Genomic DNA, 266,697 nt, shown 5'->3' with positions numbered 1-266,697 from the left:
TATCGTTTTTATCATTAACTCTGTTTTCCTGGGTCTTTTCACGTGTGTTATGAATAAATCTTCTTTTTTTCGGTACCGGTACTAGTTTTATTTTGTTGTATTTATCCGCGACACCTTAAAGGCCGGTCTGCGAAAATATTGTCGGGCATAAACCGGTCCGTGGCGCAAAAAAGGTTGGAGACCGCTGCATTAGGGCACTTTCAATTGTAGAGTGTCAACAATAATTTAAAGGAAATCCTAACTCCTCATCCGGTCAGGCTGTGTCAGAGTCACCTTAAACCCATTTGTTCAGATTCCTCATTCACTAAAGTGAGTTACTGTGCCCATCATCATTGCTGAACATGTAACCATGGTGACCACGAAAGACTGTGTGTGTGTGGCAGCAAAGAAAATGCTGAGAAAGGCAAATGGAAGAAGATGTTTTTAACATTTCCATCCAAACCATAGCCTTTTGTCTACACTCACCCAAGCAGTTCTAGCGCCTTAACCTAACGGAGCATCATTATTGCAAGTTGAATTCTGCAATCCAAACTAATAACAACAGAAAAAGAAGTCAAAAATAAAAGGAAAAAGAGCTGCAAACGAGTAGCCAGAGACAGGCCCCGGACTCTTCTGAGGGTTGTGTAATTGTGTCTTGTATCTTGAAAAATCCACAGTATTTTCCATTTACACTAATAGGGTGCCCTTTGTGTTAAAATCCGTATCTCAGAAAATGTTGTTCATATTAAAATACGAGAAAATAGTCTCTGACCAAGACTGAGAAATAATGCTTAGAACCGATGATGTGTTTCACCAAGCATTAGATGTCAGTGTGGAGAACAAACTGGTCATCTGTGAGGCTGAAGCACCGTCAACAACGTGACTGGTTTGTGTTGAAGAACGGTTTCGGTATTTGTGCCGTCGTACTGGCACGTGATGCTGAAGAGAACAATAGCGGAATCGTTTTCCCACACCCAAACTTTCACTCTTCCATTCTGTGGTTTTGGAAGTTTGATCTTCTTGTTTGGAGATATAGCATAAGATTATGTTATATGAGAGTAGCAAAAGCCTTGAAATGACGGCCTGAACCAGCTCACAGGCTTTGTTTCATAAACACCGGTGCTGTGGGGGAATGATGTGTGTCTCTGTTGTTTGCTTTCATGGAAATAAACTATTGCAATCAGTAAAAGATTCAAACCATTTTCTGTTCCCGGTCCAACTGAAATTGTTAGAACTTTGTAGGAAAGATGATTGTATAAATCTGTAAGGTAAACACAAACATTCAACAGTGCCTGCTGCCTCACATGAGTACATAATATCTTCGTGGGGGGATAATTTGTATGATCATTTTGTATAGCAGATGAAAAAGAGCCAACATGCAAACAAGTTTTGGTTTTTTTTTAGCATTTTGCCATCACGTCAACTTCCTCTGCCAGATCTTTACATGTGCCTGATGTTATCAGTGAACAAACAACCAGTCAAAGGAAGATAATCTAACAAAGCGAGCTTAGCATCAGAGATCCGAGAAGCTTTGCCCGGATTAACCAACGAAGATCGAGTTTCTTATCACATTCTACACTAAACCAAAGTGGATCCCAGCTGCTATGCTGCGATTGTCCATACTGTAGAACAGCGGTCCCCAACTCCCGGACCGGTACCAGTCCGTAAGTCGTTTGGTACCAGGCCGGGACAGTTGAGGCTCGGGTGTGAAATTTATGGTTGTCAGGGGTTTTATTGATTTTTTTTAAATAATTTTTTTAGCGTTTTTATCATTAACTTGATTTCCCGAGGTCTTTTTCCCATGTGTTATGAATAAATCTTCTTTTTTTTGGTACTGGTTTTATTTTGTTGTATTTATCCGCCACACCTTAAAGGCCGGTCCATGAAAAAAGGTTGGAGACCGCTACTGTAGAACCATGTACACCTCTACTTTTGAAAGCGTGCTTCTTTTCTGGTCAAATGTTAATCCTTCATAGTTTGTTTAGACACTCAAAATGTGAGCTTAGCTTTCGTTAGCATACTGCAGAGGCATTTCAACGAGGGCTGGGTATCGTCGCTGATTTCTAGAATCGATTCGATCCACGATTCGATTCAATTCGATTTTAATCTGGGAAATTTTGCCTCAGACAGTCAGAAATATTATAATTCAGATCAGTACATTTACATATTTTTGTATCTATAAAAAGGAAGCTGACACTCGCAAGACTTTATCAAAGGTGTGAGCATCACAGCAGAGGCCTTTGTGTCAAAGTAGCTGAAGATAAAACACAGAAAAACATGAAGGTGATTTTCCTGGCCTGGATTTTATAAAAATATTCTGCAGTACATCAAAAACCAAAGAAAACCATTAATCAACTTATGAACATTACCTCTGAAGTTACAGCGGTTTTGTTAGAGACACGGCTGAGCGTTTTGCCTTTTGCATAATTTTAAAACGTTTAAATTTGTTCAGAAGCCTGTTGAACGGCAGAAATTAGGTTTTATTTTCGGAAGTAAGTAAAAGGGAAAAAAAACATCGGCCGACAGCCTGTAAACAACGGTAGACTTGTGCGTAACAAGCAAGCGAATAATGCAGAAAACAGATTTCGGGGACAGACGGGAAACTGTTCTTGAAGAGAGAGAGAGAGAGAGAGCTGTGCATGAAGTGTGATTTTTTTGTGGTGAAAGCAAAACAGCAAAAGTCAGAGTGAGTCCATGACGATGTTTATGTGAAGCGTAGTTTGGATCTTCTTTTGCTGCTGTTCGGTCAATATTGTTTGGAGGGAGATCAAACTAACAGCTTTAGAATCAGCGCAAAAAGGGCGTAAACACAAAGCGCGGACCCGCCGAAACATCAGAATCAGCGAGCTGTCGGCTTTCAGCCCCGACCGTGTCCCTGCCGTCGGGTGAGAAAGGCGACATCTCACTGATTCTGATCCGCGGGGTCTGCGCTTTGTGTTTACGTCTTTGTGCAGAATCTGTGTACCTGCTCTCATCTACTGTCTTAAATGTTTGGTGGTTGTCAAAATTTTGTGACGTTTCACCTGAGATTCTGGAATTTGGGGCAAAATACATTTATATAAAAAAATTGATTCAGGAGTTTAATGAATCAATATCACGTTATCCAAGCCAGAATCGATTTTAATCGATGAAACGATTATTAAAACCCACCCCTAATTTCAACAGTTTGCCACATGCAAAAGCTTAATTTAGGGTAGGAAGGAAAATATTACAGGAAGGTGATTGTGCTTTTAGAGTCTGTCGTGTTTTAGAAGGATCGTGGCAAAAGAAAAACACGTTCTACTCATTTGGTAGAAAGAAAAGGTACAGTGGAGGAGAGAAATTATTAACTGCATTAAAAAATGGATGCAAACAAGGACAGAAATGGCATTAACCATTCTTTTTTTGCATGACTCTGCCTCTCAGATGGATGGATGGATTTTGCATGGCTGAATATAAGAGGCAACTATATTTTGTGTCTACTTCAAGTAGTTTGAGGTTTTGTGTTAGCATTTACTATCATTATCACACTTTTTGACAAAAGGCATATGTCTTTGCAGCAGTAAGAGCGTAAAACAAATTGTCTTAACCTTCAGAGCTGATGGTATCAAGCATGACTTACAGTTGCACCCAGATTCAAGGCTGTGGCATGCACCTCTGCACATGAATCAAATATATTAGTTTCCAGTTGCTCTCCTGACTTACTAAACACACTTGTCTGCACGATCATCAACAAGAATTTGACGCTTCACCATCTGTGTTTTATCATCGGCATCCTTTCCCATCACTGCTCGCAGATTTTTGGATAAACAATCCCAAAGGTTAACACGGGGGAGAAAAGCACAAATGCATGAACAAGGTCTGGTTCAGTAATCAGCTTTAACAGATGTCCACGGCTTCCAAGAAAAAAAAATCATTTGGGAAATAAATACAGCTTATTTCTTAAAAGGTTCCCAGTAGGCATGACGCTCCATTTGTAGGAACATGAAAGAATATCACCGGTTTTCCGAGAGGCGAAGATCTACACCGTAGAATAGCGAGACGTGTTTGAAAGGCTCCTTTTCACCCACACCTGAGTGCTTACAAACTGGCAAAAATCACAGATTGCCTAGTGTTTCATCACAGCCTTCATCCAACACAAGCACAGACAAACCTATAGTGTGCTTGGTTTTCCAAGACTTGGAGACCACATTCTCATGCAGACATGGTTCATTATGAATAGGTTTGTGTATTTAAAATTAAATCACGAGCCTCTTGTTTCTCTCTTATGTTTGATACTTTGCAGAAGCCTAATTCCACACGGAACACAAAAGTACTGTTCTTAAATGCATACTGTTCCAATCTCAAGTCGATGTGCAGCTGACCCGGTCTGACACTTGTTGCATTATTTATTATTCGTGAATAATGAACCAAACATCACAGCAGTCTTGTGTAACCCTTTGACACAGCAGATACAAAAATGTGCACAGTTCATTTTAGGGAGCCAGAGGATTATTCATTTCTCTCTGTGTGACTCTTCTTCAAGTGAAAAACTGCAGCCAATACATGGATGCTTTCAATGAAAGGTTAAAAAAATTCACCATTAACATCTCGTAAACGCTTCTTGTGAAAGTAAATAATATTTCATTTAACATTTTAATGATGAACGTGTGTGAAATGCCCTGAGGAGCAAGAGAAAGTTTCTATTTGTGCCAAAACTAAACAATTGTCTATTTTTTAAATTCTTGAACTGCGTTTCTTTTGTGACAAAAGTATTTTAACAAAACACGTTTGTGTTCATCTCGCTCCCAATAGACCGTATTCGTGTGTGCACACTTCACTAGCTCAGAATATTGGGAAGTGAAATAGACCAAAAAGTCCTTTTGGGAATGCTGCTTTGCCATTTTGCTTCATTGTACTAGTATGCAAACTTGAATATTTGCAGCATTGGGAAGGTTACCTTAAAAGTGTATTCCACTACAGATTACAGATTGCATGCCCCAAAATATTTTGTAATATATTCTGTTAAGTTACTCAATGTGAGTAACGTATTCTGAATACTTTGGATTATTTGATATATTGTCATGCTCTTTACAACCACATGAATGTACTATTGCTGTGGGATTTATTACTATTACTGAAGGCTACTCGCCACTGAGCTAACATTGTTAGTTAGCGTTAGCTGAGGTTAGTTCATAGACTGCAGGCTGTCAGACTTGATGGATAGCATTAACAACTTGCTAGCTGCAAATAATCATGTGCAGCTTTGAAAGCAATAGCAACTAGATTTTTGAATCTTAATATAAAATGAGTAACAGTAGGGTGCACATTAGGTAAGGCTGCACTTTTTGCAGTGATCTCGTATGAAAATCTATTTTTCTATCAGTAATATGTTTCATTTCTGTCTGCTTTCAGAATTGCACATGATTATTTACAGCTAGCAGGTGTTAATGCAGCCTTCAGTAATAGTAATAAATCACACAGCAACAGTACGTTGAAGACACTGAAGTGACATATAAGCCAGGTAGCTACCACAACTAAAACAAGGTAATTGCAGCACCGTAATGTTAGTTTTATTTTATTTTTTAAAACATACTTCCAAGATGTAAGAGAGTTTGCATTGAACGGTCAGATTTCGCCCATCACTTTCTTTTTTAAATGTAAAGTGGTGTCAGAATTCCTTTAAAAAGACAGGGAAACAGCCTTACTCTAACTATGCTGGTTTAATTATGTCTGTCTAATAAAAAATATAACTTTGCATTGCTTGCTGCCTTTGTGTGCGATTAGTAGGTTTGTAACCTGTGCTAACTCTCAGCAAGGGACTAAATATTTTGCTAAAGCATCGTAGCGATGTGAACAACCTTTAATTGTGGGGTAATTTTACACATTCTTCTTTGTTTGCCTGAATGAAGCTGATGCTGCCCGCTGTGAATCGTGTTCTGCCCACTCACTAAGTTTCTCTCTGTGTTAAAATAAAGAGCTGGCTTTCACACTTGTCATTCCTTTGCTAATTCAAGATCAGCCTTACACTCCTAATTACTCACTCATTCATCCTCTTCACACAGTCTTTCTTCCATTCTGTTTCGCTGCAAAAGCAGCCAGGAATGCTGGGAGAGTGTCCTCATTATAGTGGAGACAGCAGTTTGGGAATACTTCTTCAAACAAAGGTTTGGTAGCTGCTTTACTTGGAGAGATACAATCAACCTTGGAGTGTCCCTGTGGGGGAAACACTAAAGCTGAGTTATGCGGCTGAGTGTGGGAAGAAAAGTGTAATATCTTTCACCTGAATGCTTCCACTCTACCAAACACCACGGGTTTGTCATTCACAGGCATCAGACCCCCCCCTGTATTCAGAAAAGGAGGCCTGCAGGGATCTAGCACTAATGAGGCAGCAGGCATTTCTTTGGCTCGCTACAAACCGCTGTGTGTGGACCCTTTCGCTTGACTACAAGCTACACCCGGTACCAGCTACTATTTCTCACAGTGAAAAGGATTCACAATTAATGATGCAATTATGCTAATGATGTTGCCAAGCTACTAGTTTGCTTCTCCTCCTACTAAGTATCAACGCTATGAAAGAATAGCACAGCGCAAGCATATAGACCTTATATTAGACTATATATGAGTTTATTGAGAGATGGGGTGTAGTGCAATGCTGATAATAAATTGCTTAGTTCACATGAACATAGATGGTCCGCCAGGTAGGTGTACTGAAATTTATTTCGAACGATTTCTATATTCCATATTTGCTCTGTGACATTGTTCTATATTGCTATAGCCATAGCAAATATTCTTGCATGATACTGCATTTTCCTTTTATTAAGCAAGGCCCAAACTTTTCCAGCCACCTTTAATTTGCATTCACCTCTGGAGAATGTCTGATTTACTTTTTCTTGTTATTCATGGAAAAACTGTGCTTTTCATCAGACCATATGTGTCCACCTTGGCCATAAAGGCAAGTGAAAAGGCTTCATAAAAGGCATGCGCCATTATGCATAATTTCCTATTCAATGACAAATGACCAATTAATGAAAAGAGGCCAGCAACTGTTTGTGATGTCGCCATTACGGTGGTCATGATGGAAAGCCAAGGGAGTAAACCATGTTTTCACTGGCACCTCTACTATCACGTAATTATAATCAGTTTATTTCTTCTATTTCGACTCAAAACCAACGCTTAATTTTGTTCACAGTTGAGTTAACCTTCCAAATAGCACCATAAAAATGTGCCAGTATCAACAGCAGACAAGTCAGCAAACTGTTTCAAGCATTTAGGAAATACAGTTTCAAGGGAAACTGTTATTAAAAGCATTTTTTTTCAAAGAGTAATCCCGCTTGTCATTGTACACTTTGAAAAGCGTAGAAACTGTCTCAAGAAAAACATCTAAACTTAACATCTCTTGGATTTTATTCACACATTTGGTAAAAGTACATTAATTTAGAGCAATGCTGAAAGTGCTTCAGATGTGTTTTCTTCAGAAAGGAGCTCTTTTGGTTTTAAGCATCGCTATATGTAGTATAGCTTAATTAAAAAAGTTATGTAAAGACTTGGATGGATCCAGAAGGAGCTGTGTTAACCCTGTTAAGTGTTTTAAGTAGCATCATTTGAGTCAGCATTGCAGCTAATTTAGGAAGTGATCAAATTTCCACACTTACTATTAATTCAGGGCTACATAGCAGCTAATTTAGTCAAACAAATTGTAGGTAGCTGAGTTTCATTGTGACTGGCATATGTACCAAGTTTGAATCCACGAGTCTGGCATTTTGGTTCTTTCTTTTTGGTGTAATCTTATCCTGTTCCAAAGGGTAGGCTAAGCCTAGCACTGACATGGTTAGCAAGGTGCATCAGTAAGTCACCTAGCAAACCAAAAGTTAGCATTTAGTAAACTCCACTCTAACGCAAAACGGCACTCCTTTGCTGTTAGAAAGCTCCCTGTTTACATGTTGTTTACTTGGCTAGAGTGTTATGGTTCATTTATTGATAGTATTTGTGCCATAGACATTGATATGTCCAAATCAGCGGTCCCCAACCTTTTTTGCACCACGGACCGGTTTAATGTCAGACAATATTTTTAGGGCCGTCCTTTAAGGTGTCTCGGATAAACACAATAAAATTAACTGATCCGACCAAGACAAAAACTGTGGTATTTTGTAAATATAATAATAAACGCGAATTCACTGTGTAACTGTGTAACTTTATTAGCAGCGTCCTCCTGAAATGCACCTACAACATTGAGAGTAACATCCTCCTCTGTGCCCCTTAATGCAGCGGTCCCCAACCCCCGGGCCTCGGACCGGTACCGGTCCGTGACTCGTTTGGTACCGGGCCGCGAGAGTTGAGGCTCAGGTGTGAAATGTATGGTTTTCAGGGTTTTTATCGGTTTTCAGCGTTATTTTTTTATCGTTATCGTTTTCACGTGTGTTATGAATAAATCTTCTTTTTTTCTGTACCGGTACTAGTTTTATTTTGTTGTATTTATCAGCGACACCTTAAAGGCTAGTCCGTGAAAATATTGTCGGGCATAAACTGGTCCGGACCGCTGCCTTAATGCTTTCTGGTTGCTATGGTAACATGTAAATACACGGAAAAAAAGACGCAGGGAAACCGAGTTAACAATAAAAATCCTGAAAACCATAAATTTCACACCCGAGCCTCAAACGACCAAACGACTTCAGTCCGTGGCCCGGCGGTTGGGGACCGCTGTCCTCCATCATTGAACTCACCATTCTATTCTATTCTATTCTATGCTATTCTATGCTAATGCTGACGCTCCTTGAACACAATACATAGGGACTCGATGGCTGCCGGTCTGCCTTCTCACTGATAGCCAGTATATTCCCCTTTGTCCTCTCACCAGCAACCTGTGTTTTCTTGGTTTATTGCTGTGTGTGAATGCGAGAAGGTGGGTTCTGCTTACATTATGTTGTGTAGGTTGAATGATATTGTGTGTATTTGTTAACTTGTGAGTATGCTAATGCTATCTTATGCTAATGCGCTATGCAAGCTATTAAGCTAAATGATGCTAGTTATAAACCTTGTGTGAGGTGATTGTTGAAGTTGCTGATGGATGTGGGGGCTGATAGTTTCCTCCTGTAATCTTGGTTCTAGACTTATGTTTGGCTGCATTGAATTAGTGGGGATAGGTTAATTTATCTATCTAAATTGCCCATAGGTGTGAATGTGAGTGCGAATGGTTGTCTGTCTCTGTGTGTGTTAGCCCTGCAACAGACTGTCGACCTGTCCAGGGTGTACCCCGCCTCTCGCCTTATGACAGCTGGGATAGGCTCCAGCGCCCCCCGCGACCCTGAAAAGGATAAGTGGAAGTGAATGGATGGATGCACTGAATGTTTGACGCATGGTGTGCTTTATGTATCATTACTACAGACCACAGCTGAATGAATCAACCAAACTTGGAATCTGCCTCCGTGTTCTTTAACTGGAACACACCCACCATGCCTTGCTACTCTAAATCAGCTACCCTCCCGGAGACAACAGTCTCTCCATTTTATTTGCTATTCACTGGACACAGCCGTAATTATGCACAGGTTAAGACCTTAATACAGTTGGACAGAGAAATTTATAAAATTCAAAAAAAAAATCCCCCATGCAGTTAATAGGTAAAGACATTATCTTTTGCATCAGGCTGTAAACAAGTTCATTTATGGTGTAAAGTGGTCATGTTAATATGGGACCTACGGGGACTGACTCATATTTGGAGCAACCATCAAGCAGTCGTTTAAAGAACTGCAATATTTGGCACTTTTGCTTCAATTTCTCACATGCCTCGCTGAAGTTTTGCCACTTTGTTTTGTTTTTTTTGTGTGCAACGCTAACTCAGGTGGGGGCTTCTTATCGTGCTTTTAACGTAATATATCCTCATGTTAAGGAAAACAAGGAAACAGCACATTGAAAAGCTAATCTTATTAATAATGTAAAGCTGTGCAATCCTTAAAAATGTTCTTTTTCTCTCACGTTTGTTTTTATTTATTTATTATCAGTACGGCTTTGCACAGATACAAAAATCCCCCCTGGTTTCACAAGCTTGTGAGTTTCACGGTTTAGAAGTCACAAGCTTTTGCAGAGTGAAAGTGTTGAAGATTTTTTTTTCTGTACTGTGCAAGTGTTTGTCTTCATTACCATAAGCTGCAGTCAGTTGCCATTGTTTGCTGTCTTGGCTTTGGAATCATCTGAAATGTTCGATGGCCAAAACAGTCAGCTTGGATACGAGCAGCTAGTGCCAAACTGCTGACCACGCCCACTAAACAGCAAAATCAAATCAACACATTTGTTAAATACTTAAACTAAGCAGCTCTTTTCATTACAAAGACAGACTGAACACAAGGAATTTGTGATTTTTTTTTATGCTAACTCAAGACTTACTGAGAATAATTGTTTAAGCATTTTTGACAGTGTACCATTCAAAATTAAAATAACTACACAGTGCGCAGCCAAGCCTGTAAACTATAATTCAGAAACATTTCAGTGCTGATTCTCTTGGGCGGTTGTGTTTTGATTAAACTGAGAACAGCAGTAATTGGAAATGTTACACCTGTGAGTTCCTGCATAATCATATTCCCCATGTGAAGATCTTTCTACTCCTCCTCATGTTATTAGAGCCAAACTATTTGTGCGCATGAAGACGTTTGTATAATTGTTTTGCTGTGGTTCATATGGGCGAGTAAAGGTTAATTATATAAACAATGCACACGGGATTTCTAGTTGTCAGCAGCATTAAAATGTTGAATTAACTGGCTATTCATTCTGTGACAGCGTAGTAGGGACATTCCAGGTAACGCAAATAAAATATGGAGAGGGAGCAGGAATGTAATACATTTAAATGGAAAAAATGTATATTCTCTGAGATTAGTGAGTCATTTTTTCATGAAACAAAAGCTGTAAAAAAAAAACACATTTATTAGGCCTGCAGTACATCATTTAATTAAATCTAATTTATCATCCGGGAAACCCCTGCAATTTTATCCCAGAATCACCACAAGCATCACAATATTGAAGCAACATTGCCATTAATTAGACTTGGAAAAATAATATTGATTTTGCCTTTTCTTACTCACACCTGTGTGTCATTCGCTGTTGACGAGGCTCTGTGGTGTTTTCCTTTGCTTGGATCAGGTGATCTTAATCTATCCAGTTACGCTACAATAGGCCTCGGCTGCTGACAGCTTCCCATGATGCACCGAGCATTTTTTCTTCGCTCACATCTTTCCACTCTGTGTGTTTATACGCCACTTTTCATTAATCATCATCATCATTTGTCCTGTCCTGCTACCCTGACCCCCAACCGGTCGCAGCAGATGGCCCCGCCCCTCCCGGAGCCTGGTGCTGCCAAAGGTTTCTTCCTGTTAAAAGGGAGTTTTTCCTTCCCGCTGTCACCGAGTGCTTGGTCATAGGAGATCGCCTGATTGTTGGGTTTTTCTCTCACCATTTCATTTACAATAAAAGTGTCTTGAGGTAGCTGTTGTTGTTTTTTAGCACTATATAAATAAAAGTGAACTGAATTGAACTGCCAGGCTGATAAAGCCTTTGCAAAGTGAGGCCATGTTGTTCACTGACCAGAAAAATGCAAGCAGAGCATTTTCCCTCATAAAAGAGAATTTGTGATTTATTTATTTTTTTATCAGACACATTTACCCATTGACCAAGCTCAATAATAACGGTCTTAATAACAAGTTGTAGCTTTCAAAGTCACAGAAACAGGATCATGTCTTGTAGTTTCTGCATTTTGTTCCAAGACCTTATCATTTTATTAGTTTCTTGCATGATGCTTTTTGCTCATTTTGTCTTTAACAAGCTCAATGCCAGGTTCTATTCTGCTTCACTAATAATAACTGTCACATTACGCAACATTTAAAACCACACTACACAAACGGAATAATAGCTATCCAGAGCCTTACAATCAGTCAGGAGAAGAAATGAATACTAACTAATGGCAGACAATCCCGTCTGTGTTTGTAAGAGCTTGTAAATGTTGGGGGGAGTCTGCTGAGGGGTTCCCATGAGATTTCCCTCCAATGAACAATAGCAAGACCGCCACAGTGTTTGCTCTTGTCAGTCACCTGTCAGACGACAACACAGACCAAACATTCAGCAGCAGCTTGAATCAATACCAGATTATGATGGGAGGCGAGTCATGCAGCAACTGAGCTGCCTCACTTCTGTCAAGGTGATACAAAAGCAAAAAGGCTTGTGACCTTTTTTTTTGTAGATCTTGGAGTAAAATGGCTATACGGGTAAAAATGCATTCAATCAATTAATGTATATTTCACTTTAAATTTAATGTTAAACTATATAATTTCATTACCAGCTCTGTAAGAACAAAGTGCAATGTCATCTACATGAAGTTGTACTTGGGGACTACCATGATTAAACTTGATGTTTACTCTTCACCATGCTAGGTCGCATTTCACACAAAGCCTGTGATTAAAAATAAAGAATACAAATTTAAAGTAGAATGGGAGGCAGAGCCTTCAGCCTCCAGGCCCCTCTTCTGTTGAGCCACCTCCCAGTTTAGATTGAGGGAACAGACACCCTCTCTACGTTTAAGAAGATGCTTAAACTTTCCTTTTTGATAAAGCTCTGCATGTATTTCTGGCTCTCCCACACTGTGTCTTTGTCCTGTCTTCCTCTCCCCGAGTGCTCCTGCTTCATGTCTTTCCTTTTCACATTTTCATATTTTTCCCTAACAGGGTTTCTTTGACCACCTAATTTACATTTCAGTGGCAGTTCTTGGAGAAAGACTAACAAGGAGCCTTCAAAGGCTTTGCCCAGGGCTTCTATTCAGATGTGGTCCACTGTTTGACAGATGAAGCACTGGTCAATCCCCACTCCATTTCCTTTTTCTATTGTAGGGAAATGCTGTCTGGCTGACTCGCTGAGCGAGCTCCATGTCTTCAGGTCTATTACAGCTTCACAGAGCACTGCTCCTGCTTAGACTGAAAGCATGATTGCAGCGTGTGATGACGTTTGACTCAGTGTGAGGCAGAAGTTTTAGTCTGTTTGCCGTTAGGCAGAAAAGAAGGAATCTCCTTAACTGAATCCAGGGTTCAAATAGGAACAATAAAAAATGTCTTTGTGTTATAAACAGGAACACTAACACTGCAACAGGTGGCTTAATGCACAGAGATAAAGATCTCTGGCTTAGAATGATGAGTAACCAAGGTAAATGAGTGTCCCCTGCCCATCTTTTCAAAATGTGTCCCACTCACACTGTGACATTTCAGTCATGTCCCCCATAACAGAATGTCAACCTGGGCGCTGTATACTGGGCCATTAATCTTCCTAATTGAATAAAGATGAAGAGAAACCACTGTGATGAGAAAGGGCAGAAGAGTGTCTGGGGTGTGATTTAATGACCCGAGTGATTTATGGCAGAGGATAACACCCCTCTTAGGACTGTGTGGGTGGCGTGTCAGAGGACAGCTCACAAAAATGCCCTTTCCACCGTCCTCCCTTTAGTACTCAGGGAAAGCGCCCCTGTTGCACCTCAGCATCGTAAATTTCAAGCCCACAGAAGAGAAGACTGGCCCAGAGTGAGGAGCAAAGTTTGTTTCGTTCGTGGCATGCGTAAGTAGTTGGAAAGGAAAAATAGCATTGATTTGATAAATTAAGGTCAAACATTTGTGGAATACACTCTTTTTACAGCTCATTAGTATACAGGCCCGTGGCATTGACCTCCCACATCATGAAGACCCTGGAAAGGCTCATCCTGGACCAGCTGCGACCCATAGTAAGACCACACCTGGATCCCCTTCAGTTCGCTTATCAGCCTCGTCTCGGAACTGAGGACGCCATCATCTACCTGCTCTACACCCATCTGGACCAGCCGGCGAGCACTGTGAGGGTCATGTTTTTTGACTTTTCCAGTGCTTTCAACACCATCAGGCCGACCCTCCTGGGTGATAAGTTAGCAGCGATGCAGGTGGATGCTTCTCTGGTGTCCTGGATTGTTGATTACCTGACAGGAAGACCACAATATGTACGTCTCCCACAGTGTGTGTCTGACAAGGTGATCAGCAACACAGGGGCACCACAGGGGACTGTCCTCTCCCCCTTCCTCTTCACCCTCTACACCACAGACTTCAGCCACTGCACAGAGACCTGCCATCTTCAGAAGTTTTCTGATGACTCTGCGGTGGTTGGATGCATCAGCAGGGATGATGAGACAGAGTACCGGGCTGTGGTCGACTCCTTTGTCACGTGGTGTGAGCAGAATCATCTGCAGCTCAACGTGGCAAAGACCAAGGAACTGATCGTGGACTTCAGGAAGACCAGGAAACACTTGACCCCTGTTTCAATCCAGGGGGTCAGTGTTGACATTGTGGAGGACTATAAATACCTTGGAGTACACATTGACAATAAACTGGACTGGGCTAAAAACACCACAGCACTTTACAGGAAGGGCCAGAGTCGTCTCTATTTTTTGAGGCGACTGAGGTCCTTCAACATCTGCCAGAAAATGCTGAGGATTTTCTATGAGTCTGTGGTGGCCAGTGCGATCCTCTATGCTGTTGCATGCTGGGGGAGCAGGCTGAGGGTCGCAGATGCCAACAGACTTAATAAACTGATCCGTAAGGCCAGCAATGTTGTGGGGATGGAGCTGGACTCCCTCAAGGTGGTGTCGGAGAGGCGGATGCTGTCCAAGATAAAGACAATGTTGGATAACACCTCCCACCCACTCCATGACATGTTGGTCAGTCACAGGAGCTCGTTCAGTGAGAGACTGAGATTACCAAAAAGCACCACTGAACGACACAGGAAATCATTCCTGCCTGTGGCCATCTCCCTGTACAACGCATCCACTTAACACACTGTTTGCTGCTACAGCTACACATGTTTCTTTTCCAACTATTTATTTATGAGTGACTTATGTATGTATGTATGTATATATATGTATATATTGTACTATTCTTAGTTAGCATGTTGTCTGTCTTGTCTTAATGTTGGTTTAAAATGGAGCACTGTAACAAAAAATAATTTCCCCCAGGGATCAATAAAGTATTCTGATTCTGATTCTGATTCTGATTAGATTGTTTCATATTCTGTATGGTATACGTCTGCCCCGGTTTGATTAAGACCTCACCACAGGATGAATAAATGAGAAACAGTGCTGGATTCGTGCTTCCTGATTTATTCCTGTGACCGAGTTTAAGTGTGTGTATTGCAAAGAGGCGGGTCACACTGCAGTCTGCAGTTTAAAATCTGTACGTTTTCTGGGTTCTTTAGTTTTTCGAGCAGGAAGGAGTAAACGAGCGCACACCTGTTTTTAAAAACTAAAACCTGCTTCCTCCTTCCCCAAACATTTCAAAGGGAGGCTAATGACATTCACAGACTCCGTGTGATTACATGGCATGTTAGCGCTCCTGAGCACAGTCATGTCTAAGGCCTTGAAGGGAAATATATTTTACAGCAGGGGCAGCCTGACGCAGATGTTAACAGAATCACCATCTGCCTCGAGGTGGTCTGTAAGTCATGCCCTGTTTGTGCACAGTCACGGCATGAGCTGTCAGTTTATTCATAATGAGGGAAAGGGTTAAATGTGCTCATAGAAAACATTGCACGGGTAGCACACGAGCACAGCGACTGAGACTTCTCTTTGTCTTAGCACTGAAATCTATCGCAGTGACTGCAGGTTGGTTATTAATGAGCTTCTCAGCATGTCTTAGCCTGCGGGTGCTATCACACAGTGTCTGTGAGTGTAATATTAGATTCTCAAATACAGCAGAGATGTTGCCACAAGTGTCTTGCTGCAGTATTTTTATACGAGCTGCTGGCTGACTATGTGGGCTTGTTTTAATATCTGTGAATTTACCTTTAATTCATTTAGCGATGCCATTATTCCAACTTCAAGACATTTGGCCTTAGCAAGCTAAATATGCAGGTATATATTTCATCATTAAAGTTTTCTAACAAGTACAAAATGCAACATAATAACTCAACGATCAGCCAATGACGATGCAGCAGATCTTTGTTGCCAAGTGAAGTGGGAAGAGTCCTAAACAAGAGGAAATGGGCAGCAGCTGTGAAACGGCACAGCGGTACCCTTGGATGACTGGCACTAAAAGCACGGTCGGCTTATTTTTAATGTTGCAAAGAAAAGAAGAGGGCAGTGTTTTTAGATTACAGTGAAAATGCCTGTAATAGAGAAGATGACAGGATGAAAAGAAATGAGCCAAACTACCTGTGTCACAAAGCTCCTCTCCTCCGTTTCATGCAGTCTGAGTATCATCACATTTGTGAAGCTTTCACTGGAAGCTGCTTGAAGTCTCATCAAACACCTCAAGGCCTGATTGAAGTCAAAGCTGTAAAGCTCTCCAGAAGAGTAATTACACCTTAGTGGCAGTATTCTCTGCAGCTGAAAGTTCCCCTTCAGCAAATTCACATATATTTGTGTCCCGTATAGCCGCATTTACAGAAGATGAACGGTAGGCGCTCGCTGCAGGCGAGGAAAAAGAAGCGAGAAATTCCCCGATACAGGAGAAAGTCTACTGGATCATCTCGAGCATGATGTTTTATGAAGAACACATGGCTCGCATTATCTTTAAAGATACTCCATCTTTGCATATACCTCATAAATATTGAATTAACCCCATTTCTAAGTGTGGTCTGTGTCAGTGCCATTTACAGTAATAAGTAACTGTGTTAAAATGCTGAGATGGAAAAATGATGATAAGTAGGATAAATGCTGAGTGGCTTTGTGGTATCGACTAAATATTGCTGAACATTTGCTTTTGAGAAAAAACAGCAGATTTGGTGACACTTGCACAGTTTTTCTAAGTAAGAACTATTATGTAACATTGATACTGTCTGTGTACGTAACCTAGGTTACACGTGTGATCAAATTATATTTTAAAGTGCTAATATACTTACCTGGAGCACAATTTTACTTACAATCTTTTAAATCCAATCAAGCAGACCAGTAAAGGATTTAAATCAGTCATGTGAAATTAGAAGTGACGTAAAGTGGCCCACAGAAATTCTTCTTAATACAGTTGCTGTAAAAATCCATTGCAACCACCACAACTTTCATCTTATCTGTTTTTACCCTTAAATTGTTCAAAGATGACTTATCCAGGCTCCATGAAGTTGCCAACATTTGTTGTGCAGCTAAAGCAGAACCCCCCAATGAAAAAAGCTAAAGAATAAGCCTCCTCGTGGTATTAAATTGATTAAAAACCTGAATCAGTAATGTTCCTTAAATAATATTGCATTATATCCCTCATCAAATCCCAATTATGTTGCGGTCTGTCAGAATTTCCAGTTTTGGGAGGGGTTCAACCTGCAGTCTATATTAAAACTCTTAAACTTTTAAGCATGTTTTTCTTCTGTCCCTTTACGATGTTTGTGGGTGAGGAAAGTTTCTCATTCTGTATTCTAACGTTACATCCAAGGGTCATGTGGTTTACAATGATGTGAGTGGTGTTACAGTTTCCAGCAGCAGAGGGTCAACGAGGATAATAAATGCTAATCTATTAAGTATAATAACATGCTCTGAGAAGATTGTACTGCTGCGGTACTGAGATGAGCTCTGTGACAGATTGGCGACCTGTCCGAGGTTCACCCACGGACCAAATAAATGGATAGAAGGACTTTGAATGTAATATAATATAATACAAAGTAATACGTTATTTAAAGCCAATAAAAACTGCAATCTTAGATTTGTGTAAATCTTGTGTAGATCTAAGTAATAGTCCAGTTTTGCAGCTGTTTTCCCAAGAAAAGGATATAAAAGAAAGAATGGTTGCCCGACTCTATACAATAAATGAAATAAAAAGACATTTATAATTATAAATACTGCCCTACTTCCATGACCCTGTAGAAGTCAAATACAAATAAAGTGCCTTCATTTATCCTCAAAGCTTCCCTCTGTTATAGCAACACATAAGGAGAAACTCTGTTGCTTCTTATGCTTAAACATTACTACGAGTCTCTAAAGATATATCTCGACACATAGAGGTTATGGAGATATGGAGTCAAGTGTTGGATTGGTAGTAAAACTGAGACATTCCCTTATTGAGGTTCAAATCAAGCATTTTTACTCAACTCTATCTTGTACACATGCTCCAGTGGGGTCTTAGCTTTTGGTTTTAGTCTCACTGCAGATCAAGAATTTAATACGATAATCTCCTCTGAAGTCTTCCCGACGCTGCACCCGTCCCTGGATGTCACTGTCATTCAATAAGACGCTTTGAAATATTAGGAACATTCAGATAATTCGCAAATCACAGTAACTGAAGACTCCAGCCTGACAGGCTACGTCAAAAGGCCTCATTCCAGCTTCCTCTTGCACCAGTCCATCAGTGCATAATGATTCATTATACGCTAATCTGATCGTGCTTACTGCTCTACCGTGTCTTCACTTTACTCTTTTTCTGTTCTAATATGTTCATGAATTATGTATTAGTCCATATATGGCAGAGATGGATTTGTTGTGTTGCTGCTTCCGTTGCAAAAGAGTGCAGAACACTGTAAATTATAGATCTCGTCATCCTTTCTCGATCTCTGTGTAGTCAAACTGCTGAAGTTCTTTTTTTGGTTTGTTTGTTTTTTTTTATTGCGCAAAAATGTTAATATATTCCAAAAATAGTGAGAAACTTGGGTGTTACACGTTACTCACTTACTTATTTATTTCAGAGTCTGTGTTGAAATGGGATTTTGTTGCTTCAGCTATCTGAAAGTTTATGTCGGCACATATTACATGAGCTCCACATCACTTCTGGAAATACTGTATTATTTCAAACCAAAAAATGGTTTTCTCGTCTTTTTGCTTTATGAGTGTGTGTCAAGACTCTCATATTCATCAATCAACCACTAATATTCTATAAGAGCAAAGGCATGCAAGGTTGGCAGTTCTTCCTTGATAAAGATGAAGACAGATTTCTTTAATATCTTTGCCATAACACAGCCGTGACACCTTACCCTCGTCTTGCACTTCGCACTGATATTTTTCAGTCAAAGCTGATTATAGTTTTCGGGTAAGCGGGCCACAGAGGGAAAAAAGGGAGCAAGTGTCAGTTCGCTGGACAATGAGATAATCCGTCAATTCTTTTGACTGCTAGAGGGGAAAATAAGGGAGAGGATAACACAATAGAGTGCACTTAGAAAAAATGAGAAATTAGGGAAGTAAACGTTTGATGCATTAACATGTAACCACCTTGCCGTACATAAACAAAGACCAAATGCAATCTCGTTCATTTGCAACTACCCTAGAATAATGCTTGGAGAACCTTGTAGCTTGACTGTGTGGGTACAATCTCCAGAGCTCATCAGATGACGTCAACAAGGGCACAAAGCCCTGCGCCAAGGGAAGGACAGACCAACCTCCGGCTAAAGGCGAGCACAATCACATTAGCCATCTCTTCTTTTTCTAACCAACTTTGCAGACTGAATAAACCTAAAACTAGTGCAAGAGGAAAAGGAACTCTTGGCATAGTCAGTGTTTTAACTTGATGGCACCCTTTTGAACACAAACTCCCAAGAAACTCTCCACATACTGCATGCCAGCAAAAACATATGTTGGAGTATGAATAATAGTTCAGCAGCAGAACATAATGTAGTCAGATGCCATGCGATGGCTTGTCTTGTTGTAGGTCTACTTGTTCGATGTCTTGTCTTGTTTGTCAGACCACTTCAGCTGAGGTTTAGCCACTAGTTAGACAGGAGAGAGAGAGGTGTAATTATGCATCATAAATTCTGTCAAAAATGTATTTAGCCAGTTGTACTTTATCATAAATTATCATCCATTTAAGCTTTAAAAGGGTTTATAGCGTCATCAGCAGCATGTACCCTTAACATTTGTAACATTTTCTTACCTTTACTTCTTTGGAGAGCAATCATAGACTCTGGTGGACTGAAAGATAAATGACAATGCTTAATCTAAAATCAAATCTCCTTGGATGCTTCTTGGAGACAGAGGCAGTGAGTTTCAGGGAGCTAAAACATCAGTATAATTCAATTTGTTGAGGTTCATTTCAAAGAACGGACCAAAATGCATGAGACAGGAAGCAAGTGTGCCAAACACAACACAAGCTTTATTTGCTTAAGGCAGAATTAAAAAAACACACAGAAACCACACAGGCAAACAAATGGAGAAGCTTTGCCACAAAAATTCTCAAACAAGACAAATAGAGTGTAGGTTTCAAAAACACCGAGGCACAAAACGAAAACTGCACAACAGGTTATCCGACACGGAGCGAGCGAAACCTAAAAGTGTAAATGCTGTTCTGTAACCAAGCAACTAACTGTGCACTAGTTTCTCCATGGCATCCACACATCAACAATAACAGCCACAGATTACTAAATTAAGTAGGCCAATGTGAGTGCGCTGCTGTTTTTGACTAGCTGACCAGAATCGAGGAAGGAGAAAAAGAAGAGCGTCCATTACAAACCAAAAACCATACAACAAATTGTCAGATCCAGTGAATGTTAGAGTCTCTTGTGTTATGTGAATGATTTTTGAAATGATCTGCAAATGTCATGAGTCTGAGGGCTATTTCTAAATCAACCCCAAATTCCCACAGGGCTCACATTTGAGTTTTAACGGTAAGTTAAAGGAAAACCCTTGGACTAAATACAAAACAAAATCATAATAGCACTTGAATAATTTTCAATGCAAAACTGATTTCTTAGACGTTCAGCAATGGCAGTGTGGTTAAAAACATCCTAAAGGGGCTTACGGGGTGAGAACAGACTGGAAGCTATTAAATCTTATATCTGCACCACACTCGACATATAAGAAAAACAGGACAAAAGAGAGAGGTTGGCCTTTTAAAAACCAGCCTCTTCCTACCCACAAGAATGTGAGTGAACAGTATGTTTTCAATTACATGAAACCAGCTCAACCATTGGTTGCTTCATTTAGCTGCCTGTTACCGAGTACACATAATGCTCTTTTTCCTCACAGAATCACAGTTGAGAAATAAAACACACCTTTTGTTCCCTCGTTGCTAATCAGACAGAAAAACTTCTCACAAGCTTCTAATTTTCAGATCAAACCGGCTGAGGATTACTGGACTTTCACGCAAAAATAGACTTTCCCTCCTTCAGGCAAAATGCACATTTTTGTGGGATCCAAGAAAAGAAAATGCCACAGTAACAATTACGAAATCTTCACATTACATATGGTATTATTTTACACTGGAAAAGCAGTGAATAATGTCAGTAAGTCAACTCCTTGGTGTAAAGAAGGAGATTCAGCAGTATTTGACATCGTGTATCGGCACCACAGACATAAATACTTTCACGCAACTTTTATGAGCAACATATTTCATAACTGTGCATAAAGAGGGTAACAACAAACGATGATCTGCATTTGTAATTATGGCAAAACTTGGATTCTTAAAGTCCTGTATTGTGGTTTACCAATTCTCCTAAATAACTTATAAGCCCAACAAATCTTTCCCAGATTTTCTGTGCGCCAGAGAGAGATTTGTTTAATTATTTCCCAAATGACGGGACCAGCGAGCACAATGTGTGTTATTATGCTCATCCACTGGGTGCTGATTTTCATGTTGTGCCCCTTTGCACTCGGGGTTTCAGACTTTGTAATTTCCCCCAGGTCTCTTGAACATGGTTGTCAGCTTAACTCTGGCTCATAGCTGGGAAAGTGTCCACGTTCTCCTAGGCAGACATCTCATACCCACTTGCCTTTGGCTTGGAGACAGCAGGCTCCCAGTTCCCAGACCAGCTTCCTGATCTCCATGGAGGGCCCGGCTTGGTGTGTAGCCCGGGAATAGAGGTTGAGAGGTTGGAGTGGGGACAGAAAGGAGGGAGTGGAGGCGAGGGGGAAGAAGAAAGGGGTGCATTTTGAAGGGATATTTCCTTTCATAGCTTCCGCTCTTCTCATTTTCTCCTCATTATCAAGATGGCTGGTGCCAGACCTCCAGCCTGATCCAGCTGAGGTGAGAGATGATATACAAAGTGCAGACAAAAAACTGAAAGTGGCATGTGATCATTTTAAGATGAGGGGAAATGCCAACTGTGGTACTAAAAGCTCTGCTTTGGATTAGGCTTTTCATAGTTTTCCACCAGGAGGGGTTTCAGAAAGAACACTAGCCCCTTTATTTCAAAAAATACAAACAACGTATTTATTCATCTGCCCACCCACTTCTCTAAACCTCCTTTAGAATAATCCTCATCAGCAGCTTATTCCTCTTAACATCTCAGCATGTGCTGCACCTCTCTGACTTCAGCTGCCGTGCTGTTCATAGAGTCCCACAAAGGCATCTGCACTACCGCTCACACAACCTTGAAGGCAAAGGTTTTGTCATTTTTCAGTTACGCTGCACATTGTAACTGCGCATACATCCACCAGCAGACTATTGCCCTCGTTCACCAGGCCTCAACCTACACTGTGAGCTTGTGATGAGTTGTGCAGCTACACCAAGCATTTTTACTGGGGGGGAAAAACATGGGCAGGGAATACAATTATTATAGACAAAAGCGGCTCTGCAGGGCCACTGAGGGACGGAGGGGTTTGTCTGCCACAAGGATCCACAGCACAGTGGGACAGCAAGCATTACTTGTGAACGTTCCACAGACATTCCAGACATGTGCATGCATTGTTATAGAAACCACTGAGTTCTTTCCTATTCTTGAAGTTTCATCTTCATCTGGGTGATTTGATTTCTCCTTGTTGCATCAAAGTTGTTTAAATTACTGCACATCATGTGTGTTTCATGCTACTGTAAACACAATCGCACTGATATCTTCAAATACACTCTTTTTTTGGATTAATCAGTATTTTCTCCCCCATATATTTATCATGTTTAGAACTGCAAGTCTAGCCATATGGAAAAGAAATAGTAAAAACTTTACTCATGAAAGTGGCCACTTTCTCATTACTTTCATATGTTGTTTTAGTAAGTATCCAAAACATACAAGTTTCATTATATAATTTTTCAAGGGATCTTATATCTGTTTTCACTCTTGTATGCTTTTCATACAAGTTTCACACAAGACAGACACAAACTTTATAAGATTTATATATATCTTTTCCATATGGGTATAATCCTGACTGACAGCTCACATGGTCATTGTCTTCCACCGTGTAGTCTGTCCTTTATAATTAAATCGAATTATTTAATTCTTTTGGCCTTTTTCACAGTCCGTGAAACATTCACGGTGCCAGGGTTTCGTGCTGATTGTTGAGTTATGGATCCCTGTGGTGGTTACCACACGTCTACTCATGCTGAGCAACAATTCTTGTTTTATTTGAATTCTCCACTGCTGTTTCAGTCTCTTCACTGTGTTTTAATCTATGTTTCATTTATATGCTTGTACTTTTTTTTGTGTACTTGTCCCTGACCTCTTGTTCAGTGCTAGCTTACTTAAGTGTAAGTTTTCTTTTGGTCATTTCCTGTTTTAATTTGAAAGCTGCTGTTCTGTGTTACCTCATTTTAGTTTTGCTGCTTTCTTTCTGTTGATTGTCTGCTTCTTATTTCCACCTGCGATGCTTTCGTCCTCTGTTCTGCCCTCGCCATTGTTCAGTTTTGCAATTAGCCTTCTGTGTACACACTGCCCACTCCCTTCCTTTGTCTGATCTTTTCATTATCAGTCTGAATTTTTGTTTGTTTGTTTGTGTCCCCTCACACCACAAACCCGCTCTCCCACCCAGTGTGCAGGTTCCTTTTTATACTTTTGCTAAGCTTACAACACAGTCAAACAAAACCTCTGCACGTTTTATTTTGTGGATTTTATTTTGATGGCAAATGCAATTTCCTTACATCTCATTCTAACACTCACAGTGAAGCACCATATCATGCAATGTTGCATGTAGCTGTGAAATATTCTCAGAAGCCTGAAAAACTATAGAGTAAGGCTGGACTGCAAACCTCTCTTTCTTTTTCAGACAATAAGAAATCTGAAGCCACCAATAAGAATTAGCAGATTACAGCATAAGAAATACAGTAAAAGCAGGGTTGATCATTACCTTACATGAAGCTACAACTCTGGTTTCGCTGTGAATAAAAAAAATCCTCCAGAATCTGATCACACTGTGTGCACTGACTTTTAAAACTGCCTGAATTTCCCCTGCAAATCTTTTTTTCAGGATAACATGTAAGCTTCACTGTTTTAAATTCACTCCACTGTATGAAAATGGATTATGTGTTAAATCAAAAGTGACTGTCAAGAAAACAACACAGAGAACCTGCTGACAGGCCACGTACATACAAATAAAGACACTATTGATCCGGCGCAGTTTATGGCTTTAAAAACAGGGTTTCCATCTGGCCAGCATTAATGAGGTTTGCCAAACTTTGCAACCCAAAGTTACCGCGGTCTCCCAAACAGCTAACAGTCTCTTTGATGCTCGAGATGATTTCATTATTTCAAAAAACCTTTGAGATGTTTACAGGACTTGGTGATAGTTTGTTGGGTAAATGGCCTTAAAGCTACAAACATTCTTCTGAAGTGGTAGCGCGCTCGGCTCGGTATGTTACTTTAATGTGTGTGCGGGTCGTCGTAATTACTGACATTGCTGCCGTTTCCCTTTGCTACAAGTCATCGTCATGCCTGATTTTATTGCTAATTATAAATGCAAGCAGCATAACAGTAACAACTTTGAGAGTGTGCTATTTTGCAAGAGACACAGTGACAGGATGGACAACACAGAGGGAGAAACTGGAGAGCGAGGCTCATTATGCAGCTCTGACCTCTGAGGTCAGGGGCAGGAAGGAAGCTGGCAGACACAGCACTGAAATGTTTTTAAACTACAGACTACAGACAATGGGATTTATTGTTTTCTACAGAAACGCGATGTATATAGGATCTTTTAACAATAAAAATCAGTGTTTATATTCAAGTTATTTGGAATCCAAGTAATAACTGAACAAAATATGTCATGATACTTACAGTGACAGAGGTTACTCCCCCTGCATTACTTACAATGCAGAAAGTATCTACTAGGAATGTAAAAAAAAAATTACATTGCATGTTTTCTGTATTTATTTGTGATGCTCTGCAAAGAGCCCAAAAAGCTGCACCAGGCTTTACATACATAGCCAGTGATTTACATCAGAGTCGCTGCAAACGCTTTGGCAGAATCCCAATGTGTTGTGAATTGAAAGTGGGTTTTTTTTTTCTGTGAATAAATGAATGTAAACTGGTTGTACCTCCCATGAGACCAAGTCATTAAATGTGATGAAGCTCTGCTGGAAGGACAAAGGGGGGTGAATAAGGAAGGGACGGAACGGGGAGGAGTGAAAGGGGGGGGTGAGCAGAGGAAGGATGCAGTGAGATGAGAGAAAACACTTTAGCTTAATTAAGACTAATGTGCTTTGGGTAAGACTCATCATGTTTGGGGAGAAATGGTGTGGAGAGTTCAGCACAGCAGGGGAACGTTACAGTAGAGTTTCACAACAGATGAAGCATGGCTGGATGTAATAAAGAGTTTGTTGCCTGCAGCGTTGATCATGTTTTGCCACATCCAGCGGGAAGGGAAGGTCAAGCAACTTTACCGGAGGACAATTAAGACTTAAAAGCACAGATTTGTTTCAATAAATGAACTCGCAATATATGTGTATGTCAAATATGCATGTGAAGCCTTTTTCCAACACGTAAGCATCGTCTGCCGTTTTTAAATGAGCCGATTTAGAGGGTGAGGGTGAAAGGGTGAGACTGCATTGTTTTTAAACATGTGGAAATTGTTATGATGATATAATGACCTTAAATTGTAATGGATATGCACCACATTTGTCTCTAAGTAAAGCCAACAAAAACCAAAGTCACCATCGCTCTAAAAAATCATTTGCAAAGACTAACTGCTCTGGGAATGCACAGCAAACGACTGCAGACAAAGTGAGCACTTTTGTCTTATTTGTCTTTGTGGAACTATGTTTAAAGAGCCAGTGAGATGACCAGATATACTGTTCCTCCCTTCCTATGTGCAGTTTGTGTAACTTTTAATTTACTGCAAAATATGCGTTGCAATAGCACATATATTAAAGTGATATATGTTGGACATACATAAAATAACAAGGAGTGCACCAAGCTAAATACATAGTGGACTATCTTGTTTGTTTGAGATGGACTAAGCACTAATCTCAGAGGAGTCAGTTCTAACATTTTCTGCCTTTAACAGCAATATTTGACAATACTTTACATGGTAAACTAGAGAGGAAGAGCGGGACGGATCCATTTGATTTAACTCTGTTTCTTACTCTATTACTCTATTACTCTATTACTATTTCTTCATGTTGCACTGCTGCTCAAATGTGCACCTTCTTTGGTTTGTTTTCTTTCTTTCATTGGCTCTCTATATGGCTCAATACTGCATGGCACTCTGTGGTTGTGATGGGGTTTGTCCTTTGGTCAGTCTGCAGCAGTGATACAGTCGGTCACAAGAACTTTTCGATGGAGTGCTGTAATGATGGATATATGATCCCCTAACCTTTCCTTTAGTGCCATGATGCAGTTGACAAGTCTTAAGTTACTCAGCAGCTTTGGGGTCGATTCTGACATCGTAGAGAAGTTAAGATGAAAAACATATTTTAAGATTAACTGGATGAATTCACATGATGTGCAAAAGAAGAAGACCTTGGCTATTAGTCCGAGTCATGAGGGAATGAATGGTAAATGATTCTTACATAGCGCCTTTCTTTATACAACATGCCTCATTCATACTTAAGTGCTTTCTAACTAACATTCACACACACATTCATACGCCGATGGATGCGTCGGAGAGCAACTTGAGGTTAGTATCTTGCGCAAGGATATTTAGCATGCAGACTGGAGCCAGGGATCGAACCACCAACAGTCCGATTAGTAAACGACCTGCAGTATCTCCTGAGCTACAACCGCCCCTATAAGAAGAAACATGCTTATGATCTGAATGAATGTGATGTGAAACCGGTGATAAACGTGGTGGGAGGAAGCATGGACACTAATTCTGAGGCAATGTCAAGAGGAAACAGGTGGAGGAGGGTTGCATCGATGTGAACCTGTCCAACACTTTGTAATATGGCCAATTATGCAAATCTCACCTCAAAAGTGCAGGTGTGTTGATATTTAAGGTAAGATTTCAAGTTGTTATTTCCCTAACCAGCGCTGTCTCCAGTGTGTTGAGGTTTAAAGTGAACAGACAAAAGAAAAACCACCGCTGCCTTAGAAATGTGGCAAAATTTAATTCCTTTATTTACCCATTCTCTTCCCCACTTATTCCATTTCATGGGGTCTGGTATCAATCCCAGCATGCACTCTGTGAAAAGTCACGTTGTGGCAACGTTTGATTTAAGCAGTGTGAGGTCTGGAGTTTTATTGCTGTCTGTGTCAAACAGACAGTGAAACCAGCGTAACTGCTTCCTCAAGACCTCTTCAGAGACCAATTTTATAGTAATTTAGCAACAGATGATTGGCACTTCAAACAGGATACACACTCTGACGCTGTCCTTAAATCTTTTTAAATACTTATTAACTCTGCTCTTTCATTAAATGTACTGCTAACGTGTTTAGAGACGCCCTCAAAGAAAGATATTTGTGTTTGTGCCTTTAATCAGACACGCTAGGAAACATCTCACGGGAAAGTGTGAAGTAATGATGTAACACAGGGTGATCCCCAGCAGTGTGGTGGATTTATGCGATTATGACACTCAGTGACTCTCATACACAGATTCTCATCAGCTGCTGGAGTCCACGCTGGCTGTGAAGACCAACCAGCTGCTCTCACATATCACCTTTCCCTACCACACCAAAGGAGGAACTCTCTGGGCCTGCTAATATCCGTGTAGACACAGCAAGCGAGGAAAGGTCACAATTCCCCACTGGATGTTAATCGAGCTCATCAAGCATACCATCAAAGCCACAAAAACACACATGAACCTCTTCACGTTTTTGTTTGGAAAAGCAGTATTCCTTCAAAAGTATAAAAATCGGGTGATTAAAGTAATAACGTAAAATGTAATTACACCGTGCACAGTGATCTGTTTTTGTTCTGGAACAGTCAGACGCTGCTAAATTGGTTTCATTTATTATTTTAATCCACATCTGCAGTGTATTCTAATAGCATAACACTCGTGATTACAGCAGCCTAGACGATCTGGGCCTTATTTTACGTAGCATTCCTTTTTTCAAACATAATCCCAACCATTTTCCCTACTTTAAATTCCATCCACTTAAAATTGCAACTATCAACCGGTCCGACTGCACGATTAATGAGACACTGCAGCAGATGAGGAAATTACACAAAGAAATATTGCTTTGCAGACAGTAACACTTTAGTCACGTATATGTTGCACATGTTGTTGGTGACCTGCGGCCCACCTGTATCAAAATACTTTTAGTATTTCCTACAACTAAACAGCAATGCTCCAGCTTTAATCTGGATCTTCCAATTGCACTTTAATTAAATCCCTTATTAGAGCAAATATTGTGCTTTTTAAATGTAAAGTTGTGGTGGATATCTTTTTCATTGACTTGGCATTGATGTGTTTCTCGTCAGCACTCCAATAACAGTAAAAATCCACTTTTTACAGTCAGTGTATTGCTCACATCCTTGTTTTTACCCTCGACAAACCATTAGTCACACTGCTGTCCGTTCAGTAGGAGACCCACTGTCCGTGGTGTCCGTCTGTTATTGTTTATAGCACGCTATTTCTGCCTCGCTAAATCAGACAAAGTAAAGGTTCAATGTGCAACCGGGGGCTCCCCGAGGATATGAAATTTAACAGGTTACTCGAGATGGTAATTTTTGGCAAGTAAACCAAAGAACTAAATACAGACTCAGAGTGAACTAACCCTCCTTTGACTGCGTGACACAGTTAGAGGTCAGACCACAGAAAGAGTGAGCCGGCATTCCCGTAGACAGAAAAGTTATTTTGACCCAGTTTCATGTGAATGAGAAATTATCCCTAAAACAGCACAAATCTGATTCCAGTAAAGCAATGCCACAAGACCAGCACGGTCATCCCAGTAGAGCATTTTCATCATTGTTGTCATTCACCTTGAAAAACTTGAATGAATTTAAAGATAAAACACTGAATATACAGTTAGAACAAGTTTGTGAAGTGACAGCTGTACGCGTGTATGCTCCCTCTCTATTTCAGCTAAATACTGTAAAACTAAGCAGGTTGAGCATTTCTGTATTAGTGGCATCAACACAAGCACTCTAACATTGTCTATGATGACTCTGATTTCTCCAAGTCATGAAAAATGACTGTATTCCTTTGGGCTGTGAAAGCATCTTAATCTGCAGCTCTTCAGCATAAAAGTCAGAAGTTATTTTTAAAGAATATATTCAAGATGTCATCTGTAACTGCATCTGTGCCTTTCGCTGAAACCACCCTGGATGCTCGCACACACAGCAGGAACCCGAGTGCAGCAGTAACCTCATCACTCTCGTTGCATTAGAGATGGATCCCTACATTTAGCACTGCCTGGGTCTATGATTTCATTACAGATGCTTAATTCAATACTAACAACTCAAATGACTTCAGGTCAATTACTCAATGACAGCGCTGCGGGCAACACCATCAGTCACTTACAACTAACCTTCATTTCACGTCCTGTTCACTGTCAGAATACACTGCAAGTTCTCCTTGCAGGTTTTGATCTTAAGTTGATATATACCACTCACTCCAGCATAAAGCTTCGTTGCCAAGGGCACAGCTTTGAAAACAATCATTTCACATTTATTTCCCAGTCCTTCTAGCGTTGGATCATTTGTGTTTTTTGTGTTTCAGCAGGTCTGTGTTAACAGATGGACAAAGTCAGGCTTGTCCTTTAATAACCCAAGGTCAGCCTGTATCTGACGCACAGGAAGATGTTCAGATGGACACACACAGTGAAAGAAGACATAACCTAACATGACTCGGAGATTACAACCATGCTAGAGATGCCTTAATGCCTGTCACAAATTTCAATTTCATCTGGGAACCACGAAGGGCTTTTTAAAAATAAATAAAAAAATGAAAAGTCGGCTCATTAACTATTGTTGTTTTTTTTGTTTTTTTTTTTTGTTTTTTTTGCCTGTCCCATTTGGTTCTTTAGCCGTCAGAATTGTTGTCTGAAGACCAACAAGGATACCCAATGGATTTACTTTGCCAAATGGATCATCGTGGCATTGCCGTATTGGTCCATTTGGTCGATCTTTGTTTTTATTATTTATTATATTTTATTTTCAGATGTTACAGACGGGACAGACATGAGTGAGAGATAGGAAAGGGAGAAAGAAAGAGGAAAGAAAGGAAAAACAGAAGGGGAGAGGGACAGTGAGAAAGGGGGGGAGAAAAAAAATAAGAATCTCCTGGATCACCTGTTGAGAGAAGAATAGAAAACAAGCAAAAAAGACAAAAAAAAAAGAAACAAAGCAACATACTAAACACAACACCATCGCATTAATCTAGCTAAGTGTAAACAGCAGTAAATACTAAATATTCAATGTTGTTGTGCAGCACGCAGGACAGATGTGCTTCGAAGTAGCAGCCAAGAAAGGTGTAATTTGGGTCTACGAGCAGTGAACACCCGTGTGCATACCTGTGTGGATCAGCATGCTTGCATTCCAAAGGTTTCTCCATGTAACGATCTGCTAGGGAGTGTGGGGGGGCCACAGCCCCGTCCTCCAGGGTGTGAAGCAGGTATGGAGGAGATCAAAACTCCAGACATCCAGAGGCCCCCAGAACACAAGAGACCAAGGAAGACCAACAGAGGGGCAGCTGCGCCACTGTCCCAGTAAGAGCTGAGGAGAGTCCCAGATGAGGGCTCACTCAGCAGCCGCGGAGCAGAAGCCAGGGGGGGTTGCAGTGACGCGCCCGTGAGCTCCGCCGGCAGCCAGCTGCGCCTGAGTGACCGAGTAGGGGTATGCACCCTGGTGACATACCAGGTGACATACCCCTACTCCAAGGCCCTGCATGTGTGGGTGGTTGTGGTGGAGCGGGAAGAGGGAGGCAGCTGGAGATGGGGAGGGAAGGAAGGGAGGGGCAAGTGACCCCTCCCTGGGGCCAGGTCCCCCGCTGACCCCAGTAGGCACTCCCACACTCCGCGACCCGCCAGGGAAAGGGGGCCCAGGCCCATCCAGACCGGGGCCCAGTGCAGCAGCGCCCCCCGGCCCCACAGAGCCCGGGACAGTCCACCCAACCCCACCACAGAGAAAACTGCACCCACCCCACCATCCACTCATCTTCCAGACTACATAAGACAGTAAACGCCCAGGCTGAGATCTTCCTCCACCTCTCCTGTATCTCCCCCTCCTGCAGAGGGAGCTCCTGAGGAGAGGAAAGCTCCAGCAAGATGTGACCATCTCCCCCACCAGTTGAAGAGCCCCCCAGGCGGTTCGACGCACCGGTGGCACCCCGCTCCAGGGCCGGGCCCCCATGCACCCACCCGCCCACAACCCCGGCAACACACCAACCAGGACCCAAGCCCCCGAGGCCCGGCCCGGGCCCCAGCCCAGAGACGGAGCGCCCCCAGAACCTCACGCCCATCCCGGACCCACCCAGGGCCAGCCAGGCTACCAGGTCAGTAACCCACGTCCGTCAGCATTAGCTATTGTTGATAAATCTTTCTGAAAAGTCAAAATTATTAACAGGCTAATGGCAGTAGTGGAAATGTTGGCTTAAACCTCTGGTGAGATGGGATCTGAATTCTTAAACATCTTTGCAACATAGTATTTGTGCAAAGCAGTGGCTCTATATTGCATCCCAGCAGCCATGGCTCTGGCATGGCTAAGAAGGATGAAAAAGGCTGGAAAGCAAAATTCAGGTTAAGTGGAGAAAAGTGCAGAAGACAGGCTGAAGAAAACAATTAAAGCTGAAGGGGCTAACACAGTCCCCATCAGCCTGTGAAAGACCTTATACAGCAAGACAGTAGCCTTAATGGTAGAATCAAGGTCCATTAGAAGATTGATCACAGTGTCAAAGAAACTGGTAAACATATAGTCTGATGAGCTCCTACTGACATTTAAGTGAGCTTGAGGGAGGGAATCGAGAAAATGTGTGTGCTCAGACGTCTGTGAGAAGTTTTTCCTTCAGTTTTCTTGTTCAATATCTTCTGTTATGGGCAGTAAAAGATTAAAAGAACGATTAAAGAAATCTTTTCCATTATGGGCAGTGGGGTGAAATGCAGACTCCCAGCTCCCAGCAGGACCTGCAGTCATAAGTGAGGTAATGGCCTTGAACTGCAGGCGTCTGTGCAACCTGAAAATGAGCCCTACGGTCACTTGCTCAGATTACTGAGCCATTACTACAGCTTAACTACAAGAAAGCAGTGGAACTGAACTTACTTCAAAGGGATGCGGTTGTAAACTGTCATCCCTAAGCAGTGTGAAAATATAAAAAAATAGTTTTGCATATATGTCAGTGCTCTCAATTTCAAGGTCGAGACAAATGAGGGGGAAGCTGCATAAAGAGGGAAGAGGAGGATAAGAGGATGGCGAGGAAGAGGGAAAAAAACGAAAGACCTAGGATTTACATAAGTGAAGACTGTGGATATAGCTAAGGATTTACAGACACACACGGGATATTCTAATACAAGTACACACACCCACAAACTCTAACAAAGACTCAAAGAACTGAATGTGAGCAACGAGGGGTGCGAGGCCTCGCCACTGCAGACGGCTCATCTGTCGTCCTTGAGATAAGAGAGGGATTCAGGCACGATGGGTTCAGACTGTTTCTGTCTGCAGGCTGAGCATGCGAGACGCAAGTTGTTGCATAAAAGCTTCGAATGAAACAACAGGCATTATGCAGAATTACATATTCAAAGATTTTCTTGCAGTTTAGATCTGACAATGTTAGATGGATGTCATGCAGTCAATGTAAAATGTATGTTATTATATGTACGCATTAAAATATCTATGAAAAATAGCACATATTTCTTTCATCTTTCTTCCATGACTGAGACCATAACACGTCGGTGCGTTCAGGAAGCGTTAATGTGCCACATATACCGACTGCAAGTTCAAAAACTGGAGATTTAAAAAAGATCAGAACATTTCTAATTTATTAGCAGCTAGTTGAAATTTTTATTAGATTATCGAAATGCCAAAATATTACCTGATGGTTTTATAGCGGCTTGATGATTTTATGGTTTTAGTGCGCTTGTGCAAGAGTGCGTCCATGTGGCGGCAACACGTCAGGAAAGCGTTACAAGCGTAACTTTTTTAGCATCAATGTGAAAATATATGATTTTGTAAAGCAACTCTAATTTTGTTGCTAAAAATAAAATTATATGCAAATAGTACATGATTTATTACATGTTCATATGCATACAATGAGCTTTGTTCCATGGGACACCTTCAGCTTGTAGGAACCACGGGGTCCACAGCCAAAATGCGGGACACCAAAAATCACGTTGGATATGAAGTTTAGCTCTTTAATCGAGGCTGTGTTGATGCGCATGTTTCAAGGAAAGAAAAAGGCGCTCGCATGAACAGGTAAAATACACAATACTGTATAAAGAGAGGGAGAGCTGGTGTGGAGAATTCATCATGTGAGAGTGATGACGGTGGATGAAAAAGAAGTGAAATTGTCATTGCTCAGTAACCAAGAAAAATAACAGACAAAATAAGCAGTTATTATCAGAAACCCAAAACAATGACACAGCTTTAGTAAAGAAGACAGTACACACATTTCTACTATCTGTACTTTATTTTATATTCAAGAGACGTCTCCTGTTTGTTCCCATTGCATTTAAGCTTTGAGAAAGAATACCAGGATAGCATATTTATCACATGTATTCTCTTTATTCTGAGACAATCCAGCTGTTGTTCATGATGGGAGTGGATATTTGTTGCAACCCAAACCCAAATGCAACAACATAGGTCATTTGTCAAAGTATGGTAATTGTGTTCCCACTGGAATCCAAAGTCCGCTCTGTTCCCACAATGCTATTTTTGTAGTTTGGATGCAGACTGTCCCAAAAAGTCACATTTCAACTGCATTTTAGGGGATTTTGAACTTCTCCATACAGCTAATTACAGTCGTGCCTATGGTCTGTGTCTATAACAAACAGATGGAAGTTGAATTAAATGGCTGGTGATGTATTACCGTTGCAGCAAAAGGCCAGGAGAGTGTCCCAAAAGACAGAAATGATGAGGAGTCAGTATCCCTTTAAAAACAGGAGGGTGGCTAAACGGATCATAAAATGGGTTTGGCTTGAGGACAGCAGCATACAATACAGCACAGTGATGACAGATGGTCTGTGAAAAAGCTGGGATGTCTGCTGCCAGGCTGTGAAGTGGCAACTGCCCGTGATATGCTGAATATAGTAACCGAAAAGAGAAAATGCTGATGGGTCGATGTGAAAATGTGAAATTATCAACACTGTGTTTTTAGAGACATTTTTACAAATGTACATTTTTAAGACTTGAGAAGAAATTTACCGAATATCTTGTTGCAAGTGACAACAAATAAAATGAAAGTTGCAAAAATTATTTGCAAATGCAAATGTTTTCACATAACTGAAAATAAAAACAGAGGAAACAGGTCAACGTTTTATCTGGACGTCGTTCTGTGGCAGGACGCTAGCTGGAAATTGATGCTGGCATACGGTGCCATCTAGTGGACAAACATGGCTGGTACAGCTATGATTACGGTGTAATCTTTAGTGACATTTAGACGAATATAAGTAAATATTTTGTGTCATACGATCTGACAGATGGAAACACATATTTATTTATTCTTGTATGGCTGAATTTTGTGCAGGAAACTTTCCAGTTCATGGTGGCAGATTTGTCAGCATGCTGTTAGTGCTGTAAGTATACAAGATCCCAAAGGTAGTCTTCTCAGTTCAAATCTGATTACTGCCATCGAATCGTGAAGTAGTACTGGAATGGCGGTCACAACATGGTACACGAAACTTGATTGTGCCCCAAAGAGTTTGAATGGAATAATCCCCACAGCGTGAAAACACCACCAGCAACGTCTGCTGATATCAGAGCCAAACTCCACCACCTGCAGCCTCAGTCAAAGTAATACACTCATGCATTAAACACTCCTGTATCAAATGTTATGTTGACTCTTTGATCACTTCGGGCTCAGATTGTGAATTCGAAGAGTCATTTCTTCTCGCTACAGCTGTAATGAGCAGTTTTCTGACCTTCTATTGGCCATTTTCATGGCTTCTCTTGTCAATGAGGCGTTCCTTATAGAGAGCTGCTGATCTATTAGTTCTCAAATATAAGATATAATGTTGAGACTTCTTTCATCTGACCATCTTGTGATATGCCGCTGCGCTCTGTGTACCGCTTGGTGGTGTTAGAAAACAGCTGTTTTCTATGATCATTTTTAAAACATTATAAATACAATTCAAAAATATCTACTGACACAAACTCTTCTTTTCATAGCAGGAAGACAACAAATCCTTGTTAAAATCAAAGATGGCTCTTTTAAACATATGAGGAATCTACCACTATTGAGGCTCACACATTTCATGGACACCTTTGTGTAATAGTACACAGAGACCTCATTGCCTTGTTATCCATGGAAAAAGACTCACGTAGCTATTTTACTTTGGTAATAGCAGGAATCCCCCTGGACTAAGAAAAATACTCCAATGCAAGCCAAAGTCCTGCACGTTTTCTTCCATTTATCCAGTTTAGCAATCCAGGGCCCTGTAGCCTATCACAGCTGCCACAGGGCAGGCGGCAAAGTTCACCATGGACATAGAGAAGGACAACCATTCACATGCATGAGCCATTTATAATCACCTGTTAACCTAAAAAGCTGTGGGAGCAAGCCAAATCCCTGTTTTAAATCCCCGAGTCACCAGTAACAGGTACAGCACTGCATAACTGTGATATTAAAATTCCAAGAATTACATCTTGCAGCAATGCTTTTTTACTGTTTTCCAGATAAGTATTTATCTGTGTTGCTCAAAATGGTAACATGAAAGGTCAGTATTACTTCACGTGCGATGCTACTGGGAGAGATGTGAAGTCACTTGGTGCACAGTTCATAATATACTGCAGTCGCAACCACTGGACAGTCTCTTTCCCTGTCGTGTGATGGATGTCGTCAGTCCTCAGGCATGTCTGGCAATCCTGTTTCTTTTCTTTGCCATTGCAGAGAATTATCTGTTTTATTCCTAATAATCTAAAAGGCCAAATTTGTCTTAACACTAAACATCTACCTCTGAGTCACTCACTGAGTACAGCAAGAAAGCAAATTATTTGGGGTCCTGTACAGCCCAGAATAACATTTTTTATTGAATGTGAAAGAATCGTATGTTTGTTCAAGTTCTAGAGCTGTGGTTCTTGGAGGTCTTACAGAGGTCATAGCTCTCCTACCAGCTTCAGCACAGCCTGCGTCTGCATTCCTCTGCAGCAACACGACCGCCACATCTCTGCCACTGAAACACATTCGACTGCACTAACATGACGCATACCAGAACTTTGTGCTGTGCTCAGGCGTTGGCATCAATTTGAACTCCTACATGGAACAAATTGGGACTAAAATAGCGCTACAACAGATAAGTGATATTTTACACGGTTGTATTTTTGGTTCGTGTTCCTCAGGCTTGTGTAGAAGGTGAACGGTGCCAGGCAGTGAACAAAGTGCCTCTTTGTGGTTTCTGCAGATGTTTTCAGTGCGGACTTCAGGGTGTACACATTATACAGTTAGAAATAATCACGTAGCCGAGTTTCATGTTCATGGAGTGTGAACTTTTTACATTTCTCATACTGAAGAACGGAGACCAAGCTGTTCAGTGCTCATCCTGGCACCGTCACATATGCTCCAGCTGAGGTACACCAACTGTTGGTGGTAAATACATAGCTCATGACTTTATAAAATATATGTATGTAAGCACATTCTTTCTAGAGACAGTTGGATGAACAAATAACTCTTCATTTAACAGCAAGTGACAACAACTTTGTTACATGGCAAGTTGTTTCTAAGGCTGAAGAGCCTGTGAACACTGTGCATACTGGAAATCAGCATATGCTTTTCTGGTTGCAGCTAAATCATGACATGAATTGCAAAGGTTACACTAAATACAGATGAGAATTTTAGATTTGATACGAAGTTTTTCTGTGACATTTCAGTGAGAACATATTTGAACAAAGAAAATCGCTGCTGCATCCATGAAGAGGACACGAGACAAACACATCAAAGTTGTCCACATGTACAAGAAATAGGGGAGACCAGAAAAATGGTGCAAAAATAAGAGGGTGCCTTTGAACCTAATGATAACCAGATGGAAGCATTGTAATCCTGCTCATGAGAGCAAAAGAGAGAGAGGAGGTGGAGAGAAAACACAGTTCTGAAGGCAGACCGAATCTGAGAACACGAGTGATGAATAAAGCGTGCCGTCTGATGCTGTGTGTGGCTCCAAATGCTCAGTAAATTTAGAGACCTCTGTGCAGTTTTGCAACCAACATCAGGCAACCATGCTGCCCTGGAAGATGCTTATAGTTGCTCTTTTCTGCTGCTGCATCGAGGCAGGTGCCACACAACATCGGGCTAATGGTAAGACTCAAAATGCATGTATGTAAGTTTGCTACAGAAAAGCAAACAGTTCAGTTTCTGCAAATACTTTTTGAGTATTGGGAATCTTTGCTGAACACAGAGTGATCCTCGTTCCTCACCTGTTCTGTAATCCAGCACCTAATATGTGAGTTAAATAGTTTTAAATGTCTATTTTTAGTCAAAGCATGTTTTAATGTTGGCGGCAGCTCTGGGATCACAGATCAGCTGCACCTGTTTCTAATGGGAAACAGTGGCTTTAGCTGTAAACTGATCTGAGAGAAGGAGGAAACACTGTGAATAATAAAAAGCTTTGAGTGTTTTTGTAAATCTTGATTTCATTGCAATTCAAAAAAAAGTACGCCACTCTAGGAAAGCGATTAAAAAGCAGAGATGAGTGTGGGTCACTGACATGAAGGCAAGGATGAAAGCAAGTAGGGATGAGAAGCTGCAATCATCAGGATTAGATTTATTGGGCTCTTTTTTAAGATCAGCTGATAAACATGGGCACCATGTGCACTTTAGTGTTATGATGTTACACCGCTTTGGGCATTTATCCCAGTGTTTCAAACAACTTCCTCCCGCTGCGATGTGAAGCTGCCAAAGAAATAAAGTTGGTCATCGAGATTTAAGACTGCAGTTAAAGTCCAGGATCTTTTTTGGAGTTAAAGTCTTAGATGAATAACTTACCATGGCGCAGCACCAGTAAAAACCATGCAAGTGGAACCTCATCCAACCTCACGTGCTTGAAAAAAATGCTAATTTTAATAATTTGCTTATATAATATAATATATATATAATTATATCATTTAATATATGCTATTTAATAACTAGGAACATGTATGTACATGAAAACATTTCATGTAAAACTGTGCAATAAGAGAGAAGGAAGAGAAAACAGTGTTTGCTGTGATATCTTCTATCAGCAGAACATAAAAGTGAAAACAGGTTTGGATATGCTGGCGTTTAATTACTATTTTATGCAGCTAATTATGAATTATGTCCTGACATAATCGTAATTACCTAAACATGTAATTCAGAGTAATATGTTTCATGAAAATGTTTAATCGCTGTGAATTGGAGAAGTTACTAAAAAGGAAACGCTATCCTGTTCAATAATGCAAGCTCTCGCCGGCCTTATTGAACTGAGATTAATGGAGATCGTTAGCTTAACATAATGACCGACTTGCTCGGTTGATTTAAAGTCTATTAAAATATCATCTCGTTTCATCTGCTGAAATAAACACATGCTGTGAACGTGCTGGCACTGGGTAAGTGGCTCTGGCGTATCAATAGCAATGAATTTCTTAATGTGCTTCCTTTTTTATTTTTTGAACTGAATCACCACTCTGCCGATATTACTGCATGCCGGAGCAGTTTGCTGTCTGTCTTTTTGCACGGTTCCCTCCTGTTTTCATGCTTTTAGGAAAAGAAATTCTGTCACCTGGATCTCGGAATTGCAGAAACTCCACTTTTAGGCATTAATAAAACCACGCCATTATTGGATGTGAGAGACTGGACAATGAAAACTGTAACTTTGTTCCTTTTAAACATGTTAGTTCCATCACTGTCAGCTCACTGGGTCCACCACTTTGACCATGTAATCTAGATTGATAGAATTATTGTGTAGTCATTCATGCTCTTCAGTGTTTTAATCCAGTGACCTCCTGGACTTTTCATGTTGTTTTCTGTTTTTCATGAGATTTTCACATCACCCTACAACGCAGGCTCTCGAACTCTGGTGGTTTTACACACTGACATGTGGCACCAACACCTGGACAGAGTTTTGTCAGATACCTAATGTTTCCATTAGACTCGCTGAGTTTAATCCTAATTAGTGAGCCTTTTCTGAGGGAAAGCAGTTAAAAGTAAGGCAAAGGAACAATTCTGCTTTTGTAAAATTCATATTCAAGTTAAAAAAACGAGAGCTTCTGAATTGCATTTGACCCATCAACTTGTTTTTAACATCCTGGCTTAAATCATAAGCATAAGGAATCCCATATACAGCTCTGTACAATCATCTGGAACTTGTTGTACAATCCATGTGCCACTCCACCTTTGATTTCTGTTTCCTTTGAAGTTTGAGGTCATGTCTCATTGTCTGCTGATAGGATTCATAAGAAAGGTTACCGATCACAGACTTTAAAACACCTATTATAGATTATCTGCTGCTGTGAGCTGGATGAACCTGGATTTCACATCTGTCACAGGCTTCACCTCACAGTAAAATCTGCATTTCATTGTACCATGCAGGGATTATTGCTTACTTGTCACAGGGATTTCCAGCTGAAAAGATTTAAACTGTCTTTTGGATGCATAGAAATAATCCAGATGTGAAACTGCGCATGCTTTCATAACACCCTTGATTCTCATTGTCTGTGTCTCTTGGTGCACCAGCCTTATTTCCAGCTGCAAGTAGTATAAAAAGAGGAGTGACAGCTGCGGTGAACCCCACTTTCATCAGCTCCATCAGTGATGCTCACCTGCTGTTTGAGGTAAAAGAACAAACCTTTGAGTTTTTATGAGTAAAAAGCAAACACTGACAATGTAACTATTAACAGTTACTTCTTTTCTTGTCACTAAATACAGATACTGATGTCTGGCATACAGTTTGAATCCAGTGGAGCGTTTTCGGTCACAGATGCTGAACTAGCTTCCCTTCAAAAGACAAGAAACCTGGATTTCATCTGCGAAGAGATCATTCCGAAAAAGCTAACAGACATATTGAGGCTCATATCCGGTCTTTCAAATCATACTGGCTACCTGCATCAGCACGATTTTGAGTGCACTGTCTTGACTTTGGTGTACACTGCCCATCAGATGGTCAGCTCCGCTACTGAATACCAAAGAGACGTGTGGGCAGAGTCCTTTGTAAGCCTATACAAATCCATCAAGAAGGATCTGACACTGAGAAACTGAGTAAGCAGTGGTGCTGTGACACAATGACTCACTGTTTAATATGCACACAGATGAAAAGCTGAAGTGTTGGAGCTTGCAGCTGGATGGCTGACAGATCCTGATGGAAATGTCCTGTCAGTAAACGTCAGCATGAATTCGTAAAGTGCACAGAAAGAAAATAAACACAATCATTGTAAAATATTAACTGTTACAGCAAATGTTCATCCAAACATGAGGTACTGTATATGAAACAAATTCATATCTTGAATGTAGCATTAAACATTGTGGATTTAATCATGTTCCTGTCATTTCAGCGTTTGTTCACTAGCACCTAGATGTGACGGCATTTCGAGACTAATATGAAAGAATAAAACATCAAGTTTTGAACCAATGAGAACTGCAGGTCTGGATTCAGATGACTGCTCAGGTTTTTTAAGATATACATCATCAACAATTATCATATCACCAGTATCACCAGTTTACAAAAAAGTCTATCTATACTACCTTCCCAGTCAAAGATGAGCCACAACATTAAAACCACTTCTCACGCTGTGGTAAAACAGTCTCCTCCTTAAAGGAAAGTGTTACTCGTCTACAACAATGTTTAGTTGGTTGAAACGAGCGAAAGTCGCTTCCCCATGAATGCCAGAAACGAAGGCTTCCCAGCAGAACATTGCACTGTAATGAAACGATCACTTACCCACTAAGTGGTTGTAACTTTGTGGCTGATCATGTACCTCCCAGTGCAGGATATAATTTGCAAACGTCACCTTAAAAGGTCCTTTAAATACTTTGCACCGTGTTGTTATATTAGAGTGCCCTTTACAAGGTCCAAACTGAGCTGCCTGTGATGGAACTGGTTTTGGAAAAATCCCCAAAATGGCACGCTGGAGTGAGTGCACCGCTCACAGGCCAGCTCCAGTAATAACTTGTGCAGGCTCTTGTTGTCCCAATGGCTGTTTAGGTTCCACGGAATTAGTAACTGCCCCGCATCCATCTGAGGAGTTGGGCATGGTAGGAGGACAAAAGGGGATGTACCGGAACCAGGAGGAAGAACACAGATGAGAGTTGATGCCAAAGGGAAGGCTGTAGACTTTTCCGCTCTCCAGTGTGTTGCTGGAGTCATCCTCATGAGCCTTGTTCCAGGCAAGGATACCTCGTTCATGCTTCGATCCTGTTGGACATGTTCAATGTTTTTAAAAAAACCTGACTCTGGATTATCTCTATTTCCTGATTTTGTTTGTTTATCATAAATGTTGACAACACTGTGTAATAGAATATCTCTAAAACATTGTTCTTTTTAATTTAGCTGAAGTGAAAGACACTAATGAAAGGTTAAAAAATGTTAATTATTTTGCTGTTTTCATTTTTAAAGTCCTGTGAAAGAGAAAGTAGACCCTCGCTACAATGACAATGATAATGATCCCAAGCACGCCACCAAATCTAAACCAGAATAGGTAAAAAAAAAAAAAATCAAGGTGTTGTAAAGACCCATCAAACTTTAGAGCTTGAGCAGATTGAAATTCAGTGCTCCCTTACAGTCAGACCATAAGAGGGCTGTGCATAAACAAATACCTGCAAACCTCAATAATCTCAAGCAATGCCGTAAAGGAGAGTGGGTCAACATTCCTCCACAATGATGAGGGTGAGAAAGGAAATGATTATTTCACCTCAGAGTTCTCATAGTCCTCACTGTAGAGTCATAGAGTCTTGTGTAAACTTTCTTTTTCACATTACTTTTCATTCTGACCCTTTCTTAATTAATTGAATAATCACTAAACTAAATGAATATGTCCACAATACTCAATACCCTAAAAGCATTCTGAAAATCATTTTCATCAGTTTCATTAAATTGCCATGTTTATCATAACCTCAGCTCTGTGCTTCAGTGTTTTAAACATGGTGAATTAAATACATGCAGAACAGTAACAAAGAGCAATACCTGGAACGGTGTTGTCCAGTATGAAACCAAAGAAGCCACCGACAAACATGCTGGTTGTCAGAAGTACCTGTAGGACCTGATCAAGTTCTACCACACCTGGACACAATGTAAACAGTTAGACCTGTGTTTAAATGATCAGGTTTTTTGAAAAAAAATTCTAAGATTAGTAAAGATTTTCTGTCCACCTGTAGAAATAGCTTTGGAATTCTTCAATATCCAATTTGGAATAACCAGACCAGTGAACATGGAGAAGCCGAAAATGAAGATGTTTCGAGACGAGTTCATGTCTGCGTACTGAAAATGTGACCCAGAAACAAAGTCTAGTTAAAACCGACTCAAATCAAAAGAAGAAAATGTGCCGACACGTTTGAGCTTCAGTACAAACCTGCAGATTTGAAACTCCGGCTGCAGAGATGACACCAAACATAACCATGAACATTCCTCCTATGACAGGTGACGGGATAGTGGTGAATATAGCGCCCACTTTACCAAATATACCCATGACAACCATCAACACTCCACTGGCCACAATCACCATCCGACTGCCCACCTGCAAAAAATAGAAATTCTCTCAGTTTTCCTGAGATCTGAGTGCACTGAAATTTGTGCTTAAAATGCCAAATTTAAGGGAGGAAAAGAACTAACAATGCAAAAAACTGCACAAAACACCAAAAAATCCAAACAGTAGCAAAAACTTCATAAAACAGCAGGTCATCTCACCTTTGTGATACCAAGGGCTCCGACGTTTTCGCTGTATGAGGTGGTACCATTTCCAGTACCCCAGGCACCTGCCAACAGGCAGCCTATCCCCTCAATACCGATACCCCTGTTGATGGCATGTTTTGGGGGTGGTGGAGCTCCAGATAACCTAGCACAGGCGTGGTAGTCCCCAACAGACTCTATCATAGAGGAAATTACACCAGCCAAGATGCCAATCACCCCTGCCAGGCTGACAGTAGGTCTCCCCCATTGTCCTAATTTTGGAAACGCAAGCAAGTTGAAAATGTCACAAATGCATAATCTGCAAAATATTATTCTGAAAATAAGATAACTTTGATGACTCTGTGAGTTTCTTCCAACACATCACTGAGCCACACTGTGGTACTGGATGATATTCCTCGTCATTAGAAAGAAATGTGGGTGGAAACAATGATCCCATTCAGTCTGAGTTTAGTTAAAAATCAGAAACAAAGAAAATGACCAAAGTTGTTTTAACGGAGCTTTTCTATCTTACCTGGGTACGGGAAAACCAGCCAGGGAGCCTGACTCATGACATCTCCCTTTAGATCGGTGCGTGCAAGGTAACCATACTTGTCTGGTTCAGCAGGAAGTACATTGTAGACAGTCAAAATGTAACAAATGGTCCAAGATAACGTGATTCCAAGCAAAACCTTGTGATGCATTAAAACAAAAACACCTTGTTATCTGTTTTGTTTGGCTTTAATATTAAAAAATTAATAGAAAAAAAGAAAAGACTCAATGTCTTCAACGTACAGGAAGAATCTGAAAGACGTAGACTGGAGAGGTGTGCAGTCTTTTATCCTTGTTATATGCTGGAAAGGGCACTGGTATGTGACGGAGGTACTGCGAGAACAGGATGATGAGTGCCGTGGTCCTGTGTGACACAGACATAAAGGGGAAAAACATCGTGTAAATATTGCTGAGATGTAATGAAGAAAAAGGAAAGTAGATCAGCTGTACTGGATGTTGGGCAAGAAAGTTTTAATAGGCTTTTCTCTGCAGCCTTAAGATTAAAGCTTTACTGGGTTGAAGGCGTATTATTTTCTAAAGTCTTGCCCAGGCAGGACTGGGAGCACGCTTAACACAACCTAACACGCATTTTATTGAGAAACCTGCTTTAAGGTGGCATGAAATATTTTTTATACAAATCTCTCTGGCAGTCTTTAAATATTCGTTTTGTCATTTTTATGTTATGTAGAGAAATGGGGCCTTTTTAGGGACTTTATTTAGAAGTTTTACCCACATTGCAGAGATGCCCCAGTGGTTCCCAGCACTGCTACCCGCTGAGTCAAAGAGGGACAGTCCAATGAGAGAAATAGTAGGAGCGATGGTGAGAGGCCCAATGAAGCGCATGAAGAGGCCAATGAGGCCTGAAAAACCAACCAGCACTTGGAAGACTGATCCCACAATAATGGATCCCTGAAGCTTAAGAAAACACAAAAATGTTGACAGTCAGAATTTGGAATTCGTAACCTCATTAACCTTTTTGTACTAAAAAACATTTCTGTTGTTATTTGCTCACAAACATTTCCATTGCCTTCCATAGACTTTTGGGATAAAATTCTATCTGCCTCACCCTTAAGTGTTTCTGTTTAACAGGACATGTACAAGTCTATAAGCCAGGAGCTGCAACCTCCACCAGAGGGTTCCAGTCTGTGGCTCAGCATCATGCATGAACTTGAAGGCTTCCAGCATAGGCACTAGGACCACTACAGACGCTAATCTGAAATCTTTGTGCCTCCCTGGAAGCACTTTTTTTTTTAACAAGCTCAACTAGTTTGCAGTTGGAGAGAACAAGTCAGACGAGTTTTTAGAAAAATGTAACCAAAAATGGGATCAAAGTGCTGAAGGTTCAGACTGTCACAGTTTACTTACTGCTCTCATTCGACTTTGCCACACTTCTATGAAGTGTGTGGACGAGGTGTTGACTAGGCTGGCATTTTGAGTCCATGCAGGACACGTCCACTCTGGCATGGAGAGCAGTGCCATGGAAGGAGCCAGTAATGTGAATGTGCCACCTTGGAGAATCGGCAGCCTGGAAATAATTAACACAATACGAGAGAGCAAACCATCAGTTACTGTATCTTTGGGTGATTGAAATGCTTAGACTGACTGAGACAGTGTCTTCTGTGCATGCATGTGTTTTTTAAGACCTCTCTGACGGCATCTGCAGTCTATTTATTTGAATCGTGTACAAGGAAATGGTTAATTTAAACCATGTGAAGAGAGTGTGACTTGTTATGCAAACTGTTAGACTGAAAGTTAAGTCAGTTAAAATAATCTGCCACGTAATGACCCTCATTATGCTATTCTCATAAGCAGTGCATCATTCACACACGTCGCAGAAGAAGAGAAGTTTTCTTGTGAAAAACAAAACATGCAAACATTTCTTTTGATGAAACATCGGAAAGTTTTCGTTGTGTCGTCGGGACGCTAAAAGCACCACTAAGTGCGAGGCTTGTTTTCCCTCACAGCTGACTTGCAGACATTTTGGGAAAGACAAGAAAGCATGAGTGGTGCTAAGCCAGAACAATGTGGACTTAGCAGGAAGTAGATTCCAAACATAATAAGATAGAAATTCCTCCGTTAATCCATCTGTGACACCAGTATTCAGGCAGGCTGAGTCTGCAACCACATAACAGAAGTTCAGAGCAACAACATACAAGTTTGTAGGCCTCCAGAACAGTGACATCATGTTCGCTCTCCTGTGCATGTGTCACTGTTTACAAGGAAGTTTCCATACTGGTATTTTAAGCAGAAATTAATTAGCAAAACAACTAAATACTATTTATTTGACAATAAAAGCTGAGTTCTGTACAGTATAAAAGCTCAAATGGACTTATTTCACCTCCATGAAGCTTTCAAATACTACTCGGTGTTCATGCACATTCATTTTGGCAGACATAATAGTTCAAAAGAGGTTAAGAAGAAAGGCAGAATGGCTTCTCTGTTCTGGCTGTTTAATAATAAGAAGAAGCTTAGTTAATTCCATCCTGCTGCACCACTGCGTTGGACAAATACTCTCAGAACATCAAAAAGCACTGAATGAACAATAAATTAATGTAAATCATCTTACATTAAATAAAAGAAATATAAAGCACTCCAGAATCCCACAATGTAATTCATGACTGCAAAAATTCCTAGTGCATATCCCCAGGAGACATCCCACAGATACAGACAGCCACGCAGCCTTACAGCCTGGTTTTCAATAAGTAATGTTCCTGCTTGTTTCCTTACCTAATGCCAAAGACTACTTGCAACAGAGTGCAGACCCCAGAAACCAAGAAGATTGTACTGATGAGATGGCTCTGTGTGAGGCCATCATGCTGCAGACACAGTCCCTGGGACAGAATCAGGGGGATGGCAATGATACCTCCAAATGCAGTCAAACAGTGCTGAGAGGGCAAAGTTGGGGGAAAACAGAGATTCATTTAATCGTTGTAGGATTTACACATTAAAAAAAAAAAGGTACATGGTTGATGTTTGTACACCACCTGAGAGATTACAGTGAAGGTTCGGTGCAATTAAAGTCCAATTTCACTATCTGGCTTACACAACTAAAACCAAGCAACTAACACTCAAGGAAATGTCAAGCGAAAGCTGGTCATGTTTACATTGTTACTTTAGAAACAATGCAGCAAAGCTGGCTCCTAATCATTGTTAAACATGACCAAAGGGAAACAAATCAAAGAAAAAACCTTTGTTGACATACCTGGATTCCTAAAATGATGCACAGGTACCAGGGAGGAACATCTGTTACACAGTATGCTAGTTTGTTACTGCACTCGTCCGTAGAGGAGGCTGGTTCTTTTTCGTTGTCGGGCAGATCACAGAAACGTCCTTCCAGCTTTAGTTCATTAGAAGAATAAGCAGACATGTCAAACTAGAACATTCTGCAGGGATCTATCAACACTTGTGATCCTCAGTTCACTGTATGCATCATTCACAACTGACTGCCCTTTGTTTAAAAAAAGAAGCATGTATTGATATGTTTTTACATGTTATCTATAAAATGTATGTAAATAACTATAATTAAAGAACTTAATTTCATGTTTCTCATAACCAAAATATTAGAATAAGATGAAAAGAACAGGGCAGTCAGATAAGTCGTTCCATTTTTCAACACTAGGAATCAAGAATTCCTTCTATAATCATGTGATGGTAGGAAAACCTTCATTTCACAGATACTTTAAAAAATCTACTCATGCTTCTGTTTCACTCAGCAAGCAGCTGTTTGATCTTAAACTAATATGAGGCTGTTTAATCATATTAGTTACTGCAGTTACTGCAGGTAAGAATGTGGGTTATTATTTATAATCCACATGGACACCTGAGAGTTATGAATGCCAAGATGTGATTCTGTGTAGAGATTATGCAGTCTCTCGAATCATTTCCTAATATAAAATTAAAAGCAACACTCACCGCAAAGGTATAGTTGTCAAGTCCATTACTTTCCTTTTCTGGAGCCATGTCAGGCTATAGGTCCAGTTTGTGGTCTCCTGAGCCGAGAAACAAAACAGAATGAAAACCATTAATCAGAGGGGAGGGATCAGGAGGAGCATCTGATAGAGGGGAGAGAGCGTTCAGACGGGTCGGCGCAGGCAGAGTATTACGAACGCGCAGAGTTCAGACATGAGACTGCAGCTTTTGTTGATCAAAATGGATCCCACCTGCAGCTCATGTGAACCGAATTACAACAGAATCAGCAGCTGACCGCCCGGCATTTGGCTGGCAGGAGATAAAATCTCTTACCAAGAACTCTTTAGGCAAGAAAGTATTAAAAGATTTAATTCCTCAGCATAGGTCATATAATTCTAAAGCTGAAGAAGCAGCAAGTCTGCTGTATGTGGTGACCTGTGCTCAGCTCTGCAGTCAGAGATGTTTAACAGTTAAAGAATACAGCCTTTAGTTTGACAAAGACTTCCCCCTCCCAGAGTTTCTTTCTAAATTTAACACCAAATGTTTGTTTTGGAGGGTAAACTTCTGCAGTGATCACATGTTGACAAATAATCACAAAGCTGGTATTGATAGATGACTAGAAAATGTTCTGTAGATGTTAATTTAATTTCCTAATTTACTGTATATTTCTACTTCCCGTAAAATGATAGTAAATCAGATTATATTGTTAGGAGTTTGATAACAGCCCACCACCACTTCATTAATGTGCTGGACAAGCAGCAGAAGCTCATCCTCACACTGCTTGCATCCATTTCTGTGTGCATGTCATATGATTATTAGTGCACATCTCTTCTTATTCCAAAATCAGGATCTAAGGCACACGCTGGCAGCACAAAGACACCAGTGAAAAGCAACCAATATCATTCATCCTTAAAGGATACGAATGCCTGTGGAACTCTCCGTTCTGTCATTGCCTGGACATTTGAATTCTGCAAAGGTTTTCTGCAGGAAAAGTCCGGTGATCACCAAAATGAGAAGGTTTCCTTGTCAGGAAGAGCAGAAGTGTTAGAACTAAATTAGAAAATACAATTTTAAACTAGAATCCTGAGAAAGGGTTTATCCTGACTGCTGTGGAGTATTTAAATAGTTGAGCTGGAATCTTGGGACGTATCCAACAAATAAAATAGCTGAAGAAAATTGAGGTCACATGAAACTTACAAACCCAGGAGAGTAGCAGGAGTGGGGCATCATGCGGTCTACTCTGAGTGCATGTGACTCACATGTCAGCGAGCAAAGGCCCGATTGTAGAAACAGTGTTATTTTTAAAGGCTTAATATCATTTGCAAAAAAGAAACAAAAACAAAAAAGAGAAGTGAATATTAGAGGATAACTAATAAATACAAACACTCAGCCGGGGTGTAACATAAAAGGTACCAGCAAAAAATGACTCTTAAACCAAAACTATTGAACAAGCCTTGGCTCTGCAGCATCTTACTTACACAATTAAAGCGTATAAGAAGAGGTGAAATGAAGAAAAGGAAGCAAATGGACGGTCACAGCAGACGGCTGCTCCTCCTGGAGCCAGTTCTGTTTATTATTGTTATTACTTTGTTGTGATTTGGTGTTATCAAATAAAACTGAATTCTGACTGAAATGAACACACACACACACACACACACAGAGAGAGTGAGAGAAAGACAGCTCTCTTCCAAGAAGACCAATAGAAGGCCAAAGGTCAGTGGAGTAGCAATATCTGGTCAGTGATTGAAATACCAATGGAAAAGAAGTCTATACAAATAATGATTTAGCACTGAAACAAACAAAACTGCTGAACGACACTAAGATTTAATGAAGCTCTTATTCTTGTAACATGCTGGGAGGTGCAAATGAGACATAACAACGTTGACTGTAATCTTTTACGGCCTCGGTCTAAATGTTTTGGCTCTTATCTTGTGTCTGATTGCATCCTGTGACCTTCATAGTTTTACGAGCCGTGCAGTTTGGTTTGAACTTACCGGAGTTTGCCGGTAAGAAAGCGCATGTTGTTACTCCTTATAGTTTTCTCACCATACCTTCGATTAAGTGTGAGCTTGCTATAATTGATTAGCTTCTCTTGGATATGATGTATTGTGTTCGTGTCTTTATCAGCCCTACTTAGCTCTGACTTGGAATGGTGCATACCGGATTACCTAGAGATCACAAGAGGCACATGTGCGTCACATTTTGTGACTCATAAGTGGTTAATGAGTTAATATAAAGTATTTAAACATGTGCATTGCTTACCTTCAGCCCCCCAAGCTCAGAGGGTTCATGCTGTTCATGAGGGTTCATTATTATATTCAGAGAATTACAAGCAGGTTCACTGAGAGGCCGGTACCACTAGATGGAGACAGACCACTTTCTCCTACACTCTGCAGCTCAGTGCTTTTTTTTTTTAGTTGAACTAAAGTGTCAGAGTGCATACAGAGGCCAAGGTGATAAAGATTACCTGTGCAATAAATCAGGCGATAAGAAAGAGAAGCAATGATTTTAAATTTGTTTATGGTGAAATTTTATCAAGGTGATAATCAAGCTGCAGATTTAGAGTACAAATCTATCCAACAAAACAGGAACCTGGTGTCCTGCTGATTCTGCTGAAGGAAATAAAGACTCAGAGCAAACTGAACTACTCAGTTCTATCGTGATAACATCGTGATAACAACCAGATGCCATTATCTGGAGAATTAATTGAGCACACACCTTAAATTAATAGCTTATATATGAAAGATTAAAACTTTGAATGCTGGATGCTGAATGCAGTATTTCTTTTTCAAAAGTATGCTGTGGCATAATGCAGTAGCTCCTCCTCTTTATGATCATGTGACGCAGGTCAAACACTTGCTCATAGCAGTGGGAGGACACTCATGTGTTCTCACCTTGTAAAGCATTGAGTGTAACAAAGATCCCAGACAGAAGAAGTCAGACATCAAGAGATTTCTATTCTATTTCTATTCATTTTGTTTTTACTGAAAGAGCCTGACAGAGCACAAGGAATATTTTGTATCTTTTATACTGGTGACCAAGAACTGACTATAAAAGGAACATATAATGACAGATGAGCTGACGGTAGGCGATAAAATGATGGAAATATGGAAGAGAGGAGACTCAAAAAAAGAGTTATCCCAAATAGATAAAGGAATGGAATCTCAGCCGAGGAATAAAATACTGCATTCAATTGAAGAAATTCTGAAAAGGCCCTCATGTGTCAGAAAAGAGAATGAAGTACATCGGAACTGGTCTGTCATCAGAGAAAACAGCCAAGTATATAACCAGCATCCATGTACAGGTATGTTTTTTAGCCTTACTGTAAAAAATATTGGTTCAAATATTGTCAGAACATGTGTGTTCTCCTTTTGATGTTGAAATTTTTACTCTGTCAATAGAAACTCAGAATATGGGACTACATGAAGAGGCTCCAAAAGCTGCAGGAGACTGCAAGAGTGCGTAATACATTTATATATGAGTAGAAAAATCGATTAAAAGGATGATTCAAGAATGAATCAGTTTGAAATTGAACCACTTCTTTACTATCATATGTTTCAAACTGTCTGCTCACAGGTCAAAGAAGAAAGAGGCAAACCAGGGTCACTTTTACACCATTCCAGGTGCAGGAGCTCGAGAAGGTTTTCCAGCAAACCCATTATCCAGATATTAGCACCAGAGACCAGTTAGCCTCTCGCCTGCAGCTGACAGAGAGCCGAATACAGGTGGGATACATGTTGTTTGGTTTGGTTTTATTTTCAACTTAAAATAGTGAGATTTTTAATACTGGCCACATAAACAGAGTAATATTATTATTGGCGCTACGTTGGTATCAGTCACTACTTTATTTCCATTTGATCAAATCAGCAAGCTCCAAACACTCCAACTGTCTGACTGATTGCACTAACGAGTCCATCCATCCATTCTCTTCAGCTTATCCTTATCAGGGTCGCGGGGTGGCTGGAGCCTGTCCCAGGTGTTTCAGGGTGAAAGGCGATGTACACCCAGGTCCAAATTCATGGGCTGCATCCTCCAGAGGCCGCATTTGTAGACCGATTACGTCACAGCGACGCGCCGAAGGCTGTTCAAATTTGTAGACTCCCCCGAATACAGCCGACAAATGCGCCCTCTTTTCCCCGAAGTTGAAGGACTCCAGTTTCCAGCAATGGCGGCCGCTACTAAGTTTTAAAATTACTCTTACTAATCTTTCTGGGTCACAAAATAAACTTTTAACACATTTTCAGGCGAGAAAGTAGCTGTGTAAACATCAAATATCTGCTCGGTTTACCAAGATATCGCATATTTGCAAAAATGCTTCGACGTTTTCGGAGACGTCTGCCACCCACCAGCTCGATAGCTAGCTGGGAGCTCGAGGGTTACTGATGCGGCCGAGAACGGCACAACTCCCGGCACATCATTTTCACATCACCGCGGACTTTCGCTGCTCGGGTTAAACGTAATATATAAGTCACTTAGACAACCTAAAAATGTTACTGTTGGGCTTTTTTCAGTGTTTTGTTTGTTCGTGAGTAAATCGGCTTGGCTGAGATTAAAGTTGTTAAATTAGATAAAATAAAACTTTATTAATCCCCCGGGTGGTTTCCTCCTTGGTTTTTACACAGCTGACTAAACGTCAAATAGAAAACTGATTAAACAGACGTATGAGACGGTCGAGAATTTACGCCAGTGTCCTGTTATATTTTAGATAGCAAGGAGCAGACGGCTGAGACAGCGGTGACGCTAATCAGAAGGCTAGACCGTCCAATTTCCCCAGCCGTTTACTTCCGGCCTACCCGACCTTCTGAGGACCTGGCCCACGTAGACCGCGAAGCCCGGGTCCTCAGGAGGATGCAGCCCATGAATTTGGACACGACCATCGGCACTCACAGTCACACCTGTGGGCGACTCATCAGTTAACCTAATCCCAGTAACTGTGTGTCTTTGCACATTAGTGCAGAGACAATAATGGTCTTTGGACAGAATTCTTGCACAAGCCAAAACCTCAAATGATTAATGATAAGGTGAGACGGGATAGGAGCACACATTTAAAATCATTAGCTCCAAACTGCAACACTGTTTAGGGGTTTTTATAAAAATGTTTTGAATCATTGTTAGTTTTAGATGTGATGCAGGCGTTTTTATTACAATGCAAAATACCCCGAGACTCCTTTTATTGTGAACTGGTTCATTGTAGGTAAATTAACTGCATTAACATTTCTTCATGCTTGTATTACTATTATTGAAGTTTAGTTAATTGTTCTAAATAAATGGTCATTGTGTGTGTTGTTCAGATTTGGTTCCAAAACCGCAGGGCCAAATGGAGGAAGGTTGAAACACTCAGAGACATAGAGCTGATCAGCAGGCAGCGCTTACTTTCGACCAATCTTCACCGGCTTTATTATGAGGTAATTTGACATATATTTTTGTAAAATGTGTATTTATTATTCTCACATGTTCTGTTATGAGGCTTCCCTCATATTCCCAACGCAGCTCGAAGCTCTTTACAATTAAGAAATAAAGCACACAGCTTAGACATATTTAAACAATAAAATGTTTATGATATTATAAAGTCTTTGAATACAGCGTGACTTTCTTAGTAACTGAGCCATTGATGAGGTTCATAAGTAGAATATCTTGGTTATTCCTGTGAGATAAACATCTTTCTCTGCTCTCACAGAAGCCCCAGCTGCAAGCAATGTGCTGCCTGCCCTGCTGTTTACCAAAACCTCTTCAAGCAAGGCTGTATTTCAGCTCATCAACAACACCGGTTGTGCTGACCGCCGCACATTCTCCTGGTCACAGGACTCTCTATGTTGACATGCTGGGAACAGAACGATAGCACCTTCACCAATTCTGCACAACACTTTTTTTTTCATTGTTTTTAATTACACGAGGCAAAGAAAAAAGTTTGAGATGATGCTCAAACGTAAACACGAATCTGTAAAATACTGTAGCCGTATATTTTGCTTTTAATGTGTCACACTGTGTGAAGCTGAAATAAAGGCACTGATCTTTTTCTTTATCTCAATAAAGCTGATTGCTTCAAACGTTCTGATGTCTTTCTTCGAAATAAAAGTCCTCGTGATTAGTCTGTACTGATGTATTTGTACAGATCAAGGTTTGAGGGCGTCCTGTACCGTGATATACTTCTTGGTAGAGAGAGCCGTGTCACTGTTACTGTGCAGCAAAGCATTTGGCTGTGTTTTTTTTCATGACACGATTTTTCCTTGTCACAGATAAGATACAGCTTTGCCATGACCTGTTCATCTGTTTGACTTTCTGACAACCTCTCCTTATCTTAATTTGGGCTTGTAACTTGAGGTTATTGGCAGGTCAGATTTAGACAACATGTGGGATCAAAGGAGAAATACAGGGTGAATCATTACTGTATATTGGGGCTATAGAGCTATATAAATAATTGTGTTCTAGGCGAACTTAAAGAGTGAAAAGTTTTGATTCATTCTTGTTCCTTTGCCGAGCAAATGTTACATATTTATATTAAGTATTGTTCGTGGCCTTCCTTTAATGACTTGTGCTCACCAGTCACCTTGAAACCTGCTGCGTGCGACAATTCCAGGTTTTTCTGAGAAGTGTTACATAGGCCAGTTCCCAAATAATTACCAATTATAAGAGAGATAACACAGCGTCCGTCGCCTTCGCTATCAATTCAATAATTTACTTGACAGGGTCATAACTGATTACATTTAACAGGGCTCTGAGTATGGCTAAACTTTTCACCCTGGCCTTATCTTACTTTATTGCATGTGTTTGCTGTAAGATAAACCACACTGGTGGCTGAATGGGAGGGATTACAGTAAGAGGACAAAAATAGTTGTTGGAAAGAGAAAAAACAACAACCTTGAGAACCTCATAATCGTACTTTTATTGGATTTTGTTATTGTAATTCCAAACTGGCATCTTACATTTCCTAAAAGGCTGAAATAATTCCTGGGAAACCTTAGTTACTGATACCAGACAGGTTATCTTATGCCAAATAGCTGTTGCAATGTTTTACATCGAATGTTAGTTTATTGTTCACATTTGATCTTAATTTATTATTTTATACTTTGTCACTATTCTTCCATTAAACTTTTATTGTCTCAGTTAGAAAGGATCCACATAGATTAGCTGTACCTGCTTACTTTGAGAGTAAGATCTTTTCCATATAGTTCGGAGACTTTACTGGCCACGAGTGCCATAAAGGAATCAACACAGGAAGAGATTACCCAATACAGGGTTGTACACCATTTTCCTTTCACCTTAAATATATCGCAGTCTTTGCAACTGTAAGAAAAACTTCTTTCACTAAGGCACTAACTTGCATCAGGACCCCTGTCTGGTATAAAAAGCATATTGATGTCAGTAAAAACAATTTTTTAAATGTAATGGACACAAATAACTTTTATGGTATAAACACAACCTGAGAGTGATATTAAACACTAAATTATATATATATTTTAGTGTTTCCTGTTATATCTGCAGTGAGACTTTACTATATGTATACAAGTAGTTTGATTAAACTTTTTATTAGATTATAAAAATCCACAACTGATTATATGACATAAAAGCTTATAAATTGCACCTACCTGGTTGATAAAGATTTCAAAATTCACCAGTTTTTGGTTTAATTTTTTCATATACGAATTTATTATTATTTATTTCCATAAGAAAACGTAATGTAATCATTAAAACATTTAAAAAGCAGAAGGCATCCGTTTACTCAGTAACATTTACATGTTTGCGCACGCTCAGATGGGAAGCGATACACCAGAGTAACCGACAGATGGCGCCCCTGCACCCATGAATAAGCAAAATTGATGCTCTCAGTTTTGCTGTGTGTCAAACAGAAGACACCACTGACTTGATTTTATTCTGTCATTTATTTAAAGCTCGTTTTTTTTATCAGCTGTTGAATGTTGTTCAGAATACTGAAGCACTAAAACAGATTTATTTTTGTTGTTGTTGTTTTTACTTTGTGCTTCGTTTCCAGTCTGCAGCTGGCTCTCAGTGGAGAGGAGGGGTGGGGGGCGGATATTCATCATCTCGCAGCCTCCGCCCGCCTATCTGGCTCATCTGCCTCTGTCCAAAGCGGTGGAGAGACGGGGGGAACCGCAGACAGACAGGGGGACATAAAGCTTTTAGTCGAAGCGAAAGCGCGAGAGAGGGGCGATGGCCGCTGGTGCAGGATGCGGGGAATCGGTGGATCAGTACCGGGCCGAGGTGGAGCGGCTCGCCCAGGAACTGGCCGAGGCGAACCGGGAAAAGATCAGGGCTGCGGAGTGCGGTTTAGCTGTCCTGGAGGAGAATCAGGCGCTGAAGCAGAAGTATACAGAGCTAGAGACCGAACAAGAGATCCTCAGGAAGGAGTTGGAGCAGTTACAAGAGGTAAGAGGAGAGGATGGGGCAGTGATTCTATTTATTTATTTGTTTTCATTCTGTAGGGAGGGGAAAGCACTGCAGTCAGGTGTGTGACTCGCTTGCACCTCAATTGAGTGACGCTCAGCGGGTATCTATAAACCTGTTTGACGCCCAGAGGCAGAGTGGGGGCGGCAATTTATCAGGGCTTTCAAAAAGAGCAATAGTTTAATGCAACTTAAATATGATGCAATTGAAGATCCTCCAGCTGGAAAATGTGCAACACTGTATGAATAAATTGCTTTATGAATAAATTATAATGTAAAATGCTGTTTGTGCAGTGGGTATATCGAGCAGCACTGAGCATTACAGTGTCGGAATTGCAAGCACACAGTAACAGTCCACTTCAGCTCCCACAACAGGAAGTTTCTTTGTTTTCCATAGTGAGAAGAGTCATTAGGGAATTTCAGGGACTCTTTTAGGACCTTTTTTTTTTTTTTTGCTTAGATGTTTCTTGAGGGTATTTCACTGCAGGCCATATGGTGCTTCAATAATCAACTGGTCTGAATTATAAGAGATAAAGTCACATCAAAACATGTCGTTAAAATTCAAGATCTTTTAAGGTAGGTGTCGACCTGGCTAATGACTGCAGGGTGTCGAGTTACTCAGTGCATACATGTTGCAAGAGGCAGATGCTGACAGGGCTCCCTGGTCCAAGGTCGCCTATGGAAATTGCTGACCATTGGAAGAAGGAGTTGAAGGCTGGTTACACTGGTGCGGTGAGTGCTTGTGAGTGTCCGTGGCATCGAGATAGGCCCCGTCATTATTTACATGGAGTCATCTATTATCACTTGAACATCAGTTGCTTTGGTCGAACATTTAAGTCATCGAGTCACAAGAAAACTTTTAATACCCTGTTTATTTTTTCTGAAAGCAAATAATAGAGGACTGTCAGAATGCATCATGTGTTACAGGTGATCTTTTTGATATGTTAAGGGTGTTAGCTAAACCTTTCAAAGATAGCCAACAGCCCTGGTCAAAGTAATTCTCTGAATTATTCTTTTTATTGTTTCACTTTTTCGCATAAGAATCATTTTGATTCTGGTTCACGTGTAGCCCATTTGAAATAAACCTCTAAAAGTCCACATTCATCCTACACATCAGTGACTCTTTCTTGTGCAACTAGCTCACCAAATATAGCCAAATAAAAAAGAATCCACATAGTACATTAAGCATCACTTATCACATTACATTTTGCATGCTTAATTGTATTTATACTTTGTTCCTCGTACCCTTTTATTCCACTGCTTAGCTTAACATTTCGGTTTGACACGCATGCAGAATCTGAACGATCTTAGTGCAGATAACAGCACAGCAAGAAAGCTGAGGAGACAGCGTGATACAGCCAGCAGCTCAGCAGTGTCAAGCTGATAACTCACACTTATGGATTACAGAGGGATGGGTATTATGATGGACTATGGTGAGAATATGTTGAGAAAGAAAAGATAATGGAGAAGAAATATAAAGACATGGCCGTGTTTTAAGAGGGGAGACGATTATAAGACATACTGGAAGAACTGACTTTGTTAGAGGAAGTTGCCTCTACCTCTAAAAAATCAATTAAGCACGTCAACTGCTTTTAAGCAGTAGTGTAGGCAGCTGCTCGTACATTATTCATCCTTTTAGTTTTCACATTTGTAGTAAAACTTTGATTTTAACTGAAAAAGAACATCAGGTCAGCAAAAAACCACCAACCATTCCTCAGTGTTGTGGTCGGCTCACATCTGCTTGCCTGTATGATTGACTTCTCGCTTGACAGAGGCAACATTTTCTGTATGTGATATTGCTTCAGCAGAAAAAACCCCACCTCTGGGATCCTGTGTGTCTGCTGCACACTTCTATGAATAAGAGACCAAATGGCAGAGTGCAAACCTGCCACTTCAATAACATCACATCTGCTCTCCCCGTACTCGGGAGAGGTGCAAAATAAAAGGTGCAGAAATTCCAGATAGAAACTGAAATTGCTTCTGGGATTAAGTGGAATAGAATATATAATTACAGCGAAAGGTAGACACCTTTTTTGTTTCAGATTACAATGTTTTTCTTCAGTCGTATTGTTTGTATTACATTGTTCTATATTTTTCAGCAACAACTGACAAAAGGCTACTTTATCATACTTGTAGAAACAAAGAACAAATGCCTGAAGTGTGTATTTGTTATCCAGATGCCACACAGATCATATGCCATTGTGTCTGCATGTGTGTATGTCCAAGCTGCCCAGATTTGCATGCATGTTCCTACTGCGTTTGCATACGTTCTGTAGGCACACATACGGCAGCACTGTATTCCCCGTGTGCTCAGGTTGTTTGCCCTCAATCCAGGTCCCAGCTGGTGGGGAGACGCTGGTTAGAGCGCTGCTTGTGCTGCACATTCAGCTCACAAACTAAACACGTGGAGAAACCTATGCAAGACACAAGTGCCTCAGCTACTGTAACACAGGACTAATTTGGGCTTGTTTTACAAAAAGTGTGTATCTGTGTGAGTATCTGCTATGCAATGAACCACAAGGACTTGGATATGGAAAGTCATGATGTGACGTGACACATCAGCATCCTCCACGCAAATAAGTCAAACAGTCTTTGTGTGTACAATCATGCACAAAAACGTATTTTTTGGACATTTTTGCTTTTTGTTGTTGTTTTTGATGATGATGATGATGATCCCAGTCCTTTGTAAGAAATTGATGTTGCTCCAGTGGTATTCATCCTACTTTTGCTTCTTCAGAAATAACTGCAATTGCATCTCTTTGCTATCTGCAGGGTCCAAGAGCATGTGTTGGCACTGAATACATATTTTATTTTATTTTTGTCCACTGTTTACCTATACATTGTTTCCCTCACCCAGCTCCGTCTCTCCCTCCCCGTCTCAGTGTTTGCCTCACGACCCAATCAGCCGTTCCTTGTTTCTCTGTGTGTATGCACTGTATGTCTCTGGATAGCTGCCTAAGCAGTGACAGAGACATCACTACCCTGTGGCTTTGGCTTGTTAGCGCTATCTCTGGGCAGATCAACCTCAGGAAGGACACATAGTAGGAGGCAGAAGGAGGAGGATGCCACTGCAGAGCAGAATAAGTTCCATCATGTTAGTGAGGTTATATGCTTTCTAGGGATTCACGCTGTCAGCAAAGCTTGAATTTACCTTTAAGAAGTATTGGAAGAGAATCGCTCTGCTATCATTTCATAATATAATTATTTATTTTGTTTAGTTGAATAAAAATGCTTGACATGTTTCGAACACCTTGGATCTGAGGAAGCATGTGAAATAAAAGTTAGCAATATCAGCTGCTTTCATAAGTCATCTTTGGGTCTTTCGGATCGGAAGCTTGCAGAAGAAATGACATTTGTGATAAGTTGGGAACAGGCAGTTCACAGGTCAGTTTGTTCCCTCTGCTTTGGGCCATGAAAAATGCCAGCTGAGATCTGTGTCAAAGACTTCACATGGTAATCTGAAAGACCGAAAAAGAAAAGCTGAGTCACGATTCATCAGATCAACGTGGAATTTCCTAATCAGATAAGTAGAACGTAATGCTAAAAGACCGGGCCCTGCACTTCCTTCTCCTGTAAGGTTTAAGCTTCATCATCAGACATTTTAACAACTTGTTTGCATTGTGTTGCACAAGCACAGTCAGCTGAGATTCTCCCACAGCCAGCAACAAACAGAAATGAAAGGAAGTCTTTTGTATGATGTGCACTTTACTTTTAGACAGAACAAAAAAGGAGACAATGAGTGAGATTTTAGCAGTTGCTCGCATGTTATAAAAGTGTGTTACTGTTAAATTACTCCAGTTATCAGTTATGTCTACTGGCTGTTAAGCTAATGGGGGGGGGTGATAATATGTAGGTTGCAAAATGGTCCAAAAATACTCCAGCTAGTGCATTTTTCAAAGGTACACAAGGTGAAACTTTGCTTTACATTTGGTCTGAACACACAGCTGTTTATAGCTTTCCTGTCCATGACACCTGTAAGGGGGGATTTTATAGCAGCCCTGTTTAAATTGTATTCAAATCGGTAAAACGTCTATTTAAGTTGTATTTCATTATAAGGGGTGTGGCCACTAAAGGTTGGCGTAGTTTCTTCGTCTTCAGCCTCCATCTTGTTCTACTGGACGGGCTGTTCAGCTTTGTATACAGCCTGTTTATCATCTGCCAACGTTAGCATACCATCTAATATGTCAGTGAATTATGGATTCATCTTGTTATCTAACCAGTGCTAGTGTTAGCTGATACCTCCCCAGCTCTACAGTTTGTGCATATGGTCAAGTCTGGTTTAAAGAAAAGAGGAAGAAGATGAAAAGGATGGCAAAAACCTGAACCCAAGGCTTCAAAAACATAGTCCACAATCACGTGAATGATTTCACTATGACTGGAATCTTTGGATATTTAAGGATTTCTTAATTCATAAATTGTATCCAGAGGAAAGAAGCTGAAGAAGAGCAAGCTTACTGAACAAGAATGCACAGGTTTATCTGTCTTTTTCAAAGAAGCATGAGAAAGAGCTGGACTGTATAATTATATGTGTTTCTTTTGAAATCCTATTGGCTGTTATCAAAGATGATCAACTGTATGTGTGATAAATACAAAAACAGTATTATATCCATTTTCTTTTAACATCATGGAACACTGAATCTAATTAATATAGAAGTCAGTATAAGAACACTGTATGACTGTTGCCTCATCCTTTCGCCTTGTGTCTCTTCCTCACCTGCTTAATTTGTACCTATAGTAGGTGGGGCTAACCCTGACCTCAAAGCGCTTTATAAGTGTCGTGTGATTTCTAAATATTCACAAGCTTTGTGTTTGCATGGATTCCTGTAGCTTGCAGTGGACGATACCTAAACTGAGCTGCAATTTCCCGAGTTTGAATCTGGGTAGGGACATGTGTCATTAAACAGTTTATTGTCTCCTTTCCATAATTTGTGCCTCGTCTCCTTTCTCCTCCATCTTCATGCCTGTGACCTGGAAATTGATCTCAGTGTGCCATCTCGGAGAATATCCCAATTTCTAAAAAGCATTTGAAGAGGGAGAAGGGAAAGAAATCAAGGATGAGAATAAGAGGAGGGAAAGGGGGAATACTGTACTATAGATTGTACTTGTTTAGTTTAGATTTAGTTTATTTTGGTACTTACTTGTCTCTGGTGCCTTGTGTTTAGTTTTATTTCCCCCATCTGTCTAATTGTCTTTGATTACCATCACCTGTGTCTCATGCTGTGTCCTGTTTCCTGTTGTGTATAAATGTTGTTGTGTTCCCCACATTCTTTGTTGCAGCACTGGCTGACCTTCCTTGTGTGTTTCTGTTTGTGTGCCTTTGGATGAACTTGTACATCAGACTGAATAAATATCTCACTCTCTCCTCTGCAGTTGAGTCCTAGCTCCACATTAGATGACTGAAACAGTTTCTTGAAGGATTTGCCCAACTTAATGTGATATGCTGTTAGTCAATGATCGTGTGTGAGAAATTGCTTTAGATAAACTTTTTTTAGAATGACCAACCACCACCAAGTTTCAAATGTGCTGTTTCTTAAGCAGACATGGAACAGTGTAATCTGACTACATTCAAGATGAAGAGTCACTTTTTCCCTGCTGTGCACATCTGGCTTTTTTTTAATTAGTACTGTCACTCTATACAGGGAGTGCAGAATTATTAGGCAAGTTGTATTTTTGAGGAATAATTTTATTATTGAACAACAACCATGTTCTCAATGAACCCAAAAAACTCATTAATATCAAAGCTGAATGTTTGTGGAAGTAGTTTTTAGTTTGAGCTATTTTAGGGGGATATCTGTGTGTGCAGGTGACTATTACTGTGCATAATTATTAGGCAACTTAACAAAAAACAAATATATACCCATTTCAATTATTTATTTTTACCAGTGAAACCAACATAATATCTCCACATTCACAAATATACATTTCTGACGTTCAAAAACAAAACAAAAACAAATCAGCGACCAATATAGCCACCTTTCTTTGCAAGGACACTCAAAAGCCTGCCATCCATGGATTCTCAAATCAAATCAAATCAAAATTTATTTATATAGCACATATTAAAAACAATAGTGTTGACCATAGTCCTTCACAGTCAATAAAAACATGAGAAAGAAAGTGTACTTTATTGGTCCCCGTGGGGAAAATCCCTCTCTGCATTTAACCCATTCACTCAGTGAAGCAGTGGGCAGCCATTGGGCGCCCGGGGAGCAGTGTGTAGGGACGGTACCTTGCTCAGGGGTACCTCAGGGTAGCTGTTCAGGGGAATCGAACCCCGACCTTCCGATCATGGGGCCACCACTCTCTACCTACTGAGCTATCCCTGCCCCACATGAGACAGTTAAAACAAACAATAGAAGAGGACAACAAACAATAGGTAACAACGCAACAAGCTAAAACAGCCAACTAGACAGAATCAAAAGCCAAAGTAAAAAAATAAGTTTTAAGACGTAATTTAAAAGACTGGATAGACTCGGCAGTGCGAATATGAACGGGGAGGTTATTCCAGAGTCTGGGTGCCACGGATGCAAAGGCCCGGTCGCCTCTCGACTTCATTCGAGTCCTAGGTTGTGCTAGGAGCCTATGGTTGGATGATCTAAGTGCCCTGTTGGGATTGTATGAATGGAGTAAATCAGTGTTTTGATCTGTTCACCATCAACATTGCGTGCAGCAGCAACCACAGCCTCCCAGACACTGTTCAGAGAGGTGTACTGTTTTCCCTCCTTGTAAATCTCACATTTGATGATGGACCACAGGTTCTCAATGGGGTTCAGATCAGGTGAACAAGGAGGCCATGTCATTAGTTTTTCTTCTTTTATACCCTTTCTTGCCAGCCACGCTGTGGAGTACTTGGACGCGTGTGATGGAGCATTGTCCTGCATGAAAATCATGTTTTTCTTGAAGGATGCAGACTTCTTCCTGTACCACTGCTTGAAGAAGGTGTCTTCCAGAAACTGGCAGTAGGACTGGGAGTTGAGCTTGACTCCATCCTCAACCCGAAAAGGCCCCACAAGCTCATCTTTGATGATACCAGCCCAAACCAGTACTCCACCTCCACCTTGCTGGCGTCTGAGTCGGACTGGAGCTCTCTGCCCTTTACCAATCCAGCCACGGGCCCAACAAGACACACAAGCTGACGTTTCAGCTTGTGTGTCTTGTTCAGTGGTGGTCGTCTTTCAGCCTTTCTTACCTTGGCCATGTCTCTGAGTATTGCACACCTTGTGCTTTTGGGCACTCCAGTGATGTTGCAGCTCTGAAATATGGCCAAACTGGTGGCAAGTGGCATCTTGGCAGCTGCACGCTTGACTTTTCTCAGTTCATGGGCAGTTATTTTGCTCCTTGGTTTTTCCACACGCTTCTTGCGACCCTGTTGACTATTTTGAATGAAACGCTTGATTGTTCGATGATCACGCTTCAGAAGCTTTGCAATTTTGAGACTGCTGCATCCCTCTGCAAGATATCTCACTATTTTTGACTTTTCTGAGCCTGTCAAGTCCTTCTTTTCACCCATTTTGCCAAAGGAAAGGAAGTTGCCTAATAATTATGCACACCTGATATAGGGTGTTGATGTCATTAGACCACACCCCTTCTCATTACAGAGATGCACATCACCTAATATGCTTAATTGGTAGTAGGCTTTCGAGCCTATACAGCTTGGAGTAAGACAACATGCATGAAGAGGATGATGTGGACAAAATACTCATTTGCCTAATAATTCTGCACTCCCTGTAGAAGGAAAAAAGGAACATTGATTAAAAGGATTAGCAGAACTTGAATACTTATTAACATTTCTGGTGTGTTTGACCTTCTCAAACAAGAAAGCAGCAGCTGGGGAGAAAGGGTTTTCTCGCTTCTCCTTCCACCTCCTCCTTTGACTCCTGTTTTACATTGGCAGAGGCAGTAAACATGGACAGAAGGGCTGAATCAATATCTCATGAGATGGTAGTGTTTCAATCTTTTAGCTGTGCACTACACCATCAGCTCAGCGTGCCCCTCCTCATCTCATTATTCCCCTACAGTCCCCCCCTGGATTGAAGTGGGAATTATGCATTGATTTCTGCTCTGTTTGGTGAAAACGTATCATGTCTGAGCTACGCTGGACTCTATTGTGTGTAGCGTAGCGTGTATTGCAAAGATCGGTGAATGCTGCCTAAACACGTGTGAGAGATTCTATTTAGTAGCTTCAAGAATTTTAGAAAAACTGGCTCTTTAATCAGTAACCCACTGCGCTTTATGAGCAATCAAACTGTTTTTGGCACCTTTGCCTCTTGGATGGAAATAAAGCCAAGAGTGGAATGCACTGTGCAGTTTTCGCTGATGCTGACCTGTGACCCTTGCAACAGGCTCAGGGATGCAGTCAAGCATATAGATAAGGACCTGTATGCCCTCGTGGTCTCTGTTGTTTTTGTGGAGAGTTGCCGTGTGTGTTTTTCCAGCACCTGAAGGGAAAATCATTGGTCTTTGTGTTTGAGCCACACATCTGGGCTGATGTGCACAGAGCTTCCCCCTTTCTGTTTTTCCCCTGTGTGCGTGTGCAACACGAAAGGTGGGAGGCTCGGGTGGGGATGTTGTGATGGAGAGCACAGAGTGAGGGGCGGCAGGATATTGTAGTGGTGTTGAGTGATTTCAGCCTATCAACCAGGCCCTCTTTGTTGTTTCAGGTTTTTATGGTTGTATTGACGTAATGGAGAAAAGGGGAGGAGACACAAAAGTGTGCTGTGCGTATCGTATACACACTGTGTCAGCAGAATAGAAGAGCACAGAACAGAGTTTGTTCAGTTGCTTCAGTGTAACGATTGTTCTTTTCTATTGTCACAGAGAAAGGGGCTTAATGAACCTGCAGAGCCCCTTCAGGTTTGCCCGTCCCTGCATAGATTAAGTTTTTTCAGAATGCTCCTTTTTGCTGCAGTGAAATGTAGTAAGAACAGGACTCTCCTCCCTGCTGGCTGCTGTATCGATTAGTTTTCCACTTTAGCTGTGTGTGCTGCAAACTCGGATACCATAGCAGAAAAATCTGTCCATCCTCTCACAAGGAGGAAAAAAAAGACATTATTCCATGCGTCGTCAAAACTTATTGTTTGCCTGAATTAAATTGGACTTCTCTTAAGTCATTAATGCATCACTGAACGTGGTTGTTAAGCCTTTCTTATTGTCTAGACAGAGCTATTGAGTTTCATCTACAGTATAGTCTTATTCTATGCTTCTCATCCCAGCATCCCCGATAAAGAGAAGCCTTTTATCTCCATATCCAGAGGCCATTTTATCCCGCAAAGGGTGCTTGGAAATGCGCATGATCCTCCCTGTCCTCTGCCTTGTCACCATTCTCACACACAAAGGCAGGCATGAGCACATGCACACCCAAGCATGCGCTTGTGATGGGTGTGCCATACAGAATAGGGTCAAAGATGCGTCTTTGTCACTTCAGCCCTATTAGGGAATGTATAGAATTAGACAGACTTTCCATAGTCAACCTGTTTAATTAACCATGTTCTCAGTACACTGGTCATGACTTCAAGTAAGGTCAGGAAACTAAAACAGGAAGTATGCCATGTCAGGGTGAATATGGAGATGATGGGCCTTAATTGGAATTAGTGGGATTAAGTTTTTTGGCAGTTTTGGGTGCGAACTTTTTGTCCAAACACTGACTCACATCAAGCATGATAACAAATCATTTTGACAAGGAAAACATTTCATACAAAAGGAGCAGAAACAGATAAAACAGCTTATAATACACAATGGAGAGATATTTAAGACTCTCATGGGTGTGAATATGTGCCATACTGCACCTTATTAGTACCTTTTTCAAGAAATCAAACTCTACATACTCTGGCATGGAGGGTCTCGTGTGGCTGCACAAAAGCACTGAGTCACCCTGAGGCCCCATGCATGCAATACCAAGAGGGTCACTGTGTGCAGGCTAGCCTCTCCATTGTAGTCTGTATTTGTCTGGCTTGGCTGAGTCCTCTTTATCAGGAGAGACCGAGTGCAGAGAGAGGAGAGCGTTTTATCAGATGAATCTGCTCTGTGTGTCTCTCTGTTTTTATGAGTCTGGCTGCCTGTCTGGGTGTGTCTGCAGGAACGATTACAGATTATCAATGAGCCTGCGAGTTTTCAGTCACTTCTGTCTTTTGATGTTGTAACACATTCCTCAGTGTTCAGACGCTGTTGTTGTTTTAAGTTTCCGGTTTCTTCTTCCGCCACCTGAAAAGGGGGATAAAGGACACCAGCATAGAGGGAGGTACTGCATAAAGAAAGAAGACACGTACTCCATTAGTGGTCTTCGTCCCCTGACTACTTAATGAAAATTATGGCGGGATTGGGGGGTATAAATGGAGATGGAAATTTAATAAGATATTAAATCTGGCCACTTTGATGTATTGGTGGATTATCCTTTTAGAAATATTTAACTTTATCACTTTTTTTCTGCTAATTTCGTTTTCATGAACCTCTGAGCAAATCACTGTGTTTATCAGGTTGTAACCTGAGGGAGAGGATTTGTTTGGATTACCTTACAGCTGATTCACTTAGCCACACAGTTACACACCTGCATGCACAACATAATAACCTTCAAATAGAAAGAACGGTCCAATATGGGCTCAGTGTTTCTGAAACATAATTTAGCTTTAGCACACATCCCACATGTTACTGTTATTGTTGGCTGTGCAGTCAAGTATGAGAAACAGCCTCATTTGCATCGTGCTATCAATTTCCTATGAAGCAAAAAATGATTATCCCTTGATCAGTTGATCAAACTACCCAAATCTTTAGTAGCGACAGATTTGGCAGTGATACGCTGGTACGTGTTTTCTCTGTTTCTTTGATAAGCGATACTTTCTTTGGCCTTTTTTTCTTTATGACATCAGCTAAATATTTCATTTATAAAGCACTAAATATTTGGCTGATTAATTATAAGGAAACTAGCACAAAGTTTTCATTAACATTTATACACACCGAAATGAATGTAGCCACATGACGTCATTCATCGGTATGTGGACCAGCATTTTTAAGGCTAAACTTTGGGTTTAAGGGAAACACTTGTTGAAGTGAAATGCGACATTAATCGGACGAAAGAGTGAGCTGCTGATATAATGGCCAAAGCTAGCCAGCCTAGTTTGCATAGTTAGCTTATTAAAAGACTGAAAAGGTGCACTGAACCCAGCACAGACAGTATAACAGTTTTCATTTCATTTCATTTATTTATTTATAAAGCACATTTAATAACAACAGGGAGCTGACCAAAGTGCTGTACAAAATAACAATTAAACAATGACATTAACAACAACAACAGGTAAGAAAATTAAAAGAAAATTTCGATAAAAGAATTGGTAACTCTCATGCAGTTTCGAATGTGTTTTAAGATGAGATTTAAAAAGAGTAACAGTTGGGGCCTTTCTAATGTGGAGAGGTAGATTATTCCACATTTTCGGGGCCACTACCGCAAATGCCCAATCTCCTCTATGAACCATCCTAAACTTATGTAAGGTAAGGAGTAAATGATCACTTGATCGAAGGGCTCTAGAGGGCGTATAAAGCTGCAAAAGGTCAGACAAATAGTCCAGTGCCTGGCCATTTAGCACTTTATAAGTCAAAAGTAAGATTTGGAATTTAATTCTAAAACGCACTGGAAGCCAATGAAGGCAATCAAGCACCGGAGTAATGTGTTGGTGTTTCTTCACACGAGTCAAAAGGCGAGCTGCAGCATTCTGTACCAGTTGGAGCCGGGCCGGGCCGAGCTGGACTGACTGACACCCACATATAGTGAATTGCAGTAATCCAGTTGAGATAAAACAAACACATGAATTGCTCGTTCCAAGTTTCTAAAAGATAAAAAAGATCTCACTTTGGATAGGAGCCTTAATTTAAAAAAGGACCGCTGGACAACTGAATTAATTTGTTTCTCAAATGTAAGTTTGCTATCCAAGAAAACCCCCAGGTTTTTTACATGCGTTTTAACAGCACATGTTAGGTTACATAAGTCCAAATCTGGGGCATTGAAATTACAACTTGGTCCAAAAATAATTACCTCAGGTTTGTCCTCATTGAAGGTAAGAAATTTGAGGCCATCCAGGTTTTAACTTCGTCAAGACATTTGACTAGCGATTCCATGGGTGTGGAGGTGAACCGAAGATAAATCTGGGTGTCGTCGGCGTATGAGTGAAAGTAGATGTTATGCTTCCTAAAGATTAGGCCTAAGGGTAACATATAGATGGAAAAAAGAATTGGACCTAATACGGAACCCTGCGGGACACCACAAGTAAAAGAAATAAAATCATCATCACGGAAAAAGTCCTCTCGGAGAGGTTTTATGGAGCCGCTGTGATGCCACCAATTGGTTTGTAAATTCCTCTTAAGGAACCAAGGAGAATGCAAACATAATAGAACATGACCCTGCAACTCACTCAGTCCACAGCCTAAATAATGACTTACAAGATGAATTTATGTCTCAGTCACAGGTTTCTATTCGTCACTGTATTAACTTTGTAGAAGTGACAGTAAAGTAAAACTGCCAAACCCCCCTTTGTGATAAATGTCACAATCATATGAGCATGCCGTGTCCCTCTTTTTCTCATTATTCTCATTATTTCAAAAAATCTTGATGCCGTGGTCAAAATGCTCAGGTTGAGGCTTTACTAACAAACAGGTGATGTTACAGTTGCTGTGTTCATTTTTATCCAGTTTATTGTTTTTCCCCTTTTGTTGTTCCCTCTTTGTGAAAGGCAGGAATGAACAGTGACTTAGCACGAGTGCGAGTTGTCCTGTACCGATGTGTATTTCTGAATACGTATTTGTGTGTTGGAATAGCTTGAAGGTTCCACTGTGTGTTTTTGTGGTCCACTAGCTCAGGATCTCCTGTAGGGCACATTACCAAGCAAAGAGAATGACACAGCTAAAGCTGGTACAGTCTGTGCAGTCCTCTAGTAGCTTTCCTATCTGTCGGCTTACACTGGTCATTGCTTCCTTTCTAATGGGAAATCGCAGCTTTCTAGGTGAATGTAATGGTTTGTCATCAGATCAGTAATGTAGTAATGTAGTGTTATGTAGGCCATTGTTTAGTTTCACACTGGGTCAATAAGGTTGATTTTAAATCTGGGGACGATAAGGGTGAAGTAAGGAGGCGGAGAAGGCGAACATAGGGATGTATTTTAAGAGAAAAAGCAGTAAATAAAGAAAAAAATCTAACAAAGAAATCTAATGCACAGCGGCCTCTCTACCACCACACCGTTCATTCAGTCAGGTTCAGACTAAACACGTATAAGTGATAGGCATTCTGGGAAAGTATCCAACCATCTTTCTTATCAGGAGCAGACTTGGGCCAAATTTAATCACTCAAACAAGCCGCATCATTTTAGCCAGGCACCGCTTGTCCCACTGGCAGAACCCTCGGCTTCACACAGCGTGTTCTCTGGTCATTGTGTTGGTGAGCAGCAGATGTGACACCATTGTGGATTTCTGGGATTGATTTTCCACTTTAAAGCACATGAAAGCATTTTTCAGCTGTTAGCCTACATTATAGATGTTTTTATTCCTCAGTTGTGGGCATAATAGCATATTGTCATAAGAGGAATAATAGGCTTTATTGCACTAAACAGCATTCTGGTAAGGAGGAATAGAAAGCGAGCTATTTATCCTCATTACTATCTATAAATCATTCATTTCATGTAGTTCAATTTTTGTGCAGACAGTAATTCAGGGATAGAGGAGCTCTCTCTAGGGAAATTTAACAGGTTCTGCAGAGCATGCATGTGCACTCTACAATACAGTTATAAGCTATAAATATCCCTCGTGATTCAGTAGAGTAGTCCTGATGACCTAAAGCACACAAACAAACACTTGCGGTAGAATGCTCGCACTGCAAACTCTAATTTTGTCCACTGACAACAACAAAAAACAACAGATTTTCAACATGTTTTGCTAAAATTTGCAATTACTCTTCATCTTTTAATTGATTTCCTCCATTCTTACTTGGCTGTGATTACACACTTTCCCCTTACTTGTGGAAATGTGTTCGTGTGTCTGACAGATCTCTTGACTTGGCATTTTTTCTTGTTGCTTAGAAACCAACAAAGACATGTCTCCGTCCTTGTTGAAGGACAAAAATATGGCAGAGCAGTGTTTTCCATGAACCTTCTTCAGTATCTGTTTATGATATTCAGCATATTAAACTGAAAATATTACATTTGGTGTCATATTAGACTAAGGATAAATGTTACTTATTGTAAGAACTACTCACAATCATTTTAATGTTATCTGTGGCTGTGAAGACGATATTGTAAGCTTTAGAAATAACTTTGATCATATAGCTTTGAAGGCATCGAGGTGCTTTTAAATGGTGCTTCAGAGATCAGAGTGAACATTTAAGTTTCAATCATATTAGAGAATAAAAGTGAGGCTCGCTCAGTCTCACTTGTCACAAAATTTACATTTTATTGACGATAAACACTAAACTTCGTCCATCCATTCGCTTCCACTTATCCTTTTCAGGGTCGTGGGGGTCGCTGGAGCCTATCCCAGCTGTCACAAGGCGAGAGGCGGGGTACACCGTGGACAGGTCGCCAGTCTGTCGCAGGGCTAACACAGAGACAGACAACCATTCGCACTCACATTCATACCTATGGGCAATTTAGATTAATCGATTAACCTATCCCCACTAAAAAATATCAATTATATAGAGCAAAAACTACTAAAACTAAATTCCTAGATTACAGAGTATTAATTACAGACAGTTTGCAAGATGATGTAAAGCTTATTTACTGAACAGAAACAACAACAGGGAAATTTTCTTCACCATATTTATTTGAAATAAAATGCGATATTTCACTTTTTCTTTTCTTTCCTTCTCTGAGTCGTGCACAGCAGTCAAACGCTGTGTGTGTCAAAAGGAGCGAGTGAGTCAGGACTGCATCTTGCATATTTGCCTCATTCACTTACTGCCAGCTAACGTGTGTTTGTGTGCGAGGTCTCGTGGTGACTGAAGGTTGAGACACTGCATGCTGCTTCTTATTTATGTCATATTTGGGGCATTTTTGTGCTTTGGGGATTATTATTTATTCCTTCTGGGAGTACTGTTGTGGAGGGATTTTTTTATTGAATGAATTATTCGGCATGCTCTCAAACACTTTGGATAAAAAAGTAGAGAAACTAAAAATAAATGAAATGTCCCATGCATCAGCTGCGATGTGCTGTTTTGACGATGCACATGTTGAACAGTCCTCTTTGTCTTTTCTCTCCCTTTGTCTGGCTACAGTATCAATCCCGTGGTGAATGATTGCCCTCTAACACACACACACACGCTGACAGCTGCATGGTAGTGGATTTGCTGCAAGTCTCTCTCCATGGTACTGAAATCCCTGATGTGACTGCCCAGGCCACCCATCTGGCTGAGACGCAGCATTTGGTGTATATATCTGTGTGTTTATGTTATTCATAAGAATATTGCTTCTTAGCTAATAACCATATTTCTGTTCAACCATAACTGACAGAAACATTGAGGATGCCGCACTCGTGCTTAAAATTATCTAATTAAAAATACACATTAATTAGAATGACTGACATAAATAACTCATACAACTCGGTTATTGGTTGTTCCTCTCGACTGTGTTTCTGCACGTTTCGAGCATGTTCATTTACCTCCAAGGGTTGCTCTTTGACTCTGAAAATGTAATCGAGTGTATATCCTGCATTAGCTTTACGCTACATTACCATCTATAATTAAACAGCTCCTGTACAACAGATTAGTCCCCCTGTTAATGATGAAAGTTTTCATAAGATTAATTGCTGCTGCAGAAATAGCTCCATCCTCTGACCTCCTGGGTGTAAAAATAGATCCTTGCTGTATGCATATACACACAAATACAACATCACACACCCAGAGCACCTCCCCTGACTTCTCATTAGGGACTCCAGCAGACAGGGAAGGATTTTCGGGTTACACAAACTCTCACACTGCTGCAGTGGTGGGTTTGTTCCCTTTGCCTGCTCCTCCTCCTGTCGCCCCAGGGATGAATATCTATAGAACCCATTGTCTGGACTTTGTCCACTGAGACACATACGAGTGTGGAGCCTCAACACTTCTTGCAGTCTGTGATTTTCAGTATAAAGATCCAAAATGGCTGCCCATGAGTGACTCCATATTAATGTGATCCTGAGGAAACGATATTAAACTTTAATCTTCTCCACTTGATTGCCAATTAGGACACAAATACTGGGGCGTCACTTTATACATACAGCTCATGTAATTATCATGAGATTTAAAACATGTCGAAAGATGGAAACAGGTCTTTTTTTGGTGTTAAAATGATCCCTGTAGCAGAGAATAACATTTGGCCGGGAGTCTTTGACCCAATTCTGCACGATGCACTTTCAAGCAATTAAAAGGAGCTTCTCAAGAAGATTGTAATGTGATGCAGGGAGATGCATTTTCCTGGAGGGAAAGCCTCAGAGGACCAGAACCTCTTTTCATAAAATCTTTAACTGAAATCTCCTACTAATTTCTTTGGAACTAAATGCTGTGATAAAGGGTTTTGTCCGGGCCAGATTTTTACTTCCTGTCCTGCAGAGCCCAGCTGTTGCCGTGAGGCCTGCTCCGAGATTGCCGGGCTCTCATCCGAGCAGAGAATGCAAGCTCATTCAGTCACACTGTGCCTAGAATTAATCGTCTGTTTTGTTCCAGAGGCCCTTCCTCTTAATCATTCACTACAATCACACTGTGGCTCTCTTGAGACCGAGAGGGGGCACCAGGGTGAGTGCACAAAGGAGTATGAAAAGAGAATGATGAAATACACAGAAAGTGGTGTGTACAGAAGGAAGATAATAAAGAAATATAATACAACCTTTCTTTAATAGATACATGTTGCCGAGTGTTTTTTAGTTTACGGGGCATTTTGCCAGACCGATTATTGCTGGCATTTCTTCATATGCTAACTGCTACACTTGTAATTCAAAGGCATAATAAAGAGGTCTATTGAATTTGCATTAACATGCTCTCTGAGGAGAGCGTGAATGAAAAAGCTTCTATTTAACAGATTTACAGCATGTAGATTAAAAGTGGGTTACACTGACAGATTGGAAAATGTGCCTGTTGGCCATAACTGCAACTGAACTGAATTTAACCTTTAATTCCACTTTATTGCTTACTTGATAATAAGTATCCATAAAGAGAGAAACATGTGGTTCATAATTTATTTTTTTTTACATGTAAAAGCACAAATTAATTTCACCTCAACACAGCAGGAGACTGCCCGCTTAGCTCGTTAGCCACAAATGAAAAGAAAAGACAGCTGCACTTTAGGCTCATGTCTTTTCAAAGTAATGGATGCTTGTGCCTAATAAATGATTCATGACAAACAGAGAAAATATTATGATGATGAGATGGGATTGGGAAGCTTACATTATTAAAACATGTAGTTCAAAATAAATGGCTTCCTATTTAAATTGCATGGTCAGTTTGAAGAGTCAGTAACCATACAATACAGTATCGTCTACAGCAGCGGTCCCCGGGCCACGGACCGGTCTGTGAGTCGTTTGTTATCGGGCAGCGAGATTTGAGGCTCGGGTGTGAAATTTATGGTTTTCAGGGTTTTTATAGTTTATTTTTTTTATTGTTTTTATCGTTAACTCGGTTTCCCTGGGTTTTTTCCCGTGTGTTATGACTAAAGCTTCCTTTTTTTGGTGCCGGTACTGGTTTTATTTTGTTGTATTTATCCGCGACACCTTAAAGGTCAGCCCGTGAAAATATTGTCAGACATAAACCGGTCCGTGGCGCAAAAAAGGTTGGGGACCGCTGGTCTACAGCATCCTGTGGCGATTGTAAACCATAAAATATTTTTCAGATGATCCATTTTCTCTCACAGAGGTTTCTGCAGGCGCCAAAGTCATTTCTCCTGATGGAAAGGGGCAAAAGGGAAGCATGGTTTATTGAATCACTAAAACAGTTACTGATGTTCCAGTCATGAAACTCACACATGCATTCAGGAAACCTTGACCGAGAAATAGCGCTGAACTGGAAACACTGGTCTTCCCCTAACAGTGAATGTGTGTTTGCTAGTTTACCACTTTGACCCAGCAGGTTGCCATGTTTTTTCTGTTGATACCTGCTTTGATTTTATCATGACACGCCAGCTCTCAGTGTCGTGAAAACCTGTGTCAGGAAAATGGGAACACTGTGTCTATTGATCTGAGTGAAACATCACCCACATCGACAGACAGCAGGTATTCTTAAGGGCCAGCCCCTGCAAGTGTCCCATCAGTGCTGCCAGTGGTCAAAAGTACAGCAGCACTCGGCCTAGCACACACAGCTGGGAGAGATGTGCAAGATTTCCGAGGCAGTGTGTGCTAATCCCTTCCATCGCTTGGATTATGATGCTGATGCTATTTGACAGGATTTGGATCAGTGTGATTTTAATTTTGACTTTACAGAAATACCGGTTTCCTTTTCTTCTTACCCTACCTCCCTCCCTTTTTTATCTCTTCAGGCATTTGGCCAGGCTTACACCAACCAACGGAAGGTGGCAGAGGATGGGGAGACCAATGAGGAGACACTGCTGCAGGAGTCCGCCTCCAAGGAGGCCTACTATATGGGCCGCCTGTTGGAGCTGCAGTCGGAGGTGACGCTTAGCCGCTCTGTGGCGTCCAACGCCCAGTCAGAGAATGAGCGGCTCAACGCACTTGTACAGGAGCTACGAGAGGTGAGTTTGTCAACACGAGGAAAGCATGCAGACGATTTATTACTTCCTAAATAAAGAAAAACAGGAAATTGAATCTACTGTGTGTGTAAGAAAACAGCATTTCACTTTTTTATATATTTCTGCTTATGTCAGTAGTATTTTGTCACCAACACCTAAAATTCTCTCTATGAGATGTGCACATTAGTTGTTTTGAAACTTGAATGCATTTGGCTTGCAGCTGGCTCTTGACTGAGCGAGATACAGTAAGAGTTAACTGCATGTAAAGCCATCTTGTAGTTTTTATGATCAATTCTTGAGTCTAAACGGATTGTTTTCCACAGTTTGACTAGTATTTCTTTTATTCTACATTAACTAACATGAGACCTATGTGTTTATCAAAGATCAAGAGGTTACTGTGACAAACTAAAAGGTGTCATGCCTCACACAGAATAATAAACGATATGCATATGTGCAAAGTGTGTATTTATGCAAGTATATATGTCTGCAGCAACTGTGTTGGGCAGTACCGGAGTTCGAGCAGGGGTCAGACACTGCGGCCACGACCCCATTGTGGGGGGCAAATCCAGTGCTAAGCTGGGATATAAAGTGAAATGCCCTGAGCTCGGCACATGTGTAGGGACAGAGTACCAGCACTACGCCCACAGGACACACTCTCATTCACTAATTTGGTCAGGCAGTGCTGTGATGTTCGCTCATTCTCAAAGTTCACAAGAAGTGAAGATATTGATGGTGCTGGAGCATGTGGAACAAAATCAACATCTCAGCTGTAATTACCTGATAAACCTTTACACACGATGAGTTGTTCCTATGCACAAATGCCTCATGTCTGAGTCATGAGTGTGGCGCTTTGATATATTTATGAAGTGCCTTCTGCTGTTTTTTGAAGTCCTCATTTGCACATGTGATGCCAGTTAATGAACAGGATTCCTTTCATCGTGAGAGGCAGGTGCTGCAGTGACATCGAGCGCTTCATTTACCACAGAGCAAATCTAATTAAAAGATTTTTGTTTTACAGATTTCAAGCAACCTAACATATACAGGTTTGGGGAAAAAGACACTGAGTTAGTTTAGATAGATGTCTGTTGTTAGAGTTACAAGTCAGAACATGAGAAGTGATAAAGATTGCCACATGGGTTAAAATCAAAGTGCACTTTAAAGCCCAAAAAAGGAAACACAGGCCTAAACTTTAAATTTGTAAAACTTTGCCACAACAGCAGTGATGGCAGGGATGAATGAACACAACATGGCTGGGCCCCTGTTGTGGGTACCATTGTATGATGACTTTAACAGCCGCACTTCGTGCTGTGAACAGCTCTGCCCTGTGGCGGGCTCAGTGCCAGTGTTGTGTGCCGATCTGTCCCTGACCGTAGGGTCTGATTGCCCCCAGTATTATTTGGCCTTGAATATCCTGCACACTATTAATAAAATGTATTTTGACAACATGTATCACAGAAAGCTTATATTCATGTTCATACATCAACCGCAAATGTATTTTGTGTGTTTTTGGTCTGCTCTATTTTTTTCTTTTTACAGTGTTTTAGCCAGTTTTAGCGTAAAAGTGCTTTCAATGTACTTGCAAAACAGTCCAATTGTGCCTTTGTGGGATTTCCCCATTTACACCATTAACTTTTATATAATGGGAGTTCCTGTCAGCTAATGCACAAATCAGGAGGTTCAGTGTAGACCTGAGGTCTTCAGTTTCAGGTTTTTTGCCACTTCTAAAAGTAGCATCGTATTCACTGCCAATGCGTGTAGCCACCCACTCCACCCACAAAGTCTCTGGGTCAGCACTTCTGCCATATGTACAGAGAACTGCAGGGGAGCTGCAGGCAGCTCTGCAGCAGCAGGAGTACACACATGCGCAAATGCACAGTAACATTATTTTGTAGCCTATACTACAGACTCTGTCCACTAGTTGCATTGGGCTGCAAACATTTACACACAACTGTGTGTGAAAATAAGATATATAAAATATATTTTTTCATTTTTGTCTTGATATGTAAATATCATCTAGTTAATTTTTGGGAAACAGCAGAGAGTGTTTCAGCGCATGTACAGTAGAGGTATGTAAAAAAAATAGCTTTTGAGAAAGTCCTACCTCAGTGTGCAAAGTCACGTCACGTCTACATGCATCAGCATTATGAGTCTGTGCATGTCATGCAATCTTAAGCTGACGGGACTGTATTTGATATTGACCTTGTTTACGTGGGCACCACTTTGCCTGTTAGGGTTTAATCATATTCAGCATATTGGATTTACATGCTAGCTATCCTGGTTACTGATCACTGCATGTTGTTTGGGTTAGCATCTGTGATGGTTATGAGAAGTCTATTCTTAATTCCAGTAAATATCATCTTAAATTAATTTGATGTAGCTATTATAAATTTGGCCACAGTGGCTTGTAGTCGGCTCAAGACGTGTTGCAGATTTATCCCAACCAATGAGACCTCAATGAGCGGAAAGAGTGATGGGAACTGTTAAAAATGTCACCGCTGTTTTTCCTCCTCCAGAGTAACGAGATGCTCGAGCTGCAACGGAGCAGAATGAGGGAGGAGATCAAAGAGTACAAGTTCAGAGAGACCCGGCTGCTTCAGGACTACACAGAGCTGGAGGAGGAGAACATCACACTTCAGAAACTGGTGTCCACACTCAAGCAGAGCCAGGTTGGTACGAAGATCAACAGTTTGCACACTAATAGCTTCTTATTTATGTGTCATTGTCGTGTAGAGTTTCACTCTCTAAATGTATTTCTCAGATTTAAGTGTATCTGTGAAATTGCCTATTAAAGATCTGTCATCACTTTCAGTGATGCATCAGCAATCGGTGGCTCAATTGATTTTAATGACTCACACTCGTGTCACCAAAATGTACCAGTGCTCTCAGTGATCTCACAGTGTTTCCTGCACAGTAACACGAAGTCGTATTAGTTTAAACTAGCTCTAGACACGTGGTTAGATGAAGTCGAATAGAGATCTTAACGGTTATATTAATTTCAAAAGGATTTGTTTTTTACCAGCTGTTTACAAATGTGTTAAAATAATTCTTTTCCTGTTATCACGTGGCCTTTCTGTGTCCCTCAGGTGGAGTACGAGGGACTGAAACATGAAATTAAGGTGCTGGAGGAGGAGACTGTCCTTCTGAACAGCCAGCTGGAAGACGCTTTGCGCTTAAAGGAAATCTCTGAGGGTCAGTTAGAAGAAGCCCTGGATGCCCTCAAGACTGAGCGCGAGCAGAAGAACAATCTGAGGAAAGAACTAGCCCATCACATCAGCCTGGGTGACAGCGTCTACGGCGCAGGGGCCCATCTGGCGCTAACCGTCACCGGAGTTGAAGGCCTGAAGTTCCCCGAGGAGAGCAACGGCACTAATGGCAGCACCATCCCTGCTGCTAATGGCAACAATGAGGATAACAACCGCTGCAACGGTCACTTTCACGCTGGCTCTGGGATGGCTAAGATGAACGGGGACTACAGACCCGGCCGAAAGGGAGATGGCCTTCACCCCGTGCCAGATCTGTTCAGCGAGCTCAACTTGTCAGAGATGCAGAAGCTTAAACAGCAGCTACTGCAGGTAGGTCATAAGAGAGAGCGCCTTGGAAATTTCACTGAAAGTTTAAAGTCCCACATGAGCCCCGAGCCCAGTTTGAAATCAGAAAATCGTTGGGTCACCGAATCTTTATTTTCAAGGACACTGACGTCACTTGAACGTCACCGAGGGTTTAAATAACAGCGCTGAAGGGGGTTGAAATTAGCTTCAAAGAGCAGATTGCAGGACTACCATATTGATCTCCCTTCCCACAGTATATTTTAGTTTTTAGTGTGAAGACTGATGGAGTCTGAAGGCATTCATTTAAGGTTATTGTCATTTGAACCCTGTACTGACATTAGAGATAGATGAGAAGTGGAGAAAGACTAGAGGAATGACATCACAAATGTTCAGACTCAAATCGAGGCCCTAGCGCTCAGGGCGCCCATCTGGTAAGTGCTTTTTAAGAAGCATGCTAATGCACATTCAGTGTCTGTATCATGCATTATATATTATGTATGCTTTCACGCATGTTATGGAGGGAGTAGCTTTCAGTATGCGAGAATGCAGCTGCAAGACAAAGGCCGAGAAAGGCAACAGATTTATGCCAAAAGTGAAGGAAACTGCTTTGTACACTTTTATTTACACCGCAATTAGTTCCTGCTTAACGCTGTGAAAAGCTGCTACTGTATACAAAGAATGTAAAAATACAAAATATATATAATATAAAATATATAGGTGAACTAGCTTTCACTTAAACCCACTTGAGTACAAAACACACTCATCGTGGAGGATGGTATACAGAATGTTAAGTGACAGTGAAACCACAGAGAGATCAAACTCGTGCTAAAAGCAAATAAAGTCATTACTGTACATCTTTTATCTAGCTGGGCACCAGCAGGGAGGAGAAAACTAGATTAGTGGTTGCTCTATTCACAGTGTGCCTCTCGCTGTAAACACAATTACTCACTAGCTAATTTTCTCTTTTGAGTTGATCTGTCTGGGAAAGACCATCAGCCTTATAATGTCCAGCTGAAGTCCAGTTTTCATTGTGTTTCTTCTGGAGTTGTCCAGAGTTTCTTATAGTTCAATCTCAGAACTTGAAAATCAGATTTATTGCTTTAACTCATTCACTGCCAGCCATTGGCAGTGAATGAGTTAAACCCATTGACTCATTCACTGCAATTGACGGCTATAGATGTCAGTGGCAGTGAATGAGTTAATATAGTTTAACGTGTCGTTCTGGAGGATGTACACAAAAATGACATTGCACTGGAAAGTACAAAAAGAAACAAATTTAATTTTGTATTTCTGTCGTGCAGGTGGAGCGTGAGAAGGCAGCACTGCTCAAGAACCTGCAGGAGTCCCAGACTCAGTTGCAGTACACACAAGGTGCCCTGACTGAACAGAATGAGCGCGTCCATCGTCTCACAGAGCGCGTCAACGCCATGAAACATCTCAATGGAGACAAAGAGCTCGATGATCCAGAAGAGAGTGAGAAACCTAATGGGGGGTCCTCATCCCCAACGGCCAATAGCCATCATGATCTCGATATCCACGGTTTTAAGATTCTTGAGTGTCGGTACAAGGTGGCGGTGACCGAGGTGATCGACCTAAAAGCAGAGCTCAAGGCCCTGAAGGAGAAGTACAATCAGGCGGTGGAGGGACAGGGAGACAGCCATGATGATGACCGGGTCCAGGCACTGACTGAACAGGTTTGTGCAATATTAATCCAGTTTTGCTGAAAGTAAAACTGCAAACGTACTCACTAGGGGTGCAACGATACACAAAATTTACGGTTCGGTTCGATACTTTGGTGTCAGGGTTCGATATTTTTTCGATACAAAAAATGCTCATGCTTTTTTAATTTGTCGTTTATTAAAATTATAAATATATATTTTAACTCAAAAGTACAGTTTTTAAATGTAACGTTGCTGAAACAACAAAGGGATAAAATAATAAATCTATCTGATCGAGAAATCCCTCATCTTTGGAAAAGAGAGTTTATTACAGAGAAATGGCTCTTTCCAAAATAAAAGCTCTACTATACGCTTCTTCTGGGCTATATTCTCAGCAGCATATTAAACATATCAGGTCCCCATAAGGAGAATCCTGTGCTAACGGCTGTCTAAATGACTCGGGATGATGTCGGATGTTCCCACTAGTGCTGTCAGCGTAAATCTGAAATGACGTTAACGCCACAACACGGCAAATCTCCGTTAACGAGCTACCGCGGATCGCCCCGTGCGTGGGGCTGGACGGCGTCAGCACGTTAACGAGCTAACTGCGCTAACACAGTAGTTCCCACCCATGTAATTGAGCATTGCGTGGCACATCCAACATACTGTTTTACTTTAGTCCATGACGCGCTTACCTTCAGGGTCATACTTCACATGAAAACCAAAATAGTTCCAAAGGCCAGATCTGAATGAGGGTGGGGGAGGTTCAATTTGCCATGTTGCAACGAGCTTAGCTTCTGTCTTGCTAGCTTGCGCTGCGCTCAGTGGATCTGCGCTCGAGAGTGCAGCCTAGGCGGAGTAGTCGAACGCAGATCCACTGAGCTCTCAACACAGACAGCATCGTCAGAAGAAAATAAATAAATTAAAAATGTTGTATTGTTCGATACATATGCGTACCGAACCGAAAGCACTGTATCGAACGGTTCAATATCGATGTGAGTATCGTTGCACCCCTAGTACTCACCGTTTGTTTGTTTGTTTGTTTGTTTGTTTGTTTGTTTGTTTGTTTGTTTGTTTGTTTGTTTTCTGAGCAGGTAACACAGTTGGAGCGAAGTTATCGTGAAAGCCGGGAAAGGGTTGTAAGCCTGGAGGCGGAGCTCCGAGCAACTGCGAGTACTGCCTCAGAGAGCCAGGGCATGCTGAACGCTGCCCAGGATGAGCTGGTAACCTTCAGTGAGGAGTTGGCGCAACTCTACCACCACGTCTGTCTGTGCAACAACGAGACACCAAACCGTGTCATGCTGGATTACTACCGCCAGAGCCGAATCACACGCAATGGCAGCCTCAAAGGCTCGGAGGATCCTCGAGCTTTGCTCTCGCCTCGCCTGGCGCGACGTCTTGCGGCAGCATCGGCAGCCTGCTCCTCGGAGTCTCCGCGCAGTTCCACAGACTCCCCATCCAAAGATGCCCAGCATAACGAGACAACAACTCACAACCCAGCAGACTCCTGCCACAGCAGCCCTACCCGCAACTACACCGGCTCCCCGGTCATCGGCATCTCTCCTTGCCCATCTCCGGTACCTTCAGACTCAAGTGGGGACCTGCGGAAGGAGCCGATGAATATCTACAACTTAAACGCCATCATCAGAGACCAGATCAAACACCTGCAGAGGGCTGTTGACCGCTCGCTGCAGCTGTCCAGGCAAAGGGCTGCAGCTAGGGAGTTAGCACCCATGCTTGACAAGGACAAAGAGTCCTGCATGGAAGAAATACTAAAGCTCAAGTCCCTGCTTAGTACTAAGAGAGAGCAAATAGCTACACTCAGGCTGGTGCTCAAGGCCAATAAGCAGGTAAAATCTTTTGTTTGTTGGATTCTGGCACTTATTTCATTTAAAAAAAACCTAAAATGCATTTTCTATTAACATTAAATGATTCAATTCAAATCACCCATCTTTGCAGACAGCAGAAGTTGCGCTGGCTAATCTGAAGAGCAAGTATGAAAATGAAAAGGCGATGGTGACAGAGACCATGACGAAGCTAAGGAATGAACTGAAGGCTCTGAAAGAAGATGCAGCCACCTTCTCTTCTCTCAGGGCCATGTTTGCAACGAGGTGAGAAGGGCTCAGGAAATGTGGCACAGCTAAGATGAGAAAGCAAAGTGTTCGGTTAAAACGTAGAATTTGCGTATAAATGTTGACTTGTGGCTACACATAATCCTGCTGTGTGTCTGTTAATCTCCCTGTAGGTGTGATGAATATGTTACACAGCTGGATGAGATGCAGAGGCAGCTAGCGGCAGCAGAGGATGAAAAGAAGACGCTGAACTCCCTCCTCCGAATGGCCATCCAGCAGAAACTGGCCTTGACCCAACGCTTGGAGGATCTGGAGTTTGACCACGAGCAGACTCACCGTACCCGTGGTGCTAAAGTGCCCAAGATAAAAAGCAGCCCACCCAAAGTAAGTCGCAGAGGTGTCCCCACAATTTCTTCCAACCCTACCAGCCTCCACAGCCACTTCATCATCATCACTCACACCCCGAACACCACTGTGACCCTTTGTAATCTTCCCTGTGTAGAGCTAACCTCCCTCATGTTTGTTTGTGGCTTTGTGGATATCAGCCGTACCTTCACCTCTGCGTCACTGCAGTTACTCCAGTTTCTCTCTGGAGTTCGAAGTCGTTGGTAGATCCTAAATGCCTAGCCCTACGCTGTTTTTTATCATCATTTCCACACCCAACACCAATTTTCTTCCCAGAAGCCTCTAGATTAGGTGGAATAGGAGAGGTGGTATCACGTGTCTTTAGTTTAGAAATGCATAAGGCACCCCGGTGCACTATCATGCAACATCTGTGCCCATGACACATCACAGGGAAGATTCTTTATGAAATACCAGATAACAAATCTGATATTAGATATCTTTTCTTCCATCTAAAATCCTGCTGCCATAAAATATGACATCATTCCCCAATACTAGGAAGTGTTTCAAAATGACAACAAAGCAAAAATGGCTTTATTTTTAATGACTCACAGCCCCTCACTGTGGCAGATTCAATGAATTACAGCTGAGATTTTTCCTTACAATTTATTTACACCATGACTTAAGTTGTCCCAGGTTTTTGACAGGCTCAGACTAGTAGGAAAACCAGTCAAGCATTTTCTCCGTGTATTCCTAACCCCTCTTTGGAAAAGGGAAAGTAAACAAAAGAATTCTTTGCTACAGCACAATCCTCTTTGCGACGTAACCATTTCTCAACACTAGATGGCGGTGTTTGATCAAATGTGTTTCCCTTTTGAAACTGCAGTCAATTGCTGTTGGACCTTTTTCTCCCTCCTTTTGACTCCGAATTACAGTCACATATATTATAAATAAGCCAATTTAAACTAAATGTTTTTAAAAAGCAATGTGTAATCTTCTACGTGTTAAATGAGCGAGTAAACAAGACCTCAGCAGAACTGGTGTAGTCCAAAAATACAATGCCTATATGCAGCGGGTGAGGTAGAGTAGGATTATATTTTTAGCTTTTGTTTCACTGTACGCGTCCTTGTCTTTTTTTGCCCTTGCAAATCAATATAATATTGTATTGGCAAGTGTGTGTGTGTGTGTGTGTGTGTGTGTGTGTGTGTGTGTGTGTGTGTGTGTGTGTGTGTGTGTGTAAAAGTGTCCATGTCTCTGTCTCTTTGGGGGTTTTGTGTTTTCTGCTTCCAGCACAGATTGTCTAGCTGTGCAGTGGCCGGTCCTGATGAGACTGGGCAGTCACTTGAGCTATACTCAGTTTGGTTTCCAGTGTGCTATTGATCTATAGTAATGTACTGAGAAAAACTGACCGGGATCAGCCTGGTGCTTCACCCTAAAAGTCACGGTAACAGTAGAATTCAGTGTCTTTGTCTCTGACGAGGTCTTCCCTTGTCTTGTCCACCCTGTTATCTCTGTCCTGTTGTCTAACCCCGAGTGTCACCACTTTGTATATTTGTCTAATTTATCAGTTTCTTGTAGATTGTCAGCAGCCTGCTGCCTCAGTACCGCTACTCTCCCCACAACTAAGGCGAGGGAGAGCCTCCCTAGTACGCAGGTAACAAGCTGTAGAACCTGCTAGCAGTAGACTTACTAATATCTATCTATCTATCTGCATACAATTCTATCAGTAACATGTCACATCTTTGTCATATAAAGTGACTTTTTCACATTTTTAGTTGGATTTGTTTAGTAGCAGCAACACCTGCATCAAGATAACTGAACCTGCATGATCCAAATATTAACCTTTACATTAAGTATTATGCAAACCCTTGTATTCTGGAATTAATAGTTCACACTATGAATTATTTGTCACTCTGCATGAGCAGTTTTGCATGACCATTTTGTATCTATACATGCTTTTCTGACAAGGCGAGGTTTTCACTGGAAGGAGGGTCTGTTAACGTATGCTCTGCACAATGCTATGTTGCTAGCAGGCCAATGAAGAGCTGATCCAGTGATGAATATGAGGGTCTTCTTTTTTCAGTTAGGCTCTACTGCTGATGTTGTTATTACCTCACGTTATAACCCTGTTTTGATTTCTCGATGTCACCGTGCACCATGTTGTTTCTGGCCTGGTTTAAGTAGTTGACTTTCTAAAAGTGCACATATTTCCTTTGTTCCTTAACTTAAACAATAAGACTGACACCACTCTGTCTGTGCACCACAAATGAAGTTGTCACTATCAGTTAGTTAGCACTAGTTAGAATAGCTTGACATAAAAACTGGAAACAATAGCTGGCCTGGCCACGGCCAAAGAAAAAGAACGACATTAGCAAATGAATTTGTTTAATAGATACAATAAAGGAGTTTAAGTATGCAAACTGTAAAGTTCAGATGTAACCTGTACTACTAATTTTTCTAGCTTTTGATAGAGCTGAATAGCTGTTTCCAGTATTTATGCTAAGCTAAGCTAACATGCTGCAGTGGGTATCAGATGTAAGTGGTATCGGTATTAATCCACATCTAAGCATGTTTTTTTCTTCATGCTTACATGTGGAAGGAAACCGTCTCATGCTCCATTTTTGCATTTTATATTTGGAATAACCTTTTTCACACTATTCTCTTCTCATGTGTCTTTGCCTCCTTTCAGTCCTAAATTTCTGGCAGACCACCAGGAACACCGAGCAGTCCTGTCCAGCAGCAGAAGCCTTCTCTCCCCTTGCGACCCTCGTAACTGTCTGGCCCAGCAGCCCCATCCTCCTGGCACCTAACCACGCTGGTCCTGCTCAGACCTCAGTCTGGAAGCAGTCCTGCAGAGACACAGACACACTGGACGGGGGTTCCCTCAGTTTAGCTCCCCTCCACCAAGCAGTCCAACCGGGTGCTTACTGGGCTCTGTGATCTCACTGAGCACTACACTGCCCAGCTGTGGCCGGCCTCCTGGTTACCTGGGTCGTAGAAGAGGAGCAGGACGCTTCCTTCATCTCTGGAAGTGACCTACTGTCCTGGAAACACAAAACAGAGACCTGACCTGAGGCAGAAATGCCAGTGACAACACACTGAAATCTGCCGCCCTGTTTCTCCTAGTATTTATTTATAATTTATTCACTCTGCCAATTATTTATTTCTGATATATTTATTACTTGTATATTTTTGTGTGTTTTCCTTTTTTGTCATTCTGCGAGATGGAGCTCAAAGACAGTTTTCCTGCTGTGATGAAGACTTAAACAGTTTAGCACATTCACTACTGTATATGTATATTTGTTTCCCCAAAAAACGAAAACAAACAAAAGCAGAACGTCTTCTTTTGAAAAACTTAAGGAAATTGAAATATTAGATTTTACCAGCATAATAATCCCCAAAAACTCACATATATCATTTTTACAAAGGGGTGTTAGCAAATATGGTTTTTGTAAACAGGCTAATGAAGGTCTAGATTCAAAGAATAAGAATATTTTTCATTTTGTTGTTGTTTTTATGATGGCGAATTTAATTGTGTTTTGAATCATCAGTAGTCTGGATGCTTGTGGACTATTTTATAACTCCCTTTGCTTTGATTTTTGTAATGATTTGCAGCAGACTCTGGTGATGTGTTGTTTGTCTGTTACATAGCTCAGGTCTCTCAGAGACCGGGGTAGGTGAGTGGTTGGGTGTTTGAGATCAAGACTAGGGCTGTTGGGCTGAGGTTTTTATTTTGCTCTTTGAATTGCACAGGTTTAAGTGACCGTGGAGTGAACTGACCTCCTTTTTTAACATTAGCTAAGGACAGAGGATTCCCCAAAGGTGTGCCTCCTCTTAAGTAACTGTCACCTTCATCATTGTAATCTCACCATTTTCTTCAGAAAACTTTTATTATTCACATTAATACCCCTAATTATGACATTAAGAAAAATGTTAATCATGCTGACATTTTCCATATCCGAGCTTACGCTGTTCTCAAAACATCACCTTGTTCAGCTTTCTCTACATGCTTACTCCATACAGTATGGAGTACTGTTCAAGCACAATTCTGCACTATGCATTAGAGCAATACAGTTGCCCCTGTTTCAGACTGATCTGGGTAAGATTTACCAAATCTTTTAACCATTTCCGTCATCATGAACTAACCAGCAGGATAAGAATGATAAAACAGCAGGAGGAGTGTTGCCGATTTTGATGAAGGAGCACTATTGTCAATTTTCTGTGTAAAAATTGAGACATTGTTGCTTTTGAAACACTGAGATGGGCAGTTTGTGGAGTTTGTTGCATAATTGAAGTCCCATATTTCTGTACCGTACTTGTCTGGTACACTCATAATGTCTCTGATGTTAGATACAGTTGTTTGTCACATGGATATGGAAGGGATAAATTAAAACTACATAGTCAGTATTAATCTTGTAATGACAGAACTTCTGTTACAACAGTAACAACTGAGTGGATGGTGTGTGTGTGTGTGTGTGTGTGTGTGTGTGTGTGTGTGTGTGTGTGTGTGTGTGTGTGTGTGTGTGTGTGTGTGTGTGTACATTTGTTTGATTTATCATTGTTAGATTGTTACTTTTGCAACTATAGAGCGTTGAAAACATTTGTGGTCCAAAAGTAGCTTCTGCACTCATGCAGGCTCATCGGTGACCTAACTCTCTTGGTTTGTTTGCACAACATAGCTATGGATGGAGAGAGACTAATCTAAAAATGGAAAAATATAACATGGTTAAAAAGGAATGCTAGCAGTATGCTGTACTGCGGTGGGTTTTAAAGTTTCTCCACCACTTAAAACGGTGTTCAATTGGCTTCACAACTAAATAAAAGATGCCCTTGGATTTGTATGACTTTGCTTCTGCGTCTGTTTCTCTGCCTTGCCATTTTTAATGAGCTACACAAAACTAGACTCCACGAGACTTCCTGTAATGATGGTGCCTGTATTCCTGTGCTCCTACAGACAACACAGAATAGGTTAAAATGCTAAATTATACTATAGGACAAAATCAGTGTGAGCCAGTGTCATGCCTAAAGGGGTGACAAATATTTCCTAGAGTCCAATGCAGTATGCGGTCTGCCGTTTAGTAAGTGCCACTGGTAATATTGCATATTATTATAAAAAATAATATATAAAAGGTAACAGCTAAAAAATGCATTATTAGTTTATTATTATTATTATTATTGTTGTTGTTGTTGTTGTTGTTGTTGTTGTTGTTGTTGTTGTTGTAACTATCAATAAAGTTAGCTTTAGCTTGACATTAAAGTGATATGCAATCACGAATCTATAATTAGGAAAATGAATGGCCTATTCTGCGTAATGGGCACTTTCCCCTTTTTTATTTTAGTTCTGTATGAGTAGCCCATTTTACACTGTGTTGCTATTTAAAGGATCTAAAATGACCGTACATATACACACACAACACTGCTCTGTTTTTTGTGTGTGAGGGAATAAAAACCGCACAAGTCGCTGTAAGGTGGTTTAAAAAAAACAGGCTTCTGCTCCGCTGACTGGAGAGGCGGGTGCGGCTCGGGAAGCACCCAATCAAGGTGCCATTGGAGGGAACTCACTGAATCAAACCGAAAGTCTTTCACATAGGTTTTCTATATTTATGAATATTATTATTACATCTGTTTACCGAAGTCCAGCGCGTCTTCAGTGCTGCTGACTGACCCGGGCAAACAGTTGTAAGTGGCGCTGCGAAGCTGGACGTGGTTGTGAACTTGCAGCGAGGAGGGGATCGCGTTGCTCAACATTTTCGTGGTTATTCTTGAAGATTGAAATTCCTGTCACTTAAGTATCCGAATGCTTGAGCGGTCAGAGTCTCGGGGGGAAATGGAGAGCTTTAACAGAGTGGCTTTTCGCAGGAAACCGAGAAGTCTGGACGCCACGCAGCGACGAGAAGCAGGTGAGGGTTTGTTTTTTAAATTGTAGGGAACATTTTGATGATTAGATGTAGGCTACAATCCCAAAGCCACTCTGAGAGATTCATTTCTCAACTATTATTTTTATTATTTATTTTGTGCGACTTTTTTTATCCAACTTCTTAAATATTTAATATGTCTTCACAGGAACCACTAGAAACATTAAATACGCTTTCATGTGCAGGTACGAATGACTCAGATCGTACCTTATGACTTTTTTAGTTGTCACATAGCCGTGATGTGTTTTCCTCAGTCCGGTTGGGTAAGCGTGGAATGGCCAGGCCGTGACACTCGGCACACCTCCGTTACAGCCCCGTGTTTACACACCACTGCTGAAGTGCTGGCTGATCAGCAGGTATGAAGGGTTTAAAGGCAAGACCCAACCTGTTGTGTAACCATCTGCAGGCTGGAGGGCATGTTTTTTCTTTTTTTCTTCCAAATAACCACAGTGAACAAAAATTAGTAGGCAGTCATATGACACTGCCTGTACACACACCTCTCAGGTGTTCCTCAGAAGGTTTCTGTGCACTTTGTATCTCAGCTTAACATTTCAAATGCATTAAAAAAATCTTGGGATCTGTGACCAAACAAACTTCCAGATGACTCTTTGCAGAACCCCGACCTGGCACTTGTGACTGAAAGTTTGCCCGGCTCGCTAATCCAGTTTTACATTTGAAATTACTCTGAAAAAGGATCCAAATGATTATTACAATTATGACTGGGCAAGATCAGCTTAGACTTATCGCCTTATCTTGCAGTCCTACTGCATGCTTGTGCAAACATGCAGCTAAGAATACAGTACTCCTAGTTTGATGTGAACTTTGTTCAGTGATTATCACTACATGTATGAAGAGGGAAGGTGGCTTCAGATCATAAAATCTGCCTGTCAGTGGACCGCTCCTGTTACAAGTCCACACCTTTAAGGTGAGGAAGTGAGCTCAGTCCTAAAATACCCAAAAATATTACCAAGCATTGAATCACCTTGTGTTTGCAGTCACTTTTATACGTTTATAATCACTTCCCCTTGTATTGCACAATGTCGCCATATACCAAGTTGTCTATGCTTTATGTAAAACTGCTTTTATGATAATAGGCCAAAGGATAATAACAAAATGCAGCACTGAATCTGAGAACTGAGCAACGCAGGCTGCTGATGTGGTTAATGTGAAGTCTTGGCTAATTTCTGGAAGAATTGATTTGATTTGTCATTTTCCATCAGAAGAGGCTTTAACATCTTACCATGAAAGCCAGCCGTCATTCTCACTGCCAGTTTATTAGCACCGAACAACAAATCTGTCATGCTGGTTCTGTCACAGTAAATTTAACCTGCACATGAACTGTGATCGCTCTCGGGAGTTAAAGCACTGAATCGAACTAATACATATGACTTAATTGCCCCTGCTGCAGTTGTTTCTTCTGTTCAACTTGATCCAATATGACTCTTAATGATCCAGCATTTTTATTATGCCTGGCTGAGCCTGCATTTCTTTGACTGCGGTTATTTTCTGGCTTTCAGCAGAGACACGGTTTTAAACTTTTAATCATCTGTTACGCTCTACTTCCATTCACTCAGGCCAGACGATTCACTAGCTTTGGTATGAATGTGGATTCTAAGCCATTATTTTATTCTGAAGGACAGACGTTGCAGTCGTTTGTGTCAGTTTTGATCACGTCACTGGGGACAAAAGGTCAGGAAATAAACTATTAGGTCTGCAAGTTTGTTATCCTTTGAACCTGTAACACATTGTTACCATGTCAGCCCTTTTTTGTCGTGTCAGTGTAACGGAGTTGGATTGCACCATGTAAATATCTTTGGATACCATCATAACCTTCAGAATATATCTGTGTATGTGGGCCCATGTCTTAGAAACGTCTCACAATGATCTACACGCACAGTAAAATGAATTCAGTGGAGTCCAAATAGCTTCACAGCACGTCGGTTTATGCTGATGTGAACACAGCCGTATCAGTCTCCAACAAAGGGACTGTTTGTTTTTTGTGTGCTAAGATAGAAGCAGTGGGACTGTATGAATCAGCAGCTGTGTGGCCTGCTAGCCTGCTGTTGCCGGTATTGTTTTTGCTGCACTGATGGCCATTCATGCTGAGCTGAACTGTCTTACTGTCCTCCGCTGGCTTTAACTCTCTTCAGCAATGGTTCTCTTGTACAGTTGAGTTCACGGTGGCTCAACAGTGATTAGTTTTTTCTATGACATGCTTTGCTGAACCACATAAGTAAACACTGCTCATAAATCATATGTGTGGTTATGGAGAAGCATTGCTTCATGTGTGATTGCTATTTGAATGATGAAAGCGGCCAGTCGCAGCCCCCCACCACACCCACTTCTGTGGTTACACCATAGTTAAAATCTTGTAAATAAAATGTGATTAAAGAGTCTTAACGGCTTAGATTGGAGGAAAAATCCACATGTACCATGCAAGAGTCTGAAATAATGGCCTTTATTTCTTTATATTTAAACTAACAAGAAGCTGGACTTGCTTTCTGAAGGTCTTTCAAGGTTGTTGGGTTATTTTGTTGTTGTTTGTTTACTCATTTTCAGCCCCTTCCTCATACCTCACAAGTTTCAACGAGCTGATTCCTAAAGAGCTATTAAATGCAATCTTGACATGCTGTGCACTACATCCTTACAAATTTTAAGGAAACCTGACAATGGAGGACTAATTAAGAAATGTTAGCCCTAAAAAAAACTATGTACAGCAGATGAACACTATCTGAAAGTCACATTATTGACAAACTGGAAAACATCCAGCGAAAATCTGACACAGACCCTGAGATCCATCTGGCCCTTCAGTTGATCCATGTAGTGTTCGCTAAAGCCTCTTCAGAAATGCTCTCAGTGGATGATGGCTGTCAAGAAGCCATCATTAAATAATCAGAATCAGAAAGACTTTATTTATCCCCAAGGGGTAATTAAGATACAACAAAGCAGCATGACATTGAAGATAAGGACAAACAATAAGAGTGAGATAATAAATACACAGAATATACAGTATATACACAGTTATAAAATTACACAGTTTTAAAATTAAAGTGACTGAATAGGTGAATAAATAACTGCAAGTGACTAAAAGTGAATAAAGTGTCGGCAGTATAAAAGAGTGTCGAGTAGTTCTAGTTAATAAGCAAAACAAGGAGAAGATGAGGTATGCAACATCACACAATAGCTGGACCGAAGAGATAAAACCTCCATGAGCCCAAATTTGACATTTGTGGTTCAAATTGTCGTCGGTACAGTATGTATGCAAGAGGCCGGGAGAGATGTGAAACAGTGTCTACAGCTATCTGTAATACATGGTGGAGGCGCTGCCATGGTTTGAGGCTGCACTTCAGCCAAAATCAAAATAGACTAAATTATAAATGGCAGGAGCTTCGTGTTTAGCGCAACAATGAGCCTAAACACACTGCCAGTGCAGTAAAAGCATCTCGCATGGACCGGCCTCCCCAGAGCCCGGACCTCAACATTACTGAAGCAATGAGGAGTCATCTTGACAGAACAAAAGGTAGCCAACATCGAAAGAAGATCTTTGAATGTTCTTCAAGAACCCTGAAGAATTATTCCTGCAGACTACTTAAAGAAATGAGACAAAGGCTTGCACAGGTTCAGGCTGCATCGAAAGAATAAAGGTGATCATACCAAATACTGATTTTCAAGCTCGTTAGAATTGTACAAAAAGGTTTTTTGTCTTATTTATTGTATTTCCATGTATATTTTCATATGTTTTAATAAATCGCTTCACCTATTTCCTGTTTACAGTATAAGGAGTGAGGTGTGCCTGAGCTTTTGCACAGGACTGTATGTGTGCACGACTCCAAAAGTTACGATTTTTATAACAGCAGCTCAGATTATTAATTTATAAAATAATATTTTATTGAAAATGTAACTAATAGGTTTTTGTAATAACTAAAAAAATTAATTGTTTTTTGTTTTTGGAATAGTTACGATACCTGCTAACAAGTAAGATCATTTCCTCAGGATAACGCAAAGAACTTAAATGTGGAAAACGTGAATTGCTATGAGATGACTACAAACTGTTGAATAAAAAGTATTATTCTGATTTCGGTGCAGGTGTCACAGTACATTTGTTTAGCTCCAAGCATAGTTTGGTGGCCTACTCAACACCTCACAGCTGATCTGTGATGTCAGACTTTCAGTTTGAGGATAAATATTTTATAAACGTAATAAATGAATATCCACCCTCAAGCTGTCCTGAGGTCTGGGATCAAATGTTGAATTAATGTGTTTTTAAAAGTTCTTTTTAATTGGTTTCCATGGATACTTTTGTCTGGTATTTTTCCATTCACAAGTTTGTTATCGCTTTGTTCTTTGGAAAAAGTCACGAGAATCAGGAGGAATCTCATCAATTTATTGATTTTTTTTTTTTTTTTAATCACTTGACTTTCAGGACATCGTCTGAGATGTGTTTTTCCATTTGTTATATTCACTGGCATGTTAACATTGGCGTGAAAATGTTGTACAATAATATTTAACCACTTGCCAGGTGTGTATGTATTTTTGTTAATCTTTAACTTTATTAGACTGAGTAATGCGGTTGTTTCCTTATTGGAATTTCTTCCCAAAGTTTACTCTGTCTGCTGGAAACGACCCAGACTATAGACGATTGCTCATTGAAGTCTGGAGGAGGGGTTTGGTTTACTCAGGGAATAATCACTGTGGGTGTGTAGTGCACTAAAATGGCTTTTGTGTCTGTGTAATGTCAGGATCTGCATACACAAACTGTCTCAAACAGATGGATTCACCGTAGAATTATTTTTGAGGTACTGGTGCAGTTCACAAACGCTCCAGTAGGAGGCATTAAACGCTTAGGAATGTTTACAAATGGTTGTCACTGCTCAGTGTGGCAGGGCCCTTTCAGAGAAATGTAGTCCTTTATAATGAAGCCTGTATCAGCTGCACTTTAGAGTGGCATGACACTGTGCAGCTGATCCCGCATCAATTAGAAGAGTAATCATCGTGTTCGGTGCTTTTGATTCTCTTTGCAAAACCAGGCGTACCTCCCATCTGAGCAGCTCTTGATTCTATTGTTCTTTACTTTTACACACTAGTGTTCAGTATTTGTTTTTTTTTAATTTCATAAACTCATCATAAAACACACCAGTTCTGTGAAAAATTTCATGGCTATTTTGAAACTTCTGTGTTTATATCTTCATCTGTATTCAAGGTCAGCTTGTCCTCTCAGGCGATTTTTAATTTATTGTAAATCTGTTGTTGTAATATATTTCTAAATGTTAATGAGTCTGAGATTCAGTTTGCCCAATCAATAGAAGCTTAAATAGCTGCCATGTTTCAGCCAGGACATTCTGTTTTTCTTTCCATGCGCCAACCAGAGCTTCCTGACTGCAGTGTGTGTGTGTGTGTGTGTGTGTGTGTGTGTGTGTGTGTGTGTGTGTGTGTGTGTGTGTGTGTGTGTGTGTGTGTGTGTGTGTGTGTGTGTGTGTGTGTGTGTGTGTGTGTGTGTCTTTTCCCGGTCCTGACAAGCATTGTTATAGCCTAAGAGGTCCTTCCCAGACCACTACAACACTGTTACCTTTAGTTTGAACTGAGAAAAGGAGGAATCAGCCTTGCTGTGTTGGCCTGCTAGACACCAAGGAACCAATGAGCTAAGGAGCCTTCCACTTTGAGGAAGTTTAACAAAGGATGATATTGTGAAAACGTACAGCCCGCCTTTTTGGTTCTCACCTTTGCGAAACTGAGGACATCCCTTCTGCAACAGGATTAAAATGTGTTTGTGGCTTGCTGATTCATCTTTTATCTTTCTCTGCAGGATCGTAGGGTAAAGCGCAGCATAGTGTGCACCCAGAGGTGTACTGGAAAGGTACACTTTTTTACACTTGGGAAGTGCAACATTAGTGTTTCTTTGTAACACTTTTCCTTTCCTAATCTTTTTATACACCTCACTTTTGGGCACGAGATGGACTTCCTGAGATCCTGTCTGAGACGCGATATATCCTCGGGTAGGTGATTCTCACAGGCTGGACGACACAGTGAGGATGAATACTATCTTTAGCTGAATATATATGTTTAGAAGGACCATTTGGGTTATCATTTTAAAGTAAAAGACACTGGACGGATAATGAAACGACGACGCAAGTACTGGTTTTGGAGCCGGAAAGGTAAAAAGTCAAAGATGTGTCTGCTCTGCTGCTATGGTAAGATTTAGAGACCTGTCATTATGAATTACACAGCAATGAGTTAATGTTGTTGAAAAGGGAAGAGAGTTTTCTTGTTCATGCTTTTAAAAAGTCCTGTGTGAATCATTTTCTTACATGTGAAATGTCCTCGATGCTCTGTTGTCAGTGTTTAAATGGCATTTAGCAACTTTTAGTTTCCTAACTGTTAGAGAGGTCCCATTTCTAACATATCCGTCCTCCTGCTGTACTTCAAAGATCTTTGTTGTGCTGCAGCTCCCTCCGATCAAGTGTTTGCTTGTTCTTGCTTATCTTTAAAGAGCCTTGCCTTCTGCAGCACTGCTAATTGTGTTGGGTTTCGTTAGCAGTCTGCGTGAATGACTGGTAAATTCACACAGAGCGACTACTTGTCATGTACAGTGAGTGCTTTAAATGTTCTTGTTGATTTACTGCGTTGGCCTCCCTGCAGACCTGCCTGCAGCCTCAGAGAAACACAGCAGCATGTGAGGGGAGCTTTAAATCCACCACAGTGGAAAAAAACCAAAAGTTTTGTTCTCAGAGGCCTGGGAACTGGCTCCCACTCTTAAGACCCTCCAACCACTCTGACCTTTTGGCAACGTCCCTGATGAGCTTTTACAACTGTGTTCATGCAATACAGTGTATGCGTGCTGTAACATTGCAGCCCCTTAAATGCGCACCTTTCTTCGGCTTCTGTGTGTTGTTGAGGGGTTGAGTCACCCTCAGTTAAAAGCAGACCAGGAGAAGCGGTGTGAGACATTCTGCTCTCATTCACATTGGCAGGAAGGAAAAGGCTGGGAACACCAGCGAGCCCGGCTCCTTTCACCATGCTCATTGTTTTAATGTGGGAGAGAGTCTAAGAAGCAGTGGAGACCCAACTTATCAGCACTGCTACATGCACAGTTGGATTCATTCTCTATTTTTACTTTAGTGTTCAAAAGAGAGGTTTTAGTTCAGGGAACATTTGAGCATCTCTTAAAAAAAGGTTAATGGTGAATGTTTACTTTAAGTCAAATTAGCTTCTGTAAGCACTGAAGTAGCAGCATTAATCATACTAATGTGGGAACAAATGCCCAGTCTATCAGAAGATTCTCTTAATTTAATGTAGCCATGAAACTAGAAAAATTATACCAGTAATGATAAATAAATTCTATTATCATGGCATGGAAATGGAATAGGAATGATATAGACATCCCCTCTCTTATTTTAGGGGTACGTAGCATCATGTTAAGAAATACTTACACCAAGTTCTACAAATAATAGTGAACAACAGTTACAGTCTGTTGTTTTTAAATGCTTACGTTCATGAAAGAATGCTCGATGTGTCGGGGTTGGCCTCGGGCATTTAATCCTGCTCACTGTGTTTTTGTTCAGCTCAAGGCCATGAAGTGTGTAAGTGTGTGTGTGTGTGTGTGTGTGTGTGTGTGTGTGTGTGTGTGTAAGTGTGTGTAAGTGTGTAAGTGTGTGTGTGTGTGTGTGTGCGTGTGTGTGTGTGTGTGTGTGTGTGTAAGTGTGTGTGCGTGTGTGTGTGTGTGTGTGTGTGTGTGTGTGTGTGTGTGTGTGTGTGTGTGTGTGTGTGTGAGTGTGAGGCATAATGACCAGCCCCTTAATGGTCCGTGCGACCATTTGCGTGTGTGTGTTCCCAAGATGACACACTCTTTTAGTTTGTGCTGCAGTGCAGTTGTCGACATTTTCAAATTAAATTCTGAAATATTGTGTAATTAACACTTACGTCTTTGGAGACTTTACTGGTAGTTGGCGGCTGATTCGTCAATGTTACTTCCTTGTTTTTACGTCGTATTTAAAGAACTTAAACAAGAAAGTAAGTTCTGCGTAGACAAAGGGCAAGTGTCTGGTAGTCATGTGCAGATGATAATGATGAGCTAAATTTAGCACCATTGTTCGTTTCACTTGGTGAGAGTCTTGAGAGTGTTGTTGTTAACCTCTGCTAGGTGCTTCCTGGAAAACTACATGTTTTTTTCTTTCTTTTTTTCCCTCCTTTATTGCAAACTCTTTCTTTACCTGTTGATCTCTCTGTTCACATTATTAGTTTGACACGACATGTATGGACATCTTCAGATTTACATACATTCATCTCAAGTTTTAAACTTTCAAACTTGTCGGTTTCATTTAAATCAGGGTGGGTGTTGGAAAAATCTTCAATCTGTTAATGCAATAGAGGACATTTAGATCTCAGGTATTTCATTTGCTGAAATGCAAATAAACAGGTGTTTCCATTTGAGTCTTTTTTTAAATCTATAAAAGGTTTAAAAGCTGAAACAATGGAATTTACAGTAAGATGATGTATTGGATGTTGTTTAAGCACGAAAACAGCTGTCAGGCAGGTGTGCAGTCTCGACTGTAACCACCAGAGGGCTTTCTGCCAACACGCATGTCAGCAGATGTTGGGCAGAAACGCCAAATCAGAAAGGTGTGGGTTTTTAGTATTTCGGATTTTAAGGTGCTAATCTCAAAATTTGTGAACTGCTGTTAAAAATGTCGAACATACATTTATGATTATGGCTCCAAATGAAATTTCACCCTCCCACACTGTCTGTCATCAGTCAGTATGGAGCACCTGATGAGCCTTGTCAGTTGAATTGTGATTGCCTTGTTAGAGTGTTAAATGGTGCAGAGGGGAACGTAGTAAATCCTGTTAGCCACAATGTGATTTACAAAGCATTTGCTGAATAGTAATTCAAACAGACACAGACGATCGGTGGGTATATATGACAGAATTTCACACAGCGCTCCTCATGTTTAACCTGTGCCTGTCTTTAAGCAAGATGGTGTTTGGCTTGATAAACTGGCCTTTTATAAGATCAGCGAATGAGCGCGTTTACATGTATGCTATCACTGCTGCACACACAAACATGAAAATAATGAGGCGTTTATCAGTGTTAAAGATCCCGTTGAACTCATTTTGTTATACAGCTTGGATTATAATGAGATTTCTTCTGCGTGTTTACTGTGTGGAAAGACGAGATGGATAACAAAAGCATTTTCTGTGCCGAGATCCTTTTCTCACTCCCGGTAAACTAATTGTTTAATCAATTTGATGTTTAGATAAACGCTACAGTCTGGCTGCGTTATTATCTCTTGCACAGCTTTGCTTTAGGGTCGTTGCTTCACAGTCTGCATCGATTTTCAGCTGGTTGTTGGGGTTTTTTGTAGGGGAAGATTGACAGCAGGGATGGCATGATTGTGGGAACCAATCCAGGGCAAGTTGTGAGGCGGGGGTGGATGCTGACCCGTTGCCTGTCCTCCTTTTGTGACAGATGTGCTCTACTGCTGTAGAGACAAGCTTTTGGTTTGTGTACCTTGTTTGTTGTGTATTTGAAGCTTTTGTTCTTGTGTGTGTGTCTCTGAATGTGCTCGTGTCTGCAGACCATACCCATCATTTATTATTGACCTTCAACAATGTGCATGGAGGAGGGGAGGGTTGAGTCAATGAAAACAGCGAGGGATCAAATATGTGCGTGTGCGTGTGTGTGTGCAAGAAAACAGGCGTGTTGGTAAGTGGTGCAGGTTTAATTAATGATGTGTGTGTGTGGTAGGCCCGCTTTGAGCTTATAGAGATGTGATGGGTAATGGCCTGGAGCTATGGTGCTCTCCTCCCCTCGCCTTTTCTCCCAGGCCAAAGAGAGAAGAGAGATGGATGCAGAGTAACAGAGAGGTATGGAAATGGCAAGAGCAGTGGGAACTGCCAGCTGCAGCCATGAGGAGGGAGGAAAAAGTGTGAAGTGTGTGTGTGTGACTGTGTCTATGTGTGATGAGTGGGAGGAAGGTAGTGAGGCATTAGACAGAAGAAAATGTATGCACATATATTCTCTTGTTACAAGGTAACAAAACATCACAAAAAGCCATCTGGATGATAAGATTCTACTCCCTTAAAATCTGTTTGAAATGAAGGCAGGTTTTTCATCTTTACACAACTGTCTGCTGAAAAGTGACTGCAGTGCTGATGGGTTGAATGTAAGCACTCGTATAATAGAACAGAAGAGCCCTTCACTGTCATTGTATATGTACAACAAAATTGTAGAGCCCAAATAGAGGGACAGAGTCTTAAAAGTCAGCTGAAGATATTATTTGTGTTATTATTTATAGTGATATTTTCTTTAATAAGAATACTTGAAATAAGCTGTGCAAAATATTTTTGACCTTACATTTTGTGTTGTATTGTTTTTGGATTTAAATAGAAGAAAGGCTTCATTTGGGTACATTTAGTGTGTGTGTGTGTGTGTGTGTGTGTGTGTGTGTGTGTGTGTGTGTGTGTCTGTCTGTCTGTTTGACTCTGTGAGGCAGCTCAGAAGTGGTTCTTTAAGCTGTCATCCAGAGGGTGTGACAGCTGATTCATCTTTGGCTGTACAGCAGCGAGGGATGGCTTATCTACCACCAAGCAGAGTGTGCTTCACCTATTTGATTGCATTTCTTATACCTGCGGTGTCTCAGAGTTAGAGCATGTTGTTGCATTGATGTGACCTTCTCCGTGTGTGTGTGTGTGTGTGTGTGTGTGTGTGTGTGTTGTGTTGTGTTGTGTTGTGTTCATCAACCCAACGTAAATAAGACCTGTGGATTTGTAGCTCGTCTTATAAGTGTGCATGTGTACCTACGTGACAGTAATTCCTGCACTCACGTCACACTGCAGGTTGTACAGTGAATACTTAACTAGGTCCATTATTCGGCATCTGAAAAACAAAACTTCTGAAAAGCATCATAAAAGAAACAACACACCCTCTTTCTGATAAAAATCAGTGAATATGCTATCTGGTGACAGCCCAAAAACCACGACAGAGCCTGAACCAGTACAACCAGTGTACAACGAGTACACTGTACAAACACCACCAGACTTATGGTGATCTTCTAAAGCTACACCATTAGTAAAAGTCTACATATGCAATACTGCTGAAACTAACAGCTCGTGCCGAGATAATGCAGCTGTGCTAGAGCACTTTCTTCTGTATCATTGTGATATAGACATTATGACAGTGGTTTTTGTTTTGGCCCAGTCTGAAACCACTGAAACGACTTGTACCGTATTTTCACGACCATAAGGCGCACTTAAAAGTCTTAGATTTTCTTCAAAAAGTACGGCGCGCCCTATAGCGCAGTGCGCCCTGTGTGTTGTAAGGAGGACGTAGTAGAGAACACCATGAGAACGCTAAAGGGTGAAGTGTGGGCGTTGATCGTATATACCGGACAATCGCACATACCTGTATAAAAGGTCAGGTATGTGCATTATGTGGAACATCGTTGTTTTAACAACCCTGAAAATGGCAAAGAGACACGCTTATGAAGCACAGTTTAAACTGAAGGCCATCAGCTACGCGGAGGAACATGGAAATCAAGCAGCCGCGAGAGAATTTAAGATTAATGAATCGATGGTTCGCAAGTGGAGGAAGCTGGAAAACAAGCTCCGGCAGGTCAAGAAGACGCAGCTGAGTTTCCGCGGACATAAGGCGAGGTGGCCCGAGTTGGAGGAAAGACTCGACTTGTACGCGCTGATTCCACAGATAAGGTACGAAAATATGTCAGGCTACGTCAGTAGCAGTTGGTCTTCAGGGTTTCTACTCCACGGCCCTATTTCATACTGGTCCACATTTCCAATGCACGCTATTTTCTGCAAGTACCGCTGCTTCGCCTCTGAACGAAATCGGTCTCTATACAGTTCATTCTCTTTTGAGCTGCTTTTAAGCATCTTTCTTGTAGTCGTCGTTCCAACACAGTGTGTTTGGTTTGATTCGTAGACCCCGAAAATGGCGCTGCGCTCCCATAATGCATTGCGGCGTGACGTCAACTCCAAAGCCCTATACACACTCAACACAAGGCTCCAGCCTGTCTCTCTCAACCACCCAGGTTAGGAGGGAACTGAGGAGGATTAATGGCAAGAAGGCAGCGGGTCCAGATGGCATCAGCTCGAGGGTCGTCAGGTCCTGCGCGGTCCAACTGTGTGGGGTGATGGAGCACCTCTTCAACCTGAGCCTGAGGTTGGGAAGAGTCCCACAGCTCTGGAAAACCTCCTGTGTTGTACCAGTGCCAAAGACTTCACGCCCCAAGGACCTCAACAGCTACAGGCCGGTGGCTCTGACATCCCACCTGATGAAGACCCTGGAGCGGTTGGTCCTGGCTCAGCTTCGGCGCCTAATAAGCTCATCACTGGACCCACTTCAGTTTGCCTACCAGCCTGGCATTGGAGCGGATGATGCCGTCATTCACCTCCTACATCGTTCCCTCGCTCACCTGGAGACCGCTGGAAGCACTGTGAGAATCATGTTCTTTGATTTCTCCAGTGCCTTCAACACCATTCTTCCCTCGGTTCTAAAGGACAAGCTGGTGAACTCTGGAGTGGACCATCACCTCACTACCTGGATCCTGGACTACCTCACCGACCGACCACAGTATGTGAGGACTCAGGGCTGTGTGTCGGACAGGGTCGTCTGCAGTACGGGGGCCCCACAGGGAACGGTTCTGGCTCCGTTCCTCTTCACCATCTACACTGCAGACTTCTCCCACAATTCCACCCAGTGCTTCCTGCAGAAGTTCTCTGATGACTCTGCAATAGTCGGCCTCATCACTGATGGGGACGACAAGGAGTACAGAGGTCTGACCCAAGACTTTGTGGACTGGTGCCAGCTGAACTACCTCCAGATCAACGCCAGTAAAACCAAGGAACTGGTGGTAGACTTCCGCAGGCACAAGCATTCTCCACTGCAACCACTGAACATCCAAGGTATGGACATTGAGGCTGTGGACAGCTACAGGTACCTTGGTGTTCATCTGAACAATAGACTGGACTGGACTCATAACTCAGACGCCCTCTACAGGAAAGGGCAGAGCAGGCTGTACCTGCTGCGGAGACTCAGGTCGTTTGGGGTGGAGGGCCCACTCCTGAAGACCTTCTATGACTCTGTTGTGGCTTCTGCTATCTTTTATGGTGTGGTCTGCTGGGGCGGCAGCATCTCTGCTGGGGACAGGAAGAGACTGAACAGGGTGATCCGAAGGGCCAGCTCTGTTCTAGGATGCCCTCTGGACTAGGGATGGGTATCGTTTAGGTTTTATCCGATACCGGTGCCAAATCGGTACTTTTGAAACGGTGCCGGTGCTTAAACGGTGCTCAAACCGGTGCTTAAAGAATGGAGAACACGAACTGTGTCCAAAAACCTCTCATGTTCAGCTGTTTGGTTTTTTTTTGTAAAAAGATAACAATGTTAGCCTTTTTGTCCAGGATGAAGGGAGTATCTGCCATCAAACAAGAGGACAGCCGCATGTAGCTATGATGATGTTTGCTAGTTCACCTTACGTGCATTAATGTAATAACGTGGTTAGCCTACTCAACGTAAATTACACACGGACAACATTAAGCGACTCACGCAGAGAAGAACGGCTGCTGCTGCATCATCATCCTCATCATTTCTGCTACACTGGCAGGGCTAGGGGCCAGGACTCTATTCTTCGGGTTTTTGGGGGATGTTGCTCCGGTCCGATAACTGGCAACACACCCAACGTGCACAGTGTGAGGTCTCGCAGCAAGCTATCAAATACGGCGGATTTCTCGGCTTTTAAAAAAAACGCTATGCGTCGCCAGGTGTTTCATCGGATTCGAGGTGTTACCTCCTTTGACAGTATCACAGTATCAGCTTAAAGCACTTGTTGCTGCTGAGTTTGCATCTTTTACTGTGAAGTACAGCCAGACTTTTGACCGCTTCGCCTTGGACATTTTTAATCTGTAGCTCTGCTCTAACTGAACGTACGTACCTGGCCCTGCCTACTATCCTGGGAAACGTAAAATGATTGGCTAGAAGTGTATCACAGCTCAGGAAAAAAAAAGCACCGAAATAAAGCATCGAAATGTGCGCTGCTTTTCGGTCTGGTTACTACCGTTTATGTCAGAACCGGTGCCATCATGGCACCGGACACCGGTACCCATCCCTACTCTGGACCCAGTGGAGGTGGTGAGTGACAGGAGAACGGCGGCTAAGCTGTCATCCCTGATGGACAACATCTCCCACCCCATGCAGCAGACTGTGACAGCACTGAGCAGCTCCTTCAGTGGGAGACTGCGGCACCCACGGTGTGGGACGGAGAGATTTCGCAGGTCTTTCCTCCCCACTGCTGTCAGACTCCATAATAAAGACTTTAACTGATCAAGCACACACATCCATACATATGCAATAATACTAAGTGCAATAATCCTTTCTGTCATCGTTGTATTTTTACTCAGTTGTATATAGTATTTGTATTTGTATTCTATTTTTATCTTATTGTATATTTATTTTATTTTATTCTACTGTATATAGTATTTTATTTTATTCTATTCTGTACAGTTGTGTACTGTATTTATTCTTATTGTATTCTAATTTTTGCCTCATAACCTTTGCACTGTCCACTTCCTGCTGTGACAAAACAAATTTCCCACGTGTGGGACTAATAAAGGTTATCTTATCTTATCTTATCTTATTATTGTCACTGCTACATTTCTGTAATGAACCAGAAATTATTTCCACTACTAATTAATTACCGTTGAGCTCAAAGGTTATATTAATAAATGGTTAACGAATGTGTATTTATGACGACGATTTGTGAGACTGGTAAACTTACCTTTGTTCGTACGATGGTCTTTCGTGCTACACGGTGCATTTCAAGGTCCTGCACCCATCCGTCGGTAAACTGTACCTGGGCTTGTTGCAGTGACCTGAAGTTACTAAACTTCATGAGTGTATGCACTCACTCCAAGAACCGTATAATTATAAATTTTAAATGTAAGCGTGGTGAAAGTTGGGCAGCACGCTAAGGTCTTTTGTCCACTCTGTGTGCTCGTAAGGGTCTGACCCTTTCACTCCTTTGATTTTTTTCCTCGTATCTTTTCTGTCTTTTCATCGAGTCTGTCTTTGTACGGACCGGCATTGTTCTCCTTTTGTTTTGTACATTCCTTTTTTGTGCGGCAAAGAAAAAACAAGAAGGTATTGGAACCGGAGAATGAACGTTTTGCGGTACTGCAAATGCTTGCATTTGATGCGGTACTTGGATTGTTTTGCCAAGAGTTCCCGGCATGCAATGCGTGAAAATCACGTGATTGCTAAACAAGGGGGCGGGTGCATCCGGCCTCCTCGGCTGTAATTGGTCCAGCCCAGAGTCGATCATGACCAATTGGTCAATCCAACACCTTTCATTATATATACCCTTCCTAAAAAAAAAAATCCATCGGCCTATAAAAACAAAAATTGCCAGCGACCCACCGGGTATGCCCGATGGCCAGTCCAGCTATGCTTGGCTGCCATGCTAATGGACAGAAACTGCCGCCTATGGTGATTTTTAAGCGAAAGACTTTGCCTAAAGAGAAGTTTCCAGCAGGAATCATCATTAAGGCAAATGAAAAGGGCTGGATGGATGAGGAAATGATGAAAGACTGGCTGAGGGAGGTGTATGTAAGGAGACCAGGTGGTTTTTTCCACGCATCACCATTGCTCTTAATCTGTGACTCTATGCGTGCCCATCTCACAGCCGATGTGAAAAAACTAGTGAAACAAATGAACTGTGAGCTTGCTGTCATTCCGGGAGGCCTGACAAAGGAACTCCAACCGCTGGACATCGGTGTGAACCGCCCGTTCAAAGTAAGGCTGCGAGCGGCCTGGGAGCGATGGATGACCGATGGAGACCACAGTTTCACCAAGAGTGGAAGGCAGCGCCGGGCGAGTTACGCCACAATTTGCCAATGGGTTGTAGATGCTTGGGCTAACATGTCTGCTGGCACTGTTGTTCGAGCTTTCGCAAAAGCCGGCATCATTTCCGAGGAGCCGCACGGCACGGAAAGTGACTCTGACAGTGAAGAAAGTGAACTTGGCATGTTTGATGGAGATTTAGCGCAGCTGTTCAATTCAGACACAGAGGATGAGGACTTCGATGGGTTTGATTGATGATAAAAATGTGAGTACCAAACTTTGTTTTGCTCCTGCTTTATTTTTAAATACGCACACTTGTATGCTTGTGTGTTGTTGATGATGACGATTACCGGTAATAGAAATGTGAGTAAGGTACCGAACTCAGGTTTGCTCCCGCTTTATTTTTAAATACGCATACGGTACTTGTATGCACCCTATGATCCAGTGCGCCTTATGTGTGTGTTAAATACAGTAATGGCACACATAACTGAGACTGCGCCTTTTAGTACAGTGCGTCTTATGGTCGTGAAAATACGGTACTTTAGCCAACTTTAGCCAACCCCCTTCTACCAGAAACACTTAGCTGATGTGTGTGTGTGGTTTTGATATTTCACGAGAAATTATATTGTTGTATCAGCCTTTATAGCCATGTTTCCATCCATTAGCCATGGATGGAAACCAGACAAAATACTTACGGAAAGCTTACAGACAACTTAAAACTCAAGCTATTTAACTTCAAATCTATTCCCATCCATCCATCCATCTTCATCCGCTTTATCCAGGGCCGGGTCGCGGGGGCAGCAGCCTAAGCAGAGAAGCCCAGACCTCCCTCTCCCCAGCCACCTCCTCCAGCTTATCGGGGGGAACACCAAGGCGTTCCTAGGCCAGCTGAGAGATATAATCTCTCCAGCGTGTCCTGGGTCTGCCCCGGGGCCTCCTCCAGGTGGGACATGCCCAGAACACCTCACCCAGGAGGCATCCTTGTCAGATGCCTGAACCACCTCAGCTGGCTCCTTTCGATGTGGAGCAGCAGCTGCTCTACTCTGACCCCTCCCGGATGGCCGAACTTCTCACCCTATCTCTAAGGGAGAGGCCAGCCACCCTTCGGAGGAAGCTCATTTCTGCCGCTTGTATCCGCGATCTCGTTCTTTCGCTCACTACCCACAGCTCGTGGCCATAGGTGAGGGTAGGGACGTAGATCGACCGGTAAATTGAGAGCTTCGCTTTTACACTCAGCTCCCTCTTCACCACGACGGACCGGTGCAGCGTCCGCATCACTGCAGCCGCAGCACCAATCCGTCTGTCGATCTCCGGCTCCCTTCTCCAATCACTCGCGAACAAGACCCCGAGATACTTGAACTCCTCCACTTGGGGCAGGAACTCGTCCCCAACCCGGAGTGGGCACTCCACCCTTTTCCGGCTGAGAACCATGGCCTCAGATTTGGAGGTGCTGATCCTCATTCCCGCTGCTTCACAATCGGCTGCGAACCGTTCCAGTGCGAGCTGGAGGCCTTAACCCGATGAAGCCAACAGAACCACATCATCCGCGAAAAGCAGAGATGAGATTCTGAGGCCGCTGAAGTGAAAGCCCTCCGCCACTTGGCTGCGCCTAGAAATCCTGTCCATAAAAATTATGAACAGAATTGGTGACAAAGGGCAGCCCTGGTGGAGCCCATCACCCACTGGGAACGAGTCTGACTTATTGCCGGCAATGTGAACCAAGCTACTGCAACGGTTGTATAGGGATCGAATGGCCCGTAGCAATGGGCCAGACACCCCATACTCCCGCAGCACCTCCCACAGGACACCCCGAGGGACATGGTCGAATACCTTCTCAAAGTCCACAAAACACATGTAGACTGGTTGGGCAAACTCCCATGCGCCCTCAAGTATCCTTGAGAGGACGAACTCTCCTTTCCAGCACCCTGGCATAGACTTTCCCAGGGAGGCTGAGGAGTGTGATCCCCCTGTAGTTGAAACACACCCTCCGGTCTCCCTTCTTAAAGATGGGGACCACCACCCCGGTCTGCCAGTCCAGGGGTACTGCCCCTGATCTCCACGCAACATTTTAGAGGCGTGTCAACCAGGACAGCCCTACGTCCAGAGCCTTCAGGAACCTCGCCCCCGGAAATTGGCGGGTCTCTCCCCTCATCCCCAGACTCTGCTTCCTCCTCGGAAGACGTGTCAGTGGGATTAAGGAGGTCCTCAAAGTATTCCTTCCACCGCCTGACAATTTTCTCAGTCGAAGTCAGCAGCGCTCCGCCAGCACTATACACAGTGCAGGTAAAGCACTGCTTTCCCCTTCTGAGTTGCTGACGGTTTGCCAGAATCTCTTCGAGGCAGTCCGAAAGTCTTTTTCCATGGCCTCTCCGAACTCCTCCCACACCCGAGTTTTTGCTTCAGCCACTGCCCGAGCCACATTCTGCTTGGCCTGTTGATACCTGTCAGCTGCCTCCGGAGTCCCACAGGCTAACCAAGCACGATAGGACTCCTTCTTCAGCCTGGTGGCTCCCTTCACCTCTGGTGTCCACCATTTGGTTCGGGGATTACCACCACGGCAGGCACCAACCACCTTGTGGCCGCAGCTCAATGCAGCAGCTTCGGCAATGGAGACGCTGAACATGGTCCATTCGGACTCAATGTCCCCAGTCTTCCTCAGAATGCTGTTGAAGCTCTGCCGGAGGTGTGCGTTGAAGATCTCGCGGACTGGGGCCTCTGCTAGACGTTCCCAGCACACCCTCACTACGCGTTTAGGTGCATCGGGTCTGTCCAGCGTCCTCCCCCGCCACCTGATCCAACTCACCACCAGGTGGTGATCAGTTGACAGCTCAGCCCCTCTCTTTACCCGAGTGTCCAGAACATATGGACGCAGGTCTGGTGATATGATTACAAAATCGATCATCGACCTGCGTCCTAGAGCGTCCTGGTGCCACGTGCACTTATGGACACTCTTATGTTCGAACAAGGTGTTCGTTAAGGTCATTTTGTCACCCACCCTGTCGTTACCCACGTGAGCATTGAAGTCTCCCAGCAGGACAACAGACTTCCTTCCACCTTCCAGCACCCCCCCGGCTGAACTGCCACTCAGCGCATAAGCGCAGATGACAGTCAGGACCCGTTCCCCGACCCTAAGGCGCAGGGAACAAACCCTCTCATCCACCGGGAAAAACCCCAACGTACCAGCAGCAAGCCGAGGGAATATTAGAATACCCACCCCAGTCCGCCGCCTCTCACCAGGGGCAACTCCAGACTGAGACAGAGTCCAGCCCCTCTCCAGGAGACTGGTTCCAGAGCCCAAGCCATGCGTAGAGGCGAGCCCGACTATATCTAGCCGGTACCTCTCAACCTCACGCACTAACTCGGGCTCCATTCCATGTCCCTATTGCCAGTCTTGGCAGCCGGGGATCGGTCCGCCAGGGCCTCCGCTCCTGGCCACCGCCCGGCACACAATGCACCCGACCCCTATGGCGCCTCCTGTGGGTGGTGGGCCTGCGGGAGAATGGGCCCATGTCTCCTCTGGCACCCTCCCCGGGCCTGGCTCCGGGGCGGGGCCCCGGTAACCCTATCCCGGGCAGGGTAAACTGTTCCCTCGATGTTTTCTTCATAAGGGTCTTCTGAATCGCTCTTTGTCTGGTCCCTCACCCAGGACCAATTTGCCATGGGAGACCCTACCAGGGGGCAAAAGCCCCCAGACAACATAGCCCCTGGGATCCCTGGTATAAACAAAAACCCCTCCACCACGATAAGGTAGCGATTCACGGAGAGGCAAATCTATCGTCTGATCTCGGAAGCTAAGCAAATCTATTCCCCTTTTGTTTAAATAACTCTCCTTGGATTGTCTACATCATGCACAAAACGCTGCCGCTGCGGGCCTGAAGTCCTGCACGTCTGTGCTAATCATAGAAGAAACATGAGGCTTGTTTTAAAATACTCGCTGTTTAAATTAAGTACCTTTTTAGATTTGACATTACTGTCCCGTAGCTTTTACTTGCAATTTTTATGGTTCTTAAAATTGGGAGCAAAGACTTCCTTGCCTTTGAATCTGCATGTGTCTTTGTATTTTTGTGTGTGAGAGTGCTGATTAAACTGACCTGTAATGGCTTCTGCAGTAAATGGCCAGGCAGTAAACGAGAATACAATTATCTCTGTAGCACCGTGATTTCCTGAATGTGGTTCACGGACACACAGAATCCGCAGGAAGCACTACACACTGCGTATATTGAGGTCTGGATGTAGTTATTACTCTCTAGGCCTTTCAGTCACTAATTACTGTGTTGTTTAATAAGGCCCAGCCAGACTGTGTGTTTCAAGGTGTGTCTGAGACTAACAGCGTGAGCAGGTCATTTCATGGAAAACGTGAAAGTATTTAATTTTAATGGGTCTTCATGTCAGGCACTGGCTGTGAAGAAATTATACAAGACCTGAAAGAAAATGACATTAGTAAGACACACTGGGCAAAGGGAGATGAAAACAGGAGCGGACAGGAGAACAGAAAATGGGCCAGAAGCGCCGTGACTGCCAGTCTGAATTAATAAAGACACCACAAGAAGGAAGCTTACAACAAATACGGAAAAGTGCCCACGGTGCACAATGCTTTACCGTGGGTACTGAACACCCACAGTGCAATATTGTGTGTGCATCACACATTTCTTAATAGGGGGAACTGCCACGAGGAGGAAACTGTTTGTGAAAGCAAACAGTTCTCTATACGTGCGTCTGTAGCACTTAGCATGGCCGGAAGGTCATTTTGTCAGACAGCAATGACATTCTGAGAAGTGTTCTTTCTCAACGTGTCAACACTCCAGTCACCCCGACCACAACATATATCTGTCTGCTCTGCACTTTTCTGTAACTTCTGAGATCAAAGTGACAAGATGTCTAATACTGGCACATGTCGAGCTTCTGTTTGAGAGAAGCCCACCTCACGCCGATGGAAAGAGTCTGATCTCACCACGAATGCTTTCTTGTTTCACTCTTGGTCTTCAGTTGAAGGTTTTAATCCTGACGTGGTTCTTTAAGGGTTTGTGATGACATCTGAATTTATGGGATTATAAAACCAGCTCAGAATTTTTTGTGTGAGTGTGTGCATGTCATCAAGCTAAAAAAAACCCTGTTAGTTCCTGTATTTCAACTTTCACAAGAGGTTGAGGGATAATTTTGTGAGACTGAACTGTAAACATGAAAACCTTCCCTTTACTGTTAACTTTGAGCTTTTATCTCTAAAACTGTTCATATTTCCATTTGAACCCAAATTCCACAAAAACCAGTAATAAAAAGGCTTTTTAACAGACACTTTCCAAAACTAAAGTTACCTTCATTCTGGTTGGGTTTCACTCTGGAAGAGGTCACAAAATTAAGAGTGAACTTGACAATGAAAACCATTGAAATACATTGAGGTATGGCTTTAGCTGTTTGGGTCCCTCTTTCACTGATAATGATACGGGAATAAATAAGTGAGAAGGTTACAAAAAAATACTTATCAGGGGAATTTATAGTTAATAATAAATGTTAGGTGGACCTTTCATAGCCAGAGTGCGTGTTTATCTCAAAGGTGTATTACTGGCCATAAACGACCTTGGTTTTAAAAGCTTTGCGCTGCTTGTCGCACAGGTTTTATGAAGTCTTTGCACACTCTGTAGGAGAGAATTAAATGCTTCTAAAAAGGTGTAAATGAATGCCTTTGATAAAGCGTTTCTTTTTCCAGGGCTCACAAAATCGCTAGCCCGACGTCCCGGGGCTAGCGATTTTTCTGTTCGGGCTAACAAAATCCATCTCAGCCCTGCCCGTCAGGCTGTCATAGGAAGAAAAAAATATGTCAATGCTTTTGCATTCTTTGGCAAACGTAGCTGTCAGTATGTGACATATTGAAATCGCGTTTGAATTTCCGCTTGTTTTTTGCTTCACTTTCACTTTGCGATGGCGCAAACTGTGAATAGAGAGCGGCAGCTACTGACTGGTGAGTGACAGATTAGTTGCGCACCAGTTCCTCTGACATCGTCTTATCACTCATTAGCTTACTATTCAAACGTGACAAGTGAAATCTCCCGCAGCAAGCTTAAACCTGTCATGGTCCCCGTGCCTGCCCAGCCGGCCTCACAAGGCTACACTTGTGTTTTTTCTCTCTTTCTCCCCCTATCTCTCTGCCTGGGCGGAGCTCACAGCTGGCTCCCGCCCTTGGCTCTCACAGCTGTTGGCGATCAGCTGATTATCCGTCTTCTATTTGAGGCTGGGTCACAGATCCTCTCATCGCGGGATGATTGCGCTACTGACGTTAGTCTACCTTTCCAGCTCCCGTGGTCTTACACCTTTATGCCTTCGTGATTTGTGATTGATGTCTCCCTTTCCCTGTTCCAGCTTATCTTCCCGGACCTGTGACCTCCCCGCGGTACGAACGTGTGTGAGGACGTGAGCGAGCGTGAGAGAGAGAGAGCCTTCCCCTAATCCCCTGGAACCCTGAATTTCCCGTCACTGTATATATTATTGCACGGGTGTGTAAATAAATCGTGTTCTGAGACATCAACCTGCTCTGCGCTTGAGTCCCTGCTTTCAGCTCGTGACAAAACCTGTGATGCAGGTTGATTGCGCAGAGAATCGCTGATCATTATGCAAGTGCCTGTGTAAAAGCAGATGGATTTATGCAGGTATTTTAGTTCTGCAGAGCCAAATAAGACAGGTCAGGGTGAAGAAGGGACCACCAAAGAAAAGCCGATCACAAAACGGAAAAGATATGACAAATCAGGCTATGAGGCAAAAACAAAAGCGCAGCTTTTTTTGGTTTCATGGACAAAAGAATTTCTGTGGCTGGAATATGACGAGCTAAATAACATAATGTTCTGCCGGGTGTGTCTTGTTTCCCTCGATTTCTGAGTCGACAAGCACCTTTGTTACTGGGACCAGTAATTTTAAGAAAGACCCCATTAGAACCCATGAGAAATGCAAGAAATGCATTATTGCTCAGTCTGCAGTATCTTTCCCAGAACAAACGCCAATTGCAAAAAAACTACTAAAAATAAACCAAGCACAACAAGAAGTCCAGAAGAAACGCAGAAGAAAAAGCTGTTTAGAACAGCGCGATGTTGCAAAGAGTGAACTACCTTTGGCACAATGTAGCAGCCTTTGCAAACAAAGCAAATGATCTTGGTTCCACTTACCTCTTAAACGTGACTTCAGTGGAAATGTCAGATTCAGGATCTGACACAGACTGATTCATGTTCTACACAGTTCTTACAAGTTCATAGAAATTTCTGTTCAATTAGAACCAAATATTTGAGTTGATGATTGTATTCTTTTACAGTTGTTGTAATTTGTGTTTTAACAATTTTTTAAGTCAATCAAAAAATTGTCCTCTTTTTTTTCAGGCTACTTAAATTTATTTTGGGCTACCAAAAACTGAAGAGTGTCTGCCCGAAGGGCTACCAGAGATTTTGAAATTTTGCGAGCCCTGAAATTTTCTAATCTTTTTGTAACACGCTTCCTCTTGAGGCACCATAGACACTGATTTATTTGGCACGTCTATGAACTGAGTCACCCTTATTTTACCTCAAACCTGCATTTTGTGTCTCGCTGTCAGTCTGAAAGCTGCTGAAGTTGACAGCTGGATTTTTTTAAACCGCTATGTCAGGCTTCTACTTTCTTTACACAGAGATCAGTTCTTCATCAGCTCTCTCTTCAGATTGTCTTTCTTACGCCTTCCACCCAACCCCACCCTCCTCTTTCTTCACGGCGGGGGGTTGTTGCATGTCACACTCTCCACCTATATTGTGCTATAGCCACCAGCAGCAGGGGCGGCAGATGAGTATGGCCATTGGCTTCTTCCCCTCTCACCGGCCCTCCCCTTACCCGACACAATGGGTTCGCTTGTCCATGCAACACGCACAGGCATATGCAGAAACACATTCACACACACAGAGGGGGCTTTACTCTGGGGCTGAGTATCGCTTCCCCACCATATGCTCCGTCTCCGCTGGAATGTTATTATCCTCATTTGCTGTAGAGAGAGCGGAGCATGAGGTAAAAGAAGAAGGAAAGCGTGACTAGGTTAGGCTAAAGGGCGACTGGGTGTTGAAACGTATCTGTGTGAGGGAGAGAGAGAGAGAGAGAGAGAGAGACCGTGAAAAGGAAGGGAGGATGCAACCGATGCAGTGAGGCAGCAGTTTAACACCAGCCTCAACCTGCTACTGTGAGCGACAGAGCACAGGGAGAGGCACAAGGCACCTTTTTATTCTCACTGGACACAGCCTCCTCTAAGGTCAGTGTTTCTCTCTCTCTTTCTGTCTCTTTTATTTTTACCCTGGTTTACCAAGCAGCACCGGCACCCCGCATCCGTCGAGCTCACACTGTAGCCATAGGGCGGTAGGTTCACAGAGCTGACAGACAAAGTGTGTGTGGTTCATAACCACAGAGAGTATGAAATGCTGTTCTCTATTCTGCACACTTACACATTAAACGGCTGCTGAGGGTGATGGTTAACAATGGGAGGAGCACACATCACAAAAGACAAACCTGAGCTCTCACCACAGGATGCTGCTCTGGTGGGTGCTGTAGCTCAGTGTGTGTGTGTGTGTGTGTGTGCTATGACCTGTGTTAGCTGGAGAGGACTATTAATTTTCTTTAAGGCAGTGCCAACTGAGCCTCTTTAGACGTGCACACATATAAAGACTGTTAAAGTCGGTAAACGCTGCTTCCCATTTGAGCTGTGGGAAAATAGGTGAGGCAGTGTGTGTGTGGATTTTGTGTCACCTCGTACAAACACAGCTCTGATTTATAGTCGTCCTGTCTTGTCAGCTGTACTCTGATCCTATAAAAGTTTATGTAGTCTGAACTGCATGTAGTTCACTCTAAACTTCCTGAAAACAGCAAAGTCACAATAGCTTTTTAACCAATAAAACTGTTGGACTAAGGATGACACTCATGCTTTGACCTGAGTCGCCTCTCTTCATTCGTGTGCTGGGTGCTATCAGCGTTACTCTTTAGCTAACTGTCTTTACAGTTAAAACTATTAAAGTCGGCTACACCAAGCTACACTCTGAGCATGGCTGCCATTCCAGCCGAGAAGAGGCAGGGGGGTTGTCAAATCCTGTGCATTGATTGGTCTCTATACTAGCCGGGCTCTTCAGTGTGTCTGTGTGGTCCCAGTAAGAGGGATCCTCCAAGATCAACGAGTAAATCCAGGAGTTCATTTCATTCGTAACTCTTCTCCCTCTACTTGCATGTTATCTAAAATAGTAGACGCATTAAAACCGAGTTAGATCTTAACTCGTCAAAAGAAGAGAAGAGATATGTAATGTGACCAAAAATAGCACCAAACTGAAGAGAGCATTTTTGTTTTTGTTTTTTTAAGAGAAGTAAAAAAGAGGAAGGAGAATAACGAGCCGCGTCACAGTGAATAAAATGTGCATAACTCTACAAATATGGCTTACTTTGATCACGTTTGCGTGATCAAAGCTTGTTCTGGTCTCAAACTAAATGTGCTGTGTCACTGTCCTTGGGACGCAGTGCTACCTCTGCTGTAATAAAGCTGGTTGCCTTGTCATTTTATCCTCTTTTTGTGGAGCAGTTTGTCCTTCTGTTAAGACTCTTATGACACAAACCACAAACGCTGATGCTGTTTGACACTTTATTACAAAGCGTCAGGTTAGGTGTTGTGCGCTTGTGAATGCAGACGAGCAGAAAAGCAGGTGACCAAGCTCATTTGATCTGTGGGTTTAAAAATGGAGTGTGCAGAATGAGGAAGAAAGAGGAGGACAGAAAATTAGTAGCATAGTCAGCTTGGTTATAGAGGAAGTTAGTCACGTTAAATCTTATCCATTGCTTTCTATCTTTCTCTTTCTGCCTCGTTACAGCACCAGCCTTGGCTCTGGGCTCGGCTGCAGGCTTGCTTTCAGGATTGCAGGGGTTTTCTGTGCATTCCAAGTCTGTGCTGGGAATATGGGCTCTGCTGCCAGTCAGAATGGCTCATTCATGCTGAGCACAATGATCCCGTTTGAGGCACAAGTCCTTACCCACGCTGTTTGATTGGCATTATATTCAGCATCTATTTACTTCATCCATTATGCATTGAGTCAGATCTGTTTGGCATTAATGATTCTCTCTTGTTTACTCTCTACTTGATGCATAAGAATAAAAAAAACTGAGACAAACAAAGATATTTAACGAATGAAGAAATTGTTTGGAGTATAGAACAGAAATGTGCAGATCTATAGAGCTGGGCACATTTGCTCCCAAAATATTGGCTAACAAAGAACAAGAAGAAAACTGCTGATGTTAGCTTGTCCCACACTTCATAGTAGATTCTAGTAGTAGTTGGTCACATTGTAACCTCACGACTTTATTTCCAGATTAAAATGAATCACGTCTATTGCATTACTGTGAGAAGCTCTGAACTGTTGCTGGCACGACCTTCCAGAAATGCCGTGTGCTGTCGCTCACCTTCTGTACACGGCATCCGTACAGTCTGTCGCCTCCGGCTGCTCGGTGCGTAAGAACAACAGGCACATTTCACTGATTTAATCGTCGTGAACTGAAGCCAGCATCAGAAGAGCAATAACAACTTAGTCGTTAGCGGCAGTTTGTGGGAATTTCTCATGTGGTTATTTTTGGATCTGGAGCTACAATTAGGTTCAGGAAGTCGTGAGATTTTTGCCAAAGTGTTGTAAATATAAATGGTTATTAATAGCAATCTTTTTTATAAAGGAGCGATTTGCAAGGAATTTAAACAGAGCTGCTTTAGTTGAAGAACTAGTTAAAGGACTCTGTGGCACAAACACTGAACTCACGCAAATAGTGTACGCACTATTGTATAGACATTTTTGCCTTTTTATACCCAGGCTGATATGCTGCACAGAGGTTTCCTCTTTCACAAATCTCCAGTTAATCTGTTGGACCCTTGAGATCCAGTTGATTTAGGCTCATCATAAATAAGCATTGTTGTTCATTTATGAACATACAGGTCTCCCAGGACTCGGTCAGGCATGGTAATCGGGCAGACATGCTATTGATTGGCACATTTGGGAGCTTCTGCCACACCAGCTGTGATCTTTCTGGGGGTTTTTTAAGGTAGACCTGCAGGTCATGTGGATGAAGGAGGAGATGACAAGAAAAATGAGATGACTGTGATGAGCAAGATGCTGTGAAAAAAGGCACACAGAGGAAAAGACTGTGGCATGTTGATGTTATCACAGACTGCAACAGTCAAGCTCTGCCTTAGGTCTCAGTGATTGTAGCGTACACTGCTGTTTGGATCTCAGCTATGTGCTCTCATAGCCCTCTGATACTAACTTTATTTTTCTTAGTATCCCTGGTTGTGGTAGAGCTACAGTATTTGGATCAGTTGTGGAACTTAGCGTCTGCCATCTGGCATGACAAACATGTTTAAATGGTCTGTTATAGTCATTCTTCTCTAGAGAATGATTATCCCTGCAACAGCAAACAGGAAGCCTATAGTTTCCATCTCTTCCTGTCTCTATGGGGCGGGGGGAAGGGTCCGTAGTGTTGTTCAGCTCGAGGATTGTAGCACATCCAGTCACCCAGTTGGCCTGCCCTCATTAGACATGGGTCGGAGAGCATGTTCAGATCATGCTTATCTTCACATGCTGGAGCTTTGTAGGGTGCCTGGTGGTAAACAAAGAGGCACAGTGATGTGCAGATTTTATGAGGCAAGAAGTGTGGCATTTTGTAGCTGAAAACAAAGACTGTCACAGGTCTGTGATCTCAGCAAAAACAGCACAGGATACTGCTCACCATATAAAACAATCTGCATAGATAGCATCTAGCAGCCGAAGAGTCTGCGCTGAAAGAGAAGCTAAAAACAAGAGGGAATCCCAGTTTACAATCCCAGTATTGCAAATAGGTAACTGCTAAAGCAGTGAATGACGAAGATGAAACCAAGCCTGAACATGGATGATGCATTCTGCAGCTACTTTGCAGCTACTTTGTGTCAGGGGTAAATGAAAGCTCAACAAACTGGCATTAAATTCAGGTACCAGAAAAACCAGCTTATTCTTTTAAGTGTTATATGGACAACGAACTACGTCAATTTCCCACGTTTGCTCCGTGAGCTGGAGACGCAGGGTCTCATCTGGTTGTCTTGAATACACAAAACGCTTACAAGGCCTTTTAATTTTCACTCTATTATGCCTGCGACAGAAAGCCATCACTCTCTGGTAATTGTCCATAATGGAAGAACGAGATTGAACAGAGGCAGACGCATCTGGTCTCTTTCAGTAGCCTCTGAGTCAAGCAAGAAAAGCTCGCACACATTTTATCACCACCGTGAACATACGATTAAAGGGGTGTGACTTGGCATGCTAATACATTCACGCTTTTCCATTATTTATGAGTTACATCTGAATAGCAGTTATCTCAATCTAGGGCAGCCTTGCATATTAAACTTAGCTTACTTTGCTTTCTTTGTGTCTTTTTGGTGGATTTTCTTTTGAATAATAATCTCTTTATCTCACCATTATAGAATTACATCAGCAGCATCCTCTCTTTACACTTATTTATATCAGGACTGAGACTAGGTTAAGGTTCAGCTCCGTGCAGTCAGTTTAAGGTGAATAACATTTTAGAGAAATTAGCAGGGTGGATCAAATGTTCATTATAATGTAAAATGGGTTAAATAATGGGTTGTAAAACAATTTTGCATGACCACAGATGACTAAATGTGAACTGTTACAGTTGGTTAATTTTTATCTCTCACTTCTCCATATCATAGTCACTCCTTTTTCCACCTTTCTTCACCAGTGATTTATTGCATTTCTTTAACTCCTCCTTTGCTTTTTCCTGCCTTCTCACTTTCTCCTCCCTCCTCGCCAGCTCTCAAAGCATTCTAAGGGAGTCATGAAAGTGACCGTGAATAAATATCTTGTAGGGCGACCTGTCCCTCCTCCCTTCCTGCAATTGTCTGCTTCACCAGGTGACTCTAGTTTCCAGGGAACCGGTTTGTGCAGTGATACAGAGACTCCAAAGCTCTCACGGGTACACACACACGAGCTTACCAGCCAAGAAGGAAACGTGTGTGTGAAGAACGGACTGTAATTTCTCATAAATATGGATACTCCTGAATGGAAAAGACACTATAGGATTGATAACCATTCTGTGTTTACCCGGCCGGGGAAAACACAACTCTTTTTGGGAGGAGTGTTGGCAGGTAGTGTAAAAAATTTACTTTTTGTTTTTTTGTCATATTTTCAGACACGCAAAATAAATAAAGGGTCTAAAAATGAAAAAGTGTTGTTGAACTACGGATTAAAAAAAGCTCTAGAGGAAGCGCTGCCTTTACCACAGAAACCCAAACACACAGGTGACTGTTAGATAAGCGAGTGTGAGAACAGTCACCTAAGAAACATTTTAGACACACAGCCTGCCTGTCAAGGGAAATTATGCAAGAACTTTTTCAATGACCTTTCAGAGCTTTCGTGTGAATGGTGAAGCAGTGGCATTTATTTCTTGCTCATAATCTTACCTGGTGCTGCAGAGCTTTAAATGTTTGTTGTGCTGTAATCGGAGAGGTGTAGCACACAAGAATGAACTTGTGGCAGATTTTTTCAGCTACACCATATTTGTCAGCAGCATCAGTTAACTTTGCTGTTCTTGCAATAATGTTTAAAGATGGAGAAAGATAGAATACCCTCATTTTTAGTTAAGCATTTTTTAAACCATCTATAGTTTATAACACATGTCCTTATGTGAATTATACAACTGCAACCTACAGTGTTGAAGGCTGGCGAAAACACAGGTGGTGACTGTGTTTTCAGTTTGACTGCTGGTCAGACTTGGGTTGGAGCTCATTTGGTGTTTTCAGTCACAGACGTCTATCAGAGTTCTTGTGCTGCTCTACAGCAAGTAAACGTAAGCACCACAAACCAAAGGACTGACCTGATAAAAGATTTGTTTGCACCACTTTTTTATCGTTAGATACGACATGTCGCATACGCAGATGCACATTTCTGAAGTTCAGATAAATGCCACGACTCACTGACCATTCACTCTGAGCAAAGGTTACTGTAGCTGTCAAGGACGAGGTGCCAATATGGTAGCATTAAAGTTTGGTAGCGCAGAGAGCTGCTTAGAACATAACCCTTTAAATTTTCTTTTTATTTACTTCGACTGCCAAGAGAACAATTTGTAGCAGTTTGCCACCTATGTTGTTGAACATCAAAGGCACAACTGTGATTCCATGTAACTGTAAAACAATCAAAATGTGTCAGTAGCAGTATTTACTCCCTCACACCTGTGTAGTTTATGTTTAACTAGCAGCTTTCTTCCAAGAACCACAGACGAGGTCTGCTCAGCGTTCTCACTTCCTCAATCAGTAATTTTAATAAATGCCTGAGTTCCTGTTATTGTAAATCTGATTCCTTCTCACTGGCCAATTCTCTTTCTCAGCTCCTCTCAGTAAACTTGTCGTTATCGCTGCCGTAACAGGAGACTATAAATATGACTTCTGGTTTCATTGTCACTATTGAGACTTTATGGCGACTCTCATCCCACATCACTTCCCAGATCCTACCTGGCCGGTGACCAGTGTTCACTTTGTGTGTGGATTGTGCTGTCTCCGGGTCTCTGAGGTTATCAGTTGTGTTATGCTCGGACTTCTAACAAAAAGATCATCACATAAAAACAAAAACAACAGGATGTTAATGAACAGGGAGGGGAAGCTTTAGTGTCAGGCCAGTTGCATGATGAGTACGTCAGTAGAAGTGCTGGTACACTTTCCTCCATCAGTCATCAGCCACATCTCAGAAAGCTATTTCTCTGACCTTTGTGGCTGCGTGTAGTCGCCAAAGTGTGAAGCATTTTCTCTGTTGAGTTTATTCTCAGTATTGACATCAGAACACATCCCCCCACTTAAGGAAACAATGGGCACGCAGTGACTCTGGTCACACGGCTAAGAGCTGGCCGGAGGAGAGGCCTCCATAGGCCGACTCTGTAGAGAAGATGTGTACATAATGCTTTTCATAAGCTGCTTACATTTGTTATATTTTCAGTAGGGAACTCGACTGGGGTTTAACTTGTATACTGTTAAGTAAGTTGTGTGTGTGTGTGTGTGTGTGTGTGTGTGTGTGTGTGTGTGTGTGTGTCTTTGAACAGCAGGCAGGCCTGTCATGAGGAGTCCAGATGGTGGGTGGACAAAGCCCTCCTTTAATCCATGCGCCAGGATATTATACCCCCCTTCACTCTCTCTCCCTCACACACACACACACACACACACACACACACACACACACACACCGTCATCTGTATTTCCACCGTTTGCACGACCCCCCATTGAGCTACTCTACTATTGGTTTACGTACCATTATCCACGCTCCATTATGTCAGCTCGGTCCACTCGCTGCTGTGTTGTATATCCTGACTGACGCAGCACTAAATGCTTGTACAGAATTGAGTTTGAGAAACGATAAGCGAGGCATGAACGTTGTAATACAATTCAATTCACTTGTGTAAGAGGACTCATTATGTTACCCTGTCATGTATTTTGGAGGGATATGATTTCTTTTATTTTTTTAATCTGTGTAGTTTCCTGACAGGCTGAAAACATTGCAGGATGATGTCAACACCGTTTTTTTCAACTGAAATGAAATAGAAGATGATTTACCACAAAACTATAACCTGTTCATAAGTGTAGATTGCCTTCTTTGCCTTCTTTTGTCTTCTTAGTCTCGCAGGTCAGAAGTGACCACAATTGAAAAGGGTTGAGTGCTAAGCCTTACTTAGCAAGATGCATCCATTAACAATATGATTGCAGCTGATAATGAATTAATTAAATGCACAACAAGTCATATTATAATGACAGTTGCTTTAAAAATTCTCCAATTTATTATCTTGCCCACAAACATTGGTGAGATAATCATTTTAAACAGGCAAGTTTTATAAATACTATATTAACACCCATACTGCTCAATAAAGGGATAACTTTTCCCCAGGTTGTTATTATGTTAGTGCTTCTGTAGCTTTATTTTAACAGTGGTGTCATTCAAGGAAATGCAGTTTTCTCCACTCTGATGCTTTCTTTTTAGTATTTCTCAAAAACATTTCTCGAAAGAATGCGGAACAACAAACCCGACTGATTGGCTTCGTTTCTGTGTGGTTAATGTTGACACATAGGTGAAGCTGGAGGTGGCTGGAGGGTTGAATATTGTACGATTTTCAGTGAGAGTTACCTGGATAGGCAAGATTAGGAACGAGTCGATCGGGAGGAAAACCCAGGTTGGACAAAGTTAGGGAGGCGGGGCTTAGCTGGTCTGGATGTGCAGAGGAGGCTAGTGGATATGTTTGGCAGTGGATTTTGAACATGGAGCTGCCAGACAGAAAGACCACAGTGAAAATTTAATGATGTAGTGAAAGAGGAGGTTGGTGTGACAGAACAGGGTGCCTGTAGAGGCGATGATTACATCTGACTGAGGGCATAGGTTTGTGCTACTCTGTGTGTGTGTGTGTGTGTGTGTGTGTGTGTGTGTGTGTGTGTGTGTGTGTGTGTGTGTGTGTGTGTGTGTGTGTGTGTGTGGAGGCTTTGGAACGCTCACGAGGTCTTCATTGTTTTTACGACTAGCTATTTTCTCTTTAATCTTTTATGTGCATATTAAACGGCTGTTTTGAAAGAGCGTTTGCTCTCCCTGCTGACGATGGCCTACATATCACAGACAGACTAATTAGGGTTTCTCTCTCCAAGGGCTTATATACTCCCTTTCATTCTCAAAACAAACATGAGTGTACTCCAGATCTTGATAAATGCAGCTACCACAACAGTGCTTCAGATCTCACAATCTCTCCTGTTCATTGTATAAGTTTATTGGGGGCGGGGTTTGATCTGAGTTGGTGGACCTTTTACATAAAATCTGGGGAAGCCTCAAACTGTTTAAAGCTTCTGTCTGATATGCAGGTCAACCTTTAAAATAGCCTCTTAATCTACACAAATTCTGTCAACTTATTTTTATTCTAAATCTTGAAATCTGCGCATATTGTGTTGTAGAGAGGAAGGGCAAAGCTACCTGTTTCCAGTCGGAGAACACTGAAGAGCAGACCTGTGTGGCGGTGAAGATCGAACAGTCCATAGGTAGGTTGCATCACCTCCATTTATCTTTACGGTCTTTCTCTCAAGTGCTTGCACGCAGACTTTTTGAAAAACTCTTTAGATGTGTTATTATTCATATCTTAGTCTCCCATTTTTCGTCCACTTTGTGCATCATCTTGATTTTCATTGCCATGTTCACATGTCCATCGTCTCTTTTCAATCAACACCTCTGATTTACACACATTTGCATTCAAAATCAATAGAATGCATGGATTTTTCAGCTTTGCCAGACCTTCTGGATCGGAGTAAAATCAGTTAACATGCACAGTGAGGACAGAGGATGATACTGTGAAGGACACTATGAACACGCCTTCCTGTGACTCTCTGCTATGCAGGGGTGTGAAAAACGCTGCGGGTCGCTGCTCTATTTTTATATCAAACTCGTGTGTGCGCTCACGCTCGCAAACATGCTTGTGTCTCATGGTCTGCTTCTTTTGATGAATGGGCGCTTACCTCTGGCCCTCTGTGTCTTCCTATTCTTCATTTTCCTCGTTTTCTCTTCTTTCTAGTTCACGCCTGTAAGTCCCTCTCCTTTTTGCACCTGGGTTTTCATCCGTGTCTCTTTCTTTCTTTGTTATATTATCTAGTCTTTCGAAGCAGACTCGTGGGGTAATCTCACAACGGCCCTCAGATTAGAGGATGATGCAAGCTTAATCTGAAGAAAGTCCGGGCAGTTGAAAGCCCCCCACCCAACTCCAAGCTCACAGGACTGGCTGTAATTGTTACGTGTCATTCTGTCTGTCATGTTCTCTCACACGGTGTGCGTTAGCATGATTGGATCATTCAAAGCCTCGTCTGTAAAAGTGGAGCCAAACGTGCACAGCAACAACGCACTCTCAAGCTGACTGGTTGAGGTAGTGCTATTTGGAGTGTGTGCGTACATGTGTGCATGTATGTTTGTGGCTTTGAAGCAGTTTGTGTGACTTTGTCTCAAAAGCTTTCGTTTCACAGCTCAGTTTTTCATCAAATAAATGTAACCATAACGATCATGCAGAACGCCTTTGTCCTTACAAAGGATGTTTACATGCACTAAGTAACCAGGGTATGCTTGTCTCACTGACTCTTTGAAACCAAGTAAACAAAAGGAGATGTTTCCTTCCAATTTGTACACTGATCAGCCTAATATAGTGAAAGTTGTCCTGTTGTGTTGCCAAAACAGCTGTGACCTAAGACACAGGACCTGTTCTCAACAAGGTGCTGGCTCGTTGGATTGGCATGTGGGGAATTTAAGACCAGGTAACAACTTCAGGTAATTTTCCTCCAGCCATTCAAGCCACATTTTTTGCAGTGCAGAGGAGCTTTGTCATGGTGATAACAAGGGGAGATGTGTTTCTGCTGCAGAAATGTTTAGGTGGGCGGTATGTATCAAAGTAACATCCACACGAATGCCTGAACCAAAAGGTTCCCAACAGACAAGTTTTTTGGAGTTTTATTGTTGTGGCTCATCACTGGATGCTTTTGTTTCTTGCTTGGAGGGATTTGCATACGTGACTGACAGGATGGATAGTGGATGAGACAGGTTCTTGAGCAAAATAATTATATTGAAAGTCGCGCTAAAATAAAAAATACAGTCGCATTTATCACTGAAATATTTGTGCAAACCTCAAAAAAATCACCAGGACTCCATATTAAACATCACAAAACATATCAGGGTGGAAATTTAAAGCGAGAAAACTTTCAATTGTTAATAAAAAAATATATATTTCTGAGTAGTCACAGCATTCATTAAAAAAACCACCAACTTTGTTTTTTCTCAGTTTTCTACAAAACGTACAAAAGTAAAAAAAAACCAAACAAAGTAAGGTGAGCATGATGGGAGTTGTGGTTTGCAGTCTTGTAAAGACAGATAATTTAACAGGAGTTGAATTTATACTGGTCCAACTAGTTTATTAATGAAGGAACAAAATAATGCTCATCACTCCCTGCAGTGCTGCTCTGCAGTGCGTTTACATGTCGCAGTAAGCAAGACCTCAAGACTTGTTTCTGTCAGAGGTGTCATCGTGACTTAAATTAAAGCTTCCTGTGTTGTTGTTGTTTGTTGGTTTTTTTATCTGAAACCATGTGATGGTTCAAAGCTGATACATAGCAACGTAGATCAGACCAAGACCTTTCCACCACATAGACACCAGGGAGCAGCTGTGCAGCACACGTTAGATGCAGAACATGGAGAAGACTGAGTTGCACTTCCCAGTGGAGACTTCTGTAAAAGGTACATTTAGTTTATTCCCATAATTCCTTTTGTGATGCTCTTGCTTCATTTTAATGTAGCCTCATTTTGATATTTCACGATTAATCGGGAGGATTTGGTTTGTGTTCGTGTCGTTGCGTCAAAGTTTTTACCATTTTATATGTTAGCATAAATAACAGGGCTCAGGAGGACGAGCTGATTTAAATAAAAAATTTATTTTGGGGGCTTCGATTAGATTTGAGGATGACAGAACTGCAGTGAAGCTGTTTAGGCTGCTTTTTCTGTGGTGGCTGTCAATCATTGATCAGGTGCTTCACTAATAAGAGACGCTGATGGAGGAAGAAGTGCTGTGGCAAACAAGTTTGTCCTCTGCTAGTGGTCCTGTTTCGCTTTCTGCTGTTTGCTTCATTGTGTGATTGTAACAAATGGGTTTCACAAGTGAGAGGAAGCTGGAAAACCCTTCAGTGTACCTGAGAATTGCAGGATAATTTATTATTCCATAACTTTAAACTACATTTATTTCTATTCTCCGAAATTTGTTATTTTTCTGGAAAAATGTTGCTCTGACAGGCATTTGTGTCTGTTCTCTTTCTTTCTATGGATTTGAACCTTTTAAGGTCTAAAGGTGCAGTTCCTGTGAGCTTAAAGGTACAGAGTTCATTTGAAGGTGTCTTTGTTTGCGCGCGTGTGTGCGTGCAACTCTCGGTTTGTGCGAATCAGTACTTTTTAAAAGCCACTTAAATAAGGGGTGTGTGAGCGAGAGTGAAGGAGGAGTCTTTTGCTGCCCTGTAAATCTCCCTCCTGAGCTGAGTCATTCTCAACAGCACCGCCTGGGAAGATTACACGGATGCTAAACTTTCAGCTCTTCTGGGATACACACACACACACACACTCAAACACACAACAGTAGAGATCGACATTGCAGCTGTTTTCCGGTCTATCTCAAACACAGGGTGAGTTCATTCACTGGGATTTTGTTTTTTCCAAGCTTGGCAGAATAGTTCATCCTTGGATTGTCTCTGCTGAGTCTAGAGTGTAGTTATCGAGATACAGTTTTCTTCTCACGTTTTGTGTCATCTGCTTTGTTCAGTTTGCGGTGTTAAATAAAATTGTGTGATCACACTTTAGTGACAGCAGTCTTTCATGTTTTCATGCCCATGCTGCTCTTTTATCTTTTACGGGAGTGTTGCAGTGTTTACACTCCAAACTGTCTGAGCCTTTCATACAAATAACATAGGAGTGGCCTACAAACGCACTTTACACATAAATTTGCAGTTGCAAACTTCATCATAGCCACGTAAGGACTGAAGCTTGACAGATGTTTCTAAAGGCTGCTGTTCACCTCAACTCGTTTTTTATCCTCATTCTTCCCTCATGTTCCTTGACTTTGGTGTGACTGTGTGGAAGCCCAAACTGTCTTTTAAATGCCACAGAGTTTACAAAGATGAAGCAGAATATATCAAAATAAAAAATACTCAGAATTTCCTTGTTGATCACAAGGAAATTCTGTCACACCCTTGCGGTAACGGCAGAAGACGAAGCCTCAGTTTCAAGCTATGTCAACCACTCCTCTGCTTGCGCACAGTCGGGTGTGACTTTTGTTTTTCACCTCGAGCTCTCACACCTAAGTATCAGGATATATTTTGCCTCAAGAGAGCCAAAAAGAACATGACACACAAGAAGAGACGCGGAAAACATAAAAGTCAGGTCGGACAGGTGTGCTGTCAGGTGACAGTTCTCAAACAAGGTGGAGTCAGGAGGTACAAATATCTTGAACATTCACATAAGAACAATTAGGTCAGATGCCTACCTGTAAATAAGCAAGATGTACGTTTTCTCTGTAAAAACCTTTAAAAAGAAAAACTAGAAAAGCGGCTCATCTTTGCTGTATTAACATTCCCGTGTTGATTCCCTGGGAGCAGCTTTTAGTCTTGATACAGCGGCATGGTTACAGAGGTTTGTGACTTCTGCAGCTGCGCTCTAAAGTTGAAATTTGAGGTTTTGAGTTAAACATTTGTTGTATGGTGAAACTTTGTACCAACTGGCACCTTTGATAATCCATCATCTTCTCAGTTTTCATTCATGCCTGCAAACCTGATGTCATGCCCATTAGCCTCGACTACAGTCTGTATTTCGACTTGTTATCCTTCTAAACTAAGAGGGTGAAAATATACCTTTGGTATCATCTGCCATCATGGCCGTGTTGGCATGGTGATTTTGGTACCTGTGATCTGTATGTCTTTTTTATCATTTATGTCCAGTGTTTCCTCAAATCTTGTATTGAGTGTTGTAAGTCTACTTGAAACATTATTAAGACAAAAAATTTTTAATAAAACAAATCATTGTGACAACAACAAACTGGAAGAATGTAGTGTGCCTGGAGCTATTTTGGGAATTAGTTTGGATTTCACTATTTTCGGACTTTGCTTGTTTTCTTGTTGCAGAGTAAGATACTTGCGCTGAAGAGATGGATTTATTTCAACGTGTAGTAAACTTAATTCACCCATTTTAACAAATCACTGCTGGGATTTTCCACAGTTAATCTAATGTTGGGGAACCAGTTCTGATATAAGCTCCATCAGAGGGTAGTGTCACACTGTGAAGAAAGGTGCTGTTACTGGGGAAACTTCTGAAATCAAGGATTTGTTGTACTTTGTAAAACCAGAAAGTTTTCTCCGCTTTACCTCTCATGTGTACTTACCCTTTGCATGAGCATTTGTTAAGTCTTCTTCCGGCTCTGTAGCTTTGAATTTATTAATATTGGTCCTTTGGGCTCCGTGGAGTATGCAGTGAAATTTTACATTTTCACAAGGTAAAAGGATAGTTACCATGGTTACAAGCCTCACAATCCTGCAACAAAGAAAAAAGTCAAGTCTCGGTTTGACTAGTCAAGTCTTCACTTCCTGGATTGGAGTAGTGATCCAGCAGTGTTTTCAGTTTCTAGTAAAAGTAGATTATCTGTTTACTGTAAAAGCACAACAGAACTGAGTGGCAGGAAATTTCTTGCCAAAACACAAAAGTTATGAAAAGAAGGTAGAGTTCGTCCTTCCTTTCTGTGCAACACATTTAAGTTGTATTTTGTGTTCGCGTCCACCCGATCCATCTCGTACTCCAGACAGCAGGCCTCCTTCTCCGTCACACAGATGAGGATTAGAATCAAAGTGTTTTCGCAGCACGCTGTCTGGCTGCTTCTAATTTACTGCACATGGCTGTCTGTTGTGCCAAGACAGTTTTAATGAGAAGGTGCCAGAATGAGTGCGTTACCAGGAGCAGGACTTTCTTCCCAAACACTGTAGTTTTGAAAAAACTTCCTTTTCAGTGTAACGGCTCTGGTTGCGTTTCCTTAATCTACTGATCAAGATAAGAGGTTAAAAATAAATGATGTGACATAAAATCTCGACATCTAATCTTCTTCTACATAACTGACAGCAAAACATCGAAGCATTTTCAGATCTATATCTTTGTTTACATCTCTCTTGTCTTGACACAGCCTACAGATATATTAAGTGTTGCTATTCAGGTTAAAGGCTGCAATATAAAGGTGATTCAGACGTGAGCCGCTGTGTTTGATGTGGTTACTGACAACCCCAGAAAGCAAAGCTGGGCTGTGGACACTGGACCTCCTGTACTCAGGAGTCAGGATAAATGCCACATGCGAAATGCAATTTGCAGGCAGACTTCGTTTTAGAACATGTACTTATAATGTGGTGCATAATGTTTTGCAAGATGTTTTTTATGACCTCTAATGTGGCTGAGAGTGGAAGTCAGGCACCTAATCATGAAAAATTCCTGCGGCCTGCCTTCATAACTGATTGGTATTTTTTGGGGCCATGTTTAGAAAGAAAGCCCTCCCAAACACAGCGTGGGACCGCTTCCAGTCAGACAGTTGCCAGACTTGTTGTCTTTAATTACGGTCCACCCTTTAAAATAGAAATTGTGACTGTATGATTTTGTGGTTACTCTTTTTCTCTTTCCCTTTAAGATTGGTAAGATAAAGATTACTCTAGTAAAGACAAATCTGGGGCTCCAGGAACCAAGTTGGCACATAGTAACAACGTTTTTGTAAACAAGCTGCATTTGGAGAGGTACTCCAAAGTATATAGTACATTAAGCTCTCACTCAAAGACCAGGTTACTTACCCTAAGGATACAAACAACACTTATTTCCATCATCAGCTTATCAACTATGTACTGTATGTCTGATTAATCAAATGTAGTTATAACATAGAAAAAAAGATGAACTTATATCTTTTTGCTTGAAAATTGGTGCAGCTGCAAGCCCCTGTGCAACCCACCTCCAACCCATCTCCTCCTTTTCATGTTTTTTGTGTCTTAATCAGTATCATGATTGTCATCGCTGACATCTACCTTATTCAGTGCTGTCTCCTGGCTGTCGTTCTGTCCACCTCAGACTTTGCATATACAACAGAACCCAGTATCCCAGAACCGAGCCATCCCAATACAGCCAACACCCAGGTCAACAGGTATACCTGTTCAGTTGCTTGTCAATGCAAATATCTAATCAGCCGATCCCATGGCAGCTTCTCAAAAGATTTAGACCTGCTGAAGTTTAAACCCAGCATCAGAGTGGGGATGAGAGATGACTTCAGTGACGTTGACTGCAGCATGGCTGTCAGAGGGGCTGGTCTGAGTATTTAAGAAACTGGGATTTTCCCACACATCCATCTCTGGAGTTTAGAGAGAATAGTATGAAAAAAGGGAAACTGCCCAGTGAGTAGCAGTTCTCTGCACGAAAATGGCTTGTTGATATATCAGAGGTCAAAGGAGAATGATTCGAGCTGATAGGAACACAAGAGTAACTCAAATACCCACTAATTACAGTAAAGGTATGCAGAAACGGTGGGGTCACAACATGGATCCATCTTACCATACACCAGCGGTTTAAGCTGGTGGCAGTGGTGTAATGTGTGGGAGAGATTTTCTTGGCACACTACCAGCCAAGCATTGTTTAAACACTACATCCTGAGTGTTGTTGCCGGCCACATCAATCCCTTTCTGACTACAGTGTTCCTATCTGTTGATGGCTACTTCCAGCAGGATAATGCACCGTGTGGCAAAGCTCAGAAAATCTCAAACTGGTTGCTTGAACGTGACGATTAGCTTACTGCACTCCAATGGCTTCCACAGTCACCACACATCACTTTTGGGATGTGACAAAGATTCATATCATGGATGCACAGCCGACATGCACTTACAGGCAGTTGATCAGCACAACCTCATGATGCCATCATCTGTGAGGAATGTTTTCAGCACATTGTTGACTCTATACCACAAACAATCCCATCCAATCAAGCCCTAGCAGGGTGTTCTTAATAAAATGTCCAGTGACTGTGTGTTCTTAGATATAGTAATTTTCAGTTTATCTTTTGCTCTCTTCATTGGCTGATCATTACAGCCACTTTACTTTACGTGTGTGATTATTCGAGTGGCAGATATATTTCTAAAAAAGAGAAATATATCTTTATCTATTTGTAGACATGATGGGACTGAGTCTGTAAAGAAATGAAGGTCCTTCCTCAATGATTCATTTCAAAGATGAAACATTTCTCTGTGCATGTTAGCATCCCTGAGTGCCAGAAACATGAAGTCCCTTCTTCACTTTCGGTAATAACAGACTGACCGAAACCAGAACAAGCACAAATTATAAGAAGTCCACTGTTTTTGTTGTTTTCAGGTAAAGCAGGCATCCTTGGATGTGCTTAACTCTACAACTTCTGGACTAGATTGTAGTTTACCAGTGTCAAAGCTATAGGGAAGCTACATCCAAGCTATACATCAGCTGGTTTGCCTTTGCTAAATCACACACACCCGTTAAATGGCAACGTTAAATGGAAGCTAATGTACTAATAGCTTATAGAATAATGAGGGTCTTCACTCTCTCAGCAGTGTAACTCCATGTTTGGACATTTGCTTTAACAGGCTTCATACTTTTTACTGACGTGTGTGTGTGTGTGTGTGTGTGTGTGTGTGTGTGTGTGTGTGTGTGTGTGTGTGTGTGTGTGTGTGTGTGTGTGTGTGTGTGCTTGGCGAGGTTAGAGAGAGGTCGAGTTAGGCTACTGTAAACACTGCCAGTCTGTGTCGCCTGCTCCATTAAGTCGGTCTGCCAGCTCTATCTAAACACTGATGCTGCGCCATCTGTGGCCAGCTGGTTGGGTAAAAAGTCTCACTAGTGCTGATCATCAGCTGGATGATTAACTGGGATAATCAACTGAAGTGTATGACACCCTCTAATGTGTGGTCTTCAGCTGTTTATGGCACTTAATATATGATGGGAATGATTTTTTCCTTTACAGGGCGAATTGGAGGAGAATATGTTTGCACATCTGTTTCTGGAATGGCACGTTGGTTTTTCAGGCCACCTGCAATACTGAATAAAACAAGACAGAGGTTGTTGTGAAAATTAAGGTGTAAAATAAAAGTTCTGACTCAGATATTATATTTCAAAATAATCCATTCTTAATAAGAAACATGTGTTTTAGCATAGTTCACCTTTGAAAGTAGTTGATGTAAAACATTGCACCGACGTAAGTCATGTACTACCACAGAGTGACGGCTTCAAATGTCACTGCAGGATGAGTGGGGCATATATCAGTGTCACCTATCGTAAATATTAGTCATGCCGATAATGCCTGTAGTGATAAAACAGTTAAATACGTATGCTTTTGGTTTCTTCACTCTCACTTCTTTGTATAAAAATGGTTTTGATTCCATTATCGATTTTGTTTTTAAGCTTGTGCGCCCTCTCTTTGTGTCCTTTAGCTCTAGGCAGCAGCCCAGGGTCAGAACGCAGCGAATTGCCGAGTGTGCAGGCGTGTCTGAATCGGGTGACTGCAAGGACGACCGACAAGAGCCGGGGAGGGGTCAATGGAAGAGTCCCTGGCGGCAGGCCTCGGCTGCAGTCTAAACCACCAGGTACATAATAGCATGTGGGAAAAAATTCAGCCAGACGCCACAAAGTGAGAATCTTAGGAGACACAAATTATTATAGCATTTCGGTGTCTGATTCACAACATGTGGTCTCAGTGACCTTTCTACTGCTGTTTTTCACTTCGTCTTTGTTTACTCTGTAAATCTGCAGAAAAACACTGAATGAATCAGTGCTTATGGACGCTGTTTGACACTGTTAACATCCACGAAATGGTCAAACCAGAAGAAGAGTTATGTAAGCTGGCTTGGGTTCAGTGAACCGAGAGACTCGTTCCTCTTGTGTTTGCGTTGGGTAAATCATTCTACACAGATAATGCAGGGAACAGAGCTCCATTCTTCCTGCTGCTGTAAGTCAGGCAGGATATTTAGTTGCAAAGCCATGCGCAGTTAGTTTTTGCCAAGCCCGATTATTTCTTTATTACATTTAGGACGTTTATTACAGTTCAGTGTCCTACAGGTGGTGTCACTTGTGACAGCTGATGCTGCCACCTTCAGCTTCAAACTGAGATTGCAGTAAGAAAATGAATTGAAGCTGTGATTAGTATTCAGGACATTTCTCATGTTGTAAATTCCTCTGTTTTATATCCAGTGCCTCCAAAGCCACTGCACCTCCAAAGCCCAGTGACAGATATCCCATCCCCATTGGGCCACATCCAGAAACCCCCACTTATAAGCAGGATGGAGGACGGAAGTGGAGGAGGAAAAACGGGGGCTGTCAGCCGGGAGAGACCCAGAGAGAAACCCTCCAAAGTCTTAGACCTGATCAGCCGCTTTGAGGAGAACAGGTTCGGCCTCTTAACTTTCTCTGCCTCGATATCTGCAGAAATGAGCAGTTACTTGATCCGTGGATGAATTGCTCATTCTGTTATTTTCCTAATAATGTTTAGGAAATGTAAGCCTCTGTTATTGCTTTTGCTGATTTAAAACTCCGTCACAATGTGTGATTGAATTAGCAGCTTTTGCCTTGATGTGGTTGAAAGATTTCATCTTTGTAACTTCTTGGCTTTTGTAATAAATCTCTGGCTTGTTGTAATCACAGTGACAGAAATTGGTCTTTCCCAACTTTTCTACACCAACTATTTCAAGGATAAAAAAGCAGAAGTTTCAAAGTTTTCAGCCGCGACTCATTGATTGTACGTCGGACGAGAGTCATTAGAGAGAGTAAGTGGAGATTAGTCTGTGGCTGCTGAGCCAAGTGTTAGCAAGGGGATGAAAGGAGATTTGTACAGGCGAGGGGAAACACGGGTCCACATTTGGTTGTGGGACAGAACTCGGTGCTGCGAGAGGAGGATGAGGTAGGAAATCTTTGACGAATGTGTATACTTTGATATTGTTGCCTCATAGTTAAATTGTGAGTTAGATTCTGTAAGATTTTTCCAGTGTTGATCTGTGTCTAACTTGTTGTGCTTTACTCGTGCAAGTTTGCACTGTAGCTGCAGCCTTGTGTCTCTGAGGGAGGCCCATTGCAAGCGGTGAGAGGCACAACAATGGTGCCCTTGTCTGTTCGTACAGTTGCACCCCTAAAATATGCAATCTGCAGCAGTAGCAGCCCACTAAAATCTGTCTCATCTCTGGCCTGGATCTCTAAAAATCTCCCGGGTCTACAGGCTTTCTTTGCACCTTTCATCGCATTTTCTGGTGTGAAATGAGGTTAATCAGAGGAATCTGGTGCATCTATTTCATTCAGCCACTCCTGGGCAGTGAGGATTATCCCTCCAGTGGCCCTGGAGCTCAAAGAAGAGAAACGCTTCACACAGATTCTGTGAACAGAATTAACCTACTAATGTACTAATCTGGTTCACAAGGTTTGGCTGCCTTAAAGGCAGCTAGGCGACGACCACACTGCAACTGAAGCTGCTCTTAATTCGTGTCTGTTTGAGCCTGTTTTGAAACACTGTCATGTCCTGGAACACTTGCTGTGCTATTTGTGTGGAAGGAGGAAGTGATGTGTGCACCTACAAAGTGATGCGGCTGTATTGTTTCTGAATACTGTATTAAATAGTATCTCGCCCACTAGTTGTGGTACTGTCAGTCTTACTCTGAGTGGTGAAAAGATAGTTTCATGTTCCCACACCACAGGTGGGTGACGGCCCCCGACACATTCATCTGTCGGGTGTTTCACCAGCTGTTTGTTCTTCCTCTATTTATTGATACTTCCTGTTTCTACTGGGCAGGGAGAAAAAAGTCATCTGTTGGTTGATTGTTTTTTGCATCGGTAAACGTTAGATTCCAGATATAGACATGGTAACTTTTTTTAATCTGCTAACAGTTTTGCCTTTAATGTACTGTACTGAGTTCAGATAATCTTAGCTGAGACACAGTGGCTACTGTTGCTGCTTCTTGTTTGGCTGAACGTGTGGAGTATCATTTGCTGGGAAACAGCTGCACCGACTGCCGGTACAGGATGTCGAGCAGCTGAATGGTGACATTGTACACACACACACATTGTTGTCAATCTAGTTTCCATTTCTGTGCTGCGTGTCAGTTGTCTTCTGCAAATTGTTTTTTCATTTCATTCATTTGGATGCTAAGCATAAAAGAGGCCTCGCAGCAGAATGTATAAAGTAGGTTTTCCATGTGTGGGGAAGTAGTGCAGCATCTACCTCTCGGGAGTAGTGGTGATTTACTTTTCTGCTCCTCCTATTGCTCTGTTGCTCCTCGTTACTGTGCCCCTTTGCTTTACTCACACTTCCTCTCAGCTCTCAGTCAGCAACCTAATAAGACAGCAGGAAGTTTGTGCATCTCTACTGGTTTATTTTTAACTCTCACACTCATGTGCAAAAGCTCTCTGCTTGCTGTTGTGCACCACACTCTGACAATATGTCACCTTGAGGAGGTATGGACCAGCCTACTCTAAATTTCTTGTTTTTTTTCCCCTCCCTTATTTTCTTATTCTGGGAAGGTTTGTTAGTTAGCCCTTTATACACTCTTACCCAGACTGAGCCACTTCCTCCTTTGCTTTTTCTTCTGTTCCTCCAGCAACACAGAAAACAAGAGAGACAGCTCACCGCTCAAACACATCAACAAGTCTGCCAACTGCAGTCCAGCTCACCGTGCATGTCCAAAGACGGAGACCAGCAGGAACACCTCTGCGGCGGCCACGACACAAGATGCCAACAGGCAAGCAGCGAACGGGGTGCTAGTGCAGATGGACAAGGACAACGAGAAGGAGAAGGAGGATACAGAGGAGAAGCATGAAAGTGTGAGGACAGAGACTGCTGAGCTTGTAAATGGAGATATGGGGAGCTCGGAACAGAGCGATGATCATTCGCCTTCACACGTGGACAGGACTGGTAACGAGACTGAGAATGAGGAGACTGATGCTAAGACAGAAGGCGAGCACAAGAATGAAGAAGGGAGCACAGACCACAAGGTACGTATTGAGTTTAAGCATTTGCTTTGTGCTCCTGGGACCCAAGTGTTGCGCATTTCTACCTGCTATGTAATACATTAAAGCTGCCTTGCTGCACTGACTCATCTCTGATAGACAAACTCTCAGCATTTATTTATTTTCTCAGCTTTCAGTATGATTAAATCATGTGAACTACTTCATCTCTGGGTGACTGTAACGTTGTAAGGATAGAGTTACAGGGGAAGTGTATGCATTTCTTTCAGCACTTTGTGCGTGTGTGTGTCTCAGTGGGGTATTTTTCTGTGAAGGGCAAACAGATGTCAACATTTAAGCAGCTGACTCCGTGCTTCAGTAATCTCTCCCATGGGAACCCATTTTGCCTGCTGTTGTCTGGTGATTATAGATATCTCAGGTTCAGATCAATCTCAGTCTTCACAGTGACAAAGACAGCTGGGTAATCTCGCGTTGTGGGAAAGGAAAAGCCTCTCTGCTGTGCAAAAGATATTCATCACTGCTACAAGTCCTACCATTTAAAAACGAACTAAATAAAAGTCAGAAACATATTTTAAGTGATGTCTTCTAGTTTCTTCCGTACTCTTGAAGCAACAAGTGCAAATAAACCCAGACTAACATTGTACTTATTTTACTTGTTACAGTGATTCATTTTACAAACATTACCCACAATTCAGATTTGGTTTTGTTGCGTTAATAGCTGCTAATGGAGCTACAGTTTGACGTGACCTGTGACAGGGAAGTGACAGGTGTTTTAACAAGCTCCTGTTGATTTAGAGGAAGTCCTGCCATTGTTAATGCTGCTCTGCTGTCATGACTCACCGGGACACTTAATGGGACTGGTATTTGGGTGGATAAATTCAATGTAGTTTCTGTTCAAACCATTCAAAGCAAAAGCATTACAATGGCAAAATGGGCCACAGACCACAAGTTGAATACTTAGTCTGCAATATACGTTTCTGCTAAACAAACTGAATTCATGTTTTGTGAGTGATGCAAATAACAAGTTGTAACTTTGAGCCGCCAAGTTTTTTCCAAGGCAGGAGAAGTGCGATCTTTAGAAATAGAATGTAAACTGTTAATCTGAAAGTGTAAAACATAGCTGTTGTGTTTTAAAGTTAAAGTAGCATATTTACAGAAGCCTACCCAAGTACTGTACTATACTGTATAGGTACTGTACTTTCGAGTAAAGTGATTACTGCTGGTCAGAACGTGCAATTTAATGGTGTGTGTGTGTATATATATATACATACGAGACATATATATATATATATATATATATATATATATATATATATATATATATATATATATATATATATATATTTATTTATTTATTTATTTATTTATTTATTTATTTATTTATTTATTAGGGGTGCAACGATACACAAAATTCACGGTTCGGTTCAATACTTTGGTGTCACGGTTCGATATTTTTTCGATACAAAAAGAAATTTTCATGCCTTTTTAATTTGTCATTTATTAAAATTATAAGTATATATATTAACTCAAAAGTACAGTTTTTAAATTTAATGTTGCTGAAACAACAAAGGGATAAAATAATAAATCTATCTGATTGAGAAATCAGAGTTTATTACAGAGAAATGGCTCTTTCAAAATAAAAGCTATACTATACGCTTCTTCTGGGCTATATTCTCAGCAGCACATTAAACATATCAGGTCCCCATAAGGAGAATCCTGTGCTAACGGCTGTCTAAATGACTCGGGTAAAGTTTGTAGCATGCTGCTTGTTGTTTTTGTCTGCTTCCACTTGTCTTTGCACTAGGATGCTGTCGGAGTAAACGAGCAGTCATATTCGTTGTGTTCCCACTAGTGCTGTCAGCGTTAATCTGAAATGACCTTAACGCCACAACACGGGAAATCTCCGTTAACGAGCTACCGCGGATCGCCCCGTGCATGGGGCTGGACGGCCAACACGTTAACGAGCTAACTGCGCTAACACACTAGCTCCCACCCATGTAATTGAGCATTGCGTGGCACATCCAACATACTGTTTTACTTTAGTCCATGATTCGCTTACCTTCAGGGTCATACTTCACATGAAAACCAAAATAGTTCCAAAGGCCAGATCTGAATGAGGGTGGGGGAGGTCCATGTTGCAAGGAGAGCTTAACTTCTGTCTCGCTAGCTTGCGCTGCACTCAGTGAATCTCCGTTCGATTACTCCGCCTAGGCTGCACTGTCGAGCGCAGATCAACTGAGTGCTCCACACAGACAGCATCGTCAGAAGGAAAGTTGATAAAATAAATTTAAAATGTTGTATTGTTCGATACTTATGGGTACCGAACCGAAAGCACTGTATCGAACGGTTCAATATCGATACGAGTATCGTTGCACCCCTAATATTAATATATATATATATATATATGTCTCGATCCGAGTGATTCTACTGGCCAGTGCACTTTGCTATCTATAATGTCTTTTTATTGTGAAAGTTGTATTTTTGGGAAACAAAGAACTTGATAAAAAAAACAAACAATGATCGGCATGTGGATGCATTAATAATGAGTGTACCTAAAGTTTGTTCTGGAACCTTTCAGGTGAGCGTCAGTGTGCTATTGTCACGGCTTCGTGGCTTTACTAACCACTCGCCTGAGGCTTAGTTTTATACAGACGTGTAACTTTGTTGGATTTGGTGTCGTTTCCCTTCTTCCACATTTTCATTTCCCATTCGAAGGTCCTCGAGCACCACATCAGTTCACTGTTAGCGTCATGTTAATGAAACACACACAGGTGCTGCTTGCCGGTGTGTGTAACAACAGCAAAGCTGTGCTGAATACAAGGCTGCAGTGAACAGCAGTGCGTTGAACCCACATTGGTAGATGTACAGCTATAAACGTTGTCTCGCTCACTGGTCACACAGTTCTTGTAGTTTCAATTCAGTTGTGAACGAAATCTTGCAAAGGGAACTAGCAAAGGGACGGGAAGCTACGCTTTCAAAAAAAGATGTGGGAATTGACAAAGCCATTGTTAGAGAAGTATCAGACGCTGTTAAGTTGCCAGTAAATGATGTGACTCTGTATGTGTTCGTCTCTCAGCAGAATAGCACTTTCACACATTAGTAACTGAATAATTCCCAGAATAATCTCAGTTCAATTTTACTGCAAATCGGCATGCAGGTACTTTACATGGCAATGGCAAGACTTTCATGTGCTATAGCCAGAAATGCACGAATTCACATGTGTGTGTGTGTGTGTTCTCTCTTTTCAGGAGACAAACGAACAGAAACTATTTAAAATCGCCAGCGAGCTCTTGCACACAGAGAAGGCTTACGTGGCTCGACTGAACCTGCTGGACCAGGTGAGGAACCCAGCGAGAGGCCACTTCTGTTTTCTTGACCATTTTCCATTGTAAAAGGTTTAACATTGCGCAGAACAGAAACCCTAATTTGTAGCCACTGTATATGTCTCTTCAGGAGTTTTGTGCTAAGCTAATGGAGGAGGCCAATAAGGGAACATTCCCTGTGGACGTAGTAAAGAACATCTTCTCCAATATCTCCTCCATCCACGCCTTTCACAGCCAGTTTCTGCTTCCCGACCTGGAGAAACGGATGGGAGAATGGTGAGATTCAGCTACTCGAACTAGTGCTCATACATGTGCTGATGCAGCTGCTTGTACCGCTGCGCTGATGATGCATGAGGTCAAGATCAGCAGTTTTGGAGCTATTTTAATACATGTACACGTACAAGGAATAAAAATGGACGGTTCAGCCAGTGCAAGCTACAAAGAAACTGTCTTTGTACTAAATTAGATCTTTTACTTTTACAACCCCACCCACATCTTTCCTGCAGGGACTCTAAACCTCGCATTGGGGACATCCTGCAGAAACTCACACCCTTCCTCAAAATGTATGCAGAATATGTGAAGAATTTCGATAAAGCCATGGAGTTGCTGAAGCAGTGGACAGACCGTTCACCTCAGTTTAAGGCTATAATTCAGGAGATACAGGTATGCACTGTGTAACAGAGTCCAGTAAAGGAAAAAATGCATTTTCATACCGTGTTGTGGCTTTTATGCTTAAGCGTCTGTTGTGTTACGAAGCATTTGTATGATAAAGGAAAATCAAAGCTTTCTTGTTCTGTCTGGACAGAGTCAAGAGATCTGTGGGTGTCTAACGCTTCAGCATCACATGTTGGAGCCAGTGCAGCGCGTCCCTCGATATGAGATGTTGCTTAAAGACTACCTGAAGAAGCTGCCTCAGGACGACCCCGATCGAAGAGATGCAGAAAGTAAGTAGGAACGGCACCTGAACGCTGGACAGTGAGGAATCGGGTTCATTTCACTGAGGGTGTCTAAAATTATTCTGTTAAGTTTCTGGATTATCTGCCCTTTTTTTCAGGATCATTAGAGATTATTGGAACAGCAGCTACTCACTCCAACAGTGCCATAAGAAAGTCTGTAAGTAAAGATTGGCTTTAGCCAGCTGATACAGATCCTCTCTAACAGTTTCTCATTTACTAAGATGAACATAACTTCATCTTTTAGGAAAATCTAAAGAAACTGCTGGAAATTTACGAGATGCTGGGTGAAGAGGAGGACATTGTTAATCCTTCCAACGAGTTCATCAAAGAGGGCCACATCTTGAAGCTGGCGGCCAGGAACACGTCAGCAATGGAGCGATACCTCTTCCTGGTGAGAGAAACACCTTCTTGTATAATGAAGGACACTGCGGGGAAATATGCTGAGGCGAGACTTTGCCCGCATCAGTCAATTGAAACAAGTGAATCATTTCTTGCTAGGACCACCTCTGTGTAAGGATACATCAGAGGCACATGAAGAAGTCTCTCAATTACTGAGATTGCCAGATGATGTGATTAACTTGTGTCTGTTTCTAATTAGCTGAACATAGAATGTGCCCCGTGTGCGTGATTCGGGTTACCTGCAGAGTTTTAGGTTTTCACCCTCAGGAAGGAAACTGTGCCCAGAAATCTAAACTACAATAGTGCTGATGCATCCAGCTTACATGGTTGCATAACTCAACTGCAAAGTGGTTTTTCCCCCTTTTCTCCTAGTTCAACAATATGCTGTTATACTGCGTCCCGAAATTCAGCCTGGGAGGTCCTAAATATACGGTGAGGACTCGAATCGGCATCGATGGGATGAAGGTCCTGGAAACAATCAATGAGGACTACCCTCATACCTTCCAAGTGTCTGGGAAGGAGAGGACACTTGAACTCCAGGCCAGGTACTCTTTTTCGAGCATTAACACACAATATGCAAAAGTTAAATTCTCCATTCAGCACCCAAGTGTTAAGCACTCTGTTAAAAGTGCAAAAACAATGTTATATGTATGAAACGGCTGCTAAATGACTACACCCGGTGTTCATTTTCAGATCCTGTAAATCAGTGGCTCTCAGCCCTTTTGCTGTTGTGTGACAGATTAATTTGAACGCATCCTTGTCTTTTATGTGTTAAACTGAATTCTGTTTCTGTTTTCTCCACCTCATCAGCTCAGAGCAAGACAAGGCTGACTGGATCAAGGTACGTAATTTCCAGGTGATTTTCCTATTTAACTCTTCGTTTTTTCAAACAAATTTAAAGTGACACCCCCTGTCGTGCTTATTCTTTTCCAGGCTTTCCAGGCGATCATCGAGATCTTCCAGCAGAAAAACGAGTCATTCAAGAATGCACTAAAAGACATGGACGAAGTGTCGGTCAGTGTTGGATCAAATTGCACAGAGTTGAATTGCCCACACATGTCTGTGCTGCCACAGTGAGTGGGCTTTTTTTCTTTTAATGGCAGAAAGCTGAGCTGGGAAAGCGCGCACCGCGCTGGATCCGTGACAACGAAGTGACAATGTGTATGAAGTGTAAGGAGTCTTTCAATGCTATTACACGTCGGAGACACCACTGCAGAGCCTGCGGCTACGTGAGTAATGTTTCTGTTGTGGGTGCCATGCATGTGTATGCACACTACAGGGTAGAGAGGTTAGACCAGGGGTGGGCAATCTCAGTCCACGAGGGCCGGTGTCCTGCAGGTTTTAGATCTCACCTTGGGTCAACACACCTGAATCACATGATTAGTTCGTTACCAGGCCTCTGGAGAACTTCGGGACATGTTGAGGAGCTGATTTAGCCAGATACCGCCTATGTGATGTTTTATTCCACCAAATATGTCGAATGATGATTTAATGACGTTTTAAACCACAAAATGTGTGGATCACCCCTCTGAATCTTTGAATTCAGGTGTTTTCAGTCCTGTTGCCATAAGTGTATCGAATCAAACGCTCAGCCACAAAAATCTGTGAACAAATGAGTTGCTCTAAAAACTCACAGAATAGAGTGTTGAGCAATATAGGGAGTAAAAGCTGCTGCCGCTCTGCTAACTCAGTGACTGCAGAGTTCCAAACCTCCTCTCCTCCTCTCTCCTCTCCTCCTCTTGCTAAATTGTTATCATCATTGATAACAATATTGCTGCCTGTCTCTTACAGGTGGTGTGCTGGAAATGCTCAGACTATAAAGCGCCGCTTGAATACGATGGCAACAAAATGAACAAAGTGTGCAAGGACTGCCACTGCATCCTGACTGGAGAGGCGATAGCGGAGGGCAAGAAAAAGGGCATTCTCGAGGTGACTTTTCAGTGAATAAACCTGATGTTGTCTAATACGAACCCTCATTTATATCAGCGAAGATAAGATGAATAACAAAAACAACAAAAACAAGACATTTCAGTGAAACAGCTTCAACAATTTTAAAATTCTAAGCTTGTTGAAGGGTGAATATATTGTATGGCTGATGGATTAGACTACAATAGTTGTAGCTAACTTACTTAAAACAAGTGACTGTGCACTTGAAAGTTAAAGTGGTAATGCGAGTAAACCGTCATGTGACAGAAATAACATCAGCTGGCGTTCCTGTTTTGTTTTTTTCTTTTGCTGATCTGTGCGCATTTTTGCAGATTGAAGCCGGTCAGTTTGCAGACAGCAGCATCATGTGTGGCTTCCTGCAGCACTCTGAGAAGAGCAAAATTTGGCAGAAGTGTTGGTGTGTCATCCCTGAGAAGGAGAGTCTGGTGCTTTACCTCTATGGAGCTCCACAGGTAAAACAACTACTTCAAGCCAAAAATATGATTGGATATGTTCATTTAGCAGATCATTCACAGTGAAGACGATCTCTTCTTTGACTTTCCTCTCAGGATGTAAAAGCACAGTGCACCATACCCCTGGTGGGTTATTCTGTGGACGACACCACCCGGCCCACAGACCCACCGGCAAGCTTCCACATCTCCCAGTCCAAGTCCACCCACAACTTTGCTGCTGAGACCGAGGAACTTAAGCAGCGCTGGTTGAAAGTAATTCGAGTGGCGGTGAAGGGAGAGATACCGGAACGTCCCGAGACCAATGGCAGCGGCGTGTCAGATAACAACAACACGGAGGAAGCCAGCACTGATAACACATAAGGGCTTGTTTTCTACAAACAAACTGCTTTTGCACTTGCAAACATGCAAACTGCAGTTGGATTGTTCAAATAAAAAGATGGGATGTGCAGATTTATTCTGCATGCACAAAATACGAACACTTGCTATCCGTTCTGTCGTCGAATCTTTATCTTAAAGACAGCATGGGAAACAAAGTGCTGGATAAGCTGCCTCTCCTCGTGTCTCTCGTGTGTCTTTGTTAACGTCTGGATTTTCTCCTGCAAGATTCACTGCTAGAGCTGTGCTGGATTACTAACAGACACTTCTGATACAATCAACACTAGAACAGAGGGGCCTCAGGATAGATCGCCTTCCCTCAAACAGGCACTATTAATGAAAGCGCAAAATCACTCTCCGTGGACTTGAGCCAGTGGACTACCGCAGACTTAACAAAGTACCCTGTGAGGATGTGAATCACAGCAGGAAAGGTGGTCCAACTAAGTCTGCTGGTGCTGTATTTCTCTGTACATGTACAGTATAAATGTTTGTTTTTTCCCCTAAATGAACAGTTTTGTTTTTATGTACAGACATTAGTCAGACTTGGTTTCTATTAAATAGAAAAACCTCTAAATGTGCTATAAAGAATTTACAGTATTTCCCCTTTTCTTTGGTTGAGATTGTTCCAAATCTGTAACAGTGATCATGTGGTTGGATAATGATGGTCTCATCTCTCCTCTTAAAAGCAAAAGAAAGTTTCAACCTTTTAATCTGAAACAAACTTACAGATGAAGCAACATTAACACGTAAAGATGGATTCTGTTAGAAGTAGAGCCCGGTGGATGCGATTTTTAATCCTATGCCAATTTTTTAATGGAGTGTATAATTCCAGTGTTGATATATAAGATGATATTTTTATATATGTCCAGTTACAGCAGTGTTTTTTCACAAAATAGTTACAACCTACTGTGAAGACTCCGTTCGACATGCAGTTCGATGCATTTCTAAACCTCCCCCGAGCAACGTTATCTGCAAATGTAAATTTAGTTCTCATCCTGCGGTTACGTAGCTGTGATGGGCGAAAACACCAGTCAGTCCCAGAGTTGGCTGAATCTGAAATGGCAGCTTTGTACACGTCAGCGTGTTCACAGAGAGAGGAGCAGGGATCGTCATTATCCACGTGTCAGGGTTTCTGTTCGGATGCATATGCAGCACAATCGGTATAGCAAGCTGGTGCAACAACTGTAAATGTGTTTTTAATGCTGTAATTAATTTTATTATTTAAAGTAATTTATAGACTACGCGAGCATGATCTGTTAAACCTGGGACAAATGTTTCCGTGTGTCAGCTGAGAAGAGCATTCGGTACATCCCTTATTTTAAGATTATTTTTTTCTTTTTCCACCACCAACCCATGAAATGTGTCACAGAGATCAGTCACAGTCCACGATGGACTGTGGTGAGGAAATGTGCCTATATTTTCCACGGCGTTTCCCCCCTCCCCCCGTGCTCAATGCTGGTGCTCACCTCTCTGAACTATTTCCGCCCGCCCCCAGTCGCCTGTATTCAAATAAAAACTAAGAGCACAAAACTTCTGTCTGCTAGATCTGAATGTAAAAGCTAGATTTTTATGCGTCCTCTCGTCCCTTTCCCAAAGGTTTAAGAATCTACGCACTTTACGGTCTTATAAAGTGTACCTTCAAAGAAAATAAAAGGGAGATTAAATGACTCGTGGCGCTAGAATGCCTGGTGTACAGTGTGTTTCAGTGTGACACTTGCCCACTTCTGTCAGCTATTGTGATGCTACTTTCACAAAGAGCATCTTGTTGTTTTGGTTCCTGGTTTTGCTTCTCCTGATAAGAAGTTTGAAATGAGTAAACCCAGACATGCATGTAAAAATAGGTGAAATCAGTCACTGGTGTTCAGCACAGCAGTGGTCGACGTCTTTGTGATGTGTGTGATAAGCTGTTAGAAAAAAACAAAAAAAAGCAGCGTGAAAATGTCACTGTGAGAGTCAGAAGCTTGAAAAACATTTCTATTAATACAGGCTAATCAAATGTCAGCAGACGGTAACCTCGTCTTTACCCGTTAAAAATGAAAGGTGCCCGTAGCCACTATCGTTCAGGCCATTTATGGAGCGAGGAAGGTGAGAACTGGACATTTAACCGATTTAGAAAAAGAAGTTTATTTTCACAAAAATCATCCGAACAAACAAGAATATCAAATACAGTTTAACAAGTAAAAATTTCTTCTGCTTTTTCTTCTCCACATTCTCAATTCCTCAAATGGTGCTACTTGCACTGTGAACGTAAGCATGATCGAAATTGACACTACGAGTTATAGAAGAGGAAGGTCGGGTCAGTAGAAAGGAGTGATGTTGCCAGACATGAAGTCCTTAGCAGTGTCCTGGTTTTGCCTGTTATGAAGGCAGAAGTTCAAACTGACAGAGAAGGTAATCGGATCTTGGCCAGTCTCAGCTTTTGGGCTGTCGCAGCAGGCCGCGGATCCTGCGGACCAGAGCCTGGATAAAAGTATAGCGAGAGCGGACCTGGCTGTACAAGCCCTCCACCTCCAGCAGCTTCCTCTGCAGGGCCTCCCCAAATCCTGCAGCCATGTCGCTTTTCAGCTGCAATCACACAGACAAGACAAAGAGATTAATTCCAGGCTAAAGGAAAAACCTGATGAAAATCTCCAAATGCTTATGGTTTAGGCCGAGGCTTAATGCATGGCTAGGAAACTGCCCCAGAATGTACAACTGTGTACAAGAGGTACAACACGTCTTAGTTTGCAGACTCATACCAGTTTACAGAAATTTCTTACCAGATCTAGATCTTGTTGGCTGACTCTGGATAGGCTTAGTCCTCGGCCTCCGCTGGCCTGCAGCCCGCTGAATGAGTCTAAAGAATTTGAACATACAGAAATGTTCATGTTTACTCAACCAGGGATGATACAGTGTCTATGCCACATCTGCTCTCAATAACCAAAAAGTGCAATGAACCTATTATTGGCATGTATTCTCTGTAACATGTGCCCCTACCATCTGCGAGGCGTGATCTGTATAAAGTGGATCCAGGCAGCAGCGAGTCTTTGGGGTCAGTGGGTATACAATGCAACAAGTAGTACTCCAGGTGACGCCACAGCACGAATAAGCATGTCTCAATCACATCTAAGCAGGAGTCAGGTCAAGGCTGTCCACAGCTTCTCATGTGGCATTTTTTTTAATAACTCTTATCAGTGTAAGATAATCAAACACTATATGGCACAGACATGATGGGCAGAGGCAGTTTCAGCGTAGCATTTATCATTCCTGGTTTAATCTTGTTAATCCCATTTCTACAAATGTGTCTGCGAGGGGCAAAGGATACAGGAGCACAAGGCCAGCAGCTTGGCTCTGTTGTTGATGAGCTGGACCAGTCGTCTCTTGGCCAGCAAGCTCCTCTGCACTGATGAGATTTTCTCCACTGCTCCTGGGCCTGAAACCAGGCCTTGGCACAACTACAGAGAAAAGGTGGTTAGAACTGACGGGAAACAACGCTAACAATCAAAACGTATGCAGGATGTGCAAGTTTATTTGGTAAACTGACGGTGGTGAAGTTATATCTCTATATACACTGTTGCATCTATCTATTACCTCCTTGAGCTCCTCAGGTGGGAGCTGATCCAGGCTCTGAAGCTTTCCCAGGCTCTGCCTGTGACTTTGGTGGAACCGGAAGAAATCAGCAGCACTATTCTTGAGCAGGTACAAGACCAAACCAAGACTAGGGACCCGAGAGTAAGCCATCGATGGCACAGTGGATGAAAGGTCTTGAAAAGAGGAGGAAGAGTCTATCGTTAAACTGAAAGTGTTTCCATAAACCGGAAACTTCAGGAACACCACAAGCTCCGAAAACATTCCATAACCATAGGCTAAGCCACATTAACGATTAGCATGAGCCAAATCCTTATTCTTCATAAGTTAGGGTAGAATATCACTGACCAGTGCGTGCTCCGTCCCTGCCAGCTGGCTCGCTGCCTGACGGGCTGAAGAGGCAGATGCTGAACTGAGCCTGGGCTGAGCTCTGCAGCAGGAGGGCCTGGCAGTACTCCATGATGTTAGCACACACCTTGGGACAAAGGACAGCAGGTTCAAGTCATTGACGATGCAGAACTGATAACCCTGATTACAGAGAGAAAACTCCAGACATTTCAGTGCCTCTCTTGTGGATTTTGCCCCAAAGTGTCCACTCCACACTTGGAATACGTAAAATATAAATATGCTAACGGGGAAGCTGGCACTGAGAATACACTTTGCATCTCCAGTTTTACCATTTACAGAATAACCGTCAAACCTGTTGCATGGCCACCTCCATCTCTTCTCGCCGTTCTGCTGAGTCTCCAGGTGCAGAGATCTCAGCCTGTTTTAGCAACCTGTCCCGCTCACTTCCTGCCAGACGGCCGAGCAGAGACAGACATAGGCGCTAAAAAAAAGAGAGAGAGAGAGACATTGCCACTTATGCAAATCTCACACTGAACAGTAGACGCAGAGGTTAAAGAGGGTTGAACAAGATAAAAGTGAAAGTTAGAACAGGTTGGTATGTAATAAAAACTAAGGGCATCATCTGACCTGGAATCTGTTAATGTGACCTTGGAACTCCATGAGCGCAGCGCTGTTGACTTCTCCACCCATCTCAAGGGCACCTGAGACATCAAGTAGTTACTGAGTCACTGATTATAAACACGTGGTTCGCATAAGGCTGATGTAACATTAAAAGAGCTTTGTGCTTTCAGTTCAGGGTGACTGCTCATCTTTGTACCTGGCAGAGCTGTTTTACTGATGATGCCAGTAAGCAGAGAAAGTTCCTGCAAAGCTCCCATACTGAGCTCCTGGCAGCGCAGCAGGGACTGAATGGTGTCTGCATGGACTATCAGCCACTGGAGAACCTGCACACAGATATTTGTTGTTACTTATTACTCGCTTTCAAATCAAAAATCAAACTCAACGATTCATTGAGTAACTCAAATAACTCCATTATTTAAAAAGAAAAAAACCACTTTGATCACTTTCTGCTTTGATGCTTTGTTTATTCCACGACTCAGTGGGGCTCATTCGTCCCCATATAAGCATGAGTGTTTCACCCACATTTGCAACTAGAAATAGACCTGCAACTGAAACTTCTCTAAAGGCACACACGTGCATCAAACGTACCACATCATTAAGCCCATGCAGCCCCCAGGCTTTCAACAAAAACACTGATAACGCATCAGCAGGGGTGAAGATGACACGTCATGGTTTAACATGAATCAAGAGTCTGTCTACGCGGCAAAGAGCAAAGAGGGGGCGACGTTAAGGAGACCATGAGCTCAGGTTTAGGGCCGCCTGGCAGGAGTCCTCAAGCAAACCATCGTGTGTCACACCAAAGGAAAGCTTTGAAGCTGCTCCCATCCAACATCTACAGTAAAGCTACAGAAGTTAAATAAAAGCATGCGTATGAAGATGAACTGTTAGCTTAGTCTGATGCAATGTTTGACTTTGGCAGTTTGCTGAAGGCTGCAGCAGGGGTGAATCTAAAGGGGGGTGTGGGGTGTACTAGACCATATTTCATTTCAAGGCTTTAATACCATTATTTTACAGATTTATGTAAAATATACAAAACAGGAAAAATGTGATATTAAGTTCATGACATTAATATTTAAGCAGATAAAAATGAAAGTATTTAGTATTTATTTATTTATTGTCATTGTCAAGAACAATGAAATTGCGTTTGGGGCTTCCATACAACCCAAAAAAAAGAAGAAAATAATAAATACCCCTTAAAACCCAAGTGTACATATTTAACCCAGTGTGACTCCAATGCAATAAGACAATCCTTAGCAATAATGTTCGTAGAAATTCAGACAAAGACCTGAGAAACATGACAAAATACAACAATGCAACCCATTCAATATTATTGTACTGTGAGATATGATATCAGATATGATAGTTATCTATTTAAGAAAGAGGGGGGGGGGGGGGGGGGGGGCAGGAGGGGGAAGAGAATAAAGATATGATGCACCATATCTTTATTCTCTTCCCCCTCCTGCCCCCCCCCCTCTTTCTTAAATAGATAACTATCATATCTGATATCATATCTCACAGTACAAGCTCACCCCCCCCTCTCTCCACAGCGAAGTAAAATACACATAGGCTAGTAAAAACTGAGCCACTAGCCCGGGACTTTCTAGGCTGGACACTGAATCATTGTTGACATCTAAACCACCACAAAGTTGTTGTTTTTTTCCTGCAGCAGGAAACGTTGCATCAAAATAGGACAAACCACAGAGAATATCCACATGCTCGAATTTCATCATTGTAGTCATGAGATATTTCTTTAAAACCTCACACTCCCACGTGCACATGTGTCATTAACACGATTAAGCAAACAGACACACACAAAAACGCATACACATGATCATATACAAAATCAACCTGAGAAGACGTCATTTTCTCTCTTTTTGCCATTTTATTTTAGGCTTTAGTTTAAGCTGCATGTATGCCTTATTTGGATTCAGCTGTTCTAGAGATTATACATCTAAGCTTCAACGTGTCCAGAACTCTGCTGCCCGTATTATCACCACATCACCCCCTCCGTCCTGCAGCAGCGTCATTGGCTCCCAGTCAAATATCGCACCAATTTTAAAATACTTTTGTAAACATTTAAGGCTATTCATCAACTCTCCCCTCCATATCTCTCTGATATGGTTCAGATCACCACTCTGCCCCCCCGCCACCATGGGCAGCAGTGCTTTCAGCTGCTCTGGAATTCCCTACCTCCTGATATAAGAAATACCACTTCCTTTTCTCTTTTCAAGGCTAGACTCAAAACTCACCTGTTCAGAAAAGCTAATCCCACATAACTTTTTCCATTCTGCTATTTTAAATCTGTTTTATCTTTAATGTTTTATGATTTTGTAAATTGCCTGCTTTTAATGTTTCTGCTGTGTACAGTGTCCTTGGGTGTTCTGAAAGGCGCTTTCAAATAACATGTATTATTATTTTTTTGTGCATTTTTGAAAAAAAAGAAGAAAAAAAGAAAATAAAAATTACAACTATTGCAAGAAACCAATGAGCAATTCATTTTGACATAACATAGGATTTCTTACCTGATAACTCAATAACTGATCGAATAATCAATTACTAAAATTTGGATTATTACAGCCCTACATTCAGCCGAGCAAAAAAAAAAAAATCAACCAAACCAGAACAGGAAATAAAATAATAAACTCAGACACGTGACAATATTTGAAATGACAAAGCTCAGGTCTAACAACATTACACACTTACTTGTGCTGCCCCCTGCTGGTGATTTATGGAGGTGGAAGTCAGAATCACTTGAAAGAGCCTTAAGGTTGGTAAAAGAATCTGTCTGTAACGGTCCATAGGGCTGGGGATGAAGCCTGATGGGTCCCTCATCACCCTGCAAACCATAGAGGAACAGATGCAAACACAAGGGAAACTAGAAATATAGATTTCAACAGCTCTGAATAAAGGGCAGAGTTGTTTTAAAAAGGGATAGAAGATGTTTACATATCAAATATAAGAACTTTTTAAAAAGACAGCTAGTCCTCTCACTCTCTCCTCCTATCCCCACATCCATACCTGTGTGCGTCGCTGTCGGGCACCATGTCAAACACCTGACACTCCATCAGCTGTGCCACCAGCCCACAGCGCAACAGCTCCACGGCTCCCTGCCCCGTCTTAGCCACACGAGTCAGCAGAGCCTAAACACGCAAACAAGCTTGTAGCTTCACAATCTTCCACTCATTGAGGCTGCTGTGTTCAATTTTAGAAACTAAATACTGAAAACTGTCTCCTCACCATCTTGCTTTCAAAGATGTAGAGTGGTTTGAGGAGAGGTGGCTGTGGTGTGAGCAGGCTCTGTAGCGCCACATCATCCTGCCTCAAGCTCTCCACCAACGACCGCAGGTAGCCACTGTTGCAAATATACAGCAGCCACTGATTCTGACGGTCAATTGACAGGATACGGTCCAGCACGGCCATGGCCAGCATCTAACAGGGCGGGGGGGCAGAATACTTGTTAGGCTTGGTTAACATTAAAACAGAGAGGTGTTGATAGAAGCAAAAGATACTTGGCATTCCAGAAAAGCATGTTAGGATGCTTCAAGATTGGGGGCAAAGAAAAAAAATCACCAAGAGGCTGAAATAGGCAGAGAAAGCTTCATGTAGGTTTAACCCTTACTCTGCTAATTTCATGGCCGTCACAGGCATCTCGGCACACAACCTCCATGAGGGCCTTGCCGTAGCTCTCGATGATCGCAAGGTTCTCCCGCTGCAGTTTGGAGAAACCATCTTCAGGAGCTGTGAGACGTTCCCACATTGCTTTGCCTGCTGCAAACACAAAGACATTTTCTCAGACAAACCCACCGTTCCTTTGAAATGATACTAACAGACAGTATATGTCAGAAAACACTAACAATGACTTTTTTGTCAAATAAAGAGAGGTCCAAAAGGACTCTCTTATTATAACCTGCAGTGTGTGATTGCTTCTGTGTACCTGTCTGCAGAGTGTCTGGTTCTTCAGGTTTCTGGGCAATTTGCAGATAATACAGCAGAGAGCCATACAGGTGAGCACGCAGACGCTGATATCCGCCTCCTTAAGGTGTGAAAGACATTACAAAAACGTACTGGGATCAAAGTATATCCTGAAAAGTTTCCCCATGTGAGAAATGTGGGTTTATGAGTCACTAACCAGTAGAAAGTATAAAGTCCAGCAGCTTGCGCAGGATCAGGTGCAGCGCAGAGTTGGCGATTGACGCAAAGCCAGAGGATGCTTCTAATCCCACCCCCTGCTGCTGCTCAGACAGCACTGATTGGCTGAGGTGAGCTGTCAGTGTGAAGACCGCTCCGGCAACAATGGGCATCAACTCCCCTGCTGCATCCTCTGATAACACCTAGACAAAGCACAGTTACAAAAACTTGAGTATTGAACACTGAGACCAGTTCCTTATTGGACAGGACTGGATATTACTGCTACGCTGACGTGATCACTGACCTTATCGTGCAGGTCCAGCAGCAGATCCCTGATGATGAGCTGCCGCTCATCAGCAGGTATCAGATCAGCTGGGCAGGCAGTCAGCAGCGTCTCCACCAGACTCCTCCAGGACTGCAGCGCATGCCGCTTTGCACTCAGGCTCCGACGGACACGGTTACGTTCCACCACTTGCTGCAGGATTGAGTTCACCTCCTAAGGCAAAGTAAACAGTAATGGAATTTAATTACAGCTTTCAGCTAAAATTACAGGACGTCAGTTTGTGAGTTTCACTCACTTCCATTAACAGGGGCCTCTGTCCAATCGCTGCCATTCCCTGCAGCGCGTTCACCTCGGCGACCAGCACTCTGTGAAGCAACTGTGAGGAAAATGAAAACCAACTTCAGAGGCTGAAACAACACATCAGATCAAGAAAATACATTAGACATCGTATCCGGAAACGTACCTTAACGTTGCACACAGTATGTCCCTGCTCATTGACGTGCTCACAGTTGGAGATCACCTGCTCTATCTGAGTGCGTTCAAAGAAGTCCAGCTGCAGCAGCTCAGGCATATCCTGGCTGAATTCGATGGCATCCAGCACGCTCAGTAACTTCCTGCGCACTGATGATGAAAAGCGAGACGATCTGGGGTCATTCTTAAAAACTCCTCACATGTATTCTTCTAATATCTTTCTAAATTTGAAGGTGGACTTGTGACACGAACCTTTAGAAACTGTGTCAAAATGCAGAAAACCGCTGACTGATCTAGTCTCGTCTTCCATGCCAGATTCCCCATCTGCTAAAAAATAAAAAGGTTTTAGGTGCATATTGTAAATTTCCTTTGCAATAAACAGGACTGTCAGCTGTGAGGGCTTGAAAGTTTTCTAAAAAGATCCTTTAAGCTTTTATTTACAGCCATGGAAAGTATAGAGCAACTTTCCTTTACCTGCATGCTGAGCGTGTGGCTGGTCATCCAGCAGGAGGCTGACGAGGCGCTGTGTATGGGAACGCTGGCGGTTGAGTGAGGTCACTCTCAGCTCGATTGCAGCCGTTTTCATGAGCCAAGACATCTGGGAGAGGGCAGCAATCTGGTTACCTGAGGAGAAGAAGGAAGAGAGAAAAGAATCCTGCAGTGTTTTCTGCCCATTATTTCCTCCTTGCATGGATACACAACAACTCGTTTCAAATTAATGCTACTGCTTTGTTGGTAAAACGCCTTTTATTTAACAAGGTTAGCAGGGATTCTGAGCTCACTTGGCAGGATGAAGGGCAGGTGTTGCAGGTGTGAGAACAGGAAATCCTGACTGGTCCTCAAGTAGCGCATTGTGGGTCCAGATGTGTCTGGACAAGCACACAGCTGGTAGATCACCTGAGAGAAAAAGAAAACCAGACAAACACAAAGAAATTTGAAATATTCTGTAACATAAAATCCTCCTGCTAGCTGAGATACATCTCTCACTGCAGAGATTGGGCCTCGTTTAAACAGGGCTCGCAAAATCGCTAGCCCGACGTCCCGGGGCTAGCGATTTTTCTGGTCGGGCTACCAAAGTCCATCTCAGCCCTGCCCGTCAGGCTGTCATAGGAAGAAAAAAATATGTCAATGCTTTTGCATTCTTTGGCAAACGTAGCTGTCAGTATGTGACATAATGAAATCGCGTTTGAATTTCCGCTTGTTTTTTGCTTCACTTTCACTTTGCGATGGCGCAAACTGTGAATAGAGAGCGGCAGCTACTGACTGGTGAGTGACAGATTAGTTGCGCACCAGTTCCTCTGACATCGTCTTATCACTCATTAGCTTACTATTCAAACGTGACAAGTGAAATCTCCCGCAGCAAGCTTCAACCTGTGATGCAGGTTGATTGCGCAGAGAATCGCTGATCATTGGCTGATCGGTGGCGCCAGTGTCCGGCAGCCTCGCCTCTGTCAGTGCGCCCCAGGGTGGCTGTGGCTACAATGTAGCTGCCATCACCAGTGTGTGAATGTGTGTGTGAATGGGTGGATGACTGGATATGTAAAGCGCTTTGGGGTCCTTAGGGACTAGTAAAGCGCTATATAAATACAGGCCATTATGCAAGTGCCTGTGTAAAAGCAGATGGATTTACGCAGGTATTTTAGTTCTGCAGAGCCAAATAAGACAGGTCAGGGTGAAGAAGGGACCGCCAATCAGAAAGCCGATCACAAAACGGAAAAGATATGACAAATCAGGCTATGAGGCAAAAACAAAAGCGCAGCTTTTTTTTGGTTTCATGGACAAAAGAATTTCTGTGGCTGGAATATGACGAGCTAAATAACATCATGTTCTGCCGGGTGTGTCTTCTTTCCTTCGATTTCTGAGTCAACAAGCTATGGAAGCCCGTTCCTACCACTAAATAAAAACAAAACAGCTAGTATCCATTACTTTTCTCAAAATTTTGAGTTAATAACTCAAAATTTTGAGTTGTGGATCCTTTTTTTTTTTTTTTTTTTTAGTGGCGGAAACGGGCTTCCATAACAAGCACCTTTGTTACTGGGACCAGTAATTTTAAGAAAGACCCCATTAGAACCCATGAGAAATGCAAGAAATGCATTATTGCTCAGTCTGCAGTATCTTTCCCAGAACAAACGCCAATTGCAAAAAACTACTAAAAATAAACCAAGCACAACAAGAAGTCCAGAAGAAACGCAGAAGAAAAAGCTGTTTAGAACAGCGCGATGTTGCAAAGAGTGAACTACCTTTGGCACAATGTAGCAGCCTTTGCAAACAAAGCAAATGATCTTGGTTCCACTTACCTCTTAAACGTGACTTCAGTGGAAATGTCAGATTCAGGATCTGACACAGACTGATCCATGTTCTACACAGTTCTTACAAGTTCATAGAAATTTCTGTTCAATTAGAACCAAATATTAGAGTTGATGATTGTATTTTTTTTTTTTTTACAGTTGTTGTAATTTGTGTCTTAACAATTTTTTAAGTCAATCAAAAAATTGTCCTTTATTTTTTTCAGGCTACTTAAATTTATTTTGGGCTACCAAAAACTGAAGAGTGTCTGCCGGAAGGGCTACCAGAGATTTTGAATTTTGCGAGCGCTGTTAAATATTACCTGGTAGCAGAGCTCAGCCAGGTGCGGGGCCTGCTGTGTGAGTGCAGGTCCCGATCTTTTCTCTGTGCCTCTCTGCAGCCGACTCAGGATGGCGTGCAGGCAGCTACGCGGGCACCCTAACACACCTGTAAGACAAACACACTTAAATCATCTGATTTTCTTTCCACTTAATCCATAAAAGGTTCAAACGGTGTTAAACATCATAACTGCTACTAAAATGAACATATTCACTGTAAAGGCCAAACTCTCACCCGGGTCCTGGAGATTGGTTGACGACACAGGCTTCTTCACTTCATAGCCCAAAAGATAAAGGGCCAGATTTGGTGCCTTCAACTCCAAAGACGTAATGAGCAGGTTCAAAATATGGATCTGGGTTTCGTGCCGGATCCTTGCCACCTTCTTTTGTGAGTCTACGTCTGAAAGTTAGTATTTAAGGTGTAAATTAGTAAGTCTGAGTGTGACAGGTTTAATAATTGATAGGTGAAGATCGTCTCACCATCTTTCTCTGTGCCCTCCTCTGCGTCTTCATTGTCCAGACACTCCACAAAGCCTGCCATGAGCTTGTCACTTACAGCCTGAAGTGGAGACGTTTAAATTAATGCCTGCTTTAACACAGCTAACGCTTACATGCACACAGCAAAAACACCCCAAGGTTTCATGAAACCTGTTCCAAGTCACCTTGAAAATTTCAATACTGTTCAAGCCGTTTTCTTACACAGATCTAATTTACTAATATATACTGAAAGACAAACGAGTTTATATCGAGGCAACTGTTCCATCCAATTCAAAGTATGACACGCGTTTCCAGACTGTTCCGACTTGGACGTACCTGGTCATGTGTGAAGTCTCCCACCAGCCTGATCTGAATGTTTGGGTAGTTGGCGATGCGACGCAGAATCTTGGCGCTCTGGAAGGCGGCCTCTGGGTTTGAGCTGCTGTGGTAAAGATACCTGCCAAAGACAAACGGCAGAGTTCAGAACTGTGCTGCAAAGACTGAGTTATAAGCTTTACTGAATAGCCAACATTAATAAAAAGTGAACAAAAATACATTACAGTTCAAACATTATTTTAAAAAATTAAAAAAGGATGTGTTTACCTCGCAATGTTGACAATGTGATCAGCCCTTCTGGTTTGAGGGCTGACGCCTTGGAGGAGCTGCTCCAGGGGAGAAACCAGCAGAGAGGCCTGGCTCTCCCTAAGAAGATCCATGAACACTGCTTCCTTCTGCAGAGCCAAGTCCAAAAGGCACAAGCAGTGCAATACTGCAGACTGCAAGTGCTTTTTACCTGTAAGGGCAGAGTGATGCACTCTTCTGTCAGAACAAAGACACAAGTTCTCTCCATTTGCCTAACAGCGGTGCATGCTTTCTCACCGGGGAAAGGTGCATAGGTGTCCAGCTGGCGGACCCCCTCCTCCAGCAGGCTGAGGCAGAGTGCCAGCATGGGCGAGTCATTGAGCAGGTGGAACATGATGCTGTGGCCCGGAGGCTTATGGGCCGGGACCTGCTCACCCTGCAGTTCCACAATCTCCTGGACAAAGTCAGACGGCTGGGGCTCGTAGTCCCGCAGCAGCTTGTGGAACACCTCGAGGACAGAGTCGGCTACCTCCCACTGGGAGACGGCAACGAAATGAAGGGGGGGGGGGGGGGGGGACAAAATGAGCAGATTTACACAGTTAAAAGTGAATCTATGTTTCGTGTCTACACCTTGACGCTAGGAGGGAGCATTACCTTCTCAGCAGGGCGACGATACGCTCTGGTGGGGAAGGGGAGGAACACAGAGTCACGCAAGAAGTTCAAGTAGGGCTGAAAGCCGGGCACACGCAACCCTGCTCCTAAATTAACGGGCAGGCTTCCCTCCACCAAGGTGCTGATCAGGTGGCAGAAAGATCGTGTCAGTGGGTACTCCTCACAGCTCGACTCGATCTCATTCAGCTCCACCTGATGGCCATGAAAATAATTCACAAAGTTTGAGTCACGTCCCTCTTTTTACAGGATGTTTAGCAATCGATCAAATTAAAGTAAAACTTTTAGTCTCCAGCTGTTTTACTGATCTATGATGCAGATCTGTAACGGCCCAATTACAGCAGACCTGCTCAGAGCGCCAATTTTACAAACAGAAGAACATTTAAAGACAAATCAGACCGATAACCTGTCTGCATTGTTTTTCTTTACAACAAGACAGGCTTAAATGTCACCCTCTGACCATTACGCTTGCTGAGGAGAAAAAACAAAAACAACTAAAATCTCACCTCTATCCCTGCTGCTTGTCTCTGTCCGGGGGCTCGCACCGTCTGAAGGATCTGTTTGACAACAAAATGAGAAGCTTCAAAACACGAAGTTACAGATAGAAACACAAGAGTGACGATGTTTATTTTCTGGAAATTAGGTTTTAAGAAATGGCTGCAATCATGAGGACTGGACATTTGCATGTTTACAGCATCTTATAGTCATTTCAGTGGTGAGAGCATTGGTGTCTGCTGACAGCTTTAGTGCAGAAATTAAGCTTAACATGTAGAGAAATATCGTAAGAGTAGAAAGGGAGTCTGTGACTTTCTGATATTATCATAATTCATATTTTATTTGCACATGACAAACAATGTTGACCCTATCAGTGTAAACTCTTGTCATTTTTAATAAAAATAAAACATTGTTCTGTTTTACCTGCGTGTACTCCAGCGACTGCCAGAGTGAAGCAGCGATCTCCGGTGACTTTCCAAACGCTGCCAGGCAGTGCAGGAGCTCAGCTTTCAGGACGGGAGGAACGCTGCACTGAAGCAATCCCAACATCACGACAGCTGGGGTCCACTGGGGATGCTCGCACAAGGCCAGTCGAGCATTTTCACTCTAGAGAAGATAGAAATTAACATCTGACTTTGTGGTATTTTACACCCACATAGCAGCACAAATCCATGCCTGTTGTGGCATACCCATGTGATGATGGTGGTGAGCAACTGCAAAAACGAGGTAAGTCCTTCCATCTCTCTTTGGGTGATGCCCCTGAGTGGCGGGTGGCGGTAGTGAGCCGAATCTGGATTTGGGAGGTCTCGTCGCAGGTTTTCATGGTACAGCATGAGTGAGTGAAAAAAATGTTCCCAGGACACCGGACTGCCTGAGACTCCCTGGATGTTGTCACCTGAACAAGATTAGTATGCATTAGAGAACACTGCAGTACACGCTGGTAAGGTTTTTGATTTAAATAATTATAAATAATAATGAACCCAGACAGTATTCTAATGGTGTAAATAAAATAAAAATTTAAATGTTGTTTTATTTAAAAAACAAACAAACAAACAGACAAACACATTATTATTATTATTACAACATAATAAAGTTCCTTTTGTGGAAAGGCTTAACTTCAAATCGAATGTGTTGATTTCAACTGAAATATCACTAAAAGAAATAAAGACTAAATTTAGTCTTACTGTGTGCTGCCCCGTTGGTCTTAAGCAGGCTGAAGCAGTAATGAGCACACTGAGGGCCATTGGCAAGTCCTTTTAACATACGGAGATAGGAGATGTAGAGGGTGGACGGCAGAAGGTCTCCCATCTGACGTACAAACTTGGACAAAACCACCTGTGTCAACAATCACAAAATATAAAAACACCTTTAAACAAAAAGAAGCCACGGACACACACACCCCTCCTCCCCAAATCTAAATCAATTGGACAATCAGTAACAGTAGTCACAAAAACACGGACCCTACCTGTTTATGTGGAGGTCTTTGCAGGGCCATTCCCAGATAAGAACCCTGCAGGGAGCTGTGTTGAAGAGACTCCGTGGGACACCAGAACTCCAAACCCAGCTCTAATCCAAATGGGTCCTTGCTGTAAAACTCCCCTATCTGAAAACACAAACCAAAAATTCTCATCGATCAGTAATAAAAGGTTAGAGGTAATACTGCCTCGTATGTATATATGGATATGTAAAAAAAAAACAAACCACTAACCAGGATCATGAGGTGGTCCAAGTCCTTCCGCAATGACGACGGAAGCTCGCTGTCCATCTGTAAGGACATGTGCACGAGGCGGGCATCCTCATCGGCACGGTTACGAAGCTGCTTCACCTGCAAAAAGCCAAAATACGCTTGTTACATATTTAAATTAAGATGCAAAAATAGATAAATAAATGAAATGTGATAATTACAGAATGTTGAATCTGATAAGTTAAAATCCATATTATAGTTTTACATGTCAGTCTTAAGTTAAAAGCACCTGCAGCATCTCTTACCTTCATTGGCATAAGAGCCAGAAAGTCTGTGATGAGTGAATGGACGCGGCGGATGTAAAACTCTTCCTGGGAAAAACTCTCACATCCCAGAATGCCCTCTTTCATAAACAAGAAGACATCGCCCAGGAGAGCCTGATCAGCCAGAGCCTCATCTGCCTCGGTGAACTCAACCAGTGCTGCACAAAAATACACGTACAATAAGATGAAATGGCTGTTATCTCAGAAAACGTAAGAATTAGAAGGGCATTTTTAATGGAGACTCAGGGAATGCAGTGCTTACCTGAGCCCTGTGGCAGCTGGGAAAGGACTCTCAGCAACAGAGCCCACGCCAGTCGACACACGGCCTGCAGCCCCGGAAGCTTCCATGGTTGGCTGTCCATCAGGCGACTGTGCACTGCAGACACATACTGCCTTTCTGTCAGCAATGGAAGTGCCTGGAGCAAATCTGGAGGAAAACACACGCAGGCAGATGATTTTTGGAATCAGTGATTTCAACAGGAAAAAAAGAAAGAAAACCAAAACCATCAACACGAACTTACCATCTCTATCTTCAGTCCCCTGCTCTATGAAACTGACATCCAAGCAGTAGAGCAGTGCCATAACCAGAGCCAGGCTAACACTGTCCAGTGAGCCATCAGCCTGAGCTGTAACTGTCTCCAGGTGGCCAATGAGTGCCAGAGTGTCATCTTTTGACAGGGGTGATTGGCAGGTCCATGAAAACAGGCTGTCTGCAAGCGCCTGTCGGCATTCCTTGATGAGGTCTGCAACCTGGTGACAGATGCAGAAACTACATGTAATCCATATTTTCCATAATCCACTCTGCATTCCTACACTCTATGTTTCTATGTTGAGAGAATTAGTGGCACTGTATTGTTCCTTTAACACTGGAAAAAGAAAACAAAGCAATTTGAAGATTTATATCTTTGGTTAAAATTTATACAAAAGATTACTTCCCACCTCCTTCCTGTGCTTTTCGTTGCCCAATCCGCGTTCTTTCTGCAGGCGTTCAAACTCACGCGTCACGCTTATCTCTGACACCAAAGTTAGGATGCGTTTGGTCAGACCTTGGCTCATGAGCTCATCTGTAAATCGTGTTGTCAAAGCCACCAGCTCTCCACTGAAGGAGAAAACAAATGACATTGTCAAACATAAGATTCAAATAGAACAGAATAGAATAGAATAGAATAGAATAGAATAGAATAATCCTTTAATTGTCCCACAAGGGGAAATTTGGATGTAACAGCAGTCAGAAAGACACATATACAAACAAACAGTACACAAGACACAGAACAGAAACACACACAATTTTTACATATTTACATCAAGGACAATGGTCACCAAAAAAATACAAGCAGGACAAAAACACCTTCATCATACGGGACCTTAACAGCATCTATCACTGTTTCATTGTACTACTTTTAGACACCGTTATTACCTAAGATCCAGGGTGAAGGTCTTGCCCTGTCGTGACTGAATGAGTGTGCGCAGAGAGTTGGCCATACAAAGTTTTCCATCCCAGTAAAGTAACACGGCCACTAGGCCTCGTGTCAGTCCTGGAAAATAGGGCTGCTGCTGTTCACCTGGAGAGAGATGATTACATAAAAGAAACAGAGCTCAATCTCAGTGTTTGATCAGGACAATCCATAGAACCTGCTACACAATTAACTACAGTGACACTTTACCTATAAGATGAAATGGAATTAATCTATGCTGGATAAAGTTGGGGATTTTTTCCCTTCATGTTACCTGCCAAGAGAAGCTCCAAAGCTGCCAACTCTCCAATGTCAAAGAGATCACTGAGGATGAAAGCCTCTGTCAGAAGCTGTTCTGGAAGGAGCCGTGACCCCTGCTGACCTTGGATGGCGATGCCTTCTGTGCTGGCTTTACGCACTTTCTCTCTTTGCTCTGCACTTTTTGGCTAAAAATGAAGAGAAGACAAGACGCTGTTAATATCAGAGTCTCGGAGGACAGACTGTAACTACAAGCTACACATTGGAGAAAAAACAAAAACAAAAAACAAACACCCGTGACCTGCGTGTGTGAGAAATTACAGTGTTTTAAATGACCTATTCATGCCATCTTACCGGGTTCTTAAAAAGTGACAGAAAGTGAGGTTTGTGTTTCTTCAGCTGTAGGTCTAGGAGGTGAACACTCTCGGGCTGTCTCCTTAACACAGCTCCGTCCACTGTCTCCCAGAGCTCTTTCAGTGGCCCCCACAGACTGGCTCCTGACGGAGTAAACACGCTTCAGATGTTTTGGGTCGTCACACAAGTATGCAAACAACTAATTTCTAGTCATTTCGAGTTAATTTGCTATAACCATGCTTGTTAACACCACTGCGGCATTTTGCCTATCCTATAGACACTAAAAGATTCCAGAAGTATAGTACAGACACTTCTTTGCCTCCCCGGAGTTGTTAGTTTCACTTTTATTTCAAGCTGATCTATCAGACAAGTCGTGTCATCCCTCCCTGCTATTTCAGGTTGAGTGTGGGAATTAGTTCGATGTAAATGAGTAAAACTAATTTGTTATTTAACCTCAGCTAACTTAACGTCTATTTGCTATGGGCAAGGCTAAGCTATGTTAGCCTGACAGACCCAACAACATGTGGTCAAAACATATCATAATCGACAAATCTGCGGCCAAGAAGCGCATATATCTGCGCTTCAGTGCATAACAGAGGTTGAGATTTGATGCAATAATTAAACAAAATCCAATTATTTAATAAAATATACACCTTACCCGAATTTACCGCCATCTGCGCCGCCATGATACGCTCACTAAGTTGGACAGAAGCTTCTGGGTTTGTGCCGGTGTGAAATTTAAAACGATAACTTCTGTAATGCTTTGGTCGCTTTTAGTGAACAACGAATCTATCAGTCCTAATTTAATGTCCCCGCTGGTTAGTTGAGTAGATTAAATATCTTATTTCATGATTATGTGGGCTCTTTTCAGGCGGGGTCCTCCGAATGATGGCCCCGTCCTCATTAGCAATTATGGGAATTGTAGTTCTTGTAAGTTAAAGCGTTTAAGGCATTTAATTATATCTACAATATGTAAACTTTAAAAAAAAAAGATTAAAAAATAAAATATTTTAGGAGACTTATATAAAGCAATACTTGAAAAAATATGCAACTAGAAATAGTTCCGAAAAAAATCAAAACACAAGCGGAACCATGAGTTTGAGGCTCTTGTTTTGCTTCCGACTGTTTTGACGGTACACCAAAATGCCCATGCTAGTCTTATATCTGTGAGTCTGTGACCGCTGTGATGAAAATGTGTCGGTTATGACGTTTAATGATCTGTACCACTGCGCTAAAATTGAGCTTTTGAAAACAGTTTAATCACAGTCATGGCTCGAGTCGTGAAAGTGTTTCGGACTTTGCGAAATCATTGGAAGAAAAGCACATTTGCTGTGTGTGTCTTGTCCTACGGTGGATACTGGCTGTATGGAAAACACTGGTGGGTATTTCATGCTATGAATGAGACAGAGTGCACAAATTCCCGTTTTCGCGTCCTAATTATGTATAATGTTTCATCAGTGACAGCGTCCTGCGCAGAGAGGCGTGTCTATTAGCCAGGGTAAGGTGTCACTGAATTATTACTCCAAAACACAAGTTTCCTCTTTGTGACAGTTATCCTTAACATCATCATTTGTGTTAGGAATATGGACAGCAGCAGATAGCACCACAGGAGCGAATCAGGAAAGCAACTGTGATTTTGAACCCTGCAGCTTGCAACGGGTAAGACGCATAATCTCCAGACGTCTCTCTGAGAGTCTTGTTTAATTTTTCTCAGAATATTTACAGCTTCCTGTGTTAATTTTCTCCAGGAAAGCCAACAACCTATTTGAAAAGAATGCTGCTCCTATTTTACACCTGGCTGGTGTGCAGATTACAGTAGTCAAGGTATTGTTTTCTATTTCAATTGGATATTTATCAGGTAATAGTGTCTCTGAGAGTGTCACAGAGCATGACATCACATCCAGATATTACATATCCCTCTACAGACAGACTATGAAGGTCAGGCTAAAAAACTGATCGAGTTAATGGAAGAAACAGACATGCTGATCGTGGCTGGAGGAGATGGCACGTTGCAGGAAGTGATCACAGGTTTACTGAGAAGGCCAGACCAAGTAGGTGTAATGTAATATAGTAACTGTGTTAATCTGACATCAGTTGTCTGTAATAACTATACTCAGTCTGATACGTAATTAAATCTTTCTTTTGGTGGATGTTTTCTGACCACAGGACGTCTTCAGTAAGACACCAATTGGATTCATTCCACTAGGCTCCCATAATTCCCTCAGTCCAAGTCTTCATCTCCTCAGTGACAACAAGGTCAAGTAAGTAATGTTTCAGCATCACACACAAAAAGATCATTACATATTCCCACGACAAACTTCACTGGGTTGTTATCATGTCACTCAGTAAATCTATAGTACAGAATTCCCGATTTCTTCCATTAACTAGAATGTTTTTAACGTCATTCATTTTCCAGGGACATCACATCAGCGGCACTGTCAATACTGAAGGGAGAAACTGTACCGCTGGATGTGCTCCAAATCAAAGTGAGAAACTGCTTATATATTGCTCTACATAGCCTTAAAGTTACAAACTAATGTCTGTACTTATTTAAAAACATGTTGCTGTTTTTAACAGTAAGCCGGTAAACTGGATTCATAAAGCACATTTTCCAAAGTTATTTAATATTTATTTTAAAAGCCATCAGGTAAAATATATATATATATATTTTAAAAAACATATATGAATATTTATTATAATAAAAGAAAATTACAAGAAAAAATAAATGCGTTTTATCAGTTTTTGTGAGTATTTTCTGATTTTTCCATGTGACATTATTTTTCAAGTTTAAAAAATATATACATTGATTTATTTTGATGATTTTCTGTTATTCTCCTTTTGTACCACTCAAACTTATTTATTCATTGACTTTCTTTTCATATTTTGAATACACGTTGGCCTAAACGTAAACATAAACTATTATTTTTTTATTTTCTTCTTAATATTTAATATTCTCTTTTGCCATGTTGTCGACTTTAAATTCAGCAGAAGAAATAAGCAAATTTAAATTCAGGTCTTCATGCAAATTATTTCATGTCCAAGGTGTGTAGTAATTAAAAAAAGTTCTTCCCAGAGACTTCAGAATCCTTGGCACTTGGGCTGTGCCATATCATATCATCTGCAACAATATAAATTTTTCCATGATATAAAAGTGTCATATTGCAGTATCTGTCCCATCTCAGTGACACCTGTTTATGTTTCCTAGCGCACACAACTGAAAGACAAGCCAGACTGTCTGACAGCAAGCGCTGAATTTCAGTTTTCAATTAGGGTTCAGTAAATAAGGAGCTACTTCAACAACCTCTAAAAAAGCACAGATCAAAACAAACAAAGAAACTCTGTGGAGTATAACCAGGTCAAGAAGGAGGAGAGACTAGCAGCTGGTGATGTGATACCCAAAAGTAAACAGATGACACAACTGCATACCGCTGCCATATGATAGGATGAGCAAACAGTGGATGGAAATTACTGGCGTGGTTACGTGGTGGAAAAACATGACTTTAAGCAGCTCGACCCACGACACCAAATCCCAGGTAGAAAATATGAGGTATAGAGAATCATATACCCATCCCTTTTCCTGCAAATGGTCAATAATGGCCGACTCAATAAAGTAAATAAAGTATGCAATGGCAAGTTAGTGACTGTTTCTGTAATTACAAGTAGAGATGTGTGGTGCTCTGATTCTACACTCAGTCAAACTGACAGTGTTTGACTCTTAGAATATAAAATACAATAAAAATAAATAAATACATAAATAAATTGACAACTAGCTAAGTGAGGAAGTAAATACAAAGCTGAATGCATCATTTTAAAAAGAAGTACTTTACATATACATGTTGTTATCCTTGATATTTAATGATGCACTGAAACTATTCTCAGTTCTATAAAAGTGGGAATTTAAACATGAGACATGTTCAAATGTAGTTTTTAGCCGTCAGCTGTAAAAGACTGATGGAGTATTGCTGTCAGTACCCACGTTTGTGAATGTGAGAACGAGGTGACATGTCTACTGGGAGAAACTGCATTGTTTTAACACTTGGACAGGAGTTTGACTTTGAAGTGTATGTGCTTGTTTTCCCAGGGAGAGAAAGAGCAGCCAGTCTTTGCTCTGATGGGACTGCGTTGGGGGGCTTTTAGAGATGTGGCTTCAAAAATCAGCAAGTAAGATTACTCAACACTGTAACTAGACGAGGAAGACAACGATTCTTCACATATAAGAATAATTAACCATAACGTTTCCCTACAGATATTGGTACCTCGGACCGCTGAAGACAAATGCGGCGCATTGGTTTAGCACTCTGAGGGTAAGGATGTTCTCTTTCCTTAAACATGCTGGCAAAGCGATTAATATGTCAATTTCCCCTTATTTTCTCCTGCATTGAAAATAACAGCAAACATCTCACTCCATTAACCTGTTGTAGTGTAAGTTTCACATCCTTAAAAAAACTTGGGGGTACATTTTGAAACGAGTCAGTTGGTGCAGCGGTAATGACACTATTCATTCACTACTATGTTTTAGGAGTGGCCTCTGGTCCGGGATGTCTCTGTGTCCTATTTGGCTCCCACGCTCCGGCCCCCCGACCTGCCCCCTGTGAAGGCCCCCAGGCCGAATCTGATCCACCGCATCATCCACAGGCTGAAGAACTACTGGAACCCACCAGCTGAAGGTGAGCGAATGTGACTGAACTTGAACAACTTGTAGCACAACAGCCCAGGACACTGTTTGTCTAATTGTTGCTTTGGTGGTTGTGTGTTTGGTCAGAGCTTCCAAAAGTGGAAGAGCCAGAGAAGTGGGAGGAGCAGCAGCTGTCAACGCTAGAGCTCTTTATTCAAACACACAACAAAAACCCAGTGGAGAGGGTCAGTTAAAAACCATTATATATGTAAAGCTGTGTTGCTATTCTTAGAAAAACAAAAGAAAACATCATGTCACTGCCCCTTTTAAGTGCTCTGTGCCTCTCGGAAGTTTTTGCATTCTTTATTTTAATTTTCAGCGCATCAATGACTCCCTCAGGATCAGTGCAGAGCCTCACAACTTGACCGTGGGCGAGTTCATTACTGCAGGGTCAGTAGTGTTTTTTTTCCTAAATTTCTGAAAGTGTGTGATTGTGCAAAATGCATTCAATGATTTTAATCCTTCTTCATAATAGCAATAAAAAAGCAGCAGACCCGACTGTATTCACTGAAAATGCCACAGAATTGGAGGCTGGTGCTTGCTGGCTGCAGCTGCCAGAGGTCAGAAATCCTTTAAAATCAAACCTGCTTTAAGGCTGTGATTCTATAAGTCAGTCTACTTCCAGAAGATCAGCGTGCGAGTTTTTGCCCTGACATTTAACTTTGCCACGGTCCCCGCAGGGCGCCTCTGGCTTCTACAACATCGACAATGAGGAGTATGAGGCGATGCCTGTGGAGGTAAGGCTGTTGCCACGGAAACTCCGCTTCTTCATCAGTGCCGAGCGCAGAGAGCAGCTCCTCTCACAGATCCAGTGATGAGAAAACAGAAGCCGAAAGAAGACAAGAACAGCGGGACAGAAGCCGAATTCGAGGGAAGCCAAAGAACCAGATGCCATCAAACCCAGAGTTCACCCTCAAAATGGATTTTTGCTTCGCCAGCAGTTTTTTAAATGATCATGAAGTGCTGATGGGGGCTGTTTTACTCCATGTAAACATAAAATATTCAGTACCAGTTACAAAAACAACTACCTTACAGGCTGTTTGCTGTATGTAAAAGGACCAAGGCTTCTTTTCTAAGCCAGTAACCCATGTACAGGCTGTCTTACAGGATGTTTACTGAAAAGTTCACTATTAACATGGTCAATAAAAATAATGTCTGCCCACCTCGGTGCAAGCAGTTTTTCTCCCTTTGTGATATTTATGTGTTCGATATCAAGGTTATAAAGCCATCAAAGCTGCACTTCTGCTGGTCTTCTTGGAAAAATTGTCGAGCTCATTTAAAGAGAAAGGAGCAAGTGACTGAGTAAAGATCAATGTGGGGACGTTGTGCCGACCTGAGTGTTTTGCAGTAGCTTGGACCTGGAGTTTTGGCACGCTGCACGGAGATGCCGAGTCTGATCGGACAGATGGCGTTAAGACAGCAAATCTGCAGGATTAAGCTTGTGGCTGCTTTGTGGGGCCCGTTGAGAATGCTGTGGGTTCATTTTGGTTTGGTTGAAAAATCTGAAGGTTTCAGGCGGAATATAAACGTAATTTCTACGTTTTTGCTAAAGAACGACTGACTTTAAATACAGTTTGTTTGTTTTTTACAGAGGAGGACTATTAAATTGAAATAGGAAAATGATGCGGTGTTAGAAGAAGATTAGATAACGCTTGAACCGTATCAGTGTTTTATTGTTTTACAATGGCAGTACAGTGAAACTGACAGTTGCTCATGCTATTGAGTTCTCGTGTACATTACTGACATCTCTTACAGTGTTTCGCATTAGTAGAGGTGAAGACTTGTTATTGTGTGATTACGCTTACAATCAAGAAAAAAAACAGTCACACTATTTGGATACGTTGCTGCATGTGTGCAATACTTTTGCCGTCTGTGACATTCAGTAATGTGAGAAGGCTGTACAAACGAATCATTTAGCTAATGCTGGTACACATCTGTGAACAGTTCCACAAAGAAGGCATTTTATACAGTGGTTTGTGTTGTGCACATTCCCTTTTTTTCTTTTAAACATTAAACATACATCTGGAAAACAAACGCTGTCAGAGGAAAGATGATATATCAGCTGATAAGTGAACAGACTAGGTAGTCAATCGTGGAAAAGCTAAGGTCATTCTGAAGTTCTCATGACAGTGTACGTAATGTTTTCAGAGAAATCAGTCACCTTGCTCTTGTAAGTTGAAAAACGTCACATTATGATAAGGCCCCATTCAAAAAACAGGGCTTAAAGGGGACCTACGATGCTCATTTCCAGGTCATGTTTTTGAATGGATACTACTAGAGTTGCTTTGCATCACTCAGAGTTCAAAATAATCCTTATTTGTCTTAAATACTTGGCTGTGGTGCAGATCTTTGACGTTTTAGTTTCTCTTCCTTTCTGATTGGCTGCCCCTCACGAACAGGAGGTGGGGCTTCTCATCTACACAGAAGCAACATCTTAAATATATAACACTGTGAAAAATGACTGTTCAGAGAATCTGCTTCCCAGACCTCGTTATTTGAAACTTTGGCCATGTTTAGTATGAGCGTATATGAGCCACTAAGGAAATGCAGAATAGGTCTCCTTTACTACCCTTTTCTTAAATATACAACACTTAGTGCATTTTATTTTCTTAACAAAGCCAGAAAAAATATGCTTGGGGTGGAGTACGCCAGAGAGAAAGTTAAAACCACTTCTTCAATTTTATACAAGGCAAACGTCAGACTTATGTGTTCCAACATGGAACAAATTATCACCGTGGTTGGCAAAGGGGTGGCTGAAATAAAAGCACTCTGCCAGCAGTATTCAAAAGACACAGTTGGCCCATTTCTAAAGCTGGGTTCACTGATGAAAGGACTGAGAAAAACAGACGGAACAGACCGAGTCCTTTCCGTGAATTTGCCCACAGAGGAGTTAAAGCTTCTGCTCGGCTCAGGACGTTACAGGGTTTTTTTTAAACGCACACAAAGAGATCTTTGTCATGAACACATCTGAACAGGAGCTGATCAACAAACAGCTTCATCGATTACGCTTTAGTTAGCAGAATTCTAAGAGACATATGAACAAGGCTCTGCAGTAGTTTGAAAAAGAAAATGTGACGGCTCATTTACAGGTGCTCCCGCTCTGGAGCAACTAGATGGCTCAGACTGTAAATCATAAAAACAGCATATAAAAAGTTCAATTTAAGCGTGACTGTGTGTATCGGGAAACAGTCCCGTGGCGGACGTGGTGCAGCATTCACAATAAGAGTTACACATTCATTGAAAAGTCTTCCACCAATTATGACAAATGAGAAGCTTCGACGTACAACAATGCAAAAGGTTTCCAGAATGCGTCGATCTCCTGCACTCTGTGATATCTAAATATTGTTTAAGGTGCATGGAGGTGAGCAAGGTCCTTAGAACAGCTTTTCCCTTATCACTCAGATTCATATTGCTTCCTTTTTCAAAGGCAATTAACGTGGTCCAAAAGCTTTTTTTCCCCCCTCAACCATTTCAGGAATAGTCAGACAAAAAAACAAAACATAAGAACAGAATTACAGCTGTTATTCTGAGGTCTGTGTGATTCCCCAGGAAAGATATCTGAAGTGCACAAATTCATTTCGAGGAACCTTAAATCCATTTTTTAGACAAACCACAAGTGGACGTCAAAGTGCCGGTGACTTCACTACAGTAGCAGGTGCAATCATCAGACAGTTTACATTTTCATCCAGTGCTTCAGTCCTGGTCACTTAATCAAAGTCAAACAAGTATGCACACAAGAAAACTGGTTCAGACAAAAACAGCAAGGAGTGACTCGCAGAAGATGTTAATGGCCACAAGTCTGCTCAGCAGTATTGGTGTTTATCACCCACTGTGAGGAAGTGCACAATGTTAGGTGTCCTTTTCTTCCACAGTGGTTGGAAACAGTCTCCTCAGGTTAAGATGAGACACACACACAGAAGAGAAGAGAGCAGATGAAGTCCCAGGATGGAGGCAGTGTCTTCAGAGTCTTGTATTTGTGACCCTAGTAGGCACATATAATCCAGGCTTCCGAGTTTCCCGGGTTGAATGGGGTTCAGGGGCAGCAGAGGTTGTCTATGACCAGCGTTACATCGAAACCATAAACCTCCAGCAGGTCGGCAAGGAAGGCTCGATCTCCCTGGGGATCCAGCCCCATGGCCCTCACGTGCTCACCGGTGAGAGTGGGGTCGGCGCTTCCTGCTACCTCTGACAGGGTCTGGAAGATGCGGTTATTAAGCTCCATAAAGAACCTAAGATGAGATTAAAAGGCAACTGCATTAATACGTGGGCCACACTGCACTTGTCTGAGTATGACTCAAGTCCATTATCAACCATGCAACCAGCTGTCAAGGACTCACAGGATGAAAAGATCCTCTTCATTTGATGTGCAGTCTTCACCCACCTCCTGAGAGTACAGCAGCAGTTGCCTTTGAAAAGAAAAAGTCAGTCACTGTAAAATCTAAAAATAACAAACGCTCATTTTGCAGCGTATTTCTATGACCACAAAACAAATGCATTTTGCAAATTTAAACAAAAAGAAAGAGGAGCGACACAATTTTAACGCACCTCTGCTCAGTCAGCTTCCTGTATTTCTCCTTGTCTGCTGCGGTCAGCCTGAGCAGCTGCTGCAAATGGCTCCTGTGAGTTTTCACATTCTGGTTATCGATATAGACGTCATACAGCTCCTTTTTCTCCTCAAAGATCTTCTCCGTGGTGCCTTCAAACATATCACGTGGGAAAACATGTCTATATAAAAGAACTCATCACTTTATGTTGTAAATCAAACATTTACAGTTAAACTTCACTCACAGGCCACGTATGACAGCTCTGTTTCCAGGGCAGAGATGTCGGCTATGTTGATGTAGAAGAAAGGCCGTAATTCAGGCACAGAAACTCCAATGCCAGGTAATGAAACGTTGGCCAGGCAGCAACAGCAATACACTGAGGGAATATGAAAATACTGAATGAAAACCCTCCAAAAAGAGGAAAAAACACCACACATGCTTCTCTGTTTGACTATTCGTTACATCTTGATCCCTTTGCATCACATTATTGTGAAAACAGAATGTGCATACGCAGTAAATCACATATTACTAGAGCTATAGAGAAATGTGCACAAGCTATGATTAAGCAACTCACCCCTGTAGCAGACAACTCCTACAGGTGGAGGCGAGAAGATGAGTATGCGCTTCCGAAGCAGCGCGAACTTCCACAGCACCATTATTTGCTCCCCGAAAAACTGGATGAACTGGGACATGCAGCCAGCCGGGTGGGTGATCTACAGGGTGCAAGTAGTGGCAAATGTGGTCATTTTTGGGGTTACGTTCGATGTTTCAGAGCATTCAAGACAAGGGAGCATCAGTAACCAAAGTGTGTGCTTTCAGACCTTCATTTCAGGGTGCATGCAGCGGCTTATATTAGTAACACTCCAGGTCGGGCAGGCGGTGACTAGTCCGTTTCCTGTAGGGGGAAGAATGGCCTTCTTATCCTCATAGAAGGCCTCTAGTGGAGAATACTGGCCAGGACACTGCAACTGGTGTCTTCAAGGGGATGACAAGGGGGAAAAGAAGGAATGTGAGCAGATTAAGCTTGAACTCACTTCTTTCTGCACATTCCCACCGGTGCTCACAGCTCATGTTACTACGTGGACTTTAAATTGTGTATTCAGTATTAGCCAGTGTTTGGTCCTCCTAACGCAAGATCACAGATTGTGCAAAGCAGAAGTTATCCATAAATTGCACAGTGAGATCATCTGAGGCCAGCTGTATGAAATAAATTTAACTTTTCTATTTGATTTAACCACTTAAGCCATACAGATCACACATTTTAGGCTTGCTACTGCAAAGTGTCACACATAAAATGTAGCCAAGAGTTCCACACTCCCTTCAAGTTACAGCAGATCTGCTTTAACTGTAACCCAAACCTGTGGTTGTGTCACATACTGTATTTCTACAGTCAGTGAGACTCAGGATTTTATCACAAGGAGAGCAGTGTTTCAGAAGAGAGGAGGAGAGATGCTGTTAACAGTATTTTCTTCACTCCTGTGCTAAGACTTCATAGAAAAACTGCATGTCAGTGGGTTCTTGTGACAAAAGCTGCAACTGGGATCCTGAGTTCATGTTTAATAAATGAGCCTATATTAAAGGCAGGCATATAAAAAGGAACCTGTGGGCAGGGTATGAAGAGGAAGGAAGAAAACAGCAACTCTACATGTCTGACCTGACTTGGTTCTCCAGGAAGTGCATGTAACGGTAGAGCAGAGTGTAGGACGGAGACAGAATTCCCACAGACTTCATTCTCGCTCCTCGTTCCAGCTCACTCTCCACGGGCATGTTCGCAAAACATGCCAGACCGAAGTAGCCACCCTTACGGAAATATCTGTCCAGTGGGCATAACGGAGAGCAGGAGACCGTCAGACTGACAGATTTCTGAGCCTCATTGAGCTGAAAATCTGACATGTGGAAGTACGTACATGAAGTCGCTGGTGATCCGATGAGAACCGCTGGCCATTGACTTGAATTCAACACCATCCAAGTTGATGTCATGAGGCAGGCACCACTCTATCATATTCCCTGCCATTCACAAATACACACACACAATAACCCATGAAGTCACTTCCTACACTGTCTACTTTCATCCTGGCAACTTCCTCCAATCCTGCATGTTAGTCATGTGTTAGCCAGAGGTCAGGGAGAGTAAGAAAGCAGTGACTCAGCCAACACAACTATGTAAAACGTGAAGAAACTTAGGAATTAGAGAGTTCTGATCAATTCTAAACAAGATCTAAGTGGAAGGATTTCCCCTTTAGACGATTTGGGACTTCAGTAACTTATTTTTGCATGAGCTTTAAAGGATGTTTGACTTTTGTCTCGTGTTGAAAGGTTGCCTCACAATAGTTGAGGTTATTTCTTCGTTGTGGCTTTTATGAAAACCGTTCAGCATAATGCACGGTTGCACAGATAAAGATGTCAAAACATCACATGATCATCATTTCTGCGGTTACGCAGTCCATGTCTGAGAATTTTAAATGCGAAGGATAAAGAGACCAAAGTCTGCTTGCTCACCTGATCTTGTATCAAAGGTAACCACAAACACGGCCACTATCTGGTCTTTTTCCTCCCACTGATCCTTCACTGAGAGGCCGGGGAAAGGGGCGTTACGGTCTGTACCGAGAGGCTGCGGGCGATCCCAGCCGTGCCCGGACAGCTCGGTTCGGCCCGGGCTTCCGTCCCCTTTGACAACAACAGCAGCTGTCACATTGCGTGTCGGACCGGGGGGGATGATGATGGTGGTGGCGTCGATGGTGGTGCTGCTGCTCCACCCAGTACCAGCCGCAGTGTCTGTCGGCGCACTTTTCTCCGCCGCGGAGTCTTCTTCTCGCGGCGGCTGAGGCGTAGGTTGAGCCGCCTGGTTCGGATCGGGCGGTGGGATCTCCTCCCAGTCCAGGAGCGGGGCTCGGTCCGACTGTTCCACCATGGTGCTGCTGCTGCCTCCGAGGACACGAGAAAGAAGGGGAGAAAATACACAAAGCTCCGACGTGTCGAGCGGGTTAAGCACGGCGTGAGAGACGGATCATGCTTTCCTGCTGCTCGCGGAGTTGTTTTCTATGTATTTGTAAGCGTGTCACATCCACGGACGGGGCTTCTTTTCCTCCTCCTGCCTCACTGTTTTGATGACGTAGCCCACTTCCGCCCACGTGTCTATATTACTATTTAATACAGTGACCTATTTTTTTTTTTACATTTCCCCTGTCAAATACACAAACTTTTAAGTTACTTACAACAATGAATATTTGCAACTGTCCTTAATAATGACTGTAAAGCGACTTAATAGGCTCATTTAAAAAAATCTTTTAATGAATTTTTATTCTTACTTTCAATGTCAAATGTTAGCTTTTCGTAATATCCCCACACTACCCTAACATTAACGAAATATCACATTTCTTTACTAATGCTTTACGTCAAGGTGTTTCTTCAATTACCACAACTCAACCAATCAGAGGGTTCGATGACTGAAACCGGTGGCGTCATTTATTTAAACAGGAAGTCATGCATATGTGGCGCGAAATTCAAGCGTTTTGGCGTGGATGGTCATTTGTTTGTAAGTATACGTGATAAACACACGTTATTAGGGGTATAAGCAATATGGGAAACATCTTTCGAGCTTAATGTTTTTGCTGGCAATAATAAAACAACTGGGCGGGGAACTAATTAATTTGACTTTTAGTGGGCTGCTTATAGTAACCCTTTATCCTACACTAGGCCTCTGGCTTTAGAGGTGTGGGGGTGTAACTGTAAACTTGTTACCTCTATGAACAAGCAGGCTTCACATTTTGTGCATAACATCGGTCCAGATTTTAGCACAGCACTGTTGTGCTCTCAGGTGTAAAAGGATATGGCATTATAAAAGAAGCCATTCCCCAAACTCAGGCCCCAAGCATGGCTACTTTATTTGATGGAATCAGCCAGCAGCTAGATTTTTCTAGCTGTGGAGAAGAGAGCAGCAGCAGCAGCAGCAGCGGTGACAACTCTGATGACAGCACCTCCAGAGTCTACAGTCCCACCTCTGCCTGCAGGACCCCCGGAGCGCAACGTCACTTCAGTAGAAGCAACTCTTTATGTTCCCCTCAGCACTGTACCAGCCCCATACCTTACGCCTCCTGGAGGAAGCTGAGACTGTGTGACTCTCCCAGCACACCCAAGGTGGGGAAGAATATAGAGTAAAGATGCTTCTGTTCCCCGTCTGTGTGCTTGAATGATGTTTGTTTTTTCTTTGTCTTTCTCTCTTTCTATAGAGTTTGCTATCAAAGGCCTCCCAGCCTTACTCCAGTCTTAAGATAAGTCGTCAACAGCGAACTCTGCGTTTTGCATCAGCTGCCGCAAACCTAATCACAGCACCTCTCGTCAACGTGAATCCTTTCACCCCAGACCCGGTGCGCAGGAACAGCGAGCAACCGTGGAGGAACAGTTGTAGAAGTGACGATGATGATGACTTTGGCCGCAGGTATGCGATTCCACCTTATTACATGCCGGCTGTCACAATAAGAATCTCCAACTGATGACAAAAATGCTTTCAGGATTCAAATTGAACTAGTTTTGGTCTAAACTTAGAGACGTGTCCTGATACACAGGCCGGACTTTTGTAGTTCTGTATATAAAGGGCTAAATGCCCTTTCTGTATTCCAGGTTTAAACACAGCCTAACATCATCTGAAGAGGATGATGACGCCTTTCTCCCACCAAAGGTACAAAGCTATTTTTACCAGTACTTGTGTTGAATGTAGCCCTCCCCTTTCAGATGCTTCTGATATGATTTCATCATCGGGCTTTGTCATCTTCAGCTGCCTCCTCACTTTGTGTTTTGTCCAAAAATGACATCCTGCCAGCCCTACTTCCGGAATTTCTACAAGGAATCTCTAGCAGAAAGAAAACTGCTGTCAGAATCCTCACAAAGTGATTTCCTTGTGGACTTATTACCATATTTGGTGAATCATCACAGAAGAAACCCCAGTTCTCCTCTCATGCGGAGTGACGTGTGCTCTTTCTTTAGAAATCTTTCCTTCTTACCATGTCTGTTTAATCTGGCAGAGACGAGCTGTCCAAGCCTTTATGCTGTCACGCTATGAGAGCGAATTCCTGGAGCTAGAGTGCATTGGTGTGGGTGAGTTTGGTGCAGTTTATAAGTGTGTGAAGAGGCTGGATGGTTGCTTGTACGCCATCAAGCGCTCCAGACGACCCCTGGCAGGCTCTGCCAATGAGTGAGTCAGCACCGTTTCTGTTTGGCTAACACACATCAGCCCTCCCTATCGTTTAAACACCTTCACTGATAAGATTTTTTTTTTTGTTCTTTTATTAGGCAGCTGGCCCTAAAGGAAGTGTATGCACATGCTGTGCTTGGGCACCACCCACATGTTGTCCGATATTACTCAGCATGGGCTGAGGATGATCACATGATTATTCAGAATGAATACTGTGACGGTAGGTTTCAAATCGGCATCTAAAGTAGAATATAAAATGAAGGACGGCGTTGATTTTTGTCTTCCCGTGTGTGTCCCTCAGGTGGAAGTCTTAATGGCGCTATTGTAAAGAGGGAGGCAAAGGGAGAGCTGTTCACAGAGGCAGAGTTGAAAGATCTGCTTCTGCAAGTGTCTGTGGGTCTAAAATACATCCACGGCTCAGGCCTCGTTCACTTGGACATCAAACCAAGTGCGTCTGTTTGACCACTTCTCCCTTTGGACGTTCATTCACTGCCTCGTTCCTAACAGTTTTTTTCTTTTTAGGTAATATATTCATTTGCCACCGCCCCAGCGCAATTGTGACGGGTGAGAGTGAAGAGGAAGAAGATGGAAACCCTTCAACCAGAATCATTTACAAAATCGGTATTGATGTTGAATAAAGTGCTACCTTTTTGACCGATTTATTTTTGTTACCGTCGGCTGACTTTGAGTTTTCTGCAGGTGATCTGGGTCACGTGACATCAGCCACCAGTCCTCAAGTTGAGGAGGGGGACAGCCGCTTTCTGGCCAGTGAAGTCCTGCATGAGGTAACTGTTCTGAATGCTCATTCGCATTAGAGGAAAACTGGCTAGTTGCACTTTCCTGTTTTGTGGTAATTTCACATTTCAGTTGTCTCACTGCTCCCCAGGATTACAGTCACCTCCCCAAGGCGGACATATTTGCCCTGGGCCTCACGGTGCTGCTGGCTGCCGGGGCTTCTCCTCTGCCGCTAAATGGAGATCAGTGGCACAGTCTTAGAGAGGGGCGTCTCCCCAAGCTGCCACAGGAGCTCTCGCCTCCCTTTAGATGTTTACTTCAGGTAATTCTGTAACCTTGTTGTTTTAAAAATATTTCATTTAATGCTATTTAAACACTAATTCTTAGTTGCCACCTGTCTAAATATCATTTTTACTTGTTATAGCTGGAATAGCTTATCTTTAGCACTTTTTCTCTGTCAGTTGTTGCTGGAACCAGACCCAACAAGGCGGCCATCTGCTAGGGAGCTTTGCAAGCACACAGTCTTGAGGGAGAAGAGGACTGAGAGGCTGGCTGCTCAGCTGCGAAGAGAGTTGACTGTAGAGAGGTTCAGGACCGCCATGCTTGAGAAGTAAGAAGAAAACTGAAAATAATTTAAGCTGCAGTCCCCAGTTCGAAGGTTTCAGACCCAAGTCGCACTTGAAGTATTGCAGTAATTAATGGAGATGATGGGAGACTTTCAGAGTACTTATAAATCACTTATAATAAATAAATGCATTGTTAAGGAAGTGAAACCCCAAGAGAAGTTATAGGCCCAAGTGTTGCTTCTGAAGCGGTGACAATGCAAAAAAATGCACGAATCGTACCAGCAGGTGGTGCTGTTTCATCTCAGCAATGCTGTAGTAGTCGCCTGTGACAGCCTGTAGTAACCTCTCATTCCTATGTTCATATTTAACAGGCTGGTTTTGGTATCTTAATGACTAATTATAGTCGAAAACACTTTCATTTCCCCTTTCAGAGAACTCCAGGAGGCCCGTCAGGCAGCTTTGTCACCCAAGCAGAACCACCTACAGGGGCACAGACCACCTGTCAAGATGGGCTCCCTCCCCAAACCAGGGAGGAGGCTTGTTGGTAGAAAGACTGCAAGATCCATGAGCTTTGATTGCCCAGGTTATGAAGTCTGAGATGACGTGAAGCCTAATTTTCTGTTTTTTGCTGTGGTGTTTACTGTGACACTCTGCCAAGAAGTTGTGGTAAAGAATGCAGCAGAAGGCAATGTAGCGTGACTCCAGCAGCAACCGTAACAGAGACGATCGCTACATAATCTTATTTTACGTTGTGACTCAGACTTAAAGCATCGGGAAGAACTGTTTTAATTATATTCTTGACTCAAACATGTTCCAGGTGATAATTTTAACATCTCATAACAAGTGAAGACCAGTATGCTTAACAAGTCAGGCACTTGGTTGTTTTTTTTCTTTTTCTTTTAAAACCTGTAAATAAACATTTTAAGCATCTTATCAGCATTTTATTTTGTGTTTTGAGTAGACTGTTTTATTTTGTTTTCCTGTGTCTCTGTGGTGACCTTTGTAATCCAGAAGATGAACAGGGACTTTCCAGTGTAGTGTTGCTCTTATCTATAACTACAGCCAACTGTATTTTGGGCTTGAAAAGCATGAGCCACCATACTGTGAAAGTTATTTGAAAGGCTCTGTTTGTCATAATCATGAATACCAACTGGAGTATAGGCTTCCCCAAGACAGATCCAATTAGATTTATTTACCTCCCCCCACACACACACACACACACACACACACACACACACACACACACACACTTTTCCTTTTTTTTTTTTTCTTTTTTACGAGGCCACATTAGCACTGCCACTGATTCTTAACACAATACTTGCATAACTGCATAAATTCTAATAATAGTATAATATATAAATATTTTCCTGTCACAATTTCTAGAGGCATTAAATGGCAAATATGTTATTTAAATAGTCAAAGTAGGTGGATAAGTCAAATGGGACTTACAATATTCGCTTTCTTAAGCTTGTGAAAACATGTCCAGAAGAAATATAGCTGTGGGACTATTTTAATGTAACATGTTCAGTCAAAAATGACCATGATTAAACGTATATGCGTTTTGACGCCTTCCGGGTAGTTTGGAGTCAACACCGTGTATGCCAGTCAAAAGATACATAAGCAGGCAAAATTCAGACGGTATTTAAAGGCGTCATGACGCAGTAGCGGAAACTGTTTTAAAGACTGAAGCTAGTTGGCAGTCTGCCGCATACATAAGTTTTCACTTCACGCAAATAAGTTAACGTAGGTGACGTAAAAGCGTGTAAGCGAAACGAATCGATATTTGATGTCATTTTGGTGTTAGGTATACTTTAGCTGCCTGTTATACTTTTAGTTTGTTCGACGTTAAACAACTTTGACGAGCCGAGCCCAAGGTAAGCTAACGTTAGCATTAGCTTAAACTATTTTTTTTTCTTTATCCACTTGAAATCCAGTTATTAAAATACAAAATTCCTAAACTTCCTCTGTTTTGACTGACATCACTTAAATATCGGTTGGGAACTGACTTTTTCCTCTCTCTCAGCGACTGTCAGAAACAAATTTCGATGTAATGTTAAAGTGTCCGGTTGTGGCATCTTCACTGCTATTATATTATTTAATATCGTTATTTTTATCTAAGGGCTCAGGCTGGTTGTAGATGGACCTCTCGACTACTCGGGTTACGGCGAGTGAGCTCATTTTCGCCTTCCTTCAAGAGGGCCATGAAAGCGCAAGCTACATGAAGGAGCTTCACTCGCTAGGCGAACAGTACAAGTTTTCTTGGGACATCAACAGCAACGGGCACGACGCACGTAACCTGGATAATGGAGAGCTTGAAACTGATGGTTATCATCCAAGCAACATCGGAGTCTCTATGCAGGATCTTCACCCCATAGTGGATCTACAGATCCGGGGTAAGTAAAGTAAAACGATGTAAACTGTACTGTCTACAGTCAAGTTTGGTGCCACAGTCATCAGCTGTTTATTTATTTATTTTTAATCAACAATGAGCTGTGTGTGGCAGTTTTTGAGACAGTGTAATAAAATAAATGTTTTATAAACATGTCGAGTTAAGAGACCTGATCAAATATATAGTTTGACCCAGATGTTTGCAAATAGTGTCATATTTTCTAAAAGTTATGCCACTAAATCACAATTGACTGAGTTGTTTCCAGTTAATAACAAAACAACTGAAAGTGAAACCAGGAAATGACCCTGACTCTGTTGTTTATGCTACAGAGCTGAAGTTAATTAGCAGTAGTCCAGAATGTTAAAATTGTCTTAATGGAAACTATAGAAACACGACTTCAGCCATAAATGTTAAACTTTACTCTGACTAATGCAATTGTATTTTTTTTGCTGCAGGAAATCATGAACAGGCTGCAGCTGTTCTTGAGGTTGCACGAGCATTGGGAGAAATCGCTGCTCAGTTTGAAGACAGAATTGTTACTGAAGCTACCAGGAACCTGAGCAACAACATATCAACCTCCCCTCTTCAAGTGAGTATGGGTTCAGCTAGAGGACTACTCAGTGCACAAACTAGGTGTAAACGAGAGCTAGTTTTAAATATGCCAGTGAAAAACTAATGTGGATATATTGAGATTACCCTAGTGATGCCACACCAGGTTGTTTTTATTTTGAGCCCAAGTGTATGGACTGATCTATTTGTTTCTGCTTTCCAGAAATGGAAGGATTACCTTGCCTTTGAGGTAGAGAGGGTGATGATGCGTTGGGTAGGTCCTGACCTACCCCGGGAGAGAGTCATCATAGCCCTTGCACTTACACTGGTGAAGAGGGTGTGTGTGCAGACCCCACAGAGGTTGAGAAACCTTTTCCACACCGCCCTGCAGTACATCAACACTGCATGGGCTCTGTGACCGAAGAAAAGCTGTCTCTAAGGAAATGACAGTTACATCTGAAACTGCAGTTTGCGTCTCATGATTAGCCAACTGTGAAAGGAGTTTGTTGATGTGCCAGTGCCGAACACTTCTGAAGATCAAAATGAAAGCGTTAAACATGACACTTGAATTTCATTATTCCTTTTGTTTACTATTGCTTAAGTGTTATTTGTCTTTATTACTTAAAATGTTTACTTTATGTTGCTTATAAGTAGCATGATTAAAGTTTTTTCCTTCAGTTTAATTTCATTGTATATACACAAAAACAATAAATCACAGCTGAAGTAGTTTAATCTCTTTATTGTTTTTTGCTTCAAACAATGTTCTGTAGGAAACTCGAGGTACAAAATGCCATGTTGGGTATTGTTTTTGACATCCATCCTGCTCTGGACTTGTAAAGTTTCCCTTTGAAAGTAGATGTTACACTCATCAACTTAAACTACATTTGCAGTACTGAAGGTGACATGAACATTCATACAAATTCCTATAATATCTTTAAACTCAAATGATTTTGCGTGATAGCAGCAGTGAGGGTGTGTTAAGGACCAGACTAACAGATTACATGAGTTCCTCATAAATTTCCCAGCTGTTTTCCCTCTGAGGGAATCAAAGGGAGATTCCACACTATTTGTTTCCACTTCCTGTTCAGTATATTATTTTGGTTTCTTGTGCTCTGCTGGTTTACTAGAATGTTCAGTGATTTCTTTAATGTAGTGTGAACGCAAAATCCAAAATTACAGCTACGTAAGAGGTTGAGTTTATTGTTTGTTCTGAAGACTTTCCTACAAATCATATTTGAAATGGTTCCAAGTGGTTTTGATTGTCTTTTGGCAACCTGATTTTGCTTTCAATAACTCTCAGCATGCTACTGCTTTTCTTTCTACTTGGGGAGGGAAGTATTATGTTGTCACTGGAGCAGACACTTACAAATGAACCTTTGTGGAACTAGTCTGGTATTATGAGCAGTGCTGCAATAAGGGAAAAGGGGACAAGGCAAAGTACAGAGGACCAAATAAAGATGCTGGGGCGCAAAAGCACGAAAGCAAAGTAACTGAAATGAGGGTGAGAGTAACTGGGATAGGTGGGAATAGAGATCCAGTCAAATTCAACCCTAAAAAAAATGTCAAATAAATAAACTAGATTGATTCAATGTGCTGCATTCATGCCCTACTTTTCTGGAGTAATTATAGCTCACTTTTCACTGAAAGTAATCGGTGGTTCTTGTTTGGCTAATGCAACCAAATATAGTAGATTTAAAAAAAAAAACCATCTGGTTTCTGAAACAATATGCATCAAGATTTTTTTTAAATGTTTTAAAACCACACTATATTTAAATTTATGTACTGATATCACAAATTTATTGTGCAATATGGACACGTTAGATTCATTTTTGGTTTCAATCGAAAATATCAAAAATACCATTCACTTCTATAGAAGTCTGTTTATGAAAGTATCAGATTTACTCACAGGGAGAAAAATATAAATAACCCTTTGTTGCGTAGGAGGCGGAAGAGCAAGAAACCCATATGTCGCACAACATCACAACTTATACTTGAGGTTTATGTTTCCTGTGAGAGCACTGTCAATTTTCAATCCAGCGTCGCTGACTCCAATGAAAGAAACAATGCAAATAGCAAACCAAGAGACACGACAGAAGCTGAATCTAAGCGAAGAGGGATAAAAGTTCACACACGCTTTTGTACTCAGTAATAAGTACAAAAGATTGGAGGCAAAAAGAAATTGGAAACAAAATTGCAACTGACCCCCAAAAGAAAAACAGAGAAAATAAGAAGTAGAGTGGAGTGCACCGTTTTCACATTTCTGTGTTTGCACCTGGTTGAAAGAAGCAGCGAGGGACTCCCAGCACTAAGGTTGTGGATGACAAGACATTCTGGTTTTCTGGGGGACACTTTCACACATTTTATACCTGGAAGATTTTTAAAAACTACTTTTAGGGAGAGTCTCACCGTATGTATGCAAATACCTTTATTCTACCTTAGCATTCTACACTCCCCGCTGCTGAGGATAACACTTTTTTACGCTATTTCCTCTGAAAGCGTATGAGAACAAAGGCTATAACAGCTGCAAGGACTGCCAGAGCAGCCCCTCCATAAAGCAACACTGGGAGCTCTGATTCTGGCTCCGGCTGCACTGGGGCCTCCTCAGCTGGTGCTTTGACAGGGGCCTCCACAGCCTCTGGAACTGGAGGTGCAGCGACCGTATCGTCTAGCTCTGCCACAGTCTCTGGTTCTGGCTGCGATTCCTTTGGCTGGTGAAACACAGTGATGGACTCTGGGTTCAGCTCTGGTTCGGACGCTAGTTCTAATGTGTAATCAGGCTCTGCTGGTGTTGTCGGGATTTCCTTGGCTGGAGATGGGACTGCCATTTCAGCAGGCACTGGATCGGTCACTGGGGCAGTGACAGCAGCTGGTTCTGGCTCAGGCTCTGGTTCCACTGCAGGAACAGACAAAGGTACTGCAGGTTCAGCTTCAGTGGGAAGGGCTTCAGCAGGTTCAGAGGCAGAGGGAAGCAGCTCTGGTTCTGAGGAAATGAATGAAGGTTCTGCAGACAAGCTTGCAGGTGTTTCTATCACAACTGGCTCTTCTAATGAAATCAGGGAAGCTGGAGGTGTGGGGTCTGCCTCAGCTGTCACTGGTGCAGGTGCGGTCTGGACTCTTAATTCCTCCCTGAGCTCAGCTAGCTCACTGTCAGTGCCTAAAACACTCATCATGCTTTCTTCTATCACTCCGCCTTCACTGCCTTCCTCCAACAGCTCGGCTTCCTCGCGCTCCACATGGACGATGTCCGAGTTTGAGGAGTTGTTTTCACTACGCTCCTCGACCAGAGCAACACCCTCGTTGCTGTCCAGGCTCTTGATGTCTTCAGGGTCCATCGCACCAACCTGTGCCCACGACTCGTGGCCAGCCAGAGACACAGGTAAGCTTTCTGTCTGCCAGGAGCTCTGCTCGCTGCTGTTGTCTCCGGTGCACAGCAGTGACGAGGGAGGGCTGATCTGGTCGTGATCCTGGTCTCCTGAGAGGATGTAAATGTCGTTGCTGTCTTCGGCAATAGTCACACCTCGCTCTTCATCCAACACGAGGCTGAATACTTCACCCTGTGGCACACAGAAACAAACATGACACTTACATTCAATTCATTAGTTGAATTTGTTACAATCTCTGTGTTTTGTTAAAGTTTAGTCTCTGGTTGCAACATCAGAGGCCACCTTCTCCCAAGAAAACCAGCTTAAGAAATATGAAATAAAAGAAATAAAACAACAATTTTAGCAACATGTAAAAGTTTCTCAGTAGTCATAAAATTATAACCAAGAATAAGTTATAAGGTTACATAATAGGAATTCAGAATAGGACTGCTATATGGGGGGGGGGGGGGGGGGGGGCTTTTGCAGACTAAATCCACACTTGTTTTATCTTCTACGCCACCTAGTGGTAAACAACAGAGGAAGGAAGCATCTGTAAGCTGAGGTCTTGATATGTAACATGCAAATATAACCATGTGAGTGAGAATAACACAGGGCTGAGTTTGCTGGAAGAAAATCCATTTAAATAAGTTTCATAAATCAATATATCGAAGCTTAATATATTAAAGTAAGTTTTATCATGCAAACATTTAGCAAAGAAAAAAATTTTTTTTTTAATATGAATGCACATCACTGCACTGACCATGCAGTGATGTGACGCTTAACTTACAATTTGTGGTTCAAAATAGGCAACTGACCAAGACAAGCAGTGAAATCAAACATCACAACAGTCCTGTAGCTCCAAGGCGTCAACTTTGGACTTTGCACATTAACATTTCTCTATCACAACAAAAATCACTCCCCATTGGATCTGTTGCAATAATATAAAACAGAACTTGCTACAGAAAATCGTGATTGCTACGGCTCCAACTCCAGTTTATGCAAGAGGAACATATATGCCAATACTATACTTTGTTAGTATTCATAAATGAAATCCAACCTCATGGCAACACAAGAGGGAAATCTAAGGAAATCACTAGAGTCAGTAGGACCGATCCTCTGGGAGTCATTTATTTCTAAAGCTTTTGGCAATCCAACCAACACAAGATGAAAAGATTTAGCTTAGAAAGTAATAGGCTGACTAACCAAAAGAGCAACATACAAACCACCTTGTTGCACAGCATGCCGAGCAGGTAGATCTTGCAAATGATGCGTGCAAAAAAAATAAATAAACACATAATGTGAAACGAAAAGTCTGGATGTTGGCTAAAACAATTAGAGATACTAAACTGTGCTTGACTGAGGAAGTTAAGCTTGTATCTGACATGGCCAGGCTTTTCTGCTGTGTTGCATGTCACATAGGTGTGACCTGAGCTGATGAGATTCAAACAGACAGTTCAGGCACGCAGTGTTAGTCAAACAGGGAGGGTGAGTGTTTGTGTGAGCATCAGATAGAGGGGTTCAGACAGCCGCCAGCAGCTTCATCTGAAATAAGCAGAATATGTCAGCATGTTCTTCATGGTGCCCCTGACCAAACAGTTGGATCTGATCAACTCACACGTCAACGTCTGAACATGTATTTAAACATGTTTTGTTTTTTTAGAAAACCTACAAGCCGTGAAGGTCATTTTCCTTACAAAGAGACTCAGTGCTGTGCGCAGCAGCTGCATCCTGGGAAGCAGGACAGAGATTAAATCCAACAGCGTTTCATCGTTATCCAACATTTGCTTTCTGCATAAGCTGATTTGAATGTAGAAGAGCAGGAGTGTTTCACAAAATCCTCCCCTCTCAGGACACAGCCTGCACATCAGCTCGACACAGCAGGTTAATGTTGCCGTGTGGTAAAAAAAGAAAAAATCCACAGCCAAAGAGACACTGGTATTCTTTAAAATTCTATTTAGTTTATGGTTTGTGTTTTCAGCAATAGCTATGACTGCACTGGAGACCACACCTATGAACTATAGTAATACAAAGACTATTACTGACCAACTATATGACCACATATTTTAAAGTTAGAGTACCAGTAATAAAGCTTGAATATAAAGCTTATAAAGTTTAGGATTAAACTAAGAAACACGATGAAAAACTTACATACAAACATACCTGAGAAGACATGCAAACTAAACTTTCTTCAATGCTTCAGGTTGTCCCTCAGAAACGCAGAGAGTGGGAAAACTCTAGGCTTTGTTGCTCTGTTCTCAGGCTCAGTTCTCCACCCTTGCCCTAAGACAAACTATATAAAACCACTGCACATTCTTGTTGCAGAGCCAAAGGTGTACAGCCTACCTGTTACTACTCTGCTTTTTAACTGGCTCTCTGCAACCCAAGGTTAAATAACATTGTAATTAAACACTGAAGCAGAAAGCTATCACTGAGGGTAAGAGTAAGAGTAACATAGCCACTGCCCTGGTGACTCATTTCTGCTGATAAATCAACATTAGTTACACTGGCATGGCCGTCGCATACAGTCAAAATCCTACAAATGCTGCAAATCCAAACATCAGATCTGACAGAGTTGTCACAAAAAGCAAACGCTCCACATCAACAAGTGAATTACTAATATTCAGTTTGGGGATTAGTCAGTGTAACGGTCACTGGTTAGTATGCACCCTTGGCATTTATATGAGCATTATGTAATCACTGGTCCTGCAAGGGGTCACACAGCTGATCGAGCTGAATAAAACAAAGTGCTGAGAAAGACAAGAAAAACCAGGAGCCAGCTTTAAAAAGGAAAACCTAAAGTTGAAATGTGTGACAACATTTACCAACGTCAGGGGCCATCGTTCATCTGCTATGTAACACCAGTTCTTTGCTGGGGATAAGATTTTAACACAGCACGGTTATTTATTGTTTTACATTAAAGACTTCTTTGTTTTCACAAATGGGAAATAATTAACAGCAACAAAATAAGCAAACAGACACAAATTTCACCACAGGTCCCCACATCCCTATTTTTAAACTAACTTATCCCTCAGAACTGCTGTGGAGGCTTCTTTCGCATCGTTTCAGGCGACGCTTCCCTTTTCACAGAAGGAATGTTCATCACCATGAACGCATCCTCGCTTTTGGCCAACAACACACTATTTATCAGCTTCTCTTCTGCAACATCTTTATTACTGACAGAAAAACAGACACATTGCTATTATTTTACATTGTGTAATCCAGTTTTAGCATTTCACATTACCCTGGCTTTCATTAGCACACTTCATCCCCACCCCATAAATAATCCCTACAGATGCAGCATTGTGAAACTGACCACCACATGCAGGGTGTGACATGCTTGACTGTCTGAGATTTGAAAGTGTTTATGGAATCACACGTCTCCACACCACTTCTGGGGAAGCACCTTTTAAAAATAAAATAAAAATCTTATTGCAACAGAGTGTCTTGTTGTGTGCAGCTACACAATCTGCAATCAGTAAATATTGGGTTTTAGCCAAACATCGCTGACAGTGTTAGTGTTGTGGGTAGCTGGGGGAGCAGAAAAAAAATGAATGTCTGTCCTGCTTCATCACTGCCAATCAGCCAGTGTCCTGCTGCTTCAGCAGCTTTTTACAGCAAAGGACAAGCAGGTCAGTCAAGCACCTGGTGATGATGTTTTTAGGGGATTATTAGTTATTTTGAGGGCTTCCTCAGCCTGCGCAGACACTCTGTTGGTCCACATTCATGCTGATGCAGTGTCACAGTGATGCACATATTAAAGCCCAGAGCAGGCCAGAGGATGCTTACATAACACGGGAAGCACAGTTACACTGCACAGGGTGTAGCGTGATATGGCCTGACAGGACAAAGACTCGGGCCTTTAAAGCACCTCAGCCTTAAAATATCATCATTGTTTCTAAGCAGGGCAGCTTGTTCCAGTATACAAAACAGAGGACTATATATTTCTTTACTGCCTTTAAAGATATGGTATTTTGAATATCAAATATGCAGCAATAAAGTAATGTATGTCTTTAATATCTTTTTCTCCGAGTGTAGAGGTGCAATTATCTGTTTGGCACCTTCAAGTTTTGGGCTTCATGTTCCATTATACTCTCAAGGACGGCAATATGAATACTGAACACTCAGTTCTTATGCAGCATTTTTACTTTCAGATGGACAGCAGGACACCAACATCATGCGAGCACAACGACGACAAGCTTCAACATCTCCTCAAGGTTTTTTTGTTTTTATCACCTCACCCATCGTCCCCCCGTGTGCTCCCCTGACTGTCTATTGTCTGACAGCTACTTTTGTCCTTGCCAAATGAAGTGTACGCCACATTAGGGCCATACAAATCCTTTGTGTATTCTGATGTAACTAACAAAGCCATTAATCGAGCAGCCCATACCTAACTTGCATTTCAGTGTCCTAAAGAGAACTCGGCAGACACAACAGAAACTTTTTCCAATATCCTGTAAAGTACAAAAACAACAAAGACCCTTTTTGTTGATTAATATACAACTTTGATAGATGCAATAAAAAAAACTTCATTTACTCTCCTCCTTGTTGTGGAAATTTACATCTCACGGCCTCATATGTCAAATGTTAACAACAGTAAGCAGAGTACTGGTAGGAAGTAAAGACCTTTTTAGCTTCTTAAAATCTGTCACTGCTGCACACAGCCACACATGCACGCATGCAGACAAGCACGCATCACAAGTAAACCATCTTACCTGAGCGTGAAAGTTGTGAAATGTAAGTGTGAACGCACAAAGCCCCAGAGAGTCAAAAAAGACGGTTTGAGATGGAGTGCAGGTAGAAAGCCAGCTGGAGCTGTGCATGCAGACAGCTGTCAAACTAATGGAGATTTCACTTTGCCCTGACTGCGCTCATCCCTCCCTCCTTCGTGCCCTCTCCTTTCCACAGCCTCTTCGTGCACTCCCTCTCTCTTTTCAGTTCATCACTCCATTGCCGATCGTGCCCGAGCCTATCATCCGTTCATCAACTATGACATAACACAGAGCAAGAATGTAGCTTTGTTTGAAGCCAGCATAACGCTGTGTGAGACCAGCCAGAGCACGACAATGATGTAATGGCGACCAGAGCAGCAGTTAACATGTCAAGTCACGTGAACGTTCGTCAACGTGGCCTCGTTAATAGCAGAGCACCGCACAGACTCCCTAAGTACAACGGCGAAGGGCTGCATTCTGGCAAATACTATCTCTGCAAAAATGTAAACCTAGAAACAAAGTTGCACAAGTTGCTTATCTATGATAATAAGAAGCCATGGAGAGAGTGAGCCTGCAGCCAAGCATCGTGACTTAGATGTGGAAGGACAACTTGCACGGCTACAGGAGTATTTGCTAGACTTTCATTCATCAACAGCGACAGTTTACATGAACAGGGTTTATATTTAATATGAAAACACTCCACAGAACAGAAGTACTGTCCTATTTTTGCCTGACAATTTTCAGAGTTTATGGTTATTGGCCCAAAGAAACGTAGCAGTAAATACACTGTATACATAACAGTGTGGTTATTTATATAGAAGCAGAGAATTTATAGCCATGGGTATTATGATGCTCATTTTAATCTAGCAAACCAATGCATTTCTTGTAGCTCACTGATGCCCTCATCTGGCTATCAAGAGGTGTGTACATCTTTCTAGGCTGGTGCAATAAAGTTTTCCACTACGCAGCATCTTTTCTTCCTGTTTTATGTACGCATGCTCTGCACAGTCCTAATAATATTTACTCCTTAATAAAACTTAAGTCTCAGTAGGCTCTGTCCTTGATTATTCTAAAATTAGTCACCACACCTGCAATCTAAGATAGTTTTTAAGTATTTCTAAACTGGGAATATAGTTTTCTTAGTTTTTACTGGGGTAGCTCAGGTGGCAGAGCAGGTCAGCCACTAACCAGAAGGTCGGTGGTTCGATCCCAAATATCTTTGGGCAAGATACTAACTCCATGTTTGCCTACTGGTGGTGGTCAGAGGGCCCGGTGGCGCCTGTGTCCGGCAGCTTCGCCTCTGTCAGTGCGCCCCAGGGCAGCCGTGGCTACAATGTAGCTGCCATCACCAGTGTGTGAATGACTGAATGTAGTGTAAAGCGCTTTGGGGTCCTATACAAATGCAGGCCATCTTAAAATTGTATTAGATTGTTAGATTGGACTTTCAGGTAATTAGACTTATTTATAATGTATTTTCCCCTTTATTTAAAAACTCACCCATCCCCCAAGCTGAGTGATGTAGTCTGCCTCGTTCTCCTCTAGGAAGTGAAGCCCCAGGTCCAACAGAGTCATCACAGACTGGCCTTCACTTTGTAGAGCCTGGAGCAGCACTAACGGAACAAGCACCTGGTGGCAGTGGTGACGAGAGACAGAAAGCAGTTCATTCACAAGGATAAGAGACATAAATCTGACACCTCTCTCTTGTTACTAGGAGAAAATCTAACTGGAAACATTGCACCTTTTGCAAATTATGTCTCACTTCTAATCAGTGAAGCAGAACTCACGGCTCACTCACCTTGCTCCAGCCTCCCGGTGTGTGTGTTGAGAGCTCCAGTGTTGTGCATCTGAATCTCTGATAGTCCAGAGGTCTGAAAACACAGACATTACCATTAGTATTAAACACGTGATCTTCATGTTGAGGAGGTTAAAGGTTTTGTACTTTACCTACCACATGTAACTGTTTACCAGGACTACTTTTACCTTAGGTAAATTGATTACAACAACTGAGGAAGTAGCAGCAACACCAGTTATCAACCTAGATCACATTTTAGCACCAAATAACTATTATTATCTTATAGATATTTAATCTTCTTTGCTACAGTTTCATGTCATTATCTTTACTTATAGCCAGCTCCTGTAAGAACAAGGTGCTAATGCCTCTGCTGTCTGCGTGGGGAGGGGCTACACTGATTCATCATTAAAATAGCAGAAGAGTTTTTATTTCCGTTTTCTACTACAGGCAACCTCACAGGGGGAACAACAAGACAAACTATGGCGAAGACCACACAAACCTAACACGATAGAGTTTAAGCTGTTATTTAAAACATGAAGCATTACCATCTCAGATTAAAAACTAAATTACAACACTGCACAAAACTAAACTAGCTCTACCCTGGGGCAAGAGTAGAACAATGAGCTAATGTTAGGTCAAAAGTATGTTGGTTGTTTTACTTATGATGGCAGTTTAATGAATGTGCACTTGGATCAGCAGTCTTTATCAGTCAGCCACTGAACTCTACGACCTGAGCAGCTCGTAATTTTTTTATTTTCCTCGATAAAAGTTCTCTCATGAATCATTTCAGTAGGATTCATGAGATGTGCAGTGTTTTGGTTTCACTTTTATCATCAGTATACAGGCTAACCCTGGGAACATAAAAGCTCGTAGACATTTCCAGCATATCTGAGTTGATACTGAACGCTGTATGTGCTCCAGTGGCTTCAGGATTTTATGGTTTACTAGTTTAGGAAAGTACAGAAGTAACAATGTAATGCAAGTCAAAACCAAAAGATCTAAAAGAAAACTGTGTCCGTATGACACTGTTTTGTGTCCACTTAGTTCACACTACCTTTACTCTAAAAAAACCCCAAACATTCAGAATTAAAAGGACTGTCAATAAATGTTAAAGTTCAAAAGTGCATTACCTTGATAGCGAGCAAATACCTGCAGTGTATCAACAGTGACTGTGTCAGTCCTTCGAGATAATAACACTTTTCTCACACAGTAACAACTGCAGTAGAAACATGGCTGCTGTACTTAATGTAGATTACCGTACCTATACATCCATAATGGCAAAACGAATGGAAAAAATACTCCCTAACCTCAAACCCAGGATAACACACGACGCACTTTACACATAATGAACTATATACAACATACAGAGCAGGCTGTGATCCTCAGTCTTGAAGCTGAAAAGGCATTTGACTCTGTTTGTTGGCCTATGTATGTATACCTATATAGAGTCTTGCATAAATTTGGTTTTAATGAGCCGGTAACAAATAATGTAAAGGCATTATATGATAACCCGACTGCAAGGCTTAGGATTAATGGTCACCTAAGTCAACCTCTAACATTGGAGAGGGGAGTGAGACAAGGCTGTGCCTGCTCTCCTCTTGTCTTTGCCATATTTCTGGAGCCACTAGCCCAACATATAAGGCAAAACAGAAAAGTCGCAGGTGTTACACTAAATGATGTGGAACATAAAATAGCATGCTACGCCGATGATGTACTCTTATTCCCAAAAACACCCGAGGAGTCTCTGCCAGAGGTAATGAACTGTCTTAAAAACATTGGCTCAATAACAGGATATAAACTGAATTTAAATAAAACTGAAGCCCTTCCCTACAATTATAGTCCTTCAGAAAAGCTCAGACAAGCACATCCACTGAAATGGAACACAGACTCAACTAGAAAAATTTGCATTTCCTGCGAAAATGCAGTGTGGATGCTTAAAGCTGAAGCTGCATGCAAAAACCAGCTGAAAAAGCTGAAAAGTTGCAGAAATTGTAAAAGCTTTTCAGAAGCAAAAGAACTTTGCTAAAATGGAATAACTTAGCAGAACTGCAATATCTTAGAGGAAACATAATACTTGGCAGAAATACAATTATATAGCAGAAATGCTATATTTAGAAAGAAAAATATAATATAGTAGAAATAGTATGATTTAGCAGAAATACTGTATTTAGCACAAGTACCAAAAAGTAGCAGAAATACTATGATTTAGCAGAAATACTATGATTGAGCAGAAGTACTAAGATGTAGTAAAAGTACTTTGATTTAACAGAATTACAATTATGGAGGAGTAATACTTTAAAATGGGAGAAATAGCCTAAAGGGAAGAGTATTTGTGCCATGGAGTGTTAACAAGAATGTGAGGTCCATATTAGAAAAGCTGGTAAAATCATAAAAGTTTGCAGAATTGTAATAAATGATGAATATGAATTACTGGTCTGTGACAGTGTATTAATTTGTAGGGAAAAAAACATGTTGACCAAGGTGGAATCGAACCCACGATCTTTGGCTTGCAGACCCGTGTCATTACCAACTGCGCCACTGGGAAAGAGAGCAGCCGTTTTGAAAAACAGGGTGATGAGGAGTCAGAATTAGATCGCGGTGAGAGGCGAAAAACGCCGTTTTTTGGAGTTACAAAACGTTGTGTAACTCAAAAACTAGGTGGACTAGAAGCATAATTCTTGTACTGGGTGAATCAGCGGACTTTGGTGTACTTTAACTGCGATTTTCATTGCTCTATGTACATCCGTCGCTGAGATATGACGAGAGAGGAAACGGAAAACCTCAGATATGATTGGCTGGCTGCAGGCCCTGATCTGTATATTTGAATGTCTGAGTCCTCACAGAGGATTGGCTGCCTGGCAGAAATATATAGAAATAGTATGATTAAGCATAAACACTACATTTAGCAGAAATACTATATTAAGCACAAATCCTATAAAAAGCAGAAATAGTATATTAAGCACAAATCCTATAAAAAGCAGAAATACTATATTTGGCACAAATCCTATTAAAAGCAGAAATAGTATGATTTAGCACAATAGTAATAAGTTAAACAGAAAAATCGGAAAAGCAAAATGGACAGCTGAAAAAATGCTGAACATGCTGAGGGTCCCTCAAATATACTTGTTAAATGAAAAAAATCAGCAAAAAAAATATATAACAGCCACACAATCAGAAATATGTACACATAAGGAAACACACATGCACAGAGAGACACACACACAAGATCCAATTCAGTCAACCAGTCTAAATATATTGAATTTGAAGCTTAGAATGAGGTCATCCCATTAAAAGCCTTTCTCTCTCTCTCTCTCTCTGTCACACACACACACACACACACACACACACACACACACACACACACGAAGAGAGAAGTAAGTTTCTAGCTCAGTCAAGCAGCCTTGGAGCTGCTGAATTTGAATCCACCAATCAGAGAGCCTGTGCACTTTTTCCCGCCAAAACAGGTGCACGCAGCACAGAGAGACACAGGATTTTTGCAGTCTATTTCTCATAATGACAACTCCCCTCAAACAAATGACCATAATTTCCTAACTGTAGGGGCTAGAACGGTCATTCTTACACCGTTTTGTTCAGAAGAGATGGGGGAATCTTAAAGTGTTGACAATTTATCATTAAAATATGAATTATTAAAGATAATTTACTTCTAATGCACCATAACTGAGTAGAGCAAAGCAAAAACTGCCTTGACTTGCCCTCAAACAACACTTTCTAACTCTAAATCTATTTGGAGTATCAATATCATTCTTTCACCGTAAGAGACAGCAGGCTTTGGTGAACAATCATGGAAATTTTCAGGTCTCTGTGGAAATCCATTAAAAAGATATGACGAGAGAAAAAAGTGGTTCATTTCCAGAGTTTGAAATCTGAAGAAATCTGAGCGAAGGACAAATTTCCTACCCTCAAACAAGTCTAACTCATTTCAGAACGGTAATAGGTGAGAAAATAATTCTTGAATTGTGAGCGTCAGGAGTGTCTGAAGATATACTGGGACAAGCCTTATGTCTTAACTTTGCTTCGTTAAGGAGATATGACGATTCGAATATGCCTCTCATTACAGAAATCAAGTGGTGATTTTGAACAAGCTCTCCATTGACTTTCTATGGAGAGTTTTGCGACTTTGTGTTGGTCTGAGGAGATTTGCCAAAATTCTATAAATCCCACAACAATGATAGTGACATTTTCGGAAACCCAGCAAAAATACCTACGTTGTGATGTATAATTTGTGGAAGTTGAGTGAAAATTGAGCAAGTAGCAAGAAGTTGTTCGGACATGAAGAGAAGACTGCAAAACCTTCAGTGGCACACTGGAAGCCAAGTGCATAGCAACCATAACAACGCATGTATTTTGTGAAAAATCACAATTTTGCAACTGAAAACTTTAAGAGGCATAAAAGTAAAACGGTAAAAGATTTGAAAAAGCTGAATCATACCTGAATAGCCCAATAATTTGAGAACATTTTAAAGTTTGAATGGTTGTTCTACGTGAAAATATGAGGAAGTAGTTAAGTTTCAGAAACAAGCAAATTTTAGCAGAATTGCAGAAGTTTCCCATTCATTTCAATGGGACAAATTAAGCTTAATATTTTAAAAAGTATAATAGTGAAAAATACCAAAAGACATAGCAGGAATTAGCAGAAATAGCAGAATATTTTAAAATTTGAACGGTGAAAATCGGCTGAAAATTGCGGAAGTAGTTAAGTGCCAAAAAGTGTACGGAAGTCCCAAGAGGAACTCAATAGTGTGGATGCTTAAAGCATCCACACAATTAAATACCTGGGTGTAAGACAGAAATTACAACCATTTATATCAAAGAGTCAAAGAGGACCTTACAAATTGGAATCATATCCCATGTCTGAGCATAAGCTCTAGAATAGAAACCATCAAAATTAATGTTTTACCGAGATTTTTATATTTGTTTCTGACCCTCCCACTCCAGATTAATCAAATGGATTTTACTGAATGAGTCAAAACGATCTCTAGATTCATATGGCAAGGCAGACGACCCAGAATACGATACAAAACATCACAACTGCCCAAAGAGAACGGCGGCTGGGGACTACCATGTTTAAAAAAAAACACTATACTTCAGCAATGATCAGGGCAGTGTTGCACTGGTGTGATCCCTCATATGTAGCAGCATGGAAAGAAATGGAATGCAAAACAATAACCATATGCATATACAGGCAGTTCTAGCAGATAAAAATCTACAGGACTACATTTCCAAATTAAGAAATCCTTGGGTAAAGGCCACAGTAGGGGTTTGGAAAGTGGTGGTAAAAGAAAAAAAAGCTGGAGAAGGATATAAAAATATTAAAATGGTGTGCATATGAGTCGGATATGAGCATATGAGCAAATCAAATAGACCCTAGTTTTAAAAACTGGAGAGATAAAGGAATCACGTCGATATGCGGTATTGTAAAGGAAGATGAAATTATGAGTTTCCAAACTTTAAAGCAAATGTTTCATTTAGAAAACCAAGACCACGATAGATACGTACAGTTAAGAAACGTTTATACTCGAAACATTAAAAACCAAATACCCACTACAGCGAGGCCATTTACCCAACTCTTTGTAAATGCTTATAAGTCAGAAATGAAGAAAGGTGTAATCTCACAAATATACAAAAGTCTTCATGATCTCAACAATTATTCAACAAAGTATATAAAAGAAAGATGGGAGAAAGAGGGAGGTCAGACAATCACAGAAGAGGAATGGCGATACATTTGTTCTTTTCATTGGAAAAGTAGAACATCACATATATGGAAGGAGTTCTGCTGGAAAAGCTTTTTCGTTTTTTCATTACCCCAGCTTTAAAGGCGCATTATGATGATGGAAGTTGTGAATGTTGGAGGAAATGAAACAGCACACCACTACCATATGTTTTGTGATTGTAAGAATATTAAGAACTACTGGAGAGAAGTCCATAAAGTGATGCACAACATATTTAGTACATATTTACCCTTTGATTTCAAATCCAGATTTTTAGGATACAAACCCTCAGACATAAGAGAGAAATACTTACTTGGTGTGCTGCTAGCTGCAACTGACCAAAAGGTGTCTGACACAGGATCCACCAACATTAAACAGCTGGACTGATGTAACTTTTGAGATTTATAAGATTAGTGAATTTTGAGTATGAGAAATTTGTAAAACACTGGGGAAAATGGCTCCGCTATGCGAGTTCTACAAGCCCGGATATCGCTGATATTCATCACTGAAGGAATGGTTGTTTACATTTTTGTCTGTTTTTTATAATAACATGTACTAATGCTATGTCACCATCTGCTACTGAGTGTGTTGGCTTTTCAATTGCCCTCTCTGGATGTATATAGTTACAAACGGTGTCTGTCTGTACATGTTTCTTTGTTTTGGTTTTTTCCCTTTTCTTTCTCTTTTTTCATACCTGCGTGAAGGAAAAGTATTTGAAGTGATGGCGGTCATCCAGACTACTGTACATATATGAGAACAAAGGAAGCCATCAAATACTGTACATTTTATTTTATGCATAACTTCAATAAACATAGCTGTCGGAGTTGTATGCAGTCCAGAGAAGCACCAATAAACTTAAAGCAAAAAAAAAAAAGCTGCTGATTTAGCTTCACTTTTGTCAAAAGGGTCTCCGTTACTTATTGACGCCAGTGTTACTATCGTGCAGGCTGCTTTTTGCAAACACACAGCCACAACTCTACAAACTCACCCTGTGAGGAGTGTGTGTACGGCTGCTGACAGGTGTGTGTCGAGCTCTTGGGCCAGCCTGTCTCCCACTGCAGCCAGGCAGTCCTCAATGGAGTTCTCCGGGTTGGCTGGAGCGAACACCAGTGAATTGTGTCGGTCGAATCCCGTCCTGGAAAAGGCTGCAAGCAACACAGGTCACAGGACAGAGTGATATCGCTGACAGAAGTGCAGCTCGTTTAAAGGAGGTAGTCAAAGAAAGGGAAGAACACGAAACATAAAGAGTGTTCGTTTTAATTAGTGCGGCACTTCTGACTAACTTTTCTTTTTATTAAACCTCTAATAATAAGCAGTCCTACATATCATTAAACAAATATGTAGGACTGCTTTCTTCCATTTGTGCAACATCTCTAAAGTTAGAAATATCCTGTCTCAGAGTGACGCTGAAAAACTAGTTCATGCATTTATTACTTCCAGGCTGGACGACTGTAATTCATTATTATCAGGAAGTCCTAAAAACTCCCTGAAAAGCCTTCAGCTAATCCAAAATGCTGCAGCAAGAGTCCTGACAGGGACTAGAAAGAGAGAGCAGATTTCTCCTGTATTGGCTTCTCTTCATTGGCTTCCTGTTAAATCCAGAATTCAAAATCCTGCTCCTCACATACAAGGTCTTAAACAATCAGGCCCCATCTTATCTTAATGACCTTGTAGTACCATATCACCCTATTAGAGCACGTCGCTCTCGCTCTGCAGGCCTACTTGTTGTTCCTAGAGTATTTAAAAGTAGAATGGGAGGCAGAGCCTTCAGTTTTCAGGCCCCTCTTCTGTGGAACCAGCTTCCAGTTTGGATTCAGGAGACAGACACTATCTCTACTTTCAAGATTAGGCTTCAAACTTTCCTTTTTGCTAAAGCATATAGTTAGGGCTGGACCAGGTGACCCTGAATCCTCCCTTAGTTATGCTGCAATAGATGTAGGCTGCTGGGGATTCCCATGATGCACTGGGTGTTTCTCCTTCACTCACTATGTGTTAACAGACCTCTCTGCACTGAATCATACTTGTTATTAATCTCCGTCTCTCTTCCACAGCATGTCTTTATCCTGTCTTCCTTCTCTCACCCCAACAGCAGCAGATGGCCCCGCCCCTCCCTGAGCCTGGTTCTGTCGGAGGTTTCTTCCTGTTAAAAGGAAGTTTTTCCTTCCCACTGTCGCCAAAGTGCTGCTCATAGGGGGTCATATGATTGCTGATGACTGTATGTATGACTCCGTATATGGTCTGTATGTATTATTGTAACTGAACTAATGTCTGAGATCCTGTTAATGAGACTCATAAATCATATTTACTTAAGAATAACATTAAAGCATCTTAGACTAGTGAAACACGATGAAGCAACCACCCACGTGTGTGAGCTGTGAAAGAAAGACAAAAATCCTCATTTTTAAACCAGAGTGAGACAAAACAATCATTCACTTAAAATCAAAATCAGCTTTTCTGTGACCAACCACAGCGATCTGCAGCAATATTCATGCTTTTTGGAAAGAAACCAAAGAGCTTTAACTGTACATGTGTCATACTTGCACACTGAACTTAATTTTGATCAACTTCAGTTTAAAAACTTAAGACCAGACTAGTGATGGTGTTCAGTGCTTTTGAAGGCTAATCTCTGGAACTACAGTTAGGTCCATAAATATTTGGACAGAGACAACGTTTTTTAATTTTGGTTTTTACTAGAGATGGCACGATACCACTTTTTTATGTCCGATACCGATACCGATATCATAAATTTGGATATCTGCCGATACCGATATGAATCCGATATAGTGTTTTTTAATCAACAAAACTGTTTTTTAAATATCTTGCTGCATTTTGCAAGTCTGCAAGTTCATACTCAAGTTTAAAACAACAACTACACTAAAGCTATTCTGTTATACCTGTATACAAAAAAAATATTTCATAGTTCAGCAATACTGATCAATCTAATAAACTTAGACCTACACCATCCTCCCTATTCTGGTATTTTAAAGAGTACTTAGCTTAAATATTAAGCAACCTAACTAATAGGGTTCCAACTCCCAGCAACAACAAAAATAAATAAATAAAAAATAGGGAACCACCCCTCACGCTCCACCTCATGATGCTTAATCGACGTAATCAACCTTAATTTGATGCAGTGTGAAAAAAAATGCACAGAAATCAATTATTTTTCAAGAAATATTAAATAGATTCAACATCTTTCTTCAACAAAATTGCAGACTGCACAGATGGTACCTTCCCAAAGGAAAAAGTACTATAGCTTACTAGGGTATATATATTAGACTTAATAGTTACTATATACAGTAAATGACTTCTATTCATTTTACATCAAATTAAAACTTTGGGTGTCAGATAATTATTTATTAAAAGCTCGACATTTTAAATGAGAATAAGAAAGAAAAGTATGTCTTTGTGCCCCCTTTTCCCTGTTCATGCCCTATCGGCCCCCCTGGCTAAACTTTGCTAGATCCGCCCCTGCACAGTTACCAGCGTCAGCTACGTAGAAAAAGATCCTCGAGTAGAAAGTAATATTAAATAAATTCTAACAACAGCTTATCAAGCTTAAACGTGCTGCTGTTGTTCAGCCGCTGGTTTCCTCTTTCTGGTGCAAAGTGGGCCAAAAACAAACAAGAGACACGGACTCGCGACAGAAAAGCTGATCAGCTGATCATTTAAGCAGTTTCACGATTGAAGTAGCAGCCGGAGAGCGAGAGGCAGTCGCTCGTTAAGCTTAACGCAGGAATGCTTTACAAACATTCAGAGATGGACTTACACACTTGCTTTACTTCTCTCGGGGATAACTTTGTTGGAGATGAAATGCCGGGTTGCTAGCGAAGCTCCACATGCTATCCAGACCACCAACAGGTCCCGCATGCCACAGCCGCTCTATCACGTGATGCATACTGCTCTGACGTGCTAACGTTCTGAGGCGAGTTACGGCGTGTTGCAAGTTTTGTGAGGTGCTTTCGTGATATTTAATGGATCGGATTACATTTTTTATTTTTCTCCGATATCCGATCCAGTCATTTAGGTCAGTATCGGACCGATACCGATACGTAATATCGGATCGGTCCATCTCTAGTTTTTACCACAATGAATTTTAAATTAAACAACTCAGATGTAGTTAAAGTGCAGACTTTTAGCTTTAATTAAGTGGTCTGAACAAAAGGATTGCATGAGAATGTCTAAAACTAAAGCATTTTTAACTCAATCCCTTCATTTCAGGGGCTCAAAAGTAAATGGGAAAATTAAATAACTGAAAATAAAATTGTCAATTCCTAATACTTTGTTGAAAACCCTTTGCTGGCAATGACAGCCTGAAGTCTTGAATTCATGAGCATCACCAGATGCTGGGTTTCCTCCTTTTTAATCCTCTGCCAGACCTTTACTGCAGCAGCTTTCAGTCGCTGTTTGTTTTTGGGCTTTTCTGTCCAAAGTTTAGTTTCCATCAAGTGAAATGCTCAACTGGGTTAAGATCGGGTGTCCGACTTGGCCATTCATGAATATTCCCCTTCTTTGCTTTAATAAACTCCTAGGTTGCTTTGGCTGTACGTTTTGGGTCATTGTCCGTTTGTATTATCAAACGCCGCCCAGTCAGTTTGACTGCATTTAGCTGGATGTGAGCAGACAGTCTGTCTCTGAACACCTCAGAGGTCATTCAGCTCCTTCTGTCCTGTATATCACATCATCAATAAACACCAGCGTCCCAGAGCCACTGGCAGCCGTACACACCCAAGCCATCACACTCTCTCCACTATGTTTTACAGACGATGTGGATGCTTTCGATCGTGACCTGTTTCACGCCATCGCCACACTTTTTTTCTTGCCCTCATTCTGATAGAGGTTGATCTTGGTCTTTTTGTATTTCTGAGTTCACCGGTGCTTTCTTTCTTTCTCAGGATGTACCAAACTGTACATTTTGCCACTCTTAATATTGTAACAGTTTCTCAGATGTGTTTATTTTCTGTTTTCGCAGCTTAAGGATGGCTCGTTTCACCTTCCTGGAGAGCTCCTTTGACCGTATGTTGTCTGTTCACAGCAAAATCTTCCAAATACAAGCACCACACCTCAAAACAAATCCAGGCATTTTATCTGCTTTTTTGAAAACAACATAATGAAGGAATTGCCCACACCTGCCAATGAAATAGCCTTCAAGTCAATTGTCCAATTACTTTTTGTCCCTTTAAAAAGAGGCTGGCAAATGTTGAGGAGCTGAAACTCCTAAACCCTTCATCCAATTTGAGTGTAGATGCCCTCAAATGAAAGATGAAATTCTACACATTATCTCCATTATGTAACTAGTTTCAGTAAACAAATATATATGGACCTAACTGTAGCTGTGTATGTTTGTGATCACTTACAGGCGGCAATTTCGCCATCCAGTTCTCTCAGCCCTTCCTCTATTTGCTCCTTTATCACTCTGGATCTTGTTTTCTCAGCCTCTGCATCTCCTGAAAGAGATAAACAAACATGAAATATGAACCACTGTCGCTCCATCCTTCATTCTTTCTGGCTCTCTCCCATACAGTCGCCCTAGTTTTCATGCAAAACTTCCCCAAATGTCTTAAAACACGACTAAAGAAAAGCTGTTCTGGAAATTCTGAATTGCTTTGACTGCATTTTAACAGGATATTGTGGTTGGACGGTCATTTCAGTGTGTGCCAGCTGTTTTTGTTGCATTTGCATGGTCGCTTTTTAAAGCAGTCCTTCTTTCAGCGCCTCAATAATCATTTTAGGAACCATGAACATATTTCAGAAAAGGTCATTTACACTGATGTCAACAGCTATTTTGTTATTGTTTTATGCATGTGTTTAGTTTTCTTTATGTAACTATTCTAACAACTTATAATAAAGTTGGTCATGTGGCTTTTTCGAAAAGGTTCATTGTCTTTTTTTGATTCATAAGAGTTATGCACTCACTAGTTTGTGATATAATCTGATAAATTAATTAGAGGATCTGACAAAGAATGGGTTAAGTTGCTAACACAACAAATCATGAAATATTTAACAGGCTAGGATCAACATCAAAGTGGAAATTGGGCCAGATCTTGACTCCACTATAAGGATGAGCGGTTGATGCCGCGCACACCAACTTTCCTGGAGGAGAGAACCACCTTTGCAGGCAGCCGCTCCTCCTCAGCCTGACGAGCTTGAATTCAAAGCAAAAAACTGTTAATGGTTCTCAGTCATCGTGTGCACGAAGGCTATCAAGGCAGAGGTCAATTATTTACAGCACCGAGTCTACACTGCTCAGGGTGTAATGAACCACGCAACACAAAGGCGCCAAGTGGGGCTGCACTGAATTTACACAAAAATACAATAAACCCTCAAAAAAATCAACTTTTACATTTGACCTCTCACCCCGGAGAGATGCAGGGATCATTTTATAATGTTCATACATGCAACCCAGAGGCACTGGTTATTTCCAGTGTGACTGGACTCCATTGGTTCAGTTTTAGTAGCTGACTTTTCTCAGTTTATGAAATCAAATACTGACATTTTTTAACAAAAAGCAAGAAGACACTCTGACAACTGGGACCTTGTTCTCTCAGGTCCCTGCATGGGTGCCATGAGGACCAGTGTTGGCTTTTCCTGGCCTTGGTGCTGTGTCAGCATTTAGACAGACAGCTAGCCAGACAACTATTTTGCTTTGGTCCACTGGTGTGTGAGTAATGCTACAGTGATTGCACATGACAGGCTGTCAGAAATTGGACCGGGTCAAGCGGAAAGCAGGGATCAGCCACTCATCTGCCATCTCCGCCCATTCCAAGCATGCACACAACAATAAAATGGACAGGAAATAAAAAGAACTCCCCCTCTCTCTCTCGTCTTCTTTTCCTTGCTCCAAATACATTTTTCAGATACCTCTGCTCCTTTACTTCCATGCATCATCCAAAGAGGCTCTCCAGCAGTCTTGTGCTCTCTTTAATCACTAAGATTTATTTCAGGATTAACGCTGTGAGGTCATAACTTGGTTTCACAAACTAAAAGAAACGAACAGCTGCTGCCATTTACCTTCACACATCCTTTCTCTAGTCTCACATAGCAGACACAGAAAATCATTACTATACTGTACATTTGTTCCACAACACCTCTTTTGGTATGCCGGGCATAAAAGGGAACAGGAAGAAAAATGTGAGCCAGCATGCCTGAAGCCATGTAACAGGGTTGTTGCAAAGACCTCTGTGAAGACTCGACAGCTTTATGCACTCTGGTCACCATATTGGGTTATTGAAAGGATTCTAGCTGGGCTTTAGATGAGAATCCACTAAATCTATTGGTTTACAGACACTGGCTTCAGCTATCACGTTAAAGTGTCCATACAGGTCTTCTGAATGTGTTCTCCTGCTAAAGTCAGATTCCAGTCAGAGCCAAATTAAGCTGGCAAAACAGGTGGCTACGTGCCTACACACCCCAGATATTTTATGTTACAACCATGTGTGCATGTGAACGCCACTATTTGTGTGCTCTCTGAATGAAAGTGTGTGAGGGTTGTGTACGTGCACAGTGTGCAAAATGGGAAGAAAAAAAAACAACTGTTGCTCGTCTCATCAGCAATTTTTAATAAGAGGTTTGCCACAAATGCAAAGCATTTCCTCTCACCTTGAGCTGCAGCTGGTTGGTCTGATCTACCTGCAGGCACCATTCCTAGGTAGTTAAGCAAAATATATTTGGTTTCAAAATGGAAACCCTCAGGCACAGTGGCTGGGATTGAGGCAGAGGCGGTGGAGCCTGAGGTAGCCATCGAACAGATGTGTATCAGACTCTCAGGCACATTAATTCATACAGTCAAAGCTGGACGTCTCACCTAGGGAAAATAACAACCAGAGGAAGAATAATATCTCGTTAGAGGCACAATCGTTACAGCCTGAAGGATGGGCTGGCTGAGGCTGAGGCAGCCATTAATAAAAGCTAAGAAAATCTATATCTAAACTCTGGCATTGTATCATACAATATGTTATTTAATCTTAAAGAAAAAAGAAAAAGCTGTTATATGAATGACATAAACAGATGCCGCCCTCAGGTTTACAGTGTCCTGCCCCCACTGCGTGCACTAAGGGGACAAATTGAGTGATTTTAGACTTATGTGACTGCATGGATCCCAACTGAGGACAGAAGAATGGGACAGGACATATTTGGGTACTTTTTTTGTGTCTAGATCATGATTTACACAACACATGTGGCAAACAGATGGTCGTTTTAAAAATCCCCCCAAAAACCCCAAAAACAATTTTCAAATAAAATGATCACTGCACAAATATGAAACACGACTTTAACCCCCTGTAACTTCTAAGTTAATCGCCCCACATGGTCCTCCAGAGACGAGGTGACACCAAGCGGACCAAAAATTCCATTCATGTCAAGTCTGCCAAATTAAACAAAATACTTCCGGGTTTAACTATCAAAATAAAATAATGTGTATAACCGAGTAATTAAAAAGTTCAATCATCAAATAACAAAGCGGCTACGATAATTACAGTAAATTAAATAAACACAACTATCCTCAAAAGATTTCAGTATGTCTGCAAAAAATAATCTACCAAATAACATAACCATTCGCTTTACTAACCAGACATGTAGCTTTGCTAATTAATTACCTGACTAATTACATAAGAGTCCGCTGCACCCCTCGCTGGAACACCCAAACTCACATGCAAGCTACTGTTAGCTAGCTTGACGTTACACGTTTTACGTGCTGGAGACTCAAAACTTCATTTTAACTTAAGCTCAGCGGGTGTCCGTTTCTTACCGTCCTTGTCCAAAGGCAACCAGATGTGGACAGACGACAAGCTGAACAGAATTATGAACACACACACACACACACTACTGTAGCAGAAGCCGGAGAGGGTAGCCCACCAATGGCAGGTAGCCGTTAGTACTCAGGGTGCTCTGGATGTTAGCGTACAAAACCGGCACCAGTCTTCCTGTCAGAGCCTTCATAATAATACTCACCTCTGCTACCGGACACCGTTCAACCTGTGGTCACAAGAGGAAACTTACGGAATTTACAAACACGTCGTGTCTGTTATTGGTGGAGATAATCCTTGATTTTCTGTAGCTATAAGAATTTCGAGGGGAGAGCATCCAACCTTAGCACCCCGCCCTCGTTACAAATATTTAACTGGAACGCGAAATGTTATTTTGAAAGTGCAGACCGGAAGTTCTATTTTACCTCCAGTGGTCAGCTCGACCACGAAAGCCAAACCGTGTGTTCACCCCAAACTGTTTGTGCTTCAGTGGACGGTAAAAGTGACGGAGACAGTTAGTTTGACAGACTCCAAAGAGACAATAAACATAACTGAGAAAAGCCATGGCGCTCACCGACGCTGACGTACAGAAACAGGTAAACTTTATGGACAAGTTAAAGCACGTCAATCCCACTGACGTTACGGTAAACATACATAATCTCAGTTAACGGGCCGATACGTGGACTGCAGCACTGTCCCGCTGTTAATCATTATTTCGCACTATGTTTAACATTTAAGGCAACGCCGCAATTCATTTAGTTCTGGTTGTCGGTGGCAGTTTACATTATGACGGGTGCAAAGTTAAAGTTAATGCCTAAATGCTAACATTGCCATTAATGCAAGTCAAGTTGGTCTCATTGCAGTAACTAATGAAATTTGGTCACTTTCTAATGCTAAACTATCAGTTTTAGTAAAACTGTAAAAGTGTGTGCGCATGTTTTTGTATCATTCAGAAAAAAACAGACAGACACATAAAGGACGCACATTGTCAGAGATCTAAACTTGAACCAGCTGCTTTTTGTGTTTCTTATGGCAGATTAAGCACATGATGGCCTTCATTGAGCAAGAGGCCAATGAGAAAGTTGAGGAAATTGATGCAAAGGTAACGGAAGCTCTTCTGCCTGTCAGTCTTGTGTTTTGTCATAGTGACCACTGATTTAATGAATCTTCTCTTACACAGGCGGAGGAAGAGTTCAACATTGAGAAAGGTCGTCTGGTGCAGACGCAGCGGCTGAAAATCATGGAGTACTATGAGAAGAAGGAAAAGCAAATTGAGCAGCATAAGAAGATGTGAGAAAGAGTGGTCACTCAAACTGCACAAATAGGAATGCATTCATCAAAAGAAAATTTAGTTAGCCTTTGGAAATGGTACACCACAGCACGCCTTACGTTCTTGTTTTTAGCTCCGCTGTCCCATCGGTTTGACTGTTTCTGTAAGATGCTTTTTGTCGCTGTTTATCCCACACTTCAAACACTTACAGATCTGACACTCTGCAATCTCACATCTCATGAGTAAACGCTGTCTTTCTGAGGCAGTGACTGATCTTCTGATAGCTTGTTAGGCATCCATTGAACTAACCAACGAGGAAGCAGCATAAACAGATTTAATCAATTCTGGGCCAACAACTCTGAAGAAGAGAAAATGACAACTCTAAAAAGTTCAAAATAAAATCATATTTGGTTCAGGCAGAAATTTTGCTTGAAGAATATCTCTGATAAAAGGAATTAATCGGTATAATCAACGCCCCCCACAGCCAGAGATCCAACATGATGAACCAAGCCAGGCTGAAGGTGCTGAAGGCCCGAGACGACATGATCACGGTGAGCGATGAATGCTCATTTCTGTCCCCACTGGAAACCTCCTCTATTCAAATTCATCATAACTTTAATGATGAATTTGAATTTGTTTCCATGATTAGCTTTCATTCTTGCACTAAATTGTTGTGCACATATTTACACATGGAAATAATGTGTAAATGTTGTGTCCTCTACTTGACCTTCACTACTCCAGTACAGTGAAAAAGACACGTTCCAGTTAAATATTTGTAAAAACTGCTCAGATGCAAGATAAATATGATTTTGCGTACCATAATTCATGAGTCATATATCAATTTCTAATGTATCCAGTTGCCTGTTTTTGTCGCAGGATCTGTTAAACGAGGCCCGTCGGAGACTTGCAGAGATTGCTAAGGACCCTGCTAAGTACTCCAGTCTGTTGGAGGGCCTAGTGCTTCAGGTATAATCTACCATTGTGATCTATGATTGCAAACCAACTGTTAATATATTATTCAGTTTTCTATATTTAAAAAGTGAGCTTTTTTTAATGTTTCAGGGATTCTACCGACTGCTGGAGCCTAAGGTTACCATTCGCTGCCGACCGCAGGATGTTGAATTTGTTCAGGTGAAGCTGTTCTGACTAGTTATTTAGAAAAGAAGGAACAGGCCATCTGCCTCTTTTGTCGAATGCACAATAAAACATAGAGTTGTTTTCTCTCTTTATTACCAAACAGGCTGCAGTCAATAAGAACATCCCGATCTACAAAGAGGCGGTGAAGAGTAATATAACTGTCAAAATCGACAAGGAACGTTTTCTTCCAGCTCAGATGTAAGATGATTCAGTTCTTCAGAAAGAAGGAGGTCATGTGATTGTTACAGATTATCTATTTTGTATTGTCAAGATTGAGATGCAGGAATTTTTGCATTTTTAATCAAATATGACAAACACACTGTAGTCACTGCTCAGCTTTAGTTTGACTTTGGGGGTTGGAACAACTTTGTCTTTGTGGAGTAGTCTCCACAAGGTGTTGGAACATTCCTCAGACTTTTTGGTCCACGTTGACATGATGTCGTCACATAGTTGTTGCAGATCATATGATGCAAACTTCCCGTTTAACCGTATTTCAGTGGATTATAATCTAGTGACTGTCGGAGCCATTTGAGTACCGTGGACACATTCTTAGAGGATATGAGCTTTGTGACATCGCACAATGTCCTGCTGCGAGCAGCAGTTACTGTGGTCATAAAGGCATGGACATGCTCAGCAAAGATGCTCAGGCGTATACTGTGGCTCATTTATAGAAAATGTCCTCCACACCGTTGCACCACCAGCAGCCTGAAGCACTGATGCGTGGCCATGCTTTCATGTTGTTTTTACCGCACTGTGACCCTATCAAACCAGGCAACATTTCACAAACCTCTGTTATCTAATTTTGTGAGCCCACTCAAATTATAGCCTCAGTCTACTGTTCTTAGCTGACAGGAGGGGCCCTGGTGTGTAGACCATCTGCTTCAAGGTTTGACATGTTGTGTGTTTGGAGGTGCTCTTTTTGTTAACTAGTGGTTATTTGAGTTACTGTTGCCTTCCTATCACCTCAAATCAGTTCTCGTCCTACCTCTGGCATCAGCAACATACTATCACCCAGAGAACTGCTGCTCATTGGATCTATAAACCCTACAGATGGTTATGTGGAAAGATCCACATACTACTCAATTTCTGATCAGTAGATCAGACATTTGTGAAATGCTCAGTCCAGCATGCCTGGCACCACAACCACACCACATTCTGATGCTTGGTTTGAACTTTGAACCTTACACTAGACATCCCAAAAGGTTGATTCTGTTCATCTGGACGTTTTCAGTGGGAGAAACGTTTCGTCACTCATCCAGGTGACTTCTTCAGTCTCAGCTGACTGCAGGTTTCCCCAACCTTATAAACAGGACATTTGCACAATGACTGAAACTCGCACCACTGAATGAGCAATAGGCTGTGATGAACAGAACAGAATCAACCTTTTGGGATTTACTTACCTGGATGATTGAGCATGCATCAAGACTTAAACTAGACATTTCATTTTATCTTAACAGCTGTGGAGGAATCGAGGTGTATAATGAGAATGGGAAGATCAAGGTTTCCAACACGTTGGAGAGCAGGCTAGAACTCATTGCACAACAGGTAAAGTAACTTCGATGATATACCTCACATCCAAATCTTCTGCTGCTCACTGCAGTAGCTGCTGTTTGCCTGTGGAGGGCAGCAGAGCCCAACTTGCTTTCCAGTGGATCTAATTCGCTGAAGGGTGGAGAGCTGACAGAGAAAAATCAATTTAATCATTAAGACTATACTGTCATGCTAACAACGGATTTACTATATTTAAACTTGCTTTGAGTATTCAATGTTGCCATCGTGTCAATAACGCAAAAACTGGTTCATTTTTTTTAGAGTAAAGCTGTGAAATCAAATGTGTAGTAATTACAGTCACTGCTGATTTATGTTCGTAAATTATTCAGCTTTGTTCAGGAGTAAGGTCTTTTGAGTATTTTCTGCAACAATTGTATTATTAATGTATAGGTATTAGAAAAATAATTTTAAGATTCTCTAAAGGCCCAAATGGTCTAGACCAGAAGCATCAAATGTAAGACCCGGAGAGCCGGAATCAGCCCATGGCTTTGGAGTTTTAAAAGCTGACCTCCCCTAACCTTTATTTAGTCCCTAAAATATCTCAATATATGTAGTTAAACTTCTTTAAAATCACAGAAAGGAGAATTTCACTGGTCTGACCCACTTAAGATCAAAGTGGGCTGTGGAATGAGATGTGGGTGGGCTAGAGCAGTCCTTTGTCTTTTCACAGAGATTCAGTACAAATGATCTTACACATCCAGGTGGAAAAAGCTTAAAGATAAACAGGATGTGCACTCGCACTTGTTGGCCTTGATCAGAACAGGAGCCACAGAAATTACATAGTTACTTAGAAACTTGGGATGCTGTTTAAAATGCAAACAATGACAGAGTGCATTTATTTGCAGGTCATTTAAAGCCTTTTTGGTAGAAGAGCAACATATCAGGGATTGAAATAGGAAAAATTGATTGAATTCAAAATGAGTATATATGCCAGAAACGAGATTTAACATTTTTAGACAGTGGCAAAAAAATCAAATGACAAACTTTGTGTTCTTACAGCTGGAAAGGAATATCAAATACTGAACTGTAACAATTGTAACAATGTTTGAATGCTGTGGCCAAAAAAAACATGGTTGTGATTTATATCCTTACTATCTTGATTCTACTCTTGACAGATGATGCCTGAAGTCAGAATGAATCTGTTTGGTGCCAACCCCAATCGCAAGTTCTTGGATTAACTGTGGACATGAAGAGGGCACAGGTGGAACGTTTATGGTGATGACAGAGCATCACCATAAAACCCAAGAGTCTCCAACCATCTGCCGTTACTGAGATCCAAAGGGAGTGTTTATATAGTTCTAAATACTAATGGACTAAATAACAATTCAGCAAGTGCTCTTACTTTGAAATGTCCTCTATTCATCTTCTCTTAAAAGGACTCAATGTTCTAATGACATTACAGATGTTTGTCTTCAGTCGTTTCAGTTTGAGTAAACTGAGCAAGCTGCATATTTAAACCAAAGATACAGGCGTGTGCGTGCGTGTGCGTGCGTACACAGAGTTGCTTAGCATTGTTCTCAAGGTAATAATATACCAAGGTATCAATTAAAGTGACATGAGAAAGGAACATGTATGAGATATCTTTATTTACAGCTTGTAAACATACACTTTACTCAGGCTATGTTCACTCTACAATGAGGAAAATGTAGGAACCTATATAGAGTATCCACATCAAAATGTGTCTTGCATTAAAAATGTAAAAAACAAAACCTTTTAGTGGCATCCAGTGGGATTCAGTAATGGCAAACTGTTGGCCAGACAAGTTGCCATACTCCCTCCATGGGTCTAACGATTACAGCTGTCTTTTGCTAAAATTGGACTCGAGTACCAAAACAATATTTCAACACAACCAGTTCCACTTATTTAAGACTTAAAGTTTTTATGCTTTCGAAACAACCAGCTGTCATAAGGCCTTAATTGCATTTTCTTTAGTTATTGTGCGTACACTGAAGCGTCTTATGTATAACTAACTAAGCGGTAAAAGGAATCCAAGGCGACAGCAAGGTTTTATTTAAACCGTTGCAAGCTGCGGAGAAGAGGACGTTAAGCCTGTGGAATCGTGGTTTTGCGGTTGCTGTCGAGCAGGAAGTGAGCAGTCTGTTAGTGTATATTGTATGCTAATGCGGCGATTAAAGCATTACCATCAGATTAAGTAATGACCTCAGAGACACTGGCAGGCAGCACCTTTAAGTCCAGTGAAAGATTCCAAGATTACTCGAGTACAAGGGATACTTAACAGTAGGAAGAAGGATATGGAGCCCCGTTTTAAGAGAAAAACATTGATGTCTGAGTGATTGGCAGTTTAGACTCTGACATCATATATCATTAAGACCCTGTTAAGACAGGTGCTGCTTTTCATCAGTCTGACCACATGATGCCTGATTAAGCATCCTAGTGGGTTATTCCTGAAAAGTTGTGGGATTTATTGCATTTTTATATTAATTTCAATAAAGCACAACTGCAAATACATGCTGTCACATTAAGAGTTTGTGAGTTCCTTAGTTCACTGGACAATGCCCTTTAAAACTGTTTTTTTAATTGATTTATTTTGTTTAAATTTTCTCCAATCAATGAAAAATCTCCGTCGCCAAGTGTGTGTGCAAGGGGCCCTGCTTTATGTCAAAACAAATGGTGAGAATATTCAAAAGTGTAATTAGACTTCCTTTAAGATAATACAGAAATTATGTACTCATTTCCCCTTCATCCATTTGTACGTACTGGGATGTACTACAGGATTTCTCTGCCATCTCTGTGAGTATGTGAACCCATGAGAAACATGACTATAAAACCATATGGTAATGCACTCTCTTTAAAAAAAAGAGTGAGGCCAGCGATGTTGTATATTCCATGTCTGTAAAGGGTTTTTAGATGAAGCTTGAAAGGAGACATTCTTAAAAAGTTGATGCACAGGCCAAAGAAACTGTTGGATTGGCTGGCATTTGAGTTAGCAGGCTCAAACAACATGCACCAATTGTCCCAGAAAAGAACAGATCTCTCTCAGGTGAAAGGACTAAGCCCAGGCATATTGGCAGGAACTACCCTGGGATAACCAGGCCAGCTTGGGACACAATCCTCACATTAATCATACACATACAAAGGACCTTGCTTAACCTACAGAATCCTGCTTACGGAAAGTGAAAACCTAGAGAAACATTAGTGTGAACCTGGTAGTCCACATATTAGTAAATGAAGCTTCTTTCATGCATATTCTGACTATTGCTCTTCCTTTGGTTAGTGGATTGTGGCTGTATTTCTCCTCTGTCTCTGTTTTCTCTGCTCACTGAGTAACAAAAGCAGCATATTATCTGCACAGAAACAACATGACTGCTGCCACTGGTACTTAGCATTGCTATCCCAACAACCCTAGTACTGTCTCCCCTACCCCAAGAAAGTAGACACCCTGGGCAATGCCAAAAAGAGGAGCAATGACTAAAGCACGACAGGTCGCACCCTTCAGGAATGCTGATGGACCCTCTCGCCTCATGATGCGCCTGCGAAGGGATCAGAGAGGAAAAGGCAAGAAATACAAGAAAGGCAGTGTTACTGGGCTGGTTACGCTTATAAAAACTCTATTGTGGAAGCAGATGTGGCATTATAAGCTTACGTTGTGCAGTCAAGAATTCCTCTGTATGTATCCTCCCCGGCACCTTTCTGCAAGGTCTGCAGACGGGTCTTTATTACTGTTTGGGTGTTTGGAAGAAACTTAAGTTTAGTAGAAGTATTTAACTAATTAGACTAACATGACATTTTATAGATAGAGTGATAGACATACAGACTGATGCTGAGTTTACAGCATAGATAATTGGCTAAAATTTGGCATTTATAAGCCGGTGCTGATACCAGAACAAATGAGGCAGCCAAACTCTGAATGTGTTAAAATTAACAAGGTTGTATTTGATTTCTTATAAACTTTATTATGTGAATCTGTTGCACACTTGCATTAACATAAATAATTATAATGTAAGTAAAATAGTCTTGTCTAATAAGATAAATATTATATTGGAGTGAAGTATTGCAACATGAAGAAGGTATATACTCGTATCTGAGTCCCACTCACCATCCAGCGGTGTAACTGCCACAGCTGCCACTGAGCCAGCGGAGCAGCCTGCCACAAAGGACTGCCAGAACGGCGCCCGGGCCTGCACATCAGCCTGCCCACTTGCACTTTCCCGGCCCAGGGCATTAAGGTTGGCAAACAGGGGGAAGTAGATCATAGAGAAGGGGACATCCCTGAAAGATAAGAGGATAAGTGGGGAAAAAATATGACTGGGTCACGGGAGACACATGAACCTGTTAAACTGCAGCATAGCAGACAGACATAGCTGCAGGAATCTATTGATTAGTGTTGATTAGCAGAGATGTCACAGACAACAACCGCCGTACGAGTTATGCAAAATCTAAAAACTAAAAGCAGTTCATTTGAATTAGGGCAGGGATAGCTCAGTAGGTAGAGTGGTTGCCCCATGATCGGAAGGTCGGGGGTTCGATTCCCCTTAACAGCTACCCTGAGGTACCCCTGAGCAAGGTACCGTCCCTACACACTGCTCCCCGGGCGCCCAATGGCTGCCCACTGCTTCACTGAGTGAATGGGTTAAATGCAGAGAGCAATTTCCCCACGGGGCTCAATAATGTACACACTTTCTTTCTTTCTTCTTTGAACACTTTAAAAGGAAGAGACTGTGTCCTTTAAACATTTGTGTATGGCAGCCTTCAACATGAAGCATAGGGTAATGGATATATATGAAAAAATGCAATAGAAGTCTTTTCCTTATTCAAAGTAATTGAAAAGTTGGAAAATGACTTTTTTGAATTGATATTTAATGTGAACAGAATGTTGTTAAAATGGTCACAGTGACTACTTCATTTACTTATTTATGGGTGTGCGTTACCTCATTAAGGTGGCTCCTACCCCTCTGTAGAGACCAGCTAGGCCACGAGTCTTCAGCAGCTCCATGGTGATGCCTGTGGCTGAGGGTCGTGGTGGTGGGGTTGATTGGGCTTGTGAAGAGGGGGCCACCAGCGATGGGGCTGGCCCAGGAGCAGCAGCCTGTGCTGGAGCTGCCATTGGCCTTTGTGCAGCTAATGGATAAACAGATTTCCCCAGTTAAGAAAACACATGGAGGCTACTGTAATGCTGCAACAGTGATGCTGTAAATGATTTTTGTTAATAAGCACATCTTTGGGTTTGTCATTGAATGCACAATTCATCAATCAACAAACAATATCTGAAATGACATGACATGCTTTACTGTATCCTCATCACATCCTCTTACACTTACCAGACACTTTATTATGTCAATTTCTAATGAGCCAGTCACATAACAGCAGCTCAGTGCATTATGGGATGTAGACATGGTCTGCAGAATGGTCAGGCTGTTTCAAGCAACAGTAACTTAAATCTGCCAGGTACAACCAAGAACACCTGAATCTTAGGCTGCACTACACATAGACTCACCAGAATTGGAGAGCAGAAGATTGGAAAAATGTTGCCTTAGCAACAATTGAGCATATTTTAAGTCCTGCACCCTACCTGAGTATTTCTGCTGAACATGTACATCCCTTTTTGATAACAATATACATATCTTCTGATGGCTTCTTCAAGCAGTACAACACTACATGTGTTCAAATGGCCTCCATAAGTCATCAGCTCTCATTCCAATAGAGCCACTTTAGGATTTAGAGGAATGGGGGGTGTTGCATCATGTATGTGCAGCTAATAAATCTGCAACAACTGCGTGATGCTCTCCATATAGACTTTGTTCCAATGTATAGTCCAGTTGTATTTGGTTATATATAATAATCTCTGAGAAATGTTTCCCGCTAGTTTAATATTAAATCCAGTAAAGACCTCACCGAGCCTTCCTGCATCTTGTAACTGGATCTTTAGCATCTCCATTGGTGTGGTTACCACCACCTGGCAGGTTCCAGCCCCACACCCTGCCAGTACCTCCCCCCATAGCGGCAACTTCCTGCAGACAGAGAATAGTGTCGGTAACAGAAATATGCAGGCGTATGTCCAGTGAGTCTCTGTGGTGTAATAGCGTAAGGGCCGTACTTTAATAAATTTAGCATTTTGATGTGCATTGTTGGTTGTTTTTGTAGTTGCCCTTTATATACAAGCCTGAGTTTGGCCAGATGTTGCCAAAGACTGTGGATATTATGTATCCATACTAGAACATACATACATATACATATATATACACATACACACACACACATATATATATATATACACATATATACATATATATACATATATATACATACATATATATATATACATATATATATATACATATATATATATATATTAGGGGTGCAACGATATTCGTATCGATATTGAACCGTTCGATACAGTGCTTTCGGTTCGGTACGCATATGTATCGAACAATACAACATTTGTAATTTATTTTTATCAACTTTCCTTCTGACGATGCTGTCTGTGTGGAGCGCTCAGTGAATCTGCGTTCGACTACTCCGCCTAGGCTGCACTGTCGAGCGCAGATCCACTGAGCGCTCCACACAGACAGCATCGTCAGAAGGAAGAGCGCAGGGCACCTCCCCCACCCTCATTCAGATCTGGCGTTTGGAATTATTTTGGTTTTCATGTGACGTATGACCCTGAAGGTAAGCGAGTCATGGACTAAAGTAAAACAGTATGTTGGATGTGCCATGCAATGCTCAATTACATGGGTGGGAGCTAGTGTGTTAGCGCAGTTAGCTCGTTAACGTGTTGGCCGTCTAGCCCCATGCACGGGGCGATCGGCGGTAGCTCGTTAACGGAGATTTGCCGTGTTGTGGCGTTAAGGTCATTTCAACGAGATTAACCTGAAAGCACTAGTGGGAACACAACGAATATGACTGCACATTTACGCCGACATCATCCTAGTGCAAAGACAAAAACAACAAGCATGCTACTAACTTTAGCCGAGTCATTTAGACAGCTGTTAGCACATGATTCTCCTTATGCTGCTGAGAATATAGCCCAGAAGAAGCGGATAGTATAGCTTTTATTTTGGAAAGAGACATTTCTCTGTAATAAACTCTCTTTTCCAAAGATGAGTGATTCCTCAATCAGATACAGGGCTCGCAAAATCGCTAGCCCGACGTCCCGGAGCTAGCGATTTTTTCAGTCGGGCTACCAAAATCTATCTCTTCCCTGCCCGTTGGGCTATTGTAGGAAGGAAAAATATATGTCAATGCTTTTGCATTCTTTCAGAAATGTAGCTGGGTAATTATGTCATTGGGTGAGCCACTGTCAATATGTGACATATTGAAATCGCGTTTGAATTTGCGCTTGTTTTTTTGCTTTCACTTTGCAATCGTGCGAACTGTGTATAGAGAGCGACAGTACTGATCTGTGAGTGATGATAATTTGCGCACCAATTCCTCTGACATCGTCTTATTAATCGTTAGCTTATATGCAAACATGACAAGTGAAATCTCCCGCAGCTTAAACATGTGAGAGGTTGATCGCGCAGAGAATCGCTGAGCTTATGTGAGTGCGCGTGTAAAAGCAGCAGTATATATATTTTAGTTCTGCTGAGCCAAATAAGACAGGTCAGGGTGAAGAAGTGACAGCCAAAGAAAAGCTTACCACAAAACGGAGAAGTTATGACAAATCAGACTATAAGGCAAAAAGAAAGTGCAGCTTTATGGTTTCATGGACAAAATAATTTCTGTGGCTGCAATATGACGAGCTAAATAACTAGGGCTGCACATAAGTGGTCCGCAGGTGCGCATTCGCTGTCAAAATAAAAAATACGCACAAGGGTTAGGGTTAAATTTAAAAACTGTACTTTTGAGTTAAAATATATATTTATAATTTTAATAAATGACAAATTAAAAAGGCATGAACATTTTTTTTGTATCGAAAAAATATCGAACCGTGACACCAAAGGATCGAACCGAACCGAACCGTGAATTTTGTGTATCGTTGCACCCCTAATATATATATGTGTGTGTGTGTGTGTGTGTGTGTGTGTGTGTGTGTGTGTCTACTATTTACTTAGCACTTTTAATTCTTATTTTTATATTTACTTGTCTGACAGAATGTTTTGCACTAACTACCGCAGCAATTTCCTAATGTTGTAAACCTGCTCAACATTTGGCAATAGAACCCTTTCTGATTCTGATACACACACACACGCATATATATATTTAAATATGTATCCATGCTAGAATGTACCCATGCTAGAATGTACCCATGCTAGAATGTACCCATGCTAGAATGTATCCATGCTAGAATGTATCCATGTACCCATGCTAGAATGTACCCATGCTAGAATGTACCCATGCTAGAATGTACCCATGCTAGAATGTACCCATGTACCCATGCTAGAATGTATCCATGCTAGAATGTACCCATGCTAGAATGTATCCATGCTAGAATGTATCCATGTACCCATGCTAGAATGTACCCATGCTAGAATGTATCCATGCTAGAATGTATCCATGCTAGAATGTACCCATGTACCCATGCTAGAATGTATCCATGCTAGAATGTATCCATGCTACAATGTATCCATGCTAGAATGTATCCATGCTAGAATGTACCCATGTATCAATGCTAGAATGTACCCATGTACCCATGCTAGAATGTACCCATGCTAGAATGTACCCATGCTAGAATGTACCCATGCTAGAATGTATCCATGCTAGAATGTATCCATGCTAGAATGTACCCATGTACCCATGCTAGAATGTACCCATGCTAGAATGTACCCATGCTAGAATATACCCATGCTAGAATGTACCCATGTATCAATGCTAGAATGTACCCATGCTAGAATGTACCCATGCTAGAATGTATCCATGTATCCATGCTAGAATGTACCCATGCTAGAATGTATCCATGCTAGAATGTACCCATGCTAGAATGTACCCATGCTAGAATGTATCCATGTATCTATGCTAGAATGTATCCATGCTAGAATGTACCCATGCTAGAATGTATCCATGTATCCATGCTAGAATGTATCCATGCTAGAACGTATCCGTGTATCAATGCTAGAATGTAACAGAGGCAACAGACTATTTCATGTTGAAGAAAATCCTACGTTATTACATGGTGCACAAATTAAATGGTCAATATACAATAGTATAAGACACTGAAAGCCGTACTTATGCTTTAGCTTTACATCACATAACTTCAGATAGCAACAAAAGCTACATTACCCATCCTTAGAGAGCTTCTGTCTGAAGACATCATTGGCAGCCAGTTTGATGGCTTTTTCAGGTGTAACTAGAGTGAGGTTTACCGCTGCACCTGGAGGTAAACAAACTGACTATTAACAGCAATGCTTAAGGTACAAAAATAGAACAAAACTAAAAAACAGCTTATGGCTTTCCAACTGGGGTAGTAGGTAATCGCTATAATGATAAAACGATTTAGAGCATGCAGGAGAAACAATGGCGTAGGTGGTGAGATTTCTTTTACAGTTACAGTGTTGTTTATCACAGTACTTAGAAATGCAAAGAATACCTCTGTAGCATCCAAAATAGCCTTCTGAGCGCACCGTCTTGGCCAAACAGTCAAGCCTTTAAAGACAACAAAGAAGAAGTGAAAATCACTCTTAATTAAATAGCCATAGCAGTATCCAGATCTTTCACAACGGACTCTACAGTCATACATGTTGCCTTTGTCCTATAACCCAGCCCTCTACTCTGGCTTTACAACAAATACGGCTACAGAAAGTGATTATATTCAGATTCTCTGTTTTATTTCCAAATGCCAACTTTGTAACTGTCCCTTTAAAGGAATATTTCAAGCTATTTTTACATGTCTGACTCACTCTGGAAAATCACAAGCCACTAAACACAGGAAAGGCACGCCCCACCAGCCAGCAGTATTGATGCCCACCAGATGTGTGCAGCTAACTGTTTAGGGTCAATGTGTTTTTTAAGGACACCAAACTCCCTTTTCATCTTGATCTCTTGATCTACTAAATAGATGTTTAGAGTCCATCAGTGTGCACGACCATGACCCCAATGAGCTCTGTTCAAACTCATCAAAACATAGACGCAAATATGGAGAGAGCACATTTTACTCTACTGCTCCACCCGTTGAGATTCTGTGGAGAAATATGTCAGACATGGTTGCGTGCAGTTCGAATTACATCAGGAGGAAAATATTTAACTTTGATTCTGATTTCCACAAAATACAATTATCTGTAAGCAGCTCGTATGTTTTTTTCTTAATTAGTACCAATAACTAAAATAATTTAAAGCATAAAACAAAAAAACTTTATATCTGACAGATCAATCAGATTAGCATATTAACCCCCGGCTGAGGAAACCCCACTCACATTCCTTTGTAGACTTGGATACCCTGCTGGTTCTGTAGGCGGGTCTTGGCCAGATCTATAGGAAATACACATGTCACACCAACCAGGCCTGCCACGCCTCCATTAATCAGCTTAGCAGGGAGACTGCGAAGGGATCAACATAGACACAGAACAATTTACACACAGCCACGAAAACAAGCCGTGCGAACGACAAATCAGAGTCACAAAGTAGACACACAGAGGGAGGGGAGGGGATTCCCAACCAGTCCACACACAAAGAGAGCATAAAAGATAAATATTACCACAGCTGTTGCTTCCATTTGGTGAAAACCTCTTTATTAGACCAAACAAACAGGATTCATTACTTACCTAACTTTCTTCTCTCCCATCCTGCTTGTGTTTGGGCTCCACGCCTAACCTGCCTCTCTTCTTATCCCACCTCTTCGTCGTCTTCCTCTCCCCCCTGCTTTTCCACACTTCGGTCCACAGCCCAGAGTTGTCGTTGTAGTTCAACCCTCACCTGTCCTTTCACGCCACAAATGCACCCCGCAGTGTCCTTTGAAGTGGTAGAAATGGACCGTTTTCTTCTTCCTCTCCCTGGTATGTCAGGGATGGACGCCCTCCTTTCCTGTTGTGGTCAGACCCACCAGAGTTTAATCTGTGTCTTCTGGCCAGTTGTTGTGCTGTGTTGTACTTCACACAAAAACCCGGCCGTTCTTCCACTGTCTGGACAGACAAATGCAGATTCATGTAGAGTAAGACCAATATCTTCCTTCCAGATATCAAAGCCCTCCTGATGAAACTTTTTCTTTGGTGTTTTATCCTAATAGGAGGGCATGGTTACAATGAGGGATTGACACACCTCACATTGAATGTCAGGCTGCATAAAATCCAGTCAGTCATAAAGTTGAATCGTATCATATTCTGGGACTACCACACTAAGACAGAACATCTTGAGTCTCTCTAATCTGCCAGCTAAAAGGGATAAAGAGTATTTGTTTCTGGCCAGGAGGGCAGAGCTGAAAATGGGAGTATTCTCTGTATTACTTTTGCAGTTCACCAGCTACAAAAGGCTGAAGAGGAGATTTGAGTGGTTTGGAAAAATATCTCACAGGCTTTCCCCCCCCTTTCTTTTAGTTCAGTGGTTTGTAGTCTAGCTTCAGTGGTGTATATTACAGATAGTACAAATGCTGCTGAAACCTTACCTGGGGACCCAGTTCTTGTCTTCCTTTACAGTGTTCTCAGTTTTAGGCGTCCTTTTTCTGTCTTTTCCACTCCCTGCATACCCCAATTCCTCATCTCCCTAATTAATCTCTCTCATAATCTCTCCGCCTCCACTCCATCTCTATTTTTACCACTGTAAACCTCAACTATATCCTTCATTGTCGCGTTGTCGAAGATTTAAAAAACCTTGAGATACAACATTTTGTATCTTTTGATGTCACCTCAGCAATTTCATCCCAAAGTGTTTCTTTCTGTCTCTGAACACTGTCTTTTTCCGTTGCCGGGGCATAGCTACATTCTACACATGCCTTTCACTGAGTCTCTTTCTGTGAAACTTTCTTTTAGATCCATTCACGAACAGTAGTGACCCTGCCAAAACACAGAGAAGGGTGCCTCAACCCCAGCCAACCTCCAACTTCCCCCAGAAACTGCACTAGAGCACCCAGCTCACATAGTTCAGAAGCACAAGCCCCACGAGACAGCTTCCAAGAAACTCACTTTTCTTCCATCACAGAGACGCAGCAGTAAGAAACGCTGGTCCTACCTCTGGTGCAGCATCCCACAAGCAGGATCAGGCTGTCCGCTTTCCTTTCACTTCAACAATGCATCCAGGAATGGTAGTCAAGCGAGAGCGATCTGAGAGAGCCAGCCGCCACTCAGGGGCCGTTGCACAAACACGAGTATTGTCCTGCTGCCTAAATCCCTCCCTCTTATGGTGACTCTCTGCTTGACACAGCCCAGCAACGCAGCTCTGCACTAACACAACTAGACATAAACTCAAGCCTGTGGAGCTGCTGTTAGAGGACGCACAACAGACACTGCAGAGACTAATACTCACAATTATACCTCAGTGTGTATTACTTCTACGTACTGTATAAATAAACACGACACAGAACGTGAACTGAAACAAAAAAGGCTGCTCACCAGTAATGAGCTCCCTTTTTCATTAGTCCTGCTATTACATAATACGTCCAGGAGCACTGAATGCAATTAATGTTCACAGACTTACAAAAACTACTAATAGCTGTATCCAATGGCATAATGCACACAGTTTGTGCCATTACTGAAAAATCTGGGGAAAAAAGCAATTACAGGATTCTAAAAAAGAAAAAAGGAGCATGTGATCATGGCAGCTACTGCTCATTGCCCTTACGCCATTTTTTCATGAGAATTGATTCAAATATTGATCGTTCTTAATGGAAAAACAGTTACTATCAATGACGTTCACTCATCAGTGCATATTTTCAAACCCGGCTTTCACTCTTAAAAAACTTGTGGTTATGCCGTCAGTTTAGAAAAAAAGAGCACAAATGTGGTGGAAATAGAAAACTGATTATTGCCTAGATATGTAGTGTTTACTTTTGTATGGAAAGGGTTAGTTTCAGTTAGAGTAGAGAAATTACATCATTACGAGAGGTTTCAGTTTTTAGAAATCTAGACCTTATTGTAGAAAATAGAAATGAATAAGTACAATTTATGATAACAGCAAAAACAACAATAATAATGATAACTTTGATTTTTATTGTGCATTTCAAGAAACTCAATGATGCTTTACAAAGAACATAAATAAACAAAAAGGCTAGAGATTGAAGGCCTTCTTGAACAGGTGAGATTTGAGAAGTTTCTTATGATGGGATGTTGCAAAGCTCAGGTGGGAGAGATTCAGATGGGATTAGAGTTACAGAGGGGGGTGCCACACTGAAGGCTCTGCCCACAGAGGTATGGAGGTGGGTGTGAGGAACAGAAAGCAGACCCAATGACTGTCTTTAACTCTGTTGATATGTGAGCAATTACTTTTTGTTAACAAAAAAACAATAATATGTGGTTAAGAAATACTTTTTCTATCCTCTAATTATACCTTGGCATGCTGAAATACTGCTAGTATTGAATAAAACAGTAAAATATGGGACCATGGTAACGATATAATGAAGTGCATAACAAACAAACAGACTAGTTCTGATGTTTTTGGCATCACATACTCTTTTGGAATAAGTTGGTCTATTTCTTATCCTTCAGTAATGAAATAAATATGTTTTACTAGAATAAGACTAGCAAAATCACACGCAAACACTACTTTATGTGGTATTGAAAACCACATAAAGTATGTGCTGATCATCAGAGAAAACGGATGCTTGTATTATATATTTGTTTGTTATTAATGGTGTCATCAAGTATATGCAGCACTAAAATGCTGTTGCAAAGTAAGGGGAAGCAAATCAAAACAATATGTGCAACAGTACGTGATCCTTTATAGATATTGTATGTCTTAACACCCATAGTTCACCCGTGAAAGGGGTTTTGCTTATTTTACCTACATTGAAAGCTTCTATGGATTGTTAAGTTAACCAGCTTACTTCTGACTGGAAGTCTAATCAACCACGGAAACTGAAACAACCTGAGCAGTTATGGACTAATATTATAATGTATGTATTTTGTATTGCTGTCCCTCGTTCTCCCTGCTTGTAGACATATGTGCATGTGTGGGTGTGGCCCTGGCAGGTGATTGGCCACACCTGAAGACCTTGACACACCTGTAGCTGATCAGGCCTGTCGGAGGAGCTACTTGAGAGTGTGGTGGAGCTCTCTCTGACGCTGGATCATTGCGTGGCTTCACGTTAGTCTCTCGACCAGTTCTTAGTTTGAGTCTCCTGCATTATTGTGTGTTTGACAGCTGCCTCTCTCTTATGTCCCAGGAGTAGCGAGAGGCGAGAGGGCAGCGAGCATGGGGCGCTCATCGCGGAGACAGGAGGACTAACACTGGGAAGAGGACACGTCATGGGAGTCGGGAGAGCACGGGATTTATTGTCATGTTTTTCCATCACTGTAAATAAATGCACTGTTTATACACAGAGCACCGCGCCTGGGTCCTCATTCCCCATATCCCCACGGTCTGGTTGGCAAACCGTGACACCACCTGTGTGAATGTGCAGTGCTTCCACTTTGTAGGTAGAGGCACTAGAATTTTCCCCTTTATATGCATACAAGGCATGGAAATATTTGCTGCAAAGGGTGAGTAAATATGGTTACTTACATCTCAGTATTGATGTTCTTCCTTGCCTCCCCCCAGCAACAAAGCAAACAGAAAAAGTAGGAATCACTGTTTCATGTGGTTTTTATAGCCTTTTGATTCCAATCTCCAATCTCACTGGAGATTGGAACTACAGCACCATCAGTGTACATCGATCAGACACACTGAGAACAGGTGAAGTGAATAAATGTGCTCAACTCTTCTTAAAATCCAACCCTTTGCTGGGAGATTTTGAGCCCTGACACTGCCTAAACATTGTCTTAGACTCATCAATTTCTTCAGAGTACTGCTGTCTCATTATACCACTTTATTACCCCAAAGAGCTAAAAAGATCCAGCCTATATCAGCTTATTTATTTCCCTGAGGGTTATCGAAAGACTAGTCTTTAGTCTTCAATGAAACTCTGCCCTCTTTATTGAGGGATGTGCAGCAGTTGTAACAAAATTGTGCCTTAACAGCTATGTAGCCCCATTAACAATATAATCTTATGTTTGTGAATTGGATGGTTAGTTGGTTTCACTTCACAGCACAATATATTGCACTGTCATGACAAGTGACTGTTCTGTTCTTTTAACCATGGCCTGTTAAAACTCCATGTTACTCAGTTTGTGTGTGGTGTTGGTATCTCCAAAAGTTGATTCTGTTCATCTGGACGTAGCGTGTTGTGGGAGAAACGTTTCGTCACTCATCCAGGTGACGTCTTCAGTCTCAGCTGACTGCAGGTTTCAATCTTATAAACAGTAAATTTGCATAATGACTGAAACCAGCCCACTGAGGAACAAAGGGCTGGGAGATCAGTTCCTTAATCATAATTGTGCAAATTCTCATGACCATTGATCAACAACCATTGATCCAATCCCACTGATCAATGGCCATGAGTACCATTCACAGAGAGTTGGGGAATGGCTGCAATCACAGCATTGTAAGATGGTGACAGATGTACCCTTAGGCCCCCTCCTCGATTCAAACGTTTCTCCCACAAAACGCTACGTCCAGATGAACAGAATCAACTTTTGGAGATTTACTTTACTACAATGCTTCTTTAGGTAATATGTTAGCATGAAAAACTTTTGTAAACTTCAGTCAATGTCAGTTGTTCATTGCAAAGACTGGCACCACACTGATTGTCTTTAGAAAAAGAAGATGGGCTTGAACTTAAACTGGTAGGCTGGTGGGGAGATATTTAGGTAAGGATATTTAAATTACTGTCCACTGCCACCGTTTATGGAAAATGCTTGCTATTGCATTTAATTAGTGCACGCATTATAGAATAGAAAGTGCGATGTATTATGTGCCATACATTTACGTTCATGTAAAGTCTGTATATATGTTCCCCCCCCCCCCCCCCCCCTTTTTTTCTTTCTTTTTAAATTCAGGAGCACCACCTTCAGACCAAAGTGTGGGCCTGCACACGGGACCACTATGTTAAATCTCGCAGTTTAGTGTACGGTAATGCCTGAAAATTTATGCTGGTTTCCTACGCATGCTTTATGCATCAAATGAAAACGTTTGTTATACTACGTTAAAATTATACATCTTGTATTTTATTGTCTTGCAGAGATAAAAGTAAAACACACACAAATAAACACTAGACATCAGAATAAAATGAACTTGCTCTGAGTGCGCTCAGCGCCTCCGCTGTGCCATAGCATGCACTTCTCTAATATTACGATAGAGGGAGTCCTTGTGTAGTAACCTTCCCTTAAAGTGTTTACAAAATCTCGATGTACCTGAAACTTGCGCTTGAGTAATAAACTGAACGACAGTTTCGGACTGCTGTAAGTGAAAGGGGTGTTCGTTTCACAATGGGGGGAAAAAGCTTTCACAGTCAGGAATTTTTACCTAAAGTAATATCGACGGACTCAATTAAAACCTACAGCAAGACCTTACATAAACGAACTTAAGCTGTAGGGCCATACCTGGTTTTAATGTTTTAGTTTTCAGTTATTCACCATTTACAATGGTTCCCTTTAAACGGCGAGGCCATTATCAATCGGTTGGGGACTATTTACTGTGGGAGATTACTATTAAACCGAACAGTCAAACACAATTGAAAAGAGGTTTAACAGTTACAGGCTATTATCAAAAGAGGCAAATATGCTCGCCACTGTAGCTACTATTTATGTTCACAGAAAGTTTAACATATCGACCTAAGTAGTCGGACACCCCTATTCGTCTTGCAGTGGTATCGCCCTTCCCATCTGTTCAGCTCCGGTGAGACTCTGATTGAAACAGATTGTAGCGCTCTCCGGGTCGCAATGGCAACTGTCCCAACAGGACGGCGACACCAACTTTTTTCATGTTTTTAATGTTACGGAGGCACTATACGTCGCGGAAGAATCTACTTTCTAATGTGAGAAATAAACGTTACAGAATTTCTTCAGCCCGAAAATGTCCCAGGGATGTACCGTTTCTGTGGAAGAGATCCAGTCTTGGTGGGAAGTCCCCGCCATAGCCCACTTCTGCTCGCTGTTCAGGACAGCATTCAACCTTCCAGACTTTGAAATAGAGGTAAACAAGAATTGTGATTGCTGGTAGTATCACCAATGGGTTTCATTGCGGAAATGAGAAGTTGTTTGTGTCAGCTTTTTTGCGTACGTGCTGGTGCGAGCGCACTTTGTGTAACTTAGTATTTGGGTAACCAGCTTAGCATGTTCTCTGAACTTCTCACACTGAGGCAATCCTGTTAAAGGAGCGAGCTCATTAGCAGAGCTCAAGCTAGCTGTATTCGCTTGCCCGTTGATGTTGTTCTCCAAAGTTAAACTTTAAGCGGAATATAGCATTGACGACACGGCTTGTGGTCCAGTATTTACAGTGACTTGTACGTGTTTGTCTATATCCAAGGATGCTCAGATGTTCGATAAACTTTACATAGACGTCCTCTTGAACCATGTGCCTCTCGTTTGTTTTTATTTGGCCCGAGGCCCGTGTTTATGTTGCAGAGCAACCGTGCCCCAGGTCATTTAAATTAAATTAAAGGTACTAAGGAACGGTCGGGAAGATTAGGAAATATAGTTAGAAAAGTGGTCAAGGATACGTGACGGGAATATTTCAGCCAATTAGATTTATGTTGGTTTTACTTGTGTGAATATTTTATTTTATTGTGAGTGAAAGAGCTAAGTAACTGTACGGCGCCGCTGTGTTTTGGTTTCCCTTTTCTGTCAGATAAAGTTAAGTTCATGGCGTGAGGTTTGAGTTTATTGTCTTGGAGGCCATCTGGCTTGTGTAGCCAGGGGACGCAGATGCTGTTCAGTCATTGTTTGCTCGCCCAAGTCCTGTTTTGTTGCAAGAAGCGAGGGGTTTAACGATTTTCTAAGGTTATTAATTGTCTAGGGCAAGTTAGTAGGTGGACTATTTACTCCACTAACTGTTCTGTCGCAGAATAAACTATTTATTACACTGTGATTACATAATTCAACTTCATCACTCGATTTGGCCTCCCACCCCCCTTTTCCCTTGAAATGTGTTCAGAGTCGATAGGAAAGCGTAGTTCACGACGCCTAACATGTGCAACATTTACGACAGAGATCACGGAGATTGTTTAATTAGTCGAGCAGTAATTGCACTTTAAAGAAACCGGCGAGGTCAACATCGCGCATCAACAGTCTCCATCACTCAGTCATCCCCACCCCCTTCGGGAGAATCACGTAGACATCGTCTTTGTTGTTGAACGAAGTGGCAGCCAGATGGGGGACTAGCATTGCGCCTAGTTTACATGAAAGTTGATCTCCTTAAAGGCCCGATGGGCTTGATTTCAAAGTAATGTTTCAATGATGTATTCCTGTTTAAAAGGATAACTTAAGCAGATCACGTGTTTGGCTCCATTACTCAGCCGGATTTCGAGGAAATATTGAGATTGATGTAGTAGTCTTACACTTTGACATCTTAATTGGGCACAGAAGTGTCCAAGGTCACAACTCTTTTGGTTCTCGTTATAATGATCCACTGGGGAATTTACAATAAGAGCTAAGTAGTTAAGCTTATAACTTTTATTGAAAGCTAGTGGAAAGTACGTGTCTTTCAAGGGGAAATGAGCAACATTAGCAACAGTGGTAATACCCCCCTCCCACCAAAACTTCAAAAGAAACCGTTTTAGGTGGGGAAAATGCAAGTAGAGCCCACATTGTCAAATGTTGTCAAAATCCCTCTGGTGGCAGGCTTTCCCACTTTGCAGCCATCTTGAAATGCATCTACCTAGGCACTGATTTGTGCAGTTATTTTGAAATATTGTGGGAATTACCTTATATTTCACTGATCCGTAGGAGATGATTCCATATATAGAATCACCTGTCAAAATATTTTTTTAACATTTGCTGACTTTGTGCCCAAAACAAGATATACAAAAGACTTTTTTTCCTTGAAGTGAATATTTTTTTTTTTCTTTTCTGTAGTTTATTTGTGAGTTAAATGAAGCAGGCGGCGTATGTCTTGTGATCTGGCTGCTTGTTTTATTGGGGCTTTCATTACATTCATATTCAAAGTAATGCGTAAATCACGTCCATTCAAAAAATTTGCCAGGTAAATTTATGCTCTTCATTTAAATCTTTATTGCTGCAAATCCTCTGGTTGGGTTAGGTGATGTTTAGTATTTGCACGTACTGAAATGAAAGGGTTTCTTGTGCTGTTATAGTAGCTGACCAAGATGGTGAGCTTTCAAAATAATTTTACAATATCTCGAATATTCGGCGCACTTCAGACGCTTGCAACTTGTCTTTTTGGTAAAAAAAAAAAAATACACCGCCTCTTATCTTTGCAACAAGTGTTCAGTCTTTGGAGCTTTGCTCTTACCTCTGTGTACACCTTGCTGTGTGCACAGAGGTAAGAGCATGTGAACGGCCAGGCCCCAGAGTTAATAAGTTGTAAAAATTAAGCAGTTCAGACCACAACATTCAAATAATCTTTTACAGTGCAGATACCAACTGGAAGACTCCTTGCAAATCCCTGCACTTTGGATATTATGATAATGAGCAATCAGCTGACACGGCCCTCTGTCAGGCTGATTTATGCTGTTTTGTTACTGTGGGTTTGCAAATATCCTCCCTGGCTTTGAGTCTGGACATTTGGATCCAGCATGTTTACTTTCTGAGGACTTTGCAATGTAGAAAGAAGAAACGGTTTGGCTGATGTGTTTGTTTTGCTTTAATGCCACATAGCAGCAACAAGACAAGCTGGCCCGGGCACTCCCATGAAGGCAGCAGTTTAGGCTTACTGTCATTTACCTTTGCTTTTTCTTGTTTGTTTTAAACTTGTATAGTCAACGTTAGTAAAAAATCAACGAGGCATTTTGCGCCACATTTAATGATCAGGATAATTTTGGCCTCAGATTAATTCCTTTGACTTGAGGTTCATTTTCTTTTGTCTTCCAAGAGGTGCTTCATAAGGGGAGGTGACTGAAAACGATTTATTGGCTAACATCAGTTAGCTTGTGCAGGTTGAATTAAGGGGGGAATAGGGGGCAGGGTAGGGTCCAGAAGTGGCTGTTAGTGGTCATGACGGAGTGGGGCCCACTGAGTGATTTAACGTTGGCATTCCTTCTGTCTTCTCTTGTGGAGATGGCATGTTTAATTGACTCTTATTGACCAATGTCCATTTTTGCCATCCTCTAGAGAGCAGTGGTCAGTGTTGATGCTGCAGAGGACCTCAAGCAGCTCTGAAAACAGCTTGAAAAAACATGCATTTTACAGTGGCGTTCCATACAAATCACAGATGAATCTGAGAATTTCCAGCAAAAACGTGGGTGTCTGTGGCACATTGTCGGCCTTACCCTGATTTTCTGCCAGATTAGAGCTGAGTTGGTTTGCGAATATGAAAGGCATCGCAGAAAGTTAAGGAATGAGAATTAAAATGAGAATTAGGGGCAGGGATAGCTCAGTAGGTAAAGTGGTCGCCCCATGATCGGAAGGTCGGCGGTTCGAATCCACTTAACGGCTACCCTGAGGTACCCCTGAGCAAGGTACCGTCCCTACACACTGCTCCCCGGGCGCCTGCTTAGTGGGCTGCCCACTGCTTCACTGAGTGAATGGGTCAAATGCAGAGAAAAACAAGTAATTTCCCCATGGGGATCAATAAAGTATCCATTATTATTATTATTATTATTATTATTATTATTATTATTATTATTAAAAACACGAGTTCACTTTGTTACTCACATCTCATCCGAAGTCACTTTGAGTATGGCAAACAGCGTGTGAATATAACATCAAAACTCTATCCACTGTGGTGATCAGACAGGCCACAGATCCCGCCGCCTCCTTAAACACCTGTTTCCTTTTCTCATAATGGATACTTTTGCTAAGGCTGCCACATGTGAGACCACAGTGTTTAAAGCAATATGAGACTACCACCAAAATGGATATTGACAAACTGTGATCCAGTTCGCTACTGTTGTGGCAGCTCTATTCTTTCTATGGTGCTGGTCAGTGATAATGGAGCACTCCCAGTCTCCTTGGCTAGCCTTACAGAACGGCCCCTTGCACATTGTTCCAGCACTGATACACTTCACTGTCGCTGGTTTCCACTTTCCTCGAGACTACAGGCAGCAAACCGGGAAAGCAGTGCATGTGTGTGGATGAGAGATTGAGAGGAGTCTTAGAGGTGAGGAAGCAACTTGTGTTTTAGTATGAGTAGCCGTCCTCTTTTCATGCCTTTTTGTGTTGCGGCTTGTGAAAGGTTCCTTGGCTGTTTATCTGGTAAATGATTCCTGAAATCCCACAGTGTAGTCTTCTGTTGCTTAGCCCTCAATGATGTGCCCTTCATGCCAAGGACCTCTGTCCCTGGCTTCATGTAAGTCGGTGCTCTGCTGGCAGCCTGTTTGGCACATCATCATGCATTTGTTCCATGTGTCTTCATTAGCTGCCTGTCATCTTCTAACTGAGATGTAGATTTAGAGATGTTGTATTTCATCGTAGTTAATAGCTGGTGTGAAAACAACTTAAACGAGAGTCTTTCATGTACTTTTTCTTTGAGTAATAAGAGGAAAATGAGATTGCCCAGGAGTGGGTTGACAAATCTAACAATAAGTCTTGATGTTTTTAGGCAGTTTCAATATCCCACACTATGATAAGAGCTCCTCTGCAATCCCTTTTCATCTCAAACAACAAAAACACGTCTAGTTAGGGTAGCCAATCTCTTTTGCTGCACGTCTGTACACTACAGATCCTATTTGACATGGTTAAAAATGAGCAGTATGGGCAGCGAGTGCAGCTTTTTAGTAGCGTGGATCACTCGGTGGTAGTGTTGTTTTACTTTTCAGTAAAAATTGTACTGTCACTTCAGAAATTTGCAAAACTCAAATATTTCATTGCTACTGTGGTGAAAAAGCTGTTAAGCTTTTCTGCTCATCTCAAATTATCACTTGAAATGGTTGTGCAGCTGTTGGTTTATTGTAAGATCAAAAACAATAGTCCCTGTGCGCTAACAGCATCTGAGGCACTGAATATTACTTTTGTCTTTAGGGGCAATATTTCCAAACAATAGTAAAATCCTCACTGGGGATTTATGCTTCAGCTACTGCGTAGTTATATCACAACTGCATCCCACTTGAAACCCTACATTGTACCCTGACGTGCACCTCCCTTGAAATGTAACAATGCATCGCATCAGTGCAGCCTGCAGCTACTGTGATTGGTCCCTTCAGTGTCATTGATTCCTCCTATGCCAATCATTGTATCAATATAAGAAATAATAATCATATATCATCAATTTAAGGACTCAATAATATCAGCAAGATCCTGAAACAGGGCAAAATACACATGGCAGAGAGTGGAACCACTCTCTAATAGTGACTGAAACCAAAATTATTCCCACTTCATAGCCATCTTTGTAACACCTCAAATGCAGTTTGTGTGCCAGCAATATACGAGAGTACCTGCAGTTTCAAACCCGGAGTATAAAGACTTCATGTTATACATCTACCACAAATACTCAAAAGTGTCACAGCATTGCAGCTCCATTTCTTGCTAAATCAAGAGTGCTGATTTGTCATTTCAAATAGTATGCTAAATTGCATAACGGATACGGTTAGCCAAAAAGTTCTAACTAACTGTAAGCTTTCATCGGTGGAGCAACACCGTTAACTTATATGCTTCCTGATTCAGCTAATGATTGGTTCTTTCAGGGCAGGGCCAGAACTACAGCTGCCACTGGCATTACACAAGTCACTGTTGATTTCTATTGAGAGTTCTGGAAGTGCTATGTAGCTCCTTTAAGGAGCTACGTAGCTCCTTAAAGTTTTTTTTTTTTTCTTCTCCTAGTTGACAGCATCAGGGAGGTCATACTAATAAAAGTGCTTTTGAACACTGCCACCTTCTAGGAGGGAAGTGCGTTTTATAATGGCAATATCTGACATTTTGATCTCTGATAAATTTCCCTTTAAATATATGATGTTATGAGCACCTGCTGATGTCATTATCAAACAACATTAGAATACATGCAGGGAAATGACACGTATCTCTGCTGAGTTTGTTTCTTGTGTGTAATTATGTTTAGATTATATTTTGCACAGTTTTTATAATGTTGTGGGCACCTGGCTAAAAAGTAACCGCGACAAGTGCAGCGCTTTGTACGAAGTTAAATATTTGTCCATTCTCAGCAACCATAAAACAAACAAAAAAAACCAAACATCCTCAAGGGCTTGGCTTAGACAGTTGCCACCATGACACGCTGCTCACGTTTTGGACAACAATGGAAAAAGTATTCTTGGTTAGCTCAGTGCAATACAGTCAACGTCCCCCTGAAAAGATTGGATCAACATATTCAGTGTTGAAATGCAAAATGTTTACAGTTTCTCCTGCTGCCCATTGCCCCAATCCTGTTTCGAAACGGTCTCGCTGTCAACATTTCATGGAGTTGGTGACATCTTATATGTCCTAATACACTGACACCCAACTTCAGTCCTAATTTAAAGAACTGAAAAAACCCTCTTTGGCTTGATTTTTATGTAAATCATGAATTATACACATTTTAATATAATTAACTGCCACTTGTCCTCTTACCTCATACGTAACAACCGTTCCTCTGTGTTATTCGTTTTTGGAGGCCCAGTCTGCCTTGCCTGTTACTGTGCACGAACCCCTGGCATCACCATGACTAAACCCCAGATGGTGGTTCTTTCTCTCCCTTCCCCCCCAGAGGGCTCTTCTCTGGGTGCTTGTCGCTGCTGCTGTAGCCTTTCTGAGGGAGGGGGGCTTCTGTTTTTTGTAATAGCCTCCTGTATGACTATAAAAGATTTCGTCCCATTAGATCTGGTAAATAAGTGAGAGCAGGCTGTCTGTGAGCATGCCCTTGTTTCTGTTGTCTAGAAAGCAAATGGATTAACAGGGGGAGTAGGATCAAGGCTTAAGTGTTGCTCCATCATGGCCCAACTTCAGAGTGAGACTCTCTCCTGCTCCCCACTTATCCTGCATTATAACTGCAGATAGCAGCCATTTAGGATAATACCGGCCTGGCCTCTGTTAGAGGTTGTGATGTGAGGGCCAAGTATGGCTGTTGTGAAGATGGCAGGACATTACTAGCAAATGGGATGGGAATCCCTGACGTTTACCTTCAACCTTGGGCTGCTTTACCTCTTTGGTCATTTCCTGGCAGGAGATTGGATCCCTGCACACATTAACAATGATCCATTCTCTTCCCACAGCTATACTGATCAGTCATCCCTGGCATCCCATTGCCTTTCTTTGCTACTGTCCCACCCACGGAAACATCCCAGCTCAACCTTGCTTATTGCCTTGCAGACGCCAGCCTCTAATAACTTCCTTTCTAGATCGTAACCCCTTAAAGAGTTTTCACACTCCGCAACTGCTGCTGTGACATCAAGAACCTTTTTGCATGTCTTTTTAACGCCCTCTCTTCCATGCAGTGTGTGTGTGTGGGTGGGTGGGTGGGGGGGGGGCTTTGTAATAGTCTGCTGCCCCTCCCCCAGTTGTGATTGACAAGTGAGAGCAGCAGTACATGCATCAGATGGTTTCACATGGGGACTATGTGCACAGAGGGGGAGGTAGAAGGGCACATATACTGTTTTTTCCTCACAGTTCCATTGTTGCAGCACCCCATGGTTCCCTCCCTCTGTCTCTAGTCAGGACAGCATCCCTTCAGTTTGCATTTTCACTCAGCGTCTTTGCAGCCGGTTGTGAAGCAGACATCAGAAGTGTCGAAGAAACAACATGATAAGAAGTTCTCATCCAGTGAGATGGTGTTACTCAAGTCAGCAGATAAGGAGACGACCTAGAGGCAGTTTTTACAGACAGCGTGGCTTTCATCAGGTGTGAGAGTGTGTTTGTGTGAGAAAATGGCACAATGACATCCTGGAGTCAGCTACCGTAGTAGAAAAACCATGCAGGCAGTTTTGAGAATGTTTGTGTCAACAGATTTTAGCAATGCAGTAATGTTGACAATTGTTTAAGAGGTGGCTAGGAAACATGAAACTAGTATTGGTATGAGAGTTAAAGGATCCCTGGTACCTGGACAGATGTCGCAGGATCACTAGTGTATCAAGCTGCAAAACAAATCCAGAACACATCCTACGTATCTACATAATATTGCTCCAATAGTTGGAGTGGAAGTATTTTAGAGCTGTGCTGGCACAAAGAAGAGGGGTGTTTATCAGGGTAGGGTTAGATTTTATTTGAATAACCGGTCCAGCGAGTTATGTTGTTTCATTTTGTAACAGCAAAAGCGTGGCCTGGTTCAACGTGTTTACTGGAAGGCCCGCTGTTCTCCCCCAGCAATTCTGATGCCTCGACAGAGCATTCAAATGAATTAGGGGGGTGGGTTCCTTCACACAGGGGCTAATGTCGGTTTGAACACGGCCCTAGGAGCTTTTGCGTCGCTGTTTGTGAAAGTCGGGACCTTGGCATAACTGTAAGAGCTATAAGACCCTGTGCTGTGTCGCATCTTATCCTGTGAAATGTTCCATTTAAAGGCAGTGCTACACTCAGCAGCCATCCCACCTTAAAACATGCCCAGATTATAGTTTGAAAGATGTACATCTCCTTAAGTAAAATGAATTGATCCAAAGTTGATCTTTAATTCACATAATTGACATTTATGTGAATTAGCAGCGCATATTTCACAATCTTTTTAGGCTCCCTACACATGTGAGATTTTTATTTTTTGTGTGTGTGTTTGAACCATCTGTTTTCTCTGTGCGTGCGTGTGTGTGTATGATTCTACTGGGATGTCAGCTGAAGCAGGAAGCTCAGTTTTATATGAGAAAGTTGATGCTATGTGTCCTTAAAGCTGGCAGTGAACACACAAAACGCTCGCTGTACTGGGTGGCCTCCCCTTCTCCTGTGCTTAATGATCCTCTCCCACATACTCGGAGAGGTAGTTCGTGTAAAAGGTTTCCGTCTGTCTGAGAGAGCTCAACTGAGGAAAGATCTGTGCAATGCCCATCCCTCTCCTCCCTTCCCGCGGTCTCCTACTCTGTAGCCAAGCCACCTGTCCCACCTGGCCATGACACTGATACTAAAATAAAACTTAGCAGTAGGGCTGAACGATATATCGCATTTGCGATAATATCGCGACATGATCAAGTGCAATTTTCTAACCGCAAAGGCTGCGATTATACTCTGGACATGTCCAAATTCATGGGCTGCATCCTCCTGAGGCCGCATTTGTAGACCGATTACGTCACAGCGACGCGCCGAAGGCTGTCCAAATTACTACCATATCCCAGAATTCATAGCGCGGCCCAGCCAAACTCCAGTTTCCAGCAATGGCGGCCGCTACTAAGTTTTAAAATTACTCATACTAATCTTTCTGGGTCACAAAATAAACTTTTAACATATTTTCAGGCGAGAAAGTAGTTGTGTAAACATCAAATATCTGCTCGGTTTATCAAGATATCCCATATTTGCAAAAGTGCTTCGACGTTTTCAGAGGCGTCTGCTACCCACCAGCTCGACAGCTAGCCGGGAGCTCGAGGGTTACTGATGCGGCCGAGAACGGCACAACTCCCGGCACATCATTTTCAGATCACCGCGGAGTTTCGCTGCTCGGGTTAAACGTAATATATAAGTCACTTAGACAACCTAAAAATGTTATTGTTGGGCTTTTTTCAGTGTTTTGTTTGTTCGTGAGTAAATCGGTTTGGCTGAGATTAAAGTTATTAGATTAGATAAAATAAAACTTTATTAATCCCCCGGGTGGGTTCCTCCTTGGTTTTCACACAGCTGACTAAATGTCAAACAGAAAACTTATTAAACAGACGTGTGAGACAGTCGAGAATTTACACCAGTGTCTGGTTATATTTTAGATAGCAAGAAGCAGACGGCCGAGTTTATTAAACTCCACCGAGACAGCGGTGACGCTAATCAGAACTAGACCGTCCAATTTCACGCCTTTAAACTTTAAAGGCGTGTTTGTGTGTGTGTTTATACAATTGCTATTATGTTTGCACTTTATGTGTAATGTTACTGACTGCAGAGATCAGTAAGATGTGTGTATTTTTTATTTATTAGTTTTATTTATTTAATATTATTTTTTAATTGAATGACTGTCTAGTAGTTCACAGATGTCGAAAAACTGAGTGTGGTAAAGCCACTGATTTTGTTTATGTATATTTCTGCAATCTGCACATTGCACTGACTTTCATTTTAATGTTTACACCAGGGTTCCTTGTCAGCACTTTATGCTCAGATGTTTGTAAGCTAAAAATAAACTATTGTGTATGTTCAAATATACTGTTGTGATTGAAGAAGTTAAATAAAAATGTCAGTCATCAATTCATGCATCACCTCATGTCATCATAACAGAGGTCTGTCTTCCAGGAAAGAACAGTTTAAAATTAATGTAATATAGTATTGGCCATACTATATGATGTATTGCTTGTCTTTGTTTAATAATACAGAAGACAAAGACCTTAAAAAATAATCGCATATCGCATTGCAATCGCAATATTGGGGCAAAAAATCGCAATTAGATTATTTTACATAATCGTTCAGCCCTACTTAGCAGAATGTTTAAACTGACCCAGAAGCTGCGAGTGTATCATGTTTGTTTTTGTCTCTATTCTAAGAGTGGTTTAATTTGCATGGAACTATTATTATTATTATTATTTTTTTTTTTGGTGGGTTTTTTGTTCATTTTGTTTGTTTTCCTTGTCACATATGTCCATGAAGAGATCTAATTCTTGTAGGAATGCCTTGTGTGAATCTTGAGTGTAAAGTGCATTACTTTTTCACTATTTTAAATTTATTATATACATATATATTTTTAGAAGTTCTTGTTTTGATGAATCAGTCAAATGCATTTGGCACCAACAAAAAGTTGTTGATGCTTTCCTCTGATCAGATGAACCGTACATCCTGAGGATGTGAGGGCGTTTTCCTGTGGTGTTATGGCTATGTGTTCATGTTTGTCATGTGGCAGGAGGTGGTTACGTGCGGGGGTGGAGGGTGTTGTCAGATGATGGCTCCTGGAGGAGCCATGTGTAAGCTGAAAGTGGGAGGGGGGTGGTGGAGGAAGAAATGAAGAAAGAAGTATAGGAGAGGAAGAGAGGAGCCTTTACACAACAAACAGACATCCCTTCCCCCTCCAGCTAGCCATGCACACGTCCTCCAACTGTTGGTGATATAGACCCCGGAGGAGCTGTTAACGGCAGTGGCATGGAAAGTGTCTGCTGTGAGGGTAGCCGGAGAGGCCAACCTCCAGATATTAAAGGCTTTGAGGATCTGCTTTAACCTTGGAGCCGCTGATACAAAATGCCACTTATCTAAACCCCTTCTTTTTCACTCTACAGGTGGTACTGGCCAGAGACACACATGCACACATTTTATCTCAGGTTTTCTCTCTGTGCAGATATGGATTGGGGCACATGATGGGTCCGTTAGCATCCACTGACAAAAGCACATTTCACTTCTATGTGGATATGCAGCGTTTCTGCTTTGCATTGAAATCTGTTGGCTGCTTTTAGCCTTGATAGTGTTTCTTTCAGAAAGTCAGGTCTTCTCCTCCTTTCAGTTGATTCATGTCTCATAACATTTACCACTTTGATTCTCATATCAAAGAGTCAGACTGTGTTTTGTCCCAGTGGTATCATTGTAACCCTTATAACAGCAGATGTGCCCGCACATAATGCAGGTTTATTGAATACACAGTCAGTCCATGATGGACCCGCTCTTATGAGACAGCTGTGACTGGATAGAACGTGTCTGCCTCCTTTAGTACTAAATACAGCTGGGAGAGTTATCAGTCTACATCTCAGTAAACTGTTAACACACACATGTGTTTTGGATCAATACTAGCTGGAGAGATGGGGTAAGATTTAACTTTTAACATGAAAATTATGCTTCTGCGTCAGAGCTACGTTGTAACTTGCACCACAACCAGAATCCCATTTTAATCCTATGCTACAACCTTCTACGTAGCACGATGTGCACCTCCCGAGATGTTGGGGCGACTCATACCACCACGACTTGAGTGGAAGATTGAGGTGTAAGCATAGGAGTTTTTCAGTTACTACATAAGTTATTTCCTGCAGAAGTCTTAATTGAGCTTAAATCAAGCGTTGTCCTGGTTTGTCCATATGTCTCCTTATCTTTTGTGTTTTGCAAATTTAGTGTTTATTTTCACCGTCTCTAGGAGGCATTTGTATAAAGTTCTTTGTCAAAATCCAGCCCTGATACAGATGCGTGGTTACCAAACCAGGCCTGTGGTCTATGTTTAGACAAAGTTTGAAGGAGGAGGAAATTAAGAAATGACTGAAACTTGTTGACTCAGGCAGATACAGTCGGATATAGTCAGACACAGCACATTATTGTCATGGTTTCTTCTTGAATAAGGAGTTGCCTGTATAAATCATATTGTTAAAGACATTGCAAGTAATAGTAGGTTTTATCAATGAAGTGACTGTAAATTCTGGGGTGTTTTGGCAGTTAAATAGGTATAGCTTTAATAATCTTTCCCCTGAGATGTCTATATTGCCACTTCTTACTTGGCCGTAAGCATAAAAAAAGATACCTTTTTACCGTTATCTGCATGAGGTGGACAAAGACTCTGAAAGTGCTTATCACAGATGACTGGACATTTGTAAATAGTTAGATACTTGGAGCCAAAACATACAATCATTAATCTATTTTTATAGTCAGTCTCATTAAAATGCAGTAATTTAGCTTGGTGTAAATGATGGAATAATACATTTAGAAGTTTCAATAGCAAAATTTAATTTCTTTTTTACAGAAGAAGAATAAACAATCATTTGTTTGTATCTGTAAGCTTTGCTGGTGTTCTGACTTTAGTCATGGCAGGCATGCTGTGAGTAGTAACTGGAACCTTTTTAGACACAATAATTTGTACATGTTTATAAAAATGAGATTCAGAAGTAATAGTGTCAACTGGGCTGAATAACAGAACTGAGAATGTAGGCATTTTATTCTGCAAATGTTAATGAAGACTCGTTAGGTGTGATTGGGCCTTTTGAAAAGAACAAGTGGTTAGCCACATTGTCACCATGGGTGTTACTTTTCGCACTTGTCTGCTGCTCTGAATAGACAAAGCAGTGACCCAAACAGTTTAAGTTGTTTCAGTGGATGTGGCCGGTCCATCTCACTGATGATGTAGTGCGGAGAATACCTGCCAAATGAGTTCTACTTTGCTATTCTGCCCTCAGCTCCAGTGAAGCCAACAACTGGTTTGGGTGTGGATAATGTGCGGAGGGAGAGGACAGATAAGGAAGATGGAGAAAGGAAAATGCGGGGTGGAGAGTGGAGCAAGGGTGTTGTCAGGGGAATAATAGAATGCCTCAGAGGCCCTGTAGACACTGGGCAGCAGGGCAGGGGGAGGAAAATGGTGTGAAAGAGAGGAATAAGAGGTTAAGCCAGTGAGAGGAGCAGAGAGAGAAACAGCAGGGGCGTCTGGTGAAAGAAGTGGCAAATACCTTCAGGGCGAATTGCTGATTGCAAGCCAGGCCTACAGAGGGAGTGAAGTGATGACACACACCTTTTGACTAAACCTTGACTCACCCTCCAATCTTTGTCCCAGTATCTGAAATGAATAGCCGGTTTTTCACAGCAGTATCTTGCCAATAAATCTGACAGCTCACCTTGATTTATGCAAATTATAGCCAAATTATATCTTATCAATTATTCAGCTTTTTTATCGTTCGGCCCCATTGATCATTAATGTTAGGCAGTCAAAGTACACGTTTGAATGAATTGTCATTGGTGTGTTTTTTTCCTGTTATCTATAGTGTCAGTGCAGTGAGTTTGGGTGCTGCGTTGCGTGTGTGCATGTGCTTATCGAGGCAAAAGGTTCCCACAGGACGCTTCCAGCTGCAGCGGTGTCCCTTGCAGTCCTTTATCGTGCTAACTGTTTGTTAGCAACAGGCCACAGAGGGATTGGTCAATGGATGGGTGAGAGAAGAAAGAGCAAATAGACCCCAGTAATTTCCCCTCCCTTTGCCATCTGACAGACTGTGTGGCACTTCAAAGTTAGGGAAGAGTTGTTCATCCAGTGGGCTGCAGCGAGCCCTCCACTTGCTGTTCTGTACTCAACTCTGAACTCTTTCCCCAGCCTTGGCCCCGGCTTTTTTCAAAGTGTGATCAAAGTGCGGTTTGTCTCTGATGGATGTGCTCACTTTGGCCCAGAGGCTGCCTGACAGGGGACCTGGAAGTGGAAGAGCATGACACAGGATCTCACTGCGTCCTATGCACATGCGCTTACAGACAAACGCCCATGTGTGTCTTTGTATCCAGAGTTAGCTCGCGCTGCGAAAGAGCTCTTCTGCATATGTGACCACCCCATGATGAGTGAGCTAGCCTGAGCACATGTTAAGAACTTTAAGGAGTCTCTATTGTTAAACCTCGGTCTACCTGATCTATACTTGATATACAGTACACAGTACTGCCGTTTAGGAAGGTATTCCAACCTGATTTTCATAACTCGAAGCAAAGTGGCAAAATAATGTCCTTAAATGCAGTCTTGCTTACATTACTGTGAGTTTGTCTATCACTGTTACTCCTGGTCTTGTAGCATGTGCTGCACAACCAGGAGATTTATTAAACTTGTCAAAAATGCTGTAGAAATACAAATGCAATTCTGTAGTATTTAAAACGGTTGGTAATGATCACCCAATTATTGGTATGCACTGGCCTTGACAAGAAATTGTGCCTCGTTTTTAACCACAACAAGGCAAAAGTTGTGGTCGGTAAATCTTACATGTCTGGCTACTTCAGAACTTAAAATAGACTTTGATTTGCTCCTGGCAGTCACGCACTCGTAAAGCCTACAGTTTAAGCCGTACACCTAAAATCCATTACAGTCTGACTGTGGTCACTGTGACCATGTCAATCTTCAGGCTTTTAAAATAGCCTCAGTGCGCTTGTAAACATAATGAGCTGTTCTTCTCAATCACGAGACGTGATTCTTATCCGCTCTTATGAAACTCGCCCTCCTGGTTTGCATTTTTTCTTTCGTTTTTCCTTCATGCTCTTTACGTTCCTAACCTCGAGCAGAAACGTTGATCTTATCCTGTTTTTCAACTTCTTTCACAACCTTGTTGTTTTTGGCTCTTTTTGTTTTTTCATTGAGCCAACTTGTTGTGTACCGGCTTCTGTCATTTCCACAGCAAAGAGGTGTGTACACTGACCTTTAAGGACCTTAAGTAATTGATGCGTCATTTCTTTTCCCTGGTTAAAGCTGAGAGAACCGATCAGCATTTATAGGACTTTCACAAGTACTACAGGTGCAGAAGTACTTGTGAAAGAGGGGCAAGAGTGACACCAACAACAGAAGTTGTTGGTGTGAAAGCAATGGTTATTAGGGGTGGGAGTGGTTAGCTGCGAGCCGTCTGTATGAGCTTTGAAGAGTTTGCTCTGTATCCTGCGGGAGGGTGCTTTTAAATGAAACGGACACTAGGTTGATGGAACACTGTTCATTTGCATTTCCTTCTCTTCCCTCTGGCTCAACTTCAGAGTCCTTGGGTGTGATCAAGGAGAGCTGTGCATGCTGGGAAGCTGTGTGGTGTCCAGTGTCTTGGTTGATCAGCAGAGGAGAAGGGGCATGTCTGTGTTGTAGCTCTTGGTCTCTGCTGCCTGCTGTCCTTTCTTGGTGCTTTCAGATCTTTGAGATTTTGCTCTGCCGGTTATTGCCGCTTCATAAAACCTAAATGACTATAACACAATGCCAGGCAGGAGAGGGGTCATGACTGAACTTGAACCTCAGCTACAGCCCAACAAGCACCAGCAAACCAAGACGCCTTAATGAGACAGGATGCGAGCTCTAGCTGTTACACCTCCCACCGAAATCTGCCAGCTTACCTTACACTCATCCCAGCAGTTTCTCCATTTTGATCACATACCACTTCCTTTATAGTGGCCAACAGAAAGCCACCTGTTTATTTCCCAGTCACACTACTTTTGCCTTTTATTTATTTATTTATTTTTTTAGATAGTTTTCATTTGCGAGATGCATTTCTCTGCTTCCATTATTGCGCAAATCGGCATGTTTGCACAGTTATCGCTTGCTAAGTGCTTGTAGTTTCTTCACATGTTGATTGACTGTGTCCTCTGTGTCCAGGAGCTGGAGAAAGCCCTGTCAGAACAGGACTTGGATTTCCTTGGGGATCTCGTTGCCTGTCTGTTGCAGGGATGCTACCAGCGCACTGACATCACGTAAGTAAAGAATAGAAAAAGAACCTGGCATATAGCAAACGCTGCCAGGTCACATCAGGTCTGCTTGTGTAACACCACCTGTAACACATAAGCCGTTTTCAGACGTGGGATGCGTAACACGGCTGGCATCGTGACGTAGGTCACTTTTGGCAAGAAACACGTGTCTGAAGGGGACGACCGAAAAAGTTTTGATTCATGATAGAACCCCGGGGTTGAACCAAAGTTTATTTGGACATAATAAAAATGCAACAAGTTGACTTGTTGCAGATAGAGGTGTGCACATTTCAGAGCTGAGATCGCTGTCCAGTACAGTAAGGAGGTCCCCTTAAATCTTTTCACATTTTAGAAATAAAGCAAAACTTATTACAGTTTTCTAAACAATGAGGGTAAGAACATTAACATTTAATTTTAAGCCCAGTTTTACTCTCCTAATCATGGAGTCTTGAGTGTAGGACCATGTCCAACTTTAGCTACTTTTACATAATTGAACGTGTTAAATGAGGCAGTGTGTAGATGGCTGATGTTTGGCTTTCTTATAGTATGTTTAATATTTTTAGTTACATTTGTTCTGAAAGATAATAAATAGGTGAATATAAGCAGGAACATTCACATTTTCCTGCTGCTTAAAACTGCCCCAAGTGGCGTGGGAAATTTACTTCATAGCTGACTGTAGGTCTAAGTAGTGGTGGAAGTTGGAATTCAAATTTAGAGTTTTTTGTTTTTTTTAATGAAGCAGAGGCACAATGGAAAAGAATTACCATTTTTACTTAAATGTGTCAAGATAAAACTTGTCTTTCCATCTTCTTCAAATTAGTCATAATACCCAGGAAGCTTCATAGGAAGTCTGAGTCACGAGCGCAATAACTCACTGAGGAGTCAGAACTTAGTCACCATAAGGAGCGCTGAAAGTAGTGATAGGTGGTATGGTGACATCATGTTTACTACCGCGGTGATCCGAAAACGGCGTAGCCACAGAAACTTTTCTATAAAGTGGTGGGAGAAAGTGAACGCGAAGCAGAGGCTGTTATTCAAATCCGCAAATGTTTTCTACCTCCCATGGGGCTTCCCCTTCGATACGCCTGTTAATCTAACCCATCGTTATAGAGTAGCATAGTGGTACAGTACAGTGATAAGCACAGAGCAGGAGTGATCCAGTTTTTCCAGCCAGGCAGCCGGTAACAAGAGGACAGCCTGCTTTATTGGACTGGACAGGCTCTGGCATCCTGGGGGTGGCTGCTCAGCCCTGGCCTTTCACAGAGCTGCCCTTTTCATCCGCACGCGTTAAACGCTCTGCCGGAGCGGGGGAAAGAAGGGAGGGAGGATGTCGGAGAAAACGAAGGACAGAAAGGAGGAGAGAGATGGGGTAGTAGTGAGGAGGGGCGAGCCTGCAGCTGTGTGAAAAGTGCACGCTGCTCTTTCAAGATAAGCCATTTTTTTTCTCTCCCTCTTTCTCTGTGCTGTTCCATAGATGCTCACCCTTGCCCCAAGCTCTTGTTCTGTTCATGTGAGCTGGAACTGAACGGTACAGATTAATCGGCTAGACCTGAACCGGAACCAACATTTATTTACCAGTTTTCACTCATAGATACAACACAACTCCCCTTCAAAGAAACTAGTCCTTTTCTTCTTCTTTTTTAAACCAGCCCCACCTCCTCTCTTTTTCCAGCCTGTATGATAGTGTGAACCTTGCCTGTTTCCTAGAAAGCGATGCTAGTTTGTACTGAAGCATGCTGCGTTGGGTTTACAGTGCCAAGATTTGCAACTGAATTGGTTGAATCTAGCCATCCATAGAAATCTCAGTACAAAAGTGAAGCCCTGTGTTGGATTGTTATTTTTGACATGCAGCTAGTGCTTAATTCTGATTTAATAATCTTTCATGATTAAGATGCGTAAAAGGACAAATTTACTCGAGGTGTAGCTAACCCAGTAGAGTGACATCTAAAAATCAATACGGCAGAGATGAGTAAGGCCGCTCTACTGTTTAGCCCCCAGGCATTTAGCAGTTACCTGGACGACATCATCAGCTACCGCTGGGAGCTGGAAGAGGGGAAACCCAACCCACTTCGAGAGGGGCCCTTTGAGAGCTTACCCCCTCGCACTCAGGTGGAACTGCTGCACCGGCTGTGTGATTACCGTCTGGATGCTGCTGATGTCTTTGACCTGCTTAAGGTGACTAAAAGAATACATGTGATCATAATAATGTATTCACAATTTATTAAAGAGTTAAACATTCACTCAGTATTGAGTCAGTAATTGTACATAAAAGGTTCCATGCTCCATTAATGCTGCCGAGTTGTGTACATGTGTACTGTTAAAGTTTGCTTTTTTGACAACATGATGAATGATTTCGTTCACCCAGCTGTTCAGCTTTAAAGCATAGTCAGATATATTTGTCACTGAGCAGCTGCCTCGTTTAACTTTGGCCTAAGAGTGCAAGATCTTAGTTTTACTGTTCTTTAAAAGTATATTTACTGCCATGAACTAAGGTGGAGTTATCATAATCTGAGGCTTTACCCCTGTACTGTCAATCGGTTTCTAATTTTTAAACTGTAAACTGCTATAATTCATGAACACTCTTAACAAGATATCGAAAGTACTTATTGTCAGCACATGATTCACGCCTCTGTACGATCAAAGAGCTAAAATGACATCACCCTCTGATGACACACTGCATATTATTTAAGAAATGTTATATCCCCACCCCCGCCACCTCCAGGGCCTGGATGCAGACAGCCTGAGGGTGGAACCCCTGGGGCAGGATGGAAATGGAGCCCTCTACTGGTACTTTTACGGCACTCGCATGTACAAAGAAGAGCCAGTGACAAAGAAAGTAGGAAAACACAGGTAATGCTTCTTTTTCTGTCAACCAAGAATGAATCATCTGCACTTAGCTGAATGTTGAAGTGTTCAGTTGAAATAAAATTTTACCACTTGTTTAGAGTCCTCTTAAGGGTTAATTTACTTGTCTTTTATTCCTACCTAAGCTGTACTTTTAACCTTTTAACCTGCTTTTTTTTTTTTTTTTTTCCCCAGTGATGAAACAACAGAACTAACATTACCAGAGAAAAAGAAACGTGGAAGACCACCAAAGAAGAGAAAGCTGGAAGATTCACCAAGGTAAACAAAAACAAGAAAAACTTTGCGGTCAGTACTAACAGGGCGGAGACACAGACGTTTAGATTTGGGCATGTGCTGTGCAGATGAGCTTGTCTGTTTCCCGTGTGAAAACGATACTCGCCCAGGTTTTGATGATCTGGGTCTTCATGTCCTTTGCTCTCAGTCAGTTGTTGACTTGACCTTTATCCTACTGCTGGACCCAAAATGTAATAAATGATTAATGGAGTATTTCTTGAGCACACGCTCTCTAACCATATTCTCACCATGTGTGTAGCGAGGAATTTTAATTAATTCCAAAAAGTAGTTGTGGAGGATCAGCTCTTATACCAGAGTTACTTTTAAGCATGCCATTTTTTTGTAGGGACTTCATGGCTTTATATTTCTTACAGTGAGGTGGAAAGTGATGTGCCAGAGATGAAGATGGAACATGAATTGGAAGATCTTCCCCCAACCACAGGTAAAGAAACTTTGTGCTTTATATCCTGACATTTTTTTCCCTTTGTTTGCATTTTTCCCTAGAATCAGTGGGCCGATGTTGTTTTTCCTTTCTTTCCTGTGCAGGCCGTAAGCGAGGCGCTTGGTCGCTGGTGTGTGATACAGAGGAGCAGTGGCTCAGTCTGGCAGAAAGCATCAAGGACAAAACCTCCCCACAGGATCGCCACCTCTACCGTGTCATTAGCCAAAACTTCCTGCCTGAGATCAGCAACATGATTGAGCACAAGGTCAGACACCAGAGACACCACCATCAGTCTCCATTACACCAGCATACAACGCCTTCTATGCGTCCTCTGTTTTTGATAGGCTGTAGATTCGTTAATATGAAAGCGATTATACACAGACTTTAATTTGTCCTCGTTTGTGTGACAAGTCACAAGCGCCAGGGCGATTTTGATGAAATACCAGCTCATAAACGGCTAAATGAGACATCCCAAATGTGACAGTGATGACATTTGAATATGCAAATTGAATTTTATTGATGTACACTTGACTGCTGTCTTTTCTTTCTTCCTGTTTTCTTAATCTAATCTCGGGTTTTAAGATTACTGATATTCCTTCATCTCAGTTCAGCTGCTTTTATCTTCTGGTTGTCTTACAATAGTTGTTTGTAGGACCTCTCGACTGTGCTACACAATAGGTGGAGTCAAGGAAAGCTGGTCCCTAGTCAGTTTTTTGGGATTGGTCATATGTCGGTTAAGGTATAATTGGTGTTGAGTGCTTTAATGGGAGATGATATGCACACTCTGCTCCAGCATGTCTAAGCCAGCACTGCTTTCTTTACTTTGCAAAGGAATTAATTTGAGTCACTGACGGCTACAGCTAGTCGAGAAAACCTAGGTTCCTGTTTTGATCCCACCTGATTGCATAAAGATCAGTGGATGCTGTCTACTCCAGTGATGTATAACCAGCCGTGGCTGTTGCTATAGGAACGATCCTTTTTCTGCCGTCATCAGCATTGAAGTCAAGAATCCTGAAGGCAGGTTAATGTCAGCCGAGAGGTCACTCAGTAATTGCAAATGGTTATGAATGAGTGAATTTGGTTGAGTCGTTCATCAGTCACACCCTCTGCTGTTCTACTTGTGCGCACATTTCTATGGCATTCAAAGTCTGTCTATAGCTTCTCTACATAATATAAGTAGAGCTGGATGAGGGGTTTTTGGCTTGTTGGCGTTTCCTCTGCGCCGCCGCACTCTGGACTTGAAGAGATGGCTCTCTGCCAAACGCGATCACAGTATGGGGTGAAAACGGATTAATTTAAATTTGCTCAAATAACAGATTCAATTAAAGGAATGCACATTCCCATAGTGAGCTTCTTATTTATAATATAGATCACACAGCAGGAGATCACATTAGGATGCTGTGCTTGGTAATTATATTAATTACACTGCCGCTGTGATGGTGTATAGATTCTGTGCTTGATTTGCTGCATAGACCAAATTTATATTAGACAACCAGAAATGAAAGCTTTTCAGAAATGGTGCATGTATACTTTTTCTGTTTGGTAGTCTGTGCTATGAAATGAAAGTTTTGTAAATACTTGTTTGCACTTTGAAATAACAGCAAAGGGGAAAGTGTCTGTGTGATATACAGCTTCTACAAGGCTGCATGTAGTACGTACATGTAGTTTGCAGCCTGCACTGTGATCTGTTTTGCATGGCCATTTTGTAGGATTGTTTGTCTTGCTCTCTCTCAAAGTATGTGTTAGTGCCTGATGTGTGGCTATAAATATCTCTGTGTTCACATGAGTGTCAGTGTGTATATTCTCCCAAATCTTCCACATGTCTCAGTCTGCTGTCATCAGCCATTTCACGGAGCACTGACAGCTGGCAGGAGCTCACCTTGGGGCAGAATGGAGACTCTTGAGTGACAGCTTTGCTGTGCTGCAGGATTCTGTCGACCTCTCTAAGTGGTGACACCAGAGGCACTCGATCATGTGTGTGCGTGTCAGATGATGGACTTGCGGTAATACGGGGAAGAATTGTGAAGCCTGGGGAGATGTCAGTGTTTCCCATTGAGGCGAGACAGAGGCGGCGCGGGGGCTCTCAAGCACACATGTGGACTGCCGCCCTGAACTTTTCTACACATTACCAGGCGGAGGCAAATGTGAGAACCCAATTGTTCAGTGTGATTGGGTGTAAGACGTCTGTAGCCTGCCAGCTCCCTGATACAGAGTCCGTGTGCTTTCTGATTGCGCCCATGTGATAGTTCCACAGCTAATTGTCCCATTGATTCATAGTGACCACGTGGGCTTGCGCTGCTACCTTGCTCACATCAGGTGAATCTTTTCCAGTAAGAGCATGTCTAAAGTGGACCCGTTGATAGGTACGTGTCACGATGGACCGCTTGAGACAACGGCAGACATGATCTTATTTTCATTTTTTATGAAAAGATGGTGTTTGAAAACATTATCTAGTTTTAGAAAGCACGTTAGGTTGTAAACATCTGTCTCCTTTAACAGTATTTTTTCATTTTAATCTTCTCCACAGTGGGCTCCTTCCTCATTTGTTTGCTTCCCTACCTGCACGCACAGACAGTCTGACTTTGTTTATATAGCGGCAAATGCATATTTAGGACTCTCTACTTGTTATCTAGCAAGGTGTTACCTGTGCCAGGGTGGCAGCCCTTAATAGTCCTACATCCTGGATGTACTCTGACATAAGCTGCAGGGGACAGTCCCTGATATAGACAGGATTTCAGAAACCACTTGGCGCTCTGTTGGCTGGTGTTTCCTTCCTTTTCTGTTTGCTCTAACTGGTTCTCTGACACGTCAGCGCTCATTAACCCTCCACGCTCTGTACTGTATATTTTGGATGAAGTTCCCTGCTCAAAAGTTGCCAGATAGGCTATTGTAGAACAGATTGTACACTACCACAAGCTAACAATAATATCACACAGGTTGTGATTTATTTTTTGGTGCAAGTATGTTAATTTTCTTCCCAAGCAGAGATGGAAGAGTAGGGAGCAAAGGTGAGAGAGTCACTTGGGGGATGGGAGAAATAAATCAATGACTTCGCTATAGTCACTGCTGCACTGCAACACCAGAGTGTCTGTCAGTGTGTTGGCTTTAGACAAAATGAATTACACAAACCGTATGTGATGTTTTAAAAGAAAGTTGCATTTGTGGACGAGAAAGCATTACAGACACAACAGTTTCCAGTTCATGAGTCCCTGTGTGTCATGAGAGGCATGAGGAGCAGAACCAAACTACATGTCTTTTATTTCAGGAGCGTGAGCAGAAGCAGAAGCTGCTGGACCCAAACCCAGTTCGCGTTTCCCAGCGGTTCTCTCAAAATCACATAAAACACGAGGAGAGGGTGAGTGTTTGTCTGTGCTATGCTTTTTAGGTAGTGTTACACACCTAACAATGTCAGAATAAGCTGTGCCGATTTATTCAGCAATACAACGGGCATGTCATCCACTTATCTGGTTTTTAGTGCAAGACAAAGGAGCTTGCAAAGAAAAGCGTCTGGACTTCTTTAAGTTGCTTGAAGACGTTTCACCTCTCATCCGAGAAGCTTCTTCAGTTCTAAGGTCAAATGGTGGAGAGTCCCAGATATAAACCTAGTGGGAGTGACCCCCCACAGAGGGACAAAAGGACCCCCTGATGATCCTCTAATCGCCTGAGCCAAGGTGTGAAACTGGGTGTGGGTCCCAATCAGCCAGAGTTTCGGGTGTGTTCACTCTCCACCATTTGACCTTAGAACTGAAGAAGCTTCTCGGATGAGAGGTGAAACGTCTTCAAGCAACTTAAAGAAGTCCAGACGCTTTTCTTTGCAAGCTCCTTTGACTACTATGACCTGGATGACTGAGAACCTCCACAGACATATTTAGTGCAAGACATTCCAGCACAGTACATGTTTGCACACGCACTGTGTACATTTATTCTCTCTGCTGTATATGTTGGTTTAGGGCCTGATTGTTTCTTTTATGTACAGAAACGTGTAGTTTTCTATACATCTAGCTTTCCTGGTGTGAGAGAAGAGTAGACTAATAGACTTTGTGGGTGTGTGCATCCAGGACAATCTCAAGGCCGGAATGGAGGAGGAGGAGGAGGAGAAGAAAAAAGATGAAGAGCTGGACAGGCAGGTCCTGCTGGCCGAGCAGAGACGAGAAGAGGAAAGGCTTCTGCAGGAAGAACGGCAGAGAGAGAAGCTAGAGAAGATCAAAGCTGTGGAGGGTAAGATGGTTACCGATATAGATGGAACACAAGTAGCACACTGCCAAGATGTTGTTTGTGTTTAAAAGAAGTTTGAAAAATCTCTTTCCAAGAATTTTAGTATATGCAGAAAGTTGTAAGATATTAAGAAGCAGCAGTAAGTTCACATTCTCTCATCAGTCATGTATCAGCAGCAGGTAGGCGGCTCTGTCAAGGGCAGAATGTATCATGAAGGGCACTCCCCACACAGGCTTTCACATCTTCTTTGCTGTGCTTTGGCTCTCACCAGCTGAAAAATCTGCAGTAGCATAGCAGCATTTGAAGCCTTGAGATTTATGTATAGTACACAGACACTGTGAAAGGGAATGCTCAGGGCCTTTAATCACAGGATCACTCTTCTTCTTCTCTGATGTCATCTGTCAAGGGTTAATGAACTGCTGATTGTGCTTCAGTAGAGGAGCCTCATTATTGTATTATAGATGAACAGCAGGACCTGGCCCTACACTCTGTGTATTGCATATGTGGAATCCTCCTTCAAACATCTTTAATCCAAACGGCAGGGGGGCTGCCAGGCCTCTGTGCTTTTCATGTTGAAAGATAAAGCGGTTATGCATATGCACTCTCTGTGCTCTGTTCTGCTCTTTTGATCAACTTGGCCTAAGAAAAGATGGCCGATGAATCGTTCTCCTTCACTTATCTGAGCTGCTGCTGCTGCGTGTCACATCTGAGGCCTGGTTTTCATCAATGCTCCCGACAGTCTCAATAGACATCAATACTGTAACTGTAGGGTCTGAATAAGCAATCAAACATTGTTTACCTGCACTCTGAGACCGGCGTTTTTCATTATTTGTGATTTTAATTGCCCCCTGTGTTCACGATTTTCCATTAGAGCGTGCAAAAAGGCGTAAGATGCGAGAAGAAAAGGCCTGGCTGCTGTCTCAAGGAAAAGATCTACCACCTGAACTCCTGAATCTGGAGCCATCCTCTCCCGTCCAGAGAACACGCAAGAATAAAGAATTGTAGGAAGTTGTTCACATTTAGTTTCAGATTCACTATCTGCTTTAGCGACTCATGATTGCTGTTATTTTAGCCCGTCTAACATGCCGTATGTTCAACATTTCAGCTATGAAATTGATGATGACTACACTGCTCTTTATAAAGGTATGCCTGCAGAATTATTACCTGTTGCTATGTTTACATGTATGTACCCGTCACATGACAATTCACGTCATCTGGGCAGATGTGTGGTAGTGTAAACGGGAAGCAGAAGTTGGCTGCTTATAGAAAGTATGTAAAAAGAAGAACAGCTATTGCAGAAAGTAAGACCAGCGGTTTCTTTTCCTTAGTTGACAATGAAGTGGAACTGTTACTCAAAGCAACACACAAGTAACAGCTGGTCTTTGTGTAAAGAGAATGGCTCTGACCCATCAGGCAAAGATGCAAAATCTCTTTGGTGTCTGACGCTGGAGCTTTATCCGTGGATTTGAGGTGATGCCTGCGGGGATTGAGCTGTGCTCCTTAACTGTACCTGAGCAGTTTTAGTCTTTGTAGGAATACCAGGGCCTTAGATTTACCAGCAGCATATCCTCAACAGAAAAACAACACTGCTACACAATAATTAATGTTATCCACTTCAAATGCTGGCAGTTTTAAGGTATTAATTATGGTTCGGCTTACATGTTTCATGCTTTTTACTCCTCGTCATAACACACCATTGTAATGGCAAACAAGCAGGAATAAGCCACAAACTGTATACGAGTTTAGTGATACCGTTGGTTGATATTTATTTTTGTTTTTAGAACCAATGTCGGGGTCTGTGACATTATTTCCAAAAATCTTACATCTTCCCTTTCCATACTAAATGCAGTTGCTGGGTTTAAAACATGTCGATGTGAATTTACAGTCAATGTCTGTTCTACTCTGTTCTTCAGTGCTTGAAGCCCTGAAAGCCCATAAAGATTCTTGGCCTTTCTTGGAGCCCGTTGACGACTCCTATGCTCCCAATTATCATGAGATCATCCAGGTACAGAATACTGTTGTTGTTTTTACAAATGTGTGACATTGGCTTCATGTTTGTATCAGTCTGGTTTGTGCATTAATGCATATATAAAGTTTATTGATTCATAATTTTAATTGCTTTATTTTTATTGTCGTTCTAATTTCAGACTCCTATGGACCTATCCACAATTGAGAGAAAGCTCAATAACGGGGAGTATGTCGCTAAGGAGGAGTTTGTTTCCGACGTGAAGCTGATGTTTGAAAACTGTGTCGAGTACAATGGAGAAGACAGCGGTAAATTAAGCATTCTAAACCATTTTTAAAATAACTTTGTTAAAGGCATCAAAATCCGTTGCGTTATGGATGCATTTTGAAAAAAGAATTTCATATGGACATTGAGACGCAGGGGGTGAGAGTGGGAGAGATCGCAGAAGAAAGGGGGGCGGTCTTAGTACTGTGTTGGGGCCGGGGCCGGGGCAGCCTTGACAGTGATTAATGAGGAGTGATTGAGTTGTGCTCGAGTGCTCTGGGGGATTCAAGTCCTGCAGTGCCAGAGAAACATTCCAGCCCCTAAGCCCCCTGTCTGGAGCCATCCATCCAACTGAATACTCTCCTCAGGGAATGGGGGGAGGTGAGTGGTGAGGAGGCCCAGGGTGGGGCAAGAGTAGAGGGAAGGGGTTGAAGGAGCAAGGGTCAAACTTACGCCCTCTGACTTGGTCAGCTGGTTAGCACTGGGCCAGGACAAGACAGGATTTTTGTGCTCTGTTGGTATGTGTCTCACCTAATGGTCACTTCATGAGTGGCTATTTGTGGGAGTGACTGCATGTAAATGAAGCGTTATTCTTTGAGTATATGAGTAGATGCTATAGACATGTGATGTATGTTTGTTCCTTTGCTGAAGATGTGCGTTTATGTAAAAAAAAAAAAAAAAGTTCTCAGGGTTTTATCACAAAAGAATCGCTGATGTTGGTGTCTTCCTGTCCTCAGAATACACTATCATGGCCGAGTCTCTGGAGCGTTGTTTTAGCCGAGCCTTATTAAAACATTTTCCATCTGAGGATGGTGACACGGACGAAGAGTTCCACATCAGTCGAGAAGACAAGGAGCGCAAGGAAAGAAAACGCAACCGTAACAGCAAAGCTTTCGGGCCTGAAAGCTTGATCAGGGCTACTGAGCAAGTACAACGTAAGCGAAGCTCACAAAAGGGCAAAAGTAGCGCAACTTCAGAGGAGGATGCCAGGCTGGCACGGCTGCATCCTCATTGGGCTAACGGCCCCCCTCACCCGCACAGCTTGCCTCCAGGCCAGCAGCATATCCGGGAAGGAGATATCAGGGGGTTATACCACCCAGGGCAACAGGTATCCACAGATAAGACTTTAATCCTTTTTTTAAATATATTTATTTATTGGGAGTCTTAATTCCTGTCTGAAATGCAAGAGGGGTAAAATATAATAAATTCTTTATTTTAACAGCTCCGTCAGCCTGGTCCCCCTGGGCCTCATGGTCCACACATGTATGCCCAAAGAATGGCCATGGATCCCCGCTTTGCCTACCAGGTTCACTTTTCTAGACAAGGAGACCCCAACTTAAACCAGTTGCCTCACAACTTTAACATTCAGGTATGCTTGACCTATTACACACAACCAACCACCTAATTGTGTGTATGATGCATCTTGATGCTGTTATAACAGACAAAGCCAGATATTTCATATTTTATTTTCCTTTTTTCCTCCAAGCAACGCATGATTGAGCCACACCACATGGGGCCTAGGTATCCAGTGGGTCCAGATCCAAACCAGCAGCAGCACTCGTACATGGGTCCGACTCATGGCCCATGCTTAGGACCACGTCCCATGACCCTACAGCCTGGAGCTCCTCCTGAGGCCAGCATCTACCCATCCCACCACCGTCCAGAGGGCCACACTGTGCATCCTATGGGGAACAGGTTCTCAGGCCCGGAAGGATCACCTCAGCACAACTACCCAGGCTTGAGACCTGCTGGCATGCCACTACCTACTATGTGGAGTGGTATGAATCAACAGGGGCAGGAGAGGCCCAGCGGCATGTCTATTCAAGACCCAAACATGGTGAACCAGCGCAACTTTAGTTATGGTGGAATCCCCCCACCTGTGGGTCATAAACCGTGGCCAGAAGCTGCCGGATATCCCAACCATCCTTCCAATGCCCAGTTTCAAATGACTGCAGCAGCCAGCTCCCCTGGGCTCATGTCTGCACGTCCCACTGTGCCCCACTCAGACTCCTCCGGCAGGACACGCTTGGCTTCCATGCTGGAAAGCCCAGAGATGCTGGCCCTGCAGCAGCTGTCAGCCTCTTCTGGACCCCCTGCTGGTGCCCCTCATCAGCACACAGGCAACTTTCAGCAGCCTGGGCCCCCATCAAGAATTGGCAGCATCCCAGCTCACCCCTCTCAACAGCTCCCCCCTGCCCCTGAGGTTCAGCTGCTGCATCCTGCTAGAGACAAAGGCCCAGATAGACAGCCTCCCCAGCAGACAAACTTGCACCCCAAAGGTAGACCTGACCTTCTCTTGCTGTATTTCACCAGTCTGCGTGATAGAGCACTAGACTCTAGTGTCTCATTTGTTAATCAGCACAGCCCCCATCTTCTGTCAAGTACTTCTTACAATTTGACTTTAATTATTTCTCCCAGTAAGCAGCAAATTGAATATTCATCAGTTTGGTTACATTTTTGCTGATATCTTTGAAAATATAAAAGAGATTACATGTCATCATTTCAGCCTCACGGGGACGCCTTTAAATGTTTCTATAACCTAATTGTAAAGAAATGGAACAGAACGTTTTTTTAAAATTTGATTTGTATTGTGCTTCTTTTGGATAAGTGGCATAAAACGGGGACAACGCGTGCATTGTACTTCTAGTCATAGTAAAACAGTCTAACCTGCAACATTGTTTTCTCCTGTACGTTAACAGGCACAACGTCAGAGAACAAGATGGCTGCCAGCAACATTTCCGAAGAAGCTCCATCACACAAAAACATGTTTCCAGTTAACCAAGAGAGCCCATCCAACCCTAGCCCCACAAGGCAATACTGTGGGCTTGCGGATAAAATGCAGAGCCCCCCAGCCCCAACCTTGGCCAGATCAGAACAGAATCCTTCTGGATCAGCGGCCGCACAGAGTTCAGCTGAAAGCCAGTTGGATAGTCGGGGACACTCTGCCAGTGAAAGTAATGGTACCATTCCTGTTTCATCCCATCCCAACTCGAGTAACACTGATCCTGCTCTACACAATCCCCCACAGCTTAAACCAAACAGTCCACAGCCAAATGTTCCAAGCCTTGCACTTCTTCCTCAGAACTTCCCACCACTGGATGTTGCAGCAGCTCAGAATTCCACTCAGCAAATGCCAGACAACTTAAAACTCGCAGATGGTGTAAATCAGGAAGGCAAACCCCAGCAAGCCATTCAAAAACATGAGCAACCTGAGGCGGGCAGCACCTCTCCTGAAAGCCACTCTCAGAGCTCTCCTCAGCCATTGAACCAGAACACACAGCAACACAATTCTCTGCTAACCTCTCATCATGTCCCCCAAAGCATCTCACCACACTGCACTACACAAAGCAGTCCCATGCATGGGATGCCACACGGCGCTACTCAAGGAGCCCAGCCTGGACCCCCACACCCAGCCCCTCTGACCTCTTTGCCACCCAGCCATCCTGCCCCTCTATTACCCTCTCAGCCCAGTCCAGCTGATCTCGGAGATCAAAGGCCTAGCGAGCCTACGAGGCTGGACACGAGAAGCACTGCCATGTCTCCACAGCACACCAGGATGACATCAAGTGTTTATAAACACCCGGCTTTTAGTCCAAATCGCCATCAAACTCAGTTGGTGGGTAGTAATGTGGGAATACAGGCTCCAAGCGGGCCATCAGATGGGCACAATCCAGCCGTACCTCCTCACTCGCAAGGCCCAGAAAATTCAACTATGAGTACTTACGGCATGGGGAACCCTCCACTTCCACACTACAACCGGGCTAATATGAATAGGTCCATACCTCCGTCTGCTCACCACCCATATCATAACCAGTCCATTAATGCTCTCCACAATCTTGCTCCCAACACCAACTACCAGCAGCAGCAGGGAGGGTCAACCTACCCCTACCACGTGCCAGGTCAACCGCACCCTCATGGTCATGGCAATGTGTACCCACCTCATCAGTATCAGCAGCAGCAGCAGCGCTACTATGCCCAACCCCATCCCCAAACTCAGGCCCATAACCAAGCCACGGGCAGAGGGGGTTACCCTCCAGAGGAGTGGCATCGGCCTCATTATCAGTCTCACCAGGCAATGCCACACAATGCCTACTTACCTGTAGCCAGTGCCAGAGCTAATGGTCAGCTAAAGGAGAGCAGTGTCTCACCGCTGGGGTCTGAAGGCTCCAGCGGTACAAGTTTGGTTTCCCCAGGCCCAATGCCAGGAACAGGGACTCATCCTGGAGGCACAGGCGAAGGGAAGTGTGAAAACCAGCAAGCTGGTGGAGGCAGCAGCATTAATGGCAGTCCAGCAAAGCGGCCCCACAATGAGGGCTCAGAGCAACCTGAAAGCCCAAAAGAAATCCTGGACCTTGACAGCCATAATGCTGCTGCTCAACGCCGTAGCATGCAGCATCCACATGCGTCTGTGGCGCACATGACGTCCGGTTTTGTGTACGACCCTCGAGCCTTACATCCAGGAATGCAGCAAGGTGTCGTCCATCATATGATGTCCCAGGCCCGTGGAGCTGGAAATGGATCCCCTTACGCTGGCCAACCATACCCTGATCCACGACACTATGCTGCTCAAAGACCCCACTCACACCTGATGGAAGCTCTGCAGCGGCCCCAGCAGCTTCCCTATTCCCCTGGCCAAACACGCATGGTCATGTACAGACACCCCCGACCTGGGGGGCACTTTCAGGGCATGATGATTCAGCAGCGAGGTGTGGGACCAGAACGCTTCATGCATCCAGGGTAAATTCCTACAAAGTTTATATTGTCAGTGGGTATTTGACTGTTGTTAATTATGATGGCTTAAATATGTTCGGTTTATTACCTGATATATTTATGTCAAAACAAAATGTGAAAATGTCCCCTTGGATCTCAAACTCTGGTGGGCATTCCTTATCACTACTGTAATTTAGTTTGCTTGTTTTAAAGGCTAACACTATAATAAGAAAATAAAATGACCACATCAGTCTCACAGTCTTAACCAAGCAGCATAATGTTGCAGAGTCTTATTGTCCTACCAATGGCACTCGGACTGCAAGAGCTAACAAGTCTATTTATTTACAGACAACAGATGATGGCTGCTCCAAGCGGCCTTGGCAGTAAACAGGGATTGTGATTAAAGTGAGTATAAAGACATTTCATAAATTGTTAAAACTTGTGTTTTATCCTGTTGATTTTTAGGTTTCCAGTCGAAACAGCAAGATGAATACTGCCAGAGGCATTGTTAACTGATTGTTGTTGTTCTCCTTTCAGAGATGATGTTGTCAACGAACATCTGGATAAACCAGTGAGCCAAACCGCTTCTGAGAAGAAGAGACACTTTTTCCGAATATATTTCCTACTGATATTCTGCCACTGTGCAACAGTTTTGTTCAGCAGTGGGATTAAAAATCCAGCCAGGCAGCTGGTACTACAAAGTAGAATTTAAAATGTGAAATGTTACTGAGCCTTGGAGAACAATTCTCTTTCTCGTGTGCCCTCCACCGCAAGAGCTCACGGAGGTCACTGACAGAATAGCTGTGAAACTGTTAGGAATTCACCGACTTGCTCGAGGACACTCCAGTAGCATGATTGCTTCCCAGCGTGAGCATTTGAACTTTAAACCTCCTGCAGAAGGGGCGCCCCTTTTAACCACTATGTCAACCTGTTAAACACAGGAGACATTGCCTTCAAGAACACTGGACAGCACTCTTCGACGTGAGCCGTCAGATTGTAAAAGGACGGATTAGTGACCACTGAACATAATGTTCTTATCCTGTCTATTGACTGTAGGGCAGGATACTGCACCTACTGACAGGACTGTGAAAAAGAGGAGATGGACTGGGGTTGGTTGTTTGTTTTCTTTTTGACCACGATTTTCTTCTCCAACCATATCTAAACTCAGGTGTACAAAAGGAGGTACTATGAGACTGTCACCCTAACCTAGTCAACTCAAAAGCCCCTGGTAGTTGCCTTGGTTTGTTTTTATGAATGTATGAGTGAATGTGAAAGAACAAACAACACTGATCATCCATCTGAAGCACAAGTCATCCCACCCATTTCTTGTTCATTTCCACCCAATCTCTAATGTTTTTCTTTCTCTGGCGCACACACACAGTATATGCATCATTCAAAGCTGCCTTCATTTGTTTGAATGTCTTTGAGTAGCAGAGAGGGACCGGCAAGGGTGGTGTCATTATTATCTAAATATGTGTGATTCTCTGTTGTGCACTATGGATTTCTGTTAGTCTGGACATCCTGGAACCAAGTGGCCTTGGATAGTCGTATTTTAGTCGATACTTATTAATGCGTAAATGTATCTAAGAGTGTATACTATATTAATCACCGCCCTTCACTGCACAGACTTATTTCGGACGATATACTCACTGGTGTATATACGTGCACAGAGCAAATGCATACACAAAAAAATTATTTGGCTATTCGAGTGTCCTCCAACAAGTTTGTTTTAGTTCTTTGTTCCTTTACGGTTCCTTCCCCGTGTCAGTACTAAACATATCCTCAGGGTGTACAGTTTCTTTATACGGGTACTGTTCTGAATTATTTGAAGGAGGAACAGCATAAAGAAAATGAAACTGCAGCTGTGGTAAATCAATCCACCTCATGAAGAAGCTGACTTGTGAGAGTCATTGGCCTTAATAATAAATAACTGCCCCCTTTTTTTTTTTTTTTTCTTTCTTTTTTTAAATATATTGCTTTCGTCAGAGCTAATTGGATTTTAATAGGATCTAATTTGTTACTCTACATTCCACTTAATTTGATGTCAAATCATTTGTCATCACAATGAATTTTGGTTCTTTGTCTGCGAGCCCCACTGGGGAAGTTTAGCAATGGCGAAAAAAGAATAATCTACCTCATCTAGCCAGTCTGTGGCATCTACAAAGTCTATCCACTTCTTCTCGTACTCTGCCAGACTCCTGTGGGGTGACGTTCTGTGACCAGCATGAATTGATGTTAGCACCACTTTTAGATCTCATGACTGTAGAACTGAGAATGAAATTGCCTTACAATGCTTTACCATCTTTGGTGGGAAATAAAAAGCTTGTGTGTCGGATCTCTGTGACTAATTATGGTGCTCACTGACGACCTCAAGTAGAGGTGATTACTCGGCTGTCTGCAGGTGCTGAGGCGTCCACTGTTCCATGGTATTGCACCTTCATTATCATCATTTTTTAAAAATATTATTAGAGAATGATGGACAATATTTAGTATTTTAAGATGGGACTATGTCTTAACTTCTACAGATCAAACGCCATTCCACCTACAGGTTGTGGGCAGTAGTCCAGTCTAAGGTCTGTAATGGGCTGTATACAGTTTGGCAGCATTAGAATGTCTTAAGTTATAGGATGTTGTAATGAAATATTCAGAAAGAAAAGAAGCTGGGTCGGGGAAAGCTAGACGCTATGAGACAATTTTGTAAATGTATCACAGAAGACCTGTCATAGATGATTTGCTATTTTGTTAAAATAGGCAGTATTGGTGAGCTCAGTGGGGCCACTAAGGAGGTAGGGTGTTCACTCGTGCTGTCTAATGTATGAAGGGCAGTTTGTTTTATTTTTTTTAATAAGGTCTGTAAGGTTGTGATGTTATCTTATGATGTACAGGTGTGTGTGTTTGTGTGTACAGATGTTTTTTTTTTTTTGGTTTTTTTTTTCTCTTTTCTTCTGGTGCATACAATCGGCACCAGATGACTGGAAGTGCGCGTTCATCTTTCACTTTACTCTGCTGTCATCTCTGCACTAGTTGTAACCCAGTTAGGCGTGATTAAATGTGAATCATATTTATTTGCTGTTTTAAGAATTTTTGTACATTTTTGGACTTTGTTTTAATATAATTCTGGCGTCTGTCTCTTTTTCTCTCAATGTTTTTGATGTTTTTAAGCAGTCGTCTTTTACCTCAGTAGCCATTGGAGAAGAAAAGACCTGTCTTTCATTTTGAAGTGACGTTTACAAGTTCTTATCTGACTGACATAGATTATTTTGGAAATGGAATGGAGTATTTTCTCTACTGTACATTTCTTAGGAATAAAAAAAATGTTTCTCAAACATCACTTTGGCCTTTTTTTTGAGAAATAAACACTGGGTTGGGTTTATTTATTTATTTTTTTAAATGACTATTGGAGCAACTGAAACGTTAAAAATAATGAAATGAAAAAGTCCACAATGTGACGGCTGATGCATGACAATGCATTAATGTATTTGGAGGCTTTACACCATCACTTTTGATTAGTGTTTATCCTCGTGATGAACACCCTCCACAGATTGAATGCTGCTTTGTCTGACCCTTCTCCTGTCAGCAGGAGTCACAGATGTGACGTCAGAGGGCTCCTCCTAATAAAAAGTAATATATTCTTTTGTTTAGGCCTAATGAGGCCAAAATTGGCATTAGAAAGAAAATGCAAATGAGGCATGTAATTAAGGCGCTTTAATTGAGCCCAATTACGCACATTGTTGTGCAACTAGCTTTTAAAATACGGAAATGCAAAACGCAACATGCCAGTAATGCTAAAGAACTACTATATGATCAAAATGTACTAAAACTTGACTTGATGAAGCTGTGGAAACAATAACCAAAGTTTGTTTTGCTTTTATACAAAGGAAACAAGGATGGCAAGTTCTGTGTGTATCTCTGTGTATCTCTTGCCCCACCCACTGCTCGTTTTTATTATCAACAAAACCATAAGGTTTTTGTTTTGTTTTACAAACAGTGAAATGAATTTTCCGTATTTTTCCTCTTTTTTTGTTTGTTTGCAGGGTAATTATGATGTCACCAGCAAAAATATTTTTTCGTTCTTGTTTGGTTAATCGTTACTTTGTTTTCTCTCTTTCTCTCTTGACGACTGGTTTCCGCTGTTAGAGTAACCAATCAAATTATTCCAGGGAAAAGCTTTAGCCAATCATTAGGCTTCTAAGCAAAGCGACGGAGTGAGAAAGAGAAAACATACAACGGAGGTTGTTGCGTCTCGCAGAGTGTTTACTTTCGTGAGTCTGTCGTCTTAAAAGCGCAACTTAAAAGAGAATGCGGACGTTTTTAGCTGACATAGTCGTGCAAGGTTTTCCGATCATCTCTGTTCATAAAGCGACTCTCGCCGGGACTGTTTACAAAGTCGTCTTCACCAGCTAAGCTAGTCGCTGTGCACCAACACTCTGAGTAAGTCGGGCTGCTGTTAGCCTAAGGTAACTTAACGATAGCCCCTGTTTCTTTTTCTGTGTTTAGTCTGCTGTGATAAGTTGTGAATTTGTCTTCTAAAAAGTAATTCTGATTACGATAGAATTTTGTAAGGGAAATAACCGCTGAGGAAGCGGCACCTGGTTGTTTTCTCTGTTTCGCCGGTGTTATAGGTTGGCGTTTTATTTTTACCCCAGAACAACTGTTTTCTGTTCCGCAAAGAGGCTGCCGTGCTTTCTCAGTGCAGTTTGCTTTAACTCGTGGCGTTTTCTGTCTTAAACCAGCTCCCACCTTCTCTACCTAAAATGGCAGCCCTGCTACAGCGACCCCACGCGGCTGTGCTCTGTTTGTCGATACTCTACTTGACCGGTGGCATGTCCATCCCGGACCCCAAGCAGAGAGAGGCTCTAATAAAGCAGGAGTCCTCCATGCAGACAGGTGGGCAGCAGGTGTTGACTGACGCCGAACAGCGTCTGAATGCTCGCCTGTTAAAAATGAAACAAGACGAGATGGAAAGAGAGGAATTCCCTCCTGCTATGCACTTCTTCAAAGCCAGGGAACTCATCAGGAACAGTCCCATCTTCAAGCTGCTGCAGAAAATGCCTAAAGGTAGCTACTGACAGAAACATGGATAGAACCTAATTTTGACACAATAATATTGTATTCTCAAAAGATATTGGAAAATAACAAAATTCTCATTTAGGAAATGTTGCAAAATATTTATGCAGAGTATCACAGTTTTTATTTCATTATAATTTTATTATTCACGGTTTCAGGTGGAGCTCTACATCTCCATGACTTCTCCATGGTAGATGTAGAATGGCTGGTGAAGAACGCGAGCTATCGGCCACATTGCTATATTTGCTTTACTAGCCGGTCCGTCAGATTCATCTTCTCGTCTCAGCAACCGAAGCCTCTGCCATATTGCTCTTCTTGGTCCCTGCTGGAAAGCCTCAGGGCCAAGACCGTGAACACCACAGATCTCGACAACAGGTGATCTTGTCTGTGTTGCAAAAAATAATAATTTAGAAAGAGACAGAAACACTCTTGCGTAACTTTTATGTAATCGTCCCACCGAGTTCTTTAAGCTTCTGTGAGGCTTCTTATTGGTATATTTAGTTTTCTCTGCATTTCCATACATTTTCCTGTCAATGCTGAGATCATGTGTGAGAGCACCCCCGTAACACATGGCCTCGAGTGCACCTCTGATTTTTGACCTCTGGCCTCCTAAAATTAATAGGCAACAGTATCAATTTGTCCTTAGGGATGGGTACCGGTGTCCGGTGCTATGATGGCACCGGTTCTGACATAAACGGTAGTAACCAGACCGAAAAGCAGCGCACATTTCGGTGCTTTATTTCGGTGCTTTATTTCGGTGCTTTTTTTTTCCTGAGCTGTGATACACTTTAGATTCTAGCCAATCATTTTACGTTTCCGAGGATAGTAGGCGGGGCCAGGTACGTACGTTCTGTTAGAGCAGAGCTACAGATTAAAAATGTCCAAGGCGAAGCGGTCAAAAGTCTGGCTGTACTTCACAGCAAAATATGCAAACTCAGCAGCAACAAGTGCTTTAAGCTGATACTGTGATACTGTCAAAGGAGGAAACACCTCGAAACTGATGAAACACCTGGCGACGCATAGCGTTTTTTTAAAAGCCGAGAAATGCGCTGTATTTGATAGCTTGCTGCGAGACCTCACACTGTGCACGTTGGGTGGGTTGCCAGTTATCGGACCCGGAGCAACATCCCCCAAAAACCCGAAGAATAGAGTCCTGGCCCCTAGCCCTGCCAGTGTAGCAGAAATGATGAGGATGATGATGCAGCAGCAGCCGTTCTTCTCTGCGTGAGGAGCTTAATGTTGTTGGTGTGTAATTTACGTTGAGTAGGCTAACCACGTTATTACATTAATGCATGTAAGGTGAACTAACAAACATCATCATAGCTACATGCGGCTGTCTTCTTGTTTGATGGCAGATACTCCCTTCACCCTGGACAAAAAGGCTAAAATGACCAAAGAAAAAGTGGGAAACAGCTATATATATATATATATATATATATATATATGCCCCATAGCTGCAGAAAAGGCTAACATTGTTATCTTTTTACAAAAAAACAAACAAACAGCTGAACATGAGAGGTTTTTGGACAAAGTTTGTGTTCTCCATTCTTTAAGCACCGGTTCGAGCACCGTTTAAGCACCGGCACCGTTTCAAAAGTACCGATTTGGCACCGGTATCGGATAAAACCTAAACGATACCCATCCCTATTTGTCCTTCTTGTATTTGTATTTTATTGGCACAACTAAGTGGCTTTAAATCTGTGAAATATTACATCTGGATATTATCAGTTAACTGAAACTATTAGGAACAAGGTGAAGTCTCATTAAAGGGAATGAAGTCTGTTATCGTAATCATAAACAGCCCGGCTATTATGAAAGGTAGGACGGTTTAATTTGACAATGTAGTGATTGTTGTTTTTCAAAGAGTTAATAATAATCCTGCATAGTTTTAACTTCAACCTCAGGAAAATGTTAACAATATAATGTTTTGTGCATGTTTGATGTATGGAGTATAAGCCAGTTGTTGGTCTTATCACAACCATATCTGCATACTTGGTCTTAGCATCATGGGCAATCTGACGCTCTTCACTGATAAGGATCCAGAGGCAGTGTACCCCACTCAGACTGTGGTGTGGAGTATATTTGAAGAGACCTTCCAGGCAGCGTATGGTCTGGTTACTTATGCTCCTGTGTTCAAAGACTATTTCTACCAGGGCCTCAGCCAGTTCTACATGGACAATGTTATGTATCTTGAACTTCGCGCTATACTTCCAAAGGTATTTTAATACTTACATTCTAACTATACTCTATATATACTGATTTCCCTGTGTGTCTGATGTACCCAATGGATTCACACGTGTTAATTTCTTCTTCTTTGTTATATTTAGATATATGATTTGGATGGCCGCACTTATGACAAGGCCTGGATTTTGAAGACCTGCCAGGACATCTCAAGGCAGTTTGTAGCAAACCATCCTGACTTTGTTGGCGTGAGAATCATCTTTACCGCCAAAAGGTTGCTGCTCTGAGTGCTTTTAAAAATTAGTCAGTACTATTTATTTATAATTCCACACTGCTTCTGACAGATAAAATGCGGATTTAATCACTGATCAATTCTGCCTATAATAATTAGAGGTATTTGTAACTGGGGCGGCACGGTTGTTAGCACTGTTGCTGCACAGCAAGAAGGTCCTGAGTTCAATTCCACCATCAGGCCGGGGTCTTTCTGTGTGGAGTTTGCATGTTCTCCCCATGTTTGTGTGGGTTCCCTCCGGGTACTCCGGCTTCCTCCCACCGTCCAAAGACACGCAGCTTGTGGGGATAGGTTAATTGGATAATCCAAATTGCCACTAGGTGTGAATGTGCGAGTGAATGTGAGTGCGAATGGCTGTCTGTCCCTGTGTGTTGGCCCTGCGACAGACTGGCGACCTGTCCAGGGTGTACCCGCCCTATGACAGCTGGGATAGGCTCCAGCGCCCCCCGCGACCCTGAAAAAAAAGGATAAACGGAAGCGATTGGGTTGTAACTATTGGAGCTATTTTGTTATATTTTGTAACTTATTTAATTTAGTTAGTTACTGTTCTTACCGTCTTGGAGCAACTGGAATTGATAAAGTATTCTGTTCCTGTGTATTTCAGGACAATAAACACTAACACAATGCTTAAAGTTGTGGAGCAGGCTATGGAGCTGTACAGAGACTTTCCTGATATCATGGCTGGTTTTGATCTGGTAAGAAACACTTTTACAGTTTGAAATCATTGAAAACAAAACATGCTGGAAGATCCCAAATGGACTGAAATGGTGTCATGGCTTCTATATATGTTGAAAACAAGAACACGAAAACTTGTGTTTGCGTTACAGGTGGGTTGGGAGGATGGCGGGAGACCCCTGTGGTATTACAGAGATGCCTTGTCGCTCCCTGTAGAGAGAGGGGTCCCACTTCCTTTCTTTTTCCATGCTGGAGAGACAAGTGAGAATTCATCATGATTCCAGTGTACCAGTATAACAATCACAAGTTTGTTTTTAACCCCCATATGTAAAACTGCACAAATGTGAAGTTTACTATATGTTTAATCCAGAGAGTGCAAAAGAGTATTTGTAAGTCATTCATTTTCTTTGTCTTTACTGTGTGCAGATTCTCAGGGTACGGAAGTAGATCAGAACATATTGGATGCTCTTCTCTTTAATACGTCACGCATTGGACATGGATTTGCACTAACGCGCCATCCAGTCGCCAAAGAGTGGTCTAGAAAATATGGGGTTGCTGTGGAGGTGTGCCCCATCTCCAACCAGGTACACTGCTATCTGCCACTATACTGTAGTGCAGGATACCGAGGGCCGGTGTCCTGCAGGTTTTAGATCTCACCTTGGGTCAACACACCTGAATCACATGATTAGTTCGTTACCAGGCCTCTGGAGAACTTCAGGACATGTTGAGGAGCTAATTTAGCCATTTAAATCAGCTGTGTTGGTTCAAGGACACATCTAAAACCTGCAGGGACACCAGCCCTCGAGGCCTGGAGTTGCCCACCCCTGCTGTACATGGATGGTAATGTTTTCCTGTTTGTAGTGCGAGTGGACTAAAACCCTTTGTCTCATCTTCTTCTTCCACATACCCTTACCCAGGTGTTGAAGTTGGTCAAAGACTTGCGAAACCATCCAGCTGCTGCACTAATGTCTGAAAACCACCCGGTTGTCATCAGCTCTGATGACCCCGCCATATTTGGTGCATTTGGCCTCTCTTATGACTTCTATGAAGCTTTCGTTGGTTTGGGGGGCATGCGTTCCCATGTAGGCTCCCTTAAACAGCTGGCCATAAACTCTATCAGGTGAAGCTCTGCTAAGATGTGACTTGTGTGCGCTAGCATGCTTTTGGGTGACTGATGTTCCTGTGTCTGTGTTTCAGGTATAGTTCTTTGAGTCCCGAGCAAAAGGAGAAAGCACTGTCTCTGTGGCAGAGAAGATGGGATAAGTTTGTCTCCGAAAATGCCTTTTAGTAGTAAACTTGCATTTGAAAACGACAAACAATGATACAAGCAGTCCTTTCTGCTGTGAAAGGGGCCTTTTGTAGGACAGTCGAAGCTGAATCATGAGTGTAAATGTCAAAAACTGCTGAAACAGCCACTGAGTAGGTTTGTGGTCGGCACAAATATAGTGTTGTTGCCCACAATGTTTTGTAATGAATGAAATAATGTGTCATAACATGTCGGCTACTGTGGGGGGAAAAAAAGCCTTTAAAAAAGGTAGAACAGACTCACAATGCCATGTTAAATACAGTAACGGTGTCACACAGCTTTAAGTGATTGAGCTGTTAACTGCTGTTTTATTCTCTGTGGTTCTCTCGCATGTTGCATAAGTGTGACAGGTAGCTTTTGTGTGTGTGTTTTAAATCACATGACCTATGGAACATTTTCCTTTAAAGACAGCATTTAAAAAAAAAAAACATCTGTAAGACTTTTTACTTGAATGTAATTTTAACACTTATGCCTTCAACTGACTAGTAATTAATATTTGCTTATGCAGGCAAAACTGCGCGAAAGACTTGAAACACAAAAAGTAATCATCTTTCAGAGGCTACTTTTTAAAGCAGTATCTGAAATTTAATTAATAGTTTTCAAATCATGCAAACATGAATGTTCTGAACTACATTTCACATAAAAGCAGCTGGTTATTCATTGTTCTTTTTATGTAACACCATCACTGGTATCAGAGCGGTGCATCACCCCTCATCTGCTGCAGGTGTTGAACTTGGAGAAGAAGCTGTCATCAATACATCCTCTTTTAATGTCTGGTTTCCTTAAAAATGAAGCGTTGTTAAAAACAGCGAGACAGTGTACACTGTGTTAAATTTAATAAAAACAATTTTGCTCAAAAGTTACTAACTGTTGTTTGTGTGTTTCGGCCAGTTGGGCGTTGGCGCTGTCCAGGTCTCGCCTCAGCTGCCTGTTCATTCGTGCCTGCTGCCGCTCAATAAGCAGAGTGGTACGAGCTGAGTTCAGGCGCACGCGATCGTGCTGCTCTTCTTCTTGTTTCTTCTCCAGTTCTTTTCTCTTTACATGCACAGACAACACACACATTAGGAGAAAAATGCTTAATATGGGCTAACTTTTAAATAATCCACACTTTGAGTGCAAACATGTATTTTTTTTTTACCCTCTTCTCCTCCATTTGATGTTTCTGGATTTGAATGATCTGCTGCAGGCTCTCAGGAGCTGTTCTCCTGTCACTGCTGGGACTCAGGCCGGGCACGGCCACCGTACTCGGGGTACCTTGAAACTGGCTTTGCCTGCCATTGATTTCTTTGTCTTGACAGCGCTTTTCTTCAGCCTTTGCCCGTGGAGACACATGAGTAACAAGGTGGAAATAAAAAAATGTTTATTGAAGCCTATAGCAGCGTTTAATGCAGTTAAATTCCTCTGACTCACCATAGACCGATTGAAGTCTTTAGTGGCGATGGCAGCTGCCTTTCTCCTTTCTATCTCAAGGCTCTGAAGTTGCACAGCTCTGTTGTCCATTCCTACTCTGCTTTGGTCATAACGCTGCTCTAAAAATTTCAGTAGAGACTATGACGTGAGCTTGACTTTTGTGTTTGAACTGAGCATGTGTATCAAGCATGGTTTTAAGGCAAAACCCACCTTCCAGCTCTTGTTGATGCCTTTCCGCTGCCTGCTCAGTCTGCTGCTGGGTGAGCCACTCTCTGAGCTGTTCCCTCTGGTTCTGCTGCCTGATCTTACTTTCTGGGTCTTCACCCACCAGGCCAGGAGGCATCATCTGTGCATCACTCTGCTCTACTTTTTTAATACGGCTGGGATCATTCAAATCATACTCTCGCCGATCTTCAGGGTGCTGGTATTGCTGCCTGTAGGCGACAACGGCTTTTTCCAGTGCACGCTTCTCCTTCATTTGGCGGCTGTCGACAATGCAAGCTACTTTGCCATAACGGAGCATATCAGCATCTGCATGACGATCACATGACACACATGTATCACAGTTCACTTTAATGAAGGATTGAATGACATCACATCAGGAAACAAATTTGAAGTAACTCACCATAAGCGTTTTGTTCCTTTTTTGCAGCTTCTACTTGTTCCCTTTTCTCTTTCACCTGCTCATCCAGGGCTTCCTTGTCAACCTGTAGAACAGTCATTTAGAGACAAACACAGTGCGTTAAGCTCCTCTGCCGCGGACTTTCCACTTCTGTTTAATTCAGACCCACAGCAGAGCCTCAAACACGCACCCCGATCGTCCTCAGCTTGTCATTAAAAATCCTTTCTTTTCTTTCAGTCTCTATGTTGCGACGCTTCTCCAGACTGGCTCTGGCGAGGCGCTCTGAAAGTAGTTCAGTTTTAAGCATTTTGGCTCAGCGGTGGCTACAATTTAGCTGAGGATTTGCTCCCATCGGAAACTTAGATTTCAAACACACTGGTTGCTAAGACACCAGTGCTCGCGAGCCGTCGTAAGACCTCGGCTTTTTCCGGAGCACTCACCCCAGATGCCTCGGATCGAAACATTTCAGCTAATGAAAGCAGACCGACTCACATTTGCTCGTCACGTTTTTGAGATGAACATCACCAAACTATCCGATCGATCCTTTTTCCTTCTCCCAGAATGTTAGTTTTGATGTTTCTATTCGGCGTTAGAGCACATTCCTGCCACTTAAGATCTAAAGAAAAGATGTTTGAGGGACACGCAACAGTATTTTCCCATCACGCTCAGATTAAAAGTTCCCTGATGTCGGTTTCCCATCACTTTTGTATCTTGATGACATATGTCCCCATGCTCATCGATGACATCTCCGTGATTTGGTTGAGATCATAGCTGGACTGGCCATCGGGCATACCGGGCATTTGCCCGGTGGGCCGCTGGCGATTTTTTGTTTTTATGGGCCAATGGATTTTTTTTTTTTTTTTTTTTTTTTTTTTTAGGAAGGGTATATATAATGAAAGGTGTTGGATTGGCCAATTGGTCATGATCGACTCTGGGCTGGACCAATTACAGCCGAGGAGGCTGGATGCACCCTCCCCCTTGTTTAGCAATCACGTGATTTTCGCGCATTGCATGCCGGGAACTCGTGGCAAAACAATCCAAGTACCGCATCAAATGCAAACATTTGCAGCACTGCAAAACGTTCATTCTCCGGTTCCAATACCTTCTTTTTTTTCTTTGCCGCACAAAAAAGGAATGTACAAAACAAAAGGAGAACAATGCCAGTCCGTACAAA

The 266,697-nt window shown here is 42.0% G+C and overlaps 16 protein-coding genes across 38 annotated transcripts; 10 read left to right on the top strand and 6 right to left on the bottom strand.

Annotated features, from left to right (window-relative positions):
* The first annotated feature begins 37,125 nt into the window (after window positions 1-37,125).
* On the top strand, window positions 37,126-40,594 carry LOC147324317 (protein FAM180A-like). Its single transcript, XM_086298004.1, has 3 exons — window positions 37,126-37,349; window positions 39,744-39,841; window positions 39,936-40,594. The coding sequence occupies exons 1-3, from the start codon at window positions 37,271-37,273 to the stop codon at window positions 40,263-40,265; spliced, it is 507 nt and encodes a 168-aa protein (XP_086154130.1). The 5' UTR covers window positions 37,126-37,270; the 3' UTR covers window positions 40,266-40,594.
* On the bottom strand, window positions 39,858-47,709 carry slc23a4 (solute carrier family 23 member 4). Its single transcript, XM_086298003.1, has 12 exons — window positions 47,350-47,709; window positions 46,640-46,774; window positions 46,165-46,322; window positions 44,803-44,962; window positions 44,171-44,352; window positions 43,681-43,801; window positions 43,421-43,577; window positions 42,907-43,160; window positions 42,572-42,736; window positions 42,372-42,480; window positions 42,187-42,282; window positions 39,858-41,418 (listed from the first exon to the last, which is right to left on the bottom strand). Exons 1-12 carry the CDS (start codon window positions 47,395-47,397, stop codon window positions 41,150-41,152), a joined length of 1,854 nt encoding a protein of 617 aa, XP_086154129.1. The 5' UTR covers window positions 47,398-47,709; the 3' UTR covers window positions 39,858-41,149.
* Window positions 47,710-50,251: 2,542 nt separating this feature from the next.
* LOC147324315 (uncharacterized) lies at window positions 50,252-53,375 on the top strand. Its single transcript, XM_086302329.1, has 5 exons — window positions 50,252-50,650; window positions 50,748-50,804; window positions 50,923-51,071; window positions 52,638-52,751; window positions 53,024-53,375. The coding sequence occupies exons 1-5, from the start codon at window positions 50,413-50,415 to the stop codon at window positions 53,183-53,185; spliced, it is 720 nt and encodes a 239-aa protein (XP_086158455.1). The 5' UTR covers window positions 50,252-50,412; the 3' UTR covers window positions 53,186-53,375.
* Window positions 53,376-55,401: 2,026 nt separating this feature from the next.
* bicd1a (bicaudal D homolog 1a) lies at window positions 55,402-87,187 on the top strand. 5 transcript variants are annotated; one of them, XM_086297999.1, is made up of 10 exons: window positions 55,402-55,731; window positions 74,216-74,428; window positions 76,939-77,091; window positions 77,509-77,997; window positions 79,275-79,667; window positions 80,726-81,481; window positions 81,591-81,742; window positions 81,877-82,087; window positions 83,624-83,699; window positions 84,735-87,187. In XM_086297999.1, the coding sequence occupies exons 1-9, from the start codon at window positions 55,516-55,518 to the stop codon at window positions 83,669-83,671; spliced, it is 2,631 nt and encodes an 876-aa protein (XP_086154125.1). In that variant the 5' UTR covers window positions 55,402-55,515; the 3' UTR covers window positions 83,672-83,699; window positions 84,735-87,187. The 5 variants fall into 5 exon arrangements, with proteins under 5 accessions (XP_086154125.1, XP_086154127.1, XP_086154126.1 ...); XM_086298001.1 differs by having other exon boundaries at window positions 83,614-83,699; XM_086298000.1 differs by lacking the exon at window positions 83,624-83,699.
* Window positions 87,188-87,754: 567 nt separating this feature from the next.
* Window positions 87,755-141,672, top strand: fgd4a (FYVE, RhoGEF and PH domain containing 4a). 8 transcript variants are annotated; one of them, XM_086297988.1, is made up of 18 exons: window positions 87,755-87,945; window positions 120,780-120,863; window positions 129,849-130,001; window positions 130,606-130,801; window positions 132,996-133,389; window positions 136,611-136,700; window positions 136,816-136,961; window positions 137,192-137,348; window positions 137,491-137,629; window positions 137,740-137,798; window positions 137,886-138,032; window positions 138,413-138,585; window positions 138,851-138,881; window positions 138,974-139,054; window positions 139,144-139,269; window positions 139,832-139,969; window positions 140,299-140,439; window positions 140,536-141,672. In XM_086297988.1, exons 1-18 carry the CDS (start codon window positions 87,843-87,845, stop codon window positions 140,797-140,799), a joined length of 2,622 nt encoding a protein of 873 aa, XP_086154114.1. In that variant the 5' UTR covers window positions 87,755-87,842; the 3' UTR covers window positions 140,800-141,672. The 8 variants fall into 8 exon arrangements, with proteins under 8 accessions (XP_086154114.1, XP_086154117.1, XP_086154116.1 ...); XM_086297991.1 differs by lacking the exon at window positions 87,755-87,945 and adding an exon at window positions 93,521-93,953; XM_086297990.1 differs by lacking the exon at window positions 87,755-87,945 and adding an exon at window positions 93,994-94,148.
* Window positions 141,673-142,900: 1,228 nt separating this feature from the next.
* On the bottom strand, window positions 142,901-160,060 carry nup205 (nucleoporin 205). 4 transcript variants are annotated; one of them, XM_086297985.1, is made up of 42 exons: window positions 159,811-160,060; window positions 159,153-159,295; window positions 158,815-158,986; window positions 158,504-158,648; window positions 158,026-158,185; window positions 157,608-157,836; window positions 157,349-157,513; window positions 157,069-157,244; window positions 156,788-156,904; window positions 156,545-156,682; window positions 156,264-156,414; window positions 155,769-155,974; window positions 155,503-155,685; window positions 155,091-155,141; window positions 154,570-154,779; window positions 154,213-154,450; window positions 153,937-154,126; window positions 153,670-153,790; window positions 153,337-153,415; window positions 153,092-153,256; window positions 152,841-152,965; window positions 151,015-151,129; window positions 150,707-150,856; window positions 150,485-150,559; window positions 150,225-150,382; window positions 150,057-150,137; window positions 149,783-149,974; window positions 149,480-149,681; window positions 149,285-149,383; window positions 148,970-149,115; window positions 148,588-148,779; window positions 148,369-148,490; window positions 148,054-148,186; window positions 145,547-145,673; window positions 145,357-145,430; window positions 145,082-145,210; window positions 144,730-144,856; window positions 144,385-144,557; window positions 144,119-144,248; window positions 143,791-143,919; window positions 143,574-143,650; window positions 142,901-143,379 (listed from the first exon to the last, which is right to left on the bottom strand). In XM_086297985.1, exons 1-42 carry the CDS (start codon window positions 159,836-159,838, stop codon window positions 143,227-143,229), a joined length of 5,976 nt encoding a protein of 1,991 aa, XP_086154111.1. In that variant the 5' UTR covers window positions 159,839-160,060; the 3' UTR covers window positions 142,901-143,226. The 4 variants fall into 4 exon arrangements, with proteins under 4 accessions (XP_086154111.1, XP_086154112.1, XP_086154109.1 ...); XM_086297986.1 differs by having other exon boundaries at window positions 150,485-150,556; XM_086297983.1 differs by having other exon boundaries at window positions 148,970-149,118; window positions 159,811-160,059.
* A 217-nt stretch (window positions 160,061-160,277) lies between these two features.
* agk (acylglycerol kinase) lies at window positions 160,278-165,055 on the top strand. The gene is made up of 14 exons (XM_086297996.1): window positions 160,278-160,530; window positions 160,611-160,650; window positions 160,732-160,811; window positions 160,901-160,976; window positions 161,078-161,203; window positions 161,319-161,413; window positions 161,569-161,638; window positions 163,234-163,313; window positions 163,399-163,456; window positions 163,672-163,819; window positions 163,915-164,012; window positions 164,147-164,217; window positions 164,303-164,387; window positions 164,508-165,055. The coding sequence occupies exons 1-14, from the start codon at window positions 160,421-160,423 to the stop codon at window positions 164,640-164,642; spliced, it is 1,272 nt and encodes a 423-aa protein (XP_086154122.1). The 5' UTR covers window positions 160,278-160,420; the 3' UTR covers window positions 164,643-165,055.
* Window positions 165,056-165,485: 430 nt separating this feature from the next.
* On the bottom strand, window positions 165,486-171,473 carry dennd11 (DENN domain containing 11). The gene is made up of 9 exons (XM_086297982.1): window positions 170,871-171,473; window positions 170,279-170,378; window positions 170,026-170,184; window positions 169,193-169,346; window positions 168,946-169,084; window positions 168,616-168,747; window positions 168,373-168,523; window positions 168,165-168,233; window positions 165,486-168,056 (listed from the first exon to the last, which is right to left on the bottom strand). Exons 1-9 carry the CDS (start codon window positions 171,280-171,282, stop codon window positions 167,861-167,863), a joined length of 1,512 nt encoding a protein of 503 aa, XP_086154108.1. The 5' UTR covers window positions 171,283-171,473; the 3' UTR covers window positions 165,486-167,860.
* On the top strand, window positions 170,946-175,796 carry wee2 (WEE2 oocyte meiosis inhibiting kinase). 3 transcript variants are annotated; one of them, XM_086297981.1, is made up of 12 exons: window positions 170,946-171,345; window positions 172,172-172,508; window positions 172,601-172,809; window positions 172,992-173,049; window positions 173,393-173,562; window positions 173,661-173,782; window positions 173,864-174,010; window positions 174,085-174,183; window positions 174,262-174,347; window positions 174,449-174,619; window positions 174,759-174,907; window positions 175,295-175,796. In XM_086297981.1, the coding sequence occupies exons 1-12, from the start codon at window positions 171,281-171,283 to the stop codon at window positions 175,458-175,460; spliced, it is 1,779 nt and encodes a 592-aa protein (XP_086154107.1). In that variant the 5' UTR covers window positions 170,946-171,280; the 3' UTR covers window positions 175,461-175,796. The 3 variants fall into 3 exon arrangements, with proteins under 3 accessions (XP_086154107.1, XP_086154105.1, XP_086154106.1); XM_086297979.1 differs by lacking the exon at window positions 170,946-171,345 and adding an exon at window positions 171,371-171,906 and having other exon boundaries at window positions 172,236-172,508; XM_086297980.1 differs by lacking the exon at window positions 170,946-171,345 and adding an exon at window positions 171,373-171,906 and having other exon boundaries at window positions 172,189-172,508.
* Window positions 175,797-176,511: 715 nt separating this feature from the next.
* Window positions 176,512-178,533, top strand: bida (BH3 interacting domain death agonist). Its single transcript, XM_086297978.1, has 4 exons — window positions 176,512-176,737; window positions 176,983-177,256; window positions 177,708-177,841; window positions 178,025-178,533. Exons 2-4 carry the CDS (start codon window positions 177,001-177,003, stop codon window positions 178,217-178,219), a joined length of 585 nt encoding a protein of 194 aa, XP_086154104.1. The 5' UTR covers window positions 176,512-176,737; window positions 176,983-177,000; the 3' UTR covers window positions 178,220-178,533.
* bcl2l13 (BCL2 like 13) lies at window positions 178,525-202,522 on the bottom strand. 3 transcript variants are annotated; one of them, XM_086297973.1, is made up of 7 exons: window positions 202,391-202,522; window positions 200,993-201,197; window positions 198,751-198,840; window positions 194,382-194,538; window positions 187,668-187,740; window positions 187,370-187,498; window positions 178,525-181,355 (listed from the first exon to the last, which is right to left on the bottom strand). In XM_086297973.1, the coding sequence occupies exons 2-7, from the start codon at window positions 201,132-201,134 to the stop codon at window positions 180,282-180,284; spliced, it is 1,665 nt and encodes a 554-aa protein (XP_086154099.1). In that variant the 5' UTR covers window positions 201,135-201,197; window positions 202,391-202,522; the 3' UTR covers window positions 178,525-180,281. The 3 variants fall into 3 exon arrangements, with proteins under 3 accessions (XP_086154099.1, XP_086154098.1, XP_086154097.1); XM_086297972.1 differs by having other exon boundaries at window positions 202,343-202,515; XM_086297971.1 differs by lacking the exon at window positions 202,391-202,522 and adding an exon at window positions 202,140-202,295.
* atp6v1e1a (ATPase H+ transporting V1 subunit E1a) lies at window positions 202,205-207,786 on the top strand. The gene is made up of 9 exons (XM_086297977.1): window positions 202,205-202,733; window positions 203,174-203,239; window positions 203,318-203,427; window positions 203,892-203,958; window positions 204,284-204,373; window positions 204,470-204,538; window positions 204,648-204,742; window positions 206,002-206,089; window positions 207,211-207,786. Exons 1-9 carry the CDS (start codon window positions 202,701-202,703, stop codon window positions 207,271-207,273), a joined length of 681 nt encoding a protein of 226 aa, XP_086154103.1. The 5' UTR covers window positions 202,205-202,700; the 3' UTR covers window positions 207,274-207,786.
* slc25a18 (solute carrier family 25 member 18) lies at window positions 207,663-218,305 on the bottom strand. Of its 3 annotated transcripts, none has more exons than XM_086297974.1 (10): window positions 218,150-218,305; window positions 216,751-217,107; window positions 216,403-216,525; window positions 215,580-215,635; window positions 215,273-215,363; window positions 211,949-212,064; window positions 210,985-211,174; window positions 210,153-210,325; window positions 209,700-209,775; window positions 207,663-209,586 (listed from the first exon to the last, which is right to left on the bottom strand). In XM_086297974.1, the coding sequence occupies exons 2-10, from the start codon at window positions 216,768-216,770 to the stop codon at window positions 209,445-209,447; spliced, it is 987 nt and encodes a 328-aa protein (XP_086154100.1). In that variant the 5' UTR covers window positions 216,771-217,107; window positions 218,150-218,305; the 3' UTR covers window positions 207,663-209,444. The 3 variants fall into 3 exon arrangements, with proteins under 3 accessions (XP_086154100.1, XP_086154102.1, XP_086154101.1); XM_086297976.1 differs by having other exon boundaries at window positions 218,104-218,304; XM_086297975.1 differs by lacking the exon at window positions 218,150-218,305 and adding an exon at window positions 217,587-218,041.
* A 4,546-nt stretch (window positions 218,306-222,851) lies between these two features.
* Window positions 222,852-257,301, top strand: cecr2 (CECR2 histone acetyl-lysine reader). The gene is made up of 19 exons (XM_086297970.1): window positions 222,852-223,144; window positions 239,147-239,241; window positions 241,227-241,410; window positions 241,958-242,085; window positions 242,275-242,358; window positions 242,748-242,815; window positions 242,920-243,080; window positions 246,081-246,170; window positions 246,874-247,033; window positions 247,902-248,031; window positions 248,136-248,173; window positions 248,944-249,035; window positions 249,178-249,304; window positions 249,998-250,368; window positions 250,483-250,629; window positions 250,747-251,539; window positions 251,960-253,997; window positions 254,319-254,375; window positions 254,508-257,301. The coding sequence occupies exons 1-18, from the start codon at window positions 223,025-223,027 to the stop codon at window positions 254,368-254,370; spliced, it is 4,878 nt and encodes a 1,625-aa protein (XP_086154096.1). The 5' UTR covers window positions 222,852-223,024; the 3' UTR covers window positions 254,371-254,375; window positions 254,508-257,301.
* Window positions 257,302-258,151: 850 nt separating this feature from the next.
* On the top strand, window positions 258,152-264,354 carry ada2a (adenosine deaminase 2a). Of its 2 annotated transcripts, none has more exons than XM_086297967.1 (11): window positions 258,152-258,401; window positions 258,704-259,028; window positions 259,196-259,412; window positions 261,040-261,253; window positions 261,365-261,492; window positions 262,115-262,205; window positions 262,338-262,446; window positions 262,612-262,769; window positions 263,103-263,305; window positions 263,383-263,608; window positions 263,978-264,354. In XM_086297967.1, exons 2-10 carry the CDS (start codon window positions 258,725-258,727, stop codon window positions 263,471-263,473), a joined length of 1,515 nt encoding a protein of 504 aa, XP_086154093.1. In that variant the 5' UTR covers window positions 258,152-258,401; window positions 258,704-258,724; the 3' UTR covers window positions 263,474-263,608; window positions 263,978-264,354. The 2 variants fall into 2 exon arrangements, with proteins under 2 accessions (XP_086154093.1, XP_086154092.1); XM_086297966.1 differs by having other exon boundaries at window positions 258,152-258,427.
* ribc2 (RIB43A domain with coiled-coils 2) lies at window positions 264,027-266,198 on the bottom strand. 2 transcript variants are annotated; one of them, XM_086297968.1, is made up of 7 exons: window positions 265,714-265,919; window positions 265,527-265,608; window positions 265,112-265,432; window positions 264,902-265,020; window positions 264,630-264,803; window positions 264,360-264,526; window positions 264,027-264,272 (listed from the first exon to the last, which is right to left on the bottom strand). In XM_086297968.1, exons 1-7 carry the CDS (start codon window positions 265,828-265,830, stop codon window positions 264,203-264,205), a joined length of 1,050 nt encoding a protein of 349 aa, XP_086154094.1. In that variant the 5' UTR covers window positions 265,831-265,919; the 3' UTR covers window positions 264,027-264,202. The 2 variants fall into 2 exon arrangements, with proteins under 2 accessions (XP_086154094.1, XP_086154095.1); XM_086297969.1 differs by lacking the exon at window positions 265,714-265,919 and adding an exon at window positions 266,016-266,198 and having other exon boundaries at window positions 264,028-264,272.
* Window positions 266,199-266,697: the final 499 nt, after the last annotated feature.

Source organism: Aulonocara sp. 'chitande type north' Nkhata Bay, linkage group LG7 (assembly GCF_057382095.1).
Source record: "Aulonocara sp. 'chitande type north' Nkhata Bay isolate Kocher_YH1m ecotype deep benthic linkage group LG7, A_spYH_male_GT1.1, whole genome shotgun sequence".
Taxonomy (NCBI): domain Eukaryota; kingdom Metazoa; phylum Chordata; class Actinopteri; order Cichliformes; family Cichlidae; genus Aulonocara; species Aulonocara sp. 'chitande type north' Nkhata Bay.
The sequence above is the reverse complement of the archived record's forward strand: the minus strand, read 5'-3'. Positions and strand labels throughout refer to the sequence as shown.

What these genes read in the sequence shown, in the direction of transcription:
- LOC147324317 (XM_086298004.1), top strand. Translation starts at nt 37,271, where the DNA reads ATGCTGCCCTGGAAGATGCTTATAGTTGCTCTTTTCTGCTGCTGCATC. An exon ending in CACACAACATCGGGCTAATG is followed by an intron (nt 37,350 to 39,743) that starts GTAAGACTCAAA and finishes TTGGTGCACCAG; the next exon opens with CCTTATTTCCAGCTGCAAGT. An exon ending in ATGCTCACCTGCTGTTTGAG is followed by an intron (nt 39,842 to 39,935) that starts GTAAAAGAACAA and finishes CACTAAATACAG; the next exon opens with ATACTGATGTCTGGCATACA.
- slc23a4 (XM_086298003.1), bottom strand. Translation starts at nt 47,397, where the DNA reads ATGGCTCCAGAAAAGGAAAGTAATGGACTTGACAACTATACCTTTGCG. An exon ending in GCATCATTTTAGGAATCCAG is followed by an intron (nt 46,323 to 46,639) that starts GTATGTCAACAA and finishes TTGCCCTCTCAG; the next exon opens with CACTGTTTGACTGCATTTGG. An exon ending in GGCAAAGTCGAATGAGAGCA is followed by an intron (nt 44,353 to 44,802) that starts GTAAGTAAACTG and finishes TGTTTTCTTAAG; the next exon opens with CTTCAGGGATCCATTATTGT.
- LOC147324315 (XM_086302329.1), top strand. Translation starts at nt 50,413, where the DNA reads ATGACAGATGAGCTGACGGTAGGCGATAAAATGATGGAAATATGGAAG. An exon ending in TAACCAGCATCCATGTACAG is followed by an intron (nt 50,651 to 50,747) that starts GTATGTTTTTTA and finishes CTCTGTCAATAG; the next exon opens with AAACTCAGAATATGGGACTA. An exon ending in TTCACCGGCTTTATTATGAG is followed by an intron (nt 52,752 to 53,023) that starts GTAATTTGACAT and finishes CTGCTCTCACAG; the next exon opens with AAGCCCCAGCTGCAAGCAAT.
- bicd1a (XM_086297997.1), top strand. Translation starts at nt 55,516, where the DNA reads ATGGCCGCTGGTGCAGGATGCGGGGAATCGGTGGATCAGTACCGGGCC. An exon ending in AGTTGGAGCAGTTACAAGAG is followed by an intron (nt 55,732 to 74,215) that starts GTAAGAGGAGAG and finishes TTATCTCTTCAG; the next exon opens with GCATTTGGCCAGGCTTACAC. An exon ending in TTGTACAGGAGCTACGAGAG is followed by an intron (nt 74,429 to 76,938) that starts GTGAGTTTGTCA and finishes TTCCTCCTCCAG; the next exon opens with AGTAACGAGATGCTCGAGCT.
- fgd4a (XM_086297988.1), top strand. Translation starts at nt 87,843, where the DNA reads ATGCTTGAGCGGTCAGAGTCTCGGGGGGAAATGGAGAGCTTTAACAGA. An exon ending in CACGCAGCGACGAGAAGCAG is followed by an intron (nt 87,946 to 120,779) that starts GTGAGGGTTTGT and finishes ATTGTGTTGTAG; the next exon opens with AGAGGAAGGGCAAAGCTACC. An exon ending in ACTGCAGAGCCTGCGGCTAC is followed by an intron (nt 139,270 to 139,831) that starts GTGAGTAATGTT and finishes TGTCTCTTACAG; the next exon opens with GTGGTGTGCTGGAAATGCTC.
- nup205 (XM_086297983.1), bottom strand. Translation starts at nt 159,838, where the DNA reads ATGGCGGCGCAGATGGCGGTAAATTCGG. An exon ending in GCCACACGCTCAGCATGCAG is followed by an intron (nt 150,560 to 150,706) that starts GTAAAGGAAAGT and finishes TTTATTTTTTAG; the next exon opens with CAGATGGGGAATCTGGCATG. An exon ending in TGGAGGTGGCCATGCAACAG is followed by an intron (nt 144,857 to 145,081) that starts GTTTGACGGTTA and finishes CTTTGTCCCAAG; the next exon opens with GTGTGTGCTAACATCATGGA.
- agk (XM_086297996.1), top strand. Translation starts at nt 160,421, where the DNA reads ATGGCTCGAGTCGTGAAAGTGTTTCGGACTTTGCGAAATCATTGGAAG. An exon ending in TACTGAGAAGGCCAGACCAA is followed by an intron (nt 161,204 to 161,318) that starts GTAGGTGTAATG and finishes TTCTGACCACAG; the next exon opens with GACGTCTTCAGTAAGACACC. An exon ending in CTGGAACCCACCAGCTGAAG is followed by an intron (nt 163,820 to 163,914) that starts GTGAGCGAATGT and finishes GTGTTTGGTCAG; the next exon opens with AGCTTCCAAAAGTGGAAGAG.
- dennd11 (XM_086297982.1), bottom strand. Translation starts at nt 171,282, where the DNA reads ATGGTGGAACAGTCGGACCGAGCCCCGCTCCTGGACTGGGAGGAGATC. An exon ending in TTCCTGGAGAACCAAGTCAG is followed by an intron (nt 169,347 to 170,025) that starts GTCAGACATGTA and finishes ATCCCCTTGAAG; the next exon opens with ACACCAGTTGCAGTGTCCTG. An exon ending in AGGAAGCTGACTGAGCAGAG is followed by an intron (nt 168,234 to 168,372) that starts GTGCGTTAAAAT and finishes TTCTTTTCAAAG; the next exon opens with GCAACTGCTGCTGTACTCTC.
- wee2 (XM_086297979.1), top strand. Translation starts at nt 171,757, where the DNA reads ATGCTTTACGTCAAGGTGTTTCTTCAATTACCACAACTCAACCAATCA. An exon ending in CAGAATCATTTACAAAATCG is followed by an intron (nt 174,184 to 174,261) that starts GTATTGATGTTG and finishes AGTTTTCTGCAG; the next exon opens with GTGATCTGGGTCACGTGACA. An exon ending in CCAGTGAAGTCCTGCATGAG is followed by an intron (nt 174,348 to 174,448) that starts GTAACTGTTCTG and finishes ACTGCTCCCCAG; the next exon opens with GATTACAGTCACCTCCCCAA.
- bida (XM_086297978.1), top strand. Translation starts at nt 177,001, where the DNA reads ATGGACCTCTCGACTACTCGGGTTACGGCGAGTGAGCTCATTTTCGCC. An exon ending in AGTGGATCTACAGATCCGGG is followed by an intron (nt 177,257 to 177,707) that starts GTAAGTAAAGTA and finishes TTTTTGCTGCAG; the next exon opens with GAAATCATGAACAGGCTGCA. An exon ending in TATCAACCTCCCCTCTTCAA is followed by an intron (nt 177,842 to 178,024) that starts GTGAGTATGGGT and finishes TCTGCTTTCCAG; the next exon opens with AAATGGAAGGATTACCTTGC.
- bcl2l13 (XM_086297973.1), bottom strand. Translation starts at nt 201,134, where the DNA reads ATGGCTACCTCAGGCTCCACCGCCTCTGCCTCAATCCCAGCCACTGTG. An exon ending in CCAACCAGCTGCAGCTCAAG is followed by an intron (nt 198,841 to 200,992) that starts GTGAGAGGAAAT and finishes TATCTCTTTCAG; the next exon opens with GAGATGCAGAGGCTGAGAAA. An exon ending in TCACTCAGCTTGGGGGATGG is followed by an intron (nt 181,356 to 187,369) that starts GTGAGTTTTTAA and finishes TGTGTGCCACAG; the next exon opens with GGTGAAGTATTCAGCCTCGT.
- atp6v1e1a (XM_086297977.1), top strand. Translation starts at nt 202,701, where the DNA reads ATGGCGCTCACCGACGCTGACGTACAGAAACAG. An exon ending in CCCGAGACGACATGATCACG is followed by an intron (nt 203,959 to 204,283) that starts GTGAGCGATGAA and finishes TTTTTGTCGCAG; the next exon opens with GATCTGTTAAACGAGGCCCG. An exon ending in TAGAACTCATTGCACAACAG is followed by an intron (nt 206,090 to 207,210) that starts GTAAAGTAACTT and finishes TACTCTTGACAG; the next exon opens with ATGATGCCTGAAGTCAGAAT.
- slc25a18 (XM_086297974.1), bottom strand. Translation starts at nt 216,770, where the DNA reads ATGGGAGAGAAGAAAGTTAG. An exon ending in ACAAGATGCAGGAAGGCTCG is followed by an intron (nt 211,175 to 211,948) that starts GTGAGGTCTTTA and finishes TTTATCCATTAG; the next exon opens with CTGCACAAAGGCCAATGGCA. An exon ending in GGAATTCTTGACTGCACAAC is followed by an intron (nt 209,587 to 209,699) that starts GTAAGCTTATAA and finishes ATCCCTTCGCAG; the next exon opens with GCGCATCATGAGGCGAGAGG.
- cecr2 (XM_086297970.1), top strand. Translation starts at nt 223,025, where the DNA reads ATGTCCCAGGGATGTACCGTTTCTGTGGAAGAGATCCAGTCTTGGTGG. An exon ending in TTCCAGACTTTGAAATAGAG is followed by an intron (nt 223,145 to 239,146) that starts GTAAACAAGAAT and finishes CTCTGTGTCCAG; the next exon opens with GAGCTGGAGAAAGCCCTGTC. An exon ending in CTCACAACTTTAACATTCAG is followed by an intron (nt 250,630 to 250,746) that starts GTATGCTTGACC and finishes TTTTCCTCCAAG; the next exon opens with CAACGCATGATTGAGCCACA.
- ada2a (XM_086297967.1), top strand. Translation starts at nt 258,725, where the DNA reads ATGGCAGCCCTGCTACAGCGACCCCACGCGGCTGTGCTCTGTTTGTCG. An exon ending in TGTGCCCCATCTCCAACCAG is followed by an intron (nt 262,770 to 263,102) that starts GTACACTGCTAT and finishes ACCCTTACCCAG; the next exon opens with GTGTTGAAGTTGGTCAAAGA. An exon ending in CTGGCCATAAACTCTATCAG is followed by an intron (nt 263,306 to 263,382) that starts GTGAAGCTCTGC and finishes TCTGTGTTTCAG; the next exon opens with GTATAGTTCTTTGAGTCCCG.
- ribc2 (XM_086297968.1), bottom strand. Translation starts at nt 265,830, where the DNA reads ATGCTTAAAACTGAACTACTTTCAGAGCGCCTCGCCAGAGCCAGTCTG. An exon ending in GCATCAACAAGAGCTGGAAG is followed by an intron (nt 265,021 to 265,111) that starts GTGGGTTTTGCC and finishes TGAAATTTTTAG; the next exon opens with AGCAGCGTTATGACCAAAGC. An exon ending in AAGACTTCAATCGGTCTATG is followed by an intron (nt 264,804 to 264,901) that starts GTGAGTCAGAGG and finishes CCACGGGCAAAG; the next exon opens with GCTGAAGAAAAGCGCTGTCA.